Source organism: Amia ocellicauda, chromosome 16, assembly GCF_036373705.1.
Source record: "Amia ocellicauda isolate fAmiCal2 chromosome 16, fAmiCal2.hap1, whole genome shotgun sequence".
Taxonomy (NCBI): domain Eukaryota; kingdom Metazoa; phylum Chordata; class Actinopteri; order Amiiformes; family Amiidae; genus Amia; species Amia ocellicauda.
The window spans coordinates 15304732-15540288 of NC_089865.1; the positions used below are offsets into that span (position 1 = coordinate 15304732).

At 38.0% G+C, this 235557-nt stretch overlaps 18 protein-coding genes and 1 long non-coding RNA gene across 28 annotated transcripts; 9 read left to right on the forward strand and 10 right to left on the reverse strand.

Annotated features, from left to right (window-relative positions):
* The first annotated feature begins 8557 nt into the window (after window positions 1-8557).
* Window positions 8558-13871, forward strand: zswim2 (zinc finger, SWIM-type containing 2). Its single transcript, XM_066688526.1, has 10 exons — window positions 8558-8594; window positions 9066-9231; window positions 9782-9858; window positions 10037-10077; window positions 10452-10671; window positions 11014-11265; window positions 12023-12107; window positions 12351-12476; window positions 12666-12911; window positions 13074-13871. Exons 2-10 carry the CDS (start codon window positions 9085-9087, stop codon window positions 13869-13871), a joined length of 1992 nt encoding a protein of 663 aa, XP_066544623.1. The 5' UTR covers window positions 8558-8594; window positions 9066-9084.
* A 7125-nt stretch (window positions 13872-20996) lies between these two features.
* On the reverse strand, window positions 20997-24464 carry LOC136711798 (uncharacterized). Its single transcript, XM_066688269.1, has 6 exons — window positions 24381-24464; window positions 23391-23691; window positions 22842-23117; window positions 22117-22275; window positions 21914-21955; window positions 20997-21538 (listed from the first exon to the last, which is right to left on the reverse strand). Exons 2-6 carry the CDS (start codon window positions 23674-23676, stop codon window positions 21282-21284), a joined length of 1020 nt encoding a protein of 339 aa, XP_066544366.1. The 5' UTR covers window positions 23677-23691; window positions 24381-24464; the 3' UTR covers window positions 20997-21281.
* A 16567-nt stretch (window positions 24465-41031) lies between these two features.
* On the reverse strand, window positions 41032-44340 carry LOC136711663 (NACHT, LRR and PYD domains-containing protein 1b allele 3). Its single transcript, XM_066688047.1, has 6 exons — window positions 44269-44340; window positions 43110-43385; window positions 42552-42692; window positions 41865-42023; window positions 41665-41706; window positions 41032-41325 (listed from the first exon to the last, which is right to left on the reverse strand). The coding sequence occupies exons 2-6, from the start codon at window positions 43375-43377 to the stop codon at window positions 41069-41071; spliced, it is 867 nt and encodes a 288-aa protein (XP_066544144.1). The 5' UTR covers window positions 43378-43385; window positions 44269-44340; the 3' UTR covers window positions 41032-41068.
* Window positions 44341-46756: 2416 nt separating this feature from the next.
* On the reverse strand, window positions 46757-63737 carry fam171b (family with sequence similarity 171 member B). Its single transcript, XM_066688067.1, has 8 exons — window positions 63058-63737; window positions 53255-53488; window positions 52439-52531; window positions 51961-52119; window positions 51622-51792; window positions 51366-51482; window positions 51044-51167; window positions 46757-50671 (listed from the first exon to the last, which is right to left on the reverse strand). The coding sequence occupies exons 1-8, from the start codon at window positions 63356-63358 to the stop codon at window positions 49384-49386; spliced, it is 2487 nt and encodes an 828-aa protein (XP_066544164.1). The 5' UTR covers window positions 63359-63737; the 3' UTR covers window positions 46757-49383.
* Window positions 63738-64290: 553 nt separating this feature from the next.
* Window positions 64291-74934, forward strand: wdr75 (WD repeat domain 75). The gene is made up of 21 exons (XM_066688506.1): window positions 64291-64414; window positions 64803-64932; window positions 66331-66396; window positions 66492-66591; window positions 67078-67202; window positions 67675-67745; window positions 68040-68156; window positions 68616-68704; window positions 68865-69023; window positions 69315-69374; window positions 69491-69606; window positions 69950-70125; window positions 70669-70820; window positions 71051-71231; window positions 72199-72293; window positions 72396-72491; window positions 72881-73050; window positions 73246-73305; window positions 73495-73653; window positions 73925-74016; window positions 74639-74934. The coding sequence occupies exons 1-21, from the start codon at window positions 64329-64331 to the stop codon at window positions 74853-74855; spliced, it is 2517 nt and encodes an 838-aa protein (XP_066544603.1). The 5' UTR covers window positions 64291-64328; the 3' UTR covers window positions 74856-74934.
* Window positions 74935-76307: 1373 nt separating this feature from the next.
* slc40a1 (solute carrier family 40 member 1) lies at window positions 76308-86187 on the reverse strand. Of its 2 annotated transcripts, none has more exons than XM_066688507.1 (8): window positions 85876-86187; window positions 85632-85699; window positions 83686-83845; window positions 83174-83289; window positions 81231-81357; window positions 80505-80750; window positions 79527-80177; window positions 76308-79130 (listed from the first exon to the last, which is right to left on the reverse strand). In XM_066688507.1, the coding sequence occupies exons 1-8, from the start codon at window positions 85907-85909 to the stop codon at window positions 78811-78813; spliced, it is 1722 nt and encodes a 573-aa protein (XP_066544604.1). In that variant the 5' UTR covers window positions 85910-86187; the 3' UTR covers window positions 76308-78810. The 2 variants fall into 2 exon arrangements, with proteins under 2 accessions (XP_066544604.1, XP_066544605.1); XM_066688508.1 differs by having other exon boundaries at window positions 79527-80174; window positions 85876-86186.
* An 8804-nt stretch (window positions 86188-94991) lies between these two features.
* asdurf (ASNSD1 upstream open reading frame) lies at window positions 94992-96179 on the forward strand. The gene is made up of 4 exons (XM_066687727.1): window positions 94992-95131; window positions 95395-95448; window positions 95678-95753; window positions 96039-96179. Exons 1-4 carry the CDS (start codon window positions 95057-95059, stop codon window positions 96077-96079), a joined length of 246 nt encoding a protein of 81 aa, XP_066543824.1. The 5' UTR covers window positions 94992-95056; the 3' UTR covers window positions 96080-96179.
* asnsd1 (asparagine synthetase domain containing 1) lies at window positions 96161-98510 on the forward strand. Its single transcript, XM_066687724.1, has 3 exons — window positions 96161-97561; window positions 97683-97864; window positions 98174-98510. Exons 1-3 carry the CDS (start codon window positions 96161-96163, stop codon window positions 98418-98420), a joined length of 1830 nt encoding a protein of 609 aa, XP_066543821.1. The 3' UTR covers window positions 98421-98510.
* LOC136711444 (uncharacterized) lies at window positions 98511-102353 on the reverse strand. Of its 2 annotated transcripts, XM_066687725.1 has the most exons (9): window positions 102221-102353; window positions 101885-102086; window positions 101502-101591; window positions 101262-101341; window positions 100943-101058; window positions 100621-100718; window positions 99499-99567; window positions 99355-99413; window positions 98511-99209 (listed from the first exon to the last, which is right to left on the reverse strand). In XM_066687725.1, exons 2-9 carry the CDS (start codon window positions 102074-102076, stop codon window positions 99089-99091), a joined length of 825 nt encoding a protein of 274 aa, XP_066543822.1. In that variant the 5' UTR covers window positions 102077-102086; window positions 102221-102353; the 3' UTR covers window positions 98511-99088. The 2 variants fall into 2 exon arrangements, with proteins under 2 accessions (XP_066543822.1, XP_066543823.1); XM_066687726.1 differs by lacking the exon at window positions 99355-99413.
* A 147-nt stretch (window positions 102354-102500) lies between these two features.
* Window positions 102501-117183, forward strand: ankar (ankyrin and armadillo repeat containing). Its single transcript, XM_066688161.1, has 24 exons — window positions 102501-102617; window positions 103114-103742; window positions 106183-106620; window positions 106838-107001; window positions 107114-107229; window positions 107348-107528; window positions 107612-107834; window positions 108136-108180; window positions 108469-108670; window positions 109112-109320; window positions 110108-110212; window positions 110639-110886; window positions 111463-111631; window positions 111895-112136; window positions 112411-112564; window positions 113800-113961; window positions 114091-114200; window positions 114548-114670; window positions 115110-115268; window positions 115465-115582; window positions 115841-115950; window positions 116136-116332; window positions 116432-116475; window positions 116762-117183. The coding sequence occupies exons 2-24, from the start codon at window positions 103127-103129 to the stop codon at window positions 116974-116976; spliced, it is 4350 nt and encodes a 1449-aa protein (XP_066544258.1). The 5' UTR covers window positions 102501-102617; window positions 103114-103126; the 3' UTR covers window positions 116977-117183.
* Window positions 117184-117324: 141 nt separating this feature from the next.
* osgepl1 (O-sialoglycoprotein endopeptidase-like 1) lies at window positions 117325-120479 on the reverse strand. 4 transcript variants are annotated; one of them, XM_066687430.1, is made up of 8 exons: window positions 120283-120468; window positions 120009-120131; window positions 119364-119751; window positions 118862-119066; window positions 118556-118704; window positions 118188-118318; window positions 117816-117887; window positions 117325-117580 (listed from the first exon to the last, which is right to left on the reverse strand). In XM_066687430.1, exons 2-8 carry the CDS (start codon window positions 120068-120070, stop codon window positions 117496-117498), a joined length of 1092 nt encoding a protein of 363 aa, XP_066543527.1. In that variant the 5' UTR covers window positions 120071-120131; window positions 120283-120468; the 3' UTR covers window positions 117325-117495. The 4 variants fall into 4 exon arrangements, with proteins under 4 accessions (XP_066543527.1, XP_066543528.1, XP_066543525.1 ...); XM_066687431.1 differs by having other exon boundaries at window positions 120403-120443; XM_066687428.1 differs by having other exon boundaries at window positions 120009-120479.
* A 205-nt stretch (window positions 120480-120684) lies between these two features.
* adat3 (adenosine deaminase tRNA specific 3) lies at window positions 120685-123011 on the forward strand. Its single transcript, XM_066687432.1, has 2 exons — window positions 120685-120857; window positions 121652-123011. Exon 2 carries the CDS (start codon window positions 121665-121667, stop codon window positions 122733-122735), a length of 1071 nt encoding a protein of 356 aa, XP_066543529.1. The 5' UTR covers window positions 120685-120857; window positions 121652-121664; the 3' UTR covers window positions 122736-123011.
* Window positions 123012-123325: 314 nt separating this feature from the next.
* Window positions 123326-128733, reverse strand: ormdl1 (ORMDL sphingolipid biosynthesis regulator 1). Of its 2 annotated transcripts, none has more exons than XM_066687434.1 (4): window positions 128637-128733; window positions 126456-126635; window positions 125118-125269; window positions 123326-124441 (listed from the first exon to the last, which is right to left on the reverse strand). In XM_066687434.1, exons 2-4 carry the CDS (start codon window positions 126627-126629, stop codon window positions 124306-124308), a joined length of 462 nt encoding a protein of 153 aa, XP_066543531.1. In that variant the 5' UTR covers window positions 126630-126635; window positions 128637-128733; the 3' UTR covers window positions 123326-124305. The 2 variants fall into 2 exon arrangements, with proteins under 2 accessions (XP_066543531.1, XP_066543530.1); XM_066687433.1 differs by having other exon boundaries at window positions 128562-128673.
* A 69-nt stretch (window positions 128734-128802) lies between these two features.
* On the forward strand, window positions 128803-152376 carry pms1 (PMS1 homolog 1, mismatch repair system component). 3 transcript variants are annotated; one of them, XM_066687703.1, is made up of 13 exons: window positions 128803-128873; window positions 129394-129545; window positions 131047-131229; window positions 131456-131558; window positions 132175-132338; window positions 136393-136509; window positions 141543-141665; window positions 141989-142135; window positions 142634-143508; window positions 146797-147276; window positions 147547-147677; window positions 150664-150824; window positions 151624-152376. In XM_066687703.1, the coding sequence occupies exons 2-13, from the start codon at window positions 129414-129416 to the stop codon at window positions 151819-151821; spliced, it is 2814 nt and encodes a 937-aa protein (XP_066543800.1). In that variant the 5' UTR covers window positions 128803-128873; window positions 129394-129413; the 3' UTR covers window positions 151822-152376. The 3 variants fall into 3 exon arrangements, with proteins under 3 accessions (XP_066543800.1, XP_066543802.1, XP_066543801.1); XM_066687705.1 differs by having other exon boundaries at window positions 129394-129461; XM_066687704.1 differs by having other exon boundaries at window positions 128819-128911.
* Window positions 152377-152445: 69 nt separating this feature from the next.
* Window positions 152446-159204, forward strand: LOC136711431 (SAP domain-containing ribonucleoprotein). The gene is made up of 10 exons (XM_066687706.1): window positions 152446-152648; window positions 153154-153247; window positions 153468-153523; window positions 153858-153907; window positions 154098-154149; window positions 154360-154433; window positions 156182-156201; window positions 157051-157073; window positions 157377-157454; window positions 157536-159204. Exons 2-10 carry the CDS (start codon window positions 153178-153180, stop codon window positions 157587-157589), a joined length of 477 nt encoding a protein of 158 aa, XP_066543803.1. The 5' UTR covers window positions 152446-152648; window positions 153154-153177; the 3' UTR covers window positions 157590-159204.
* Window positions 159205-172195: 12991 nt separating this feature from the next.
* Window positions 172196-176293, reverse strand: mstnb (myostatin b). Its single transcript, XM_066687922.1, has 3 exons — window positions 175679-176293; window positions 174487-174857; window positions 172196-173562 (listed from the first exon to the last, which is right to left on the reverse strand). The coding sequence occupies exons 1-3, from the start codon at window positions 176163-176165 to the stop codon at window positions 173182-173184; spliced, it is 1239 nt and encodes a 412-aa protein (XP_066544019.1). The 5' UTR covers window positions 176166-176293; the 3' UTR covers window positions 172196-173181.
* A 3749-nt stretch (window positions 176294-180042) lies between these two features.
* On the forward strand, window positions 180043-186769 carry akap19 (A-kinase anchoring protein 19). The gene is made up of 2 exons (XM_066687923.1): window positions 180043-180263; window positions 183976-186769. The coding sequence occupies exon 2, from the start codon at window positions 184214-184216 to the stop codon at window positions 184487-184489; it is 276 nt and encodes a 91-aa protein (XP_066544020.1). The 5' UTR covers window positions 180043-180263; window positions 183976-184213; the 3' UTR covers window positions 184490-186769.
* Window positions 186770-196471: 9702 nt separating this feature from the next.
* Window positions 196472-227776, reverse strand: hibch (3-hydroxyisobutyryl-CoA hydrolase). Of its 2 annotated transcripts, none has more exons than XM_066687670.1 (14): window positions 227620-227776; window positions 226390-226432; window positions 224892-225029; window positions 224701-224785; window positions 224040-224120; window positions 223459-223511; window positions 211284-211362; window positions 205876-206054; window positions 204336-204422; window positions 202517-202575; window positions 201067-201148; window positions 198013-198132; window positions 197716-197749; window positions 196472-197153 (listed from the first exon to the last, which is right to left on the reverse strand). In XM_066687670.1, the coding sequence occupies exons 1-14, from the start codon at window positions 227649-227651 to the stop codon at window positions 197038-197040; spliced, it is 1188 nt and encodes a 395-aa protein (XP_066543767.1). In that variant the 5' UTR covers window positions 227652-227776; the 3' UTR covers window positions 196472-197037. The 2 variants fall into 2 exon arrangements, with proteins under 2 accessions (XP_066543767.1, XP_066543768.1); XM_066687671.1 differs by having other exon boundaries at window positions 205876-206021; window positions 227620-227775.
* A 3813-nt stretch (window positions 227777-231589) lies between these two features.
* Window positions 231590-232823, reverse strand: LOC136711412 (uncharacterized). Its single transcript, XR_010804724.1, has 2 exons — window positions 232690-232823; window positions 231590-232122 (listed from the first exon to the last, which is right to left on the reverse strand). It is a non-coding gene; the product is annotated as an uncharacterized LOC136711412 (long non-coding RNA).
* Window positions 232824-235557: the final 2734 nt, after the last annotated feature.

Consider the following 235557-nt stretch of genomic DNA (forward strand, 5'->3'; position numbering starts at 1 on the left):
CCTACATTTTCATTAGATTAATCATATGTACTGTATTTAAATAGCCATGTATTTTTCTTGGTCTTGCCAGCTCCTGTCTCAGTATACCATTTTCCTGTATTTGTGTGACAATTAGCTGAGACGGGTATGCGGCTTCCTGAGTAGCTCTAAGAGCCCAGGTCCATTCCCACAACAGCCCTTAACTGTGGCCGACATGAAGACAGTGACCTTAGACCCTGTGAAAGCAGCCCAAGACTTATCAGATCCTCTCCAGATATCACTAGGGGAAACAACATGGGAGTGGAAGACCTGCTTTAGGAAATGTATAGAACAGTGTGTCAGGGCAGGGTTTTACTTTTCTTTGTCCTTTGTTGCACTAGTGGTTACTTAGGTACTGAACATTACTACAGAGACTGATTCTTACTGCTACAGTTTTTAGTTTTCACATAAAACGTCACAGAAATATTCTGCATCCTCATGTTCTTTAAGTAGCTTACTGAAAAGGTGGTGAACCATTTGAGCATACAACAAAGTCATTCACAGCAAAGAAAAGGTGAGGGGTAAGCCTATACTGACATTTCTTCCAGGACCTGATATGATGCTCCTTTCTAATTTTATTTCCAGTGTAGACAGAAAATATGTCACAGTGCATGGTAAGACTAGAAGGAAAATGTTAATCTTTTGTGAAAGCTCTTTCATCTCAATTTCTCATAAACGTTTGCTTCCCAACTTGATCATGATTTGCAGAAACACGTTCAATGCGATATTTTGAAGGATCTCGCGGTGTTTCTTTCCCATTGAGTGAGGCTTGCTGTTTGACATAGAGTTCAGCAAAGAACTTTCCATTCTGTTTATTTTGGTTGTATTTGTTTGTTCTGCAGGAGGGAGACCTGAAGGAGGGAGCTTTGATAAAAATGTGCACTAGGAGAGAGTCACGAACGCACAGAAAAACAGCCCCCTCTGCTTTGACCCTCTGTTCACGCCAAAGAACAGATAAACAATTCCTTCCAGAAAAATGTCTTGAGGAAGTGAAAAGCTTAGTTCTCCTTTAGATCCAATTTTCATTTCTCTTTAAACAACTAAAGGGCCAAGAAATTGCTCATCAAAGATTGTTAAAAAGGAATACAGGTTTTCATTTAACACCCACATAAAATGGTTAAGAAAATCAGAGACATTAGGCTTTTGAAAGGTTCAGAGTCATATGCTCCAAGACTCTCCATCTATATATAGAAAGGGAAATGATTAATGTGTATCTTTAAATAATTCATGTAAATACACATACTCTTACCAAAAACACATATATAATAATATCTAAACAATATCAGCATTAAAAATAATAGGCAAAAAAAGGCCACCAGATGACACTTAAATAGCAAATCCACTTCTAGCATTCTGTAATTTAATTTGGCAATCGAGCCAATTATTTCTCCAGTCAGAAGAAATGTTATGATAGATTTTGACACACTTTCCATATTACAGGAACATTTCCCTCCACCCCATTACCATTGATCCTTCCAAAATGAAGATCACAAATCCAGCTTCCAATTTGTTCAAAAGACTACATTATTGAAGTGCTTTGCAGACCATTTGATTGAAAGGAAAAGCGTCATGCATGCTTGATTTCTCACCACTAATTAATCTAAGCAACAAACTGTGACTGTTTTTTCTAACACAAATGTGAGGGAGAAATCAGAAACAATATTTTCTGTATTCCTACTGTTACAGGAAATTATATCATGTTTGTTTTATAGTGAAAGTATAAACTTATTATAGGTTTTGAATTGTTTTATGTAACTATCTCATACAGTCTCGTTTACCTGACAAGGTCATTATTCATATATGGATTTCATTAATCAATAAATCAGTTTCTGTAAATATGTTTGGGATCAATAATGCTGTTCTCACACAGCTTTATGAATTTTAATGAGTTTAATAGAATTTCACATATCCTACAGTCGTTCTTCTACAGAGGGTTGTACCTGCATTATCTGTTTTATGCTGAAGTAGATTAAAATGTTGTTAAGACTCTCACAAAGAAAGCTCAGATGTCCTTCATTGGTGTCTAATTAATGCTTAGGAGGAGTTTGACTAGACTTGAACATGTGTAGAAGAGTGCTGATATAAGATTTAATTATTAAATGAAGGGTTACTAGAAGCACTATTATATTTTATTGTGCATGGTAACAGAATCTTAATTTGTTTTATTTAATTTGTCACTTGTTTAACATGTTTTAATTAATGTTCCTTTTTGTAAGGAATTATCTTTTATAGTGTCTAAAAGAAGTTCTACAAAGTACTGTGGAAATGTCAGCACAGAATTCCATTGTTCTTCAATTACATTTAATCTATGTTAAATATATATCTAGAATTCTTTGGCATCTCAAGGTACATTCCAAATACTTTAGACTGAAGATATACAAATTCATTCTGAGTTTAATTCATTAAGGACATTGCTTTTACTGCTCTATTATTTATTAAGATGTCCCTAATTGATATGACCTGTTTGGCTGCCAGCATATCTTGTTTTGTAGTTTCACAGCTGAATGACCTAAGGTAAAGTGAGTAGCTCGGTGGCAAACAGTAAAACTATTGTAGTCGTGACCTGATATTTGAAACCATATTCTACAGTTTCTCTCTCTGCTGCTGTTTCAAGACAAAAGTATTTTTTGATTGCCTATAAACCTAACAACATACACTCGTCAGCCATTTCAGGAGCCAGAGGTCTGGGAAAGAATCATTAAAATGCTATATTTCACTGGGGCCTGTTTCAATCCCAAGATTCCTAAATTCTCTTACTTAGCAAATTATTCTGCGGTTTATTTTAATACTGAACATCCTTTCACCTCAAGCGAGTCATACAAAAGCATTAAATTATTAATAAGGCAATTGTGAATACATATGCTCAAGTGACTTAAAATAAATTAATACAACTGGTGGAAAACACTGCAAAATAACATCACTTTTCTTTGTATTTCATGTAGTAGTAGCAAAGGCCAGCTTTTGTTCATGGCAAGTCAGAAGTCTAATTCAGATTGCAGTGCACTGTAGGTATAGCTCTGCTCGGTATGCATCCCTGAGAAAGAGCATTCAGCCTCCTGCTTAGAATCCATATTGAGACCAAACTGCTCTGAAGACAGTAGTAGTCATGGGTCTTAATTTCTACTACGGTTAGGTACTACAATAAAGAGTGGTATTGGAAATTCTCAAAGTTCAATGTAATTGTTTGTATGAATTTATTGAAGCTGTTTATTTGACAGATTTTAAACCTTTTTTCTTACACTGTTTCATGAATTGTGCAAGATGTTATGTATGTCTGATAGCAGTATTTGATTTTAGCAGTGTTCATCCTGAACATCAAACTTCCTAGTATGCAGTTAGCTTTAAAAAAATAATATAAAATAAATACTTGTGATGTAAAAAGTACAGACATATGTAAACTAGTACTGCTGATGAAAACATAAGCATTCTGGGTAACAAATGCTCTACTCTTCAAACAGAATAGTGTCTGTAAACTGAGCCATTTGCCTGCTGCAAACTGAAAAATGAAAACTGTCATTCAGTAAGACATACAGCACTAGTGTAGGACCAGGATGACAGAAGTGATAGGGAAGCAGGGAGAGGAATCCTAATGAATGGTAAAAGGGCAATGAACTGCAGCAATTGCAGATTGGAGAGCTGCATGAAAGTGCCAAATAAACTAGATGAAAAGGCTAATTCCAAGAAGTCTCTGTGGGGGACTACTAAGACCACCACCCAGCAACATACATACATGGCTCATGAATTCATAATGATGGTCACATCTATTCTTATACACACAAACATGAATGAGACATTTATTCAGTAATCCAGCACTCACTCTCCCAAGAATCCTTATCCATAGAAATGCAAAGGGTAACATCAGACTTATGTAGAGAGAGCTCAGTATTACAGTTATGTTTTTAAGTAGGCAAAACGATCTGATGAAATATTTATTTACTTTATTCTCCATGTTGTCTATCGGTTGCTTTTAACTTTTCTTTTATCTCCACATTTTCTCCACACTCCACACAAGTAATCGCTAGCACAACTGGAGGAGTAAAGCATGTTCTACAGCAGAGTCAACCTATTTGAAAAAGTGACTTATCTTAGTCCAGTAAAAACATCTTTGCACAACAGTGTGTTTTATTTATACAGCAATTAACAGAGAAAGAGGGGGCTTTAATGTCTTTGTAGCTCTGAAATGTACGGAATATGAAAAAAGATGTGCCTCCTGAAGCCGCACACTGATACTTGAAAGAGTTTAAAAAACATCTATTTGTACATTTTGGTGGGCTGTTTTATTTTTTCTTTCTTGCAGTTATTGTCTTTGTTTATTCAATTTAGATTTACAAACTGTAATGTAATATTGTATAAGAATGTTAATGGGCTGTAAATGAAAATACAGGGTTGGCTTTCAGAGTCTCTTAAAGTAAAAATGTACTTATTCTGCTTTCATTTCCTGAAAAAGGTAAAAGAAACAGTCATGCTGTAGGAAATCATAACATAATCACATTTAAAACAAGAGCAACTGCAATTTGTGATTATATGCAGGCATTGTATTGATTCTGCTATAATGCTATAATTCACACAGGCATTACATTGATAATGTAATACAATAGAAATCACTATTCCAGTTTTTTTTCATGGTTTTGTATTATTCAAGATATCCATTAAATAAATATATAATGCTATGAAGACAGTGTATTATCACCAGTGGTTAAGCACATGTGGTAAGCAATACATGTAATAAGAGAGAAACATTTTCCTTTATCAGGGTACACAAAATTCTGAAACCTTGTGTAACTCATCTGATATCGCTTATTGCTGCTTTTCAGAAGTTGATATTTGCTTTCAACTTTTATAATGCTGTTTGGATTTTACTTTACATAAAACTAATGAGAATGTATTTAAGACCAAGACAATCACACACTTTTTTTTAAGGCAGCTGCTGATTTTGAAATTGGTGTGTTTTCTATGAGACAAACATCCCCTGCTTGTTTGTGTGGCATTGTAATATCTGGGATAAGACATTGTGAGGGGAAGAGAAAGTAAGCACAGTAAGCAAAGGATTCGTTTGTTTAAGCTGTGAAAAACAGGTCTAGTGAAGTTTAATGTGAAGTATACAGGATGCATTTTGTGTAGCTGGTGGTTTTTTGTAATTATACATAATTACCTATGGCTGTCTGTTTCACTAGTGGCTCCAGCAAGTGATTTCAACCTTGTTATCAACATCTCCCCACACTGATTGCTTCGGACACGTGAAACTGGGGATATCAGTTAAGATTGCAGAGGATGATGCCCTGAAAGAAAATGACAATAAAGTCATTTTGGCTCTAAGAAAGAAACAAACAAAAAAACTGTGAAGCGATGTAGCTCCTTTCAACATCAACAGTCTTGGTCTAAATCATTTTTAAATTTCAAGCAATGCAGCTGAATTGCACACTCGATGGACTCCAGTTACTCTGCTGGCAAAAGATAAAGACAACTTGACCCTTTTGTGTACACTTCATGCTCCACATGTTTATGACCTCCCACAGTAAGGGCCTAATATGAAACAGCAGAAAGCAAAACACTAGCCAGAACACAATCTCTAAATTACCACAGCTGGAAAAAAGGTTCTGTCAACAGCTAAGGCTATGAATTAACTCTCTGGGTGATATATATCGGTAACATTGTATTTTTACACCCAAACAAAAAGCAAAGTTTCTACTCTCACACTTTCCCTGTTTAAGGATTGGTTCATAAACCCGAGCTGCGGTGAAGCTGGTGGCCAGGGAAAGCTGGCACCCAAGGCTGCAGCAGTCAGGGCACTGGATGTCACACGTTTAAAAGCATGCATTTCAATTACTCCCATCCCACCACAGGGACCTGAAAGCCAGCCGAATCAATATCAACACGCTGCATATTTATCACAGCTAATATCACCCGGAGGGGCTGAGACTCACAGCCTCCCAGTACTGATCTCTCCTAAACTGCAGCATCACACTTTTAATATTATGCACAGCACTCCTAAAAATGCTGATTCCTGCCTCCGACATCTGCTCTTCAAGTGGACAAAACATTGTGGGAAATCCATTGCGTTGTTTCCCTCTCATGAAAAATGAATGAATGAATGAATTAAATAACAAAGCCAATCATGTTTGTTTCCAGATAAATTAAAATGTCAAGGCAAATGTGGTTTGGTTGTTATCACTATAGCAACAGCAACCACATGCTAAATAGCAGCCTGTAGGTTTAATTTGAAGAATATTGTGTACATTAGGGTGGAGAGGCTATGCATTGTTATAATCTGCAGCATTTATGTACATTAATGTTCCTAAACAGAGCCCACAAATGAAATTCCTAAACAGCTATTGTACATCTTTAGAAAATCCCTTCATTAATGTGACTGTGGAAGAAGCTATTAAATTATGGAGTCTATATCTCCTACCACACAAAGATAGTTTTTATTAATGCGAAAACTACAGAGCACGTTGGTGCCATAACCAGATTCAAGTTAATCAAAATATCGCCGAGCATCCCACTCATATCAGGAATCATAACTTATCCCAGACACATTATAAAACACCAGTCGTACATCGACTCATCCATCTCAATGACTTTCATCAATCTATTTCTGGCCTGCCCCACAGCCTACCACATTTTAATAAATGATGTTTGCCTAATCGCTTAATCATCTTGTTCCTTTGTGGTTTTGCATTGTAACAAAAGCTATAATTAATAAGTGTGCTGAATGAATTATATATATTTTTCATCTCTCCAATGCAAAACTCAAGTAGAATCCTTATGACCATTTTTTATTTATAGTGTTTAACAGGGCCATTTTTAAACAACGCCCTCCCCCTAGTGGCCAATTGGGTTTTGGCGTTTTTGGGGGGATTTTAATTCTCATCTTAATTTAATTTCATAATTCTATAAGTGCAAATAATACAATTGGCAGTAAATCCCCTCTATCTTATTTAAAGCAAACCTGCAGATTTTTGTAAATATATGGAGCATCAGAATGTGTACAGTGCATTGTTATAATGTGTTTCATTTGTTTCATTTTGTTATTTTCATATTTTTCAAAGGAGTTCTGCATGGAGTGGAAATGGAGTACATTTTACTTTTTAAACTACCTCCCACTTCAATCTTACATTGTTTGGTATGGTATCTTGGGAATACTTGGGGATAGTTTCCCATCAGCACTTTTGCACGAAAGTAACATACACAGCAGAAAATATTTTTTATATTTTATTTTGCATCCACCCTGAAAAACTAAAAACTACTAGGCCTAGCTGCATACTCACTTAGGACTGTATTTCATTCAGGACACATAATTTACACATGACTACTGGCAATTACAAATACAATTAATATTCTTATCGTAAGAAGTCCCTAATTTGAGTATCAGATTTAAACTGAATATTTGATCTGATTTTAATTCAGTGTCTGTTAATTCAGTTCTGAGATCGTGTGCTCTCATGCATTGCAAAAGTTGTTTAAACTTACCAAATAGGCCAATATTTCCATAGTTGAAATAGCCTATCTATATTTAAAAATGCAAATGTTGCACTGTGCATACTTATGTCTACACAGAATATGACTTTAAAATATGATATTTTCAAACATAACTAAAAATACGAATGACAACATTTTATTTCAAATATGAACACTTTGGGGCAATAAAACAATCAAACGCCCACACTGTTAGATTTGCTGAGTTTCTGATTGTTTTTTAATCCTGCAGGAATCAAGATACGGATTGAACTCCTGTGGGATAATGTGGTCAAAACCCTTGTGGATTTGTAAAGGATTTTTTTTTTCACATACTTGTGAAAATTATCTGTCCTTTGTGATTCCTAGAAATTATGGACAGCAACATAATGCACAATATAAATAAATACACAGTCTTGGACCTTGATAATCTTTATTCAGCAATGTGGCTCAAAAACAACAACAATCAAGAACAATATTCAACACACACCATTTTATTTATTTTTTAATTATTTTGTACACATCCAGTCAATACATCTAATTTGTCACATATTTTCACAATAATTAAATGAATCCCTTGTATCCAGTCAATGTACATAACAGTATTATAAATCTAAATTATGCATGTTTATTTGTTTTTTGATTCACAATGATACATCTATATAAAATTAAGAGACCACTTAACATTGATTTCTGAACTTGGAGTGATCTCTTAATTTTATCCAGAGCTGTATATATATATATGGCTCCAGGACCAGGGTTGAGAACCATTCAGTTAAAAGAAGCAATTTGATCAACGTGTGCATAATTACTGTCTGGGGGTTTAGCATGGCATATCTGTTTTTCTTTCTACATACTTATCATTTACATTTAAGAGTGTGTTCTAAGGTTCATTTGCAAAATTGCTGTCAGACTTAAAACGGAATGATGAAAATGTCAAGAATGTTGCAATATCAAAAGTATCCCCGTTATGAGGATGATGATGATGATGATGATGATGATGATGATGATGATGATAATGAGGAGAAACACGTGTTTGACTGAAAGCTTGTCTGTAATGTCACTGGCACCATGGTAACTGCAAACAAACGTTGCGCCTTAGTTGCGGACGGGACCACTGCGTAAGTAGCGTGCAAACACAGGGGGCAGATTATGGTGAAAATAATGACATAAAATGCTGATCATAAGCTTTCTATAAGGTGGAGTTGATTCTGGTGGTCCCTAAATATTGCGTTTAATGCCTGTGTTGTTCTGTTTCTGTAATTGCTACGTTGCACACGCAGGGCATGTTCAGACTAATGGTGCAGCCACTGCCGCTTCAAAGGAATCAGCATACCGGTGCTGGACCTGCGCTACTTGAGTCTAAATTGCTTTTGATCATTGCTAAAAAAGGGATTCAGTGCACAGCTGTAGCTTGTTTCATCATCTTTCATGTATTATTCTCCTTCTCCTTCTTCTTATAACTAACAGTCACTTAATTCAACAAACCTACTGAGGTAATGAATGGATTTGTGTTATAGAAACAGGGATAGCAGAGCATAGGGCACACTGTTTTAATTGTGGGGTTTTGTTTCACTCCCTTTTCCTGCCAGAGGAAGACCTGTGTTGATCATGATCCGAAACAGCAGCAGAAAGTGCCTGAATGATCTGGTTAGCTGGCATCAAGACCAGGCTTTAAACACAACCATACTTATACTGCGAGAGTCTGGGCCAACTGGATTCCTTCTGAAGGAGGAGGGCGAGTCCAAGAGTTTTAAAGTAAAAAATAAATCCATGGAGACCATTTCTTATTTATATTGGTTTTATTAGTCCTCGTGTGACCTCCTCTCTGGATGTGTAATGGCACATAGTTAGCCTGTAAACCGATGTGGAGATTTCTCTGGTTACCCATAACCACCCAAAACACAGGGTTACATAATCTACTTCATCGTGGGCATTTCAGTTCATTCCTAACTTTTCATAACTGTATCAGTAATGTTGAATTAAAGTTAGCATTGCCTTCCTACTCACTGAACAAGTCTGCACATTTGCACCCTAGTTTTTGAAGAATAAATTAAAACCATGACACTGAGATATTATCATCAGTGGAATTACTGTGAACTGTAGACTCAATTTGCAAGCAGCTTAGTTCTTCTGTATTATTGACCCCCTGTAAATGCATTTTGTGACTTTGTGTTTGAGTTCACCATGTTTTTGATAAATATTTGTTCACACTTACTTGAGCCTGAAAAATGTCATGCACCACATATTTCTTGCAGAGGGTGCAGTATTGTGTGAGTAGTTTCAGACTAATTTTCTACTTTCAAAGGTATACTTAGGAGACCCTCACACTTGTACCTGCCCTGCATTTCTAAAAGAAAAAGACCTCTGCAGACATATATGTTGGTAAGAGAAAATAATCCTTGACTCACCATATTTAATGCTTAAAGCTAATCTTTGTCACACAGATTGATCAACACGAAGTTTTTCATTTATTTATTGTATTTGTTTATCAGCTTCATTTTGTGGTTGTTTGTTCATTTATTGACAATACTAATGACATGGTTTTTATTGCTTCTCTAAGGGTTTTATTAAGGAAATTCAGACTGCCTCGAGATCATGAATGTAAGTGTTTTAGGTTCAATATAGAACCTACTATTGCTTCTTTGTCCTTTTCAAATAACCTTAATGTGTAAATGTTATTATTAATATTATTAATAATAATCATCATATTTTTTTATAATAAATTATTACTATAATAAATGCTACTTTTAAAAAGTTTTGACAAAAGAAGATGCAAATACTCAGTAAGCTAATTCAGCTTATTCAGTTATTCAGCTGTTTTAATTAATTTGTTTGAAGTTTTTTTTCCACTCTTTTTTTCTCTTTTTTGGGACACACAAAGGTATGTCCTAATTATATTGGTACTGTATATTATGAGCTAAGATAGAGAGCTAGGAAAATGTTGTACAACGATATTTGTTTCTACTTTGTGTCAGACTGCTTTCAGCTAGGTTTGGTGGAAAGACAGATCACCTATATACTTCAGGGACAACACAGAGTACAGACTCCTCGACCAACTGACAGCTCTTCAGAGCTGAAGCAACACACAGGTGTGGAAGATGGATGTGTAAGGCAAAAGGAGATTGATGCTGAAGATGTGTGTCCCATTTGCCAGGAAGAGCTGTTGAAGAAAAGACTGCCTGTTTCATACTGCAGGTCAAACGACTGACAATTATTTCTGCTTAATGGATAGCTTTGTTACAAGAACACATGGATTTCAAGATGGAAGCGATTTAGCAAAGTTTGGCATTTTACACATAGTGGCTCCACCTTGTGCCAGAGTTAATTAGCATTTATTTCTTTCATGTTTGACTTTATGCATTCTCTGTGTTTAGAAACTCACACCACATATCTGATCTCAGTCCTGGGGAATTCAAATTTCCACTCAGCATTAGTATGTAGTTGAGTTTGGTGTTTAAGCACATCCATCAGGAATAAAGTATCTATGATAAACTAAGAGAAAATAACCATGTTTAACAGTCTGTGTTCCCTTTACAGGTATGGGTGTGGCAATAGTGTTCACATCTCCTGCATGAAAATCTGGGCTGACCACCAGACCAGGTCTGAGACAGATACCATGGTAAAGTGCCCCCTCTGTAGGGAGGACTTTTCCTCCATGAAGTTTCTGCTGGAGCAAGTGAAGAATGCCGCCACTCTTGTAACAGCAGCAGAACGACAGCGGCTGGACAGACATCTGGGAATCGCTTGCAACGGCTGCATGGTCTGTCCCATCAGCGGCAAGTGTTTGAAGTACGTATGAGTCAGCGTGTGCTTTGCTTAATAACTGCCTTTTTGTTCAACAAATGAAAGATTTCCATATAAACCAAATACCAGTTTTCTCTGTAATGATTCCTCCTGAAAAGACCAGACTGCCCTCCTCAGATTTCTGCTTTTCTTTTAAGTCTGTTAGTCTTCAATGTTTTATTTTGCTGATTAGACTGAATATCTGTTCACTATTTGTTTACTATCTTGATGTAACAGTATATATGTCACTAGCCATTAGGATAGTGTTTTACAGTTACTATATATTGTATCTTTTCAAAGCTTGTTAAGTTAGATCCTCCAGAAAATGCTACATAACAAATAATAATCTTCCTGACAAATATTACCACAAGATGGCAGTAAACCACTGTATAAACAGGGCCTAATTGCAGCAGGATGTCTAACTGGCCAAGAAACTAAACAAACAAAACTATTGCTTAGATACATTAGCCTCCATATAGTCACACTTAATGAAGTTTACACAAAGTTGAATTAGCAACACAATCGAGGTCTTCGCTTGCACAGGTGTACACGTATGTTTCTATAAACAAAAATTGTATAAGCATTTAAGAATTGTATGACTATCAATACTGTATGGATTGTATTGCATTGTCAAAAATAGTTACGTCTCTGTAGGTCTCTATCTATAGTGTCTCTTTTCCAGTAAACTCTAGTAATCGTCTTAGGCAACTGCCGAGCTTGTGGTACCACAGACCAAGTGTTTTGTTTATCTTTGTCTGTGCAGATGTACAGTTTGTAGTGATTACCATCTGTGTGAGGAATGTTTCAGAAAGCAGGGCCACCCATCGCATGTTTTCGTTTTCCGTCTGGTGAGCATATTCTCCACCTCTTTTTCCCTATATATGTTAATAAGCCTTGACCAGGCTGAAGAATGATCACTCGCATAAGAGACCATGCAAATTAAATTTGTGACTTCCTAATTGGACATACCATAACCATATCATGTTAAGCAAACCCCCTGCTATTGTATAAGGCCTCATTGATTTTTTTTCTTTTGATAATTTTTTCTTTGAAATATCTTTAAAGCTTTGCATGTTTTTTCTTGTATCCAGAAGAGGACACTGCGGTGGCGATTGTTGGATCAGGCAGCAGTCTGTGGTCAGCCTCCAAGTGAAGCATTAGGGGATAAGTCAATGGTATCAGATTTTGAATCGATGAAGAAACAAGACAGGCAAGAATAGAAATACTTTAACACACTTCCATGTCATTTGAATTTTTCTTTGTAATTTTCACTCCAGTCGCACACATAATAATAACAATATCCTTGTTTTGTAGACAATAGTGGTTTTGATATGATTTTAAAAAGCCCTCAAAGTCTTTCATGCTTTATGATGTATTTTCTTTTTCTTTCAGTTACTCAGTTATAGTTCTGCAAATACTACACTTTAAAACGCATATATGTTCAAAGGAATGATGCAGCAATTCTTATTTCTATTTCTATGAGCAGTTTTACTATGAAGTCTGAAAAGGTCCCTGAACATATTGTGAAAAGTCTGCCACTGCTGAAAGTGCGAGCAAGCAGCAAACTGATGGAGCCGGGCCAACAGTGCAGACTTTGTCTGAAGATATTTAGCTTGGGCCAGTATGTAAGAGAGCTGCCTTGCCACCATAAGGTAACAATACAAACATTTGCTCCAGTTTAGCATACATGCTGGGATGTAAATTTATTTTTACTTGAATTTTAATTTAATACAGGAAAGTATTCAAAATTGTAATGAAAATGTACCTCTTTAAGGGTGAACACCTGTAAACTGTTCTATTCTTCTACTCTACAGTTCCATCTGAATTGCATTGACAAGTGGTTTTCCCATGGGAGTAACTCCTGTCCATTGGATGGACAGGTGATCTACAACACCTTGACATGGAGCAAAGTGCCAAGTAAAGACAAACTGACAGTGACCTTACCTTCAAAGACTCAGTCAAAAATGATGGTCAAACCTCAAGAGGAACTGTTTGTCCCAGGCATAGGGCTGTCAGTTAGGCCAACAAGTAGCAGTGAGGCTTCTAACCCAGTCGGTGCTGAAGGGAGTACGAGTACATCACCTGTCATTACCTCGAAGGACATGATTCTGAATGGTTTTCAGTGTCTTCATTTAAACCAAAGTCCCACTGATGGACATGGGATTGGTAATATCTCACATCAAAAACAGCCACCCAAACCAAAATTGAGACACCTCCGTGGCAAAACATGTCATTCCTCCGAACACAGAAAGAGTGAGGAAAGCAGAACAGTTGTGTCTGCAAATACAATCACAAGGTCCTCTTTTCGAACTCCAGGATTACAGTATAAGGAAAGCTCGCCAAATACTGAAAGCCTTGAGCCATCTACTGAAAACAGAGGATCTGATAAAACCCATGCAGATTTGTTTGTTGGGCTAAACGTGGTTTACTGGGACAGTGCTGTACAGCGCAGAGAAAGCAGTCATCCAGGAAGAAACCAGACACAAAGGAGACCGAACTACAGAAGAGCCAAAAATAACAATGAATTGTCCTCAGATGTAGATCCAGCCCTGAAAATGCAGGGAATCCCAATAAACATCCCCATTCAACAAAATACCACTCAGTATGAATGAAGTATTTACAATTATTATTATAATTTGTATTATTGGCATTAAGATTATACAAATGTAGATTAAGACTTTTAATGTGGACTTTCCTGTGTAATGATGTAATCAATAAAGAATCAAGGTACATGGAGCTTTGCCTGAAAGATAGGTCTTAAATTGACATCCATTGCAAAATGTGTATCTTGCATTATTCATACCAATATCATACAATAAAAATATCAAAACAGAAATGTATTTTAATTATGCCAAAAAAGCACTTCTAGTTTGTATATATATTGATTAACTTAAATACAATTAATTTAAATGCCTTTGCACTATAGAAAAGCCATATATAACACAATTGAATAAAAGTTATTTAATGAACTGGTCTTTCACAAAGAGGATCACTTCCTCGGCTGCCTTGATACTTCTTGTGTAATCCAGGATCTTCCTCATCTTTTCCAGTTCGGTGCTCTGATATTTTTAACTGCTTCAGCAGAAAAGCCTCTGACGTTTATCTGGTCAATTACAGGATCCACATTTGTTACTTTATGGACTAATTTCATATGTTCTTCAGGAAATTCTTCTTATCTTAAAAATTGAGAAAACAAACAAAAAAAGCAGATTTATTACTCCTAAACATGTACAGTAATAGAAACAACACAGTCATCAGTCAAAGCTCAATAATACATTTTGACAGCCTCTCAGCAGGTCAAGTTTGCTGGTTGAAACATAAGGCTATTTTAGCAAAATCTAAATTACCTTAAAATCTTCATAGCAATCAAGACATACATTTAAAAAGACACTAACACTAACTCACTAACTATAACAAAATAAAACAAAAAATAGGAACTATGAAGTGAAAAACTGTTATATGTCATATGTTTGTTTAAAATAACTGAATGTAATGCAATGGTGAATTAATTATGAGTGTGCAAATCTTGATGAAAGCAATAAAGAAAAAAAACCTTCAACTGAGGCAGCTGCTGCTTTTTTCACATTTTTTGAGGGATCTGAAAGAGACATCATGTTTAAGTTACTTTCTTTAGTTTAAGTTCTTTAAATTACAAAGCCTTAACTAAATTAGTCCATGTTTGACCAATTAAATTAAACAGTAAAAACAAATTAGTAAGATTTAAAATTATACTACAAAACCTTTAAATTGAAGACAATGAGTTTTGCTTTTGTCTTGGAAAATACTTTGTACACAATAATTCCACTGCAACCGAAGTTACTGAATTACCTGGTTGTGCAGCAGCCTGTGACTGTTTTATACTTATTTTAAATCCAGCTACGTTTGAATGTTGCATAATGGGAGTAACTACATTACTTCCACTACATGACACTATGTTTGAGCAAATTCCAGGCTTGCCATTGGAGGAAGGTTCAGCAGCAACAGCAGCTAAATGCAAAAGAGAAATACTCATGTGTAAAATCATGAATAACACATGCATTTATCATTAAGGTTTAGTCCCATCATCTGTTTAATGCTTCATAATCAACAAACCTACTTTGAAAATAACACCTAATATAAAGTATTAATTACCTTGCATGGCAGATACTGTGAAAACATCAACTGAAACTTAAAAGTGTGTCTTATTGTGTACCGTATAGTGCAACACTGGAGTGCATAGACACACTGGGACACATTCATGTATGAAGACTATACAAAATTCAGCCCTCCAGCATTGGGATTTGATTAATGAAATGAAATGAAAATGAGCTGCACACAGTTTACACATCTCTAGCAATAAGGGTAGAGGAATTATTTGTTTAAATATCTAGATGGCAGATAGGAAAAACCTGATTTAAATTTCAATACTACAATCACTGCTACAAAACATTCTGCCTGCTGTGATGTGATGTATTCTCTGATATGTCTGTAGATAATGTATGCTTGTATTTGTAGGTACAGTATATCTCTGTCTATTGAGTACTCACTTGGCGCAGGCTGCTTGTTGTTTAACTTGCTGGCAGTTGAGCTTTCTATGTCCACACTAATGTCTGTCACTGTAGAATTTGTAATTACAGGGGCAACGACAGTACTCCCCTCATCATTAAGCACAGACTGGCTGATTGGGCCTGCAAACAAGTTTCGTATTGAATTTTCAATCATTTAGAAAACATAATCCATGCATTTACATATAAGACTATGCTGGAATCCCATGAATGGCATTTGGACTTTCCTGTCCATAAATTCATACAGTGACCTAATTCTGTACAAAAGACAACATTTTTCAATTTGTAGATGTTTTTTTTTAATACAAAAACATTTTTATTTCGGTTTTAAGTGTGTTCTTCTCTTTTTCTGCTTTCTTAGTGTGTAATAGTTTAGAGCCAAAGCAAAGTACCAGCACAGTAAAACCATAATGAAACCTTGGGAAATTTGACAAAATAACATGCACATTTACTGTGGGTAATTACTTGTTATAGCTTAAATTACAGTGTAGTCATTATGAATTTATCTACCTGCATATTTTTCCTTATCTGCTGATTCACCATGATTTCTTCCTGAAGCATCTGAGAATTCCATTGCATCACCTGCAATAAGGAAATATGACAAGAAAAATGCACGTCAAAACTGCAAATAAATTAATAAATTAAATAAATATAATTACATTGGTACATAGGTGACAGGTACCTAGTCGTTCCTCAGTTTTCGACTTCCATCCTCTTAATTGTGAATAGGTGTCTTTCACATCCTCTTGACTGAGGATATCTAAAAAGCACTGGCAGGTTTTTCAGATTTGCCCATAATCTGATCCAAAACATCAATGACCATCTTCTCGGGGTTTGTTTAATTCTTTAGCTCATATCTATCTATCTATCTATCTATCTATCGATATATATATATATACACCGATCAGCCATAACATTATGACCACCTGCCTAATATTGTGTAGGTCCCAAAACAGCCCAGACCCATCGAGGCATGGACTCCACTAGACCTCTGAAGGTGAGCTGTGGTATCTGGCACCAATACGTTAGCAGGAGGTCCTTTAAGTCCTGTAAGTTGTGAGGTGGGGCCTCCATGGATCGGACTTGTTTGTCCAGCACATCCCACAGGTGTTCGATTGGACTGAGATCTGGGGAATTTGGAGGCCAAGTCAACACCTTGAACTCGTGATTCATCAGACCAGGCCACCTTCTTCCATTGCTCCGCGGTCAGGGGTCAGCATGGGCACCCTGACTGGTCTGCGGCTACGCAGCCCCATACGCAACAAACTGCGCTGCACTGTGTGTTCTGACACCTTTCTATCAGAACCAGCATTCACTTTTTCAGCAATTTGAGCTACAGTAGCTCGTCTGTTGGATCGGACCACACGGGCCAGCCTTCGCTCCCCACGTGCATCAATGAGCCTTGGCCGCCCATGACCCTGTCGCCGGTTCACCGCTTTTCCTTCCTTGGACCACTTTTGATAGGTACTGACCACTGCAGACCGGGAACACCCCACAAGAGCTGCAGTTTTGGAGATGCTCTGGCCCAGTCGTCTAGTCATCACAATTTGGCCCTTGTCAAAGTCGCTCAGATCCTTACGCTTGCCCATTTTTCCTGCTTCTAACACATCAACTTTGAGGACAAAATGTTCACTTGCTGCCTAATATATCCCACCCACTGACAGCTGCCATGATAACAAGATTATCAGTGTTATTCATTTCACCTGTCAGTGGTCATAATGTTATGGCTGATCAGTGTATATATATAAAACCCTATAAACGCACACTCGCCGAATGAATTCAACTACTATTATTTCTTAATAGATCCCTTATGAAAAACAACTGCAGTTATTAAGCACACTTTATGTTACTTCCGTTTAAATAAATGCCCTCTTTTATTACATTAAAAGCGATGTATTTTGTATTTCCTGCCAGGCGCAACACATCTGGTTACTTTCTTTTTCAAACCTAAAAAGTACCATTTGAGCTTGTTGCATTTTTGGAAAGGTATAAATAAGATATAAAATAAGTGTGGAATACGCATTTAGAAATAAATGAACAAATACAAATGAAAACATTAATAATAAGAAAGACAAAATAAGCCTTACCCATTTCTCTCCAGTAACTTTCACGGCAGTGTGATGTCTTCCAATAAGTTTATGGTAATATCTGGGCGGGATTCACGTATTCCTACAAACTGAGCAAAACTCAGATACAAGGAAAAGGCGTTAGACAGAAGTGTGTGACTGAGATTGTATGCATCCAGATATATTTAAGTAACTTTATAAATCGGGTATATTGAATTTCACGTTAGCTTAATAGCCCACTTCAGACAATTACATTTTAAAACAATGCACAAAAGGCATGTACATGTACTTTTTGGTATAAAAACGAAACTACTTTTATTTTTACTTCGAAGTATGTACATATGGTAGGCATGCTAGACATAACGCTTGAAAAGCCTGCTGCGTGCAAGAAGTGTGCAACACAATGCACTACACACTTCCCTTGCTTAACACTCTCCCTACACTGCAACAAGGACTGGGAAAGGTACACATGTAGAGACATTAATCTTTATGAAAATATTGATTTAAGTATCTTCAACATACTGTACATGACGATTCTCAACATGTGTTACGGTATGAAAGGCAGACACTGTCCATGCAAACAGGCCCTCCCTCAGTGACTGATCTGCGTTGATCGCGTTACTGCGTTGCATTTAGATCCATTTCTTTTTTCCGGGATTATCCATCTAAATTCATGCACTGACAAATAAAGTAAATTGGGGGCACCTGCCCCTGTAAAAGGGGTCTAGCGACGCCCATGTGAAAGGGTATGAGGAGGCAAATAACATTGTATTGAATAAAGCCAGTTCTTTCTTGTTTGTTGGATCTTTTCTGAATTGAGTTTTGTTTTGAAACCTCGTGATATGATAAATCATATATTTTTTGGAAACCATACTTTTCCAACTATTGCTGTTTTTTTTTTTAAGGCCTCACCCTTGGTCCACAATAGTGGACAACAGACAAACCATTGCTATTTTTAATCTATGAAGTGCTTATTCTAAATGTTTACATATTCATTGTTTCTAATTGTCATTCTTTGTCTTTTCTACTGATAATGGAATTGCATGTGGTTCTTTGTTCATGTTTAAACAAACATTTGAATGGCTTCTTTTACTAATAACTGTTTACTCACCCTGAATAGGTGCCTACAACCTGCATCTTACCCATCATTGGAATTCCTGAAAGGCACTCCACATCAGGCACATGCACAGGTAAGGCTCAATTTGTGCAGATAACATGCCCTTTTTCCATAAGACTTCCAAAGTGCCCTTTATCCCGAGCACATGCCCCCCGGGCCGCACTTCAGCGGCTACCCCCTGCACTACATCACCATCGCCACCATGTACAGGGTGCCCTTTTTTTGGCTTGAGCCCATGCCCCCCAAATTGTATGTGCACGCCACTGCTCCACATCTGTTCCTGTTCCTGGGTGTCTTGGCACATTTTAAGGGTCAGAGGTGAGGCCAATGGGGAGACAATGATTTGGGGGGGGAATCACGAGGGAGGGGATATAAATAGCGATTACAGGGTCAGAGGGGATGGTTGGGAGAAGATGCTGAACAGAGACGGTGTTGTCCAGAATAAACTCATATGAATAATCTCTGTGTTCACAAATATAGGGAAAGCTGTTCAGATGTGTTTCAGGTGGGGCGATGAGAGTGTGTAGACCTGGGGTGTTTGTTGTTTTGGCTTGGGCTTGGGTTATAAAGTTCTTAGTCTGTAAGCATAAAGGCATAAGCCCAGTCTCCTTGATACATGATTACCTTGTCACTTTCATTTTTTATTTTGGTCATTTAAAGATAAATAATTAGCACTCCCAGAACACTATACTGGTGTCAAGAAGTCAGATTGAATTAATGCATCTAGGATTAAAAAAAATGGATTCGGCAGTAAGAGGAGACGAGCTGCTGGGAACTATCCTGAGGAATCGGCCTGAAAGGGAGAGTGTGAGGAGATCTCTAGATGGACTATGGTCCATTTCAAGTCCTTCTTTTCCAAATCATGTAATCTCTTCCCTCCTCCACTACGGAGGACATGAATTGGAAAAGAAGGACTTGAAACAGCATGTTAGAATAGTGGAGGGGAAGATGTGCCATCTTGGGAGAGGGTGATGCTCCTGACGCGGGGGAGGAGCCTATGTACGTCAGGTCACCACAACAGGATGTGGAAGAGCAGCCATCTTGTGCAGAATGTAAAAGCAAGGATACTGGTAAGCCTGATTGGGAAAGCTTTAAAATTGAAGCAGAAAATAATGAATGGACTGCTGAAATTCAATTAATTCAACTGATTAAGCTTCTGAGTAGAAAAGAGTTTGAATTAATTCAATCGATATGAAAAACAGAAACTGTGAAAGGGGTGTGGGCCCGGAAAGAGGCGGAGCCAGTGTGTAAAGAACTTAAAGTAGGCCACGTCCGTGGGAAAGCATCCTTGGAGGCCTACCGAACTGGTCTAATTTATGCAGTGAGAAACAGAAAGTTGTTCAATTAACTGCAATCTTGGAACATGAAGCACTTGCTTGATGTTACTGACAATGAACTGTTGGACTGGATTACTGCTTCAGAGGGACTGAGCCAGCAGAACGGGCCCTGTTAAATGTCCCGTTCTAGCCATGCTTCTCCTGCCCTCAGCCGCCTGCTGTACCAGCCTCCACTGAACCCCAAGTCAATAGCCTCTGACCTCACCCTGACCCAGCCTGGTCTGATCATTGACACACGGGTGGGGATAACTGTTATGTGGTGATTGAAATCGAAGGTTACTGCATCCACAGTAATGCTACTACACCCTGACTTGCTGTCCGAGGGCACGCAGCTGGAACCATCAAGGGCGCCACTGACCACAGTGACGGGGGAAGACGCTGCCACGAGAGGCAGGAGGCGGATGCAGATTAATATAACCAGCTGTACTTTCTTCTACTTTCTTCTGGAATCCAGCAGCCCTGCAGCCGGCACGGTAATGTTCCACAATATAAAAATGTAGATTGAGACTTTAATGTGACTTTCTGTGTAACAGTGTAATTAATAAAGAATCAAGGTACATCTTTAAATTAACATCCATTGCAAAATACGTATCTTGCATTATTCATACCATCCATCCATCCATTTTCAAAACCGCTTATCCATTATTCATACCAATATCATACAATAAAAGTATTAAAATAGAAATCTTTTAATTAAGACAAAAAGCACTTCTAGTTTCTATACATATTGATTAACTGACCAAAACCTGACATATTGTAATTCATTTCAACATCTATGCACTATAGAAAAGCCATATAAAACACAATTGAAACCATATATGTTGAAAGATTAAGTCACTCAGATTTGATCATAATGTTTCTCACATTTCAAAAACGATTTAAAAAGTAGCGTTTGTTGTTACAGCTAGGAAAAAAGTGATTTAATGAACTGGTCTTTCACAAAGAGGCCCTTTTTTTTTTAATAGGTCTTCATTATGTCCTCCATCACATCCGGCTCATGGTCCAGTAGTGCCGAGAACACTACCTCGGCTGCTTTGGTGCTTCTTGTGTAATCCAGGATCTGCCTCATCTTTTTCTGTGAAGTCGTCTGTGCTCTGATATTTGCAACTGCTTCAGCAGGAAAGCCACTGACGCTTACCTGGTCAATTATAGGATCCACATTTGTTACTTTCTGGACTAATTTATCCAATGAGGTCTTCAGGAATTCCATTTTATCTTTAAAATTGAGAAAACAAAATATAAAAAGCAGATTTATTATTCCTGAACATGCAGAGTAGAACATACCACACAGTCAACATTCAAGGCTCAATAATACATTTTGACAGCCTCTCAGTGGTCAAGTTTGCTAGTTGATATATAAGGTTATTTTAGCAAAATAAATGTTAAGATCTTTATAGCAATCAAGACATACATTTAAAAAGATACGGTATACATGCACCAACTATAACAAAATAAAACTAAAAATTGAAACTATGAAATGAAAAATTTAACAATCTTACGTTTGTTTTAAATAACTGAATGTAATGCAATGGTGAATTAATTATGATTGTGCAAATCTTGATTAATGCAATAAGGAAAAAAAAAATCAACCTTTAACTGAGGCAGTTGCTTCTTTCACATTCTTTGAGGGATCTGAAAGACACCAATTTTTAAGTTAGACCACAAAGCTAAATTAGTCAATGTTTGAATAATTAAATGAAACACTACAAATAAATGAGTATATTTCCTTGGAAAATATTTTGCAAAATGAAATGTACACAATAATTCCACTGCAACCAAAGCTACTGAATTACCGGGTTGTGCAGCAGCCGGTGACTGGTTTATATGTATGTTCAATCCAGATATGTCTGAGCCTTGTATCAGAGGAGCAACTGCATTACTTCCATTACAAGCAACTATAGTAGAGCAAATTCCAGGCTTGCTTTTGGAGGAATGTTTAGCACCAACAGCAGCTAAAAGCAAGAGAGAAATACTCATATAAAATCATGAATAACACATTCATTTATCATTTAGGATTTTTCCCATCTGTTAAACGCTTCATAATCACCAAACTACTTTGAAAATAACACCAAATATAAAGTATTAATGACCTTGCATGGCAGATACTGTGAAAACATCAACTGAAACTTAAAAGTGTGTCTTATTGTGTACCGTATAGTCTGAAACTGCAGTGCATAGACACACTGATTCATGTACAAATTCAGCCCCCCAGCACTGTCAAACAATTTACTGGGATCTAATTTTAACAATACATATTAAAGTAGAAATTAAAATGAGCTGCACACAGTTTACACATCTCTAGCAATAAAGGTAGAGAAATTGATTGTTTCATTATTTAGATTGATTTTGTATTTATTTAATTAATTTTCAATACTACAATCACTGCTGAAAAACATTCTGCCTACTATGATGTATTCTCTGATATGTTTGTACATAATGTATGCTTGTATTTGTGGCCTATACCTCGGTTTATTTAGTACTTATTTATTTAGCCTGGCACACATAAGGCCTGGGTTACCTTCTCTGTTGGTGCTGAATAATTTCTTCAGCTGTGGGTAGTGGTCCTGCACATCACTCAGGAGTGTAAGGAAATCCCTGCATTGGTTCTCTCCTTTTCTAATTATTATGTCCAGCAGCCTTGTCATTTTCTCCTTGTTACAGCTCAGATGAGCAATTTCTTTGTTGTCTTTAACAGTTAAAATATCTTCTGCCTTTTCAATAATGAAACTGGGATCAGCGGACAACCATTCACAGAGATCATTTCTGCAGGAATTTAAGATTTCCATTGCATCACCTGCAATAAGGAAATGTGATTAAAAAAAAAGTGTGATGTTCATGAAGTAGAAAACATTTTCTCCAAATAAGGGAAGTGGTTCTTATCTGTTTAATTAAATTCACAAGACGCAGCTAATGACTGTGGTATAATTACATTTTAACCAAGTAGTTAGTTATCATGGCTAAACATTTATTTCTGAGCAGACGTCCTTATCCAGAACACATTATTGGAGTATGCTATTTGTACATTTGTAAATAAATATAAATATATTGATACATAGGTGACGGGTACCTAGTCGTTCCTCAGTTTTCCACTTCCATCCTCTTAACTGTGGATAGGTGTCTTTCACGTCCTCTTGACAGAGGATATCTAAAAAGCACTGGCAGTATTTGTCAGATTTGCCCATAATCCGGTCCAGAAGATCAATGACCATCTTCTCGGGGTTTGTTTCATTCTTCAGGTCCTTGTACTCTCGGTCTGTTAGGACGGATTTACTGTGCGAGCACTGGAGGATCCAGCTGGGTTGCGCACTGAGCCAACTGATCAAGTCAACTTTGTGTTTTTTAATGATGTCCATTTCGGAAATGTAACGCTGCAGGTGCAAATGTGTAAAGATAATGAATCCTTAATAAATGTATACATTCGATATCATATCATATATATATATATATATATATATATATATATATATATATATATATATATATATATAGATATATATATATATAGATATAGATATAGATATATAGGAGAGAGAGAGAGAGAGAGAGAGAGAGAGAGAGAGAGAGAATTGGAATTTTGTTAAGATGCAACATTCCATTTCATTAAATAAAAACCTATAAACGCCAAATGAATTAAACTATTATTTTTTCTTAGCAGATCCCTTATGAGAAAGAACTGCAGAGTAATTACACTGGATCTTACTTTCGTTTTAAATAGGTAGTAAAGTCCGAGTAGACCACAGTGAACTGTAAATAATTGTTTTCTGATGTATTACATTAAAACACTTACTGACTGTTTCAATGCATGTTGACCTTTTCCAACGAATTAGCTACTGGGCTGATGCAACCTTATATGTATCTGGCTTTATTCGTGTCTGGAAAATACTTTGCATTTCCTGCCAGCCGCACATCTGTTTCCTTGCTTTTTCAGAACTAAACGATACGATTTGAGCTGGTCGCGTTTTTGGAGAGGTATAAATGCGGGTATATAAGTGGAGAATATGCATTTAGAAACAAGATCAAAATGAAAACATTAATGAGAAACACAAAAAAGTTTTACCCGGACACTTTCCACTCCTCTTCGGTAACATTCACGGCAGTGTGTGCAGGTTCATATACCAACGTCATATCTGGGCGGGTTTCAGTTATTCGTTCATATTGAGCCGAACTGGGATACAAGGAACATAAACATCTGCATCTAGATAGTGAAATGACGGTTTATTGATGCACTAATTAATTAATTAGTTATGTGGATGCTCAGGTGAAGCAGTCTCTGGTGGCAGATGAATGGCACCTGGTGGAGGGAGGTGACTCGTATGGGAGAGTGGCCTTTTTGTTTATTTACTTTGTTTTACTTCTGTCTCCCTGCTGCCTACTTGACCTGCTATCCATTGCTTTCTCTCTCTCTCTAGCCCCCCTGGATTAACAAAGGTGGTGACCACAGCACATACCCTTGTGTAGACAAATAACAGACTCTACACTGGTTAAGGTGCAGTGGGAATTTAATTTCTCTAGATCAGGGGTGTCCAACCCTGGTCCTGCAGAGCCCTAATACATTTAATCTTATAGGTCACCCTAACTCACCAATGAAATACTGGGAACACATGGGAGTTATTAATGCATTTAGCAAGTCAGCTGCAGGCTGTGGGTATTCAGATAATTGCTCCAAAAGTTTATAAAGGACTTAATGTACCACACCACCTGCTTCATTGTTCAGCATGAAATACTTCCAGGTGTCTAAAACCTGCTGGATAGGGGCTCTCCAGGACCAGATTGGACACCCCTGCTGTGGATCAATGGATAGTACGGTCAATGGGGCTGAAAGTATGGAAGCTTCAAATAGGTGTGTGCAGGGATCTTGCCCAGTTTTTATGCCTGAAACTTATAAGTTTGAGTTGGCTGCTGATGTTAATTGTTGGAGTGAAGTACAGAAACTACAGTTTATTAAGTTGTTGTTGTCAGAAAGGGCTAGATAATCTTATTGGGGTTTACCACAAAGTGCTAAAGATAATTATGGTGAACTAAAAAAAAAAAATCCCCAGGTCATTACTTGGGGACCCAAGTCAGTGAAGACTGGGAATGGACGAAGTTCCAAAACCATAAATGACGAGAGAGAATCTGAGAGAGATATTGGTAATTCTATCAGACGATTAGCAGGAAAAGCTTATCCCAGTCTGGGGGCAGATATGCAAGATATAATGATGAGGGATCATTCAAATTGAGCTAAACTGGGATACAAGGAACATAAACAAGGTGTTAGAAGTGAATGACTGATGCATCTAGATAGTGAAATGACGGTTTATTGATGCACTAATTAATGAATTAGTTATGTGGATGCTCAGGTAAAGCAGTCTCTGGTGGCAGATGAATGGCACCTGGTGGAGGGAGGTGAAGGTATGGGAGAGTGGGCTGGCAAAGACTATCTATTTGTGACTGAGAGCAGAGGCTGGGTTTTTAAATTACTGTATCTCAGCTGACACTGGATGTGTGAAAATTGAACAGCAATAGCCCAACTAGTATAGTAGCATAACTGTCTTGAATGGTATTCTGTCCCTACTCAGCTTAAACCTTAGACTGCTTCTCATTTTTTACTCCATTCCTTTGCCTTTGCCTACATTGTTGGTCAAAGAAAACAAGGGTGTGTACATTTTCCTTATTCAGTCTGGAACACCTAGGACTGCTGATATTTCCAGATGCTGAAGACGCTTTCAGGTGCACAGCTTGATGCTGCAATGCAAAGTGAGCCAGGATGGGCCGGTGAGTCCATCAGGTCAGGGGGTTCTCTGAGGCTGATGTCTCTCAATTGTTTATAGTCAGTGATCTCACCATTTAGTTGCTCTACATGTGTTGTGGGTGTGGAAGAATCTCTGTTGTATTTGAAAGTCTTCTCTAATTTGCTGGTTCATTTCCAGCACAAGTGAACTGTCACCTTCCTCATCTTTTATGCAGGCCTTTATCTTCCACATCAGTGGCAGGACTGATGATAGAATTGTTTCTTTCTCTCCACAAGTGGGCATCTGTGAAATCACTGAGTGGAGCCAATGCATCGCTAACATTTTCCAAAGTTGTCATGTCTGTGTCTCTGGGCATTAGGTACCACTTCTTCCTGTCCTCAGCCAGAACAGCAGAGACTGCTTGCTGCTGCTCACAAAAGTGTTCCACCATATCGTAGGTAGAACCCCATCGGGTGGGCTCATCACAAATTAATGTGTGTTTTGGAAGCTTTCAAGTTTTTGGTTTGTCTTTCAGCAGTCTTGACATCTTATTAGATCTTGAGAAGGCAAAGACAGTCTTGCAGGGTTGGGACAGACAGATTGCCACATGATTAATGTGGCATTGTTGACTGACAAATGCAGATTGTGGCCAAAACAGGATATCCAGGTGTAGTCACTACAGGTTTTGTGGTTGTTGGCATTATCTGTTGTGATACCAGACATTTTGGCCATGTCTGGTCTCCAGGAATCTGTGACCGTATCATCCAGGGCTTCCTTCAGAGTGCAATGCTGAGCATCCTAAGCAGCAGGAGTGCATTTCCCAAGATTTTGTGATGGACTGTTACTGCCATGTATGTATTCACAGTTCTGCTTGTCCAGAAGTCTGTAGTGCATGAAAAGAATGACTTTGGTGCCACTGCCAACTGTGCACTGATTTTATAGACCTTGTCTCATCATACATTTTGGGAATTTCATTATACATAAATAAATTCCTTGAGGGGAGGTTATACATTTTGTCCAATTGGTGTATAAGGTTTCTGAATCCAGCTTTCTCAACTATACTGGCACTTGATCCACACAGAAACTCTGCCACTGCCTTGTTGAGCCTTTTAGCATCTTTGGACTACTTGACATGCTGATTAAAACGGTTTGAAGGGTAGGTTGCTTCTGAGTGGGGGGGGAGTCAGGGAGACTTCTGTAATAGAAAAAAATATATGGTGATGCATGTCATAGCAAGCCTAATTTGTTTTAGATACCACACCTAGAACACAAAATACAATGTTTAGATGTATCATAATCCAGGACTAGGTTATGACATATTGTAGGCTAATGTTTTGGAACTCATTTTCCTATTTGTGAAACATTACATCTATGAAAAATGAAATGGGCAGTGGCCGGATCTCTCTGTATAATATGATAAGATCACGTTTGTGACTTAGCTAGTGATGCATGTATTCATTAATTAATTTCTATTGTGGATACAGGGGATGTTATGATGACTTGTTAACTAGTCAACTCTCACCTGTCGGTCTTTAAATTATTTGAAAACATTGGGGTGTTTGTCCTACAAATGCTTTGCCAGCTTGGACGTGTTGCCTCCCTTTGCAGAGCACTCTTTAAAGCAGAACTTGCAGAGCGGTGCTGCTGTGTCTCGGGGCCCGCTTTTTCATCAGGTTCCAAGCCAAAGTAATGCAATTTTTCACTCCGGGCCCCCTCTTTGTCAGTGAGTTTCGATGTTGCTGCTGACATCTCTAATCTCTAAACAAAAGATCAAAATGAGGCACTGAATAAGATGAGGCTCTGTACCTCTACTTCATGCTCTCTGAACACTTCACTCTTTCTGTACACCTCATATTACACCGAGTCTGCGCTGCTTTTTTTATAGCGTTTGGCAAAATGAAGTGTAAACAATAATTCCACTGCAACCAAAGCTACTGAATCTGGTTGTGTGGCAGCTGGTGACTTTTTTTTTTTTTTTTTTACTTCTGTTAAATCCAGATATGTCTGAGCCTTGTATAACAGGAGCAACTGCATTACTTCCATTACCTGCAATATAGTAAAGCAAATTACAAGCTTGCTTTTAGAGGAAAGTTCAGTACCAACAGCAGTTAAATGCAAATTAGAAATACTCGTATATAAAATAATGAATAACACATTAATTTATCACCTGTTTAATGCTTCATAATCGTCAAACCTACTTTGAGTATTAATATTAAGTATGAATGATCTCTCATATACTGTGAAAATATTGTTTGAAACTTACGTTTGCCTTATTGTGTACCGTATAGTCCAAAACTGAGTGCGTAGACGCACTGGGACAGATTCATGTCTGACGACTAATATACAGAATTCAGCCCTCCAGCATTGTCAAACACTTAACTAGGATCTAATTAAAACAATACAAATTGAAGTAGAAAATTAGCTGTGCATAGTTTACACATCTCTGGCAATAAAGGTAGATGCATTGATTGTTTAATTATCTAGATGCTAGGTGGAAAAAAAAAGATTTATATTTCAATACTACAATCACTTCTGCAAAACATTCTGCCTGCTGTGATGTGATGTATTCTCTGATATGTCTGTACATAATGTTTGTATTTGAAGGTACTGTTTATTTAGTACTCGCATTGTGTAGGCTGCCTGTTTAACCTGCTGGAAGTTGACCTTTGTATGTTCACGCTCATGTCTGTCACTTTAGAAGAAGTAATTATAGGGGCAACGACATTACTCCCCACCCTTTTTTGTTGTAGTTGGGTTTTTAGCACAAAAACATTATTTTGGTTTTAAGAGTTTTCTCTTTTTCTGGTTCGTTAGTCTAATTTAGAGGCAAAGCAAAGTACCAGCAGGTCTGACAAATATTTCAATGATACATTAATTTGTTATATTTACAACAATGTGCTTTGTTAATTGCTTTGTAAATTTGGCAAGCACTCACACAAATGAATAAAATAGCGGGCAGTAGCAAGTAATACAATTTACCATTATTGCACACAGTATAGATGCATATAAAATAAATTGCTGCACTCAATAAACAGAAGTACACAATAACAATTAATTCAGCTTCAATGTCATATGACAACTCCTGAGAAACCACATGAATTGCACCGATGATGGCAAGTCTGCTGAGGTGGTCTTGAGCCATAGTAGACCTCAGGTAGGTTTTAATCAACTTCAATTTTGAAAAGCTTCTCTCTGCAACAGCCACTGCCACTGGGAGAGTGACGGAGATCCTGAGGGCTACCCATATATTAGGATAGATTTCCTTCAGCTTCTTCTCTTGAAGAAAAGTGAGAAGCTGCAGAGTGGTCATTTTGGTTGATGGGAAATTCTTCAACGGTCTATTATGATGGATTTACTGTGCGAACACTGGAGGATCCGGTTGTGTTGTGCCCCAGATAGCACAGCAAGCGTTGGGCCAACATCAGCATGACTGATCACAATTGTTTGGATTTATGTTGGAAGACGTCTTCAGGTCTTTGTCCTCGAGATCTGGGGAGGACCCACTTGACTTACCATCATATTGACACCGGTTGTGTGCTACCAGTTAAACAGAGACACTGACATGTGCCAGTTCATCAACTGGCAGAAATGACCATAGAAATTCAGAATATGTTGGGTGTCAATGTGATTAGGCCCTCATGTACATGTAGTCCATGGGCATCTCCAGTTGTTTTCATCTGTAAGAAGGATGGATATACCTGTTGACTATAGGCAATTGAATGAATTAACTGTGAAATATACTTATCCCTTGACCAGAATTGATCACACTTTGGATGCTTTGGCTTCTGAGAGATGGTTTTCAACCTTGGACCTAGCCAGTGGCTACTAGCAGCTTGAGGTTCACCCCAGTAGTAGGGAAGAGACTGCTTTCACCACTAAATATGGTCTTTTTGAATTTAATGTTCTCCCATTCTGTTTGTGTAATGCCCCAAGACTTTTCAAATATTGATGGAGTTGGTGCTTCTGAATTGCAGTGGACTACTTGTTTGGTTTACCTTGAAAACATTATAGTCTTTGGAAAAATCTTCCAAGAACACTTAAGGCCGATTTATACTTCTGCATAGATATGCGTACAGTGAGGGGGGGGGGAAAGTATTTGATCCCCTGCTGATTTTGTACATTTGCCCACTGACAAAGAAATGATCAGTCTATAATTTTAATGGTAGGTGTATTTTAACAGTGAGAGACAGAATAACAACCAAAAAATCCAGAAAAACGCATTTCAAAAAAGTTATAAATTGATTTGCATGTTAATGAGCGAAATAAGTATTTGACCCCTTCGACTTAGTACTTGGTGGAAAAACCCTTGTTGGCAATCACAGAGGTCAGACGTTTCTTGTAGTTGGCCACCAGGTTTGCACACATCTCAGGAGGGATTTTGTCCCACTCCTCTTTGCAGATCCTCTCCAAGTCATTAAGGTTTCGAGGCTGACGTTTGGCAACTCGAACCTTCAGCTCCCTCCACAGATTTTCTATGGGATTAAGGTCTGGAGACTGGCTAGGCCACTCCAGGACCTTAATGTGCTTCTTCTTGAGCCACTCCTTGCCTGTGTGTTTTGGGTCATTGTCATGCTGGAATTCCCATTCACAACCCATTTTCAATGCCCTGGCTGAGGGAAGGAGGTTCTCACCCAAGATTTGACGGTACATGGCCCCCGCCCCATCCATCATCCCTTTGATGCGGTGCAGTGGTCCTGTCCCCTTAGAAGAAAAACACCCCCAAAGCATAATGTTTCCACCTCCATGTTTGACGGTGGGGAAGGTGTTCTTGGGGTCATTCCTCCTCCTCCTCCAGTTGAGTTGAGTTGATGCCAAAGAGCTCGATTTTGGTCTCATCTGACCACAACACTTGGTAACACTTCACGGCGTAGTGTGTTACCAATTGTTTTCTTTGTGACTGGTCCCAGCTGCCTTGAGATCATTAACAACATCCTCCCGTGAAGTTCTGGGCTGATTCCTCACCGTTCTCATGATCATTGAAACTCCACGAGGTGAGATCTTGCATGGAGCCCCAGACCGAGGGAGACTGACAGTTATTTTGTGTTTCTTCCATTTGCAAATAATCGCATCAACTGTTGTCACCTTCTCACCAAGCTGCTTGGCGATGGTCTTGTAGCCCATTCCAGCCTTGTGTAGGTCTACAATCTTGTCCCTGACATCCCTGGACAGCTCTTTGGTCTTGGCCATGGTGGAGAGTTTGGAATCTGATTGATTGATTGCTTCTGTGGACAGGTGTCTTTTATACAGGTAACGAGCTGAGATTAGGAGCACTCCCTTTAAGAGAGTGCTCCTAATCTCAGCTCGTTACCTGTATAAAAGACACCTGGGAGCCAGAAATCTTGCTGATTGATAGGGGATCAAATACTTATTTAACATGCAAATCAATGTATAACTTTTTTGAAATGCGTTTTTCTGGATTTTTTTGTTGTTATTCTGTCTCTCACTGTTAAAATACACCTACCATTAAAATGATACTGATGATTTCTTTGTCAGTGGGAAAACGTAAAAAATCAGCAGGGGATCAAATACTTTTTTCCCTCACTGTATATGTCTCTGCGTAGCGACGCAGAGCAGGGGTTTCTGGGTAAGCGTAGCCCACAGAGGCTCGTAGAGGAGCTGACGTGCACTGCTCTGAAATCTCAACAGCGTGTCGCACGTCTCTGCGTCCTGTGCGTCAAGTAAGCGCTGATTGGTTGAGCAGGGAGATTCTGACTGCCTCGGCCAATCGCTCAGTGCTGGGGTGACTGGTGTACGATGTGTGGCTGTAGGCGCTGCAGCAGGTCAGAGATGATGTGGTGACATACAAAAGTATTTAAAATACATCTCCTCATCCACTAAACGCATTTGTGCACATAATCAGTATTTTGTCCCTCGAACTGCACATTTTGTTAATATAATTGACATTTTATCCCATGAAATGCCTACGTATTTCGTGCTTGGCTATTCTGGATGAAAGGTAAAATGTACTTTGCTTTCTGTGGACGGAATTAACAATTAGCATTCAAACAGGTGATTGATCAAGGCATTGATCCAGAGACCTGGGTTTGCATCATGATCAAGATTGAATTCCACAGGAAAGTGAGGAACTTGCTGAGCCGATCAGACGAGCTATATCAGGTGCAAATCTAATACAATAAATAATAATGAATATATGATGTGTAGAAAATCGCTTGTTCCACCAATCAACATGATTATAAATCTTTCACAATTACTATTTTGATTACGAAGCCCATATTTTTGGTTATATTTATTCAGTATTATATCACATAAACTGCGGGTCTGGAGGTTGGAGAAGAATGTATTTATAGCTCATTAAGGAGTTTAATAGCTGAAACACTACATGTATTTAATTCAAATATTTAGTAACGTATAAGAATGGATATGCAGGAGAAATTCAGATACGCAGAGACGTGTGCATGTATGTTCTAGTGTTAAGTCTCTAGCCAACTATATCAAGACAAAATAGATCTGCACATACAGGATGCAATTTGTATTTGTGTGTGTAGTTTCTGTAACATGTCATTAACAGTATGTGTTAATTTACATCCATACAATCGTAAGTGCACCATAGAAAACGGGATTTGTTTTCTGTTGATTGCGATGTGTTAATGCGACACTGCCCCCTATGGATGCGTCAACCTTATGTGCAAGTATGTTGGCAGACAGCTATGCGAACATCTGTGTATGACGCCGCCCGTATGTACGCAGAGTTGCAGGTGCAGAAGTATAAATCAGCCTTTAGGCAATTTGATGGAGGTCTAAGAAAAATTACAGGGTTAAAAGTGAAGCCTAATAAGTGTTGCCTGTTTGCTTCTGAGGTACAGTACTTGGGCCGTGTGATATCTAATGATGGGATAGCTACAGACCTTCACAAATTTGAAGCTGTGAAGTCCTGGCCTGTGCCTAAGAATGTAAGTGAAGTGAGGTGTTTCCTTGGACTAGCCTCTTACTATAGATGCTTTGTGGTGTAAGGCCTGACCTCTGCATAAGTTACCTGAAAAAAGGTAGAACATTTTTTTGTCCCCTGTTAGGAGGCATTTGAGCAATTGAAGAGTCATCTAGTTAGTGCTCCAGTTTTAGCTTTTCCTGACCCTGCAAGAGATTTTATAATGGATACTGATGCTAGTGACCTAGGTATTAGAGTGGTTTTATTGCAAGTGGTTGAAGGCCAAGAGCAGGTAGTGGCCTATGGCAGCCGTGCTCTAACTCAACAAGAGCATAATCATGCCACAACAAAAAATGAACTTTTGGCAGTGGTTGCCCTTATGAAACATTTTAGACATTTGCTAGGGAAGCCAATTACCTTAAGGACATGGGTCATTGCGGTGGTTTCACCAGTTTATTCAGCCTGAAGGACAGATTGTTCCAGCCATCTAGCAGCTGGCTTAGTTTCTTATAAAATTGTTCATAGGTTTGGCTGCATTAATCAAAATGCAGATGCTCTTTCATGTCGACCCCATAGTAGAAGGTGTGTTGTGTATGAATTGGAAGAGGCTATTGAGTGTGATCTGGAGCAGGCTCAAAAGGCAGATTGCTTTATTCAACAGCTCCTTCAATGGAAATGAAACGATCCACAAAATATTCCTTCCACACTGAAAGGAAGCTGTAGCTTAGAAACCTTTTTGGAATGTTGTATCGGTATCAGGGGTGACCCTGCCAACCCAACGACCAGAAGACGGGTGGTTCTTTTCCAAGGGCATTCGTTAAAGCACTGTTGACAGGGCTGCATAATGACAGTACGGCTGGTAATTTGGGCATTGCTAAATTAAGGGACAAGGTTAGGACAAGGATTTATTGGCCCAGGTGGTGGAAGGAAGTAGAAGAATGTGTGTGTACTTGTGAGCATTGTGCCACCTTTTAAGTCTATAGGCCCAAAACCTTGAGCACCTACACCGATCAGCCATAACATTATGACCACTGACAGGTGAAGTGAATAACACTGATAATTTCGTTATCATGGCACCTGTCAGTGGGTGGGATATATTAGACAGCAAGTGAACATTTTGTCCTCAAAGTTGATGTGTTAGAAGCAGGAAAAATGGGCAAGCGTAAGGATCTGAGCGACTTTGACAAGGGCCACATTGTGATGGATAGACGACTGGGTCAGAGCATCTCCAAAACTGCAGCTCTTGTGGGGTGTTCCCGGTCTGCAGTGGTCAGTACCTATCAAAAGTGGTCCAAGGAAGGAAAAGCAGTGAACCGGCGACAGGGTCATGGGCGGCCAAGGCTCATTGATGCAAGTGGGGAGCGAAGGCTGGCCCATGTGGTCCGATCCAACAGACTAGCTACTTTAGCTCAAATTGCTGAAAAAGTTAATGCTGGTTCTGATAGAAAGGTGTCAGAACACACAGTGCATCGCAGTTTGTTGCGTATGGGGCTGCGTAGCCGCAGACCAGTCAGGGTGCCCATGCTGACCCCTGTCCACTGCCAAAAGCGCCTACAATGGTAGTGAGTTCAAGGTGTTGACTTGGCCTCCAAATTCCCCAGACCTCAATCCAATTGAGCATCTGTGGGATGTGCTGGCCAAACAAGTCCGATCCATGGAGGCCCCACCTCGCAACTTACAGGACTTAAAGGATCTGCTGCTAACGTCTTGGTGCCAGATACCACAGCACACCTTCAGAGGTCTAGTGGAGTCCATGCCTCGACGGGTCAGGGCTGTTTTTGTCGGCAAAAGAGGGACCTACACAATATTAAGCAGATCTGTGGTCATAATGTTATGGCTGATCGGTGTATGTGTGTGGTTCAAACAGGCAGACCATTGGAATATGTGGCCCTTGATCTTTACCTGTAACATCTTTGAATAATAAATACATCATAGTTATTATGGATCAATTTTCAAAATGGTCAGAAGCCTTTCCTATTCCCAATCAAGAAGCTGGTACAATAGCTAAGGTGCCCATAGAGCAGTTAATTCTTCTGTATGAATAATGGAAGGAGTCCCATTCTGATCAGATTAATTTGAGACCCACACAAGCTGCTAGTTCTGTAGAGGGGTATATGTAGCCCAACTGGCAGAGACTGCAAACTAATAGCTCTGAACAACGATACCAAGAAAGGGCTTCAGGGGGACAGAAGGCCTTTTATGACTTGAGGGCTAACCCACAATATTATGATGCAGGGGAACGGGTACGTGTTTGAGATACTGCCAGAAGACATGGTCGGTGCCCCAAATTCCAGTGCCACTATTGTGGACCATTTAGAATTCAATAGAGGCTGTTCGAAGTACTTCATTAAGTGAGGAGTGGAGAAGGACTGAGTAAAGTCCTCCACGTTAATAGTCTTAAACCTTGCCTCAGTAATTCTCCCCTAGATGAGACCACATGGAGACAGACCCCACCACCTGACCCGAGGCCTGGACAAAGACGTGCTGGGACATCTACTTGGCAGAAATTTGGACATGGTTTGCAACAGTATCCTGCAGATTGTTGGGTGCATGCATGGGGAGGTCTCCTGATGGATGATTTGCCAGGAGACCCTGGTTTGCACATGGACAGGTTGCTGATGTGGATCCAGATTCGAGTACGGCAGAGGCCTCTGTCCAGCAGCCCCTGCATGGCAATCTCCAAATAGACCTTAGAGGATTAGCACACCATCGGACCCAAAGGATTTGGCGCCCTCCTTGTTGGCTGCAGGATTATGAACAGACTTGATAATCCTACTCGGCCTACTTCGAGAGTTCAGAAGTTCCTGACTTAAACAACAGTTGTAAGTTAAATGTCCACACAAAAACGAAGTAAGAACATGATGCTTTTTTCTTGCTAAAATTAGCTATGTATACATCATGTTAGCAACCATCCTGTTGATGGTTGTTGTTACAGGGGGAGCTGCTGCCATTTGTGTTGACGAGATTGACTGGAGACAATCGGAGGAGTGAGCCAGGTGTGTCGGAAAGAGCCGTGTGAGAGGCTGCATCCATGGGTTGAGTGAATTGCTGACTTGGAGTATACGCGGAAAGGACGCAAAGTAAACAAAGGATAAGTTAGCTGTGTGTGATGCTGTGTCCTCTCATGAAACTGCTATGGAAGAGTGGGGAATTTACAAATGAATATCATTTGGACTTGTCTTCTGAATGTATTAATATTGTGTTCTCTTTTACAGACAAAATGTGGTTTGATTGTCTCGCATGGTTTGCACTTTATCCACTCCTCGTTGTTGCACATTACTTCGGAATGAGTCCGGAATCCAGTGTCTCTTTCCAATTGCAATGTTTATATCTGTTGCTTGGCTGAGTTACACAAGTTTTTATGAGTATTTTTCTTTGATTTAGGAATTTAATTGTGAGCTCCCCTGGGTATAGAGGGTGGTTACCAGCACACGGTGGGGGGTTAATTGCCTTAGCTGCGTGGGTGTTTTTAATTGGATAAATAGGCAAATTGAGGCACTGAGAGGGTCCTTTCTCCCTCCCGTTTCCTACGAAAATAGGGGCAGTGTGTCTGCTGGCCAACCATTAGGGCTGGCTTGATTCTAGTGGCGATTCCTGCTCTGTATCAAGGGGGACCCGAGAGCTTTGCTGTGATTTCTAGTATTTATTTATTGCATGTGTTTTGTATCTTTTTTTCCTGTGTATATTGGATTTATTGCATATGCATTTTAAGGAAACGTTATTGCTGCTGAACTCTGGAATGAATACTGTTGCACTTGCTTGAGAGATGAGAGGAAATTGTGAGCTGAATAAACCAATCTTCAGTCAATTTGTTGTACTGTGTTGCATTTATCAGTCTGCCAAGATCTCTAACTTTTATTTGCCCTTCCTTTTGTGGAGGGTATTGCATATTTGTAATTTTCTTTTCTCTTAAGTTTAAAAAGCAACTCGGTGCAATTCAGGCCATAAAGGGGTGTAAGACAAGGGACATTAAGGTTATCTTTCCCAAAAAAGAATGGTTAACTATATAGAAAACTGGAGATTCACTTCCTAAAGTAAAATTCGCCAAATCTTGATATTACTACATCTGATAGTAAGGCCTTTTTACATACGCTACTGGTCAAAAGTTTTAGAACACCCCCATTTTTCCAGTTTTATTGAAATGTAAGCATTTAAAGTCCAGTGAATAACCTGAAATGGTACAAATGTAAGCGGTAAACTGCCAGAGGTAAGGTAAGGTTACCAAAAACTGAAAAATAATCTACATTTCAGAGTTATACTGTTACTACACCCTCTAAAGCATTACTTGGCAGTGTTATGCACGGCTCCTATGCATAGAAGTTACACTCTTACAATGCGTGCATTGTTTGTAAGCTTATTCTCTTGGCAACCACCGCGTTTCATTCTCAAATACATCCGATTTACAGTTTCTGTGTTGCCTGCCATCATTCAGAGCTGGGGGGGGCGGGTCTCATTCAGACGTAATGGATCATACAGTTTAGATGGGATTTATTTGCAAAAGGCTTGTTTTGTTCAGAACAACCTAACGATTAATCCAGTATATATTATTTGATGTTCTATCAAACACAGAGAAGTTCAGATCCAATTATTTAAAATATTTGTTTGTCCATTTAAGGGGTTAAATTTTGTTAAAACGATTCCATGATTTTGTTTTTATCTCCAATTGTTTATTTGTTCAATGTTTTAATTTCAGAGTACATTTAAACATTAAACTATGTAAATGTCAATAAAAACTGAAAAAATGTAAATGTTCTAAAACATTTGAACGGTAGTGTACCTTTCGGTGGGGTTTGAAGCTCTGAAACCTACTGGCTCTAGTAAAGGTATGAACTAAAGCTTTGATATTCTCACATTATGCATGAATGATTAAGCAGCTTGGATGGCCCCAGAGCCTGAGATATATAGAGTCTCTATTATAAAATATTATTAAATACTAAATTAAGAAATCCTGAATATTGAATACATTAAAATTATCCTCGCAACCTCTGTTAGATAACTCTCAGGGGTCAAACAAAAGCCTTATAGTAGTAACTTTCTTATACAAATAAAGAATGATAAAGGCTTTTTAAACATTTAAATAAATAAGTAAAACAAGTAAAATAAATAATACTAAAATAACTTAATAAATCCAAAATATGTATACATAAATGTGTAGTAGAAGGAGACCAGCAGGAACAGCAATGGTAGCAAAGATTGTTGTTTTTCACCCCAAAACAACCAACCAGTTGCCAAAAATAGGGGAAAAGTAGGGAACAAGGTAGGCACAGAAAGATGTAGGTTTTACAGTAGTGCACTTAATTTCTTAATAGAAAAAAATTAAAATAATAATAAAGAGTTATGAATACAAACCTGACAGCCAAATATTTGAAAGTTTATTACTATTTAGTACTACTTTTATTTGAATTTTATACTTACGAAGTATATTTATTTCTCAAAAAGTGCTTACACAGTCATTCAAAAAGGCATGGGCCACAAAGACCGGGATACCGATCACACAGGCAGGAGGGGCTTTGCTGCATAACGTCTGGCCTCAAAAACTGGTTTATCAAAAACCCTATACAATACTGGCTGCACTCTCATGTACACTCAGTGTTCATTCTGGTCTACAGCAGAGTAACGTCATTCTGTAACATTTCTAAAACATGATCTGTATCTATTCTATGATTTTTTTATACGGTCTATCACTTTAGCTCATGCCTTTCACAGTGTTTTTTAACAAGTGTCTCTTGTAATAGAAGTGGGAGAAACACTTCTAATTTTCATTATTTATGCACAGTAAATAAAAAAATAGGTCCTATATTGGCCAGATATGCTAGACACAAACTGTGTTTCACTTCAGATGTTTAGTTTTGTAAAATGCTCTATAAGATTGTCTAAATCTAAGTAGTTTCCAGTTGTAATGAAACCTGCACCATCAACAGAAATAGGACCATTTTGTATCGATGTGACAATCTTGCAACAGATGTTTATTTTTTTAAGAAAACATCTTTCCTACATCTAAATAATTTCCAGTTGCAACAAAATTACACTGCAAACAGAAATACAGAGTACATTATATTAATATTTTACTGCACTTGATTTGGTCCCCTGCAGAGGGTTTGATCAGTCGCTAGAATCAGAGCTGACTGTTTTTCACATATTTCCTGCCTCCTATAGTAAAAAATCAGACATCAGAAAACAGCAATGCCTAAATTTTAGCATGTTCATGTTTCTCTACTGAGACTGGGTTGTCCAGTGACACTAGCAAGTCTGTTGTAGGCAGAGGGAAATTCTCACGTGGGCCACATTTAACTTCAACATACAGACCATGTCCAGGGCCTTTTATAAGTCGTATCTGACCTGGGGGGTGGTTTGGACACTCCTGGCCTATGGTGAGGTATGCGATATGCAATATGGAGGCCATATGTCACATGGTCGGGCAGCTATATTGCTGTAAGTGACACATTTTGGACAATCTACAAAAAGTCCCACTAATGGGACAGATGTGAAACTTGGTGTAAGAAGTTATATTATGACCTATATTCAGATTTGTTCAAGACAAGTCGAATTGTCACATGGTTTGTCCACCATATTGGACTGGCAAAAAATCTTCAAAGATCTTCTTCTCTGAAACCTCTGGGCTGATGGAGACAAAATTTTGTACACATGACCTTGGCTAGGTCCTCTATCAGATATTTTCAAGTTGATTAAAAAACAAGATAAAAAATGTCCAAGATGCTTAAATTACATAAAGTTCTACATACTGCAGTATTGAACTATATTAGAATGTGTTGGACTGATTGTTACTAGAATTAATTGATATGATTTTAAAAAGCCCTCAAAGACTTTCATGCATTTTGTTGCATTTTCAAATAAGGTGTCAGGGTTGCAACCGTCGCCTTTTTCTTTCAGTTACTCATAGTTCAGCAAATATTACACTTTAAAAAGAGTATATGTTCAAAAGAATAAAGCAGCAATTCTTATTACTATTTCTATGAGCAGTTTTACTATGAAGTCTGAAAAGGTCCCTGAACATATTGTGAAAAGTCTGCCACTGCTGAAAGTGCGAGCAAGCAGCAAACTGATGGAGCCGGGCCAACAGTGCAGACTTTGTCTGAAGATATTTAGCTTGGGCCAGTATGTAAGAGAGCTGCCTTGCCACCATAAGGTAACAATACAAACATTTGCTCCAGTTTAGCATACATGCTGGGATGTAAATTTATTTTTACTTGAATTTTAATTTAATACAGGAAAGTATTCAAAATTGTAATGAAAATGTACCTCTTTAAGGGTGAACACCTGTAAACTGTTCTATTCTTCTACACTACAGTTCCATCTGAATTGCATTGACAAGTGGTTTTCCCATGGGAGTAACTCCTGTCCATTGGATGGACAGGTGATCTACAACACCTTGACATGGAGCAAAGTGCCAAGTAAAGACAAACTGACAGTGACCTTACCTTCAAAGACTCAGTCAAAAATGATGGTCAAACCTCAAGAGGAACTGTTTGTCCCAGGCATAGGGCTGTCAGTTAAGCCAACAAGTAGCAGTGAGGCTTCTAACCCAGTCGGTGCTGAAGGGAGTACGAGTACATCACCTGTCATTACCTCGAAGGACATGATTCTGAATGGTTTTCAGTGTCTTCATTTAAACCAAAGTCCCACTGATGGACATGGGATTGGTAATATCTCACATCAAAAACAGCCACCCAAACCAAAATTGAGACACCTCCGTGGCAAAACATGTCATTCCTCCGAACACAGAAAGAGTGAGGAAAGCAGAACAGTTGTGTCTGCAAATACAATCACAAGGTCCTCTTTTCGAACTCCAGGATTACAGTATAAGGAAAGCTCGCCAAATACTGAAAGCCTTGAGCCATCTACTGAAAACAGAGGATCTGATAAAACCCATGCAGATTTGTTTGTTGGGCTAAACGTGGTTTACTGGGACAGTGCTGTACAGCGCAGAGAAAGCAGTCATCCAGGAAGAAACCAGACACAAAGGAGACCGAACTACAGAAGAGCCAAAAATAACAATGAATTGTCCTCAGATGTAGATCCAGCCCTGAAAATGCAGGGAATCCCAATAAACATCCCCATTCAACAAAATAAATAAATAGAATAAAAGGTGATATAATGAACTGGTCTTTCACAAAGAGGACCTTTTTTTTAATAGGTCTTCATTATGTCCTCCATCACATCCGGCTCATGGTCCAGTAGTGCCGAGAACACTACCTCGGCTGCTTTGGTGCTTCTTGTGTAATCCAGGATCTGCCTCATCTTTTTCTGTGAAGTCGTCTGTGCTCTGATATTTGCAACTGCTTCAGCAGGAAAGCCACTGACGCTTACCTGGTCAATTATAGGATCCACATTTGTTACTTTCTGGACTAATTTATCCAATGAGGTCTTCAGGAATTCCATTTTATCTTTAAAATTTAGAAAACAAAATATAAAAAGCAGATTTATTATTCTTGAACATGCACAATAGAACATACCACACAGTCATCAGTCGAGGCTCAATAGAACATTTTGACAGCCTCTCAGCGGGTCAAGTTTGCTAGTTGATATATAAGGTTATTTTAGCAAAATAAATGTTAAGATCTTTATAGCAATCAAGACATACTATACAAAATATACAAAATAGAAACTATGAAATGAAAAATTGAACAATTTTATGTTTGTTTTAAATAACAATGTAATTAAATGGTGAATTAATTATGATTGTGCAAATCTTGATTAATGCAATAAGGGAAAATAAAATCAACCTTTGACTGAGGCAGTTGCTTCTTTCACATTCTTTGAGGAATCTGAAAGACAACATAATTTTTAAGTTAGACCACAAAGCTAAATTAGTCCATGTTTGACCAATTAACTGAAACACTACAAATAAATGAGTATATTTCCTTGGAAATAGAAAAAATAAATGTACACAATAATTCCACTGCAACCAAAGCTACTGAATTACCGGGTTGTGCAGCAGCCGGTGACTGGTTTATATGTATGTTCAATCCAGATATGTCTGAGCCTTGTATCAGAGGAGCAACTGCATTACTTCCATTACAAGCAACTATAGTAGAGCAAATTCCAGGCTTGCTTTTGGAGGAATATTTAGCACCAACAGCAGCTAAAAGCAAGAGAGAAATACTCATATAAAATCATGAATAACACATTCATTTATCATTTAGGATTTTTCCCATCTGTTTAATAATTTCATAATTGACAAACGTACTCTTGAAAATAACACCAAATATAAAGTATTAATGACCTTGCATGGCAGATACTGCAAGAACATTTTCTGAATCGTAAAAGTGTGCCTTATTGTGTACTGTATAGTCCAAAACTGGAGTGCATAGACACACTGGGACAGATTCCTATACAGAATTCAGCCCTCCAGCACTGTCACACAAACAACTGGGATCTGATTAAAACAACACAAATTAAAGTAGAAATGTTTACATGTCTCTAGATATAAAGGTAGAGAAATTGATTGTTTAATTATCTAGATGGCAGATGGGGAAAAACTTGACTGAAGTTTCAATACTACAATCACTGCTACAAAACATTCTGCCTGCTGTGGATGTGATGTCTGAACATAATGTTTGTATTTGTAGGTACAGTATTTTTGACCTATAATTGTTTATTTAGTACTTACATGGTGTAGGCTGCCTGTTGTTTAACCTGCTGGAAGTTGAGCTTTGTATGTTCACACTCATGTCTGTCACTTTACAAGAAGTAATTATAGGGGCCACGACATTACTCCCCCCATCAGCATGCACAGACTGACTAATTGACCCTGCAAACACAAGTTTAGTATTTAAATTAAAATCATTTTGACAACATAATCCATGCATTGACATACAAGACTTTGCTGGAATCCCATAAATGGCATTCGGACATTCCTCTCAATAAATTAGTACAGTGACATAATTCTATACAAAAGACAAACCTTTTCATTTTGTAGTTGTTTCTTTATACACATCATTTGTATTTTGGTTGTAAGTGTGTTGTTCTCTTTGTCTGCTTCGTTAGGGTGTAACACTTAGTTTAGAAGCAAAACAAAGTACCAGTATACAAAAAGCATAATGAAAACTTTACTAACATGCACGTTTAATGTGGGTTACATTTTTAGCAGTGCAGTCATTATGATTTAATCTACCTGCATATATTTTATTTGTCATTCATTTCCTGGCACACATAAGGCCTGGGTTACCTTCTCTGTTGGTGCTGAATAATTTCTTCAGCTGTGGGTAGTGGTCCTGCACATCACTCAGGAGTGTAAGGAAATCCCTGCATTGGTTCTCTCCTTTTCTAATTATTATGTCCAGCAGCCTTGTCATTTTCTCCTTGTTACAGCTCAGATGAGCAATTTCTTTGTTGTCTTTAACAGTTAAAATATCTTCTGCCTTTTCAATAATGAAACTGGGATCAGCGGACAACCATTCACAGAGATCACTTCTGCAGGAATTTAAGATTTCCATTGCATCACCTGCAATAAGGAAATGTGATTAAAAAAAAAAAAAGTGTGATGTTCATGAAGTAGAAAACATTTTCTCTAAATCAGGAAACTAGTTTAAAATGTTTTATTAAAGATAAAGTAACACATATTAGAATCACAAGACGCAGTTATGATTTATGATTGTGGTAGCCTATAATTACATATATCTACTATTTTAAGCAACCAGTTCGTTATCATGGCTAACATTTATTGTCATGGATCATGTATTTCTTAGCAGATATGTATATCCAGAGCGCATTATTGGAGTATGCAATTTTTTCAAGTCAACTTTGTGTTTTTTTAATGAGTAAAAGATAAGGAATCCTTAATAAATGTATACATTAGATAGAGGATAGGATAGGATAGACTGAATTGGAATTTTGTTAAGATGCAACATTCCATTTCATTAAATGCCAAATGAATTCAACTATTATTTTGTCTTAGCAGATCCCTTACGAAAAACAAGTGCAGTTATTAAACACATTATCTTGCTTCCGTTTTAAATAGGTAGTAAAGTCCGAGTAGACCGCAGTGAACTGTAAATAACTTTTCTGTTTTCCTCAATTAAAACAGCTATCTGACTCGTTTCAGTCCATTTTGACCCTTTCCAAACGAAACAGTCTAGTGAGTTGATGGTATCGAAGTGATTTCGTTTTTTTTTTATATAAAGCTTTTATTCGTAAAGCCTGCTCTGTATTTTGCATTTCCTGACAGCTGCTTATTTGCGTTTAAATAACTAAAACGTACAATTTGAGCTTGTTGCATTGTTGCAGAGGTATGAATTGGGGTATAGAGTAGGACAAGCATTTAGAAACAATATAACAAATTCAATTGAAAACATATATAGTAAGAAAGACAAAAAATGAAGCTTTACCCAGACACTTTCCGTTTCCCTTCACGGCAGTGTAATGCCTTCCTATAAGTGCAGTGTAACGTCATATCTGGGCGGGATTCACTCATTCCTTCAAATTGACCCAAACTCAGTTACAAGGAACATGTGTTAGACAGAGGTGAGTGACGTATATTGTATGCATCTAGATATATTTACCATAACTGCCATGTCAAATAAATTGGGAATACATACTGCATAAAAACACTTCAGACAAGAAAAGACATGATCATTATTTTGGCAATGATTTTATTTATTTATATTAAATTTTAAAACAGTACACAAAAGGCAGACCATGTACTTTTTGGTATAAAACACTCAACAAAACAAACTGTAACTTCCATGTAACTGAACCCCTGTAAATGGAGTATGTACATATGGTAGGCATGCATCCATGCACCCTCAAGTACAACATGTTTCACTTTGGATGATTACAGTAAACATAGTGAAAATGAACAGTGATGTAAACAAAGTCAGGTTTATTTCTCCCCTATAGTTTCGTATGACTCAATGTCTGTGTTTCTGTTTCCTTTCTAGTATGTACAAAATATAAATGACCAGATTAAGAGCGTCAGCCTGTCTGGTGCTTTATTCTTCAAGACATTGTACCTTGTTTGCTGTCTACTCAGTAACATTTTAAAAAACAAGTTTGTGCAAGAGACTGTATTCAAAGTACAGTACAAAGGTTTCCAAAAAACTGTAAAATTATATTAACTTTAAAAATGTTGAAAAAGGAAAGCTGCTATTTCAGGATGTGCTTTTAATTTATATCACTGTACTTCATTGTTATAACTTTTATAAATTTGGTTTCTTTTTAATATGAGAATAATAGGCAACACTGGGTGAACAAATATTGGCTATTCATTTGGTGTCTGGTTTTCAATATAAAGATGTTTGAAATATCTTGTCTGACAGAAATTGGTGATGTTTCGTATTTCTTTACTTCTAGTGAAACACGAGCGAGTGGGTGAAGATACATGGTTACATTTGTATAACCAAATACAAATTATATGTATGACTTAATTATAGGCAATGTATAACACAGAGTGTAACCCAATAAAATAAAAACTATTCCAGTGGATTTAATTAAACATAATCTATACCCATGCTTATTTTGCTTCAGTTATGTTATCAAAAAATACATTTAGATTAAGTAATATCAAGGGTACTGTGTGTGTGTATATACACTCACCTAAAGGATTATTAGGAACACCATACTAATACTGTGTTTGACCCCCTTTCGCCTTCAGAACTGCCTTAATTCTACGTGGCATTGATTCAACAAGGTGCTGAAAGCATTCTTTAGAAATGTTGGCCCATATTGATAGGATAGCATCTTGCAGTTGATGGAGATTTGTGGGATGCACATCCAGGGCACGAAGCTCCCGTTCCACCACATCCCAAAGATGCTCTATTGGGTTGAGATCTGGTGACTGTGGGGGCCAGTTTAGTACAGTGAACTCATTGTCATGTTCAAGAAACCAATTTGAAATGATTCGACCTTTGTGACATGGTGCATTATCCTGCTGGAAGTAGCCATCAGAGGATGGGTACATGGTGGTCATAAAGGGATGGACATGGTCAGAAACAATGCTCAGGTAGGCCGTGGCATTTAAACGATGCCCAATTGGCACTAAGGGGCCTAAAGTGTGCCAAGAAAACATCCCCCACACCATTACACCACCACCACCAGCCTGCACAGTGGTAACAAGGCATGATGGATCCATGTTCTCATTCTGTTTACGCCAAATTCTGACTCTACCATCTGAATGTCTCAACAGAAATCGAGACTCATCAGACCAGGCAACATTTTTCCAGTCTTCAACTGTCCAATTTTGGTGAGCTTGTGCAAATTGTAGCCTCTTTTTCCTATTTGTAGTGGAGATGAGTGGTACCCGGTGGGGTCTTCTGCTGTTGTAGCCCATCCGCCTCAAGGTTGTACGTGTTGTGGCTTCACAAATGCTTTGCTGCATACCTCGGTTGTAACGAGTGGTTAATTCAGTCAAAGTTGCTCTTCTATCAGCTTGAATCAGTCGGCCCATTCTCCTCTGACCTCTAGCATCAACAAGGCATTTTCGCCCACAGGACTGCCGCATACTGGATGTTTTTCCCTTTTCACACCATTCTTTGTAAACCCTAGAAATGGTTGTGCGTGAAAATCCCAGTAACTGAGCAGATTGTGAAATACTCAGACCGGCCCGTCTGGCACCAACAACCATGCCACGCTCAAAATTGCTTAAATCACCTTTCTTTCCCATTCAGACATTCAGTTTGGAGTTCAGGAGATTGTCTTGACCAGGACCACACCCCTAAATGCATTGAAGCAACTGCCATGTGATTGGTTGGTTAGATAATTGCATTAATGAGAAATTGAACAGGTGTTCCTAATAATCCTTTAGGTGAGTGTATATATATATATATATATATATATATATATATATATATATATATATATATATATATATATATTTCCCTTTTCAAATACAGCTTATCTGTAGCATTTGATAAAATCAGACTCATTGTAACTAATAAAAAGGAGAGGATAAGGTAATTGGCCTTTTATCCTTTTATCCTATACTTTTTATTACAGTTACAATGAGTCTGATTTTCTGAAATACTACAGATATACTGTATTTGAAGAATAAATAACTGATGTTATAGACAATTCAATAATTCATATCCCTGGCAATGCAATATTTCAGGATGTTTTCTTTGTATGGAGAATTGGACCATGTTTGCTTTAAACTGCAGGGGGAAAGCAGCTGTATTATTATTCCATTCTAAAGAAGAGGGGGAACAAACAGGGCAGAATATAGACATTGAAACAGCTATGAAAAGCTGCGGAAATGATTGTTGGTGCTGCTAAGTATTCCAAAAAGTGCAGTGCAAGACAAGACATATTTAGGTGGTGTTGAAAAAAGAAAAACAATAAAATCTACATTAAAAACACCAGAAGCACAGTGACACAAATATAAATGAACAGGTAAAATAAGTGCAAACCTTTTCAGATTGCTTATATATATATATATATATAAATATACTGCTTGCAATATTAAATATGGACAATAGACAACTCATTGTTATTTTTGATCTATTAAGTGCTTATGCTAAATATTTACATCTTCATCCTTTTTAATTATCATTCTTTGACTTTTCTGTTGATAATGGAATTGCAAGTAGTACTTTAAAACAAACATTTGAATGGCTTATTTTAATAACTTTTTAATAACTTACCCTGAAAAGGTGCCTAACACCCACTACTTACCCATCACTGGAATTCCTGATAGGCAACAACTACTTAAGATAGTAAATGCCTCTGACAAGGAACTATACACAGACACTCCTTCTTACAGAACGCACAGAGGACAGATTTGTTATTTTTAAGACAGGCAGAGTGGTATTTACAAGAATCCAAAATATAACAGACATATTTCCATAACATGTAAAGCAGTGAAGAAGCAACAGGGTAAAAATTAAAAAATATTACAGAAACTGTTTGATACAAACATTTTTTTTTGTTTTTTTTTGTTTGTTTTTTGTATGTGATCCTCCTGTAAGTGTTGCACATTCGTTTCAATAAGACTTAGAAAAACAAAAGCAAGGTCAGGCAAACTAGAAAACTACAGCGGGCTTTTCTAATCCAGTGAAACAGAGGTTTCCACTTTCTGCTGACCTGAAGGCAGACACAAGATGCACTGCTCATTGCTTGTAGGTGCTCAAAACATGACATCAGTTATTTTAACAGTGCACCTGACCTAGACGCAAGGAAAAGCAACAATGTTTAGTTTTTTGTTTCTGTTTTCTTTCAAAGGGAGATATGGAGGCAGATCCGTATTTCTAGGCATTTGGTTGGTGTGGTTGACATGGCTGTCAAACACAGCTCAACAAATAGGGAAGAGACATTTGTTTAATCGTGGTCAACTGACTCTGTTATGAAGAACAAATTACATGAATACTATCTTATAATGAGAACTTGATCTTCATTAATGTTGATTAAAACTTTGCATTTAACATATTAACCTGATGCTTCCAAAGCCTTAAGAGCTTAGGGCTGCATAAGTGTGTATATATATGCAGTGGTATTAACATATATATATATATATATATATATATATATATATATATATATATATATATATATGTAGAAGAAATAAACTACAGGTGTGACATGGAAAAGGGAAGCTATAAGTCGCAGGGGAGACTTTAATCTAGAAGTGGATCAATATAGGCTGATTATGATTATATATATACACACATACACACATTTTCCTCCCATAATACATCATATTAATATTCAATTCTATAATGTGTTTGTACTCTTTTGTACTGATTGCCAAAAGCGATATATATTAAGAAGGGATAATTCAATGTGTTTTCAAATCTGCTTTTAATAATTACTACAAGGAAGTGATAGTATTTAAAAAATAAATCAATATAATTCATTCCTCAATTAAAATTTATAGAAATTGTGACACAATTACTGAGTTGGTGTTTTTTTTAAATTTAGGATACAAGAAAGTATGTAAGCCAGAATTAATTTCTTCTTGAAATAAACCCAGGTATTGCCTGAATGCAGACAAGTTATGACTGAATATTTACATTTCTGTATAATTTCTTAAAATTAAACCCCCCTATCAAGGCATTAGGAATTGTAATTCCTTTTTTTTTTTTAAAGCATCCCAAACAACTTTGTTTTAATTCAGTCAGAAGACTTAAAGAAAGACTGTGTGTATTAAAAAAGCAATGTGTATAAATACCTGCATAACAATTCCATTCCACCAGCAATGAAGGAACGAACGACAATTACAACAACAAAACTATGGAACTATCTACAGGCAGTCAGACTGGACCTTGTGTAGAAACATTGCATGGGTCAATGTTTCCTTTCAGAAATACTTTGTATTCTCCAAGAATCTTAAAACATTTGCTTAACCCAAAAGCATCATAAATACGTGTATAATCCTATATCAAGATGGTATCTTTAACTTTAGTTAAACATTTCCCACGCCTACAACTGCAGTTGATACCATCAATGAATTGTGCCTTAAACCTCATGTGCCTTTCCCTGTTCTGTATTTTATGCTGCTCAGAAGATTTGGTCTAGTTTAAAGACATCAGAGGCCTTTCCTCCCGTATCTGCCAAGTGCTCTTTTTGCTGTCGGACTTCCCTTTGTCCCTGACCTTCCTCAGACGTCGTGGGGGTGGTGTGGACCGTGACTCACTCTCGTCTTGGGTGCTCAGCGTCTCTGCCTGGTCCTTGTCGGCCTGTGCGTCACCACTGTCCAGGATATTCCTCAGAGATGGGTCTTCAGGAGTGCAGGCTGCTGTGGTGCCACTCTCGCTGCTACTGAGGTCCAAGTCTTCGGTGTACAGGATTTTGCTGTGCGGCATGCTTTTAATAAACGTCTTCTCCCGTTCCAGTTTTTTGCCAGGGTGTTCGTTCATGTCCACCCCAGAGTCCAGGCTGGTGTCATTGCTGTCAGTAGGTTTCCTCTTTTTCTGAAGGTCAATAAAGGAGTGTCGCACCTGGGCTATGGGTTTACCTTCCAGTGAGACGAACCACGCTCTGGGGTGGGGGGAGGGTTTGCCCTTGGAGAGCTCCAGCAGCGTTTGCTCCGAAATGCCTTGCAGTTCACTACAGAACGGGCCCATCCCCACTGCTTCATTAAGGGTCCCTGGAACCGAAACGGACTCCAGAAGGCTACTGTACCTGCCCCAAGGCCCTGGGTTGGAAGCTGAACTCTGGGGACCCTCAAGGACCTGTTGTTCCACACCAGCCTCCTGCTGTAGGTGAGAAAGCAGGGGCATTTTAGGCAGTGTTTGTGTGTAGCTGTCTTTACTCATCGGTTCCATCAGGGTATCATACACCAGCTGACCCTTTCGGGGCAGCGTGGCAGACTTACAGCCTGCGAGGTGTTCCGGGCTGTGGAAGAGCTCTGGTGCCTGCAGAATGGCGACTGGCTGGTTGTAAATATGGACTAATCTTTCTGGGAAAAACATGTTGTCATTTAAAGCGAGGTGCACTCTCTTCTGTTCCATCATTTCCTTAGGCCGCACAGTCTCACTGGTGTTAACGTAGATGGGCTGCTGCATAGCTCTAGAGCTTTCCGAGCCTCCGTTTCCTGTGTTGTCATACTGCTTTCCCGACGGAAGCCCGACATCTTCGACATAGATGTTAAAGTTCCCCTTGTGCTTGGAGCCAGCAGCATCTTCCCTTTGATGGCGATTCCTCGAGCCCCGAGAGTGAGACTTCTCATCCAGGCGGGCAGATTCCATTAAGGAGACATCGCGGTTTCCACTGCTGGTGGACGTGGTCTGGTCCTTTTTTAAAACCTCCATTTTGGTGAAGTTTCTTTTCTTTTTCTTCGGTGGCTTATAAGCACTGCCTCTGAAAGAATGGATGCTGGTGTCAACATATTATACTAATCAAGAAATCATGGCATACTGACACAGACTGATGCCTAAATAATTGTTGCTACTATTTAGCTTATTAAATTGAGATGTGTAATTTTCACATGCCAATAATGACTATATAAAATTGAGTAAAACAAAACAGCAAAAGCTTGACAAAATGTCTTGACAAAACAATTGTGGCTGAATGTCTTGTAAGATAAACATTTTGTCCATAATCTGTATTTGGGTTAATGTTTCATACACAACTTTAATATTTTTAAAAATGCAGGCCTATACGAGAACTGGCATATTTTGAAAACAAAACAAACATTTATTTTTCAGTATTTAGTGCAACAAAATCTCTTACCTACAGTAACACAACAGCACAGTTAAAAATCCCAAAACAATGACTAGGGTTCCTCCCAGAATGGCGATGAGAAGGTAAGTATGGTATGAGATGAAGTCCATAGTAGTTGCATGTCCAATATAACCTAGATTTGCACAAACAGAAATCTGGTTATTGGGGTGAAATTCCACGCTTTTGCATGAAAAGAAACAAACATAACAGTTTTAAAGCATGGCACATTTTAGGGGATTAACACACAGAAAAGGTGTGTTATTCACACATACAAATGAAGCCTTAAGATAAGTTATAAGAAGTAGCTGGTGGAGAACAGTTGTATTCTTACCTCTAGCAGATGGTAAAGGTGCAGCTATCCAGTAGCCGAGCTGTGGAGCTACATATGTCCAAACAAGGCGATCTTCCTCCTTTTTTACCAGACCCAAGCCTCTATTGACCCAGGCACCTGAGGGGAACACAGGACATGATTGTTTAGGCTGGAAATCTATCCAATATATTTCAATGTATTTCAATGCAAAAGGCCATTTTACCTAAACAAACAAGGCAATATAACACAAACCTGGAGAAGTAAGCGATGAACCTACCAGTCTTTGAGTCGAAAGCCCACGCAGGTACAGTGTCTGCAGGCCTCATGCGAGTCCTGTCTGGCAAAGGCAGTGTTATCTGAATGGGACCAGTGACTTGGACTTCTTTCCCACTGGAGAAGAGCTGTACATTAATCGCAGCCAGGGGGTTCAATTCAATGGTCTTGTACCCTGAAAATGTAACCTCATTAAAACCAACATCTATGATACTAGGGAGATCTATGGTTCAAAGAACTTCACTTTTTTAAATTAAGTAAAAAAAATGCTTTATATTATAGTAGAGATCAACGTTTAATAATTTCTCTGAAGTTGCACTTCTCTTTATTCCTTCTTACTCACCTGATTTGCTGTTAAGGATCCCCACTGTGTACAGAAAGCAATCTTTCTCTGATGACATCTGTGGGAGTGTCAGGTATGCAGTCACAGAAGAAATATTGCTGCTGCCCGGTAGCATTAATAAATTCTTAGGAAACTGAACACTAGGCTGTGATGTTGTATCTACAAAGAGACAAACAGAAAAAAACAAAACAGGTTGAAAGTTTGCTGTTTGATATATCCAAGAAATGAGTCTCCTCAGTTCCTAGGTCTTTACTCCACTAGAAGTGTCTGAAGTTGTGCTGTGGAGTTGTTATAGCATTGCGCCCACAATATTTTCTTATCTGTCACACATTTACACTAAGGAAGAAACAGTCTTCTTGTTTTTAAACTGCTAATACATGGAAAACACTATGCTACATATAAACTAAACATGCTCCCCCGCAACCAGCGCTGATCGTGCAGACTTTAACTCCCATACCCAAACACAATGTACACCTACCAGATAACTTTCCAGTAATCAGCACATAATCTTCAAAGAGCCATATGTTGCCTTGGTTTTGAGGAAACAGCGATAGTGTCACAGAGGAGAAAACTAGAAAGGCAAAGAACACCCATTAACACATAGTTGTTCAACCGTACAATAAAGCTGTCTTTTCTGAAAATAAATAAATAAACTCTCAGTATGATTCAATATCAATTACATTTTTTCATTTAAAGAATTGCTTGAAAGCTAGAGTTTGTGGGTAAATAAATTAATAATGCAGGACAGCTCATGATTAGATCATTATCAACATGAATGAGTGTAATAGCAATAACAGAGGCCTAGGTGGCAGCCTTGTGCTGGACTGTTTCTCAGCAGACAGGGAGGTGCCGCTGAATCACAGTACACCCTGCACAACCCGGCTCTGCTCCCCCTGCATCGAGCTGCTACAGCCAGACAAAGGGATTTCATGTAACTGATCCTCTCTAAATCACACAACAGACTTCTCAACAGTAAGACATCTGCACAGGCCCCGGGAACACATGTTACCAAGTCATTTCCAAACCCCACGGTAGACCTAAACAAACAAAAGGAAAACAATGCAAGGGAACCATGACATGATGAGATTATACATTTTTTTCTGTCATGCCCAGTGACTAGCTGCTTCTTGCTGGTTAATTTTGCTGTCAACTGGACTGAGACAACACTACGAAACGCAATATATTAGGTTTATTAACGTTTATCATTCAACAAATGTCTGTTCTAGTTCCCTTGAATAAGAAAATACGATTTTCAGGATCATTCTTCAATAATAGTCCTTGTCTTCATACTCACTTGGCATTTTGGTAGTTTTCCAAGGCAGTGGTGTTAAAATGTAGCCATCCATGCTAGCCACAATGGTGAGAGTCAGGCCCAGTTTGTAAGGTACTTTGAGCAGCACCACCCCATTCTCCTCAGTGAAGGCAGAGTTGGTTTTTGTGTGGTTGACAAACACTTCCACGGCCGCGTGGCTGAGGTACTGGCGGCTCATAATGTCATTGACTTGTACTTTCAGAGTAAAGAGGGACACTGAAAAAGATATAGAAACTATTTTAATACTGTGATGATGAATTCTTAATTAAAGTGACCGCTTAAGAACAATTACATGCAGCTGAAATAACCCTTTCCCCAGTCCGGGAAGAAACCTTCCTTTAGTATTTTTACAGTTTGAAAACAATATTTTATTCCTGGCAAAGCAGCCATCCAGTGGCATCCTGCCAAGGGGAGAGAGGGGAGCAACTGTTCAAATATAATTATTAACAGTGGTATTACTGAGACTCAAAACAGTCTTATAAATCACATGACATCCACCCACACCACAGAGCAGTATTGTTCACCCCAAGAGAGGGTTACAATTAAACAAAATATGCTTCCGTACAATGAGTTTTAAAATGCATAATTCAATTTAGATTTCAATCTGCCCATGGAAAGATTTTAACCAGGGGGCGAAGAATTCTATTGTTTCTGTATTAATGAGCAGTATTCTGAAATGATTTATATCTTTAAATATAATCCACATAGAATATTGACTTTAATATAAAGTGAAAATCACACTAGTACTTTACCACGATTCCAGGGATTTTAAATGTTAAACCTTTTGTGTCTGAGAATATGGAAACAAACACTATGTTCTCTATATGCAAGCTCTTCATTTCCACGGTGGAAAGTGATAAGAACTGACACCTGGACTCATCCGTTTCTCCACCCTCAAAATCAAAACATGTGTGAGGGTGCTTCCTGCCACATTCGATGGGGACTGTCTGATAATGATCTAAAGCCTTGCTGGCATTCTCCACACATGTTCTCTAAAATGGAGAAAGATGATGCGACACACTGTGATGTGCTTAAAGGAAAGAACAGTAATTGTTCTGCCATGACGTCCATGTGAATTCTGATTGCACTGATGCTTGGGAACATAGGTGGATTGGGCCTTCACTTATTATTTATATGCAGCAACTACTGTCTGCTGGGACTGTTACACAAAATAACAGCTCCTAAACATCTGACTGGTTACACTGTATGCAAACATATCCCTTGAATAAAATAAATCAATTTAAACCTTATACTCATAGTCTGTGGACACATGCGTTCAACATTTCACATTTTATTCTCAGCTAACTCTTAAGCACAATTACCCCAGCCTTCAGGCTTTGACATAACTAATTTGTTTGCTACATTAGGATTCTTCAAAATCCTTAAAGAACCTCTCACAAATCTTTCTTTTCAATACAAAAAATTGAATTTAGTTGAACTTATAAGGTTCTTATAAGCCTTGCATGACGGATTTCAGTTCCTGTCTGCTTAGGAAGCTTATGTGTTTTGTGTTCTAGACATACAGAAAAATGTATCCTTCAAGCATTAAAACAGATGGTGTCATATATAGACCCTTTTATGTATTTCAAATACTGTGTCATTTAAGTAGTGCATTTAATTTAGCAGAGAACTTTTTTCTAGAGTAGTGAGCAAGTGGGTTCTCCCTTCAGCTGATTAGGAAATGTAATGACTATGGCTATTCTTGGATGTAAACGTGTAGAAAACTGTAAACATGTCATACAAACTGGTCCACCAAATTAACCCTTAAGCTCCCAGTGTGACATATATGTCACAAACATTTAACAGACTTCACAAAAATATAGTATCCCAATTTACCAGGCCTCTGTATGTGGAAAACATGCCATGCTGGGTTAATAAAGAGCCATCTCAAAGCAGCCTTTCCTATTCATCTTGGGGGGAGCAAAATAATAATTTGCATTCTTTCACAATATTACAATCCTTTGAACACTTACAAAATGTGTTTACAATGAAACCATACCTTTGTCAGAATATTTTATTATTAGCTGTAGTAGTGGAAATATTTTTTATACATTTGTTCTTGCAATTCCTGAACATTGCAGATAGAAAAATAAAAAATACAAAACACTGTTAACTCACAAACTGGAGGCACTCCTTACAGTTTACAGCATTAATGTTATATAATGTAATTGTGTCTTCTATTGCAGTAGGAAACTAAGAAAGTTTTTATTTAGCTTTGTGTAACATGTAAATACCCTGCAGGGAAATTGTGTTGGTGGGTTCAGAGACTGGGCAAATCCTGATTCCTTATATCTGTTCACTTCTTATTTATCATCAGACTGAATAGTTATGCTTGCTGACCTGAAGATTAGAATCATAAGAAAGTGGTCAAATTAAACTGGAAAACTAGGTCAATTGCCAAATTGATTTTGCCTGGTGTATTTAAAGGGAATAGTAGGTATAGTGCGTTAGTATAGTGCGTGGACACTGGAGCAGGAAGCAATTCATGCCAAGGAAAGCCCATGAGTTCTGTAGTTCGATAACAAAGAAAAAAACATACATTTAGAGTTTCAAAGAAAATCTAGGAAGTGGCAGAAAAGTGCTGAGAAACAAGCTTGGGCTTTTACAGTGAGAATATAATACTTGTGATCATTCTGTAGTATACTTCATAGACCCAAATACCTATTTTTTGTTTACAATGTACTGTGGTGCATATGTAGCCTACTACATGTATAAAAGTGCTTTACTAAAAAACTGGTACCATAAGTAACATGGCAACATGTATACCCAATTAAAGTGAGTGATGCTGGGGGGTTGCGATGGTAGGAAATATATCAAGAAATGGAACAAAAACTGCTGAAAAAATTATACCTGCCAAAGCATGCCATAGGATATCTGAATCAGCAGCCAAGTGTAGGACAACTTCTGTTTGTTTCCACATGGTTAATAAGGACGAAAATAAATGGCTACAACATATACGATGTGCTACGTGGGCAAAAAAAAAAGAAGAAATTCCCTAGGCACCTCATGCTCACACTGACGCAAACTAGATGCACACTCTGTTAAAGCTGCAGATAACTTTTTAATGTAACACTCGATATCCAGTAACTGCTCATGCAAGTAATTGTTTAGCAATTTAAGAGCCAGCACAATGAAAGCTAACGGACAGGACCTGCTTTGTAAAAAGATAATTTTGTATGCAGGAATTAAGTCAGCAGCACCGCATCTGAATGAGTTGGGAGAATTAAGCAACACGACATTGATTTCCATAACGTAAATGCTGAGGCAAACAGCCCTTTCTGAGGAGTGAATCTCATATCATCTACACCACCAAGATGTGTGAAATTGCAGTCAAGAATGAAAAACACTGCAGCACATACAGTGAAGGGAAAATAACAACACATTTAAAAAAGCTCTCATCTTGTCCTTTAGCTTTTAGTTGAAGGCTTATCTGTTTGAACACTGAAACAGTTGCTGGTCTAGTCATGGTGACATTTTGGCTCTTAGCTTTATGTTTGTCAAAATATTACAAATTGTTCTATGTTTGATCAGGGAAACAGCATATTTGTGACAAATTCTAAAGGCCCTTGTAATGATGTCTATAAATGGGCACTAAGAAGACTATGGTTTTAATCTCTAATTACCTGATGCTATCCAGATTTGAGAATGAGATGAATTTGAGAATTGCTGTTCCACAAACACATGACTGAAGGTCTTGATTACCATGATAAGTGAGTGAATTTTAAAGGGAGTATTAATTAGCATCTCCATTAAGTGATACAGATCCTGGGTAAATTAAACTTCAGACTCCTTTCTTGATATTTCAATGGAACCATACAACAAAAGCAACAGCCAAATGTGACAGAATGAGAGTTTGAAAAGAATGCCTTAAATGAGCAGAAACAGATAAGATGACATTTTAACATTTGTAAAAACAAGCACTGTGAAAAAATAAACAGCATATGAATGACAAGATCAGCTCCCTTTACTACAAACCATGTATTAGATGCTTGCCACTTGGAAGCTTGTCAACTAAAGATCATGCACTGGCAATTTAAAGTTCGGAATGATTCATGTGTTTTTTCCAGCAAGGTCTTCTAATCAAATGCTATTTCAATATGAACTTGTTTCAAATTGCTATAACAGACAGACATCAATCACAGCTTAATTCGGTGGCACAGGTCACATTATGGTCGGCATCAATCAAGCCTGAGTCCTCCTATTCTGAGTATCATACTTACGGTGGAGCACTTTCAGCACAGTCAGAAACTTGACCTTCGGACTAAGGCCAACCTTCCACTGGCTGGTCTCCAAATAGAAAAATGATATTTTCACTGTTATATCATCCAAATATTATAATAACAGTCTAAAATGCACATCACAAAGCAAAGATTCAATATGATGAAAAAAATGTAATGAGTTTTTGAAAGGATAAAGTATTGCACATAACTACAAATACAATAGACCACAGTCATGCTTTCTCTCAAATTAGTTTTTTCTTTCTTCGTCTTATCTGAATTGAATTAAACGGGACGATACGATGAGTGTTTTATGTGTATTAAAAATGAAAATTACAGTAAGTGCATAGGATTAGACATTCCATTTATGTTTCTTATTGAGTTTAATGTAATGCCATATTATATATTTGTAAATGTATTATTACCAGTAATTACGACTGAGAAATCACAATAGCAATGGAACTAAATGGAGTCCAGACACATCACACAATTTTCATTTTTGTTCTACACTCAAAATCCAATGATCTCTATGGAATCTCAACATAAGGTCTGATAAATCGGCAGTGGTGTACAATAATGACAGATTACAGTAATCCTCTTGTTAAGAAAATCATGTCCGTCACACAGCAATTCCCTCCCTTGGCACTACATTTGTAAAAGCTGTACAATCAGTCTTTTTTAGGCTAGATTTGAAGGAGGAATATGGTTGATACAAATATTGGATTCTTTGTTTCCCCCCAAAGAAAAGTAGAATTAATTATTTTACACAATTCCTTAAGAGCCATGAATCAGCTTAAAATAAGAAACAGCTCTTTCTCAGTTTCAAGAGGGTCTGTGTGCCAGCTAAGCTTTAGACGCAGTGGTAGCTAGAAGCTGATATTGGTCATTTAAACTTACTGGAAGAAATTAATTTAAATGATAAACCATTCCTACCAATTACTTCTATTTTTAAATACTAAAAACTCCATGTAGGCCTAGTTCACAGTAAGTGCAAGTGAACCAGACCACCATTTCCTAATTGTCTTTCTTGATCCTAATGATTAAACTTCATTTTTTGTGAAAGTGTGGCAGTAAATCTGTGACAGTCTAGCATGTTACAAATTGGATGTTAAAGTGCCCTTTTACCAATAATCCGTCTATGCATTTAAAATGATTACCATGTAACTCATATTATTTATATAGCACTACCATTATATATGGCCTGTATTTTTCTACCTGTGTCATTCCACCTCCCAGGGCTCCAATATCAGTACTTTTATAGGAAATAAGTTGACAAACTCAATTTCCATTCCATAAATGTCAGTTACAGCATTCAGCACTGTTATCCCTCCATTCCAAGAATACTTAAAGAGAAGACAGTAAACTCTGCTGAAAGGATGGCTTGATTGTTTCTCTGCTGACGGAATAGTTACAGTTCACCGTAATGCAAGTCAAGGTCTACGAACGAGACTAGGCTCTGCTTGTGATAATGAAGGCTGTAGTGACCTATAAAGTTGAATCATTCACTGTCATCTCAGCAGGGCTCCCCGCATTAATGGGAAGCATGTTTACAAATGAGACCGGAATTGGAAAGACCTTCTTTGGGGAAAATGGGAAAATGGGACTAAAAGAAAACTTGCCTGGATTAGAAAACCAGTCATCTCTTAAAAACCACATGGCCAGATGGGCACATCGTGTTTTGGATTCTCAAAAGCCCTGCGCACAGCAAGCAGAAGATTATGCCATGCACAGCATAATGAAAAACAGCACATCAATACATTACTTTACTCCAAATGCTCTACTAAACAGACAAATCACAGGTCAATAAATCTGGACTGAGATTAAAACCAATGTCCCTTACAGGCTCTGAGGCCAGTTTATCATGGTAGGGCAGTGAAAACAAAACAAAAAACAGATATTTCCTACTGATTTCTACCATGCTGCTTCAATAACCTCTTGTCTAGTATGTAGTATGTCAGCAAAAACACAAAATCCTATGAAATGTTTTCTTAGTAAACATTACTCCCTTTACTCAATGGCATACAGAAAGCATCTTAAAAAGAACCCAATCACTGTAATCATTACTCTCGTGAAAGAGTTACAGACATTGTTCCACCATGGCTACAGTAACTTGCCCTGATGCTAAAATATAAAGGTGCCTTTCATGGTGTCACTGCTGTCTGTATTCCTGATAAGCCCAATGACCCAGAAAACGTCAATGGTGAGCCACACGAGAATAAGCACATCCACTGAGTATTAAATAAATCATTACCAGCAGATCAGCAGAATTATAATTACACTTTCTAGGCTAACTGTCACTTGGAATATGTAAGCAACGCCATTTCTTTATGTCAGGACAGTGCAATTCGGTGCACTGCCAATGGTAAGAAAGCAACATAACATTGAGAGGGAGGTAATTTCGCTTAACAAATCTAAACAAGATCTGGAAACAGAAGGGAATGCACAGGAGATAAGAAATGGCTTCTAACCCTAACTACTTGGCATAGCAAGCCTGCTAGACACTATTACAGCTTTCTTCAATTTCATACCTATGTCCTTCACCATTTTTTAACCTTGTGCCCCAACCAAGTGCACACGATCACTGATACAGCACTTGCCCAGGATTAATGGCATTGGATCTACCTAGATATGACAGCACTTCATGAAAACTAACTGTCCCTGCAGCTCATTATTTAACAGACTACACAGCAAAACCCATTCAGCTCAGACAGGCCCAACAGAGGACACTAGTTCTGTTTCAACCTGTCCTTTAGTGAAGTAAAAGCTTGTACGTTCGTCACAAAATCACTGCATCCTGGGTTACAATTAGGCACTTACTCAAGTCCCATTTTTACTGAATTTAACTTCTCCTGTCCCTATGCCTAACCCACCCCTGATTATATTTGCACTTGTTAGCTATTTTGCACTGATTTAATTTCCTGCATTTGTAATGTTTTGAAAATGTTTATTGTGAAAACTGTAAGTCGCCCTAGGTAAGGGTATCTACAAATAAATGTATGTATATATTTATATATTAATTAATACTCATAATAATCATAATCATTATAGAAAATGTGTACCAAATATCAGATTTCCACAAAGAGACCAACAATAGATGGATTGATTGTGGGGGATGGGATGGGGTGGAGGAGTTCAATTTCAGCTCCAAGCTAGCTACTGCTCTGAGGATTCTCTACCTGACTCTATAATCTGTTTTCAGATGAATTATATTTTGAAAATATTATACATTAAAGGGGGCAGATGGGCACTCGGATAAGAGGGGGCAGACCACAAATGAGATGGAACTGTGAAGGAGAACGTGAGTTGCAGCTATCAGGTTTTGAGATGCTTTACACTGTGTAGTCTGTAACAGCACATACTAAATGGAAAATAAGTAAATGAGCAGAAAACCTTTTAAAATAGAATGAGGGAGTTTCGTTAACCTTGTTTGGCCTGAGTCCATTTGATAAGAGACACAAAGACATTGAGACAGAGAACCTCGCTGATTTATTCTCAGAGAAATCCTGACATGCTATAGAAACACAGATAATCCTGCCTAATCCATGCGCCTTTGAATTATAACAGTTAATCCCATTATCAAATACCAGTGGTAAGCAGGGTTAACATGCTACAAAATTAACATCAGTGGCAGGGCCCTATACCTTTTTAATGCTGTGATTTAGGTGATCAAATGATTGATTACTATGCATCATAAGAAAATAATAGGGCCCTTTTGAGAAGTAGCCAATATACTATCCTGCAGGCAACTGTAGCTGTTTCTTGAGATACAGTTCCAATACCAAAGGAAACATCAAAGTCTCTGTTTATCTCTCTCTTTCTCTCTCCCTCTCTCCGTATTTCTGTGTGTGTGGGGGTGGGTTCACTCATACAGACAACTGACTCCCATGATACTAACTCACACCCTTGCCTTGCCTTTAAGCAGGCATAGTTGAATTACCACAAGCCGCTAAGATACATTACATGGCAGTGCAGAGGCCATTAAAACTAATCCTCCCAAACACTTCAGTGAAAGGGTTCAGTGGTATACAGACCATATACCTATGCCTTATAACTCAAGGTCTCGGGGGTTTATTTATAGTTTTTACACACAGTGAATTGCTTTAAGAAAAAAAAAACAGATGACAATTATAATTTCCTTATAAAATAAATATGTTCAGGTCACGTTTTAACCTCATATTCTTTACAAGCATAAGACACTTGATTTTGTTCACAAGACTGTCCACTGCATGCCATAGGGGAATGCATTCTTGTTTAAATAATACAAGTAATTCCTGTGTCATTCTACTATTGTTATTTTTAGATGCATGCTTCAAATTTGAAATAAACACATTCGATTTGCCCCTTGAAAAGAAAACTGTAGAAGGATCCTGAAATTGAATCTACCCCCTGAAAAGCACATTTTCTCTGAGCCAGCTACTTAGAAATCCCAAGGGAAACAATTGGAAATGTAATATCCTGCATGGCAAATATATATAAAGCCCTGGAGTGACTAGTATCTTTAAAAATAAATGTTGTTGCATTTCAATAGCAAATTTTCTATACAGCATAACATTTTTGAAAGCACAAATTACAAAACACAATTATTATTATTATTATTATTTTAATATCCAAGTCATCTTTGAAGTAACCTACAGTCATATACAGTTTATAGAGGCCTCCTAATTCATATATATTTAATTCTGAGGTATTATTGATTACTTTACATAGAATCTGTAGGATTTGAAATATGTTTGGCATACTGTAATGCATTTTTGTGCTGCTGTCATGTGTGGAAGTGCAAGCAGCATCAAGCTTGTGTGGCCTACTGATCGTCATCAAATCCCTAGCAGCTATGCAATGGATAGTTCTGCATTTTTCAGATTATTTCTGGACACAGAATAACATGTTTGAATGTGAAAGTCTATGCAAACTTCCATGGGTCAGAATTAAAAACACTTGCACTAATTGCAACTCCCGTGACTAATTCGTGTGCATCCCTGTTATCTCAAGACAGCGGCTGGTCCAGAATGCAAATCTGGCACAAGGATGAGATCAGATTAGATTTGGAAACTGTATCAGTGTGTCCCGCTGACTACTTTCACAAATCGGATGAAGTCGGAGTCCTTTAATCCCTATTCTCCGCCAAGTGTTATTACACACCAACGAGGTGTTAAATCACAGGGACCTAGACAGCTGATGACAGGCACGGTTTTGGGGAGCTGCAGCTTGTGCAATATGTAGGATGCTTCAAATGCACAACGTGAATTAAGCATCAATACAGGACACTGTCATCAGCAATCGATCATTGTTTTTAAATTAGTGTTTCTGTGAACAACTGAAAAATGGGCTAGAGGTTCATTATTTAGTAGGCTATTAACACATTGCATCACCGCTTAGTAACAACAACAGCAACAACAAATAATTATAATTTTCATCATCATCATAATCATAATAATAGCTTTCATATACTTCGAGAAAGAAAACACACATAATAAAATAAATACCAATCCGACGATAGCCTACGTCACCTATGTGTTTATTTTGACATCAACAGTGCCACGATCGCACAGAAACGACACAAATCGCTACCTGATGTCGAAACGGATGCCATCTGCGCTGGATGCTGGTGCTGATGCTGGCGCTGCTGGTTGGCCGAGCCCTCCTGGGTGATGATGGGCAGGACGTGGTCGTCCACCGCCGCGGCAGGACCAGCCAAGGCCCGGCCTCCCTCCACCCTCTTCATCAACCCATCCTGGGAGAGAATCACCAGCGCTGACAGGAGCAGGTAAGCGGGGAGCTCAGACATGGCGAAAGAAAGCAGAGAAACCGAGACATCACGGCAGAAGGAAAATGGAGCTGGAGGAATGGGGTCCCACCTTGCCCTGCTCATGGGTGCGCCATGGAGACAGGAGGAGGACGGGTGCGATGCAGCGAGCAGGGATGGGGATGCGGCTGTGGATTAAAAACACAGTTTATCTGAACAGTAACGGCAGGGAGGATGGGAGGGGAGGGGAGGCATCGAGCTGGACTGTTGCCCCCTGGTGGCAAAAAGCAACCCAGCAATCATAAACAAATGTAATGCATTAATTCCATATTAAGCAGCCATGCCACATTTCGTCACCGATTTGATACAGTACCCCCTTTTTGTGTGTTTTTTTTTCTGAATAAATCATGTGCATTTGTACCCGTCCCTTTGCTGTCAATTATTCATTTAAATGTGTGTAGTAAAACCTTGTTAATGTACCTTAATATGATCATGTGCATTGATTTGGCTAAGCAACGACTACTCATGTAATACAGCTCCTATATTATAACAAAGACCATTAATACTAATTCCCTTGTCTAATTTCCCTGTCACATTTGATTGTAACACAATTAATGTCAAATTAAATAAATGTCTTTACTGGGCTTTCTTTATAATGTATAGTATGCAACATGTTGTACTACACAGAGCTTAAGTTAGCTTTCTTCACAATATAATAGATATTTTAATCTATACTGTCTTTGTCTTGTATAGGACATTTTTAAAAAGTATTTCTCTCACATTCTTAAGAAATTATTTATTGCAGCATTTTCATAAAGGTTCAGATAATGATTGGTTGTTCTCTTTTAATTGTACGTGGACATCCACGTTATCAATTATTGCTCTAAACAAAAGTAAATCTTTATATTTAGAGTCGTAGTATGCGACTATAACATGCTCACATCATTTGCTCACACATGATATTATTATTTTTCCGTGAATTTGCCAGAACACGTCTCCGGGGAAACACGTGGCAAATGCGCCCACTTCCTGTTTCCGGCTCGCTGGGGGGGGGGGGTCAGAGGGCAGAGGTCAAAGTTAGCTGCCGGGAAAAAAGATGGTGGAAGAGGGAGAAATCCGCGTGGTTCGCTGTGGTGGCAGCAAAATAAACTATAGAAAGCCTCTTTTCACGTTAGACTCAAAGTAAGTACACAAATTATTGTTTATTTGTCTATGCCTTTATTTGAAAGGAGTTACGGCGTGTATTTTCTCCCCTAGTTAGAATAGAAACCTGTGCAATGATTGTATCGGTGAAACACGCTGATGTTCTGTAAAACAAGTTTCCATCAAGTTGTTTAATTTTTTTTTATATATCTAACAAAGTATTGCGGTGCACAGACGTCACTGGTGAATGTAAATGCAAGATGGGCTCAAAACGGGGGAAGGCATGGCTGTGGACGTGTGAGTCTGATGGATGTCTCCTTCCATGCTGTATTACATGGAGATCAATGGCTTACGACATGGCTGTGGAGTCGGTGTCTGGTGCTCTCTGATGATGATGATGATGATGATGATGTGTGTTGTGTTTCAGGTTCTTGCTGTGCGCTTCGGGGGACTCGGTGAAAGTGTACAGCACGGCTACAGAGGAATGTGTGCATGTCTTACAGGGACACACGGACCTGGTCACAGGCATTGCATTGAACCCTGCAAACCATCTGCAGGTATGTCCCATCGATATATTTGAATATTTGTTTATGAAGTATTACATAGTATTGCATTGGCCGTTCTGATTTTGATTAGCAAGTAACTTGTTCAGGATAGTACTTTGCATTGCTGGGATATTCTAAGTGACATTTGTTCATTCAGTAGAATTTTGGTGTCCCTGTATTATTCTCTACACAGCTAATCCATGGTCCTTTATACAACTTCTATTGTCAAAGGGGGTCCAAACCTAATCCAGGAAGAATCCCTATCCAAATACTTATACAGCTCATTTGCAATAACTGATAATGGTTGACACATGTGGTTTTTGAATGCTGCTTTCCAAACCCCCCCTGTTCCAGACAGCATGATCAGTCACAGTGGTTCTTCAGCCCTCAGCTTGTTTGCCATCACACCCGACAATTCACTTCTTACTCCCCCAGCTTCATTTGGCTTTAGGTGCTTATTATTTGTTTTATGCCAGTCTTCACATATAATCAATCTGGGGGTGGGTGAAGGGCTACTGAGGGACTTCTCTGATTGGTCACCTTGCTGCCTTTATTGAGAGTTGAAAAAAGAGAGACGGAAAGTTGAGTGAGAACGGGTATTAAATATAGCCTGCAGTCCTGGTAATCCTAGTTAACAAGGTTGGGTATAAAATAAACATGTAGGCCTGGTTTCCTACACCCAGAGTATCCCTAGTCTTGGATGAAACACTGTCATATTAAATAGAGTAGTCCAGGACTTCTAATAATTGAGGTCTCGCAGCTCATAGTGTCTCCTAGGTGTTCTGCATATTATATAATGCATGCCAATATGTATATGTATGTATAAAGTAGTCCTTTGCTTGTCATCTCTACCAAATATGACCCATTGTTCTCGGACAATTAAGTCCTGGAGGAAAGGTAGTTGAAACAGTTGAACGTAATTGGTCAGCTTCCCACAGTTTTGATGCATATTTTTTATTATCCAAGCAATGGAGATATTTGCTTAGGTTTTCCATTACATAAAAGCTATTTGTTGTTTAATTGTACAGTTATAATAAAATCCAACAAATTGGATGCAACAAAATGTACATTCATATAAACACAAGTTAAATGTATTTTTATACTTATTATTGGTAAGCCTCCAACAAATGTGTTTTAACAAGGTTACAGTAACAAAAGTATTAATGTATTGGTCTGGGATATGCCCTTTTGGTATTCTCTAGCTATACAGAAATGGAAACTTTTCTAAGATAGTTCCAGTTATACTACAGTGTCTCAGAATAGACTGGAAACAGTGTTTTTTAGTTTCATTCAGTGTGGCTGGCAATTCAAGTGGCCCCGAATCAACAGCTCCATTCGATTTGAGGATTCAATCTAGAATGGAAACGGTCTACAGCTATTTTAACAAATGTTCACACCCTCTTCTTGCAGGTGTATTCTTGCTCTGTAGATGGCACTGTTAAACTATGGGACTTCACAGATGGCATCCTCATTAAGGTATGCAGCCAAATTCTTGCCCTAATTCCTTTTCTTTCTTTTTACTAATTATCTGCTGCTTTTTGTATGTATAATATCATGTTTTATATTTATAGACATTTGTAATTGGATACAAAATCCTCACCCTGCTGGTCTCATCAAAACATGAAGGCACCATTTTCATTGCAATTGCTATGGCCAGCAACGAAGAGTCGGGTAAATAATCACACTTATTGAGTCAAATTTTATTTGTATAGTTCTTTAAATGATAATGGTTAATTTTAAAATGCATACTCAATAGACTGCATTTTGCATGGAACTGTAAAAACATTTGTTACACAGTAAAGTGAGTTACATTTCTAGTTTCTTGGAGCAAAGATCCTGGTGTGATTTGTGTTGATTTTGTTATTTACTGAGGAATTGATATTGCTTTCTGTAAAGGATGACTTAATTTTCACCACTTCCTTTTAAACATATCTGTTTGACCAGCATAAAAACTTTGTATTAATTAATACCCTCCACTTTTGCATTTAACATAGAAGGCTGGGATACATGTAGTTGGTGTTACCCTATTAGAATTCTTGTGTTTTTTGTTTGCAAATAGTTGCTGTGTATTGACTGTTTTTAAATAGCCCCCACCTCTCTGACATACAGCACATGTTGCTTGTAAATGTTTCTGACATTCTCCCTCTTTTTCGACAGATGCATTCCAGTTGGTGGCTCTTATGCTTCCAAAGGTACCAAATCGGAAGGTGGAAGCCAAAGAAATGTTTGCTGTATTGAGTGACATCAGTCCATCTCCCAAGACACTCTCCTTTGGAACAGGGGTATGTGTGTGTTCTGCACTTTCAGTTTGTCACACTGGCTCCGTTTGTAGCATTTAGTTCACCGCCCAAGGGACAAGTGCAATCTGATTGTTTAAGTGAGCCAGGCAATGTTTAAAAACCAAAAAATAAATAAATAATTATCAATAATAAGTCAGTCATTACGGGCCCCGTTGGTTATATGATCAGATATTTACAATAAACTGCTCTAAAATAGGATGTTCACAAAACAATATATTAAATAGGGTGTGCATCAGAATGTTATTTTGAGCTGAGTGCTTATCCTGATGGGGGGACTTAGATGTTAATTCATAGCAACCTAATCTAAGCATGTGTAAAACAAATGTTCTATTAATGTTTTTTTCATGAAAGACTTAAAAGGGCATTTTCTACCTTTTGTTCTTTCCATTTGTTGGACAAAGAACAATGCAATTGTATTATCCTCTAAAACATTGTTCTGTTCTTATAACTTCAGGGAGAATACATAGCTTCTGTGAAGGGTCTCCATCTCTCTGTGTATTTTTTCAAGAAGCAGAAGACTTACAGGTAATTTTGCTTGTATAACCTAATCATTCAAAATGGGCGTGTGGGGGGGTAGTGTTAGACATTATTACAAAGAAGTAGGATTGCAAAGATTCCATTGTTGTCCAAGTTGCCAATGTATGTTTGAGTCCCTGCTTTTATTTCTATTTCGCACTGTAACTATTGTCCAGAAATGACAAAATGGAAAGATTGGAAATCCAATGCAAGATGTCAGTTTTGTTTTGTTTTTTGCTTATTGGAAATGTATTTCATCCAGTATACAAATCGCAGTGCTAATTACCATGCTTTGCCTTAAAGGTTCTCTTTGAAAGCCAGTGACAAGAAAGGAGTCAAGAACATATTCACATGTGTCTCTTGTCACCCAAAAGAGGACTGTATAGCCACTGGCCATGAAGATGGGAAGATAAGACTCTGGTATGTCAGGCGAAACTGTAGAAAAACCTGTCTAAGCAATACTCCTTATAACTTAGACTTGAGTGAGTGAGATAAAATAGTCACACAGAAGCTTGCCTGGGGAAATAATCGTAACCTTTAATATTGCAAATCACTTGCTGAAGCTAGCACGTATGTCCAGTGCTTTCATTAAGACATTATGGCTGCTCTACTGATAGGATTGAACAAGTAAACAGTCTTATCTGTTATTGCAATGTCCGCTATTGATTAAGAAAACCAAAAGGCCGTACTAGGAAGCTCTGTTATCATGCATCCTGGGAAGTAGCCCATGAATCTTGCATAATCACTTGGCTGAAGAACACGTTTTATTATTATTTTATCATATAATCTATACCAGGAACTATTTCAGTCTGCCTTATTATGGTATGTTTTTACACAGTGCAGTATATCATGAGAAATCCATGTGTTTTTTAATTACAGGAGAAATTTCAATCAAAAAAAAGAGTACACATACTCTACACAGCACTGGCACCACAATGCAGTAAATGATTTGACTTTCACTCCCGAAGGTAAGAGCGGCCTCTTTAACCCACAACAGTCAATTGCTGTTCATGAAATCAGACTTTGTAGTAGTGTTCAAAGATGATGTTTTATATACGTATTGTAATTATAACGAAGCAAACCCTGATGGAAATGTTTTTTTTCCTGTTCCCTTGAACCTGTCCCCAGGTACTAATTTGCTCAGTGGCGGAATTGAATCCGTTCTGGTACAGTGGCGCTATGGGGCAGATACGAAGAAGGATTTCCTGCCTCGACTGGGTGCGGCTATCGAACATGTCAACGTTTCCCCTGATGGAGCCCTGTACTGCACCTCCCACAGAGATAACAGTAAGAGTTGTGAATGAAGCTACTCTGCAATACATCAACGCAATCAAATGTGGCAGAATTTCCGTTTGGTTTGATTTTACATATAAATATTGGCATTACCGTTTCCTTAAATGTACCTTTCCTCTCAACTGTTCTCAAACCAAAATACATGCTAAGGTTGTGTGGTTAGTTAGATTTTTGAGGATGTCAGCAGTTTTGTAACCAAAAACGTATGTTTGAAATCTTGAGAGACTTGCTTGGCAGTGGTTGAGTGTCAAGCTGAAATAATATTGTCTTCCCTTGAACCCCCAGAGATTACAATTATCCAGAGCAACCTGAGAGTCTCGGCTGTAATCCAAGGTTTAGTAAAAGGTATGTAAGGTGGCGAGATACGTGATACTTTTATTTGCAGAGGGGAAAAAACTAAAAAACAAAAAAATCAACGAGTATCAACTAACATGATGGTCCTTATTGTCTTGTTTCCCAAGGAGATGCCATCAGAACCAATTTAATGATTGACCCAAGGAGTAAAGCATTAGTGCTGAATGGGAAGCCTGGCCATTTGCAGTTTTATTCTCTACAGCATGACAAGCAGCTGTATAATGTAAGTGAAACCTTTAATTGCCTTTTTAAATGGCTCATGCAGCCATAAAATGTTATCTCCCGAAGCATTCCCAAATGAAACCGTGGATTTTGATCTGAAATAGTATTTGCTTAAACCAGCCTACAGCTTATTATACATTTTCTTGAAAATCTTGACATTCTGTTAATCTTTCAAAGCATGAAATAATTTGGAAATATTTGGAAATATATATTATAAAAAAAAATCCATGCTAATACTGACATGATCAATCTTTGTTCTGGCAATTAAACAGTAGCGTTTTCTCTCTTGTGTGAAAGGAGAGGTTCTGATGCTGTTTATTTTAATAAACGTATGTTCTCGACAGCTGGATATAGTGCAGCAGGAGTATATCCACGAGTCGGGCCTGCACCAGTTTGAAGTGGTGAAAGCTGCGTTTGATGCCCAAGGCTCTTGGTTAGCAACAGTTGAAGAAAGAGAAGAAAAGTCATCTGCTTTTGAAATTATTCTGAAAATATGGGCGTATGATGACCAAACCCAGAGGTGAGTTTCAGACTTTCACTGTGCAGTTATGCTAAATATTTGTTTTTGCCCGCCTTGTGTTTCAGAGGTCAAATAGTTTCAGTGGAAATTAGCCTTGGGCCTAAACTGTTGGGGCAGGTGGTAGAGGGTCTGCTTTTCAGTTTTAGAAGATCCTCATTGTAAGAAGTTCTGATGAGGAAGGAAAAGGAGCTTGACAAATATATAGTTTGTAGCTATATGTATAGAAATGTAATGCTTCCCAAGACCAGAGAGTAGATTATAATTCGAATACAAAAAATGGCAACTACAATTTCTAACTCCACATTATGGGAAATGCTTATTTCTTTATAAAATAATATCCTCTGAAAGAAGGTATGACAGTACAACAGTGATATGTATTCTTCTCAATAAATTAAAAATACCTATTTTAAATAGTTTAATATAAGCTCGTGTCCCTTAAGCGTTGTCATTTGATTTGTTATGTTTGGTGTTAGAACATTTTTACTTGAATTACACACATTTAGGGAGGAAACTTAATGTCCATATCTTGTTTTTATTTTTAAGCTTTGTCCTAAACACCACCATAGCAGCCCCACATGAGGACCGGATTACAGCCCTCTGCTTCTGTAACTCCAACGATGCCACCATGTTAGTGACTACAGCCAAGGATGGACACTTCAAGGCCTGGCTCCTGGGGGATGATTCCAGTATTTATCGTACGTTCACTCCACTGTTGGAAGCTCTATTTTCCACACATTGTAATATCTAGTTAATGATCAGTGTCGTGAGTATGTAACTATTCCTAACTGTTAGGAATCAGAACCAGCCAATTGGAAGCTTGTGAAGTTCAACCAGGCTAAACGACCAGCTTGGGTATAAGACGAAGCAGTGAAATCTGGTTTAAAAGATTTGTAATGTGCCTTGGGTCCTCTCTTCCTCATTTCAGGTCAGGGGGTGTGCTGGAGTTGTGACTTTGTTGGCAGTTACCACAGTCTAAAGGCGACAAACTGTTGCTTCTCAGCTGACGGCTCCTTGCTGGCTGTGAGTTTCCAGGAGATTGTAACCATATGGAACCCTGACTCCTGGGACCTCGTATGTACATTCTGTCAGCCTCCAGGGGAAATAAGGTGTGGTATACAAGCACTCGTCCCATCCTCTAATATTAAAAACAACATGTATATAGACTTTACAGGAGAAAACAAGGTGACTCGACAGTCAGAGGTTGTGGAAAAAACAAACAAAGAAATGCTGATTCATTAAAGAACATTAAAATTTTCCACTGGTATCCAATCCAGTTCAAATTGATATCCTAGCAGTATTTAAAATTATGGCAGGTTCAGTGGGCTGAAGTGGGAGCAGAGATATTATTGCTCAATATTCAAGTGAGTCCAGCTGACTTATTCTCTGTTCATTTTATACATTGTGTCTCCAGAATACAGGCCTTTGAGTCCAAGTCTCGCAAACTGAAATTATCCTTATTTTAACCTACGTCCCTCTGAATTTCTGTATTTTATGTAGTGCTATAGGGGATGACTGTTCAAGTTATATAAGTACATAACACCATAGAAGGCCGAAAAGCTCCTACAGTTTTCTTTTCATCGTATTTCTCACAAGCCCAGTGTCTGTCAGGCTCATTAGTAGCACAAACTGCTACATCAAGAATGAAGGAATTCCTCGATATTCCACACAGGACCTTTTAACTAGAGGTCAAGAAAGCATGTGACATGCAATAAAGCATAATCTGTGCAAATCAGTAGGGTGGGTTTCAACTTTGAAATGTCTTGAATTTGTCTCAATTATTAATTACAAAAATAAATAAAATGTGTCCATATTCAGGAAATTATATAAATATGTATATACACTTTCCCAGCTTACTTTCGTCTTGTAATCTTTAATTGGTTGCTGCTTCTGTCTATATTTCAGTTGATTAAAGGTGCATTCAAGTGTCTGTTGGTCTAGATTAATGTCCTTGGTTGTTGCAAGTGTACTTCCTTTTAATCCTGTGAAATATGTAACTAAACAAAGTCACAGTTAACTGATGGACGGTTGTATTTGAATAATGAGTGGTTGAAGCTGACTCTTTTGATCTTGCAGGGATCTTTGTTTTGGGAGGCTAAGCTGTTCAAAGTACCTCCTTGGTACCACCACGAGTAACTTGCTCTGCTGCTGGAACCTGCTGACTTGTACATGTAAGAGCTCTCTAATGTATACTACAGAATTGCCATTTATGTTAGTGGATTATGTTTTGGAGTGTCATGTCAATGGGGTTTTGTTTTTTCTTCTCTTTTCAGTGGAATGGAATGTAACTTTAAATGTCATTCGACTTGAGGCTGACCCTTTATCTGAAAATGTCGCTGTGTTCTCATGTGTATCGGAGAACTCTGACTGTGAGTACAAAGGATGCTTTTAGTAAGGAACTGATGACTGGGGCTCATGAAAATTGATTCATTTTTAACCCCTGCACGCCACTTCTGAAAGCGTATGCGCACTACTACTGTTATCCTTTTAAATTGAATTCTGTTTAGCGGACTGTGGTGCCACTTAATAAATTGAATTTGCATGTCTTCCGAATTGTCCCAAAAACTTAATTCCTCACTGTAGATGATTTCATTGAAAATTCTCTTTCACCAAATCTTGAAACACAATAAATAAAACATGGTATTTTAAGATGAAATCGTTTTTGACACTAACCTTGCTTTGAATCGGTGTTTGGACTGGACAACGACAAGGCAAGAGTACTGAGAGCATCACACTGATCTGTTCCTTTCCTCCTCAGTGTTTGTGTTCAAGCCCAGCGAGCCACGGCCACTGTTCTCCCAGAAGGCAGTGTGCCCGGGCGAAGTGCAGCATGCCGTCTTCACGCCCCGGGAGGTGGCAGAGGAGAGTTGCTCGGAGAGCTGCCAGTGGCTCAACAGGTCCCAGCTCTACTTCCTCAATAAGCACATGGTAAAATATCCCATGCCCATCCTGCTGATTTCACATTATTTGTGTGTAAAGTTTTGTGCTGCAAGTAGAACAATTCTAATTAATGACTGTACTGTGTTTTCTATCTTTTGGAAAATGTGCCTTTTATTATATCATGATCAGAGTAATGTTAAATATCTGCCCCATTTACTGTATTTTGTATTACTGTTTCTTAAGGACCTAATGACTTTCAGTACAAAGTCAGAAGACGACAGGATAATGGCTTCAAGTAAACGGGTAAGTCCACCTGCAGGTGATGAATTCAGTGTGCACCACTTTCCTTCTGTTCCCATGTTGACAAGTAATTAAAGCTTAATGTGTAACCACAAGGCCCTTCATTTCAAACAGTAGATTGACTGCCTATAATATATATATGGTTATGATGTTATGATGGAATTCCTGTTCAATTTGTTTCTTCTGTTTTAGCTTTTAATAGAGGAGAACATTCCTGCAACTCCGTTCTACCTGCTGCTGGGGAGACACCGGCAGCAGCAACAGCAGCAGCAGCAGGCCCGGTCCGAGGGAGACGATTATCTGCTGGCATCTCGTGTTCAGCTTCCACAGGGTTCAGTTGTAATTAAAGAGGTCAGTACTCAGAACAGACTATGCAGGAAGTCACTGGCTTCAGAGCAGTGAAGATGGCTCAGATCACAGTGGACTTTCCTATTGAGCTCATGGTAATCTTGTTAGAAAAACGTACTATATAAAATTTGTGAAATATTACACATTACATAGAAACACGTTTGTACATATCAAAGTCATTAAGGTGTTCAGTGTGCTTACCTTGTGGATTAATGTATTGCAAATATGTGTTACTGGGAAGATATGATGTTAAATGTAAGGCTTCATTCTGCAGTTACTTCAAACCCCGGCCCATGTCCTGCCCTCTGCTTCCTTCTTGTGCACGATGTTTGTCAACTCCTTACTGATCTCCAAGTCTGGAAACGGGTAAGATGGGCCTCTTCAGAGGGGGTGTGGGGTCATGATACCGGAGCTTGTTACCAAGGTCTTTTTGTAGGGATTTAAAAAGTTAGAATTGAAAGTCGCAGGCTGAATGTACAGTCTCTCAGGAGAGAACCTGGATCTACAGCATCCACAGGTTTCATTTTTATATATTGGATGCAGTATATAAACTGTTTCTTTTGCTCTCCTAGAAGATTATAAAGATGTCTCAAAATTAACAAGATGCCCTGAAACTCTTAAAAATAAACAAATTACCTGTCTCATATACCAAGGGGTTTATTGGGGAGAAATCCCATGTGTCAAATTAGACAGAAGATACGAAAGATTAATTTTAAATCTTTGATCTTAATTCAATAACTTGATTTGAGCACATCTCTCACATGGTCTGTTACTAATTAAAACTGGTGACCTGTGTGTTTGTTTTCACATTCTATGATGTTCGCATAAAATGTTTGAAAACCTCAAGCTCAGAATTTAATTGAAGTGGAAAATATATATGTATATGTATATATCCCAATTCAAACCAAGAATAATGACACTAGTTTTGTATTTATTCCAAAAACTTTGGGATTCCCTCTTATTATTTTGTTCTTATTCTTTCTTAAAGAGAGGTCATGGAGGAAGATGAAGAGGAAATAGAGAGTGGGAAAGAGGAAGATGCAGACTCTGAAAGGGAAATGGACTCTCGTGATTATCAGCAAGATGCCAAGTCTGAGTATTTTGAAGAAGAACTGGTTCTACCATTTTCTAAGTCTCAAGAAAAGGAACTGAAGAAATTGCGAAAAACAGACTACAGCTGGCTCTCCAATCCCCTGCAGCATTAGCCATGGGAATATACTCACACACTCAAAAGCTTTTTTTTTTTGGACTGAATGTTGATGCAATAAAATATATTTTTCATTGTGCAGAAAATTTTCCTTTACTGGTTAAGAAAGTGAATATCTTTAGACTTGGCCATATGCCATGGCAGTATTCCTCTCATTTTGACAGGTTTGAGCTTTCAGCTCTGTTTTGTACTTTAATAGCCTGTAAATGTTTCGCACTCATGACAAAATGTGAATGTGCATGTTCTAAAAACAAAAGCAAAGTCTCGTTTATAAAAGTATATATATTCTGCTCAAACAGCCTTTAACAGCGCACACCTCAAATGTGATCACTTCTCGTTTCACTCTGCAGCTCAGCAAATTCTCACATGACTGTAAATTTCTATGTTGTGAGCACTAGGTAGGGAAAATTTAAACTAAAGAGTTTCTGAAGTGGCTGCACAACATAATTGTAAATCTATATTCCTTGCATTTTAAATTACCTTGTGCAGGACATTATTTTAAGTGTTTTGTGGTGTATAGCTATCATTTTATATACACATTTAAATCATGTTAAACAATTTAAAGCAGTGTTTTTAGCTGTCATATATCTATTAAACCCATTTTGCCAAGTCTATACCTAATCGGGCATGTTAAAGGGTCCTTGAATGCAGTGCGAGCCATAGATGTTTTTTTTTTCTTAAAGCTCATTGTGCAGTTTTTGTAAAAGCATGAATAATCTCTTGCTGCCATTACAGTAGCACTGCTGATCATTTTTACTTGGTACCTAAAGGTAACCATTTGTAACGTAATTGAAACATTGGGACACATTATCTTTTACCTTCTTGGCAGTGTCTGTTTATAACCTTAGGGTTAGGGTTTAATTTTGAGATCAGAACCATCTTGACCTAACCCGATAAGGACAGGATTGACAATCCACAATGCTGTAAATGATTGACATTTACCAGCGAGTCATACTGTGGTATTTGTTGTAATCAGTTTCTTTCACGCTGCCTCAGCTGACCACATCGGGACTGAACTTCGTAACACTTATCCTTCGCTTTAATGGCCTCCTCCCTTACAAAGCAGTGAGAAATTATCAATTTCTAAGCTTGACAAGCTTTAATATGTGCTGCCAGTATCATCTTCCTACTTTTCACATATTTGCTGCCATATCCCTTAGGATTATGTGAAGAAAATATATAAAAATGGACAGCTGTGATTGTGTTCACATTCAATCCAGTATAAGATCAGTCTGTTTATAAGTCTTGTTTGAAAGCCCCATTTAAACAAATAACAATGTAGCCCCGCAAAGGAATTTGGCCTCATACAATGGTTTCCTGGCCAATAGTCAAGACATTGTGTATAGTGGACATGTAGCCTCAGAGATCTCTCTCTTGATATGGCCTCTCTTTCAGCAGCAAACTTGATGAGATGGGTACTTTTCAGACAGAAGAGGCAAAGAGTTTGCTATTGAATCTTGATACCTTTATTTCAAAGAACTCATGCAGTACAAACGGTAACTTTCATATTTGCACAGTTTGAGCTATGGAGTGTTTTTTTTTTATTTTATTTTTTTTATTCATACAATCAATATATAATTGGTAAAGTTCTAAATTATAATCATAGTATTCAATACATTTAAATGTATCAGTATAAAATCACTTAATCTCAAGTAAAAATATTTCAAAGGTTAAGATACAACACATGGCTGGTGGATTTGTTCATGGTGCACATTTTACATTCGGCCTTCTTGGTATCTTGTACATTTCATTAGCTTTGTGGTTTTAGTTGAAGGTAGCATTGTCTGTGATTGTCTTCCATAATCCCTTTTCAACAGAACTATACAGTACACAATTTTGTATTTTTGTTTTGTTACACAACATGATTACCAAGATGTTATCTTAATTAAAAAGATAAAATAATGAACATTCAATGCTAGTATGTGTTAGGTTGTTAGTCAAAGATCAGAGCCATGTGTATCAATGAGATTTGTGAACTTCTAGAAAAGTAAATTGGAAACTTAGGTTTTCCGTATCATATTCTGAAGAATTTGCTTACTTGAAACTTTCTGTTAAATGCTACAGACCTGTGCCAAACATTTCTTGCAAAGTTTTAAGAAGGACTCCCGGCATCAGCACATTTTTACAGAAACCAGCTAATGTTAATCCAATATAAACCTGACAAACTGGCCAGATGTACTTAAATAACCCACCCTCAAAGACAAAAAGGGCTCCCCTGTTCTCTCCATATGGCATTTGAGTTTGAGCTCAATGTTTTTGTTACGAAACCTGTCATACCTCAAGAACATTCTCCAAAGCACTTTTGATGAATAGCTTTTTAAGGCAAGCTTGTGCTGGAAAATTAATATAACCCCAAAAAAAAGTTTTTTTACATTCATGACCAAGTCCTCCTAATTAAAATGGCTGCTGTATTTTTTTTTTTAAACTGGCATCAAGCTTACAGCTGGATAGGGAAAAACTGAGGAAAGCTTCAAGGAATTGAGACTTATCTTCTCATACTGTAGATTTGGGATGCTTGAGACAATAGATGAAGACATACGGTCTCAGACTACCCTAGTGTCTTGAATATACCCAGACTGTGGGAAATAGAATATCAACACCACTTCTTTTTATGCTAACCGATTCATGATTTCTGTACTAACCAACATCTTATATTAGCAAGTCTCCGGATTACGAGACCAGGTGGCAAACATAGTGGTATTAACATAATATGTAGAACTGGATTATAACCCTAACAAACTGCACACAGGAAAGCCCATTCTAAACTTGATATAATGGTTCACACAAGAACATAAAGTAGTATTCATGACTTTGGGCTAGAACATGCATTACAGATACACTGAGAGGATGTACTATAAAATCAAATGCCACACAGCTGAAAGTGCCTTTAGTTTTTCTTATTGAAAGAAATTATAAAAAGTGCGTGTGTGACGATCATGAGTAAAATTAAACAGCTTTAAAATGGTTCTGATCAAACAAGTTTTCATAAAATGTCACAGTGCTAGGAAACAACATTTGTTTTTTTAGCCATGGGGTAAATGTAGGTCTTTTAGCATTCAGTTGCCTAAACCATCGTCATATAACACAAATTAACAGAAAGTTCAATCTGTGTGTAGGTTTACAAACTTTTTTCCCTCACTGCCTTGATTTAAGAACATTTGGTAACATTGAAAGCATTTAAGAATTCAATAACACAGGTTAATAATACACAACCACCAACAAGGCATATACAATACTGAATATAAATTTATGATACATATGTATATCATTTTTAAAGAGACCTTATCCCAGTCACACGGGGAGCGCCATGTAAAAAATAATTACAAGAAATATATACTATAGGTACGTCATGTAATGATACAAACATATTTTGGTAAGTTACAAAAATAGTAATTCCTAAAACATTGACCCTAACACTAATCTACTCAATAGCTGACTATATGGTTTTCTCATGTCCACAACAATTTTTTTAAATTGCAAACTCTTCCACACCAAGACTTGTAACTCTGCTGTTTGGGATAACCCATACCGTCCTCATGTTGTTCTTTGACAGAACCAAGAACGTACTTTTGGACATGAAGAATGTGCCTCACATCTCCTCTTTCAAAGCTGAAAGTTACATAAATCAGCATATAATAGCTGCAGATCAAGAAGAGTGCGAAGATAAAAAACAAAAAAACGGTTTATCTCCTAGCTCCACTCGGTAATGTGCACAGAGCTTCCTTAACTGTCAGATAGCATATTTAAATGCTACACATCTGCTACCCTACATCAAATCCTACTCTCATAGTTAATATAATCTAAGATGACAAACAAGTGATACCTACAACATAGGTAACAATGCTATAACTCAAAGCAAGCATCTAATATTTATAGCTGGAATGCACCCCATCAACGGGGCTACTTGCACATTACGAAGAAACCTTTAACAGGGATAATGTCTCTTTCATCAGTTACACCTTGTCGGACTCAGGAAGTGAGGGACTGTCAGTCTCAATTTTATTTTCGGGCGAGCAACAGAAAAAGAGACGACTTCTTAAGCTTTTGTATGCAAACCTGAAATACATAACGTGCCCCATGGCTACAAAGGAGACTGAGATAAGCACCAACAGACCAAAGGCTTCGGGATTGGGCGCAAGAATCACCATGATAAAGTGCAGGAGGTCTAGAAGGTAATTCATGGAATTCTGGACACCGTTGATGACTCCTCTCTCAGACTCGATCACATTTTCTTGGATTAGTTGGGTCACAGTTAAATCAAAGGACCAAAGACCTGAAAAAAGAAAAGACATTTAAATCACTGATATTCACTCACTACTTGCTTATGGTAGTGATATGGGGACATGAAGTATAAAAACAGTAAGTACAGACATCAAAGTTCATTACTAGAGTTTTGAAATATTACAAATATAGCTGGTTTCATGGACCTCAATTAGCACTTGTCTTGCACTGAATGAACTAATCTGAATCCCTGAAACCAGACCATAATGCCTTTGGGTCCTTTTTCATAATAGAAGATAATTATAGTGATTGTACCTGTCCAGGCAATCTCAAGTCTTTACTTAATTGTGACCTGTATGTAAACTTCTAGCTCCTAATTATAATTGACTGTTTGGCTGGATGCTCATTTAAATACAATTACAACTGAGAAGAAACCAATTGAGCTTACCAACTCTAGCAGCAATGACCCCTGCAAATAGGAGGCTCACAGATATGTAAGACTCGACCTGAGGTGTCATCTCCTTCTCATAGACTGTCGTGGAACCATTGATCAGGTCATGCAATTCTGTGGTAAGAGAGGTCACTGTGGTGGGGTTGGCTTCTGGCAGGGGACCGTCTCCCATCAAATGACTGATTATGTCTTTGAAGGGTGACACGGTCAGGTCAAAGGGACTTCCAGGCGTAAAGACTGAGGCCACACACAGCAGCAGGCAGGAGAGCTGTGCAATTCCTGAGATGAACCCAGTGCGGATCAGACCACACCGCTTCCGGATCCAAGTGAAGGCCACAGTGCCAAAGATTCCTGAGATGGCTGAGGCTCCCATCAACATGCTGAGGATGGAGCCATTGAGGCCTTGGGTGTACGCGTAACCAGTGGTGATGCAGTCAAACCCCAGGACGGTCATGTAGAGGAAAGCCAGAGACATGCCAGCAAAGAAGATTGACTGGTTGTAGTAGGCCACCCATCCGTCTCTGAAGGTGCGGAACGGCTCCATGATCTGATAGCAACAGCCATTGTTCTTCTCTGCGTGACTCGCTAAGGCAGCTTCGTTCAACAGCTGAGACCTCTTCCCCATATTCTGGACACTTTCAAGCTCTGCTAGTGAACAAAGAAAAGACACACCAGGAAGCAATGCCTTAGTGAATCGTTTGTCTATTCTTCTCCATTTACGCAGCTGTAGCCTATGGTCCAATTAAGAACATTTCCAGGCTTTTCTACTGTTAAGATTTAAATCCGAGTTTGACATTTGATTTAGACTGTATAGTAGGTTTCCTATTCCTCAAACATGTCAGATTAATCTCTTTACATATTTCGAGCCGAGCTCACTAGTGTTAGTAACACTGTTGTAAAGATCAAATCCGATTTAAAACGGACTTGAAATAAAACATGTTCTAATAGTTCTAAAAGTCTGTGAACACTTTGTACCTTTCTCAATATTGAGCTGTTTCAATTCCTGGTCCACTTCCTTCTGTCCAGACTTGGAAGCAAGGGCTGGCGTCTTTTGGTAGACTTTCCAGAGCAAGAAGTACTCCAGGCACATGGAGCAGAGGTTCCACCCAGAGATGAATCCACAGCCAACGATGGGAGAGCCAAAAGTCATGATCTGGCCCACTGCAAGCGGGGCCAGGATATTGGTCAACTGGTCAATTCTTCTCACCGTCGCATTCATGTCTGTTTGAAAGACACAACAAAATTGATATTGGAACAGAATCTATGGAATCGAAAGAAAATAGATGAACTGTTTGTTTAAAGAATTATTGAAAAGCTGCAAATTAGAGGTTTCTACATCTATGCTGTAGAGTAAAGTCTATGATAGATAAGAATAACTTGAATGAGAATAAAGTGAGAATAGCAGAGCTGTAAGGACTTTCATCATCCAATAACCTGCTCCATGATAGGCAGTATACTTTATGACTGGTTAAAATTGTACATTAACTCACAGGGAGCACTGAACTGGTGTGTCATTGAGATTCATGATAATGATGCCATTCACAAAATGAAATTATTTTGGAGAATTAAATAAAATTAAGTTAAAGTTCCCTGAAGTTCAAGGTTTCAGAAACTAGCCTGTGGGGTCAAACCTGCTAACTTCAGAATAGCAGTGAACAGATATTAGACTGGCTTCATTACAACTATAAAAGAAAGCCTTACTTGCCAGCGTGCTTCGGTCTTCCCCAGCCACCACGACAACCCAGTCCCTCTGAATAGTGATGGACGTGGCAGTGCTAGCTAGGTTGGCAATATTTGCAATGGTGATGACCATTATGTAGCACGCTGTCTGTAATTGAATGAATGCAGAGTGATTAGCAGTTTAAACACAATTACTGTACATTAGAGTAGAGTAACATTGAGAATTAAGTACAGTGATTCACATTCACCCATTAGCACCCGAACCATAATCACACATCACTGTATTAAGTATGAAAACCAGAACCCATTGCAAAACAGATGTTGAGTTACTTGGATAATAAAGACTACTGTCAGGGACACTTAACGAATTAAGAAATTGTAATTAAACTACTGGGTAGTTTCTTCATGTCAATGCAATACAATATAATCCATAAATCACTCCCCTAACCTCTTCAATTAGCAGTTTCCTTCAGTATATTCCAACATTTCTTGTTTACATTACTCCAAGGCGTTCACAGTGGTGCCACCAAGGGGTGGGCAGGGGGGGCTACGGCCACCCTGATATAATCGCTGGTCCCCCCACTGAACCCCTCACGAGTTGCACATGCATACTATGCTTCTGAGTATGCATAATATGCTTCTATCTGATATTTTACATTAGGTACTATTCATTTTAATCAATTATGTATATTTTTCATAATAGATCATGTGAATGAAAATAACAAATGCATAGCCAGCCAGCCGCTTTTGACCGTCCGTCACTGCGTCACTCTCCGACCCCTGTCACCCCTCCCCCGGCCTGCTGCTGCACAGTGCACTGCGAGATGACAGTCTGCCTCATGGAAATGGACAACTAGCCAATCTGAAGAACAATGAATCGCCTAACACATGTATATACAGGTACATAACACATTAAAACAGGATTGTTGTGGAACTCAAAATATTAACTGTACCGGTATTAGTCTATCAGATAATTAGTAACATTAACTGTAAAATAAGAAACCAAAGTATATCAGTATGCGATTCCTTAACTCTCATATTGACATGGTTTTCAAGTAGCCTATATACTACAAAAGCATAATAGAATTCCTGAAATTCAGTTATGGCTATTGGTATTGGTGTGCCGCCACAAGATTTTCAGTGGCCACCCCTATGAAAAATGTCTGGGGGCACGGGCGGTCATACAGGAAAGACCAGATATTTAGCATTGCAGCTAGCCTGCCTTTCTCCTGCTCATATGCCACAGAGAAATTCTGCTGCCACGGCAGAATTCAACACCAGGTATTGTATTTCATAGCCTTCAGACACAGAAACACTCTGTGTTCACATGAGTCGGTACTAAATCCTACTTCTACAAAATGACCCAGGCCTACCAATTTAAGCTTTGTAACACTGGCCAGATGCTCATGACACTAGAACACTGATTTCGACACTTTCTCAAAACAGCACTTACATGCAGCCAAACGTGCAAAAACTATTGAAAAACATGGGAATGCTTTTAGTTGTTACCCTAGTAAAGGAAATCACTGCTTTCAGGTAAACAGTGTAAAGTGTACGCAATATACTTCTGAATCAATGGTTTAAACATTTGCCAAACTGGGTTTAATCTGGAGATGGAAGGATTTACATAACGTAAAATGTAAATGAACGTTCGTCAAGATAAAGGACCACTGAGATTTTGTCACCAAATCAAATGAATTTGAATTATAATTCCCAAATCCCTTACTAATCAGGTACAGATCATGAACACATGGTAGTGTTTTGTTTTATTCTCAAGACAGAAAGCAACTGATGTTTTTTATACAACTGAACATAAATACACAATATCTAATTCAGTAGGTATACTTACATACTTACATTGTTAAAATAATGTATTTCCTAAATAAAGGATTCAATAAACACATCCTGCCCAAAGTTTTGTTTACTGCTACAACACTTTTTTGTAACACTTCTGCAACACTTACCAGCAGCCACCCATTGTACATTTCAGTGAGCTGTGCTTTGAACTGGAACACCACCATCAGCAGAATGCCACACAAAATGACCGAACAGTTTTGGACAATCAGTGATGTTTGTGCAACTGTTTAGGATTGAAAAGTAAAATGTCAAACGAATTAGAAAAAAGGTACAGAATAAATGTCACTATTAAAATTAGAACTTGAAAGCTAACAGTTTCTCAGCAGACCATCAACCATATACCATATATTTAAAGTACATAATCAGATAGTAACATCTTCTACTTGTCAGAATATATATATATTCCAAGAGAAGCATTGATAAAAGCCACTTGTAAACTTCAACAGGTAAGATTAGAAAGTATACATTTCTCAAGTCACTTGTGTTCAGATTTGGTTATTATATGTATTTGTGTTCCAGCTGGTTTCAATCCCTATGAGTCATATTTACTCTAACTGTAAAACAAATACTGAAAATCCGATATACTGAAAAGGGCAGTCAAGGCCTATCTTTTACACACCTTTAAGCCTTGCGTTCTTGTCCACCCAGTCCCCAATAATGGCCCCAAGCAGCAGCACAGATCCTGCCACAACAAGCCCATACACTGCAGTCAACAGGAGGCTGTTGCCATAGAGCTCCACCAGAAACACAGAAACTGCAAAGTTCCACATACGGTCACCCTATGGAGGGCAAAAAATATATGTAATTATTAGACCAAGACAGAAAAATATTAGGTAGGGGCAAGTTTGCCTTCCCATCACACAAATTAATATGTAGGAATCACAATTAAGATGGAAAAAAAACACATTTCAAAAAACATTTCAGTAACAACTTTAATCGAACATTGTCAACCCATTACTGGCACAATTAACACACAATGCTTGGAATAAAACACAATTATGACTATCACAGTTGTGAATTTGCATTGTAAAATGCTATCTATATGGGACACAGTCCTTGGAAGTCACGTGGGGCTTGATTTTAAGTGCTATGAAACATCACAGTACCTATTGTGTGTTAAAAGTGGATAATTAATGTTCTGAGTAATATAGTCATAGTCATTAATATTAGTATTAAAGACTGAAGACACAGTTTAGTGATTAATGTTGTGTAAGCTGAATTTGAACAGTATGTAACATCAGTGTGTCTCTGTTTCTGTATTATTAAACTGGGATTTGTAAGAGACATTACTTTTTCCTTTGTGATCCTAGTGCAAGTAGTGACAAGCTGAAACCAAATTGTGGCAAAAAAGAGCAAATGATAGCATATCAAATAATATGCACAATTTGGAAAGAATGAACTAAGGTACAAACGTTAAATAATACCCAGTCACAAAGCTTAACATTAATTAACAGTTTAATTTCTCATTTTGTCGCCATTTACTAAGAAATGCATTACTGAAATTAGCCATTGATTGACCTTATTGTACATAATGTGGACTTTTTTTGTTAGACTCTCCTTATGCTATTTCATCTTAAAACAAAAGCAGGCTTTAATTATATTTGTTGAGCACCAATTCACTTCAAAAGTATCCCGATTGTTATTTTTTTGGTAAAGAACAGCAGCCATCCATGCTATAACATATTTGTATTAATGTACCATTTTTTACCCACTGAGTCATCAAAGCAGAAGTTATTTAATCAGTTTGACAGTTTGACATCAAGGCAGGAAAGCAGCCACCTATTGAATTGTAATTAATGCATTTAACAAATCTTGTCACCTTTCCAAGTAGGCTAAATAATCTATTAAAAAATGTATCAATATAATAATATCTATTTTCCAAAACTATGAGTCTGATGGGATTGCATTGGTGCTGGCATTGTATGGGTGCTTTGCGGCGACCAACAAAAGCCATTACAAAATATTTGGTTCCATGAAAATATGCTGCTCAACACAGCATATTTCTCACTGGAGAAAACCCAGGGTGGAAACGTACGTGTTTGTTCAGTCCACTGCACAGTCAGCAAATATGTGTCAAGGTTTTGTATGAACAATGAACACTGCTGCAATGGGTATTGGCCACGGTCGATCTTGGTAGACCAAGGTATCAAATGTCAATGTATTTTCTGCAATATACTGCTTACAAATATTATCAATTACAATAAAATGAAAATAGTCTGTTCTAAGAGGTCAACAGTTTGCAATTCTGGATTTCAACAGTGTCTGTATATCACATTATTATTATTATTATTATTATTATTATTATTATTTCTTGGCAGACGCCCTTATCCAGGGCGACTTACAACATAAGTGCAAAAATACAGAGAAGTACAAGGCATCAATCATTACAAATTCAACTTAGCTAAAACATAGCAATTCAAAATAATACATTTTACAAATTACAATTACAAATTACTACATATACTAGTCTATTGTTTGTAAACGTTGTTTTTTTTTATATCTGAAAACAAGAATACAATATTATGAAATTACTAATACTAATACATATATTAAAAAAATGCTTACCCATGTCGAAAGAGCATGTCCAAGGTAAATAAGGAACTTAGCAGATGTGAAATAAGCGCTGACAGATTCTGAAAAAGCATACATGTATGGGAACACGTCAATAATTGCATACATCATGATGTTGATGATGATAATAACCATAATCATATCCATAATCATAACAGGCTACGAATAATTGCAGAAAGTCGTATCGCTATGCATAAACATAGTGCATAATATTGAATATGATTACACCAGTACTCACCACAGCAACTTTTCTTGGATCCGGTGTTGTCCATATTCAGTAGTTTTGTCCAGTCAATATATTGAATCCCTTTGTTTATGATTTGACTCTTATGGATGCGCAAGCACTGAAAATTGCTTTCTGCAAAGAAGACTACACTGCCTTTTATTTTCTCCTTTCCAAACTTAGCTATCACTGTAGCTGAAGTCGGAAAGCAATATTGAAACCTAAAAGGCCTTTTAGTCTAATTGCACAAAAAGATAATTTTCCTGCATGCACAGGCTTGCTGCACTCCCAGACCCCGCACTGTGTGGATGTAGTCGGGCTCAGTATTTACAGTCCCCTGGCCAAAGGTTTTTGGGGACGTAGCCGGTCACATGACGCCTTAAGCTCAGCCCAGTCCTGATAACGCGTCCCATTCACACCGATCTGTGGCTACATTACTGAATATGAACTGTGGCACTTCAGATCAAAAGAAACATAATTACACAGTGTCATTCTTTGTTGAAATGGCAGTTGTTGTTTTTTTTTTTTTTTTGTTGTTTTGTTTTTTGACCTGCCTAAAAATATAAAATAATACACATGTCAAGAGAGAAACAGATTCTCTCTCTTTTTTTTTTTTTCGTGTGTTTTTGTTGATCTGTTAAGGGACATGCCGCAATTATGACACAGATTACTACGAAAGCATAAGCAATCCACAACGTGGGTATAAGGGTATTAGGGAATATAAAGGTAGCTATTGATAATCCTTTGAAATGAAAAGAAAAAGAAAGAAAGAAAAGAAACTGCTGACAACAACTATAATTTAAAAACGTTACATTTGTAGATATTATGATTATGATTATTATGATTATGATTATGATTATTATTACAGTGTAAATTAAATGATGAAGGGTGCTTATGAAATTCATGACCACAACCAAACATCCACCTGTCATACAGCTTCCTTGTTCATAATGACATCATATTCCTTTACTTCAGTTCATAATCCTCAACCTAGGCAAAGACAATGCACCATACAGCTGTGGTTGAACCCATCTGTAGGCACCTTGTTTCCTTTGTCCTGTTTTCAGTTTGAAAACACAGTAGGCATAGAAACCATGAAGAACTACTTTTTTTTTGTGTATAGACCTGTACGCCAGCTTGAATGCAGTAATACAATGTATTTTAAATTACGTCAGGCTTCAGCACTTTTTTAATACACTATAATGTCTCTGAAATCCTAAAAAGGGTATGCAGGTTGTTCTGTCTGCTTTGAACTTACTTCATACCCTATTGTAGTTCAGCAAAATAGCACAGAAATAATCTCATGGTATTTTGTGGGTTTCAGTGCCATTGGAGTTTTTTATGGACACACCACATGAGAATGGACAAAACCACAGCAAGCCACTGCCTGGTGTGCACCTGATAATCTGCACACAATCGAATCATATCCTTGGGAGAAGAGGGATTCATTTAAAGGCAGACCTAAGTAGGCTGAAGTGAAAATTTAACCTACTAACCACACAAAGCACAGATAGCAGTGTTGTGCTGTGTCATGAAGTGTGTAACAAAACACCAGGTACTATAAATAGTGTGTAAGATGATGACTGACTTGGCCTGTATTCTTTGTAAACAGGCCAACAAACATTACAGTGTGTGAGGGTTATATGCCAGAATGCTACACCTACATGTAACACACCATGTCTTCCAGTCCACACCTCACAAAATCAAGAGGTGCATTATTCACTTAACATCTTATGTTGCTTGGAACGGAAATACACCTCTTGTATCTCCTAGCTTTCATTAAGGATCTAACTTTATAATAGTAATGTGTCTAACTGAGACAACTACAATTCTCAACAACACAGTTGCATTATTAATGTTAAAAGGTGACTAAGCACAATGTGTGATTCCTCTGATCAGGTCTTCGATGGAGAGAGCTGTGAGCAAAGAAAAGGAACCATATATCTGATGCAGGTAAAAATAGTTGTGAAGAAAAGAATCCAAAGTATCCAATCCAATCTGACTTTGAATTGGTAACTCTCAAATGTGATTTTCGGACAGGGTATTCTGAAGGCTGTAGTGTTTCTAGACTGTCAGACTGACAGCATTACTTTTACCATCACTTCTACAATGGATTCCAGCAATAGCTGCTACGTGGCTAGCTTTAATGACCTGTTCCTTATTGTTCAAGCTTTGCAGATTTAATTCAAGCTCATAATTACAGGCATTTATTGAATTACTTAATTGCTTAATTGGTAATGGTGTATTTTTATCGCTTAGCTCAATGTTAATGATGTCAGAGTAATGTAGATTTAAACTCACCAGGCTTTGTGTTGGCAGTGGATATTCGTCTAGCCATATGTTGCCACCGAGTTGTGTAAGTGTTTGTTTGTATTGTTTTTACCAACTAGTAAATTAGTTTTTTAAGACATAGGATTTACTAACCACAGGCCACATGTTAAGTCAGCCACAGGTAATGTAATTTGCAGATTCTAACAATGAGGAGCACTCTACATATGGGGTAGGTTATTGTGAAAATAGTTAAGGAACATTTTGCCTTTAAATTTGGGTGCACATTGTGCAATCATAACCCACAATTAAATAATTTAAGATGCATGATTACATCATGTAACAAGATTAAGAAAAGTGATTTGCTGGTTGGAGCATTTGGTATTAATCACATTGATCATACCAAGACTTTAAAAAGCACACAAAACGCTCTTTCCTGTGAGAGTTTGATATGTCGCAAGAGTAATGATTGTGCTGTGGAATGTGCTAGTCATGCTCTTAAGTGAATAAAACGCACTATCCTTATCAAATACTCTACCAACTCCCCTAGAAAGCAGAAAGCAGTATTACATGCATTTAAATATGGGCTAATTTTATTTTTCTTTATTTATTTTTATTACCCTTTCTTTATTTAACATGTTTTTCTTTTTTTTGTGACAGCCAGAAACCAGATATATCTGGTTAATGGTGGGGTGGGAATCAGGGCATTGTTTCAGTAGAATCTTTTTTTTTTTTTTTTTAAATATCATAATATTTTATATTGGTTTTGTATGTTTGATTTAAATTTCCTCAACATTTGTGGAATGATTATGTTTGTTTACATATATGCAGTATACAAATAGTGACTTTCATAAGTATACCCAGCACATAAGTACTTACTTGGAAACTCCACACAACTTATGTCATAAGCAATATGCCTAATATTTACTGATTAATTTAATTATTTGAAAATTTTCCAATTCTAAGATTAAGCATAGCAATACAGAATTATACCAATGATTTGCAGGAATCTGCTTTTGATAACAGTTATACATCTTGCCATGTATCATTATCAGTAAAATATGCATTCTAACTTTTGCATAATTTATTTGGTCTCTGGAGTAATTCACAATGGTGACATCTGGTGTCACATCTGAGGGGGTTCAGTGTGAAACACTGAACTTGCAACCCCCTTCAAATTTTCTCCCCAGGCAGGTGCGATCGGACCCCAAGACAACAACAGGTGGTAAGTAATATTTGTATTTAAACAGGTTTGGTTTGACACACACAGAGCACGAATGCTGTGTAAAACAAATGACAAATAAACACAATCAGGGAAGATAACTGTCCTTGCTCCATCCAGCGATGCTCTAATCAAGGCCGGTACCCCTCCCCCCACTGAAGCTCATTTGACTGGACCCTCCAGCAGCCAGGAGAGGTATTGGTCCCAGAAAGTGTCTTCATCCCATGCCGACCCCTGTGGAAAATAACGTGCGCAGCCGTAAGGTGAAAGCCCCCAAAGTCTCCTCCTTATACTGTTTGGTTTGTAAGAACTGGGCACAAAGCTCTGCCTTCAACCCATGTGCTTGATATAGGCCATCCAAAACCCCTAGAACCTGTTGACTGGTAGTCCTTTCCCTTGGCTCTAATAAAGAAATATCCCTCCCTTCTAAAGCCCCGCACACAAAAGTCAGGGGTGTAGGTGACGGTAATTAAGGAGGTGATGCGGGGAAGTCCATGAGGGAATGCGACCAGGGCGTATGATTGGCTAATAACTTAAATAAGCAATTAAGCAATTCAAAACAATCAAAGAAATAAAGAACAAAGGAACCAAAACAAGGTTATTAATAAGCCAAAATAACAAAGAGGAAAAGTAAGATAAGATAATTTAGTGCATCCAATAATGAATAGTAAAAAAAGAACCCAACAAACGATAATTAAATAAGTGATTAAGGCCAGTCACGCCCCACTCGTGACACAGGCTTTCTATTGTTTCTCTTTAAGAAACTGAGCACTTGAAAGTATTTCAAATCCAAGTTGACTTGTGTCAATAATATTATTTTTGTACAAAATAAAAACATGCTGTATTTTAAAATGTTCATAGGATTATATGGGAACCTTGTTCATTTAGACAAGTGTCAAAACTCTGAAAACCACTAAACCATTAAAAAAACCTGTTTTGCTGAGATGGTTGGAAACCTATGTATTATCCCATGGTTTTTTTCTGTTTATTTTCTTGCAAGGCTAAGTCAATAATGAACACAGGGAAAACAAGAAATAGTAGTGAAAGCAGAAGTCATTATTATTTGTTCACTTGGAAATAGCTGTCCTTGTTTAACGTTATGCTTCACGTGAGGGCTGGTGAAAAACACAAAGGTCAGGCTAGTTTGAGTTTAGCTGGGGAAGATGGGGTCCTTAATCAAACATGTGGCTTTACTGGATGCCTCTCTCTGTTGATAAAAGTCTTATATTAAATATCAATATGGACAACGTTGTGTTATAGTGATTAATTGTAACCAAAGAGTCATAGGTCAGAACCCAGGTGAGATGTTGCTTTTGTACTCTTGAGCAAGATACTTTCCCCAGATTTCTCCAGTGTTTGTCAAATAAATAAATAATACTGTGTGCAACAAAAATTACTGCAAATTAGTACAATAATTTACCACTCTTGTCTTAATAATCATGTTTCTTGCGAGACAATTACACGCTAATGACTTGAATACTAAATCACATTGAAATTTGATGACAATTTAATTTATGAATATCAGTTTTATAATTGGCTTAATGTTAAATAGTTGTATTTTGTCTAATTCCAAAAATAGATTAGGGATACCAACTGGTTTAATAAGTATTTACCTATACCATGTTTTGTTCCTTATAACTTTGGAAAATGTTTACCAGACATTTAATACAAATTAGTCATACACCACAAAGGTTATTTAGTGTGAGATCTGGTCATAAATAGCATAATAACAAGCCGGCATAATCATTAGCTTAGGACTATTATGAAGATAAATGAAATGTTATCTTTTGATATTGTATTTTTACTGACACTGAGTAATTTCTCGGTTACTATAGTAAATGTCTCATTCATTCATTTCTTTTTTTATCTATCTTATTGAAAAACATCACAAAAAATGATGTGGCTTCCCCTAGTGAGCCTCAGTATAATCTGGAGTTTATCTGAGTGTTAAAGCCATCTTTCTTTTGCACATTTGTGGAATGTTTTTAAAAAGATAAAAGCATCTGTGTTGGCGGGTGATGTCATGCCAGCATGTGATCATCCTAGTAACAGAATCATGCTGTGTCATGTCTCCCATCACACGGCCCAAGGGAAGTTCGTGTCTCTGAGATACTGTTCAAGGCTGGCATGGAAAACAAAACAATTTCAGTCCTAAATTTAGTATCGCAAATATATTTATTTATTTTAATGTGAACTTGATCATACTTTTTGCGTTCCGTCCAATTTGTAAAAATGCACACAAATGCACATTGAAAGAGCAACAAAAGCAAATGCATGTGTTTTGTGTTTTTTAAGAAACAATCACAAATATCTTGGGCATTATTGAAAATGCACTTGCACTTGAAGCAAGACAATTCAGTATGCTATATAATATTTGTTATGCCAGTTACTGTACTTGTATCACGAGGAACATCCTGAATGTTATGCACACATTCTTATTGAAAAAAAGCCTGACGACTTAGGAAAATGACATCAGGCTGCTTGTGTACTCAGTCATTTGAAAGAATGTTTTGCTGTGCATGCCTTTGTTAAACACTAGTCTTTGAGACATGAAGAAGTATTAATAGCAATTTGTGCAAGTAAACAGATGAAGCAGGTTGTCTATTATTGCACAGTACTTGGCAGTCGGCTGTGTGTTTAGGAAAGAGTGACAAACACCAAACAGGTGTTACAATCAATACTGAAACCTTCAGACTTTATCTATTTGTGAGACTGTTGACCTTAAATGTATGGTGAGTTGTTTGTCACTTTGATTTGAACTGGCATCCAACAAAATGTTCATGAGCTGTGTGAATGACCGACTGGTTGGCCTTGGGCACAATTACTTCTGGGAATTTTCAAATTTGGTAAGTTAGAGAATTAGCATACAAATAACAAAAAGCTTACAGCAATTGTTTGAAACCATTTGGCTTTGGGCAAATAGATTTGATAGAATATGTTATATTCCATTGAAAATACATCTAAACAATGTGCAATTAAATGTCTTAAATGGAATGCCTTAATATTCATGATAGCTCATTTACGAAACTCCCCCCTCCCTTTTGTTTCAAAATGGACTTCCTAAAAATACTAAGTACTAGACTTCTGGGCATTGCTAGTTTATCCCATAGCCTGTTAATTGCTGGGTGTTATTATTTTATGTTTTTTTTCCCTGCTAAATTACTTACTGTCATGTTTTCGCCCCATGCTTCCCCGGTTCGTCTCCAGAGGTCACTGTCTCCTGAATTCTGAACAGCATCCCAGATGGTCCATACTCACCACCATGTGCAAATGTTCCAGCATCCCCTGTCTCTCATTGGTCCAGCTCTTCCAGTCACTTACAACTGCCTTCCTCTGTTCCCTGTATATGGAGGGAGGTCAGTGTCAAAAAGATTAATATGCCTTATTGCGAAGTCTTGTTTTCTCCCAAGTTGCAATTCTGAGCATTCTTTCCCAGTGTTTGCCTTCCTGTGTATCAGACTTGTGTTCTCTCTTTCAGCCACTAACCCTTGTCTTCTCCCAACCATCCTGTTTGCTTGATTGCCTGACCATTAGCCTGTACCTTTGACTATGAGTATTGTATTGTATTCCCAGCAATCTTGTTTAGGAAATCGTCTGAAAATCTTTTTTCCTGAAACATTTGGAAAAGTAAATAAAACCATAAGGATTTCACATAAACACATATTTGTGACCAAATAAATAGACACAGTAATGTGTACACCATAATATGCTGCAATCTTTTATGAAATACTTCAATCTTATTCCAAGGAGATCAAGTATAATTTATTTGAAACATATGCCCTAATCTGATTAAGTTGACAGTGGATGTTCTTCACACATAACAGAAAGAACACAATTTAATGGGAAATTTAAACCTCAATTTAGGAACTTTTGTAATTTGAGAAAACTTTGCACTTAGACAAAAGATTACAGTATACACAGCTGCTCAGGGGGGAAATGAAAGGTTAAGTAAACACATTAAATTGTAGTATCAGAAGCCAAAGTCCTCCAGTTTTGCAATACAGTGCATTGTGGCCTGCCAGTGTAAACCATGTCCTCTGTCACACCTGCATGAAGAGAAGAGAAGAGAATAGCTTGAATAGATGTGGCTTTAAGTGGCACTCCACTGTATGTATAGACGTAAAGTAATGATGATCGAACTGCTGTGTCATGAAATTTAATCTTGTAATTGTTATACATTTTATTATGTTTTGCTACATATCCTGTCAATAAATCTTTTTTTTATATACCAGTGGGGCACCACTTCTTAAACAATTACATTAAAATATGAATTTGTAAAACTTTAACATAAATTCATATGAACAAATTAACAATGGATGAATCATCTATACCATTTACATCTACAGGTGTAACTAGTAAATAACTCTAACTCCATTTCTCTTTGTTAGCAATTCTAGTGAAAGGATCCAAAAGAAAACGGGATGTGCATTGTATTTTTAATTTCGCAAAAACCTAGCATTATGTTGATTGAAAAAAACTCACAAATATAATTCATACCCACAGAAATATTCTAATCAAACAGAGTTTTTATTCATGTATTTCTTTGTTTGGGTATTTATTTATTTCTTACATGCAAATGCAGTTGTCAGGATGGAATTCATTGCCATTTTCAATTGTTATTTTAGAGCACTGTCATTTGTTTCAGACCTATAAAACATAAAGATCAACCCTTTGTAAAATCAGGGTTGAAAACTGGAAACCAAGAACGATAGAGTAGCATTCCTCTGTTCATGATTTCAGCAGCATTTAACACAAAAGAACGATATATGGGATATATTGGAGCACTGTTGAATACTATTTTTTTCTGATTACATGCAGAAGGTTAAATAGTAATCGTTGACTATTAATGTATCAGACAGATTTCTGGAGACTAGAGTCAGACTTTTACTCAAAGTTCAGAAGATCAGTGTGTTGAACAATTATTAATATGCATAGACTTTAGTGTGTCATAACTCAAACTGTTCTCTCAAGGTAAAATGGGAGCAATAAAGTAGTTATCCTTTTTCAAAATGTTACAAGACCATTTCCTGGATTTTGCCCTGTATAGCTTCCTTTTCCATTCAATAAAAGATCACGTGACTTGACATCTGCAGCATTATTGTTCTGCCCTTCCTTAGGTAGGTCACGTGAATTCTCTGCACCTGTACACATTCGCTGAACATTTTATTAAAAGTGAAATTGTAAGTGGCAGTTATAAAAGTTGACCCAAACAGTATTGCTGTTTGTTTGGATGTTCTTATGTAGAATTCACATTGTACCGTGATATTCTGATCATGTGCTGGTGGAAGCGGGGTCTATTACAGGCCTAGAAATGAAATACATAAAAACATTCTTGCATGCAGACGTTTAATTTGCAAATTCAGAGTTAAATCATGTTTACGATGAAATGTGAAGGAGGAGACTAAATTAAAAGACAGCACATGTACATACACTTACTTGTGTTTAGGACAAATATAACTAATGATTTGTGCAATATTGTTACTGAATATTCTCGACGCCAGAGGGTGGATGTGAAATGCAGGGATCTTCCCGGCACCAGGGGGCGCTACTTGTTTGAGACGACCTTTAATTCCGAAAGCAAATGTTCTCTTGTCATTGTGCTCACTGAAACACATTGTAGAAATATGTCAGCACCCATACTAGTAGTTTGCTCCTTGATGTGATCTATTTCTCTTAAAATTAACACGATATATCGAGACGTTCAAGATGTCTAATAAAAGCCAAGCGAAAGATGATCAAATTAACGGAAAAGCGAAACAGAAAGAGGAGTTAAATAAAAAGGTAAGATATGCGAATGGACTCAGTTACTACAGTGTTTGTGATCGAAACCTTGATTGATTAAAACTGCCTCCACGTTATGGTTTTCATATGTTAAGCTAATAATGTTTCCATCAGTTATGACCCTCAATGCATAATATATTATCACATATTTGATAGGATCTAAAAAATAAAGCCCATTGATTGTTTTCTATTAATACCATTGCATAGATCATTATCAAAGACTTCTGAAAGTTTGTGGCATAATACACATTTCGGTATTACAGATGAAAGAGCAGAAGGTTGTGATTGATGAGCTCTCCAATCTGAAGAAAAACAGGGTACGAAATTGCTTTTTTTGTTTATTTAATGTATTAGGCCTGCAGCTTTGTGGTTGTGAATGTGAATTATATCTTGTGTCATCAAAAGACTGGTGGGGCCTGTAGTCTTTGAAAAAGCTTTCCTTCCATATATATAGTAAAAATGGATTTAGGGTGTAACTGTTATTAATTGAATAGGTAAGGAGGGAGAATGAATTCGACATTAAGCTTTTATTTCCTTTTATGATAGAAAGTCTATGTACAGCAGCAGAACAGCAATATATTCTTTCTGGAGGACAAATCCGAAACCCTGGCCACATGCAAAAGTGAGTTAGAATCACAAGTTATTATGTGTGACTAAATTGTGTTATTATTCATACTCATAATGTGTACACATTGAGGGATTCTTTAACGTAGTCCTCGCTAATAATAATAATAATCCACAACCTTTTAAAGTCTCTGCATTTAACATGCATCCACCTGAACTTTCATGTAGTGATTGTTTTTTGTTAGATTTGAACATGTTATTGTTTTAACCCTGACATTTTAAAACTGTTAATTGGATGCAATTACCTTATGTACCTTATGTAGTTTTATTTTCATTCTTCCAGAGTCACTGGACCACATGAAGAAGGAGTATCAAGATTTGTAGCAACCCTGAACAATAATATGATTTTTATTTTGGAGAGAAAAACAAACGACTAAGAAAGGAAGGATTATTTAAAAAAGGAAAATGTGTGGAATCTGTTGTGTTGTGAACTTGTCCTCCTCACAGTCGGCACTGGAGAAAACCCTGATTCGGAACCTGAAGAAGAGAGGACCCAGCTGTAGTCAAGAAGTAACCAAAACGGCAACTGATTTGAGCTACAGCTGTGTTTTCTCTGGCCATGTCCTTCATTTGAGAGGTAGCCTAACTCCTCAGCCATTGCAAGATGAGGCTGGGAACCTCTTCCTTTGGAACGGGGAAGTCTTCGGTGGCCTGGCGGTGAGAAGTGGAGAAAACGATACACAAGTTGTTTTCCAGATTCTTTCAAAATGTGTCCGTGATGCAGATATCCTGTCTACTCTGTCATCTATTCAAGGACCCTGGGCTTTCATGTTTTACCAGGCAGACAGTCATTGCCTGTGGTTTGGCAGAGACTTCTTTGGCCGACGAAGTCTTCTCTGGCAGTGCGACGATGGAGGGAAGTCGGTTACTCTTACTTCTGTGGCTGCTTTAAAACCTGCAGCTGAGCACACAGAGTGGCAGGAAGTACCAGCTATTGGAGTTTATAAGCTTGATTTGAGGGCTGTTTCTCTGTTGGGATGTTTAGTTTTAGAGGTTTATCCTTGGAAATATTCTTGCCAACTAAGCTTAAACCATGACCTGAAATGGGAGGGCTTGTCCAACTGTGTGTCTTTAGTAATGAATGAATCTGATCTTTTCCTAACCGCTCCAGTTGTTCCCTTAAACGATACCATCCCAGAGACTCAGCCCGAGTTGCAGCATATGTTTAGTGCCCAGCCATCTTTTCAAGATCTCGATGTGTTATTGGAGAATGACGAAAAGAAGATACTAGCTTGCCAGCTTATAGATGTGTTAAGTGAGGCAGTGAGGCGGCGTGTCCAGAGCCTTCCTAGTGCATCCCTGTCGGAGTCTTCCAGTGACGGAGCAGATATTGCCATTCTGTTTTCTGGTGGTATCGACTCAATGATTCTTGCGATTTTAGCTGACCATCATATCCCTGGAGAAAAGCCAATTGATCTTTTGAATGTGGCTTTCCAATTGCAGGAACCGAAGAAGCAGAAGCAATCTACCAAAAAACTAAATAAGGATAAGGACTGTGAAAAAGCCAAGGTTGATTCTGCTGAATGCAGTCAATCTGTATGTTTTGATGTGCCCGACAGAATTACTGGCAGGGCTGGCTTAAAAGAGCTACAGGCAATAAACCCGACGCGGAGGTGGAATTTTGTGGAAATCAATATTGTAAAGGAGGAACTTCAAGAAATGAGACACAAACACATCAGTCATTTGGTACATCCATTAGACACAGTGCTAGATGACAGTATCGGCTGTGCGGTGTGGTTTGCTTCAAGAGGAATTGGTTTTGCAGTAGAGGGCACGGACCGGCGACCATATACATCAACTGCAAAGGTGCATATGTAAATTAACTTTCGGCGTGGGGTGGTCATAAACAAACGTGTGTATACTTGCCATTCTGGAAAATAGCACCCTTTTATGCTTCTGTTGACTGACTTGTGCTGTGTCTGTTCAGGTAGTGCTCACTGGAATTGGTGCGGATGAGCAGCTAGCTGGGTACTCCCGCCATCGTGTTCGCTTTAAAACCTCAGGCCTGGAAGGGCTGGTCCAAGAGCTGGGGATGGAGCTGGGCAGGATCTCTTCACGGAATCTCGGCAGGGATGACCGGATCATCGGAGATCATGGGAAGGAAGCAAGGCAAGTGTTCCCTTGTGGAAACTGATCTCATCCCTCTGTTCTTTGCTCAAGGTGTATATTTGTTTGGATTACATTTGAGTAGCACATGTTGTTATGGATGGCTAGAAGTTATGTTTGGTCCTGATGTCACACAACAGCTTTAGAATCTCATTCTTTCTCCTGATACAAACCAGCACTTACCATAATCCAGCGAAACATGTCGCAGAACAGTAAAGCTGTCCACACACACAAGTAGTAACAAAGAAACCATTAAAACTGTAACAACTAACAGACAAAGAGGTTACAGTGGAATTCCCTGTTCTCTGTCAGGTTCCCGTTCCTGGATGAAGAGGTGGTGAGTTTCTTGAATGCTGTGCCAGTGTGGGCCAAAGCAGACCTGTCCTTGCCACGGGGACTGGGGGAGAAGCTGCTCCTCCGCCTGGCTGCCAGGGAACTGGGCCTTGCCGCTGCCGCCACGCTGCCCAAGAGAGCCATGCAGTTCGGCTCCAGGATCGCCAAAATGGAGAACCGCAGTGAGAAGGCCTCTGACAGATGCAACAGACTCCATGTTTCTTAAGTCACATAACTGAATCATCAGGAAGACTTAGCTTTATTTGGGAAACTAAAGTAACAAATCAATTTCTAATAAAGGTTATTGAAATGTAAATGTTGTTTTCTTATTGCTGTTAATTTATTTACCTGTAAAAAAAACTAGCCCTCTTCCTTTTATCAGGCTGCATTGTATAAAAATCACTCTATACAATAATTATAACTAGCTTATATGTTTCAGGGAAATCCACACAGTTTTGTTTTTTTTGCAAACGATTTGGTCATTTGGCCTTTATTGAGAGTTATTAAGGTCTCTTCAAAAATGTGTACTTGTCTTTTTGCATACCCATAAAAAAGAGCAATATACATAATTTAAATAAAATTATGACCTCCCAAGACTAAACACAGTCTTGTGATCATATCAAAATGCATACAAGTTTACATTTTATTCTATTTGATCACAAAGGCAAATCTCAGAATTTCTGTGGGACTGTTTTTTTTTTTTCCAATGCCAGAAACTGAAATGGGTGAAAGGAACCTGATTTCTTCACTATGAATTCCATGTAATGTTGAAAGATATTTTTAAGGCTTTGTTTTCTTATGTTGCAAGGTCCACAATTCCCATGCTGACCATTGAACGGTGCTTTGATTCCTCGATTGTGCGTTATTGATCATTTTTATCATTTGTGGACAGTCCTACTTTAAATAATCCCTATCACCCTTCAGCTTGTCTTTGAAGTAGGCATCGCATTCTATATAGGACGCAAGATTTCCAACGTCGAAACGGCCAGAGATCTGATGTATGTACACAGGCTTCCTGAAATAAAGCAGTAACAGTTCAAACATGACTAAACTTGAGTTAAGAACAGACTGTTTTGTCTTAATATGTTATTGTCAACTCCTATAATAACAATGTGAAGACAGATGGCTTTAGTAGCAGGAAGAGGAAATTAAGTTAATACCTCAAAATGAGCCATGACAAGAAGTTTCCAGGTGCATCTCTTGTTTCAATTGGTGCATTCTATTATAAAACAAACATATTAATCTAAAGAAGACAAAAATATTATCTTTCATATAGATGATGCAACAATATAAACTTTGTGTACCTTCTTTTCTTCAAGAAATGTCTCCAGCAGAGGGATTGTTGTCTTTGAGAACAAATAGCAACAGGGACACTGCAAGAGAAAAGGGAGAATGCACAAAGTTGTTATTAGTTGCTAAAAGTTGCTAAAAAAAATTCCAGAGCTGTTTACACCGATCAGTCGTAACATTATGACCACTGACAGGTGGGTGGGTATATTAGGCAGCAAGTGAACATTATGTCCTCAAAGTTGATGTGTTAGAAGCAGGAAAAATGGGCAAGCGTAAGGATCTGAGCGACTTTGACAAGGGCCACATTGTGATGGCTAGACGACTGGGTCAGAGCATCTCCAAAACTGCAGCTCTTGTGGGGTGTTCCCGGTCTACAGTGGTCAAAAGTGGTCCAAGGAAGGAAAAGCGCTGAACCGGCGACAGGGTCGCGGGCGGCCAAGGCTCATTGATGCACGTGGGGAGCTAAGGCTGGCCCGTGTGGTCCGATCTAACAGACGAGCTACTGTAGCTCAAATTGCTGAAAAAGTTAATGCTGGTTCTGATGGAAAGGTGTCAGAACACACAGTGCATCGCGGTTTGTTGCGTATGGGGCTGCGTAGCCTCAGACCAGTCAGGGTGCCCATGCTGACCCCTGTCCACTGCCGAAAGTGCCTACAATGGGCATGTGAGCATCAGAACTGGACCACGGAGCAATGGAAGAAGGTGGCCTGGTCTGATGAATCACGAGTTCAAGGTGTTGACTTGGCCTCCAAATTTCCTAGATCTCAATGCAATCGAGCATCTGTGGGATGTGCTGGACAAACAAGTCCGATCCATGGAGGCCCCACCTCGCAACCTACAGGACTTAAAGGATCTGCTGCTAACGTCTTGGTGCCAGATACCACAGCACACCTTCAGAGGTCTAGTGGAGTCCATGCCTCAACCGGTCAGGGCTGTTTTGGGACCTACACAATATTAGGCAGGTGGTCATAATGTTATGGCTGATCGGTGTGTATACCAAGATAACACTGATCTAATTTATTAAACATTATTCTTTATCTGTAGAACCCATTACCAAATTCCATTACACATTTTAAAACTTGTTTTTTCATTCACTGGCTGGAAGAGTAAGTTACGCTGTAAATAGGGGGGCTTACTGCTCTCCTTGAATTTGTTTCAGCAGGGGATGGTTTCTCTTTCATACAGCACACACGCATGTCTTTGTCCACTTCAAGAATACCGTACTTGGAGGTTTCTGTGAAAGGCAGGAAACACATGTTCTTGTATAGAAAGTGAATGTTTCTGAAAGTGCACTGGATAAATATTTGTGTTTTATAGAGAAAATAAGCTTGTTTAACTGCCCTCAGCCCAGCACATGTATTAGGAACAAGGCACGGAGAAGCCAGGTATCATTGTCAATATATATTATAATTGCAAACTTGAAACTTTTTGTCTCGTAGGATTTGCTGCTCTGCTCACCTTCATCTTTACACTCGTATGACAGTACCAGATTACTTTCATCACATTTGGTTTGTAGATCAAAAAACTGATCCATGAAGCCTGAGAGGCTGAAATCTTCCTTGAATAAGGTATCCCTGTGAAAATAAGTGCGTACGACTTTTCAGTTGTGTGCAGAATAATTTTGCTACATTTTAGCTTCAGCTCATTTTTTTCAGCAGACTACACAAGGAACGGAATAGCAGCAGGGTTTGTTGCAGAAATATATGTGAGAGAACTCATGGGGAATGTCAATTAATTTCCATTTACTTTGCAACCAAAGAAATTTAAGAAACCTTACCCTCCAATGATTAAAATATCATCCTCTATCTTGAATTTTCTAATTGCCATCTGAAGACATGCAACAGCACCTAGTCGTTCCTAAAACAAGAATAGAAAGAAGCTGCAGAAATTACAGAAACAAATTGTAACCATTTATATTTTAATTCCTATTAAAACTGAGTGACGTGTACATCTGTGGAAAAGAGATTTTGCACAAATGTGAGGAGGCATCTGGCAGACATTCAAGCACTGGTTTTACCTCATTGCACCTTGTCCCATCATTTAGCACTTTGACAGCTGGGAACTGCTGGGCCCATTCTTCAAAGTTTTTATAGTACAAGTCATTGGTCTGTTGGAAGCAAGTGAAATGCATGACAGCCTAACATCCCAAGGCAAATTCCCAATCTCCCACCAATTTATTATACAACAGCAAACATATTTAAGTGATGCCAACAGTTTATAAGTTCTATAGAGAAATCAAACTGTTCAAGTTCAATTAATGTTCTACAGAAGAAGTTGAATGTGTTTAACAGTTTTGTTAAATATTTTAAAATCCATATTTCTCATCAAACTAATCTACCTATAGATAGATAGACAGATAGATAGGTGTGTATGTATGTATTCTATATTGCATATACGTACAATGACAAAGACCTCATCCACACAAGCAATACTCTGTAAAGCCTGGATCCAGTGTGAGATCAAAGGGCAGTGTCCCACAGGAAGCAGCGGTTTCGGGGAGCCGATCAGAGCCTCGAATCTGCCAGATGTGTCACTGAGGAGGTCTCTGCGCAGCCTGGTCCCATAACCCGCAGCTAAAATCACAGCTTTCATGGTTTTATCCCTGTAAAGGGGGAAAAACGTATTTAGACAACTTAAATAAATAACCAGCCTAAGATTTGCTAAAGCTAATAACAACATTTCAAATAGTAGACACAAGCACAGAAATCAGACGTGTGTTTATAGTGCCTTTCTTACCGTCGGTTAAATCAGAAGATATAAAATAAAGAACCCTACAATATAAACATTCGGTCCTTCTATTTCCGCATTGTGCAGCGTGTCTGACATGCGCAGTCCGAGAACAGGCACGTCAGTTCGCCAGTGTCAGGTCGTGTTGGTGCTGCGCAGATTTCCGCAGTTCTGCAGAATGCCGCCATCCCATTGGTGGAGCAGCGCGCATGTGCGCAAATCAGCGCGAAACGGACGGGACCGCGATACTTGTACGCAAGCGCCGTAAAGCATGCAACCGAGGCACATTGGTGTGAAAACAGCTCCCCCTTCGCTGCCACCAGTGCACAGCTGTGCCGTAGGGCTGAATTGTGCGTCCTTGGTTGCTAAGATGTGCGTTGCAATAGCTGTCGGTGAAAAACTCACAGTAAGTTACTACTACTATACACAGAACAGTACATTAATTTGCAAAACATATGTCTAACATGTAAGATGATAGATAAGATATAAGATGTAGAACGGTTACGGAACAGCTATTTACTTTTCTGCTTTTTAGCAACCCATTCAGCAAACAAAAAATATTTGTGTGTGTGTGCAATATTTGTTTTGTTTTACAGTTAAAACTCACAATACGACTAAGAAAATGCATATAGCAATCACATAACTATACGTGTAGGTTATTTAAATAGTATATATGGTTTCTAAATGTCGTTTTCTTTTGTTTTTATTCACCAGCACCAGATTGATTAAAAATAAATTAATAGATAAACATTGCTCAGTGTGCATTGCCTACAGGTGCGTTGGGTATTTTAGATCAGGGACAAACACACAGACATCTTTGAAAATTGAATAGTGACATGTTTAACCGGTTCATTTGTGTATTAAATACTGAGATCTTTCTGTTGTTATTATTATATTGGCAGGGATTGAAGACACATGGCATGTTCAATAACTTCTAGTTCCTTGTCCAAATCGTTACAAACCAGCCCTGGTGAAAGAGATGATGAAGCTTATATTGCTGCACTGGCGGCCCAGAGAAATGCAAACGCCTTCTTTGAAAAGTATGACCGCAGAGAGGTCCAGGAGTTACTCAGCCTGGCGTCCAGCAGCTGGGTGCTCTGCAGTGAAGACTTCAGCCTACCTGCCGAGCTGCCTCCTGGGATTATAAAACACATGAAAAACTTCACCCTCCCAAACGCAGTCATTCTTGCACCAGTAGATCCCCGAGTGTCTTTGGACTATAAGGTCATACACCAGATTGTAAGGGAACTTGTGACTGGCATATACTGCTTCAATCAAATCCCATTCATCAGCCTTGAACCCAACTATGACCAAAGCACTTCATGTCAGCTAACGCCCGCTTATTATGATACAAAAGTAGGACAGATTCTGATCAACATAGATTATATGGTTAAAGCACTCTGGCACGGCGCATTTATTCCCAAAGAGAAAAGGATGCGATTTTCTGAACTGTGGCGATCCAGCATGGATGTCGATGCCAGTGGAGTACCACAGACGAAGAAAGATGTGTTTGCAGAATTTCTTACAGCAGGTGAAGATTAAAAAAATACCAGAGTATTATTGTGTATTTTGTATGTATGTATGTATGTATGTACAGTACTGTGCAAAAGTTTTATGCAGGCATGAAAAAATGCTGTAAAGTAAGAATGCTTTCAAAAATAGACGTTAATAGATTATATTTATCAATTAACTAAATGCAAAGTGAGTGAACAGAAGAAAAATCTAAATCAAATCTGTATTTGGTGTGACCACCCTTTGGCTTCAAAATTCTGGGTGAGGAACAGCCAAACTCAGCTAATAAGCTGAAGACAGTTTACTGTCAAAAGTCATACAGCATGGCAAGACAGCACAGCAACAAGACACAAGTTATACTGTATTAGCAAGGCAGAAATGTCAAGACAGACAGGGGTTTCCAGATGTGCTCTTTTGAAGAAGCACAAAGAAACAGGCAACATTGAGGACCGTAGACACAGTGGTCGGCCAAGGAACCTTACTGCAGCAGATGAGACGCATCATGCTTACATCCCTTCACAATCGGAAGATGTCCAGCAGTGCCATCAACTCAGAATTGGCAGAAAACAATGGGACCCTGGTATACCCATCTACTGTCTGGAGAAGTCTCGTCAGAAGTGGCCTTCATGGATGACTTGTGGCAAAAAAGCCATACTTTTGAAGTGGAAACCAGGCCAAGCGACTCAACTATGCATGAAAACACAGGAACTGGGGTGCAGAAAAATGAGAGCAGGTGCTCTGGACTGATGAGTCAACTTTTTAAATATTTGTCTGTAGCAGAACCCAGTTTGTTCGCCGAAGGGCTGGAGAGCGGTACCCAAATGAGTGTCTGCAGGCAACAGTGAAGCATGGCGGAGGTTCCTTGCAAGTTTGGGGCTGCATTTCTGCAAATGGAGTTGGGGATTTGGTCAGAATTAATGGTCTCCTCAATGCTGAGAAGTACAGGCAGATATTTATCCATCATGCAGTACCATCAGGGAGGCATCTGATTGGCCCCAAATTTATTCTGCAGCATGACAACGGCCTCAAATATACAGTGATAGTCATTAAGAACTATCTTCAGCGTAAAGAACAAGGAGTCCTGGAAGTGATGGTATGAACCCCACAGAGCCCTGATCTCAACATCGAGTCTGTCTGGGATTACATGGAGAGAGAAGCAACTGAGGCTGCCAGAATCCCCAAAGAACTGTGGTTAGTTCTCCAAGATGTTTGGGCCAACCTACCTGCTGAGTTCCTTCACAAACTGTGTGCAAGTGTACCTAGAAGAATTGATGTTGTTTTGAAGGCAAAGGGTGGTCACACTAAATATTGATTTGATGTAGATTTTTCTTCTGTTTGATAAATATAATCTATTAACGTGTCTATTTTTGAAAGCATTCTTCCTTTACAGCATTTTTTCACACCTGCCTAAAACTTTTGCACAGTACTGTATGTATGTACATATGGGTGACAAATTTAAAGGAAAAAAAAAACAAAAAAAAACTAAAGTGTCTCGGTAAGGTGTTAGGAACCATGAGCTGCCAGAACAACATCAATGTGCCTTGGCATAGATTCTACGAGTCTCTGACCTCTACTGGAGGGATGAACACCATTCTTCCAAAAGATAGTCCCTCACTCTGTGTGTTGATGGTGGTGGTGGAGAGCGCGGTCTAACACGTCGGTCCAAAATCTGCCATAGGTGTTCAGTTAGGTTGAGATCTGGTGACTGTGAAGGCCATAGCACGATTCACATAATTGTCATACCCATCAAACCATTCAGTGACCCCTCGTGCCCTGTGGATGGGGGCACCGTCATCCTGGGAGAGACCACTCCCATCAGGATAGAAATGTTTCACCATAGGATAAAGGTGATCACTCCGAATCACTTTGTAATGATTTGCAGTGACCCTTCCCTCTAAGGGGACAAGTGGACCCAAACCATGCCAGGAAAATGCCCCCCACAGCAGCCAAACCCTCTCACTGTAGGTGTCAAGCAGTCAGGACTGTACCGTTCTCTTGGTGTTGCCACACATGCACTTGCCCACTTGTTGAGAACAATAACCAGTTAAGCAATCTTTGTGATTGAAGCTCCTGCCATTTGTGCCCCAATAATGACACAATAAGGCACTTAGATCCTTTCGTCTTGTCATCTTGATCCAAAATCGAGGTCAGCTGGGCCTGCTCACCATTTGTATACATGCCACAGAGCATGATCGGATGTTAATTGCGTAATTGTATCATGCAGTACACCTCTTTGGAGGCATCTGCATTCGTTATGTTCCTCCACTTATTTATGCAGGTTTGTCCTTTAATTTGTCACCCGTCTGTATGTATCTATACCCATGAATAAATTACCAATATGTGGTAAGCAAAACAAATAAACTAACATTTTAGATATATGGTCAAGACTGCCTAGAAAGCTATTTATACTTTATTTTAATCTTGTGAATCATGTGAAACGTGTTTGCTTTCTCTGTCAGGTTTAATGGACATCTCAGAAGATTCATCTTATCAGGGGATATATCACGAAAAGACTAATGAGGATCCAACCTATGAACCCAACACCCCAGAAGCGGAGAAACTCTTTATGCAGTATTCAGAGAGTGTCCTTCTAAAGCTGACCTCCTTCCTCCAGTGTGTGAAGCAGCACGACAACCTGTTTGTGTTTGAAGGAACGTACAACCTGGAGAATGTGGTGAGGCTCACAGAGGATAAACTGGATCTCGCCACCTATCAGATGCTCCAGCAGAGACTGACGTGCCACGAGAAGCTGGTGAAAAAGTGTCTCAAAAGGAAAATGGAGATCTGCAAAGACGTGGCTTACCTGCAGATAATAACTTTTCTGGTGCCTTTTCTGGTTGGATTGAAGAAGAAAATGAAGGTCCCAGATATATCTCGACTGCTCCCATCTCTTTCTGGTAAACAACAGTAGCCTTGCGACCCGTGTGCCCATCACTGAGAAAGTAGAACCCTCCAAACAGAATAAATTATTATTATAAAATATATATTGAAATATAAGATTAAAAAGCCAAAGATCACTCATTTACCACATAATAAATATTTATAATCAGTACCTTTTTTCAATCTGGTTTTATGATTTTCCCTGTCTTTTTGATTCATATTTTTGTTTTGTAGAAGATAAACTGAAGACAGAAAGGGAATTGCCCCCACTCCTCCTTGGCCCAGCTTTTACCTGTAAGCATTTCCAGTACAAACCCAATGAGTACTTCCATGTCCATGGCAGTATAGAGTTTGATATTGGAACCCCTGCTCTGGAGGACATCCCTGAGGAAATAAAGGTAAGAAGAAGAAAAATAACACAGCTCTCAGGAAAAAAGCCTTTTCATCTGCCCCTCTTTGCATGGAACATTTTTTCTTATCATACACCATTTTGTTTTTTCTTTCTAATAGGAAGCCTTTGATGATCTACAGAGTCTTGCAACAGATCATTTAAGTGGATTGCTTACTCAGGATGTGCCTTACAGGGAACATTACCCCTTACCTGTGAGGCAGATTGACGGGAGAAGGCAGGTTCCTAAGTATTTAATCAATCAGGACAAATATGCATTACATTAAATTACATTACATTAAAGGCCATTCATTTGTATAATGTAACCCTAAAACACCTGTATTTGTTTATTGCAGCTACTATGTGATTTCCATTGAGATAGAGACGTTCTACCCACAGTCAAACAAGGTCCAGTGGTGGGAAGCCCTGAGTAATGCCATCACAGCTCTGAAGACTAAAAGACTGCCACTAAATGATATTCAATTGCATGAACAATTCAAGAAAACATTCGGCTATAAAAAAGCAATACAGTGTAAGGTAAGGAGCTGAGTTTTAGTGTTTGTTTGGCCAGACAGCACTGACTGTTGGCCTTAATCTCCCTGCCTTTCAATCTGTATTAGAGTTTACCATTTGGTCTGAAAGCTGCTGCGGAGAGGGGGCTGGTGGCAGTGTTCCACACGCTGTGCCGTAGGAACCCTCCTTCGCGTCTGGGTGTTCTGGACGAGCAGGGCTACTCCCTCCTGCACCATGCCGCCCTGCACAACCAGGCACCCATCATCTGTCAGCTGGCCACTGCTGGAATCAGCCTCAACCAGAGGCGTAGTGACCGCTTCATTCGGGCAGGTCAGACCACACACACACACACACACACACACACACACTCACTTCCTCACTCACTCACTTCGAAAACTTGTCACACACACACACACACACACACACACATACATCCTGCATCCTTTCACACTCTCACACAAATTGATACACATCAGCTCTCGCACTCCCACACATGGGTGATATTTTTTTAATAATTGACAATTCCCGAGGTTTTATATACCACAATGTAGTGTCCATTCACCTAAACAAGGATAGTTTTTTGGCTATAACTGTATGTAGGTCTTTTCTAAAGTATTTTTGTGTGTTTTAGTAAAGTCACTGACCAGCACTGGAGGACAACTGAGAGAGAGAACAGGTGCATTATCATTATTTTAATATAATACATCTATTTAGTGTACTAAACTTACTAATTTAAACATGTTAATTAATTGTATTAAGTTTTTATTGACACAGGGATTTTTATGAATGTAAAATATAAATTACCAATACTTTAATTTGAAATATTTTTTATAGTAACACATATCTGTTTTGCTTTTGGAATGTAAGCATTTTGCATTCTAGAATGTCCCATTTTGTATAGTTAATGGGTCCTATGCTAATGGTATGAGTGCAAAGCTACATTAATAATCTTCTGTAATCTCAGGACCCACTCCTCTGCATTTAGCTGCAAAGTGTGGCTCTCTGGAAGCACTGAACTGCCTGCTGGCTCTCCAAGCTGACTATAGACTGGTGGATAGGAGAGGCTGGACTGCAGCCCATTTTGCAGCTTATTTTGGCCATGTCGCCTGTCTCCGAGCTCTGTGCAGAAAAGATCCCGCTCTGTTGGAGATGGAGACGGCTGCTGCGTAAGATGGTTTTGTTAATTGTCTCCAGAACACAATTCAATAATGCACATACTCTTTGGGGTCTTAAAAATGGAGTCCGTTAATGGTATGGGGTATGTTTGTAAATTGTTGTAAACAATTTTTATTTTGTGTTTTTAGAAAACGAATACCAAACTCCTCACGTTGACTGTGAGCTGACTAAAGGCCCTTAATTATCTCAAGAACGGCAGAGTAAAATGACATTTGCAGTGTGGGGCTGCCCCCATGTGGAGGTTTAACATAGCCTTGTGATATGCCTCTATACAAATTCATGTCAGACATTAATGGTAGATTCTAAAGCAGTAGCTGTAATGCTGTATCTTCCATACCACCTGCTATTGTCTATAAGCATGCAGTATTTGGCAGTTTTTTTTCCTGTAGATTCAGCAAACAACATCACAGTGATTCCTATGTATGTATTAGGTATCGCTGTACACCACTTCTACTGGCAGCCACCTCTGGCTCAGTGGAGGCCTTGGACTACCTCCTGTCCATTGGGGCTGACTGGAGGAGAAAAGACAGCCAAGGAAACAACGTGGTGCAGCTGGCAGTGCTATACTTTCATACTCGGAGCCTCAGGCATCTAATTCAACTGGATTTAGAAGATCTCCCAGTCTGGAAACTTCTCGTAGGTATGCGGTGTGTTTAAATCACAGCACAGTGGAATGTTATGATCTCAAATCACGGATTTATGACATTTCCCTAAGCCTGTCAGTTTTATTGGTTTTGCATTGTAATCCAGGTCATAGCTCTGTTTCGATGTTTTCAATTGATCCATACCAGGTTGTCTCTGATTGCTGACATGAGATTGAAAATCTGGAGGAACAGTGGCATGTATCACTGCACACACAATAGCACCCATCCTGACAACAAGTGCGCTTGTTGAGTGTACACACATTCATCATTGCCATCCTTTCCTTTCTTGTGAAGGTGGAATATAATATACTTTGAAAGAAAGCTTTCACATGTTTTTCTGAATGTCAAATCCCCTTTGATTTTCTATTGCAGTTTTTAGCCAGTACTCTAAGGAGACATTAGCATGCCTTTGAGACACTGACAGAACAGTAATTAGTATTTTATGTTGGCATCATTGTACAAATAGCTCCCCCCCACTTCTCATCTCTGAATATAAATTGCTGTACCTGATATTATTGAATTGTTACAGTCTACAGAATTATTTTCTTGATATTTTATTGTTGTCAATGATTGTATTATCATATGCTGATTTGTTTTATATAGTATTCAATGTGCAAAACTAATCCTTCTTTCCCTCACGTACAAAGACAGTTGTTGTGGATATCTTCGCTAAATCAGCTATGTCTCCGTATCTCCTAGGGACGCTGTAGCAGATAATGGTTAGTTATCAAACACTCCCTAAAAGGTATCCATGTTACATATTTCTCCCCTGCCTATTGCTAGGAATGCTTCGGAGTGAGGCTTACAGTCGGAAGGAGATGGCAGTCCGCTGTCTGGAGGTCCTCTGTTTGGCAGAAGAATTATTCTGGAAAGACATGATGGATGCTGGTAAAAGCGCCCACTGCAGAACACTGATACCTGTGCCATGATTACAAACAAAAAAAACTAAAAACCGCTAAGCTTTTAATTTTTTTAAATAGAATGTACTATTTTTAACCCAAATGTAAAATTAGATTTCTAGAAGAAGCCTACAAAAATAACAGCACAAACATTAAAATGTACAGACATCAAAATGCCCACAAAATTGTCCTGGAGTCCACAAATACCTCTAATACTTACATTAAAATATAATAGCTGCTTACCTGACTTTTGGGCAACACAACCTTATCATATTGACTGCGGTCGTACTCTATAATTCAGAAAGGGCTGCACAAATCATTTAGAAAAAAAAAAAATCCCTTCCAACTTCTGACTAAGTGTTGTGTCTGATTTAGCGGCCGTCCATTTCTCAGATTCTTTCCACTTTGCTCCTAGGTGGAATCCCTGCTCTGATGGATTTACTGCGCAGCGGGCGGCCGACCCTGCAGTGCGTGGCGGCGGCGGTGGTGTGCAACGTGTCTGAGCAGGCAGCGGTGGCCGTCGAGCTGGTGGAGAGCGGGGCTGTGCCCGTGCTGGTGCAGCTCCTGGGTAGCCCCATGCCTGAGCTCCAGTCACGCTGTGCTGTCATCCTGGCAGACCTGGCTACACACAACCCCCACTACCAGGCCCTCATCGCCCAGCTGGTGAGCCTGGCCATTTTTCGGGAAAAGTACAGCCCAATGGGAAGATAGACTGTTACACCTACAGCAAATTAATTAACTACTATTAACTACTATTACAGCGTCTTATAATCACAACACCATTAACAAGGCAGTCTGTGATTAGAATTGCATAAATGCAGTGGGCAGATACTTTCCAGACAAGATGGTAATTACAGTGCCCTTTCATCAGCATCTCTGAACTCACCTCTCGTTTTAAGGGATTACTCATAAGAGCAAAATATTTCTTCAAATACAATAATTAAATACAGTGTTTACACACATTTACATCACATTCATTTAATCCATGTAATTTGTCTATCCAGATTATTGGTGAAAATTGGTGAATATGTTTCAGAGTGTTGCTAACAAATTAATATTTGCCAACTTAGCTTTTGATTTAATGTATACATGTTATGGGATTTTTAATAGTTTTCCCAAAGTGATATTTTACTCAAATAAGCATAGAGACTGTTAGAGATTGCTACTGGTGAGTTTTTACCGAGTGATGGATGTAGTGGTAGAAGGTGAGCTGATGTTCGGTGCTCTGGCTCGTCTCAGGGTGGGGTGGCCCCAGTGGTGCGGCTGCTGCGTTCGGAGCTGGAGGACGTGTTGGTGGGTGTGGTGAACTGTGTGCGAGCCCTGTGTCTGCACAGCACTGACAACCAGAGCCAAGTGGCCCGGGAGGGAGCGATCCCACCGCTTGTGGAGTTCCTGGCTATCAAATCAGGTACTGCTCCATGAGTCTGAGAGCTTTGTCTTGTGTGTCAACATAATAGTAGACAAGGACAGTTGGCCTTGAGAAATGCACTGCTAGTAACAAGCAGCCTAGTTTAACCAGTTATAACTGCCATGTTATTTGCATCCTGTAATGATTTGAATTACGATGACGGGGAGAATTATGGGGAGCGTGTATAAGATACCAGTTCTACAACGTGTTTTCTGTGAGTATAACATGCCCTGTCCTAGTACAGACTGTGTTGTGTCCGACAGAGGTGCTGCAGGCTGTGTCGTCTGCTGCCCTGGCAGAGCTGGCCCGGGGGAACCCACAGAACCAGGATGCTGTTTGTGCTGCTGGAGCCATCAGGCCTCTTGTCAGCATCCTCCGTGGGAGGAAGATGGCAGTGCAGGTGAAGGCAGCTATGGCTGTAGAGGCTTTAGCAGAATATAATGCTGCCGTCCAGGCTGAGTTTCTGAAGACGTCAGTCTCCAAGCATCTTCTGCGACTTCTGAAGGTACATGGAATCATGGGACGATAACTGAAATAGTGAAGTATTTGTCACTGTGAGCGGTCTGTAGATGTAGAGATCCAGTTCAATTACCAAAATGAAATAATCTGCTATATTACTCTGTACAATAGAATATACAATTACAATAGTGTTACCTTCTTTTGGTTTTCACTGAAAAGTGTAAAAAACTGAGATTATGTTATCATGTGAGCCTAATGGTTTCAGTGGTACTGCTGTACTGGCAAAGATAATTCTGACGGGGCATCCCTTGTGTGTTCAGGTGTTCCAGCAGGAGGTGAGGGAGCAAGGCGCCGTTTCCCTATGGGCTCTGGCAGGACAGACTCTGAAGCAGCAGAAAATAATGGCAGAGCACATTGGATACCATTTCATTTTGGACCTCCTTTACTCTTCATCTGACAAAATGCAATATGTTGGTAAGGTATAACTTACAGAAGCACAATTCCAAATTCTTTACTGTTATCAAATGTTGTTCAGTGAAGTATGTTCGGCTGAAAGTGCTATGCTTGCTATTAAATAAACCTATCCTAACGTTGAAAACATTAATATTTAGACCACAAGAGTGCTGAGCCACTGTACATTGTGACATGAGAAAGAGGCCCAGTTTTTGGCAAACCATTTCTATAATTTTAATTGCTAAGCTATTAATGTAAAGATAAAATCTATGCAATACAGATATTAAGGATTCCTCAGGATACACATGATTGTTCTTTGTAAATAGTATAGAAGTTTGACACTTTGTAAAATATAATATTCATCTATCTAACACTCAGAAAAATATCCCTTGATGTTTTTACGAACTTTATATACTGATCATTATACACATATCCAAATGAGTTTTATAGTTTGAAGAAAACAATAATTGATTTTACAGTGGCTGTTAATAATAATAATAATAATAATAAAAAGTAATCTTGCATTTGGAAGCCCAGGTTAGCAGTCCAGAGATTATGCAACCTAGATCATAAAAGTAGCTGTGCCAAATGCGGATTATTTATTTGGGTGAGCTATGTAAAGATTTAATTTATCGACCCAAAGAAAAGGGGCACCCCGCAATCTGCTGGACCTACTCCCTGCCCTACTCCCTGCCCTACTCCCTGCCACTGGCCAGGATGGCTGGCCAGCTAGTCCTGTATTTCAGGAACATTTATCTGCTAGACTCATTATTGAGGAAGGCATGCATTCAGGAATGCAGGCCTCCATTGGGATTCCAAACACATACCTTCCTTTCCTTTACAAGAGATACGACCTGGCATCCTGAATGCTCTTGTTAAGCAGGGCTTTTTTTAGGAACCAACACCTCTGCCAGCTTGATATGTTCAGATCAGCCTGCCCCGAGCGCAGCGTCTGGAACATCCGAGTGAGACACGCCACAGGAGCTCTGTCTAGACCCGTCTCTGCAGCAGCTGTCTTTTGAATTGCAGTAGAAACAAATCAACTGAAACTCTCCCCTTCTCCGAACATCTTGTTACTATGATATATTTATATATTTAAGATGCCCTGTTTAGTCTTCTTAGATTTAAAAAAAAGTTTTGTAAAGTGTTGATGACTGGTTGCTTAATTAACATGTTTGACCTTCCCAAGAGGGTAGTTTGTCAACAAGAGGGAAATAGAAGCACTAATCAAGTTTTATTCTCATGATGGGTGTTAGGTTGCCAGGCAGTGATTGCGCTGAGTCACCACAGCAGAGCGTACCAGGATGGGATCTGCCGGGAAAACGCAGTGCCCCCGCTCGTGCGCCTGCTGCGGAGCCCTCGGACAGCAGAGAGGACACTCCTCAGTGTCATCCAGGCCCTGGGCTCCATGTGTGTGGGTGTGTGCTGCCTTGTGCTGTGTCATTGTGCAGTGTCACTGTGAAGTGAATGGAAATTGTGCTTAAGTGAAGTGTACTTAAAGCTTTGTTTTCACCGTTTCATTTTTGGTTTATTTTTGCCGATTTCAGGAGTAGCACATACCAGCAATCCTAGCAGTCAGAAAACCATTGCAGAGGAGAAGGCCATTCCCATTCTGGTTGAGTTACTAATGCAACAGACGAGATCTCTTCAGATCAGGGTAATTACGACAGTTGCAATCAAGGACGCTGAACGGTAGCATTAAGTGAGATTTACTTATACAGCCCATCTTGCAATTAATACTAGTTTAAGAGAAGTGCACCCACACTGGCTGAAAAAACAGTGGTGATCTCAAATTAGACTTGTCTCAGCATACCGGACAGTATTTGCCTTTACTGTGTGAATTGGTGAGTGATGGTCATTATAATTAACACTAAAGTTATATATAGCAGCACAGTTAAAGGTATGGTGTGTTAACTGGTGTAATAAATTAGAGGAAGGAAAAGAATGACATCCATGCATGAAATGCACATGCTACTGAAGAGAGTGCTGTGTGTTCGTCCCCAGGTCCAGGTGGCTCAGAGTCTGGCCTGCATTGTACTGGGGAACCGAGAGCTGCAGTCTGCGCTCTGCAGTGAGGGAGCTTTCAACTACGGCACCATCCTGGAGCTGCTCCACACACAACACCAAGTAACTGCATAACATGCACAGTTTGTGTCCTGATAATCAGTTAAGACTTTTATCTCTATCCCAGTACATGATATATGTTCCCAGAAATTATAGGAGCCATTCTGGTTAGAGACTGTTCTAGACCCTAGTTGCATTACCCATTATGCTTGTTTGATCTGAAATTTGAATGATCAAACCACTACTAAAGCAACCAAACAAATATATATAACCATTAACTTAATATTGAAATTGAACCTTTTTTTCCTTTAATTGGTTGACAGATATTTTATAATGTATCGACAATTATTAAGGTAGTCCACAGTGAGCTTTACATTTTAATTTCATTAAACAATAAATGGTAGTAAATGCTAATCTACTAGATGTGTGTATCTCTCTCTCTCTCTCTCTCTCTCTCTCTCTCTGTGTGTGTATATATATATATATATTTGTTCTTTTGCAGAATATCTGCCTTGAAGTGGGATATGCTGTGTCCCTCTTTGCATATAACAACACAGTCCAGCAGTTTCTGATCCTGCAGAGCGGGGGAATTCCAATTACCATTTACGAACCCTTTTTGCAATCTGGGAATGAATGTGAGAAAGCAAAGGCTGCATTTCAGGTATTCATACATTTAGTAATAGAATTTAATCCATAGGTAATTACATATATACATGGTGAATTATACTCTGGATTTCTAAATGAAATGCATTTGAACTTGGTCTCTTCACATAAATAATGGTAAAAAGCATAAAGTTGAAAAATAAATGGCACCTACATCGTGCTCACTGTGAAGGTGAATGTGTTTTGTATTTCAGATTGTTGTGTTAGCCAAAGTCATCACACAATCCGATCCGGTTACTCTGTCTGCCAGAGGGATCACTCTGTTAGTGGAGCTCCTTCAGTCCCACAACAGCAGCACAGTCCTTCTCACAGGTAAGCACTGGTACAGGACGCCACTCTGAGCATCACAATCACAGTACACACTTCATATTCACACGCTGATCTGTCGTATTCACACTGAGCTTTTAAACAGACATCTCTCTTTAAACTGAGCATTCGTTTACAAGGTGCTGAATCCTAGAGAATGCGAACAAGAAAAAGTCTTCTTGGCATGGCATGATATTGAGTGAAACCAATGGCGGTTGATAAAAGACGTTTACTGAGTAATCCTGACGTGTCCTTTGCTTACAGCACAGCTACTAGGCAGTCTGGCTCACACTCGGGCAGGCATTCCTGATGCCATAGTCACGCTGGGAGCCGTGGAGCACCTGTGTTGCCACTTGTATGCCAAAGAAGAGGAGGTAACAACATCCTGACCGACATTTCTTTGTACATAAAGAAAAACTGACACTGCATCACAGACCATGAACACAACTGACACTGAAACTAATTGTACATCTCGATCTGTGTTTGACCATTGCTGTTGATTGGTTGTCCTATCTGTGAACGTGTACGACTTGTTGCACCGTGTCTGTGTGTGTTTCAGGTTCGCACAGCCTGTGCTAGTGCTCTGGGCTACCTCTCCTTCAACCGCCCCGCTCATCGCCTCCTGCTGGTGGAGTGCCGCAACTCTCCAGGGCTATACGACCTCTTGATACGGCACCTCGGTGAAGATGCCAAGATATCGCAGGTCTTCACAGCTGAATTCAAGATGCAGAAATTGGTGGGGCTTCCCTCACTCAGGTAAATGACGAGCATGGGCTAGTTTATGATGTGCTAGTGATATGGTTTTCATCCCATTATTGCATGATTAAATTAATCTGTTTTCTTCCCCTTAAATAGTCTGGAAGTGAATGGTGGCCCCCCTGTAGCGCACCATAAGAAAGGTAAATTGTCATATTACTTGTGAAGGACCTCATGTGTAATGCTTGATTTCTTTTTTGGGGATGGGGATTTGAGTCCCAGATTAAGAATGTAGCAGTTCAAAATATTTAATGCTTGAAACTTAAAAAAAAACAAAAAAAACTGTATTCATATTCAAATCTTTAGGAAGCGGAGAACCAAGATTACCATTATTTTTGTTAACTACTGTAAGCATGATCAGAATTATATAAGAAAAAGGTGGATTTTAATACGATCTTTAATCTAAAGAGGTTTCCTATTTTATTTCAGAGAGGCCACAGACTACAAGCAACATTCAGAATTCAAATGAGTTCAAGAGCCACCAGTGTCTGAGGACAAGATCTGCGCCTGTGCTGCTGGTTCAGAGAAACAGAAGTGCACCCTTCCGGGTGAGGACAGTAAAGACTGCTCTACAGAGCTCAGTGCAGACCCTGGAGAGAAAGAGGCCCAGCAACACCAGTACATCACTACAGCAGGACGAGTAAACCAGCAGCTCAGGCTATACTGGAATTGTGCTTGGCTACTTTGTCTGCAGTACATTATATAGTTTTATATACAGTCCAGTATTTCTGCCAAAGTATGTGGTACGTAGAACTAATTGGCTAAACTTCCCTGTGCAACTGGCAATGCAAACGTAAGACCATACTTAATACAATACCATACCTAACCTGTGAAATAGTTTGAAAAATAAAAAATGGAAAGAAAACACATTTGTAACTGTTTAATGCTATCAGATACTGTGTGCTTATGCTTTGACTTGCAAGCTCCAGAGATCAACTGGCGATGCAAGTATCATGAAGTGGCAGTAACAAAAAATACTGAAAACCCAGCTGTATATTTTGATCAAGTACAATACTTTATTATTCAGTTTGTACTCAGTGTAGGGAAAAACTGTTTATACATTTCACATAGGTACACTCATATACAAAATGAATCGTATATACAATTCCATACATTGCTGCCGAGTTAGATTTGTTAAAGTACAACCAAACCAAAGAAACCCCTCATTCTTTTATCTCCAGTTTGAGTCGTGGCACCTTTATAGCTGCCTCCCTCACTTGTCCTGAGATGTCAGTCCCAAGGGCAGCCCTGCAGCACACAAATCACAACAGGCTAGACATGCAGACCGTATACAATTACATTCTTGTACACTATTGTTATTATAAGGCAATGCTTCAGGTGGTTAGCAAGTCACAAAGTAGGCCTAGTCATACTTGTAAAATAAAGGTGATTTCTTGATCAAAGGTCCATTTTTATAGATGGAAGAAAACATTCTGTAGTTTTGTAAATCATATTTTGATATACATAAAGTTTTGTGGCTTACTTTGGCTCATAGCAGATGTTTTCAACATGATTCAGGATTCCTTTTCCTTCTCTGAGTCTCTCAATTCCATTCCTGAAAAATTAACAGGATTTATTCAGGCTCCTAAAAGATTGTGATTTATTCTGAAAGCCACCACTAGGTAAATGGTAGATATTAGACAACCACACTTTCAAACCCTGTGACTCACTGTTTATTCTTGTATATTTATTACTCGGAAAGACCCTCGGGAACGCTCAGATTTATACTTCTACCAAAACATTCTGCAACTCTTATAGGATCCACACTGTACATTCATTACTACTTTACAAAGACAATATTAGTTTGTTGCAACTCCCCCCCCCCAAAAGTTTACCCATAGACCTGAATCCTCACCATGCAATCATGACACCGTTGTCTGTGCAAAGCTTGGCAGGTGGGCATAACAAAGTCAAGTCTGTTGAATCTGTTACAATCTTCAAAGTCTTTCTGATATACTGGTTGCTTGCAACTCCGCCTGAGACAACCTGCAACATGAAATGTTTTGGTCAGTCTGATTTATTTATGTATTTATTTATTATGTAACTATTATTCCAAAATGTATACGGCCTCGTTATGTTTTAATTTGATTTTGATCTTTTGTTTAATTAGATGCATTTTAGTGAGAATCAATTGAAAGAGTAGATTTTATATATTCCATTCTCGTTGTGAAGATGTTTTATTGTTTAAGGTATACAAAGGTATGATTGATTAGGTAGGCTTACCAGAGTTGCACTATTTTGAGGCAATAGTCCCTTTGCCTTACAGAACAGAATGGCACGATGTGTGCGCTTTGCAATATGGGATGCCACAGTATACTGCACTGCAGCAGCAATGTCATTAACACAAGACAACAGCTGACCCATCGGTATACCTGCAATAAAGAAACAATTGTTATACTGTCCAACAACATATAAGCGCTAAGCACATATACCTCATGCTATTTAAGAAGATATTAGATAACAATTGATATAAACCAGGTGTGTTATTCACGTGACAATTAATGTATATATAAAGTGAGGCAATATTACCTTCCTCCCCTTCTTTTTTGTGAATTATATGTATCACCTGGGTGCGAAGACCAGAAAAGGAAAAGTTGCAGTCAGAGTGTTGACCCATTGGCAACTTCAAGGAAAACTTCAACCTGTCACCTTGTTTAGCTATATGCTCGATGGCCTGCCCACCACTCAGTGTAGAGCACTCTGGGTGACTAATGAGAGACAGTCTTCTTGCTACCTGCCAAAGAAAATAACTTACAGATACAGATTCAGTTGACAGATGCTGCATAAATGTACAGCTGTGACTCTGAAGATTACCCAAAATTCGAACCATAAAAACGTAGCATGAATTATTGTTTATTATAACGACTCAATGAAAATTGCATGAGTGAATGATTCACATATAATTCATCACTCAACAAATCTAGTTTTTACAATCGTAAACTTTACATTCACTTTCGAAAACAATGCTGAAAACTTGGTTTCCTGCAACAGGATACCTTTTCAAAACGTGAATTCAAAAGGTATGACATACCTTATCTAAAATATCTCCTGGTGCTTCATCCAGAGACTTTCCCAGGAGAAGGAAGTCATCGACTCCTTTGGAAACTGCCAGCAGACAATGACCCCCAGAGACCAACAGGACCAGGAATGGGAACTGAACAGGCTCTATCATCCTGACTGTCAGAGCATGGGCCTCCATGTGGTGTATTGGGATGAATGGCTTTTTATGTTGCTGGATGAATTTTATACTGTAATCAAGCCCCACTCCCAGACTGAGGGCCAGTCCGGGTTTTACAGTAGTGGCTACAGCAGACAGGTCACTGGGTGCAACTCCACTCATGTCTAGAGCCTCCTGGGTCACCCGAGCTATGTGCTCTCTGTGCAGTCTTTGTGCCACTGGGGGAATTATCCCACCTGCTCTGAAACAGTGGAAAGCATTATTAACTATGGACGTGCTTAGGCAACAATGCTGCATAAAATGTATGGTCTCAAACCAATTAACCAATTATTAAACTGAGTGAATCTCTGGGTGACATCTTTAATGTTCTAAGTTATTAAAGTTAACAGCCATTTACATATGATACCAATTCTGTAGATATACATTATTTCCAACTATAGGCTATATTAAACTAACGCGTATACAATGTGAATGTACAACAGAAGCAGGTTCACCTACTTTAAATGTACATCTTTTTGGGAATACAAGGACTCCCCCAGGATGGAGCCCGTCTCGTCCATCACTGCGGCTGCTGTGTCGTCGCAGCTCGTCTCTATCCCCAAGACCAGCCTGCATAACTGTCTGTTTGAAAACACGTTTTTTATTTGTCGTCGACGCAACTCAGAAACACAGTTTAATATAGATGTGCTTCTGATATGTATGCTTCGAAACGTAGCAGATAGAGACAATAATGGTGACATGATTTAGTTTGAATTTACTTAGTGAACATTACATGTATTTTCGCAGGCGTCTGCCACGTCTCAACTGTATTCATATTTTATTTTTCAACTTCGATATGAAATTCTGGTATTAAAACATCTATAATAAATAGATAAACCCTAAAGACCCTTACTATCCATGCCCATCTAGAAGACTGATTTCTGTCCGGCACATAAACATTTCCTACAGGAAACAAATATACACGTCTACGTTCCAATTAGATTTTGAAGTTGATCCTGGATTTCACCAATTGCGTAATTACAGTAAATGTCTAATATCAACGTAATTGTAATTATTTATTTTATTTTATTTTTTTAATTGATGTATCATGTGAAATGTCAGTGTGCAAGGAAGATACTATACAGGAACCATGTGTTCATAAAATGTTTCGACGGGGACAAACTATACACACGTAACAGCTTTTTCAGCGTGGGAGACTGGGCTAAATGTGGGTGCTAAACATTACTTAAAACATGTAATTTACTTTGTGAATATGGTATCGCATTCCGTTTTTGTATACCTGTATATCAAATTGTAAAATCTCTACATTGCTTGAACATCGATTAATTTTGGGGAAAGACTACAGAGGTAAGTAAACTTAAAAATCTGGAAAATACTATTTAGTACTATTATTTAGTTATATTTTTTATCAGATCACAAAGTTTATTCAGATTTAATACAAACATTTTGACGTGTAATCGAAAAAGGGCCAATGTAATCCCATGTTTAAACATCGTTAGTGCGGGGGTTATAGCTTACATTTAAATCATTTTTACGTTCAACTTTTTCTCTCTTTTTAAAACGCAAAATTGAATGGTTAACAATTGTACATTTACTGGTGACTTTTTGGTGATTCATAATTTGTTCAAATTAATAGAAAACTACTTTGGAAGAATTATATTTTATTTTCTGAACACTGCATGTGTAATGTCTGCAGTGAAACGTTAAAGAATAAAGCTTCATATTTGTAATTAATCCCAAGACATTACTCAAGTGATTTTGATGTATATAGCAAATCAGAAATAATCCTTAGGAAAAATGATAATAATAAAATAAAGACGAGTGTGTGACATATTTCCTTAAACTCAGCATGTATGGGCAGGCAGAGTCATACACTGTTAAAGATGATTTAGTAATAAATGTATTTGTCATCATTTTGAAGGTAAAATACATTTTGGACAAATGAGTGCTGACTTTGAATGAAGTGATTCACATTTCATTGTCCATGATTCAGCCTATTTGTCTAAAGAAATTAGACTTATTTCTAAAATTGATGTGCTGTGAAGTATGACAATCAGTGTAGCACATCACATTCGAAACCAAGACACTGCTTTGGCATGTTCATGTCTGAAAGACTTCAAGCAAACTGTTGTTTTTGACAGGATTGTCCTAAGAATGGAGCCACAGCACAAACGCAGAAGAACAGAGAAAAGTGAAGTGATGGTTTGGGACATTTTACCAGTACTTTCTGATGAGCAATCCCAAGATGTTGACTTACTGGAGGCCTATGCTGCCCCTATCATTCATAAGAGAGAAACATCTCGTCTTGTGAAGGAGCTGGCAGCGCTGTACCCCCTGCAAGGTCTTCAGCACATCAAGAGGGTGCGAGCATGTAAGGACAAGGCCAGCCCACACCCTTTAGAAGTAATTGTGTGTCTCAAAAGCGATGTCACAGACATTACAAAAAGCAAAGAAATGTCCATATCCACTCTGCTGCCTCAAGCCACAGTGGACTGTAAAGGTTTAGGGGAACCATTTCTAGTGAAAATACCAGCATGTCTTCCGTTGACTAGACCCCAGTTCGAAAAAGCCAGCAAACATTGGCCCACATCCTTCCACGAGGACAAACAAGTTACGGTAGCACTGAAAGGAGAGCTGTTTACGGTTGATCAGAAACTCAAAATGCAAGAGTACATGGAGCAGGCTATTGCAGCAGCTAAAGCCGGACAAGGAGAGGGAATGGAGGCTGTGGGTGCCATTGTTGTTGACCCCGAAACAGAGAGAGTTCTTGCTGTGGGCCATGACTGCAGGAAAGGTCCTCGCCCTTTGCTTCATGCTGTTATGGTCTGCATTGATCTTGTGGCTCATGGACAAGGTGGTGGAACTTACAGTTACAACACTCACCCAGCCTGTCGTTTCTTGCCAGTAGATGCCTCAGACTACCAACTTACTAGTGACTGTTTGCCCTCTGGGGATGTGAGTAACTTCAGTCAGACAAAAGAGAGCGGACTGCCATACATTTGCACTGGTTATGATTTGTATGTAACAAGAGAACCATGTGTAATGTGTGCAATGGCACTGGTTCATTCCAGAATCAACAGGGTGTTCTACGGAGCTGCATCACCAGATGGTGCTTTAGGAACCAATTACAAAATTCACACCCAGAAAGATCTCAATCATCATTTTGAGGTTTTTCAAGGAATTATGAAACAGGAGTGCATGCAGCTTGCAAAGTGGGAGCAGTGAAAGTGTGGTCCTTTAACGGAACCTTTAATAAATATGGTTCTGTTAAACTGCATTGTAAAGACACTATCACCATTGTGCACTAAAGACCTAAACAGACGTTTTAAAAGAGCCAATTTTAGATTTTTAATGTTTTAAGTCTGACATTCATATGTAGACATTTTACTGCAAATTGATATTCCAAAAGTAACCTTTATTTTATATTCAACTGTGGTTATATAATCCTGTGGTATAGACATGTATGAACCCATATTATGTTTCATTAAACTGCTAGATGCATATTTGTATTATTTGTAATGGTATCATAAACGATACAGGGCTTACTTTAAATATGTGGTTACAGGACTAATACCTTATAAGCAATTTTTATTCCAGATACTTTGAGTCTATTTTATTCTGTACAGACAGTTTAGAGGTTAAAAACACAAAGTGTGAGTCAACATTTTTTTCTTCTTCCCAATGGTCATAATAGGGTACAATGAATTCAAAACCAAAAACTAAACAAACTCATAGTCCTCATACTCTCCGGACATCAAAATCGACACTTTCCATTATGAATTCACACTTTGATCTGATGGGAAACAAACACACTGAAGGGCACAAATGATTTTTATTGTCATAGGTAAATGGGATGTCGAAAAGCTCCAGGAATACCACAGGTGAGCAGAGACCTACAAGGACTAGCTGCATCAGCAATAGTACAGAGCTTAAAAAAATATATTCCACAGACATGTACTTTTCAAGTACAGCTAGATGAACTTTGGGTAAATACAACATACTGTTGACATGTTTTGGTAAACAAGTTCCTTTAGCAACAAGAACATGTAAGCTTTACAATCCAAAAGCCTCACCAGTTTTATGTTCACCTTTTTTAAGAATGGAAATCTTACACAAAACTAAACAAACTGATAGGATATTTATACAGTCAAGTAGGGAAAATCAAAAGTCCTTTTTGACTGAGGGTCATTCTTAACCATGTGTAGCGATGATTCAGTTCTCCAACAAACCATGCAAAACAATAATTGTTTTCACAACAGGTACTTTAAATACTAATATGCAAAGTAACACCTATTAAATAAAAAATGCATCATCTTAAAATGAATCACAGGCCCTTACTCATGAACAAATGATCTGTAAAAATACATTTGACTTCTTCTGTGGCTTTTGGTCAGAGCGCCTCTAGAAATGACGGACTCTCTTCTGTTTCGTTGCCGTTCTGGATGCAGAAGGCAAATCTTGTGAAAGAAAACCAAACAGGAAAAAAAAAAAAAAAATCATGAAAATGCTTCAAGTTTTAGAACTGGGCCTGCCCAGCTCTTTTGAGGAAGTCCAACATTAAATATGTACTTAAGTTAGTAATGCACACAGCATTCTCCTCTTAGAAAGTCCTGACATGGTTTTTCCAGATGCATTTAAACAATGAAAGTGGCAATTAGACACATACTGTACAAAACTGCTTAGTACACACTACCAGGGTACAAAGTACAGCAGGTTACCAATCCATCTCACCATGTAAAAAGCAATAGCTTATTGGAGCGTTGGTCACAAGACTGCAGCTTTCAGTTACTCCAGTTTAATACTTATTGATGCCAAATATTCGGACTCCATGTAACTGTGGCAATTTTGGGATAAGCACACTTAAAAGAGAAGCAGTGTTTATAATAAAGTGGGTTGGATCATACTTTGTGTAGAAGCTTGCCAGGAAGTACCTGTAAAAAATGTAAAGAAAAAATAAAAGATTAGCAATGTTGCATTGAACATTTTCAACAACAAGGAATTAAAATAACTTGTGGGTTCTTTCTTTGCAGTCACATTTTTACTCCCATTGCAGGAGTGTTTGACATATTAAAGTTTCAATCTTTGTCTGTGCATCATTGATGGGGAACTTGTTACAACTTAATAAATAATAATTATATATATATATATATATATATATATATATATAAAAGAGAGCTTGAACCTAGTTCTGTTCACTACATTTCTTAGCAACAATATATCAAAGGAAAATAAATTCCACTTCCACAGAATTAAGAAAATACATTTAATCAAGGGTTAAGTAGCCTAAGTTACTAACAGTTCAATTTGAACAAAAATGGAAATAGTTTACTTTTGAAGGAAATGCATTAAGTATAAATTATATAAAGATATAGATGCTGCTAAGGAAGCTTTTTGGAGTATTTTTTACTCAATTGCAACACTATGGAAAGAATGTGTAATAGAGAACAGGAAAGATACCACCTCGGTCAATAGCACAGCAACATTTCACTGTGCATTAATATTTTTTGCGTTTGTGCCACACAATGCCTCTTAGTATACAATTTTCTGTAAGGTTCTATCTTACAGGATGTATTTGTTTGATTGTATAACCGTGGAAAACAATCTTACAATATTATTGGCGAGATGGTGAAAAACTTTCTTGAAGATGTGAACTGCACTCCATAGTCGAGCTGCTCCCAGTGGGTAAGTAGTCTGGCTTTGCCCTGATCTGGCGTCTCGAATGGGGTGCCCTTCACTGCATGCAGGAATACGTACATCCCCTGCAAATTCAAACACACAGCTTTTAGGCTGTTAAGCAACATTCAGACCCTACTTACAAAGGCCTTCTTCTACACAGTAAAGCTTCTGTGTACCATCTTAATACAACACTTCAGTCAATGCAAAACAAAATATAATAATCTTTTTTGTTTAATGGGTTAATTTGTCCATGAAAGTAAATTGAAATGTGAAAATCTGTAGCCACAACAGCTAAAGCACAGGTAATCACAATCTGAATATAAACAATTTGAATATATCCACACCTACAGCTCTGCCCTCCCCAAAACTATCACTTACTAGAATGTTGGCGTGCAATTTTTTGCCAGTAATGTTGAAGAATAGTGTATACAACATGGACAACGTTGAGGATTGCCTTTCATTAAATACTTATTTTGAAGAAAAAATATGACTGGAGACTAGCCCCATTAATACATTAATGAATATACTGCAGTGTGAGAAAAGGAACTAGAAGGCAGCTTCAGGACAGAGATTTCAAACATTAATATCGTACCTCATAAGCTACCAAATAAGCAAAAAGCAGGAAATGATTCCTCCGTTTAAAATAATTTGACGAGCGTCTTGTTGTGCATCCTTCACCACGTGCAGAGCCCCTTTTGTGTTCGATCAATTATGTCATACAAACATTACAGCCATAACCTTGGTTTTATTTGTATTTGAAGGCATTGTTAATGTGTTTAGGAAATATCCCTTTGTTTCAGTAACAGCTGTCTGCTGCACTCCATCCTCAAGATAACAACTCCAGGGATTTCAATTGGCATAAGAGCAGCTGGGATTAAAAGCAGAGCACACACGGAGCAGGAAAAAAGCACAGCAATAAGACAAACCAGCAAATACAAAGAAGACTATTATCTCAATATATTGACACAGAGGAAGTAACTTATTTTCAGAACTTCCCCATTTCTACACAACTGCTGATCTTGGAAAAAGCTATACATTTCATTTCTACTTTTATGTTCTTACTAAAAAAAAAAATAACAAAAATGCATGCAACAGTTAACTAATACACTTAATTACATGAAATACGAGATATGGACTATGTAGTCAAGTGTAGCTTAATCTGGCAGTGGTTACACTTTCAAGTTTAGCTGGTGTTTAAACATGTAGTTTTGGTTCCTTTTTTCATTCTTCTGGGCATGATAAAAGGTTTCAGGATACATGATTACTCACCAAATTGTGAATAACATTTGTTAGGGTCCACACAACTGGTACGCTGAAGAAGGGAATGCTGAGTAACACGATATGAAGCATTCCAACACCAAGTGCATAGGTCAGCCAGATTCCCCTACTGTTCATTACTCTTGTGTTGGGGTTCACTTCACTGTGTGCAACACCTACATTCATTTTGTTCTGGGAAAGACAAAAACATACGAAACTCCAGTGAATGGACTTTGGATTTATTTATTTCATGGGGGTCAGGGGAGGTGGGTGGTAGTCGGGTTGTGAATAAGTTGTGAAAGACTTACAATTACAATAATAATAGTAAAGAAACAACCCCAACAAAGTAAGAAGTAAGACTTTTGTATTTGCTGACTGTGGGAGCCCCCTCTGAGCTTTTATTGTGTAAAATATCTGTGCTATTGCATTGTAGCTCAAGCTGTGAAATTCAACATTCCCTTTAATTCATAAATCCCAATGGCCATGGCACTAAACCTCTCCTCCTACAATGATCTTAATGAAAGACTTCCCGTTCCTAACACTTCTTTAAAATGTATTTGACTGTTGTGAATTCTTGCTTCCCGGGGCTCCAAAATCACTTTTAATACCAGACCAAATGCACTATTAGTCATCCCTTTTCCTTGATTCCTCCTGATCTAAAAATTGTTCCCAGCTCTGCAACATTTTCCCTCTTTGTAATAATATGGCCCATCAAATACTACATTTGCCAGCAATCAGCAGTTCACATCAAACCCTCATAACTCCAAAAAGTAATTCTGCAATAAGTCAATACTAACTCCTTAGCAGTGTTTTGATCTCCTTGAAAGGCGAGCGAGCATCATTCATTATGCTTTCTGCAGTAATTATTTTAGTGGAAAAGATCAGGTGGCTTGGTTTGAAACGTTAAATACAATGAAAAAGTAGTGAAAGACAATTGCACTGGATCAAATCAGAGGAAACATGGGTTTCTGCATTAAACAGCACAGACTGTCCTGTGGTGTGCTAAAATACTTTGAAGGGTACCCACAACTGAGAAGTGCAATAAAGCGTGTGTAAACCACCTTTCAGTCTTGTAATCGTGTGGCTTTGCATAGTCCAAGATAAACAACTGCATATTTACTTGATTATGAAAGTGTCTGGTCGGTGGAACAAAGTTCAGTGTTGCATCACTGGTATTTGCGCAGTTTCTTAAACACTTGCACCACGATTTTGTTTTGTTTTCTTTCCCCAAAAAAAGTCTTGGCATCTCTCCGAGTACAATGAACCATTTATATGCATGTTTGCAATACAATAAGTTGCAGCAATTGAACAGACAATGTAAGTTCAAGATTAAGGAACGATCAAGTGCAGTATGTTATGCACATTATGCACCGGTTAACGTCTTCGGTTCATTTCAGATATATCGTATCTTATATAAGGACTTCGGCTTAACAATGTGCACCTACATAATAATATAATTCAAAACAAAACACTAAAAAACGTCGGGAAATAACTGAAACAAGCTCAGAAATTGTAGGTCAAGATGCAAGGGGTAAAAAAAAACAAAATGATGTAGTGGCTTTTTCAGGAGTGATGTAACCATGCAGCCACAGGGGTTAACGCATTTGTATTCCTCCAAACAATTAAGTATTATTAATAATGCAGCAATCGGTGCATTGAAATCAACGTAGGAAATACTTTATAACAACAGCAAAATCCCTGTTGTCCCTATCGTCACCTAATTATATTTTAAATCAAGTCTACTTGCAATGATCAAAAAGTCGTTTTCAGATTGCCAGTGTCCTTTCGATATACATTTCTTAAAAGAGAAAGCAATCAATTGGCTTTGCATAGCTTCATTTGTAAACCAAGTTTTAAAAAGCATATCTCTTGATTTAACTTGTCAATGTACCATAAAGCACAAACAAGTTATAGTGTTAGAGTCTAATTAGTTGCACAGTATCACAGATCGCTCTCTTTTCATTGCGGTTTTTTTAAGCTACTTAGCTACAACACCAGTTGAATAAGGATTTACAGCTGGAGAAATATCTAGGTCACCAGTGAAAACACACACGAAACATTTGTTATATATGTATTTACTCATGGGCATTACAACATTTAGAAGCAATTTCTACTTACAGAAGTGGCTTATTAAAGACGTCTGCTCTAAAATATTATCCTGATACGAAAACGAAGGCCGACAACCTCACTCACCCCCACGATGATGATGTTGTTGACTGTAGTTCTGTTCACTCAAAGAATTCACACAGCCCGGAAATGGAGGGGGCGTAATCGAGTGACTGACAGCTATGTCAACCAATCGCTGCATAGAAACAGAAACTTCAGCTATGACGTGAACAGTTGGGGGCTGGGCTTCCGCTTTATGCCGGAAAAGAGTGAAAACAAGTGGAATGTGCTGCTGCGAAGACCTGTGGAGGATTTCGGATAACTGTAATTTATTCGTTTTAGTTGACATTGAAACGATAAACGTTAGTGATAGCGGTGACATTTGATTTGCAATTTGTAGAAGTAGATGTACTGTATTAGTTCTGTTTGTGACCCTTTGCTAACTGTATTGTAAAATATCCTGCCTTGGAACAATCCTATTAAAGTTATGTTGAGAAGTGCATGCTATGAACGCGGGAACATTAGTTCTTCAGCAGTGTGCACTGACTCAGTGTAAAGACGGATTTATATCAGTATAATTATTAACTGGGATGTTAAGATTATTTATCAGTCGACCAGGCAGGAGTGTGTATTACCTGTAACAACAAGTGGTTATGCTAAATTGCCACATAATTGCATTGACAAACACAAATCCCTAAAGATATTTTACATCCACAGAGGGCAAAAGGGAAGCTACATTTAAACTTTAAGATATATATGCATTTTGCAACTTGCATGTTTTTTCCTCCAGTTGAAGCATTGTCATTATTTAAAAAAAATAAAGTTCTGTTATATCATGTTTCAGGAATCCTATCAAAACTGGACATGAAGCATTTGCCTCCAGAAACTGTCCGCCTGCTTTCCAGCTCACAGGTGATCACGTCTGTGGTGAATGTGGTGAAAGAGCTGGTGGAAAATGCCCTGGATGCCAGTGCCTCCAGTATTGACGTGAAATTGGTAATTCATTTCCTAAGTGGCAGTTTTTTAGATGTACAATATTTCAGATTATTTTAAGCATTGGATTGTTATTTATTATATTGTTTAATATTTGAGATAGCTCTTTTAACTGAATTAAATCACAAGAACAATAGGTAAGTCTGACTGTCCTGATAGTGACTGTTATAAAGTTTGTGTGTGTGTGTGTGTGTGTGTTGTTGTTTTACTTTCATGGGCTTTGATCTCTATTTATCACAGATCACTGCTGCATGATCTCATCCCCGTATGTTTATCATTTAAAGTCTCTGTTAAAGTGACGTTGTGATGTTGTATACTTGATTTAAAGTCTAGAGAAATTGACATAAACCCAATTGACACATGTTAAAAAAATGACAAATCTTACCATAAAGGAAGAAAACAGTCTCTGTAGCGAGGGCTTAATGGACATAGAGATACATGCTTGCTTCATGTGAAGAGGTAACCCAATTCCCTTTAAGTTTGTTTTTCTTTGTCATGATGAATTCATTGTCATTAGTGTACTACTGCTCCATTGCAGAAATGTAACATTTATGAGCTGTCTGTATCAATCAGTATGCTTATTCCTCTGCTAGGAAGTCTGTCACAGACGTGTCTAACTAGTTATTTTATCTTTTTGATGACTAGCACTGAAACATACACAAAACAAACAAACTTGTAATTCGATTCAAACTAGACAGTTGCTTTGCTGGGATACTGTATAGTAGGCTATGTATATTTAGGGTGCAAATTATATTTAAAATGCCTTTCATTTAATTTTGTAATGTCTTGTATTACAATATGATTAAGTAATTTGAATATTTGTTTCATTTTTTTCCCAAATTAAGATTATGTAGTTTGAGTATTGTTTATTTCATGGAGTTTGTGCATTTATACATATTCTATATTGGCACGTGGAGAGCACATGAGTGGTTTATATATGATCAATAATGAATTATCTGAATGAGGATGAGTGCACTCAGTTGGAATAGGGCAATGGAAAACTGCTTCTGTTTTATTTAAGCACCGGTGTTGCAGGTCTTCTGGAGTATTCACTCTGTGCACTGAAAATCATACAACAGCAGTATCACTTAAGTCTTATTTATTGTTATTTGTTACTATGGCAGTACTTTTAACTTGGAAGTGCACAGAAGTGTTTCTTTTAAGCTCTAACTGAAAAGTGGAAAGTGACCCTAATGAATCTGAAGTATTATTATTAATAATAAAAAATATATAATAATACAGTTTGTATTATTATATCAATCATAATAAAATGATGACTGCTCTGAATAGTAGATAACATCTTGATTTTACAGTTCAGTTTAAGCAATCGAGAGATTCTTTTACAGATTTTACTGATGAGGTGTTTTGTATTTTTTAAACCTGTGCATGTCTCTGTCGGTACAGATTTACACTTCATTAGCTTGCTTACAGGTGGTTAAATGAGAAATGCATCAAAGCATGGAGCAATAGTTTTGCTTGATGGTTCGTTTTCTATTTTTTTAAGGACAATTACGGTTTTGACCGGATAGAGGTGAGAGACAATGGTTCTGGAATCAAAGCATCTGATACCCCTGTTATGGCTGTGAGCCACTACACATCCAAAATCACCAGCCACGATGACTTGGAGAGTTTGGAGACCTACGGCTTCCGAGGAGAAGCCCTGGGTTCCATCTGTGCCGTGTCAGAGGTGAGTGGCGGCAGGTCGATTTTTATATATCACAAATAGAGAAAAGGGTAACCATTTGTTTAAAAATCATTATATTTACTTACCAAGCTGTCCTTGCAGAATTTTTCAGAATTCTATGTGTAAACCATTGCAGAGAGATCAGTAATACAATATCAAATTCTCAATATTTTTCAATAGATCTTAAATACACCCAATCTTTTCTGTTGTGTTTTTCAAATTCAATCAGGTTATCATTACCACGAAGACAGCTGAGGACCACATCAGTAACCAATACACATTGGACTTCAAAGGAAATGTTATCTCACAGAAGCCTTCTCATCTGGGCCAGGGTAAGAAAAACCACATACCACAAGAATACAAACATGTTACCTTTGTTGCAGCTTTACTGAGTATTAACCATTATATATTTGTTTCTACTACAATATTTTACAATATCTAAACTATACCACAGCAATAATGCATCACTTATTTCTTGGAGTTCTGTTAGTAGTTGCTATTTTGTCACTCACCTGAAACTTTTAACAATGATTAAGTATTCAAATAATGAGCTATGACATAAATATGAACTATCTTCAAATAGTGAATAATTAACATTTTAGGTTTTACTGCTCTAGTGAGAGATTTACAATAAAAATCAATATGAAAGGCTGGAGCTTTTGCTTTATCTTCTCTTTCATAATGAATTAATTAAATATATAAATTAAAATCACGAAGAGAAAAACAAATCCAGTGAATCAATCTGATACCAGTCTGTGCAAATATCCTCCTGGAAAATAAATTAATTTTCTCCTTTCAATTTTCTTAAAAGGTGTGATGGAATAGATGAATCAGCTGGTTATTTTAATAAATCTTTTGAGCCTTTTTATGTCTGGAAACCCGAGTTGATATATGACTCATGTCAGAAATTAAATTAAATGAGAATATTATTTATTTGTGTTTCACTAGGTACCACCGTGTGTGTGCTAAAGCTGTTTAAGAATCTCCCTGTGAGGAAGCAGTTTTACTCAACGACCAAAAAATGTAAAGAGGAGCTGAAAAAGGTTCAGGACCTCCTAATGGCCTATGGCATTATAAAGCCACAGTTGAGGATAACATTTACTCACAACAAGGTATGCTTTTCCTTCCGTATTTTTGACTCCTGACTCCTGAGTTCTAGTTTTATATTTGAGTTCAAATGGCCAACAAACCAAGATGTAGGCCTGTGTCTTAATGTAACTTTCTGAGTATTTTTATAGCTGTTTTTTGTATACAGTTCATAGAGAGGGGTCTTGATTAGTGCGCTGATTAACTAATAATCGTACTGCCTGTATTATAGTGATGACAGAGTATGAGTCTCTGCTTGGCTGTGTGTCGACCACCTCTGAGCAGGTTACAGGGATGACCTAGTCTATATCATTCTAGTTGAACTTGGTCCTCTACACACGAGCAGCTCAAGTTATTCCACTGCTTATGTATTGGTAGTGACTTTCATCTCCCTCCGCTACCTTCAGATCATCTGTGGTACATTCCAGTTTCCTGTTAAAACATTTTCTAATGTCATACATAACTCTTTGAGATCACATTAACCATTTTTAATTACATTTGTGATTGCAGAATATTTAAATAACACTCAGTATGAGGCAATTGTATGTGATTTTGATCAGTTTTTTAAAAAGAAGAAAGAAACGATTCTCTGTTTTAAATGTTTTGTTCCTGTAACAGCAACAATAATAATAGTTAAGTTTGTATATATTTTTGTAATATTTTACTGGTAATAAAAGGACTAATGCATTTTGTTTTGTAGCATGTGTTGATAGTTTCTGCCACAAGATGTCCCTCTTTGTTAACAGGTGATTTGTAATGAACAGAGAAACACGATATCAGTCGAAAATCCAGTAATGCTCTATATGCACTGCATTCATTTTTAGTTATGTCTTAGATGGTATGAAAAGCTTCAGCTATTAATATTACTTAAAACTTGTACCTTTTAATTTTTTTTTTTAAGCAATAATTTTAAAACCAGTTCCTTTCAACTTGCGTGACTGAATCTTAAAAAAGCATTAAAAATTGAAAATGTTTTTTATTTAATTTTCTATGTAGCGCAGCATATATTTTGTCTCTACATGTGCTACCCAACATACAAATATTTAAAATTGATGAGCATGACTGTTTGTATTTGTATTCTGGAGTTCAGTTAATTGTACATTAGTTGCAAAAAGTTTGAAAACCAAGTATTATGTTTTATTTTGTTGCTTATTTTTAAGCATTAGCCCCAGGGTTTGTTTAATATTTCATAAAAAAAAAAAAAAAACTTTAAATGGTATTGAGAACTATGCTATCCCAATTTACATGGATTTCGAAATGTTGTGGTCTTAAATCAGTCGTTCTATGCAGATATTGTAGAATACTTAATTTCAGACATGAAAAGGGAAGCCTTTCTTTGCCCACATCTTCTGAAGCCATTGCTTTAAAAGTTCCTTCAGGACATTTTCTTATTAGGCCTTAATGTGCGATATTGAGATCTTGTGAATTCAGATACCCATCTTCTGAAAAAGAAGCTTTCCTTCCAAGAAATTCTTAGAATACTGACCGTGCTTTTCTTCATGCCAGACATGCTCAGAGAGAATGGTATTTTTTCCATCTTTCAACGCTTCTTTCCTGAAAAGCATACTTTGAACTGATGCATATGGAAGCATTTACAAAGCTGACTTACATAATTGGAGATAATTCTATATTTTATTCTGCGTTTTTTTGTTTTTTTTCGATCAACTGAAACTGGCCTGAATGGTGTGTTTAAGGCTTATATACATAATAAAGCATAAAGCTAAGGCAAATAACCTTTTTAAATAAAATGAAAGTACTTCATCCAATTAATGTATGTAAATAGTATGTGACAAAATTGCAGTGTTTTGCTTTTAAGTGGTAGTAACTAAGTCTAATCATGGATGTATGAGGCAACAACTGTGTGCATAACTTGGCAACATTAAAAAGTTTAATCTTTGCTGATGAACTTTAATTAATAACTGGGTATTAAGAGAATGCCCCTTCGAGGAAAGTAAGGTCCATTCACAGAAATCCTTAATGAAGACATCTCATTACAAATCAAAATGATTTTTGTCAGAATGAAGATATTCCTCTAATTCAGCCGACCTTTCTCAGATAAGGCACTTTCATCTGTGAAGTTTGCAATGTCATTTACAAAGCAGACTTGTAAGAACACCTGGTTATCACAGTTGTGGAGCTCCAGTCTCTGAAAAGGAACTCTGACAGGAATGAAGATTTAATGGCACCGTATGGGGCAAGAACTTTATGGATGGTAGCACTGATCTCCATGTGAAATTCCCAAATGCACCAGGACGTGACCCTGTGGGAGGAACTGCTTTCATAATGTTGGAATTCCTCAGATTAGGCCAAAGCATGCACAGAATGAAACCCCAAACACTTTCATAAAATCTGTGCATGAAAGAAATCTCTTCATGCAGGTTCAATGTAGATTAAATGAAACCTACTCTGTAATGTTTTGTTTAATGTTCTTCACAAGTGAAAGTAGCTCATCGGGCTGGAGCTTTAGCAGTTTCTGTATTGGGAAGCAAACTGATAATACCACACTTCCCCTGGGTGGAATGCTAGTCTGTCACAAGTGAACCTACCAGTAAGTGCTGGGTAGGACAGAGCTATGTGGGAGACATGCCTTACTCCAGGATATACTGTCCATCAGGGCCACACCTCTGGTAATAAGTCCTAAACACTACTTCATGCTGCATGCTTCATTTTCTTTTTATGTATATAACAAAACTTTAAATTAAATTCACTTTATGTGCCTCTTTCAATGAGGACTAGTACTTTTCTAATAGTGACGGTGCAGATCTGTGTGGAGATGTACTAGAAAAGCACATGTTCACATTCTGTTCCGTCCCCATTAAGACGTTTCTGTGATGTCACTGTCCAGCCACTTGTGCTTCACCCAACCAAATTTGGGATGCCTACCTGAGGTCAAAATGTTGACACCAACCTTTAGTGGACTATCTTGTTCGAATGCTTCTTTCTGGATACAGTTACAGGGGCTCCTTTGCATAAAATGTGAGGGGAGAGGGAGAGTTTGTTGCATATCCTTTTCATTTAATTCGTTTAAAGATTGTCAAGGGAGGAGCGTGCCTCCTTTTCATGCCATCAGCACTTACAGAGGTATCTTGTATCACAAACTTTGCACTTCGGAGCATCTCATGTTTCATAGCTTTTCCAAAAGCTGTTTACTACAGTGATCTTTTTACAGTTACTAAATTGCATATTTCATTCCTCTGAGGTGTGTGACTGATAACATACTTTCAGAAATCAACACCCTGGATTTATGCTTGCCAATGGAAATACCAATGACATGCTTGCACAGTGGTGTTAAAATATGTGTTACTTTTGCATGATTGACCTCAGAAACCCAACTCTGGTTCTACAAGAAAATGATCTATTGCAGGTAGCAGCTGTGGGGTTCTAGGGTTAACAATAGGTAAAGGCAATGCTTACTTTTCCCCCCTTGCAGTTTCTTGAAGTGCTTTTAAAAGGCCTCTTTCTAAATTTGTCACTTTCACCCTCCAGTATTGCATGTGACTACACTGACAACATGCCAGACCCTTTAAACTACATTTGATATGCTGATGAAATACACATGTACTTGTTGCATGATCCGAGATATTCCAAAACTGGGCATTGAAATGGTTAAAGGAAGCAGTTTGCTTTCAGTTCTGATCATTTCAGCAGTTGTGATTTATGCAGATGTTTGGAATGGTATTCTTTTCCTCCGAATGCTTGAAGGTAATGGTAGCTGTGTGTAATATCCTTACACTATCTGGTGCATGTGAACATAGAGATCTGAAACTAATGTCATTTAATTACTCCAGTTGAAGTGATAGTACTTTTTTTTTAATCTACAGGGATTTCTTCTGAATTTGTTTACACTCTCGAATGCCCCTCAGACTTCCTGCTTAATTTGAAGTTCAGACGCTGCTGATTTTAAACCTTCCAGCAAATGCACAAGGAAAGGAAAATGCTTATCAATGTTCCAATTCCCTGATTGGTGAATGGTGCTGAATGTCTGTTTGCGAGCACGTAATCCTGCAGATGACTCTCAATCAACAGATCTAATTTTAGGATAAAAAAAAAAACTTGACCCTTTTTACCATGTTGTTTCAGGCAATTGTTTGGCAAAAGGCCAAGGTGTCGGATCACAAAATGGCCCTCATGTCAGTGCTTGGAACAGGCTTGATTGGCAACATGCTACTTCTCCATCACCATCAGGAGCAACCAGAGGTCAGTAAAAGGCTACATTCTAGAGCAGGGAAATAAATTCATAGTCAGCAGTTTTGGCATTCTTCTCTTAAAACGACATCACCCTAATTTAACATAATGACTAATGTATATAGTGTAAGTGAAATGTTAAAGGAAAGTTTATCATATTCTATACAACATTTGTTTGTTCATTACATTAATCACAGTTAATTTAAAAGTCAATGTAAACTTTTGGACCTTTTTTTCCATAAGAACTTTCAAATGTACAGTAATTGTGATTTTCTCTCCCAGATTAATATACTTAAAGATCTGCTCAGAAGGCTAAACTTCGAATTCTTCTATGGTGTTTTTGAAGTTTACATTACAATATTAGCTAAAACCACATTCCTATGGAAATCCTTGTTTTAATACAATTTTGTTTTACATGCAAGTTTTGCATGCAGTTGGTACAAGGTGCTTCATGCTCGCTCTTGAAGTGTTTAATGCTTGTCAGTTTGCTGTTACTGCAAAAGTAATAGGGAACTTGCACACAGTGACAGAATCTGCAAATGCCACAAAGGGGCAAAGGCAAAGGGTTCAAGCAATTCCCCTGGACATTGTACCTGCTTGTATATTATTTTACATTTTGATTTCCTTTTACAATTAGTTAGAAAGCTCCCAGTTGACAGGACTAGGACTTGCATGCAGAGATTTGATTTGAAGGCTGTTAATACATTTACAATACTAAATAAAACATCAAACACAATCTGCTCATTTGAAATGTGTGCTGTACAGTATCAGAAACTAAAAGAAACTAAAATGCCAACAGTGTAAAAAGAAAATTTGTTTCCTCTTCCATGTGTTCCTGATTGGATCATCCCAGTTAAAAACTTTTTCAGTAGGGTCAGCTTTACAGCCTTGAGTTGTGGTTTTCTCATTTTGGTTTCATTAGGAACAAATACACAACTTTCACCAACACTTGCCTGCACGGAGATGGGAAATATGACAAAAGCAATCAACCCCTTTTCATATGTGTTTTAACAGTATGTTTGCCCTGAGAAATTTCAGATCGAACCTTGAGGTGCAGGGTAATTAAGTTTTTGACCATAGTGGTTCATTGAGGAAGCACCTGCTGCTTGGGTCTTTTCTACACTGAAGGCATTTGAGTTACTGCAACAAATATACCAGTGAGTTAGAAGAGTGCAGGAGGATCATTATTCATGTTGATGGTTGACCATCAGAAGGACATAGCTGAGCTGCCCTGGCACAGAGCCACACCTCCAACAGTGCTGGCAGCAGTGGCCCCATCGTGGAGCGGGATCGGATGCAGTTTCTGTGTGAAAGGATCTGCATCCTGTAACAGCCCTGTTTGTTTAGGGGCATTCATAAGGGATTCCTCCGCACTTTTAAATACCAGCATCCCTGTATTCCCTTAAAATGTAAAGATGCATAATCCCAAAGAGTCGCGTCCTGAGTTAACGTGACCCTTCCGATCAAGATGTGCTGAACTCCTGCCATTTGTACATGACATCTTGTTGTTGGACAGCTTCCAGTTTTTTTCCTCGGCATTTGTAGAGCAGAATTAATATTTTGTGTCACATGAACTTGTTGAACTAATTCTAATTGTAATTACATTTCCGTAGAGCGTAAATATCAGCCCTTCACGCCACGGTCCCCATGTTAGCTACCTGCAAAGGGAACCCTTAACAAATGGGTCTTGACAGACACAGCGTACATTTTTTTCTTTTTTTTTTCCTTCTCTTTTTTGTTTTTTAGTAGGGACATTTGGTACTCAATTAATTATCTAGGTGACCTTTTCTTTTTGCTTCCTGTAACAAGGAAAGTATGTATTTACTGCTTCTGTGGCAGCTTAACAATCACGGAATGCACTGGGGAATGCCACATGGACTTCCTCCTGGCAAATTAATATAAACTAATAAAATGAGAAATGGCCCATTGCTAAAGTAGGGAAAAACAGCAGATTAGAATGAAACACAACCTGACACTTATTTTGGCTTTTATGACAGCTCATAGGATTAGCACCTTAAGTAGACCTTTCTGATTTGTGTAATCCTTCACCTCATTTGCTGGAGTTGCTGTATTCTGTTTCCTTATTCAATGTATGATATAATGTTGTTTTCTACAATTTTTGTTGAAATGCTCTGCATTATGTAACTTTTGCAATTGTATTTTTGTCAACAGTACATGTACCACATTTTGTGTTATATCACCCCCACCCCACCCTGTAATTTAATATTAATTATGAGGAGAAATGGACCCCATATTTCCTCAAATTGTTTCATCCTGCTGAATTATGTAATTATATTTGTTTCTGTTCAAGTTTATTAAAACAATTGTGGTTCAATTGTGCTTTGCTTTTAGAATAAGGCTTCAGCCAAATGCTTCTATTACAGCTACTACGTGTAATACTAATAACAATAATGAAATATATTGAATTCATATTTTTCTAGAATTTACACTAAAGTTATATTTCAAGCCAAATCGATTTTGCAGCGGATACTATTTAAAACATGTAGGTATTATAAACCATGTCAGCTTTAGTTTCTGATATCCCTTTCCATGATTGTTTAAATACACCAGAAACTCTATTACTCCTAAATGTGCAACTTCCACATTTGTATATTTGTAGATAATTAAAAAGATATAAGATATGAAAATTGTAAAAATAAAAACACATAGCAAACAGATGCAATTAATGCTATTTATGTTTTTTGAAGGGGTTAGTGATAAAACCTTTAACAGTGTCAGCAATGCTGTGCATTCCTAGAGGGAGAAATTGGGATACATCATTATATGACAGGTTTAGAATTTGGCAAACTATCTGTAAGTACTGTGTCAAATGATTTTTTTGTGTGCCCAATTTATGATTTTATTCTGAGGTAGATTTAATTTCATGTATTTGTTAGGTTTTCATTTTGTTTATGTACTAAGTTGTCCACTTGTCTATTCTATCATTGGTCTTTGAGACACCAAGTCATGATTCTGTACCACGCATAAAGATGTTCAGATATTCTGCAGACAAGACATATGCAGTTCTAGGCAGCCTGTCCGATCTGTATCAAGGATCAACATATAGATTGTACTGTAAAAAGTGATCTTCGCATCCCTGTTTTGGTATCAGTTTGGTATAAATAGGTAATCCCTTAGAAATCACAAGGCCTTTTGATTTTTGACACTGCGGGCTAGACAAAATCAAAACTTTGACCTACCCGTTAATCACAGTTCAAATCTGTACCCTATTACGATTTAATTTATTGTAAGAAGCCACTTTATACTATTTATAAATCAAAATGCGACAGGGTACAACTTTGTGATTTGCGATTCACAGGTGGGTCAAAGTTTTCATTTGGTCCAGCCCTATGACACCAGTATTTCTAGTTTTGCTCAACTCAGACAATTTATCGTTTCAAGGTGCATACATAACTGACTGTGTATTCAGGGATTTGTGTAATTCCAATACCAGGGTTTCAACAATACTCCCTTGGAACTTTATGATAATGTTAATTTTACTTAAAAAACAAAAAAACAAAACTAGATTCAACCAGAAATACTGTAATGTTAACCGGTGGCTAGAAGTGCATCAGTAATTGTTTCATTTATAGCTATAGTGTGAATATTGGAGATTATAAAGCCTCTTGGATGCCTATAGCATTGTGCTAACTACTGGCGGTCCAATCTTAGAATTTAATCTAAATACTATATGATGAGATAAAGCACTAAAACAATCTAAATCTATATCTCATTTTGTAGCAGTTGGGCAATTGTTGAGCAAGTGAGGTCCAGGTATATTTCCCTACCTAAGTTTTGAAGTTCTGGAATGGTTCCATCTTGAACCAGCTGATATTCTTATATTTAAAGTCCTTGTTTACAGGTGACAATGCAGGCTTTTCACAGTGGAGTATGGCTTACTGTCATCTCGGTTCTCTTGCAATTGTAAGTTTTGTTTTTAATTCTCCGGAGTGGGCGTCACACTAAAAAGTGAATTTGGGTCAATTTACTTCACAAGGCATGGGTTGTTATGAAAATTGCTGAAGAAGGTATTTGTTTTGGGGATTCCAATTACTCCAAATCTTTTTTGCAGCAATTTGAACCCACTTATCTCTGTGCATGTACGAGCTAATGTGTTCTGTAATACAAGTAATACAAATGCTCTGGCATTGGTCAGAGCCGAATAATAGTTTTCATTCAGTGTCTTGCAGTCAGTGAAAATGATCACCTGTGTTCTCGTAATTAGAAGTGTTGTAATGGTGAAGTATACGTCAAGTAAATGTCTATTGTAAAATTTTCAATACAAGTATTTAGAAAGCTCATTAAAAACTCTAATTAAAATGCACGCTTGCCCACCAGCTGCCAAGCTTTTTAATTTAAAATTGTATGCCATTACACACAACATACGGCAGTTGTGGAGCTGGTTCCCATTTCAGCAGCTCACTTGTGCTTCCAAACGCACTGCCAATAGATGCGGTTGTCATAGCAGATTTTAGCAGCTTGGCAACAGCATTGTTAGGAGTTGACAAATTTGTTCTGATTGTGCATTGAAAACTTAATTAATTGCTGAAATGGTTGCTGAAAGTAAACACTGTGTAATTTGTTTATTTTGAAAAATCCCAACAGAGAAGAAAGATGACATTTTGTAGGCATGTAGTGTGGTTTGGGTGAGATGAAATAGGGGTTATTCTAGACTGATAGAAATTGACCCTATTTTTAGTACCCAATAAAATATTAGTATAAAATATACTCAATATGTAGTCTGAGAAACTACCATTTTAAATGTTTTTTCCATTTAAAAAAACAACAACAGAACAAACATTCCTCTGCAGTACAGGATGATCTTGTCCTTCGCTCATATGCACAAAATAATCTGCACCTCTGCAACAAGGATTCCACTTGCCCTTGTATCTACCTAATAATCAAAAATATTATATATGATATGACAAACAATTGAAACCACCCTGGGAGGTCTATAGTTATTTTGCCTTCCTAGCAAATTCTATTGTCAGTCCCATGAATGCTTGTTACATGTACTACTTTTTTTTTTTTTTTTTTACTTCTAGATTAAAATAAGTGGATACGTGCCAAAACCAGGCTCTGATTACACATCCACAAGCACCAGCAATCCTGACAAAACATTTATTTTTGTGAATCAAAGACCAGTTCATCAGAAAGAAATTCTTAAGGTAAAGACTGCATGCTGAAATAATATTCTGAGCACACTACACTGAACACTACCCTGAATCTCATACATGTTCATGCACATATACACTCTATGTAATACACACACACATAGATAATGTAACACCTTTTCTTTTTTCCTTCATATTGCTCTTAAGTTCCCAATTGTTACAGAGTAGTTGTAAAGTAGTTCAAAATGCCACATGTGCACTTCTTGTACAGATTCTAGCTACCACGTTTAGGGTCACAATCACATTTTGCTCTCTATATTTGGTTTCCCAATAAATCGTTATGTTCATTCTTTCACCCTTTTCTGTCAAAAATGTAGCTCGTCAAACACTTGTACAGCTCACAGTCCAGCACGGAGTCGTCCCATGGGCGGTACCCTGTGATGATGATGCACATCACTGTCCCTGCTTCTTCAATTGATGTAAACCTAACTCCTGATAAGTCTCAAATAATGTTTCAGAACAAGGTATTATGTGCATTCTTTCATTTTATATGGATTTTTTCCTATACAAATTGGTGTTGTTTTAATGTATTCCCAATGGCACCTTCCAGGAACCCTGGGTTAAAATATTGGTGTGAAGAACAAATTGGTTTGGATGCCATCCCACTATCCACAACTTTCCCTGTAGGCAGCAGTTAAAGAGCAGACTAGGGACACTATGAAGACAGAAGATCTTCATTGATCTTAAAACCTCCTTACTTACATACATTAGAGCATTTCAATTTAAAAATCATAGCTATTGAATGGATACCAAGAGGTGAAAAAAGACCTAGAACACAACCACATTGAAGATGGGAAAATTAAATCATAAACTTTGCAGGTGTGACATGGAATAGAGAAGCTGTAGATCCAAGCAAGTGGAAACATCTTGGGGAGGCAGCAGTGGATAGATATAGGGTGATGGTGATTGTGATGTGATATATGTATATTTATGAAACTTCAATTTCTTTTTAATTTCTCCAGGATGCAGTTTTATCAGCTGTGGAGGCCATGTTCACGCCAATATATGGTTCCCAGTCAAGTGCAGAGCATAAAGATATTGCTGGAACAGACCACCAACCCTCCCCTGGAGAAACCGGTCTTCCTGCAAGCTGTGAGTCTCCAGACAGAAACTGTATTTCAGCCATTAATAAGGGAAAGCAAACTGCTCCGGGACAAGAGGGCGAGAGCCTCACAGGCTGTAAGAGGCAAGTACTTCATGACAAGGGTCCACGCCAGACCTCCGACATCTTTACCAAGGCTGTGCACGAGAGTATACCAGACAGCACTTCGTCATCTTCTGAAGACAGTCAGATCTTTAAGAATGCTCGTGAGTTTGGATTGACTTCCTCATTGACTGATGAGACCATCACAGATGACAACCTAGAAGAAAACCGTCTGCTCGGTACAGGTAAGGGTGGTATAGGAAGCACATCAGAAAATTCACAAGACGCAAATGTAGGCAGAATAAAGGCTACTTCTGAAATTACAGTGGAAAGCTGGAGCAGAGGTCATGCTTTGAAAGATCCCAGTACAGGTGAATGGCTGAAGCCGGTGAAGATTCACATACCTAACGAAGAAACAAGTGGGATTAGAACCGATACCAACCAAGAATCTCCTGAGACGTGCAAGAGCTCTTGCAAAAAGATGTCCAATGCAGTGACGGAGAAGATGGCCAAGCTCACAGCCTACGACTTGATAAGCAACCGCACAGTGAGACAGCCCATGTCCGCCAGTGCGATATTTGAGCAAGAGATGCAACCACAGATTCTACAAGAGCATGCAAAGGCCAATCTGCAAGACATTACCAGCATTGCTGAAGAAATGTGGAAAAACCTAGGCGAAGAAGAGAAAAAGAAGTAAGTTTCCAGATTTCACCTTTGACCAACCAGTTTCCATTCCTTGTGACTCACTAGTTAAAAAAAATAATAATAATAAAAAAAAAAGACATATCACCTGCCTTTATAAAATATGGCGTGGAAAATGTACTTGGCTTGTCGCTTCTGTTATCCTGATGGTGAATTGTTGATACGAACTATGTTTATCTTTTCCAGACCACTGCATCTGATTATTAAGTTAGATGCTTAATATTTTCCAGTCTGAAAAACATTTTCTGCGTTATAAAATACCGGTACATTTATTTTCCAGCAAGGTATGCATTTTGTATACTTTAAGGTAGTGTTCATCTTCGTCTGTGTGACAGCAGTGACATAGTAAAGGTTCATTGTTGGTTCAATTAGTTACTCGCACTGAAAAAAGATGGACAGGTCTTCCTTTGCAAATCCCGTTTAGTGAATTGTGTTTAGTTTTGTTTTCCAGATGTACCAATCTTCGTTCTCTGTTACGCGTATTAGAGTTGTCCACATCATCATGCCAGTGTAAATGTTGATGGTATCTGGTGTGTTCTAAGGATCACGTTCTTGACACCACTACATCGGGATAATCATCGTGGATACCAGCACTGGAAATGTTGATTGTATTGTTCCAGTTATTCCATATGCATTACCTGGAACATTTTGAGATATCTTTCTAGTTCAATTTGAAAATAATTTCATAAATATAATGGTCCAGCAAATTATTCAATTTCTAGATGATCTACAATATAAAGTATGACCTATGATTTCCTGATAATTACATACATGGAACATTCTTATTTAATATCCTAGTAGACAACATCTTTATAATATGAACTTCGTCCGTAAATGTAGCTGTAGCCAAAACAATCCATTAGATCCAAACTAATACTTAGTACTCCTCTTTAGATATATATATATATATATATATATATATATATATATATATATATATATATATACACACATAAAATACTCTGTACAATTATTTTATCGGGATTCTCATGGAGAATTATGTTCGTTTACACTGCTTGAAACAGTGTCATCACAAATGTCAGGAGCAAAAACCATTTGCGTAGCCTCCCTCAGTGTGTTTGCAGTTTTACAATATGACAAGGTAATTTTGTACGATCAGATGTTGTGAATGAAGCACTTCTGGCTTCAGGAGGGAAACAAAAGTTGAGGACATTTCTGTTGGCATAAATTGTAGAGATGTCTTGTGTGACACAGGTCATATAGGACATAAATGGTCAGATGTTATATGGAAGATGCTGTGCAAAGAACAACAGTTTAGACTAGTTGTTTTTATGGTTCTTGGCAGATTTAGCATAAATCACCTTTCAATACATGCCTTTATATTTAGCTTGCATTGGTAAAATGCACAAGGAAAAATTGTGGCTCTTGTCCAGCAGCTGTATAGAGACTTGGTGTGTTGCCCAAGCCAGAGAGAACATTATGTTCTTAAAATACAGTTTATATAGGGTTGATATTCTTTATTTATTCCAGGCATGTAGTACTAATGGTCAAAACATCACTGTGCTGTGAAAGCTGTCAACTAGGAGATTATTTTACACAGAGAATAAGCTAGGGATATATTACATAATTTTTCCATGTTTTATTTAGCATTTTGAATTTTAACTTTAAACGCACATGACAAGGTTAGTAACTAAGACTGAAAAGTAACAATCTGAATGGGATCAGAATGCTTCCTGGCTGTGACAGGCACTTGAAAAAGTCTTGTTCTCTGTGACTGTTTTAAAGATGATAGGACAAGCAGTACCAACATAGTTGTTTGTTTAGAATGTCTATGGAAAACTGAAGGAGGGAATCTCTCGTGGAAGGAGAGCAATCAAAACTTTTGTGTGACTTGTTGAGTGCATGGTTTGTACATTTACAAATGGTCAGGTATTAAGAGCTGATTGGGAATATGAGACCATGGGTTCCCGACAGTGTACAAATTCCTGCTCTCGGATACCAGTCTTAAGCAGTAAGTAGATGTGGGAAGTTTGATGATGTTTGTTTTGGGCTGTGCGGTTCTGATGTTTGGACGTGTGCCTGGGATAGGTCTTCAATATCTGAGGATTGACTGAAACTCACACCCGGGGGTACTGTACGGACACTGTGGGAAATGAGTTCTGCTTATGAACAGGAACACTGTGTATGCACGGTGCAACTAGCAATAGGACTAGGGACAGTATCACAATGGAAATATCTTCCCATTCCTGTTGGTTTGAGAGTGAGTGATAATATATAAAATGCTTTTTCAACAGACCTAAAGAAATCACATTTGTAATTAGTAGTAGTATAATGGTCAAAGCTGTAAGGGATTCAGTTTCCACAGACATTAATCCCCCCCCCCTGCCCCCCGGCTAGCTACAGGTAGCAGATGTTTTTTATCTTAAGAGTTTCTGCACATTTTCTTGGATATGATTTATTGCTTGTCCCTAGGAACCACTTAGATTCACCAGAGTAAATTGAATCAAGGTACCATATGTGATGTGAGCATATTTAATTAGTTACAACTGTTGACCTTTTCACTAAACCTATTTTCCACCACGCCTGCAAAGAATTGATTCTGAATGTTCACTAAGAAGTGCTTATCTTAAAAGCTTAATTTAAGACCATTATAGTTTATACCAAAGTAATTAGGTGAGGGTGCAATTTGACTTCATACTTAATAAAGTTTGGTTTAAATTACTGCTCTGCCATAGGATATCTAAAATGAATACTGCATCCATTATGTTAAAATGTCCTCATTGTTGTACTGAATCCCTTTTGTTACTAACATTTGAGTATGTTTAATGTGCAGTCTTCTATTGTACGATTGATACAGAATCAGTCATTTTTATGGGTACTTTATGTGCTAAATGAAGGAACTATTAAGTCTGATATTAACAGTTAGACTACCACTACATTTGTTCAGAAAGCGCTATGATTATTTGAATTCTTAAGAAGAAGAATGTGAGTAGGAATTTTTGATATTTTCCTTGATTTTACATTTTAATTGCTGGCAATTCTCCACTATTTAATTGTTTACTTAACTTAATGATTTAATACCACCTGGAAAAAGGCTCAGGGAGGTTTCATAGGATGTGGGGACATGTCTGAAGAACGTAATATATGAAAAAATGAAATATGTACACAATGTACATAATATATACACCTACTCAGAATTTACATTACAGTGACTCATCTGTAGGATTCAGTTATAAGAAATTAGTCAAACATTCCACAATTTGAAGACACTTTTAATTACTATTATTATGTAATATTAATATGTATTTTTAATTGCAGTTATGAGGACAAGGCTGAGAAGGATTTACTTCGGTACAACTCGCAGACTAAGAAGGCAACAGAGCAAGGCACTAGTGGAAAAGAAGCAGAGAAACGGAGCAAGCTGGCTTCTCCCCAGATGAGGCCTTCTGTTCTCAAACGCAAAGCTCCCCTTTCCAACCAGCAGATCCTGAACAAGCTCTTCCAGTCTCAGTCCGAGAAGAAACACAGCCCAGAGAAACCTTCTAAAACCGTTCCCTTCTCTGTGACTTCTCTGAAACAGCGAATTAAACTCCTGACAGATGAACACCAGCAGAAACCAGAAGGCCCCCAGCTTGTAAACCGGTTGGCTTCACACAGTGCCTGGGTCGTTCTATCTGGTAAAAACCTCATGTTGTTAAATCCATCTCGGGTGGAAGAAGCCTTGCTGTTTAAAAGACTTCTGGAGAATAATATACTTCCAGCAGTGAACCTTCAGACACCTATCCAGTTAACAGATGGGTAATGTATTCCTTTTGTATTCACTGTCAAGATTGAAAAAATACAACCCTTGACATTATTCTTATTCTTTTTTTCAGTTTAGGAGTACACTGTAGCTGTCAAAAACGTGTTTTCTTGTGCTGTGCTTATTTTAAAATAAATGAATAGTAATAGTAATAATACTTTTAATTTAAACCAAGGTAAGAGTTTATTTTAAGCTTGCTGTCATGTCCAGTGTATATTTCAGCCTGAAGAATTGTCAATCAGGTTATTGTGTGTTTGTTTCGCTAGCCTTCTCGGTGGAGTGGAGTATACAGGTGCTCTCTGCAGCATGGAAAAGGAACGCCCAGAATTGAATGGCATGACCTACTTTTCAGACCCCAGGCTGGTGGCAAACGGGTTTAAAGTCCGACTGATTCCAGGTACATTGCATAATTAAATGCAAACTTAACTCCAAATCAAGTGGTTTGTGTGTCCTTATCCCTCTTATAAAATAACATTAATCCAGAGGGTAAGGGCAGGGCAGGAGTACAAATAAATCCATCTTTAGTTTTTTTTTTTTTTTTTAATTCTGCTTTTCTTTGCTTTTTTTTTTCATCCTTATTTTTACAGAGTGAACTCCTAAGCCATTTCACTTGGCTATTTCATCTGATTGTGTTCTCAAAATGAATTTTCTCTGGACAGATTAGTGGATTTCACTAGCTTGCTGTACTAATATATGAGATGCATTTGTTTTCCGTGGGCTGTCAGCCTCCAATCGAAATGCCATTTCGTTTCTCCTGCTGCTTTTGCTTATAGATTATGGAGCCTGAAGACAGGAACAGATTGAGATTACCACATATCATCATTAGTGTGATTGAAAATAAGTAGGTATTTGTAGATCAGAGTGGCCTACTTAGATAGTTATTAAATCTTTAATAACGTGTACTTGTTCAAATTGTTTAATAGGTTGAACTGTATTAAGTCAGTATTTGGGGTTTTAAGGCACTTCAGCATGTAACGTAATATGTAAAATATTTTTTTCAAAACAGTGCACCACTACGTATTATTAGTTTTATATCCTTTGGTTGTCCTGGCATTGAAAAATATTTTACTGAGAGAATCCAACATTTTCTTTCTGTTCCTTCTGTGTGTTTGAGTAATGTACGCTCCTAATATTCCCCTGAGAAAAAGCCCTTTTATTATTTCTTGATTCATGCTGTTTAAAGGTCTCAAGGATTGTCCGTTTCGATTAAACAGAGGTTGGGTCGATTGGACATCATTAATGTCATAGTTCACAAATAATTTAGAAATGTCAAACATAGGGGTTTGAATAAAAGGATTAAAATAAATTATTCTGACAGAGTTGCTGTGTCAGTATTGGATTAGCACGGGAAAAAAAAAATCTGCAGTTTTCCTAGAAATTCTCCATCATATGGAACATATTTTAGGGGTTTAACCTTTGAAAGTGACAGTGCATCAAATTTGAAGTGGGCACCTGAGATTTAAACACTAAATGGGTTCCTTGGCTGCTACTTATTTACACAGCAATGTTAACCTTAAACCTGTCAGTCCCTGCAATGTCAAAAGGTTGCATTTTTAAACATTAACTTTTTTGGTTGTAGGTAGAACACCAACATATGAAAGCAGTAAATTCAAAAAAAGGGCTTAAAAGTGTGTTGTAAAATTTTAAATATTTTTGCCATGTGAGAGTTAGTACTGAGCAACCCAAAGTCAGTAGTTCAGAATTGAAAAGCAGACATCAGTAAGAGATTAAAAAAATAAACATTAAACAAGATCTTCAGTGTGACACAAATGTAAGGCTTTGTTGTTAGAAAATTAAGTTTTCTGCATACACTTATGTATTGTCAATAACATTCGTTTTTTCTTCTTTTGATGTTTAAATTATTATGGTTGAACTTTCTTGAGTCAGCTGATTATTTTTAACATTTCCTGCAAGCTGGCCATGAAGTGTGCAAGCCTAGAAAATTAGCCAGGGTCTTGGCCCCAGACAAAAGAGAATTAAAGGTTGTCATTTTGGGGTTAGGGGAAACATAAATGAAGGACAGGCCATTCTGGGATCTGATCTTTTGATTGCAACAGCTTGAGTGAACATAAAAAAAAAAAGTGTCACTTCCAAGCTCCATGCCTCACACTTCTTGCTAGATGCGAGTGCGCCATGGTATATGACTCCTTGACATCATCAGAAATAAACCTTTTCCGTCTTAAAAATAGCTTCAGGGGTGTAGAGATGTGGGGCATTTTCAGTTTTTTTTTCTTCTGACTAAGTTTACATATATACCAGAAAAGTGAGCGTGTTAACAATCTGTCTCTACAGATGGATTTCTGCATTTCCTTTCCCTTCAGATTGGTCATGCAAATTATGTCCAAATAAAAGCTGAAACTTGAACTACAGGTTTGAGTCCAGGCGGTTGCGCAACCTTGTCTGATATGGCCAGTAGCCAAGGTTTTTACCCAGCACAGTGGGTTTGTACCACTGCATGGTGGTGAGGAGAATAGCTGCCCTTTGAGAAAAGAGAAATGCCAAGAAATGAGCACGCTTTAGCTGCCAACTCTGCAGCTGTCAGCTGATTAAGTACAGCTATTTCCTGGATCTATCAGCAGGGGTCACTGCAGAGCAGTGAGATAAGGAGTCAATGTAGAATTTAATAGGAACGATTTACAATTATAATTTTATCACATTCCTGAATTTTCACTTGTATAGCAACAGAAACTGATGCAAAAGAAAAAATGTTAAATAATGGAATTGCTGAACTGAAATGTCCTTTGATATTTGAATGGTTTGATTCTAATGCTGTTACTCTGCTATTTTAGTTTTACTCCTGGTGCTAGAATTTAGCATAATATACATCTCTATCATGTGACTAGTGTGCACATGCACATGTGTACTGTACAGCAAAAACTGGCATTAGCAGTTGGAATAATCTCCTTAGATATTCTTTAGTACTGTGCACTGAAAATTAGCTCTAAAAGTTCAAATATGTTCTCTATCTGAACATCTTACCGCATCTGATAATGGACTGGGAATGTAAGAAAAAGGGAAACTCTTTTTAAATGCATGCGTTTGATATCTAGTTGTGCTGGCCCATGATCACAGATTAGGTCAAGAAACAATTGTTAGTACAAGCAGCACCTAGCCAGCTTGGTACTATTCCCCGATATAAACTGTACTTGCGGAAGAGAAAGCTAGAAAGATTGGTGGAGCATGAAGTCTTCTGAAACATACATTTTTCTTTCCAGTCTGAAAGGAAACTGTAATAGGCAGTTAGCACTCTATTTGGCAATAGCCTTGTTTTTTTTGGTCAGTCACTGGAGTATAAATCACAATATTTATTTATTATTCTTTCCTGGAGATTGTTGTTATTATCTAGTGTATATTAATCCCTGTTTTCTGCTTTCCTTGGCCAGGTGCCTTATCCACAGAGAGAAGTCTGGAAGTAGCAGGGATGGCTGACTGTGTGCCTTTCTTTGGTGTCGCTGATTTAAAGGAAATTGTAACGGCTGTTTTAAAGAGAAATGCAAAAACTGTACAAGAGTGCAGGCCGCTGAAAGTTGTCAGCTACTTAGAGGTTAGAAATGCAAGACTTTATTCCAAATCTATCTTGTACATTGTTGTAGGTTTTATGTTAGACATATGAATACAATAAATACATATACACACATGCAGGCATACATGCACATATACATTACTCCAAAACAAAAACGATTCGAATTGGTTGGATTAGACAATATCACTATTCTTTCAAATATATTTGAGACTGCCAGCTTTTGACATTTATTTTTGTCCAAGATAATTCACCAGTCAAAATCATTTTAGAGTGAAATGGCCAACAGATTAACTGATGTCATTTAAATTCCAAAGCATAATTCACCGTACTGATTGTTTCTGGTTAAGATTAAGTTTAACAGTAACTATCCCCAGATATATTTATTGTACTAAACAAAAAGGGAATATAATAACCATATTCACCTTACTATGGAATAAATCAATCTTCATTTCATGTCTGTATTGCTAGAAAAATACAGTGATTTAATAAGGAAACTGATGTGGATTAATTAAACCTAACGATTACAGCTACCAAAGCAGGGAGAAAGAACAGCAATAAACATGGAAGCTGAAACATCCCTGAGAATATGTGTGTGTGTGTGTGTATGTATATGTGAATTTATTTATATATATATATATATATATATATATATATATATATATATATATATATATATATAATGTGTGTGTGTGTGTGTGTGTGTGTGTTGTATATAAAATGCTCCTGAACAGGGTTGCAAATGGACTAGAGAAACTAGTTGGGGGTGTAATTTGATCGACACAGAGACTTTAACTGAAACCCTTTTTGTCACATATCTTAGGGAGAAGCAGTTCGATTAGCAAGGCAGCTACCGCTACACTTCTCCAGAGAGGATATTAACGACACACTGTCCAGAATGAAACAGCAGCTCGGGAAGGAAAGACAAACCTGTATTCATGGACGCCCATTTTTCCATTATTTGAAAGCTCTTCCAGAGACAGAGCAACAAGATGTGCAGAACGTGCTCAATCCAGACTGAAGCAAGCACGGTCACTCTCCTCCTGGAGCTTTTTGTGTGTCTGCCCCACATTTATTCACTGTTCATTCACTGCTACATTTGTAACTGTTATTTTTTTATTAGACGGTGAAGCAATGGAATAAATGAAGTGATACGTATTTTATCCTTCTGCCACAGCTGTTGTAATATTTTTACCAGTTCATTTGTTAAACCACCACATTCTGTATGTATTTGTTTTCTCTGCCATTTCATTTCCCCCCCCCCCCATTAAATATTTATTTTGCTACTTTTTTATGTATTTAAAAGTACCTTGTTTATTAGGATCATATATTAATTATTTACATGAGAAAGCGAAAATACCTGAGAATATAAATGTAATACACTGAACATGTTTTGGTGTGTGTGTGATTTGTGTGATTCAAGATGTATTTATTTTGAAATTTTGACATGCGTTTAATATGATTTTGTGTTGCTACTCAGTTCAATGTACTCAGGAAATATTATCTCATGGTCTAACTTTGTAAGTGTCAATTGGTTGATTTATAAACAAAAGCAATAAATGTAGAATACATCGTTTTTTTGTATTCGTATGTATTTAATATGAACCCAAGCAATTACAAACCCACGTTAGGCTGTGGTGATCGAAAGCCCTTTTCAAATATACAAATTCATCTGTAAAAACGATACGATTGCTTTCGTCTATGTGGCGTGTAAAGTTGTGCATTTAACTAACATTTTCACTTAAAATACTGGTATTAATGGAAGGCTGAAATGCCACTTTGCCGCACAGTGCGCCTGCGCAGACGGGTTTAGCGCGCTGAGCGTGGTTACGCACACGTTTGCATCAGGTGTGTATAGGACGTGTGTTTTGTATAGGAAGTTATTTGGCACAAACGGAAAGTTTTTTCAAACGACGTAACAGTTAATTTGACATATTTTGAACGTTTTCTTCTCTGGTTGCATAATACTGCATCTGAGCCCTACAAGCCAACTGAGCAATTGAATGGAAACTCGGTTGACCTGCTTACGGATCGAATGAAATAACTTGTGTATATGTGCACCACTGCCCATTGCTCACTGTTGTTTATTCATTTGAATAGGAAAAAAGGGCAAGCAAATAATCTACGTTTAAAACTACGCAATGGCATACAAAATGTACAGCCCATAATAAGGCAAACTTATTAACGTAATACTTTCCACGTAGAGCTCCATGCTAATTGATTTATGTAAATTGCTCAGTTTTGTAAACCGGCAAATAACGCTCAAACTAAATGCGTGGCCTTTTTTAGGCCGTAAGTAAAATAAAACGATGTTTTTTAAAGCGTTTGTAGTAATGATGTACTGTCTACACAGTTGAACCACAACAAATACTCGACTATGCAAAAACAGCATCGAAGGAATACAGTGGAAATTAACATGGACGTTTTGCTCTCTGTGGAGAATCTTGGTGAGTTTAAATATAAAACATTGTGTTCATATTTATAACCTGTTGCATTGATTTGCTGTCTTTTAAATATGTATTTTAGGAAATGGAAAGGCCTTGGGGAGGGCCGTTTTGTAACGTTTTATTTAAAAGCAATGCAAACCGCTTGCTAACGTGTGAGTTTATATTACAGTGTTATTATTGGAAAATTGTATCAACTCATCCGTTTTTGTGTGTAAATTAGATGTAGAAAGTACATATGATGATCCGGAAAATGAGTCCCTTGATGAAAGCTATATGGTAAGCAGTGCATTTGTCCAATTCTTACTTTTTCTCGTCTTGGTGCACCATGATGCAAATGTTTTTCCTTTCTGAATCGCCTACCTGGTCTTTCTTTACAATAAAGCACATTGATTTTGCTGTGTGCCAGTGAAAATTGTAAGTAACTTTTGGTTTTCTATGAAAGTGTTAGTGTCCCCTATACTTCCTAATGCCAGTTGTTGGTCCTGTGAGTGTGAATAGTTCATCAATGCACCCAAGAAAGCAAGACACATTACATTTGTTATCAACAGTGTTTTATCACATTTTATCACGGAAACCGAATGGGCTGATGTTTTATTTTATTTCAACAAAGGAAGAAGAAATAGCCCTAGATGAAGATGAAGCAGGTTTTAAAGGAGACGTGTAAGTCTGTATGCTCTGATACAGAATCTGTTCTGATGATAATTAAAATGTAGACATCATCAGGATTACTTACATTGTTTAAGATATGTGTGTGTAAACTGAACTTTGTGTGTCCATAATAGGTGGGTAGGTGTTTATGTATTTGTAAATTAACTGTAGAAGTGTGCATAGTGATTGTTTGCTTTTACAGACATTCCCACATGGTCTCCTTCAAAACGTTTGCTGCTATGCCACCACAAGAGGTGAGTTGATTGCCTGGCACATGCATTTTATTTGAGCTACTTGATCTTTTAAATGTTTGATGGGATAGTGTGTAAGTAATTATAATTACACTACATTCTTTAGTGCACAACTCCTGCAATTCCTCAAGCAGTCTGTCCATCCAGAGACCATGTAAAGTGTATTTGCAAGGTTTGTTAAAATAAACTTGCATGGCTTCTTTCTTTGAACAGCGTATGCAGAAGCGAATGGAGAGATTTGGTGAGGCGGTCAGTGAACAGGCAAAGAAAGAAGCAAGAGCTCTGAGGTATTGCTGCTTAATTAGGCCTATATAGACTTTTTATTCACTTCATATGTCTAAAGCAGGTAATATATGTGAAGCGTAATAATTATATTTGCATTGTGCATCAACTATATACATTTCTTAACTGAAGTTCAGCTGCATTATTGAACTATTCAAATGGATTTGGACTATTCAAAAGGGTGGAAGGTGGTGAAGTATTATAGTCGAGATGCTTATTGGATGATGTTGTGCAGCTGATACTTTAGCTAAGTAGGAAGACTATTAATAACTTGTAAGTAACAATGGTAAAGTACTATTATACACTCACCTAAAGGATTATTAGGAACACCATACTAATACTGTGTTTGACCCCCTTTCGCCTTCAGAACTGCCTTAATTCTACGTGGCATTGATTCAACAAGGTGCTGAAAGCATTCTTTAGAAATGTTGGCCCATATTGATAGGATAGCATCTTGCAGTTGATGGAGATTTGTGGGATGCACATCCAGGGCACGAAGCTCCCGTTCCACCACATCCCAAAGATGCTCTATTGGGTTGAGATCTGGTGACTGTGGGGGCCAGTTTAGTACAGTGAACTCATTGTCATGTTCAAGAAACCAATTTGAAATGATTCGACCTTTGTGACATGGTGCATTATCCTGCTGGAAGTAGCCATCAGAGGATGGGTACATGGTGGTCATAAAGGGATGGACATGGTCAGAAACAATGCTCAGGTAGGCCGTGGCATTTAAACGATGCCCAATTGGCACTAAGGGGCCTAAAGTGTGCCAAGAAAACATCCCCCACACCATTACACCACCACCACCAGCCTGCACAGTGGTAACAAGGCATGATGGATCCATGTTCTCATTCTGTTCACGCCAAATTCTGACTCTACCATCTGAATGTCTCGACAGAAATCGAGACTCATCAGACCAGGCAACATTTTTCCAGTCTTCAACTGTCCAATTTTGGTGAGCTTGTGCAAATTGTAGCCTCTTTTTCCTATTTGTAGTGGAGATGAGTGGTACCCGGTGGGGTCTTCTGCTGTTGTAGCCCATCCGCCTCAAGGTTGTACGTGTTGTGGCTTCACAAATGCTTTGCTGCATACCTCGGTTGTAACGAGTGGTTATTTCAGTCAAAGTTGCTCTTCTATCAGCTTGAATCAGTCGGCCCATTCTCCTCTGACCTCTAGCATCAACAAGGCATTTTCGCCCACAGGACTGCCGCATACTGGATGTTTTTCCCTTTTCACACCATTCTTTGTAAACCCTAGAAATGGTTGTGCGTGAAAATCCCAGTAACAGAGCAGATTGTGAAATACTCAGACCGGCCCATCTGGCACCAACAACCATGCCACGCTCAAAATTGCTTAAATCACCTTTCTTTCCCATTCAGACATTCAGTTTGGAGTTCAGGAGATTGTCTTGACCAGGACCACACCCCTAAATGCATTGAAGCAACTGCCATGTGATTGGTTGGTTAGATAATTGCATTAATGAGAAATTGAACAGGTGTTCCTAATAATCCTTTAGGTGAGTGTAGTACTGTAGAGGAACTAGCAACTAAATATTGCAGGCACCAACCTGTACCTGCATACTGTGTCTTTAACATGAATGTGAGAAATAGCATTGCATTCTGTTGAATAAAGCGAATGTTATTTTCTTCTCAAATTGTATTTTTTGTGCATTGTATTATAATTTCTTTATATAGTTCACTGAAACCTTACACTTGTGACTGCATGCCTTATTTACTTTTTATTTTTTTCTCAGATTTGGGATACCAGTATATAGTAAGTATATACCAGTATATGATCGCTTTTGTTTCAAAATTAAATTTTACTATTGATATTCAGCACAATGCTGTCTCTAAGCAATGCATGGTTTTGTGAGATACTGTATACTGTAATGAGGAGGAGATGAAGATGCCATTGCAATTATAATTTTACAGTTTAAAATGTCAGGTAAATTGCTTGTGGTCTTCCCATGACTCACACAGTAAAAAAAGTATTTGGAAATGTTTAAAGATGATAGAGGAATGATTGAATAAGAATGCATGTATGGTCTTAACTTATTATGATTCACCAAAATAAACATGTTGAATATGTCTGTCTGAAATTTGAGTTATGAGCATATTAATCTGGCAAAATCAGGTTGGAAATTAAACTAAATCTCTTGCATGTGTTCTTTAAGAGTCCAGTTCCTGTGTAAGTTTATTTAAAAATGTAAAATGTCTGAATTGATGTCTGGCTATAAATCGTCTGTACAAATTTGTTTTGTATTTTTTATGGTCATGTATGTTCATCCAGCAACTTTATTTGATTGACCACCACCTTCTGGTGAGCAACATTGAAATCCACAATGTTGTGTCTCATAAATCTCAATCTCCCTTACAGCCATTGATGGATTTTCATTCCTGAACCTTAAAATGCCCACCAATTAAAACTGCAAGAAATTTATGATTCACAGTCTAGCAATACTTTATACAGCTGCCTTGAAAGTCCATCTTAAAGCCCAAATGTATAGTGTTGTTAAAGCCCAAAGTTGAAAGTTATCTTATGTTCTAATTGTTTTGTAATCTGAACAATGAAATCTGTAAGAGATTGTATTTTTTTTTTATAAGAAATGTTATATTTCTATAGGTGGCATAGAGAAACAAAATCTGGTAGGTGCCTTTATCTCTTTAATATGTAATCATTGAGTAGTTTTGTATCTAAGCTTTAAGAGTTACAATTGGTATATGCATTCCAAGAATATACCTATACAGAGTTATCTTGTACCTGCTGAATTAAATGTCAGTTGATGTATTTATTATATATAACTTTGCACGTCAGATGATAAAAAATGCATGTATTTTATGACTAAAACTCTATAACTATGATGTGTAAGCTCAGCATATTTTTTTTCTTTCTCAAGAACAGTCCTGCTGTCATTTTGTTGGAAATGTGACGAGTTATTTGCATTTTAGATTCATCAAGAAAAATTAAGGAAAAGAAAGGAAAGGTTTGGAGTTGTGATGAATACAACTTCACAGCTTGACAATCAGGTAAAGAATGTGTTTTATTTTGTTTAATAACAAACAATTGGTAGAAAGAAACAAAGTATCACTTTTTTTTTTTTAATCCAGGTTAAGAAAAGGATGAGAGCTGAACGATTTGGAATAAAATGCCAGCAACCATAAACTATGCATCATAAATTTTGCAGCACTCCTAAAAGAAAATTCATATGAACTTGTAAAAAGTAGATTTTAAGTTGTTTTTGTTTGTTTTTTTGTTTGTCTAGGCAAGTTTGTCTAGCATGTTTTCTATGTGGGGAAGTGTAAGCAATATATGTAATGTTCAGATGATTCAAAGATACATATCTTGTGCTGATTAATATTACACTTTTTTTTTCCTGAAACATGTTCTGAACTTAGTGCATATAATATAATTGGGTTTGAAAATAAAACCTTTAGAAAAACAAATGTAATTCTTGTTTTACTTCTTCTGTTCCCAAGGGGATTTGTTTTGAGATTGGCTTACCTTACTGACTTCTGATTTAAAATAACAGAGAAATAAGTAGTGACCTCTCAGCAGAAACTGGTGAACCAGAAAATTGTATTCAGTGTGGCTGTAAATTTCATTACTCAAGAAAATCTGCACCTTTAACATTTATCAAATGCTTGTGGCTGAAGCTTGTAAATATAAAGAAATTAAGATCTGATGTTTTCTAGAAAATGCAAAGTCACAGTAAAGGCATCTTTGTAAATAGATTCCAGATGCACAAGACATTTGCCCTCCATGCATATGTATTGAATTTGAGTAAATATGATACCATATCTGCTGAATGAAAAATATATAAATCTTATATGAATCATAAAAGATTCATTTTACAGCAATTAATTAAGCAATCTTTCCTGACATATATCTAGTAAAATATATACATTTAAATTTAAGACTTGTTTGTGATTGTTTTATTGTACGGTCTGAGAATCACTACCAGCAAAGACCAATATTTGTATTCTTTAATAAAACGTGTAATCTTTGCACTTTAAGCACCAATTGTATTAAATGCCAAACCCCATGACTATTAATTACTATAGTTCCCACTAGTCATGGTGTCAAGCTGTGAATTTATGACACATTTACAGATTGTCAAGAAGTGGATTTAGTTCTCAAATCAGATGTTTGAATTCAGGTTAATTACCCTGGTTAGTTACCCTCCTTGGCCATACTTTTACTCTTTAGCTTGTACTTAGCAATTACTTTCCATCACTAAACTAAACTCAGGAACCATATGTTCAGTGTTAATTGTCATTGGTGTGAAACATGTTAGTTCTCATCATTTAACCTGCAGTTGCCATTAAAACAAAGCTCTGTTTCCACTGCCCAGAAGCATAAAACCCACAGCACTGTGCCTAGCTCTCTCATAGCACTTCTTGCAGAGCACTGCACAGGTTGAGGCTACAATTAAAAGTAATTGTTTCCATCTCCTTGGCAATGCACAGCCTGCTTTGAAGTGCAAGCTTTGCCTTTGGAAGGGAAATTACACTGGGTGTTGAATGGGTGGTGACAACTAAACATTTAAGCCATATTGGAAGCATATTTAAGTGTTTGGGATCATTTTGTTGCAGAGCCATGATATAATGAACAGGCCTCCAACCCAGGCCCTTCTCTTGTGTTTATTGTCTGTTGCACATTTCGGACTGCTAACTTTGATCTTTATCATGAAGATTGGAGATTGGTCTAATGTGTTGCTTCTTTCTCTGTTTTGTTCTAAAATAAGGTTGTTTTTGTTATTTTAATGTAAATTTAACTTCTGGTGTATTTTTATTCATTGGGATTGCTCTGGGGAATCATCTGTGTGGTAAGAAACCTTGCCTCATAGGTTTGTAAATATAAAAAGCTTGAGTAAAGAAGCCAGAGGGAAATCCATGCATGGGGATGGGAGCCTAGCAGTCAAGCCAATAATTTTAGTTTGTGTAAGCAGTGGTGAGAGTTAGATGAGGTTGGCATTTCAGAAGAAGCCCCTGGAGTGGCCCTCTTCAGCCCATGTATGGCTGTGTTAGTTTTCCCTGGGTGATGGGTGATCGGGATGAGTAAGCACTGTTGCTGAGGCAGCATCTGAAACGCGGGGCAAGTAAGGTGATGTCATACTGAAATTGCTTCACATTTGTACCAGTGTTTAAATAAATTATATGTGGGCTCAAGAAAATAATTCCATCATAATCTATAAATATTCACTGTGAACAGTTTATTAAATTTATTTTCTTAGTGCTATAGCCTTTTATTTATTTATTATAATAAATGGGTATTACCACCAGCTTCTGTTGGCTGCCACAATAAAACAGGTCTATTGGTGTAGATCCAAGTCACTGAGATATCTTTCATATTGTGTTCTTTTTTTTTTATCTTACCCGGATTTAATTAGATTATTTAGTTTATTATTACTAATGAACTTTTAGTGATGGTGTGCAGTGTTTGACAACATTTAATCTGGTCACGATGACACTAAAATGGAGTCTTCAGACATTAGGTTGAAAGTGTTGCTACATTGTGTTACAGAACATCATCGATATGAAGGAGGATATAACTTGGGTTGGAATCAGCATTCAGATATGAATAGATCCCCATGTCATCCTCTGTGGTTTTGGTACAAAGTGTGATACTATTTTGTGTGATAGTGAGAACTTATGCTAGGACTGTCTTCCCAAACTTCATTGTTGATGACAATCCTCACTCACACCCTGTTGTGTATCCTTAGACCATTGGTAACCAAGCAATAGTGACCCCACTCAGTGAAAACCAGCACCTTTCTTAGTTTATTTTTGGGGTTTAATTAGTGGGATGTAAGACTGTCATTTTGGTCTTGTCAGACATTTATATCACCTTGTAAATCTTATGGTCTGACCTTTGAAAATGTGTTCACTCAGTTTCCATAATTATTGTTTACTTTGAGAGTGTTATAGTTTTACATTTTACAATTTAACCAGTTAATGTTTGTTCGTTGTTGTTGTTTATTTATTTTTGTGTGTAGTTTTGTTCAATGCTGTATGTGTAACGCAATGAGCTACATAATAAATGGGACAATATGGAACTAATTTGTGCTTTAAATCCTTGTCTGTTCAAAGGTTGGGCAAAACAAAATAGTAGAAAAACAGCCAAAAGGCTTTAAACTTGGTATTCCCTCCTAAACCTCAAAATGTATCATATAAAAAATCACTGTTGACCAGTCTGTTGTACACTATACCATGTTTCCGATTCACAAACAGCTGGTGGTGCTACTAATTTTCAGCTCTGGCCCATGTGTATTTTTCATTACCAGACCTAAAATAGCATGTAGAGGTAGAATATAGCACATCAATGTATTTTTATTTTGATGACTTGGATGAGTAAAGTTACATGCTATAAAGAGGTATACTGTTGCCACAGCTGTTGCATCAGCTTAAAATGTAGGGGTCTTTAAAATTTTTACATTGGTGTTCTTTTGTACATGTTCAGGTAATAATATGTTTGTGTGTATGTATTTTATAAATGTTTTTTGTTTTGGTATTCAGGAGTATGTCAAGGCCAGTGTGTGGTTACAAGCATTAGGTACTTAATGTAGTTGCACAGTGAAACCTGCCAGTATGTCCAGTTCTGCTAGGCCCTGATCATATTTCCTCCGCTTTCCAAGCTAGATCCCTGTTATGACGCTTAACTAGAGGCGTGCTATTGGAAAACGACGTCTCATACACTTAGTGCTACGTCAAATGTTCCCACAGGCCCCCATTATGAAAATGTCAGAGTTAAAAACAGTTTATGTTCGATACGTAAAGATCAAGCAGTGTTTCCCACTCAAGCAAAAACCGACTTGCTTAGGGAGTTACGTAGGTCGGGGAACATTTGGATTTCCTAACAGGTGTTTCTTATTTATGCTGCTATGTTTATTCATGAACCTCTGAATGAATAGGCAAACCTTCCGTTGCTGCAGCCTAATGGCATTTTTCCCTCGATCTGATTAATGGCTTTATTAACTGAAGCACTGTGTTTGAAAGTTTTTAACCCACTCCATAGTTGTCTGTCAGGTATGATGCCATGCATTGAGAAAACAAAATTCAGAATTTGCAATATATTAGTGTCCTTTCTCTTGCATTTTGTTAAATGTGAGGCATGTCATCTGATGACTCCGTATGAAGGTTGATGTTTGGTGTCTCATTGTCTTAAAGGACAAATGTTAAGCATATGTTTCTTCTGTGCAGGACGTCACTCAGACAGAGCAGTTGAGGGAGAGTGCCCAGTGAAGGAAATTCAAATATTGTTTCTAAAGCCTTAATGTACTAAAATCCATATGTGATGTTTGGTTTACCTTTTCACATTCTGCAGCTCAGTGTTTAGAAATGTGGAAATGACTAGCTCTCACAGGACTACTTTGTGTGATATCTTAGTAGGAGCTACGTCATCCACTCAGATTACATCCGCTCCATAATGGGCACACACTTAAGCCTCTGGGAAACACCTTGTACCCAGTGTGGTGTTGCAGTAAACATGCTCACTCTCTCGTTCGGTCTTGCTCTTCATTTACACATTGACTGGTACTTTATGTGTATTTCAACCTTGCAAAATACCCTGAAGCAATTGTTCTGCAAACAGCACTATTCAAGTTGAAATGGCAACGTAAATATTTGCTGGAACTTGTTAAAAGAAGTTGTTTCAAAATGTTTAAATACATAACATAAAAAAATATTCTTTTGATAAGATATATACATGCATTCATTTAATTAAATTAGATTAAAAATAATTAAATGAAAGCAGCACGCCCGTTTACTAGAGTACAACTTTATATACGGTATTATATATTTCTTGGGACTTCTATTCCCAAGGCAATTGTGCCATTCATGGAAATTACATAATTTATGTGGATTCCACAGTAAAACACAAACATTGTTTTGTGCAGCCAGAATCTCTTGGCTTTGTTTTTCAGTCATCACAATCATATTATATAAGATTACAAAAAGGCAGCCTTCACATTATGCATAAACTTCTATTATACATGTATCTTTTTCCAGACGTTTTCTTGCCTCTTGCAAAAAATGGTTGGTGGTATATAATTTAGATGAAGAGAATCCTTGATATTACTGGGATGTATAAAGACATTTGAAGGAGCGTTTAAATTCTGACTTTTAAACCCGCAAATTCAATACTTGCTCAATTTGATGTATTTTTACCTGACTTGTAAGTGGTTAACAAAACATGTGCATATTATCTAAAAGAAATACTGCTAAATCTTTTTATGACAGATGGTAAAATAAATCCGAGTGACCTTTTGGGCTGACTGGTCACATGTTCAAAGATGATCATCTGTTAATCTCCACTAATCACTTTGATATGTCCCTTGTGCATAAGGCAGCACATACTGCCAGTTTCTGCTGTATTGGCTCTTCTGGAACGGAGCAAGATGTATACTTGAGCTGTAATTGAAATCTTTAACAAGGGTCCAAGTAAAATATGCATTTAAATCATTGAATGATTGCTGTTGCATAACTTTGAAAGGCTCTTCTAGACTTTAAACCCTGCAGCTATGTGGGAACTCTATTGAGTTGCAGTTGTGACTGTGTAAACTAATACATACACTGCGTTGTGACCTTTTACTGCTCTAACTATAATATTATCATAAGCTATTGGTTTCAGTTACTGTTCCTTGTGCTGTTAAGTTTATTTGTATCTTGGGTCAGGCCTGTTTCTGGATGTGTTTGGACACAATCTATATATGTACCAAAACCATTAATTAGGTTTTGGGTAAAGCAGAACCAGACTCCCTTATTAGGTCTCAATTAACCATTTTTCTGACACTTCATTTAAAGTGTCTCTTGCTAATGAAGAGCCTCTGGGACTTCCTCTTCCTCCAAAATGCTGCTTTTTACACTGGCTGCCCAAATTATAAGGTTATCTGACCATCTTAACTGGAAAACAAAAACATAAACATTGCAACCAAGGAAGTTTTGCTTTTCTATTACTGAAAACATTTCTCAAAATACCCCACACCTTGTTAGCAGTCACAGCTGCACATGCTTTTGATATCCTGTTAATTTTGCAGTACAAAAATCCCTCCATTGTTGTCCATTCAACCTAATCATCTCCCAGGGTGTCCTGATGCTCTTTTTCACCATTCTCTGTATCACATGCTCACGTTGCAGTGGAGGAAAGGCCATGTAACATTATAAGACCCTGTCATCAAATGAGTGCCAAGAGAGTATATGTAAAATAGTCACATGATGGTATTGCATGTTCTTCTGAAATGGTCGATTTCCATCTGACCCATGTGCAGGGGAATCTTTAGACTAGTTTGTTAGACATCCACCAAAACCAGACCGTCTTGCTCTGCATGTAACCCACAGCACCAGGATTGTACTTTGGACTAATAAAAATGTTTATGTGGTCTAAACTAAATTATGTAGCAGCAGCAGGTTAGGTGGCAACAATCAAAAGAAAGCATCTGAAGAATCCTTCACATGCTGTGTTTACTGTTGAGGCTGCTAGTAGTGGAAAACTTGTGTGGGCAATGTTCAGCTGGCATGGTCTGGGCCTTCTGATGTCATTGTAGGGATAGATAACATCCCAGGAATACCTGAAAAGCATATTGGACTTCGCTTGCAACTAGAAATTCTTCATGCCTCTTGCAATGTAGATTAGAGAAACATTGAGAAACATGATAAAGCAGAGTGGGGAAGGGCTCTGAAGTGGAGGGTTGTGGGTTCAATCCTTGAGCAAGGCACTGTACTTAGATTGCTCCAGTGTAAACCCAGATGTATAAAACAGTAATTGTATGTAAAAATGTGATGTATTGTAACAATTGTAAATCGCCCAAAATAAGGGAGTGTGCTAAGAAATATAATAACTTTAGTGTCTCTTCTAGCCAATCACAATCTGCCTATGTGTTGGAATGTACTGTGCAACCATCGCACAATAAAAGTGTATGGGGTTTAATTTGTTAATTAAGAATGGATTAAAATCTGGCCCTTGATATTTTATTAGTTTGTAAAGGCAGTGTTTTGTTTTGTTTCTGTTTTTTTTTTCGGTGGAAGTGTCCATATTCAATTTGTAAATGGGCACTTAATTTAAAATTGCCTGTGCTTTCCAATCTGTGTTCTACGAGTGCAAAGCTCTGGAGAATGTTAAACATCCTCCGGCCATCTGCAACTATCTGTCAATAGGCTTATTTTAATGAAGGCCCTGACCACTGGCACTAATTGTAGGATGAAGAATGTAGGACCAGCTAACTGCCAGCTGCACACAGGCACTTTTTACCAGGTGGTTATTATATGGGCTGCTGCTGAATTAATGGACCCTCATGTATATAGTTACAGTTGGAGCTCATATTTTTATATATCTATTTAAATATTTTAATAGCAGAGTTACATGTCAGTCAGTAATACATGCTGCCATAGTATGAAAAGCAAGCCTTTTGAGGCACAATAAGAAAAGTCCACAGTAGTCATAAAATGTCCTTTTAACTTCAGCTTAAGAGAAATGGTGCATAAAACGGCATGCTGGATGTCTCCTAGGTATTTTGTCATCACAGGCAATATAAAGAGCTTTGTAGTGCCGTTAGTACTCAGGCCAGCCATGTGCTAGCGGCAAGTCATGACAAAAGAAAATCTCTTCCATATTCTGAGTTTTCATTCACTGAGGTGCTGTGCTCTGGATGTTAATCTAATGCATTAAATTCACTGTGTGGGGCCTTTTACTGCTAAAACTTGGCAGGTTCCTTGGTATATAAATTGACTTCAGTCCACACACTTTCTTTGGGGAATTTTTATTAGCACTAGATTTATACTGTATAATGTTTGTTACCTTTATCTAGGCATAAAAATAATATTTAAGAACCTGACAGCTCAACTCTATTAAAAAGGCACATTGAAAATCGCATGAATGCAGACCCACAGAGCTGCTTGAGAAGCTTTAGGTGGAATGTTATCTTTAGTTTCCTGAAAAGCACCTATTTATAGTATGACTTGATGTTTAAAATGTCAAGTTTGTTCAGTACGAACTGACTAAAACAGTCTTCACCTTATATCACGTAGTATGATTTTTTTGTCTATTTGTTTTGTTCAGTTTGTTTTACCCACTGCGTAATGTAAGATTGGCAGTGGGATTTAGGTTTAACGAAATGTATGTATTCTTTATCTGTAAGGCGGTAGAGTTATTACTACTCAAAAGCACAGTCTAAAAGACAGAAATGAAAGACCATTAAACAGTCAAGAATATGGATAGCTATGAACTCATGTCACTCATGAGTCAGTATAAATCAATTTATATATTTGAAGAGACATGTTCATACTAATTTATGACCCAAGTAATGTTTTGTGAAAATAATACTGTGAAGCACAAGGCTGACAATTTTGACAAGCCAGCATTTTTATTTTCACCACCTAATCTCACAAACAGAACGGGTCATTTATAAACCGGTATTTTTATTTCTAATATACAAGCTTTCAATTGAAGGATTATATCTATACAAGAATTAAAGCCCATCTCTTCATATTTAAATGTAAAGTACGCGCTTTTAATCACTGTAATCAGATGTATTTTACTTTGCACAATTATACTGGTGATAGGGCTGGACCAGAACCTCTGAAATGATGGATACTTTTTGGGAATGTCATGTTTTTATTTTCTTGAACAATGTAATTTTCTTAAGAGAGACTTTATTACTTTTAATATATAAATCTCTTACTTTCAGTCATAGAGATCGTAAATATTTATGGCCATAAAAACCCTTATGCGTTTTGAATTTATTCCTGACCCAAAAAAAAGAAAAGAGACCCTGCAGGAAATCTCACCTTTACCAATCATTCATATAGTGACTCAGTCCTAGAAAATATTTGCTGATGTCGTACAAAGTGTTCTTTGCGGTGCCAATACAAACTATTCAAATGGATGCAACAGAGAAACCAGTTTTGATAACTGATCCCCTTTAGATTTGAATTTCATTTGTTGCTGATACCTGCCTGTGTCTGTCATTTCACTTGAGCACTGGAATCCCAGCCACCTGAAATATTAAAAAGCCATGTAATAAGCTTGATTAAAATAGTTTTTTTTTGTGCAGTATGCTGGAACAGATGTCCTACAGTAGAACACATGGGTTTAGGCTGTTACATTGACTTAAGGAATTCTTTTAGTTTTATCAGTTGGACAGGTCTTTCATATTCCTGTAAATATTACAATTGTGGCTATAGTTATACAGAAAATACCAGTTCAGTTCAGTTCCAATTCAAGTGTGGAAATGATAATGAATTGGAATTGAAAGTGTTTTTGAATTGGAACTTGGAATAGTGTTCTTCAAAGTCAGAACATATGTATGCAATGCACCCAGTGACAGAAACAGGTGCCAAGATCATTTGTTGCTCCTATTATTCGTAAATTGCCTATAGTCATGTGAGTTTGTTCTCTATCTAAAGTCAATGAATATTAACTCTCGTTCACAGTGGATTGGAACAAGTATGGCATGATACACCAGAAACGTATGGTATTTGTTTAAAAATGCAGAAGTGTCTTTACAAACCATGAAAGCACCGTTAAGTACAGGTGTTACACTTTTGTTTTAGTACTACTATTTTATCTGAATAGAATGAATTGGTCCAGAGAGGCAATTGAAATGAAGAGTGTATTGAGCTGGAGTTGAATTAATGGACTTGACGCTAATCTTATTTCATGGTTTCCTTTCCTATGGAGAGATTTGATTTAGAACTGAAATTGGCAGCAAGGTGAGTGCTGGTTTGCAATGGATTAAGTAGCCTTAAACTTTCAAATAATCCATCCCTTTCACTGGTTGCCACTTTTGTTTGCAAAGTTGCCCTTTATTTGCTGATTTTAGTTTTTTCTCCACAATCTAAAATATTGAATTCCCATAAATTAAAATTGATAGGTTATTGCACCATTAGTTTATAGTTTGTAATATTTCTAGTGTACATACAGGGCAGAAACAAACATGTATTAGTAGGTTTAGAGAACTTTTCATGTTTTCACCACTTTTAATGGTGTTTCAAATTACAGGAAATAGTGAAATATTTCTAATTCATGTTTAAATTTTTGACATGCTTCCATGCCTAGATTTGATAATGGCTGTGTTACTGCATTAGGGAAACAGGATATTATCGGATGTCCAAACAGGACGCAGATTTTCAGAGGCTCCTTTGAGAAGCATCCATCTTCAATTTATGTCAGCAACAGCACTCTGAGCAAACATGCTTTATTACCTTGGAGCTTCTTTGTGTCATTTTTTTAGATAATTTCACTAAGGTGCACAGTAAAAGAAACCTCATGTCCAGTAAAACTGATTCATTGGTCCTCACAGGGGAGCCAAACCCTGTTCGATGGCAGATGTCTTGTTACAGTGAAATATATTTTCATTAAATATATGTAAAACATGTGTCATATTTTTCAAACTTCCAGTAGCTTTACAATGTAATTTATCACATAATGGATTCAAAAGGGAAACTACAGCTTTAGGAAATGTATACAAATTCTAAGTAAAAAAACAACTCCGTCAAAAAGCACGGAAATATGTAGATGGCCGCAGTTCATTCATCAAACCGCATGATTAATTCACTCCACCAGCTGCAGGTCTACATTAACCATTCTCAGACCGGGACTGTTTATGACAGTTAATAGTCAGTTTATATTGACAAAAGGCTTCTTATTTTTGCATTTGTTGTTAATTCTGCTAAAGCACTAGCTTAAAATAATTTTGGATGTTACATTTAAAACTGCATACTGTAGATCTGTGGTACTTTTTACTATTGTTGGTGGTAAACTCCATATAAAGAAAGTTAGGCCTGTGTAAAAGGGTCTTAGTAATACAATTGCTGTCTGAAATACTTTTTTCACTTTTACATTTTGCTTGTCTAGTTAAACATTACTTTTAAAAAGAAAGTGAAACAATATGAACCGTATTAAGTGCAGTAAGAGGACAGGAGTTGAAGCTTGAGGATATAAGGATCCTTAGAATTCGTTGATGACTTGCATTGTTCTGCTTTACCAACATCCTTGCTGGTTGATTTTATGGTGCGGTTAAACAAACGTTGAACATGAGTGCGTCAGTTTAAATGGCTTTGTACATGTAACTAGAAGTAAAACTAGAAGTTCACTACTTGTGAAAGGCTAGAATAACCTTTAGTAACCAGTCTTTCACCTCAGGACATAATTTGAGCATTAAGGTACCAAATTAGGTGCTTTGTTTTTACGTATTGGTATGTACACAACTTTGACAGACTTGGCAGCTGCAGGCTGTCTTCTTCGTGCTGGCTCTCGACTCTCAATGAAATGGTCCCTTCCAGCTTCCTCTGTGTTAGACAGGTTCTCTGCTCCAGATGTGATGCTCAACCTGGTAAGTAGTTTTCCTATTCCCCGGAGTCTAGTGTGGCCTCATGACCGTGGTAAGGAATTAGTGTTGCTGTCTGCTATAACACACTTGTGGCTGGTTCCTTACCTGTTGAGTTGGAATCCACTGGCAGCTGGTGAACACCGGAGACTGCCGCTACTCCCCAGTGTCAAGATGCAACATTATTCAACCACGAAGCTGGTCTGACCTGACGTCTGTACTGCAAACAAATAAGAATCTGAAAAACACTTGACTGTGTTGTCTAAGCCAACAGGATTCTTATGGAGTTAAGCTAAATGGTCTTCCCAGACAGTGGCAAAAATTAAGTTGGCTCTGCTGATCTTTTGCCTTCCAGATTTTGGGTCTTTCCACGTTGCCCCTGTTTCTCATTGTTTCATTGATGCTGTTAGAGTTGTTAATTAGTCAATACATCTTTAAGTAATTGGAAGACTGGAGATGTTGGTTGAAAAACAAATGTCTGTCATTGCTTAAATATAAGATTTTGTTTATAAAATATAGCTGGGAACTGGTGAAGTATTCATTTGTTTGTTTTTCAGATTTCATTTTAAAGAAATATGAAGAAAAAAACAGGTTGATTAGGAATTATTTGTAGGAATATTAATTTTGTTTTCTAAATACTATATAAATAGGGCTTCAGATTTTACTTTGTTTTTGAACTAACCCTCAATTGACTTCAAGTGCTACCTGGTTAAGACAGTTTAGCTCAGTGGTTCCCAATCCTGGTCCTGGGGAACCCAATGTCTTGCTAGTTTTTGTTCTCTCAGTTCCTTAATTGAACTTATAATTGACCTAATCAGAGTTTATTCATAACTAAACCATTGGCGATGTCGGGTTAAATATTAAAGTATTTAAGGCACCCAGACTCTCCAACTTTTTGTGGTTTAATTTTAAAAAGCAAGTAAAGCAGTTCAATTTAGGTTTGAGGTAATTAATTAATGGTGTAGTTGGATCACAAATCCATAGGACAATGAGTCCCCAGAACAGGATTGGGAAACACTGGTTTAGCTGTCAGGCAGCAACACACAGATTAGCCTAATTTAATTAACATGTTTCAGCTTTTTTTCTTGCTTTAAGATGCATTAACGTCTTAAACGAGTATCAGATGTATGGGGATGAGCTTTTGCCTTCAATCAGCAGACAAATTATAAAATATCTCCTTTCTGGGACAGATACCTGTTGGCTACTATAGGAATAATGCATTTTGAGTGTAACGTTTAATTTTGTATGAGTTCAAGGAAAGGGTGTGTACTGTGGACCTCACCACCATACTGTGAATGTAGCTGTAATTCATGTACACAACTTGTACTGCAGTTGAAATGCCACCTGGTGAAAGTGGCAGTTGTCCAAATTACTTTAAGTAAGGAAGTGATTCTCACTAGTGTTCAGATTGCCCTCTACTGGGGGAAAATCAGGGTTCACCACTGAACTATCAATGCAAGTCATTACTTTTGAGAGTGTGCGTTGGACAGACCTCTATAATTCAACTAATGACTAAACTAGCTTCTGAGTTAAATCAGTGTTGGTATAAGTTTTACAAGTATACTCAATTTTATGCGAACATAACCTGATAAACTGCTATAATTCTACAATAATTACCCTAGAGAATAAACCCTATACTAGAGAATAAAACACACATTGTTGATTGAATTAATTGAATAATCATTTAAGCCTCATGCTTTTATTTAAAGTTTCAGGAGTTATTTCTAAAAACTAAACGGCAATCTTTTTAACAAGCCGAGTGCATCTTAAGTGAAAGTTCACATAGTGAAGGGATATTTAACATTAAATATGGAACCAGAAGATGTCAGTCATATTAAATTTTAAATTGCAAAGCAAACTTTATTGTAGATACTAATGCAATTAAAAAGTAATTTATTATTCATGAATTAATCTATAGGTCTAAGTGGTTTAGCAAAATGAGGTAAGTTATTACTTACTTTTACAGTATTTTGGCGGAGGCTTCTTCCTGTCTCTCATGATCCATGACCCAATAGCATTAATCTCCTTTTAAGCAATATAACCTAACAATGAAGTTTGAAATATACATTCTGATTTAGGATAAAAGGCATTATAATTAAAATTGTGAAATGTTTTTGGGCACTACTCACTGGAACTTGAGCGATTTGCAATACTCTGACCCCATACATCTCAATCAAGGTTGACATTTGGTTTTCTAGGAAGTACAGTTAACTCTGTGTTTTATGGACATATGCTGTGCAATGCTGTCATAAGTAAAATCAGTCAAAATCCTGTATTTAATGCTTCCTATTGTTTTAACAGGGTATTCAAAATCAGAAAGCACTCTATAAAAATATAATACTAAAGGGTAACTGTTTCTAAGATACAAGGTGAGCTACAGCAATTTGATTTTTTTTTTCAGGATTGTTTTGGCTAAATAAAGGCATGATTTAATTAGCAATTTATAAGGAAACGTAGTCCGTTACTATAAAAGATATTGTGATATTTAATGTTTAATTTTTTTTTTCCTTCCGTGCTTCTGCCTTCTCTTGGGTGCAAAATTAAATTAAGAATGTCCCACTTCACTCGGCAAATTAGTTTCTAAATGCTCAGGTAAACTTCATTTCAATATTAGTTTTAAAGCAGAAATAGCATTTATAATTATTTCTGGAAACTAAGGTTGTTGAAATGTAATTGTTTCCTAGTACTTACTGAGCAATCCTTCTTTCATAAACTTATATTCACCTTGTAAAACTGGTTTTACCCTGCAGATTTACATTATGAAGAAACCTAAATGTTGATTTCAGAAATTAATAAAATTACAGAAAATCCATTATAGCCACTGAGACAATAATGTAGTGCTAGAGAACTGTTAAACATCATAATGAATTACCTGCAGTGAAGCATGCTCTTTAGAGATGAGTCTTAAATGATGCAGATAAGTAAAACAATATATAATGATAATAAAGTGATGTGATTAATTAAATATGCAAGCAGGCCTGTGTGAAATTAGGTGAGTTGATCCTACACAGAGAGAACCTTTGAACCTCATGCTTGTTGCATCACATTGTTCACTGCCATGACTAAGACCCCTGTCCAATTAGAGTTGGTCAACCTGAAACAAACCTTTTCACAACACTATCATCTGGAAAGCGTTTCTGTTGAAAGCTAGTAATTGAGCCATCAGGTATTTGGAACACACCTGCAGAGTAAAATAGAATAATACACATTTTGAAGTAGAGGACAAATAAAAAAAACACTTTTCACTTTTAAACTGAAAGGAAGGCACTTTGGGTTCATACGTCTGATTTGTCGTGTATGATTTTCATCAATAGGCTCATGAATAATGAATTATAGTGCTTCTCGAGAATGTAATCTATAAGCAGCTGACTGAATGTCATGTTTTTATATCTTTTCAGAACTATTTTCTACCCAGAGAAAGTTTACAAAGACATTTTCTGTGACAGGTTACACTGTACAGCAGTTTAATATCAAACAAGTTTGTACATTAAAAAACAGAACTAAACATAAAAGCAAGCACCTTTATTTGCATAACATAGATTTGTTATTGTACACTTTTTCCTCTACTTTGTGGTCTTATTGTACATTTACCAACAGTGGTTAAAAAAAATAAGAATTCTTATGGAAAAAAAAAATGCCATGTACACAATACAAATTAGCAAACATATTAAAAATCGGTTTTTACAACTTTTGTAGCAACCAATTCTTTCTATTGGTTTGCCATAGTGCAAACTGTATTGTTTGAAAGACAGAGTGAGCATGGTATTAACATTCATCAGTTTTGTATTTCTCTGCCTTTCACATATTTCCATGTGAAGGCTGCATTCTTAGTGCCTCTGATTCAAGTCCATCTTTCCAGTAATGGTGATTTACAATAGTAATTCAAGTGTGTAGGGCAGTTCAGGTGGCAATGTAATAGGAAAGCTATAGTTTACAGAATTATGATGCCTCTTATGTAAATGTTAACATTAACTGAAGCCCTTTCTGATGCATGGTTACAAAAAGTCAGACCCACCCCCTCTTCATCTCCAATTCCAACATTTAAGCCTCTCTCAAAAAGACCTGCAGGCTTCTCGTTTTCACTCAGAAATCTGGATATATGAGTTCTACTGATAGTTTAACATAGGTGTTGAAAAGCGTGTATGTAAGGGAAAAGGTTCATCGAGAGATGCCATGATCTTGACTGCTGCTTCCTCCTCCTCTTGGCAAGTCCAAAAAACAAAACAAAAACTTTTACTTTTATTTTTTAACCTTCCACAGCCCGCACATCTGACCTCCTTGATGATTTTGAAAGACTTGCTCAACAGTCTCGAGCATCTGCCGCTATTCTGGTTCTATTGCACAGTATTTTGGAAATGCAGGAATCACTGATAGATGAAATCTCTTCATTCTCAAGTCCAGTCTCAAGAAAATGCCAGGCTGTGCTGGCACGCTCATGAGCAGCCACAGCGATCTACCACCATGGAAGGGATCTTGCCGTAGATGATCTGTTCCTTCCGGTTGAAATAGAGCATGTTGATGGGGGACATCTTGGTAGGCGTGCAGCAGGGCCCGGCCGAACCTCGGGGATTCGCCTTGTTGACCAGGTGATGGTGGGGGTGCTTCTGCAAATGCATATACTCACATTCTCCAGAACAATAGTTGGCCTTGTACCGTTTAGGAGCAATAATCCAGTCCCAGCCAAAGTCCTCAAAGTCCACGGTGAGGGGGTACCGACAACATCGGGATTCGGGGGAGTTTTCATCACAGTCCAGGCCGGAGTCTCTCCTCATCCTCTTGGGAATTTCAGAAATCTTCACCTCCATAAAGGGCTGCTGTAAAAATATTTAAAAAAACGCACATAGCAACATGAGAAAAAAAAACCCGAATGTTCCAATTTCATTAATGATTATTTTGTATTTGTATTTTATTTGGATGTATGATCTGTATCTTTGTGTTATCTGCAGTAGGTAATGAGCATATGTTATTAAAAGGGTTTAGGTGTTCGCTTGGTGGGCATCTGTGATACTTTATTTTACTTGAGGTAATGAGATTACCATTTATGACCCTAAACAGACTGGGTGTGTAAATAATTAAAAAAAAAATCCACTACACACTATATATTATTATAAGTTATTGCTGTTCTGGTTGTTTACACATTTTTTTCCTATAAATTCCAAGAACAGAAATTAAATCTTCAAGTTAAAAACATTAAATATGTAATACACATAATAGGTCTGATAGACTTTTAACAGAAATGTAATTTGGCCTTTTGCATAGAATAAGACTGAACGTGTAACTTATAACTCGGAATTATTTTGCAGCAATCAATATTTTATGTGTTTTTACTTTATAAAAATGTATAGTAACTGCAGTGGAGTTTCATCAGTCAATATCAAAAGATAGGACGGGTTTGGTAAGTGAGTATAAGAATCTGCAAATACTGAAATAAGTGCAACTTAAACCATCTCCAATAGGATACATTGAATGTCAATATAATGTGTTAAATGTTTCTAATATACATAGGAAACATCATAACGTAATAAATTCCCTTAGATATGTCTGTCTATGTCTCAGCTTTCATGTATTGCCTTTTTAAAATACTGACAGCCTTCACTTCTATCTGATAAATGACCAATACTAGTTTATATAGATAGATTAGATCAAATGTTTCTATGGGACAGTGTACTGAAATGACCAAAGAATTGCATGCATACTATATAAAATGTATTATATGTGTGTGTGTAAGTCTGTCTTACCAGCCCCTCTTCTCCTGGCTCCGCAGAGGTAACGGCCAAGTCTTTTCCTTTGGCGTCGAGCGCGTTAATCTCGATTCCGCGGTTAGTCTCAGGTTGCTTTAGCCAGACTTGCAGCACTTGCTTGACATCCACACTTTGCCAGGAGCTGGTCCCTGCGGTAACGTCCAGCTTCAGAGAGCGGATCCGTATGTGTCTGTTCCCGTCGGTGGCCGGTTTGAGCCGGGAGATCTGCAGGAACACGGTGGCGGGCTCGGCGCTGGGCCGCAGGTGTATCCAGAGCTGCGCATTGACGATGCGGTTCGGCTGGATCTTCGGGCTGAAGGAGAACAGGCAGCATTTCGGCTTCCTGTCCACCTGGACACTGGAGTCCGCTGTTAGGGAATAATAATAATATATATATATATATGATCATTCAGAGATTACCAATGTATGTATGCATTGAAACAAAAAGTATCCTGTCCATATGAACAGTTCAGTTCATTGTTTTAATCACGCAGTTGTGTTGTGATTGGAGGAATAAGATTGAGGTGCATCATTGACAAGACTTCTTGGTGGAAATATTAGGTTTTCTCTGTGTACCAATGCGGGTCAACCTGTCAGCTCGGCTCCATATTCTGGATCTGCCCCATTTAGAGCTTTTTCTGAGTTTTATTCTGTGGTACATGTATAACCTCAAGTGTTGTCTCGATATTGGACTTTGTTACACCAGACTACCTGGTCATCATGCAAGTTTACCTATATGCAGTAAATAGTCATTATTTAACAAAGTGGCGCGTCAGTGAGCAGCCCTTTTGCTGGTTCATAAATCACTGTGTATTATTGCTTCACCGTTCAGATATAAATACACAACCTCTGAGACTCCCCAAGACGCGCTGGAAAGAGAGACAAGAGCGCAACTCAACCAGCCCCACAGTGCGCAAGGAAACATGTCCACGTTTAAGCAACTGCCTTATGCTTAACTGCACACTGAACACTTTAAATATTGATTCATTTGTTATGTATTAAACGATTTGGGGAGAATGGACTAACAGTGAGGCGCACACCCTACCCAGACAAGGCAAAACGCTTTATTGCGCACGGTTGGAGAGGTACTTCAGGTTATTAACACCGCGTTTAATAACACCCTAGTATTTAAAACATTCAATACGACAGGTAAGTATTTCAATCAAACGATCTGAAATAAAACACTCACGTTCTGTAGCCATGGTCATGATGGTTTCTGTGGTGGCATGGTCATCGTCCTCCTCCAGAGACGCGTCCTTGTTATCATCCCCCAGGACGTCGTATTGGTCAAGCAGCTGCTGCATCGGGGGTGCTTTGGGCAGGAGCTGCTTGACCACGTCCCGGCTGATGCTGGGAGGACTCTTGAGGCGCAGTTTGCTCAGGATCTGGGACTTGATGGAGTCCAGCCTCATGAGCCTGCTGTTCTCCCTGTCACACGCAGAGCACCGTGCGCTGTCTTCCTCCGCGTCCGCCGGCTGCTGCGCCGTGATGTTCCCCAGCCCCACTGGACCAAACGCAACCAGGACACTCAGGTACACCAAGATCTGCGACTGTTGCATGTTCCCAGGCTTTTGGTGGCGTATGTCTGTAAACGGTGTGTGTTTATCCCCGCTGTATCTGAACGCAGTGAAGAGTTTTCTATACTTTGCGCCATCCACCACACTGATAGGTGTCATATATTTCCACGGGGCTTTTTATACCGCAACTTTGGTTACTCTATTGTGTCGTCAAAATTCAACGATTGGCTGGTGGGGCAACAATGAATCTAGCTGTCAGAAGTGAGATCCATTTCTCTGTCAAGGCTTAAAGAGGCATGGCAGCCACTATTTTATTTTATGAGACAAGTGCGCAAAATAAATCAGAAGAAAGGCATTTCTGAGTACACATTGATTCACTTCTTGAATCCTGGCACTGCGGGCGCATTTACTGCGTTAGTGGAGAAAGTAAAGGCAGCTGATTTACTCGCCACAGTCCATGTGTCTGAAGGCTTGGCTGATTTATGCCGTGCGCTTTCCACGCGTCTTGGATTCAATGGCCAGTGGTGTTGTTACAGCTGCGCACTTTGTCATTTGGGGAGAGTTTTATGGCACGACCTGCATATCTGCAACATTGTATACGTTTAATTTGGAAGGGACATGCGCACAGAATTACAAATGGGTTGATGTAACAGTATAGCATGCATTTATTCTGTTGCAACCGACAGCGATAATGGTTATGAAAGTTCCCAGTTCTCCAAGCTCAGCATAGCGGAGCTCTGTGGAAGGGACCACATGGGTGCTGGGACACTATAGGGTCACTTCATGTTTGAGGAGGCGGCACTTGAAAGCAGTAATAACGAAAATATTGATTTGATCAATTGGAAAGTGTCCACACACGTCATTGTCCCCACTCATACATGGAAGCTTATAATTATAGGAATGTTGCGCAGAAAATGTAATGTTCCTAATTACGCATGGTTATATAATGAGAAAGCTTCAATGTATCACACTTTATAATCTGTTGGAATAAAGAAGTTGGTTATCAATCAATTAAACGTCGACCTCATACATGTCAATAAACACACACTAATACAGACAGATAGGTGGATAGCTCTGCAAATTTAAATATCCGCATAGTTGCTCAATATAGATTGTATTGTACATGTGTACGTAGTATTTAGTAACTACACGGTTTGGACACGTTAAGTGTGCCCCCTGCTGATCAATTGTAGAATTGCTAATCATTTAAAAATAAATGAGTATGACATAGACCAATCGTGTCCTAAAGCATACATTTATATCCATTATTTGAAAGCACTTCCCTCAAATTAAGTTGATCATTGAGAGCCAAGGGTTTCTTGTGGCTTTCTGCCTCCTGCTACCCATCGTACGAAGCAGTAATAACATCAATCACGTGTGTGTGGTGAAAAAGGGGGGCATTTGGTAATGATTATATGAATAATTAAGCATCTAATACTACTTTTTACTTTACAATCATTGCCGTCTTGCTTTTAAGAATAAGCTTTATGCATTTTACAGGCTACTGCAGTGCAGAAAAGGACCATACACTCTACATGGGAAATGCCAAACCCACATATCTGGCTTCCTAATTAATTCCTCAGGATTTCCATGCTTGACAAATGTTCTCTCTCATATACTTATTATCTGGTGTTAAGAAATGCATATATTGCATGGGACTTATTTCTTGTTTGTTTTGATTGATAGTTTTACCAGTACATCTCATCTGACATTGTGGATGTGGTTTCAGGTGAAACTGGAATGAATGAATGTGTAGTGAAGTCATTTTTTCATCTGATTTTCCACTGCCCAATCCACCTGCTGTTTTATGTTTTATGTAAAGTGCAACATTTCTGTTGTTGTTGTTGTTGTTGTTGTTGTAATCTTTTCAGATATTTAAAAGTCTTCATTGTGAGTTGAATACATAAACAGATGCCCAACAAATAATTAAGGGTAGCATCAGAATACCGCACACATTTTATATTTGAAAGGTACTTTTTTCTGGGTTCTATCACAGACTGTGCAGGTGTTGCCCTTTCTTTATAAATCCTCTCTGTTTGAGTTAGTATCTGTTGCTGATGATATTATATAAAATACACACAGAATCACCAAGGACGTACATGTTTTTACTTTTAAAAGATATCCCCGCTGGTAACTTTTTAATGAAAATATATGTAAGAAAAAATGAAAATGTATAATGCTGTTTTTCAGAAGTATAATATGAACCCCATAAAGGATGTTTTGCTGCAACATTTCACATTCAGTTGTTGTTGTGCTGTGAAATGAGAAACATAACTGACCTTTTTTGGTGCCGGGCTGTGGATTTTCTGTTCGCCAAGATAATGATCGTTTGCTGAAAATGAAAAAAGTATAAATTATGTAAGTTATAGGAAATGTGAGTAAACCCACATTACGTCTAAAGAGCTCTGAATTAACAGTCATACCATTTCCTTAAAAACAAAATAGTAATTTTCACCAGTCTTTAGTCTGTAATGAATTGTGTACATGTTTATGTTGTCCACAATCCACAAGTCATGCTGCTGTTCATCAAAAGCAAAGCCCTTTGTCAGAAGAAGAAGAAGAAGAAGAAGAAGAAGAAGAAGAAGAAGAAGAAGAAGAAGAAGACCACCACCTACAGCAGACTAAATAGCCTGGGGAAATGCACACTCACTATGCTGTACCTCGCCTCTGAGGGTCTTTGTGCATTCACACCAGCCCAGGCAGATGCAAAAGAGTTTCACCTTCATGCTTCTGCTTAATGAGCTCAGATGTTGTCTGTGACAAACAGAGCAGTGCTGTGCGTGTCTGAAAAGTCAATGTGTTGTTTAATTGAATTAACAATACAATCCTCATTGACCTGGGAGTCTCTTCATATTCTGCTCAGGTGAGGCGTTTCTGTGAGACGCTGTGAGTGGCACTAGCTCAGCTGATCAATCCAGAAGATGGCATCTTGGATATTGTTAACATAAGGTCTATCTACATATGAAATTGATAAGCATTATTATTATCGCTATTAAAATATGAATTACATATGTTGAAAACGGTAATATGCGTAGTCTTTGATCTGAATGGAAACCTTTACAACTATACTGTCTTTCAACTCACCTGCCTATCCTGGCATTCACGCATAATAGGCATAGACGTTAGTCATTAACATTAATATCAAATTGTACCTAATGCATCCATACAAATTCAACCATGCATTCATTTACTTAAATAGCACACAGACGTACTTACCTTCCCGAAATATGTGCTGTTCAAACGTGCGCATTCGTGTGACTTTCCAGATTGAACGCAAACATATGTATTACAAAGTCATTTGACAAGGACCATCTTTACGCCATTATTTTATTATTTTCAATGAATAAGCTGATAACTGAGAAGCAACACAAATGAAACCCGAGTGTAAATCTTACTGCAAGAAAAGTGTATGCTTTTGCACTATTAAAACCAAATGGTACATTATGCTGTTCAAGGCAATGCAAATCTGCACCTCTTGCTTCATTGTTAAGAAGTGCAATGCGTCCGCAAAATACTACTGCCGTGCTTTGGAAGGAACCCCCTCCCAACTACTAGTGACAACCGCGGTTGACCACAAGATGGCGCCATTTCCCCGGCAGAAGTCGCCTCCTGAAGTCATACTACTGCTCCAGCGGGAGCCGCACGCCTTATTAGCCGCACTCTGCCCGGCGCGATTCAACAGTGCTGGGGACTGTGCTTGAGGATTACAGAAAGGACATGTAGTGGTAGCCGCTGTGGAGGATTGCATTTCCAAAATACGGCCAAAAAAAAAAAAGAAGGAAAGGAACCAGAAAAAAAAAAAATCAGGACATTATTCCTCCATCGCCGGGTATTAACGCAATACTGTCCTGCTGGATTGGGAGATTCGCCTGTCTAACCTCATTCGTGGACATTTAAAGAATAAGTATCATTTCAACTGCATCTGCAACTATTAGATGCGCAGGGGGGTGGGGGGGGGGGGCGATTTCAAAGCATGCACGTTCAAACGGGGATTTGGTTTTGGTTTTTTTTTTTGGGGGGGTGGGATTGGAATAAATGTGATGGTTAAAAGCAGGAGACAGTAATTGAAGACAGCATATCGACACGTCTGGCATTCATCAGCTGCACACCCCAGCGGATTACTGTGGGGGCACATTATTACAATTATCCCCCAGGAAAGACACACATGTGTGCGGATGATCGCAGTGCACAAGGAGCCGGGTGAAAAGGAGCTGCCACTGCCTTACATACAGATTTGCCAACTTGTGCCTTTTAAAGGTGGGTAAGCGCTTCCTCACTGCTGGGGTTATATAAGGCTGGGAGGACATGTGTGTCTGAGTGGAAGCCAGGAATCATGTTTTCCATTTCTCCTAAGTAGAGGCAAAGCTTTTATAGACCAGCCACTAAAGTACAGTTAATGCTTACAACGATTGTAACTTAATATAGTCACAAGTCTACAGCTCTAATTAATAACGCATTGACAGGTAGGTGTAGCACACATTTTAAGTACAATATTTACACCTTTATATTATTACACACTGTATATGCACCCGTTTCTTGAGATTTATATTGACCTTGACTTCTATTAGAAGGGTATGTCCATCAGATGCGGTGCGTTATGGTTTATTACCAGCACAGCCTAGAAGGTTAATCGGATTCTGCCTAGTAATGTGCACTGCGGAGGATAATAGGTTTTAATTGATGAGCAATTAATTAATTCATGTAAACAATGTAGTGTACATTTGCGATTTTTTATTTTCAATTTCTGACCAACACACAGTAGCCTATGTGTGTGTTTTTGGGTAATGATACATCAGATACAAATGAAAATATGAGGGTATTACAGACATGTTCATGTTTTCTGACATGTTCCCTCTCAAACATGCATGCATTCATCACGGTAGGAAATAATCATCATTATTCTCAGGGTGGGGTTTGATGGGGCAGAAAGCTCAGGGCACCTGCCTTTCTTGGCATTTATTTTAAGTTCACTCCCAACTGGATTCACAATAGTAGTGAATAATACACTGAATTATACATCGTTTATTTGATTGTATGTGATTTAAAAATGCAAAGTTGTTTCAATGCTTTCTAAAATTAATGTATGTGAGCTGATATCTTAGAGCAGTGCTGTGACATGTTGTATCTTATCTAGTGTGTTAAAGGACAATACAGGTATGTAGTTAAGGTTTAAGACTTCAAATCAAATCAAGTTGTGATTATTTTTTAAATCATCTTAAAATCTTCTAGGGGTGAAGGTAGACATACAAAATGTTTGGTGTCCTTGACAAGTGTATGTAAAGTTAAGTTCATATTTAATGTGTGCGTGTTAAGTATTTATCTAACATATCTTTTATCAGATCACTTTGTTCTTCGTTTGACGGAATGCATGTAACTGAAAATGCAGGCCCAGGTGCCCTTGTCCTTAATATGAAACCATTTAATCCTGAAGAGCACCACACCAAACAGTAAAGCTTCCAAAGCAGTTTTAATGTAAAAATATAACACGTCTCAGTCAAAGTCAAAGCCATAGATTATACACTGCATTTACAGGAAGCTTTAAAACCATATTTTATAATCTGTCCCATTTCTTTATGGTTGCATTAGTGTCTTTCATGACACAGGGCCTACCTCAGTCTATACTGGTGGTTCTCAACCCTGGTACTGGAGGAGCCCTACCCTGATGGTTTTTGTTCCAACTGAGCTCTCAATTACTTAATTGAACCCTTAATTGAAGTAGTAATTTCCTAGATCAGAGCCTTTTCAATTATTGTAAACAGTAGGGGTTTTAAGTTTAGTATAAAACTGTATATGGAACCACCTTTTGATCAGTTACACAATTTATCGTTAATTCAATTTAGGCTTCAATTAAGTAATTGACCAGCAGGGTAGGTGGTCTTCCAGGACCAGGGATGAGAACCACTGGTCTATACACTATATCACCAGATATATGGGAAGGAAAAAAAAAACAGTAGGACCTGTGCATTGATAGATATGCAGGCACTTGCCTTAAAATGCCATTAAAGCTGGAATTCATTGTTGTCCAAAACATTACCAACTGTACCACTGGGCATGGTGCCCTCTACATACAGGACCTCTGACACAATCTGTTATTGGGTTTGGGGCTAATCCATCACACAGGGCAGACTGCATACTGTCACATAGGACAATATTGAACAACCACACTAAGGATCTGAATGTGAAAACATCACAATTACGTCTGCACAATTCCTTAGAAGTCCAGTGTTCACCTGGCTACGGCCTTGGTACTGCACTTTGACCTGTTTGCTTTCAGAGCTGGGAGGTAACAGACTAATGTCATAATAATAATAATAATAATAATAATAATAATAATAATAATAATAATAAGCAGATTTCATCTTATGAGTAATCACAACCATTGGGCTTTCTGGTATCTGGCTGCATCAATGCCATTAATTATATCAATAATGTAGCGATTATTCAAAATATTATTCTTGGATACCTTTAAATTATTTCAGGTAAATGTGATCATAAGGTGCTCATATTTTATTCACTTTTTCCTCATATTTCCACCTCTCCCTGCAGGTCAATGAAATCTCTTGACTTTACTCTGCCTCTGTAGCCAGTGATTTAAAAAACAACAACAAAAAAAGGAAATTAAGACGTCTGAGATCTTTGAATGGTCTAATTATTTGTCAGTACATCAGATTATAGATAAAGCAATTTAGTAATGACCTACAAACCGTGTAGACCTATGTATGCAATGTTATATGGTTGGAAAGCTTATGCTGATGTAGCTACAGACACAGGCAGGGCTATATTGTATACATTATATTGTATTGTCTAGAGATTTGGGAGCCCCCAGAGATGGTTGTTAAATGGCATTGGTCAGATGTGTGCAAAACTATGCTTTGAGACCTTTAACGTTTCAGCCACCTTAGACCCCAGCACAAACAATGCTACAAACAAAATCAGGCTTATGAACTCAATAGTTTGCAGAGACTCACAAATATTATGACACCAAACCAAAACAACTCACTAGAATTTGTACCAAAGATGTTCTTGCTGATATTGAAATGTCAAGTTTCATTTCACAGGTCATATTCAATAATATAAATATCTTTAACTGTAATGTTATCACAGAAATAATATAAATCCTTCCTTTAAGACTTCATCAGTTCCACACTAAGATTAATCCTCTTCTGTCATATTTTCTTGTGACTTTCATTGTCTTTTAAGTCAGATTTGATTACTTACTTAAAATTCAATTTGCTTGCAGATTCCTTCAGTTGGAGCACTGAAAATGAACAGCTTCCATCATTTCTGCTTTTTATGTATTACTTGTGTGATGTAAACTAGTCAGTGTGAATCTTCTATGTTCAGTCTACTTAGCTAGTAATTGTCATGAATGCTATTTTTTGCCTTCTCAAGGCTGTTGTGGACTGATGTGCAAAAAGTATGTGCTTCCGATTCAAATAAATCTTTTATGGTCTGATTTTAAATGCATCATATGCTAGTGCTGGGAATCTGGGCTCTATGATCCGGGGAATGTATCCCATGCCCCTTACATCCAGAAAGGAAGCTGCACTGAGAATTAATGGGGCAGAGTGATGCGTGTTATCTGGAGCACTAAAGGCAATGCATGTGAGAAAATTAAAGTGGATATTATGTAATGCCAATAGTGTTTAATACGAGAATTGACAGAAAACTCATTTTCGGAATGGAAATAATCACAGTGTTGGAATGACAATTTGTCAATCTTTATATCAACTAATGCTTTAAAATAAAGTTGTTTTTAAACCTGCAGTGGGACTTTTCTGGGATCAACTGCCTTTTCCTCATCAGAGTGACCTGGTCTTTAGGGGAATGATGCCCAGTTACTGTGGGAGTCACGGGATCTTACCGTGGTATCCCTCAACTGTTGGTACTATTAGGTCAGGTGTGGTAAACTAAGTGAATAAATAATATAATGACATGCTTTGCTTGTTTGTTTCCCTTTCACTGACAGATGAAGCTGCAGTGTGTGTGAGAAATGTCAGTGAGACTGTTCTGGAGTACAGCTGACTTCACAGACTATTTTGGCACTGCTGGTGCACAGCGGGAGAAGACTGACGGACACTAACACAGGGTGCCTTGGTAAATAGTTTGCAACGATTTGCAGGGAAAGCAGCAACTACAGTTCATTTATTTATTTGTGGGTTTTTTTCTCTCTTCCACTTTAAAACCAATGCTACATTATTTATATCATGGGATGCATCAAATCAAAGCAGAACAACCGGACTCAGAATGCCAACTCCGTGGAGAAAGCAGACGGCAAGCCGAAGAAGTGCGTGGACGAGAAGGCGACCCTGGTGAACGCCGAGGCCCAGCAGGACGGGGCTGGCTCTCCGCAGGTCAACCCCGTCCTGCTCGACTACGCTCAGCGTCTGTCCGAGGAGATTGTCAGCAAGGCGGTGCAGCAGTGGGCAGAAGTGGACAGCAGGTACAGCGACATCCCTTACATAGAGAGTGACGTGCCCTGAATCGGAGCTGCCGAAATTAACACAGAAGCCGTTGTGTTTTTCTGCAGAGCATTTCAGAGCGGCCCCCAGGGGAGCAGGGCCAGGGAAGTGGAATCAATACGCTGAACCTTAACCGTCTTGTTAAAACCGGATAATAGATAGTGTGCCAGGGGCAGGGGATTGGAAGATACCTTCATCTTCTTAGGAGAGAACACCATCACATGCCATTTCATTTGACTTTTTTTAATCATTCCTGTATTATTATTATATATATTTTTTTCTGTTCATCAGTAAGCAGCGGTCGCTTATATGTGCAGTCTTGGGGGAAGCTGAATCAGTTATAGCAGGGTAGGGTAAAGGGGAGATGGGGTCTTGTTTTACATGTTGGAAGTCATTTTTGCCTCCATCTGCCACTTGTCAGGTGATGTAACGCAAGCTTTTATGGCATAAATCGGGGGACTTGGTTGGCAGGCAACTGTCCCCCTGAGCTCAGTGGATTCAGATGAGAAAGAACATTAAGTGGTTGAGACTCTGTGCACGAGCCTGTCCAAAGAAATCCTTCCCAGTAAAAGGGGACAGAAAAGATGACATTACGTTTTCATGAAAACAGGCTACTTACTTGGCCAAGGTCCTGGTTTCAAAACTCGGTTCCTTGCAGGGAAGTTATTAATAGACCCGTGCCTCATGCGTTGCCACTGTCTGCATGTACAGTAATGGGGCTGCAGTCTCGGCTTCCCTCCTCCCGCAGCCAGCAAAGACAGCAGCTCCGACCCCTCAGACACACTGCAGCGGCAAGTCCAAGATTAATGATCAACGGGGTCGGCTTCTTCATTCCTTAGAAATGGTGTAGCGGCTGTTCCCCCTGCGTTTATCTATCACACAACTCAGCCCTCCCCATAGGAATGCAGTTTAAAAGTCACAGATTTAGTACAGACTCTAAATTGCATTTGGTTAAACGGAGAAAAATATAACTTCCTCAGTTAAAACGCCAATGTTTGCTGAACTGTTACCACAAGTGTCAATTTCTGAATTTCCAAATACTGTTTACAGTGTTCTTCCATACTTTATTTGAATCATTAAACCACATGATCGTTCATTATGAGATGGCAATGATACTATGCAGCATATACATTCAAACCCCATTTCACAATTCCTATACATCTGATTTCAGTTAAGAATTTCAGGTTTAAAGCTAAATCTTTCATAAAAGGCAGTGCATGCACAGTGCTGCGACAGTTGTTCAATTATTCATTAGTGCCTAGTCAGTGCAGTCTAAATGAGAGGCCCAGTCATCAGTAGGACAGACCTACTTTGTCAACTAAAAGAGTGAACACAACAATTCCACACACATGTACTGGCACTTGTGTATATTACAAAAGGTGTGAGGAGATGGGCACTATCAACTGACATTAGATTGACAGAATGAAGGTGCTCCAAAGGGCCTCTGGCTGTCAGAGAAAGATGGTGACTTAACTGTAAGTTTTAGAAAGAATATGCTGTAATTTTTTTTAAATGACCTATGATTTTATAATTAAATGGGGTAAACCATGTGTTAGTTTTAAGCAAAACATGATGTTACCATGTCAGAATGGCTGACTTCATGACTTGATTAACAAATAAATGAGATTTCACTCAGAAGGCATTGATGGTGGTGAATGGTTTTGTTTTCTGTATACATTTTTACGCACTCTGGGATGCACCAAAACACTGCCCTGATATACATGTGTGTGTGTGTGTGTGTATTTATATATAAGTAAAATGTATTAATCCTGGCTGAGAGATTAATCTCACATCCAAATAGATATATTATGTAACTAACCGGAATAGCTTTTGAAGGTAGCAGTGCAGTATCTAGATCCACTACAATAATTTTCTCTTACGCCTACATTTGAATGCTGAAAGCAGCCATTGCTATATATAAATGGTGTTGAGAAACCAAATTAGGCCTCCTTATTTTTATCAAATAATGTCTTCAAAACAGGAACAAACAACAAAAAAGCAGTAATGTGGAAGCGTGGAGTTCATGGCTGAATGTGCACAAATATTCAGTGTAATCTAGAAATAATTTATCATTCAGTGCACTGTCTATTCTTAACAGCATTTATGATTTCATAAGAAAGCTCAGTGGTGTTGCTTAATGTATGCTGGGTGCAGTTTATAAGCTGGTGGATGTAGTACTGAAATGTAATTAAAACTAGCGACATTATCATATTTAATAAGTAGCAGAAATACAGTGAAGGAAAAAAGTATTTGATCCCCTGCTGATTTTGTACGTTTGCCCACTGACAAAGAAATGATCAGTCTATAATTTTAAAGGTAGGTGTATTTTAACAGTGAGAGACAGAATAACAACAAAAAAATCAACTTCAAAAAAGTTATAAATTGATTTGCATGTTAATGAGGGAAATAAGTATTTGATCCCCTATCAATCAGCAAGATTTCTGGCTCCCAGGTGTCTTTTATACAGGTAACGAGCTGAGATTAGGAGCACTCCCTTTAAGAGAGTGCTCCTAATCTCAGCTCGTTACCTGTATAAAAGACACCTGTCCACAGAAGCAATCAATCAATCAGATTCCAAACTCTCCACCATGGCCAAGACCAAAGAGCTGTCCAAGGATGTCAGGGACAAGATTGTAGACCTACACAAGGCTGGAATGGGCTACAAGACCATCGCCAAGCAGCTTGGTGAGAAGGTGACAACAGTTGGTGCGATTATTCGCAAATGGAAGAAACACAAAATAACTGTCAGTCTCCCTCGGTCGGGGGCTCCATGCAAGATCTCACCTCGTGGAGTTTCAATGATCATGAGAACGGTGAGGAATCAGCCCAGAACTACACGGGAGGATCTTGTTAATGATCTCAAGGCAGCTGGGACCATAGTCACCAAGAGAACAATTGGTAACACACTACGCCGTGAAGGACTGAAATCCTGCAGCGCCCGCAAGGTCCCCCTGCTCAAGAAAGCACATGTACAGGCCTGTCTGAAGCTTGCCAATGAACATCTGAATGTTTCAGAGGAGAACTGGGTGAAAGTGTTGTGGTCAGATGAGACCAAAATCAAGCTCTTTGGCAACAACTCAACTCGTCGTGGTTGGAGGAGCAGGAATGACCCCAAGAACACCATCCCCACCGTCAAACATGGAGGTGGAAACATTATGCTTTGGGGGTGTTTTTCTGCTAAGGGGACAGGACAACTGCACCGCATCAAAGGGACGATGGACGGGGCCATGTACCGTCAAATCTTGGGTGAGAACCTCCTTCCCTCAGCCAGGGCATTGAAAATGGGTCGTGGATGGGTATTCCAGCATGACAATGACCCAAAACACACAGCCAAGGCAACAAAGGAGTGGCTCAAGAAGAAGCACATTAAGGTCCTGGAGTGGCCTAGCCAGTCTCCAGACCTTAATCCCATAGAAAATCTGTGGAGGGAGCTGAAGGTTCCAGTTGCCAAACGTCAGCCTCGAAACCTTAATGACTTGGAGAGGATCTGCAAAGAGGAGTGGGACAAAATCCCTCCTGAGATGTGTGCAAACCTGGTGGCCAACTACAAGAAACGTCTGACCTCTGTGATTGCCAACAAGGGTTTTGCCACCAAGTACTAAGTCGAAGGGGTCAAATACTTACTTCCCTCATTAACATGCAAATCAATGTATAACTTTTTTGAAATGCGTTTTTCTGGATTGTTTTGTTTTTATTCTGTCTCTCACTGTTAAAATACACCTACCATTAAAATTATAGACTGATCATTTCTTTGTCAGTGGGCAAACGTACAAAATCAGCAGGGGATCAAATACTTTTTTCCCTCGCTGTAAGTATGCATATACTCACAATAATGATACTCCAAATGATTTCTACATTTGGATGACATACACATTTTGCCATATATTGTTGTAGTTTAACACGCATTTAATTTTTCATTGAGGAATATGTAACTCATGTATAATTGAGATCAGTTAACATTTCATATCTCTCCCTCACGATGCACTGCGTTTTATTTTGTTATTGATGCTTCATTCTAATTTCTGTCAGTGGAATCTTACCCAGCAATATTTCCAAAATCAAAACCTGCCAGAAAACATCAATACATCTATATGGATAAATGAGAAATCTCAATGTGACCGATAACTGCTAAATTAAGTTGCAGACTATAAGAACTTTATCAGCACCATAAAGTCTGAAACTGAATAACTGAATTTGATGCCACAATTAAGTGTCCATCTCCATTAATTTGCTAGCAATGTTAGGTGACACATTTATGTTCTGAAACAGGGAATAGTATATGCTTAATTTTGATTATCTCATGTTATTCCATCTATGCAGTAAGGAATCTCTTTTAAATCTGAAGTAATGTACCGTGTATCCTTGAAGGTGGAAAAGCTGTATCAATGTAACTGAAATCCACTTCTATAAGGGAATTAATGCATATCTGTTTAAGAAGATGATGTTAACCAGCTATCAAACTAGCTCTACAACAGGTTTACCAAACTTGGATATGGCTTTGGTTTTCTTCCTTTTACAGCTGTCAGAATGTATTGCAATTGGACAAATGTCTCTTGTTTGTAGATTGTACACCTTTTAATTAGAATTTTTTAAATTTAAATTATAGTAGGAATCTTGGGCCCAAATTTGACATGCCTTCTAAACAAGTGGCAAGTAATGTGACCTTGGGTTAGTAAAACACACAATAATTATATTTTCATATAAAGCATAATGTAAAGAAGGAAGGTGTTCAGTTATTTTCAGATATTTTGTTCAAGAATATATATACCAGATACTGTAAAAATGATATGAATGTACTTGATGACTTGCACTTGAGTGAAACAATGACAAATCTAAATCATATAACAAAAAATAAATATATTTTTTGTCTTTTTTACTTGGGTATTTTGTATATAGGCTGAGAAGGCCTTTTATGCATTCTGTAATATTTTAATATTTTTTAAGTAAAGTACATTACACTGTTTTTATTTTTGTTTAGTTTTTTAGGAAAAAATAAATACAATGTTTTTTTGTGCTTAGGAATGATTTACAGCTTTAATGGGATAGGGCCACAATTTATAAATAAATTACATGCTATCTCTACTCTATTCTAGTTTTCTTAATTAGCAATGCCCCTCAACTCAGTTCTGCTGAAAGTGAGGCTTTATAGCTTTTGAAGGCTATACAATTACACTAATATATATATATATATATATATATATATATATATATATATATATATATATATATATACACACTCACCTAAAGGATTATTAGGAACACCTGTTCAATTTCTCATTAATGCAATTATCTAACCAACCAATCACATGGCAGTTGCTTCAATGCATTTAGGGGTGTGGTCCTGGTCAAGACAATCTCCTGAACTCCAAACTGAATGTCTGAATGGGAAAGAAAGGTGATTTAAGCAATTTTGAGCGTGGCATGGTTGTTGGTGCCAGACGGGCCGGTCTGAGTATTTCACAATCTGCTCAGTTACTGGGATTTTCACGCACAACCATTTCTAGGGTTTACAAAGAATGGTGTGAAAAGGGAAAAACATCCAGTATGCGGCAGTCCTGTGGGCGAAAATGCCTTGTTGATGCTAGAGGTCAGAGGAGAATGGGCCGACTGATTCAAGCTGATAGAAGAGCAACTTTGACTGAAATAACCACTCGTTACAACCGAGGTATGCAGCAAAGCATTTGTGAAGCCACAACACATACAACCTTGAGGCGGATGGGCTACAACAGCAGAAGACCCCACCGGGTACCACTCATCTCCACTACAAATAGGAAAAAGAGGCTACAATTTGCACAAGCTCACCAAAATTGGACAGTTGAAGACTGGAAAAATGTTGCCTGGTCTGATGAGTCTCGATTTCTGTTGAGACATTCAGATGGTAGTCAGAATTTGGCGTAAACAGAATGAGAACATGGATCCATCATGCCTTGTTACCACTGTGCAGGCTGCTGGTGGTGGTGTAATGGTGTGGGGGATGTTTTCTTGGCACACTTTAGGCCCCTTAGTGCCAATTGGGCATCGTTTAAATGCCACGGCCTACCTGAGCATTGTTTCTGACCATGTCCATCCCTTTATGACCACCTTGTACCCATCCTCTGATGGCTACTTCCAGCAGGATAATGCACCATGTCACAAAGGTCGAATCATTTCAAACTGGTTTCTTGAACATGACAATGAGTTCACTGTACTAAACTGGCCCCCACAGTCACCAGATCTCAACCCAATAGAGCATCTTTGGGATGTGGTGGAACGGGAGCTTCGTGCCCTGGATGTGCATCCCACAAATCTCCATCAACTGCAAGATGCTATCCTATCAATATGGGCCAACATTTCTAAAGAATGCTTTCAGCACCTTGTTGAATCAATGCCACGTAGAATTAAGGCAGTTCTGAAGGCGAAAGGGGGTCAAATACAGTATTAGTATGGTGTTCCTAATAATCCTTTAGGTGAGTGTATATATATATATATCCCACAAAATTAAGATTAAAATTGGCTCTATAAGCATACGAGAAGGAACCCCTTTTCTGAATTAAAAATAATCTTGAACTGTAGATTTAGACTCTTAATATTATGTAGAATATATATTTTTAAATAAGTGTATCAGGTGCAGTTAACTACAGAAATTAATGAAATAACATCTCTGATAAAAATAAATGAAAAGGCATATACACTTTTCAGGAAATCTGAATTTATAAACTATGGTTTTATACCACTTTTTGTTTTTAGATTTCAGATTTAAATTGACAGTAACTGAACTGATGCAATGTGTGAAATTGCGGTTTAAGAGAAATATCTTCTACCTACAAATTGTAGACCTCTGTAAATAGCTTCTGTAAAATAATACTCTGCCAATACAAACTAAATAAACTTTTTTCCCCCACCAGCATTTTGTGTCTTCATTTATTACATTATTTGATCCATAGTTGAAATAGGTAAACGATAATCTGTGTATCCTGTCAGAATTAACTTATGCTGTGTTTTCACCAGTTTACCCGGCCGAGCCACGGTGGCACCATGCCAGCCTGGTGTGGTTCGGCATTTAGGGCTCACATTTACACTATAGAAAGGCGAGCTGAGCAACTGACGTCACGAATAATGAACATGCTGAATTTAGTCGCTGGTGCATTATGTATGTGACGGCAAAAGAAAATGGCAATTCCCATGGCGGATCATGATGTTCTGGTTGTGTTTTTTTGCATCTTTGCGTTTTACCTACTTTTTGGTCTCATGCTTACTCTCTTAACTTCATATATTATCTGCCAAAGGACACGTCTCCCTAGTCCTTCCCTAAACCTATGCCTATGCTGTGAGGGCTTTACGAATACGCTAGTGTAAACAAGACATTAAAGCAAAAGGTTAAAGGTCATTGAGGTTTACTATTGCTCTCCAACAATCCCTTTTTCAATGTCTGTAAACATTTGTCTTGGTACTTGGCCAGCACAGTGCAACAGTAATCATTAGATTAACTGGCAGCCCGAGACATTTCTAATCTGCTTACTGTGTGGATCTGTTTGAGCGCTGGGGAGACAGGCTAGTCTCTTTAAAAACACCTTATAGGTTTATAATCTTCTCGGTTGGCCATACAAATGTCAATCAGCAGATTGCGAGCTAAAGCAGAGTGTTAAAAAGTTCCTCTTATCCAATGTGTCTCACTTCTCTCCTGCAGTTAAGGTTTTGAAGGTCAGAATAGGGCCACAGTGTCATGAAATCCAATCTTCAGAATAGCATTGTGATAAATTGTTGAAAATCTAATGAATATTTTTGCAAGAAAGGTTTAAATAAATAATTGTCCTCTCTAAGAAAACAAAAAATCCATTCATATTGAATGGTTATTGTTTTTTAATTCCTCTCGTCTCAGTTGGCAGGATTTACAATTAAACTGGAAGTAGCTTTTTCCACTGTGAATGAGAATAAATAATAAGAATCAAAATCTTCCACCTGCTACTGTCTGTATATGTTTTTGTTGTACATGAAACATCAATGTTTAAATATAGACTATGTAGGCTGAAAATGTGTTATATTTAAGGTATACACTACAATAGAAACACTGAAGTAGATTGTTGAGGCAGTTTTATAAATAGGGGAAAAATGTTACAAGGTACAGCACCTGGTAGATAAATTAAGTAACTATTCTATTAAATTCCAGGCCCTGTTTGCTGGATGTATTTTTAGCTGGCTTGCATTACTTAATTAAAAAAGCAGTCTGCACAAGTCTTGAAACCCAAAGAGGATTGAAGGGTCCCGATTTATTCCATGTACAGTACGCTTTGATGAAATAGGAGTTTATTGAAGACAAACGTTTAATCCCAAAGCTCAGAGACAACACTGTGCAGCATAGTGTATGTGGTTGGTGTAGTCAATATGCCATACCAGGTGAATATTAATCAGGAGTGATAATGGACCCATTTGGACACCAATTCATCAACATAAGAGTAGTTAACAACAAAGCAGAACCGCAGTGAGTGTACATCAATGCAGTTGAGCCATTTGAGCCTGAAATGGATAAATCTTTACACTAGAAAGTACACTCATTCTGTACGAGTCAGTACAAACTGGTGTTTAGATAAAACATGCAATTTCAACAAAGCTGTCATGTTGGTATCTATCCTGGCCACTGCAATAGTAAATTATTAGGTTTCTTACAAATGCAATCAATTTGGTTGTAAACATCTCTCCCTCATGGTCACTGCATGGCATAAATCACTTGTATTATAAATTGAGCAGGCCAGTATCAATATCCGACACAGATTAGGTCCTTAAAACAGACTTCAATGGACTTAGATACCCTGCAACAAAATGCTAGAAGAGTGTATCACATAACTAATAGGTGAAGACTATTACAGCATAAGTAGGGTGATGTGTGATGATGTATCCCGTCTCCAATCTCATGGATGCTGACAGACTCTCGTCTCCATCAACCATGTCTCGCAGATAAGCAATAACAGTATGAAGTGTGATGTGTGTGACTGGCATTCAATGGTTTCATGTAAATGTAAACTTATCCTTGCGAATAAGATTTATAAAGCACCAAGGTATAACTGCAGCAGCCACAGTGCAGGTCTGGCAGGTGACTGACTGGGGAAAAAAGCTCACCGAGATGTATGGAGTCCCTTCATCTCATTAAACGTGCTTTACATACCTCAGATCTTCAGAGAAACCCGAATCACAAGTTCAGGTCATAAAATCCGATGGACACGGTTATCCAGACTGACCCAGCCCTTGCTGTAAGTCAAGCAGCTCTCTGAAAAAGGAAAGCAATGTGACAGGGATATTGCAAAAAAAAAAAAAAAAAAAAGAAAAAAAAGAAAAGAAGCCGTACAACTCCGGAAGAAACCAAGTCTGAAAGAGAGACCAGTCTGAGCCCATCCTACCAGGTTAATGTTTGTAATCTTTCTATCAGGAGACCTACCACTAATGCGTTGTGCATTATTGGTGTTATTAATCTTACTTAGAACTGAACTGAAGACTTTAAAGGTAAGGTCAAGGGCAACATTTAAAAGGAGGGCTTTTTCCCCTCTAGGCTCATACTATCCTTGTGGTCTTTCTTGTTAAGTATTCATCTTCAGCAGAGCCACAGTATCACAAATTACATAGAAGAATGGTCACCTTATAATAGGTGTAGCCAAGGGAAAACATTGTTATACAATAGCAAGACTAGAAACCCATGTCTGCTTATAGGAATGGAACAGATACTGTTGTGCCTATGTATCAATAAACCCACCGCAAAGCAGAACTGTACAACAAATAATTCATGCTGTACAACAATAAAGTGAGCTTAAAAGACAAATTCTACTTTAATTCATTATGAAAGCTTTAAACACAGTGTCTATTGATTTTCAGTCATACGGCTAACACTTGAGAAATCTTGTCACTAACAGAAAAGAAAATACAAAATGTAATTGTTCATAGATTTTGATGGGCAATCATTAAAATATTGCCCGCAGTGCATTAATGGGCATCTACAAACACTGCAGGCAATAAATACAAAATAAGTGGTTTTGAATGTGCTATTTGCCTTTTCTTTTTTTTATTAATTAAAAGAGCAGTCTTTTCCTTTCACATAACTAGACTAGAGCTCAGAGGCTTATTTCTCTCAGTGAAAATATTTATAATGATACGACTTTCTTCTGCCATCATAATAATGCAACATTGAAGTTGTTGGGTAAATATATCACAGAAACATCTTTGATTAAGAAATGTGACCAATGTGTTAAAAAAGGGATAATATGAAAAGTAGTACAAACATGATTTTAAAAATGACACTTACACTGGTGGAAATAAACACACAAAATCTTAAGCACACACTAAAAACACCATTTAGGTTATGAAAAGGACATTAAAAAGATAGCCTACTTGTAGAAGCTTTTGTACTGTTAATTGCCCTGTTTGCAATATGTGAATCATTTGATATAGGTCACTTAGAACAGCCATGTTTAGTATTATATTATGTAATGGTTAAACTGAAAAAAAATGTTGACCGAGCACACCTAGAAGTCAAACAATGAGCTCAGAAATAAAAAATAAAAAAGCAGGTACAGGAGCCAAGAGTTATATAAAAATGGTTGTTTTATAAGCTGACAAAAACGGGCTTAATGTCTTCCATACTGTGCCAACATGCGGTTCTTATCTTATCCTATTTTACAGGCCAATAACCAGATCTATTTCACTTGGAATTCAGGAGAATATAAAACCAAAATGCCTACAGAAATGTCGATTTATTAAGCTTCCCTTATTGAAAACTGCATTTATCTAAATAGACTGGTTTTGTGTGTGTGTGTTTACTATGATTAATTAGTGCTATCAGTAAAAGCTTCGATTTATGATGGGAGAATTACGCAGCTTTGAAATTGCACATTTTAAAAGAATATGCACAGTTTGGATTGTGCATGACGTGACATATCAATACAAAAAATTATATTTAAGATACATTTTCCGCAGTAAGACATTTGAATGGTTAAATCTTCAACTCTAAATGTAAATGCTTAGAGAATGTGGAACAACTAAATAAAATTGATCAGCCTTCTGGAAATTGGGATATTGTCTACAATAACCTTCTATAATCTCATGAATGTGCTCTGTTCTAAAGAATGCCCTTTAAAAGCCAAATGCTAACGAGATAACACATTATAGTTGCAGTTTATCAACTCAGACATTTTAGCCTTAGCCAAATAACACCCACAGTCTACACATATTGTTCCCAGCAGAATAGAATTAGGCTGCAGATTAGCCAATATAAACATTTCTATAAAATACTTTATACAGCAACACTTCAGAACCCTGCATTTTAAACATGAAAACACACAGCATTGGTCGGGAGTCTCATGCATTGAGGCACCACCTCACGCTTTCACGCCTCTTCACGCACTTGTCAAACAAAGTATGCTTGGGATCAACAACTATGCCCCCCCTCCCGCTCACACTGCTGGTTTTCCGTCACTGCTTTTTCTCATATGAAAAATCTCAAGCATTGATGAACTATGAAATCATCCATTGGCTGAACTACAAAACCGCAGCACGATTATAACGCAAACATAACATTCACATCCCTTCTTATGCCGTAGTAGTCTCAAATTAATTTCATTAAGATCCTCTAACTTATGTAATGTATTACTATTCACATCATTCAAAACCATCACCATAAGAATCTCAAATTCCAAAATTTTAGGAGAATCACCTATTTTTAGTTATATGTACTGCAACCTATCTGTTCAAGAGGACTCTCTGTCAGTTTGTCACAATTGACACAGTGTGTTAAAATGTCCTTCTCTAACACAATGGATGCTTTGAAGTAAATGATTACTGTTTTTGTGAATGGGTCATGTTTTATTAATGAAGCACTACATCCAAAACTTGATATTTTAACTTGTTTTGTGGGCTGGTCTACAAAACGTATTCTCCAATTCTGCATTAAATGTGAGCACTTCAGAACATCCAAAAAATGCATTTCATAGCCTAGAAATACTGGAAAAAGCACACATGAATGTAAATACGGCAACTAGAAGCTTCAAATAGAACTCCTGGTTTTATTATTTATTGTATTTTTATTATTGATCATCAACTGTATTAATTGAAATCAACCCTACAGTCTGCATTCATTTCACATCCCAGAATGCATCACCAAACTATGCATAACAACCAAACAGAGGAGGTTACAAACAGGACCCCTGAGGTAAACTATTCCCCACTACTAAATACATTTCAGTTACACCACAGAGTTTGTCTGGCCACGCAAAATTACCTTCTTGTATAATGAAACTAAAATTCATATTTTTCCCCTTTTAAATACACAATATTTCTATGGCAATAACAAAAGTTAGTTGGTTTACTCCACTCCTGATCTTTATTCCTGCAAGAAATGAGAACACACTAAATGGCACGATTTTATGCTCAACAGACAATTACACGTCAGGATGGTGGAGCTGGCCCAGCTGGTAATTTCAGCGGACGCAGGCCAGCTGCAGTGGCTCTCGGAGTGTGAGCGGAGTTGGGGAGGGGCAGTTAATGAAGGCTGTGTGGATGTTGCTGTCGAAGGCCATACTTTGTCTCTGTCCACGTCTGCTTCACGGTCATCAGAGCCGGAGGTCATGGTCTCCTAACGACTTGAAACAACCATCCAGAAATTCGTCAGTCACTTCCTCCAACACAGATGGCTTCCACTTTGGGTTCTGGTCCTTGTCGATGAGAACTGGGGGGGGGGGGTGGAGAAACACACATTGATTGACTCCAGTTTGAATTAATGTAATAACTACAGTGGTTAGAGTTGCCAAACTGGTGTGGAAAATAAGTATGCATAACAGAGTGGGTAAAAAAGAGATTGGTTCCTAAGTTGAGTATTTGTGAAAACTGCTGTCATCTCTAGATAATGTGGATACTTACTGAACTATCATATGGAAAATGTGTGTTCAGAATGAAAAAGGTTTCTGTAGAGCAGCTCACAGAAGCACATAAGACTGGAGTGGAAAAGTTGCTGCAGTCACTATTTAACTGCAGAACAGTCACACATAACCTTCATACTGAAATCAAGACTTCCTTTATTGATTTATTTTTATTTAATAACAAATAAATACAATTTGTGTACCTTGCCAAACTATAGTACAATGCAATTGAAATTCAGTGTTATTGTAATAGCCATTCCATTCTTCAGAGCCTCACAAAAACAGAACTGCGTGGAAAACCAGCAGCACATAAAAATGCTCAGGACGACTTTACCAATTCTGTGCAATTGGTAAAAGGACTGAAAACCTCACCTGCTCTCACTCCTTCATAGAAGTCTCGTCCTGTCTGCAAGAGAACAACAACGCACATGAACTACATCCACAGTAAGGGACACTGTTGTGAATATCAATGTATCATGAAATCAACTTGTGTGGAAAGCAAACTCTTCGGGGGACAGATGAAAAGAAAATCTAGACACAATAATCTGTCAGAATGAAAACAGGACAAGATGGAGGGGGGGGAGTTGGCAGGGGGTGGGCAGCTAAACAGCACACAACACAGGAGATGGAAATATGAGGCACGGATGTTCTCCAGTCCAAGCTACCCACCATGCAAGCCTGGCAAAGCCTGTATTCCATTACAAGGACATCCTGCAGGGTCATGGTGGCTCCTGCTTGAAGCTGCCTGAATGTCATCTTCAGAGATGTAGGAGACATCTTTGAAAGGGTCTATAGAAAGTCAAGAAAAAGGGAGGCATGAATCAACAGATAAACCAAGTATATACATATACTTATATAGATATATAGATAGATAGATCTATTTTTTTTCTCTATCTCTCTCTCTCGATATATACATCTCCCTATATATATATATATATATATATCATCATCCTCTGTTGAATGAAGGCCTCACCTATTTCTCTACTCATCATTTTTACAATCAGAAACAAAAACAAACAATAGCATTTCATGAACTTGATGTCATCAGTATAAATTAGGGGAGAGGTTCCCAAACTGGGGTCCGTGCCCCACAAAAAATTTTTAAAATGTGGTCTGGCACTCCGGCGAAAATACCGTCAGCCCTCACGACCACTAATTTCATTAAATTACATCATAAGTTCTGAACTCTCTAGAAATTAGGTAACTGGCAGCTATGACAACCAAGTGTTGATCTCTTAAAAGCAATTTTTCTCTTCAGATGCCAAGTCTACATTTTTAATTCCATTAAAATCGACAATAATACATTAGACCACTAGAACAGTATATCACTAAAGTCAGTATTAATTAATTGATTTATTTACATACTTACAGTATATCCAATCACTGATAAACATAAGTATCCAACATAGCCCACAATGATAAAAATCAGATGACTATGACTGCAGAGTTGGGGGTAACTCGTTAGTATGGTTATACCTTGCCGTGATGTGCCCATGCCTTGCATACATGCTACTGTCATCAGATGCACAGAGCTTAACTATAAGGAGTGTGTATTATGAAATGCACTCCTTCTCCCAGCAAACTATGCACTCAGAAAACTCGCAGCGCTTGCATTGGTCATTGGAGTTCAGGAAATGTACCAAACCTCTTGCAGTCCAAGAGCAGGCAGTGAAGGACCGTTAACCCCCTCCCTGCCACACTGACCAAGACAAAGAACAGCTCTACCCTCGAAAACTCCTTGGTCATAGAAATAACATGCAAATGTAAAATAAATAATTGTGATTGTGTTAAATGGGAAGTAAAAAAGGGGAAACTGAGCCAGGAAATTACAGACCAATCAGTCTCACCTGCATTACTTGGAAAAAATGATTAGACAGAAAATAGAGGAGCAAAATAAAATCATATTCTTGGAGATAGGCAACATGGGTTTAGACGAGACAGATAATGTCTACTAATTTATTATAATTTTTTGAACATGCAACTGCAGCTGTAGATCACGTGAAAGCATATGATATGATATACTTAGATTTCCAAAAAGCTTTTGATAAGGTTCCACACCAAAGACTGATCCTCAAATTGGAAGCTGTAGGCATTCAGGGTAATGTAAGTAGATGGATTATGAACTGGTTGATGTATAGGAAACGGAGGGTGTCGATTAGAGGAGTTGCTTCTAACTGGAGTGAGGTTGTTAGTGGAGTTCCACAGGGATCAGTACTAGGGCCTTTGCTTTTTCTAATCTATATTAATGATCTGGACTCTGGGATAGTTAGCAAACTTGTCAAATTTGCAGATGATACTAAAATAGGTGGCTCAGCAGATACAATCTCGGCAGCACAGGTTATTCAAAGGGACGTAGATAATACTCAGTTGTGGGCCGACACCTGGCAGATGAAATTCAATGTGGACAAGTGCAAGGTATTAAATGCAGGTAACAAAAATGTCCACTATAATTACACTATGGGAGGAATAGAACTAGATGAAGTAACACATGAGAAAGACATAGGAGTCTATGTGGACTCCTCACTTTCTCCATCCAAACAATGTGGGGAAGCAATAAAAAAAGGTAAACAGGATGTTAGGGTATATTGTCAAAATTGTAGAATTTAAAACAAGGGCAGTAATGTTAAGACTGTACAATGTGTTAGTTAGACCTAATCTGGATACTGTGTACAGTTCTGGGCTCCACACAAAGATATCGCTGCTCTAGAGGCAGTTCAGAGGAGAGCAACCAGACTTATTCCAGGTCTGAAGGGAATGTCCTACTGAGAGACTGAGGGACTGAACCTTTTCACCCTGGAACAGAGGAGACTATGTGGGGACTTGATTCAAGTCTTCAAAATCATGAAGGGCATTGAGCACTTCAGACCAGAGGAGCTTTTCCAGATCAGCAGGGACACACGCACCCGGGGACACACATGGAAATTGGGCTTCAAGGCATTCAAGACAGAAAACAGGAGACACTTCTTCACGCAGAGAGTTGTCACAATCTGGAACAAACTCCCCAGCGGTTGAAGCTGAAAATTTGGGAACATTTAAATACAGACTGGATAGGATCCTTGGATTACTTAGTTATTAATGGACACCAAACGAGCATGATGGGTTGAATGGCCTCCTCTCTTTTGTAAACTTTCTTATGTTCTTCTTATGAAGTCCACCGAAATCCCATAGTTTCTCAGGCTATCCTATAAGTGGAAACATATTCTGTGCAGTGAGCTTATCATGTCCAGCTCATTCTATGTAGCAGAAATCTGAGATTGAGAAATTGGCCTCACTGCTTTGCTGGAAGTCAATGGGGAAAATCAGAAAAGTCACAAAAATCATTAAAACTAACATTTTATGCATGCTCGTTGGCCCCATCACCCTATTTTAAAAAAAGATCCATCGGTTTGTAGTCATAACAAGTTAATTTCACCACCCAGAACTGCTTTATTTGACATGATTATTTTATTCGAGGGACTGCCGTTACATACAGGGCTCATTCACAATTCTCAGTTGACAACTATCTTAATGGTTGTCCCATATTTTTCGGGCACAATGCTATTTATGTCACATATTTATTAAACAAATTACGCTCATGGAAATTATGTATACAATAAATGAGTTCGGTAAGAACAACAAAACTAGTGGACTGAACCTGCAATGAACCTGATGTGAATGTTATATTAAAGCAAACACAGTGCAAATAGCTCCACTGAACTCACTGATTCACACAAGCAGACTCACCTCGAGCTGCTTCAGTGCAAATGAAGAGCCATCCTGCTTCAGTTTCAGCTTTATTTCCTCTACACTGCTCGCTTCAAAGTGTCTACAAATAGAAAAAAAAACATGTTAAGTTTGCATTATTTCACTCTGTTTCTAAAGGTTTAGAATTGGGCTTTCAGAAGACAGCTGCTATTAACTTCAAGGCAGTCACATTGCACTTTATGGCATTCGATCCACAGATCAATTGAGGCTTAATAAACACAATATTTTCCTCACCAGAAAAACATAAGCAAAAAATTTCTCCAATATATGAATATTTAATACTTGACACACCTGGGCAAAACACAGAATCCAGTTCATCTTAATTTACTCAGTAAGTCATGCTCTATTTATAGCACATGAGATAAGATACCGGATCATCCTGTCAGGAAGAAAAAATCCATGTTTGCTTTGCCCCCTGAGGGTAAGGCAAAATTAAAATCATTTTGCTGTTCAATACAAGGTATGATAAAAATCTATGAATTAGTAAAAAGCAACACAGATGAAGTATTTATTTTCCTTACTATTTGTATATTGCTTTGTGAATTGTGTCACAGAAATGATCACTCCCTATGCTGTCAGCCCTGTGATTAGAATTCAGAATCAATTTCACTCTCTGGGCTGCAAACAGGAACTCTGCAGATATATCTAGCTCTGACGCAGTGTGACTATAATGTACCTCAAGAAAAGCACCAGCACTAGAGTCAGAATGAAAATCCTAGTTACCTTATTAGCTTAGGATCTTTCTCAACTTGGGAGAAAGTGTTATTAAATGTATCATAGTTGTGATAATTTCAGAATGCAATTAGAAAAGAAAAAAAAAGGTTATTCTATAAGGAAACTAGTTAGTCAGCAACTTGGGACAAAGCAGCTGCTGCTGGCTGATAAATGTATCTTTTAATTAAAACAATCAGAGTAATGAGAGCAACGAAGAACACTTATTGGCCCTATTTTGTTCTTTCTTGACACAGGCATTACAGGCCATCTAATAAAAGCATGCCAGACTTTATAGCAAGTGAAAATATACATGCCTCCAGGGCTGCCTCTCTCCTACTTTTATATATCCTACTTTTTATCCAAACACAGCTGTAGGTGAAGATCATTGAAGGCCAATGGCTTTCTCAAATTGCGCTGATTAACAAGCATGTTTGTCAGGAGTGGAAAATGCAACACTAAGCACTGAAACTGAAGGCCTTTTAACTGGTAAGTTTAGAACATGTTGTTGTGTGTTTTTTTCAGTTCCATGAAAACACCTACTTTGCTCCAACCAGCGTAAAGCATGACTGTATTGTTGGAATGTGAAGTCGAGAACAAACTCACAAAGACAGCTGTTATGACAGCTATTATGCATCTTAGTGCAGGTCATTCGCTAGCAGCGTTGCAGAATAAAAACATGATTCGGGGGAATTGGAGACCTGGAACAAGAGTATACCTATTGATTTTATCCATGTGCTCCGAGAGGACAAAGGGCTTCTCTTCATCAAGACTGCTCTGTAACAAGAAGAGGAATAAAATTCTAGCATGAAATCCAACAAACATTGCATGGCCGATCAATACCTTATGATACTTTGTGTCTCAAAACTAGAACTTTCCAAGGTCTTTGGCAGGTGATGGATTACAGAGATAGATGGATTTGCCACGATGCAGGCCTCCAGGAATAAATGCCGATTTAAAGCTACTGGTAAAAACTTCAGGAATCTGGATCTATACTGTATTAATTATTAAAATTATGATAATAGCAATCAAAAACTGTCAACAATTCCATTATTAAAAGGGTTTCTTCTGCTACCTCTGTCACTTTCATTCTTGCAGGGTCACAGTTACTTTATCTGTTCACGATCAATACATTGTATGCTTCATATAACCTTATTTCTTGTATTTATTTATTAATGAAATTAGGTAAAAATCCTAAAACAGTGACAAACTTGCTTTACTTTTGACTCTGTCCACCAGACCCAAGGGCAATAATGAATCTTACAATTACAAATCATAGCAGGCACTTAAAATAACAGATACATTAATGGTGCAGTAAATATTGATACGTTTACTTCTGCTTACTGCATATACATAAACAAAACTGCTCAGATAAATAGGGCCATGAACCATTATTTTCACCGACAACTGAAATGCCTCCGAGTTCCCTTGCATAGAGCTGGCGAAATGCAAATCACATTGATCTCAATCCAAGTGTAACCAATGTGGTCTGCTCATCTCTGTTCATTTTTACTAGCTTAATGAAATCAAATTTAATTTGCTGAAGATGCTATGAATAACAATGCGGATGTAATTGTCAATGAGCAACATTATCCTAACTAGGCGGTTAATAGCATGTTCATGAAATCGTTAAACTCTGCAAAAAATAAATACGACAATTAAGGGTGTACTAGAACCTGTAACTGACCAATTAAATCAACTTGAATATTAATTAAGATTTCATGTCTTAATTATAACTGCAGGAGATGTAGAAAGGTACATTTATATTAAAATTATAAGGCCATTTTAATTTGAATCATTTGAATGAGCTCTAGCACACCTCCATGATTATAATTTGCATTTACCAATGGCAAAATTACACGTGTCAATGACTCAGAGCTCCCGCGCTGGAAAACCTGTCGCCAAAAGTACATTTCCACGTATTCAGTTATTGCTGGCATGATAGAGGTCTTGCTTCATACTTTCAGTCAGCAACTCTCTATTCTCCTTGCAGGTTAGCATTGTTTATTTAAGAGATAACTCAACAATCAAAACAGGATCTATTTGCAACCTTTTTTCTGCACTGTATTTATTCATCTGTAATTATTAAAGCAAACTTAAAATGAGATCCCCAGTGCCCCACTTGATGGCAACATACATAACATCACAGTATCCACATCTTCCTGGGAGAGTTTCCCAGAGTTTTCCAAAATAGCCAGTTGTAATCTGGCTTTCCACAGTTTTATTTGTTTTATCTTATCTCTTCTAAAGAGAAAAATATATATGACACAATGAGTGCCATAAAACAGCCAGTAAGGGAAGTATTTTGAACTATGAACTGTACCAAAAACAGGAGTAACACAGGAAGGTACAGTTTATCAGAGAGAAGATCAAAAGCTGTAATAACAATAACCGCATACTGTGCACTGCAGAAACACCCATATCTTTGTTATTACCCGCCAGCCCTTCAACAAAAGAGCAGTTGTAATTGCTATCAGTCTCGGGAGAGACAGACTACATTAAAGCACAACACAAAGACAGCTTGTCTGGCCTGTTACCTGCGTCTGATAAGAACTTAATACACCTGCAACATCTTCAGCAGATGGAGACTTCAGTACCACCAAATCATTCTCCAGCGCGGGTAACTGTAAGGAGGGGAGAAAGAAGTGAGGCAAATTACCATCATGAATAAAGAAATGCAGTATCACTTCCCAGTCTGACATTCACAGACCTGCAAAGGGATTAAAGCTCAGTACATATGCCATGCATTAGACCCCAATCCCAATCAGAGCTCGCAATGTAAGGGGAGGCCACACTGCTAAAATTCGGTTGTAACGCACTCCGCTCACAGAGTGAGAAACAAGTTCAGTGAGATTTCCATTCTAACAAGCTTAAAGTTCTTAGGTCGGATAAATTCTTTAAGCAATGAATTTAATTAGGGATGAGAAACAAAGATTTAAATAATACTCAACGCAACACAAACGGGGGATGCAGTGGAGCTCAGAAATACAGCTCAGTATTTGAATTCATGCACACTCATTTCAAAATCAATCAATAATGTTCATAGTAGTAAATAACTAAAGAACATAAACAATGACTAGGGCCTGACTTGTTTTTTCCAATTATAATTTAACTGCTATGCCCTAGCCTATATGTCCCTGCAGCCACTCCAGTTATACTAATCAAATTCACAATTAAGACAATCATACTTTGAATAATTTGAAACGTATAAACTAATTACCGGTGAGTATAAATGATAATTGAATAAACTGATGTGAACATCTCGAACCTAAACATGGAGTACAAAATGTGGTAATCAAAGAGCATTTCATTGAGTGAACACACGCAACAATTTATCTTTTGGAGCACACCGGAAAGGTGTGTATCTTCAGAGAAGATATAAGCAGTCATAGAACAATCTATACTAGACTTTTAAAAAATTAAGAGTCCTAGATGACCTGAAAATGAATTAACAAATGTACATAATGTAAGACTAGGCACAAAGCATTACAACAGTACAGGTATTAGACTATGTGCAAAAATAAGAGTAGACTAAAAACATTTAAACTTACATCAAAGTATTCCCATCACATACTGCCACTGGCTTGAAATAGAATAAATCTGTGTGTGGTGTAGACAAAAAAAAAAAGACAGCACTTTAAAAGCGCTCCCTGAAGAAAAATATGCTTTTATTTGCCACCAACATTACTTGGATGGAAATGCTGTTTGGTGTGTGAAACTAACGTAAAACAATGCTGCCAAATGAGCCTTGGCTGGCATGCAGCTTTTGCAGATAGTATGAGCTTAAAATCTGTCAAGGTCTACTCATTCGTCTCCAAATCTCTGCCTGTTGAACACGCACACACCACTCTCTGTATAGATCTATACCAATCAACTCAACTCGGCACAGCCTGACCCACTTTTTCACAGAGAACTGCTGATCTAATGTTAGTATCGTTATTTCCACACAGGGGGCTGAAAGGCAGAGGGTGGGATTGCGTCAGAGTGGGCATGGTTGATGCAGACATGACTGTGCAGTGGTTTGTTATCCAATGACACACTGCACCCTTACACAGCAATATAGCTTTCCATTGATACCTTCTGGGACTCTACGAAGTGACTGGCGACCCCAGCTCTTTGAACATCCCTTCCTTTGAGGCGAAAACCAGTCAGGGCAAGGAAGAGTCCAAGTTTGCCCTGCAGTCTGGGAAGGAAGTAACCTCCTCCAACATCAGGAAAGAGGCCTGCAACGGAGGCAAGGAAGACCTGGTTATGTACTGGGAAGAAAATAAAAATAACTCAGTGGGACGTACCACTTCTGACCTAAAAAATGAAGGCACAAAGGACCGACTTTCACTCACTGCTGCCTGCGGACCTCAGATAAATGTGCTTAGATAAGGCTTTGTGAAGGAATGCTGAAAGAGAGTGTTTACAATTCTTGTGCTTTGAGGCATTTATACATGCTATGTTAGAACATAAGAAAGTTTACAAATGAGAGGAGGCCATTCGACCCATCATGCTCATTTGGTGTACATTAATAACTAAGTGATCAAAGGATCCTATCCAGTCTATTTTTAAATGTTCCCAAATTTTCCTTCAACCACATCGCTGGGGAGTTTGTTCCAGATTGTGACAACTCTCTGTGTGAAGAAGTGTCTCCTGTTTTCCGTCTTCAATGCCTTGAAGCCCAATTTCCATTTGTGTCCCCGGGTGCGTGTGTCCCTGCTGATGTAGAAAAGCTCCTCTGGTTTGATGTGGTCAATGCCTTCATGATTTTGAATACTTCAATCAAGTCCCCACGTAGTCTCCTCTGTTCCAGGGTGAAAAGGTTCAGTTCCTCAGTCTCTCAGTAGGACATTCCCTTCAGACCTGGAATAAGTCTGGTTGCTCTCCTCTGAACTGCCTCTAGAGCAGCGATATCTTTCTTGAAGTGTGGAGCCCAGAACTGTACACAGTATCCAGATGAGGTCTAACTAGTGCATTGTACAGTCTGAACATTACTGCCCTTGTTTTAAATTCTACACTTTTGACAATATACCCTAACATCCTGTTTGCATTTTTTATTGCTTACCCACATTGTTTGGATGGAGAAAGTGAGGAGTCCACATAGACTCCTAGGTCTTTCTCATGCATTACTTCTTCTAGTTCTATTCCTGCCATAGCGTAATTATAGTGGACATTTTTACTACCTGCATGTAATACCTTGCACTTGTCAATGTTGTTTGGTTTCAAGACAGATTCAAGTCTTCTCACTGTGCAGTCCAGTAACATAATGGAACAATAATCCTAGATGCTTAGTGACAACCAAACAAACTGACCGACATTTACAAATCGCTTTCTATCCAGCCCTGTGCTGTCTGACAGCTGAAATACATCGAAGAATCAAATCTTTTGCTGATGCTGGTTACAGAGCTATTACTGGCCATGCTTCTAACAAATTTATTGTAACCGATCAAATAAGTATGTCTTTTTAAGCACCAATACTGTACATCCCAAAAGCAAAATTGTGCCTGAAATATCGAAATGGGGATTAGCGTCTCTGAGCTGATTCAGCTTTAAAATATATTTTCATAAATGCAGATTACAATGTTTATGTTGCAACCTGGTGCTGTCTCTGTGCTTTGTTTCTGCGAGCGTTGGTAAAAAAAAAAAAAAAAAAAAAAAAATCCTTTAATCCACTAGATAAGGAGGTTAAAGGTGGGGGAGGGGCTTCCCAACTGGACCTCCAGATGGATTATTTAGAGTTCACTTCTGAGAGGATTCGAAGCTAATGCTAACATTTTGCATCAGCTTCTTCTGAAACAAAGGGGTTTGCATGACTATATTTCCACTGGTGGAGAAAATACAGTACACACTAATAACGTTTCAGCCCCTAACCATTTAAGTCTTCTTTTGAACCAAAAATAGAAATATACAAAGTATTATGTCTAATCAAAAGACAGCATCTGCACTGTGACTCTCAGCCTGCAGTGTTGTAATCCAATCATGGGAACTCCAGCTACATAAGAAGGCACAATTACTTTGAGCACTGAATATGAAATACATTAGTAGGCCAACAGCCACCACCAAAACATAATGCAATTCAATTCAAATCATTTCTCTGCATACGTGCTCAGTTAACTTTTGACTGAAGACCATACAGGAAGTAAAACGCATACAAAAAAAAATTAACCTTTGCAAAGTGTTGTAGTTGTAGGAATACTAGGCTACCTGCACACTACCTTCATCCTTGAAAATGCAAAAAAATAAAGTTTAATTCTAACTTTCTGTTCCCTACACACTACAATGGAAGTGATTAAAAGCCTGCTCACTAGTGAATACCTCGTAACAAGTAGGGGAAATGTGTCAGGCACTATAATTTATATTCCTATTTGCTCAACACGGTCCACCACTTCTTCCTTTCCTTCCCCACAAGATCCCAGTTTCTAGAAATCTCTTTAGCTGTTACTTTTTGCTTTAATGAAAGCAAAAGCTGGATTACATATGTCACAGAACGCACTGATAAGAATACTGCAGCAGGAAACAATGAATACTTATCTTTTAAACTGCTCATGAGCAAAACGGTTACCAGTGAAAATCCTAAATGGCATTACACAAGCCATAGAGACCCCGTTCACTGATGCAGTGGTTAAGCAAGAAAAAAAGTTTAACGTACAAACGAGACTGATGTATGCATGTGTAATTTATTGCTTTTCTAAGCAACCCATGGGACATCCAAAGCACAAACTATGAATACATTAGGAGATACAGGTAATTCAGATTGAAGTAGTATTTGATGTCCAGTTAGAATGAAAGGACAATACAAATTCAGGGAATCCATTAATCAGCTGCACAACCTTATCAGACACTCAGGGCAAGAGGGGCATTTCTGCACTCAAATGAAATTAGAAACTTGTTTGAACAAAGTGGCTCTGGAGTGTATTGAAGGGGCAGCTCATAAAACAGCAATGGTATTTATTTATTAAGATGTTTTTCTTTCCCCAACTCAAGAAAGTTCTCTTAAGGTTATCATTATGTTCCAAGCCAAGCCTCGTCTTGCCAACCATGGGTCCTAAATAGAGTGCTTTGTTCTTCACTGCAGCAACAATTACAGCCTAACTGCCAGCGAGTGAGACCTTCCAGATGGAGAAAATTATAAACAGTTTATATTAGGCTTTTCTTTAGTTTAGCTCTTTTGAGCTTTCAAAAAGGAAGATGAACAAAATTACCTGGCAATGGCTCCTCTGAGAGAGGGTGTTGGGGGAAGACAGGAAAAGCAAAACAGACAGACAGTCTGCCTGCTGAAATACACTGAAGTGACAAGACCACTCTCTGCCACATCACCCATTGTTTTAGCCCAGCATTTGCCTGCACTACCAACAGGATGGACTGGCCTGCAGATCCGACTGTTCACAAGTTTGAGTCGAAGCAGCACTCAGTTTGCTGTTGATTGAATTTCCAGATCAAATCTTTCCATAGTGAGGGAAACAGTACAGAAGAGATGTACTGGAGAAGCAGGTATGAGTTGCAGCTCCAAATAAGGAAATGGTCATAAAAGCCCAGAGCAAGAGCTAAACCATTTAGAGAGTAGCAAATTAGAAGTACATCATATAACAAAAATATTTTAATCCAAAATTCCTTTCTTAGATGTATGTCCAAGTTCCCATAATGTGTACTTTTATTTGGAGACATTGTCTGCATTGTAAAACACTGCATTGTTATCTTTCAGTTTCTTTAGTATTATTTTTACTAAAAAATGTAAGCAAGACTAACTGTCACAGGATGGCACACACCAATTCCAAAGGAGGGAAAAACTAAACTGAGCAGAGACTAAAAAAGACAAATTGCCCTCCGGTTGTGAGAGACCGTGCTCAGCACCACAGCGGCTTACAAAGGCAGGGCAATACATTCTTTCAGAAAGCAATGTTTCCATGCAGCAGTGTTGCTATTTTATATTCTGAAGGTCACAGCACAGTTTATATGAAGTAATGCTGTCAGCATTTCCATGACAAACAAAGCAGCAACAGGAAAATTATTTGAAGACTATTCTTTTAGGTGGCGAATCAGGAGGGGTTAGAGTGTTTTCTGCTTTCAAAAGGAGACCTTCGTCCTTTTGTGTTGATTGAAACATTGATTGTTTATCTTCTCATAAGTGGCAGAAGGTACCATTATAATATATAAATGTTGATACTCTCGCTTTAACGCTGTACAATTATAGCCTTTTCCCTGTAGACTGGATCTCCCCTGGCCATACCCAGGAAACTTGGATAGCTTAACAGCTGATGATATTCTCTCTGTATGGAATAAATCCTGCTCAACATTAAACAGCACAGGATTCCAGTCTAGATAAATCAGGTTAAAGCCCAGAAATAAATATTACAACTCCTAAATTAAGGTATTCAAGATCTGAAGAAAAATATGTCGTCTTGCATAGCAGGAAACATCCCAGTAACACTTTAATGGGGATTTGATTTGCAACGTGCACATGACAAACATTCCTTCCAAACAGAAGTAAAACCTGGAGCTTCTGATATACTGTAACCTTGATGTTTTCCATTAGACCTGCATAGTTATTTGACATCTCAGCCGAGCTCCGTGCAGGTTAATACGAGTAGCAGCAACCAGGCCAGCACCACCAATGATTTTCCACATAAAAGATCAACCATATTTTCTTCACTGAGGTTTGAAAACAATCGATTCTGCACAGGAACAATTAATTGCCATGGAATGCCGTGCTTGGCCCAGTGGCAATGATTACACCAGGGGTTGCATAACAGATAGCAGTGCAGATGCTGCCAAATATGCTTTGACAACTTAACTCCTAATTTTCCCATTCCACACTCTCCATTTCAGTGCATTGCAATTTGGATCAAACTCCCCAGCGATGTAGTTGAAGCTGAAAATTTGGGAACATTCAAAAATAGACTGGATAGGATCCTTGGAACACTTAGTTATTAACGGACACTAAACGATCACGATGGGTTGAATGGCCTCCTGTCGTTTGTAAACTTTCTTATGTTCTTATGTCTTTGAAGGGAGTTCTCATTTGTAGGCATAGTACAGAGGGGGTGAAACAAACAAACAAACAAACCACAACAAAAGAAGATTTGAAATCAAACATAATGTCTATGGCCAGGCCGAAGGATTTGAATAAACTGAAAGGTCGTGGAAAAAAGAACATACTGACCACTGACATTCACCTTCATCTCAAAGTAAGCACATTTTGTCAATATACTGAAGCCTTTCTCTCGAGTCTCTGATAAAAATGTTCAGGAAGTGTATGCTGCAAATGAACCCCACAATGCATCTCCTGCAGTTATTCTCAATCTATCACTCTTTACAGCTGTACACATTATATTCTAATAATATGCTTTAATTCCTGGGCATACACTTGACAAGTAGATTTTAATGGCTTTTGCATTATTAATGGCCTGAAGCAACCGAGTTCAGCACACCCTGCCAGCAGTCACAGCTACTGAACCAATTAAGACTTAAGAGGGGGGTATAAAGTCATATCTTCGGTTTACCTATTGCAGTCTCTGGCATTGCAAACACAGTCTTTTCAGTAGCCACTCTGAAGCGTCCATGGACCGACAGTCCGACACCCTGGAAACAAAAACAACACAGAACAGAAAACAACACAATATCATCAGAATTAATATTCCATATCATCTAAACAAACACAAAATCAAATGTAAGCACCACATTAATCGGGTAGCCCCATTTATGTAATTAGCCAATTTAAATGAAATTTTTTCCTTTAACAACAGCAATATTATGGTCATTAAATCTGCTGATGAGGAAAGTCTTACAGATCACATCAACAAAAACAGCTTGAATACCTTCTACAGCAGAGACCTGGTTAACATTACAATTCAAAAGTGTTAATTTGTAGGTGGCCCCCTATATGAGTATATGAAAACATTATTTTCTTTCCAGTAACAAATTGCACAGATTCATTCAAACCACAATGCCAGGAAAAGACAGCCTGCTCTGATTCCAATCGTCTCAATAGATATCAGCGCAGCGAGAATAAAACAACCCTTGGCAGGTAAGAGCTGCTTTTTCACACAAGAATAATAAGGCCATCAAATGTCTCTTGCAATTACAGACAAGTGACAGAGGTGGCGGTTTACGTGGATTTCACTTGGGAGAGAAACCACTTATGATTTAGCTGTATAAGTAAGAATTTCTTATACTGTCTGGAGGAGAGGAGGGTGGTAAACATCCTGCAGAAAAAAGCCAGAGTGTCATCCCCAAATGTGAAACTACTGTCAAGGTTTACCGGTGCCTCTAGCATGTCCAGTACAGTCTACAGTGGTTATTTCAGTAAAAACTACATACACACAAAAAAACTTAACTTTGTTGTCAAGTGACGCTTTCATAATTTGTATTTATCTTTCTAGCTTCAGTCAATCAAAGCAATGCAAAACCGATTCTATAATTTCTGTTTGCCTACTATGACAAGTTAATCTCATCAGATGCATTAGTTAACGATTCAGTGCCGCAAATCAAGAACCAACTAAATCTGCACTGTCCTGGATCTGGTACCTTCGCCTCGGGTTAAGACTTATTACTGGTCTGGTAACTATTGCAAGAATCCAATCAGCTCACAGCAGATAAGACTGGTGACTTAAAGCTCTGCTCTCTGGACAATGATCATTGGGAATTAATAAATACACATTTATAAAATTAATAGGACCAGGTTTTGGAGAAAATAAAATGGTTATGATGGCATACATCTCAGTGCACATATACCAGTATACCTTATACATTATATATTATATTGCCACGTGTTGCTGCAACTGTTTAAGAAATGTGCCTACAACATTTATTTTCATTGTGAACATCCTATCCAAGATTTTAAACTTTTGAATTCAATTTCACTTGTGTGTGTGTGTTGGTGGGGGGGGGGTCCTCAAGGTTGCTATCTCTCATGCCCTTGTAGCTGCCAGTGAACACAGCTCCTCAAGTTGTTTGACATCTTGAAAGTGATAGCATTGAATTTTCAACCCAACAGACTGTGAACAATACAGAGAGCAATGACTTAGTGCTGCACAATGCTACATTTACCACTACATCACTCTTTAAAACTGAAACTTAAAAGTAGGATGCATCCAGATATCACTGGCAAAAAGGTGCTTTAACGTTACACTATTTACATTTGTGACGTGTATAAATGAGCAGAAGACATAAAAGGCATCACCACTTTGAGCAGAAGAGAATTCTCAGATTTGTTCAATAACTATTTGTATTACTCACCAAAAAAACAATTAGTTTCATACTGTGCTGCAAGCAAAAAAACATTATACACCGATCAGCCATAACATTACGACCACTGAGAGGTGAAGTGAATAACTCTGTCTCTGAGCTCTGAATAATGGAATTACTACTCAGATCCAATCCAGAGCACTAGCAGTTCAAGGCCTATATGACAAACTACTGATGTACACCGATTCGCCATAACATTATGACCACTGACAGGTGAAGTGAATAATACAGATAATCTCGTTATCATGGCACCTGTCAGTGGGTGGGATATATTAGGCAGCAAGTGAACATTTTGTTGATGTGTTAGAAGCAGGAAAAATGGGCAAGCGTAAGGATCTGAGCGACTTTGACAAGGGCCAAATTGTGATGGCTAGACGACTGGGTCAGAGCATCTCCAAAACTGCAGCTCTTGTGGGGTGTTCCCGGTCTGCAGTCGTCAGTACTTATCAAAAGTGGTCCAAGGAAGGAAAAGCGCTGAACCGGCGACAGGGTCATGGGCGGCCAAGGCTCATTGATGCACGTGGGGAGCGAAGGCTGGCCCGTGTGGTCCGATCCAACAGACAAGCTACTGTAGCTCAAATTGCTGAAAAAGTTAATGCTGGTTCTGATAGAAAGGTGTCAGAACACACAGTGCATCGCAGTTTGTTGCATATGGGGCTGTGTAGCTGCAGACCAGTCAGGGTGCCCATGCTGACCCCTGTCCACTGCCGAAAGCGCTTACAATGGGCACATGAGCATCAGAACTGGACCACGGAGCAATGGAAGAAGGTGGCCTGGTCTGATGAATCGCGAGTTCAAGGTGTTGACTTGGCCTCCAAATTCCCCAGATCTCAATCCAATCGAGCATCTGTGGGATGTGCTGGACAAACAAGTCCGATCCATGGAGGCCCCACCTCGCAACTTACAGGACTTAAAGGATCTGCTGCTAACGTCTTGGTGCCAGATACCACAGCACACCTTCAGAGGTCTAGTAGAGTCCATGCCTCGATGGGTCAGGGCTGTTTTGGTAGCAAAAGGGGGACCTACACAATATTAGGCAGGTGGTCATAATGTTATGGCTGATCGGTGTATATATATATATATATATATATATATATATATATATATATATATAAATATATTGTGACCAAAAACACAAATACAAATATTTTTTTCTTTTAAAAATCCAACATTGTCATCAGTAGCCTCTGGCCTGTCTAAGGATATACTAATGCTTTGTTTAAATGGTCAGGGTTTTGTATCACACTGGTTTTCAAGAAAGACAAAATGGGGTCCACATCAGTGAACACCGAACAATAATTATTTTACAAAATCCTTGTCAACAGTGGTTATATCAAAAGCTAATCGTTACTGTCCAGCCACCAGAAAATGACAAAAACAATTACTTTCACTTGTGTAGAGAGAGATCAGGAGGAGACTGCAATTTACAAGCACTGGGTTGTGCTTTTTAATCTGTACTGAAGAGTTGTTGTTTTTTTTTCTTTCATACCATCAATACATGTTTTTCATCTCCGCTCCAGTACGATTTGTTTACAGCATTAAACTAAAACTATTCACAAATCTCTTCAGACAAAAGTTAAAAGATGCATATACAGGTAAGTTTACGTTTTAGTGTTTTGCCAATCTTACACCATTAGTAATAAACACGTTTTTCAAAATGTATGGGATGGAAAATGAGATGTGTCTGTACCACAGGCTTTTCCTTTACTGATGGAAAATACCACACGCCATGGGAAGTCCATCCTTTGGGGACTAGAATAGAATGGAAAAGCACATTTTTAACAGAGATTAATGGAGCTTCACTCCTTAAAAGCAAATCTGAGGCCGTATATCTAAATATAAAAAAGTCAATGTCGAAATATAACTAGGCCTACATGCTTAAAGGGAAATGTGCACAGTTCCCAAAATTATGTTGTTATGTGTGTTCATGTGTAGTGCAATATATACATATTACACACATTATATAAATATACATATACACACAAATATGTGTATATATCCAGATAAGTGAGCTCAAACACATAGCCCTGTAGTGTGCCACAGAATGACGGATTTTCATAATCTTCGCAGAACGAATCTGAACTTTTGCCCGAGGCTGTGTTTGATAGTTTGTTTTGGTATGTTATACACTGAAGTGGCTCATCTGATGTCATGAATGGCTCAAAATGGTTATATTGTTAAATTTCTGCTGTTGCACGGATATAAAACAAGTCGATATATTTTACACAAAATAATTAAAACCATACACAGTAGAGCAGTCCTAGAGTTTCCATTACCCTGGACCTTTTTGTCTAAATAATGTCTAAAAATACACACTTGTTTTTGTTTTACATCTGAAATGTTTTGATAAACGACACAGTGGAGTAAAACCATTTCAGAATATGCATAGTGTCACCATAACTGCTCATAAAAGTGCCCATTTTACCCCAATGAAAGATAAATATAGAGATACTGAAAACATTTCTAGTGTTATTAGTTTACAACATGAAGACAGGTGAATATGTTCATTCATAATGTTCTGGTGTTGCACACTGACAAATAGGCAGTGTTTTTCAGAGCACATTCCTTGCTGTTTGGTTTGGTACCTTACCCAGATAGAATTGAAAAACAGAAATGTACAAAGCAGTTATTAATGTCACCTTCTCTTTATATATATATATATATATATATATATATATATATATATATAAAAAGACTGATTCCCAAGGCAAACATCAGCTAATCTGCAACTACAAGTTTTTCCCAACTCACAAAATGAGACTGCCTTTCCATCAATGACACGGTACATAATTTTGCAGATAGGAGTCTTTTAAAACACAGCTATGAGAACGTTGTTTATTTGGCTTGAAAAGGCTCCTATGTGAGGAATGTTACTGATAAAGAAATGGAAATAATCTGAATCTGTGCCACACACGGCAAGGACAAGGAGAACCCCTCTGCCCTACATCTTGCCTTCCTTTTTCCTCCCTTTACCTGCAATGACAAGGTTGGCAGATCACTGCTTTTCTCAACATTAAGAGATTGTGCCACTAGACTGGAAAAGGCACTCTCTCTCTGGAAGACAAGTTTTTATTATTTTAATAGTGATACTAAAATAAATCCAGAATCTTCACATCCATCCCTGGAAAGAGTATTAACAGCTACTTGATCACTAATCTAAAGCATTTAGTGTGTTCAGAAGAGAGTGTAATTTTTCAGAACACATTAGCACACCTGGAATTTCAAAACATTAATTTTACCCAGTTCATGCACTTTATGATGTCACTATTAACAGTATTGATATAAAGTAGAACAAAATGCACATTATTACATTTAAAAAAGGTTAGAGATGAAAACCTTCATCTACAGTTCAGAAATGTGTAATGTTATACTTGATAAACCCTTACTTAAATAAAAAAAACAGATGATTCTTTGATTAAGTAAGTAACCATTCTTCAATCATTTTTTTTTTACCGAGACATTTTTTAAGTAAATGTGTGTAACTTTAGGTCTCTCTCCTGTCAAATTGCTACTGTTGAATGCAGGTGCCAGTGCTTCCACTTCACATCTCTGACCTCCATGTCATAATCTGACGAGCATAATACCATATGTCTGAGGAGAAAGATATGCAGTAACCTAATAAATAAATCCAATAACGTTTATCAGGCGAGAGAAACAGGTGGACCAGGACGAATGTATAGTCTGAACAGCACTATCTCTAAGAAATTTAATAACACCAGCCCTTTGGGATTCAAAGGCATTCTGTAAAGTCAAATGTTCTGTCTCACAGAAACTTGGCTCACAGACGTGCAAATCTGTAATTTTCTTGTGGGAAACGTCTGACACACAAAATTCAAACAGTGTAGTTTATGTGTGTGTATGTTGGTGGGGGGGTATACAGAACATACTGAAATACACAAAGAATCTTTAGAAATATCACTTTATCCTATGCACCTTTCATGGACAGAAATGTAGTCCATGGCAAATGACTATAAACACTTTAGAGTGCTTTGTATTTGGATTACATACTGCTTCTCTGGCAAGAGAGTTGACCACAAAGGCTAAAATGATAACAAATCCACCACATCAAGCAGTATTGTTGGTCAACTGATATCTTTCTCCGTTTAGCCAATATATTACATTTTTTCTAAAAAATGTATTTATTTTCTATGAAAAAAGGCTTTAGAAATGTTGATTTACTTCTACTTCCTAGTCTTCACCCTCCTTAGTGTTGTATCAAATGTGCTGTAACTGCTGCCTTAGTTTTGTGCAACTGATAAAAGACTCCAACTGTGTACTCCTTTGGAAAATCAAAGCACACACTCCCTCTGGGTTCTTCAGCTATATTCTCTGCAACGATTTCACTGGTGGTGCGACAGGAATATAAAACAGGACCACCTGCGCATGGCTGAAATCCCAGAGGTAAGTGCTGCTTCTTCAGACTGGCACTTTTAATTCTCAATTACTCCTCTGTCAGGAGAGTCTGAGAAGCACTAGTGTAGCATTTACAAAAGAAAGACACCCACAGCACTTTGCAGACCAGTCCAATAAGAAAGTCCATCTGAGTTATCATTACCACATTACCAGGTAGAATGTCAAAGTCTGGACTGGCACAATACTGGAGTGCTGGGATAGTCAACATCTTGTCTGAACATATGGATATAGCCTATACTGTGCAGGGGTCCACAGGTTTTCCTTGTTATATTCTGTGATATTCAGTGTGAGTTTCAGGTTTTCAGACACATTAAGGATCAGTTCAATTGTGATGTATTTTATTAAGCCTGTGTTAATTCTGTCACAAGAAAAAAGCACAGCTGTTTTTCCATATCATGCTCTTAAATTGATGGGGGGGGGGGTCTCAAAAATGTTACATAACAAGAGTGGAAAAATGTATTGCTTCATAGTATTTAAAGAACAAATATAATCTTCTGGAAATACACACCTTCACATTAAAGGATCAAAGAGCAGTACAGGGCACCTATCAGACCTTCAACTGCAAAAGCACAATCAAAGACAAACCTGATCCTGATTTTTGCTGCTGGACAAGGAAGCACATAATTACCGCCAGCAATTTTCCAAATGACGAACACAAATCTCAAGCACACGCAGATAGGAACTGAAGCAGCTGTAGTAATGGGAAAATTAGCCTATAGGAAGCTAATGCTAATGATGCCAATCTTGTTGTTGAAGCAGCTATTTCCCCTCTTTCTTGGCACAAAGCCGTTTGGGAAGATCTCGCATTTTAAAATGCATCTACTTTAAGGTTTAATTTACTTTGAACACAGATTACTATATAACTGCTCACACATCTTATAAATAAATTGCCATGTCCAGGAAGGGAAGATAATAATTGCCCTTTCAGACTTCATAATTCACCTGTTTAATACACCAAGAGCTATTTCAAGTAATTTCTTTCTGCACACCTGACTGCTGCCTGGCTTTAGAACTAACTACCAAGTCACAGGTTTTCCCTTTCAAACTACTTTTCTTAAGCCCAAGTTCTATGTCTATCATTCAAAACTTCTTTATAACCATTTTACTCCCAAGCTGAAAGCCAACATCAAAAATTTAATTTTAACTCACAGGCATGTATAGAATTTAATTATAACAAAAGTTTATTTAAATAAACTATATTAATTATTATCCATTATCTTTTGGGTATTTGTTCATCTGACTTTATTTAAAGGAGCTAAGTCAAAATGACTTACCCAAGGGACATTTTGTTTTCACCAAGACCTCAGTGGATCAGCTAGACTAAGGACCAGATTAATTAGTCAATATTCAAAATGTCTTCAAGGTTCTATAAGTTGAACCCAATGTATCTATGCCATTAACTGCAGAAGACCTGGAAACAAATCATTAAACGTGTCCAGTTGAGCAAATGATTAAATCACTGTGTGCCTAGGATGGGGTGAAACAAAAGGGAGCTCATAATCGAGGTTCCCTTAAGGGGAATAATACAGCAAAACACAAAACTGCTGGTCTGAATGGCCAGGACATTTGCGTCCCATTTGCCGGGCTCCTCCCGTGCACTCCTCCAGGGGTTGCCAAGTCTCAAATGGGTTTGCCATGTCCATTAAGGATAATAGATGACCCCACAGTTGGGAGTGACTGGAGTCCAACACCCCTGTTCTGAGATTCTGGTCCATCTTTCAGAGAGCGTAGTCCATAATCTGCTTCCTGATAATACTCATACAATTAAATGCACACAGCTTTCTGCACTTCATGGCTACTAAGGTATTAAAATACACTATATTCTAAGGACAGATAAGATTTGAGGAAACTTTACGTGAACACATAGAATTACATAATTACATGAGTGTTTCATTAATTGTTACATACTGTAGCAAATACAGAAATTGTGATTTGTATAATGCTTTACTCACTAAAATTTGATCTAATAACACATGAAAACAAACAATAACGATAAAGGATTCCATCAGACATACTTTATGATTTCCAATCTTCTTAGATTAATGATTGGATTTGCAATAATTCAAGTAATTTACAGGGAATAATGGCTTTACATGCCTGTTTAAAAAGTGCCAGGATTTAATGCAGTCACATATTTGTCCTCCAAGGCTCATGAAATAAGAATTACGTGCAGCTTTAATGCTTGTACGGATCAATGGCACACATCAATTGAGCTTTCAAGAGCTCATTCTCCTCAAGTGTATTCTCCATGCTTGTGTAGGCATTTCTATGGCACTAAAACAGAATAATTTCCTTTTTAAGACAGAACAGGCAACGTTAAGGTTAAAGATTATTTTACAGTACTGGTATTCATGCAAACTGTAGTATAAACAAGACAAAATCAAAATACATGAGAAATAAATTATTATTCTCACATACTTATCAATTCAAGGAACAAGTGCTGCAACCTGTGGGTGGACCATAGCAAAAACAATGGAGCTGCCAAGTCATTACTTACAAATCCTGATCAAAACCCAAGTATAAAAAATATATGGATTTTGTAAAGCGCCTGTGCCAGTCCCTTTAACTGATTTGGTTATTTATGGACATCCTGCCAACCACATTTCTAATAACCCTGTTAAAAATTCTTCAGCTGTGTATTTGATGCGCTTGCTTCACACAATACCCTAGACCCAAACAATCAATGGCACAAAATAAATACATTTGAATTAAAAGTATGTTTACACCTAACCTGACAGGCTTGTGTTTGGAAATAGTTTTTTTATTTATTTCATAACATTTTAATAATGTACAAATTGCTGAGTTAAATCTAATGCATTAAATTAATAATTTCATGCTTCACACAAAACCTATTGCTTATCATAAAAACAGATACCAGTTATAGTTATATCTGTGGTACTGAATAAGTCTATTTTAATTAACATAAGATAAGTATAATTGAGAATTAGCTCCATTATTATTCTAAAGCACATTTAGTGTGATGAAGCAAATTATTTTTTTCAAAAACCAAATCGTAAAATTAGATGCCAAAAAACATGCAATTTTAAACAGATTTAAGTTTCCTATAACAAATCAGTCCATAGTCACTGTATTCATTCACAGGCTACAAAACAGCTTTTACTTCAAATACAGTACAATTCAATTCTAGAAGAAACGGAAGGGTAGCAGCACCCAAAGAATGATTTCAAAATATGCCTAAACCACTACTTTACTGTATGACCTGAATTAAAACCATGCAATAAGCATATACATTACACCATTCATTTCTACCTCAACAGTAGTTCAGAAGGTGTCTTATCATGACTTGACATGTCAGAACCGAATTAATTGGATCTTAATTAGTTGATAAACCGATAGCACCTGTGGGACAAAAGCTCACTATTGCCACCTAATGGAAACCTAGCAAATATCTGGAACAAGTTGAGTTCTGCTCCTTTAGGTTGTCTTTACATTTTAGGAAACCCTGATCTACTACATTTGGCTACAGGGGCACTCTGCAGTTATGATCAATTTTAAGGTGTGTAATTTAGGTGAATCGTAAGAAATTTTATTTGATTGCTACATTTCCTCACATTTGTGTACATGTGTCTCATTCAACGTACACATATACCGATCAGCCATAACACTATGACCACCTGCATAATATTGTGTAGGTCCCCCTTGTGCCACCAAAACAGCCCTGACCCGTCGTGGCATGGACTCCACTAGACCTCTGAAGGTGTGCTGTGGTATCTGGCACCAAGACGTTAGCAGCAGATCCTTTAAGTCCTGTAAGTTGCGAGGTGGGGCCTCCATGGATTGGACTTGTTTGTCCAGCACATCCCACAGATGATCGATTGGATTGAAATCTGAGGAATTTGGAGGCCAAGTCAACACCTTGAACTCGCGATTCATCAGACCAGGCCACCTTCTTCCATTGCTCCGTGGTCCAGTTCTGATGCTCACGTGCCCATTGTAGGCGCTTTTGGCAGTGGACAGGGGTCAGCATGGGCACCCTGACTGGTCTGCAGCTACGCAGCCCCATGCGCAACAAACTGCGATGCACTGTGTGTTCCGACACCTTTCTATCAGAACCAGCATGAACTTTTTCAGCAATTTGAGCTACAGTAGCTCATCTGTTGGATCGGACCACACGGGCCAGCCTTCGCTCCCCACGTGCATCAATGACCCTTGGCTGCCCATGACCCTGTTGCCGGTTCAGCGCTTTTCCTTCCTTGGACCACTTTTGATCGGTACTGACCACTGCAGACCGGGAACACCCCACAAGAGCTGCAGTTTTGGAGATGCTCTGACCCAGTCGTCTAGCCATCACAATGTGGCCCTTGTCAAAGTCGCTCAGATCCTTACGCTTCCCCATTTTTCCTGCTTCTAACACATCAACTTTGAGGACATAATGTTCACTTGCTGCCTAATATATCCCACCCACTGACAGGTGCCATGATAACAAGATTATCTGTGTTATTCACTTCACCTGTCAGTGGTCATAATGTTATGGCAGATCAGTGTACATCAGTAGTTCGTCATATAAGCCTTGAACTGCTAGTGCTCTGGATTGGACCTGAACAGTAATTCCATTATTCAGAGCTCAGAGACACCAGCCTAGAAATAGCCTACATCCTACAGGTGTCCACAAAGAGGGACTGAAAATGCTTTTCTTCATCCTGCAAAAATAGACCACAGCTGTGATGCAGCATTTCTTTGCTCAGAGGAGTAGCTACATTAAACGAGAAATGAGACAACACTGCTTTATTGATCATTTCTGTTGTCAATGTAATTAAAGTGTACACCATTAGGTTTGATGCAGACTCTCTGGCCTATTCATAACAGAAAGCTTTAAAGTGTGCCTTGTTGATCTGTACTAATGGGAGCTTAATTGAAACTTCTGTATCTGTGTTACATCTGAAGAGGTTTACATTGGAGAACTCTTTGAAGTTACCAACGGTCTTGAAATGCCAGCTACAAATACGCATCTAGAAATATTGAATATTGACACATGAACGATACAAACATAACAACCCGGAATAAATAAAGATTTGTACAGGAGTGGGATGCAGTATCATAATTTCAATGTGGGCAGCAACACAAACTGTTAACCCCTTACCTGATTTGACTGTTATAGGTGCTCAGCTTACATGTTGTTCTAAATATAAGAAAGATACAATATAGTAATGACCAAACTGTCATTCAATACAATTATAAATATATTTGTGTATGTGTTTTACTGCAGCTATTGTATACTCCTGCTCTAACCTCAATGGTGTTAATTTGCCTCAAAAGAAAGCAAAGCCAGACGCCCAGCCCTCCTAAAGGCTAGTGTTAAAAAAATGCTGCAGTTTTTATTTTCTATTGGCTGAAAAGGCTTAAGATGCTCAATATATTGTATTCCGGTTCTGTGTCTCCCAGCTAGTTTCCCTTGGCTGTTTGCAAGCCCCTCCCTATGCCTTCTGTTTAGTTTTTTCCTACAAGGATTAATAAAGAGAAACTGCAGTCAAAAAAACAAAGAGCCAGGCCCAGATTCTATCCCATTGCTCTACATCGTAGGAACTGCGGCTAATCCTTTTTTTTTTTTTTACGAGTGCCATCTGGTGGATTTTGGATGTTATGAATCATATAACCTACCAGGGATAAGTATCTGCTGCTGCGTTTTGCCACCTCATGCTACGATTCAGCAGCAACATCAATATTGTCATTCTCCTTACGTTTGTACAATGCAAAGCTAGTTTAAATAAGCAACACTATAATGATCCAGCACTGTAAAAGAAAGCCACTGATTGACCGTATCATTAGTCATACATAAGGACATCACAAATACATTAGTGAGTGAACTATTATAATCTAGTACAAATTAAATATATTCCAAATGGGACCCATGCAGTACATGGAGAAATAGTGCATTTTAATGGGAAATATTTGTTTATAACAAATTAACAGATGCATGACTCAGCAACAAAACAAAGACCACAAATACACTCTGTGCATTTTTTTGTCATGTTTTGAGATTTAAAAAAGGTTACTTACACCCCCCATCGTAATTCCATCAATAAGAGCCACATATGGTTTTGGATATGTACCTACCAAAAAAAAAAAAAAAAAAATCATTTTGTAGGTACTTTGTTGACACAGGGTTTACTTTATATTGGAAGTTTTGAAACAACATAAATTAGTGTTTTTAATCATTATTGGTATTCATTATCAGATTAAGGAATGAAAAGGCATTAACTTGTGACTGGAATAGACACATTTGAATAAAGCAGAATGTTTGAAAGCCAGAAATAAATACTTCTGCAAAAACTTGTATTCAATTAAAAGCATGAAACACAACCAAGATTGCAGTGGCTCTGCCTTAGGGCATTAAATGTATGTGCGGATTGTTCTTTGTGTCTTTTGAAATATTTTACATTTTGGATAATTTATTTTGGGAGCACTTTAAATTAACAGACTAGAATTTAAATTAAAATATCGATACTTAAATTAATAAAATAAAAAAGAAAAACTTCTGCCTTTCTCCCCAATATGCATTTCAAATTATTGTTCAGTAATGTGAATGTACCATATCATTCCAGGACTTTGATTACATCATAAAGGAAACAGACACATACCAATGGCATTGTTTAAAATGTATTCTTCACGGAAGAAGTCCTGGGCTAAGGAGTCTCCTGATTTCCCAGCTTCGGTGACAGCTAGGACAAGAAAGAGACAGTAAGAAAGATCAGTCTGCAAAATCTCAATAATGAAAAGACTCCAGCTGGGGAAAAAAGCAGAGTTTGCATTGAGATAAGCCCTCTCAAGGGTTGTCTTTCACTGACAAGGTTGAAATTAAAAACCTTTCATTGTGTAGTGGGAGTATTTGTGTATTAGCTACATCTAACCTATATAGTAATGTTTATTTTACTGTGAGCATCTTATGTAGGAATAAAAAGTACTTTAATTATTGCTCCCATCAAATATGTGGTTTATTCTGAAAGTAACTGCTTTCCTGGCAATCTATTCTGTTATATCTTCTTTGCCAAACTATGGAAGCCTCTGATTTTTGCCAAAAATGCTGTATGGATTTTAAATTAATTAATTTGATGCACAGGAACACATTCAGGCCAACATAATGATACAAAACTACAGCACAACTCATTCCAAAGGCATATCATGCATGTGTCCTTCAGAGAACATATGGCATTCTAATGGGAGAGAAACAATAAACAGGAAGTTACATTAGCGGTGGGTTTGTGATGCCTTTACTGCAATATTGAGATATAATGCAGTTACCTCTGATGTCACCACCGGCACAAAACGCTTTGCCTCCGGCTCCTTTGATAATTACCATGCCTGTATCCCGGTCCTTCTCCCACGCCTGGAAGGAAAGGACAAGAGCTTGCAACAACAAAGGGGTTACAACACATGCATACATTTGATGTATTCTAAAACAAACAAACAAAATCTGAGCCAATCAAACAAACCTTTAGCTGCGGGTACACGCATCTTATCATGGACAAGTTGAGAGCATTCAAGGCCTTTGGTCTGTTGAGCGTTATCACTCCGGCATTTCCCACTCTCTCCAGCAGAACCTCGGCCTCCGGCCCAGCTTGACTAGACATCTGTTAAAGCACAGCACACATCAGCATAAACGAGAATACTTTTTACGCATCTGCCATTCCTCTGGAACAACAGGCAAATGAGTTTCTTTTTTAAAGACTGGGAGCACTCAACAAGGACTTGAAGTCACAGACATCCCTTAGCAGAATTTAAGCTTTACATGATATAAATCTTATAACAGTGATTTTGGTTTCTGTATCTTTTTTAATTGTGAAGATCGATCAAGAAACCCACCACATCCCTCCCTGTCACCCAGGACCTTGTGCCACAGTGCTCTCAGGTGAGCGATTTCTACAGGTCTTAAAATCAATTCAACAGCAGCAACATCTCCTGATGACCTCACACATTGTGTATAACATTTTCCTTTAGCTCTGGAATCCAATTCATTGTAAACAAGTTAGCAAATACAATTAGAGCTTGACATGTCCAATGTCACAGCACAGCATCTGTTTTTCACAAGCAAGCTGCCTAAAATTTAGTGGACTGTAGGGGGGGAAAGGAATGTCACTGAGAACTTGGAAAACTTTCCCATCTTTCCCAACATGTCCTCACCCTGGGCCTAAAAATCACTCTCCATTTAGTGTCAGTCTATTTATCACCAGGGTCTTCCTTTGGCTCTGTTATAAATTGATACTTATGGACCTGGCCCAAATGTGTACGGGCCCTTATGGGAATGGTCAGAAATTAAACAGCAGCGAGGAAAATGCTTTAACTACCACTACTGATAAAGCTCTGAACAGCATCAGCAACAGAGTGATTTGAACAAATTGGTATACTTTCATTTCCATTTTAAAACAGAAATACTACTTAAACATCAACACACTATCTGAAGCACAGCTTGGGAGTGTATTATTAATCCTGCTTATTAAACATATAAGTAAATATCAATGACTGGTCAGAACAACACACCTATTCATCTGCACAGGCTGTTCAAATATATTTCAAAATCAGTACCAGGGCAGTTCAGGTGAATATCATTCACAATGCAGACACTGTTTTAAACAAAAATAAACTAACAAAGTTCACAACTCTGGAGCCTAATTTCTTTTTCTTCTATCAAACAAGTGAAGGTCAGCTGCATGCTTTTTATCTACTGTAATCTGGAACCTAACAAAAAATACATCATGTCTTACTGATTAAATAACTTGTTTATGTAAATTAATTGAGGACCAATTATAAAACTTCTGCCTCTCAAAGACTGGAGTATAAGAAAAAATTATGGCGGGGGAAAAAAAAAACTTTTAGTACCACAACTTAAACTAATGTGAAGTTATTTTTAAAAGCAGGTCATTAAACCATATTCATAAAGAAGCATGCGTGTCATTATTTAGTCCAGATTTAAAGGCACAAACGCGTTCTCACCAGATGCTGCTGTATTACATGTAATCTGCACAGTGGCCTTAGTCTGAAAAAGAAGGACAAAATATTTAAGGTTAAACATATAACAGCTTATGTTTTATCTTACGCAATCTGATTAAATATTGATCATGTGTATATTTACTACCTCGTGAGTTTAATTCTGGTCCGAATGTTAACTTGGCCATTTCATGTATTGAAGGCTTTGGGACACTACAACTATATACTATAGTTCAGATTGTGTTTCAGTTCAGTGTGCACATAGCATGCTTGTGTACCAATACTCTGCAAACCTATATTAAAGATATATTTCAAACTGTTAGACACATTTGAGTTTTGAATTTAAAGCATCAATTCAATAAGTTACCCTTTAACTGACTGTATTGATGTGCAGCTTCCCAATAACTCTACTCCATGTGAGAGACAAGATAAAAAAAGGGACATTGCTGATGATGTCACATCTTATTGCATTTGTTTATCAGTGGTTTCTTAATGCTATGTTATGAAAAAAAACATAGGAACAGTAACATGATGGGGCAACCTTTGAAAACCATTTGAAGGTAGAATGGGCTGAAAATAATACTTCCATTATGTTGTTGTAAATTTCCAAATTATGTACTGACAAAAAAAAACTCTGGATATGAAATTTAGCTCCAGTTGGGCTTGTAATTGGGATAGGCATCTTCAGCTTCTACACACAGTGAATTGTATTCAACTCAAAGATATAAATAACCATAAATCTAAGGAGGATATAAACGTTTAATCACTGATGAGGAAACAACTGCAGAAAACAGGCCAAAGGAGTGCATTTACTTGTATTAATTTGTGGGTCTGGGAGTTGAAGGTATGCAACAGCAAAATGTAATTCTGTATGTTTTATTAATGTAAGAGTTGTCTTGAAATTAATCACGAAAAGACAATTCTTATAAAAGACCTATCTGTTCATTTAAAATCACTTACTTGATTAATTATAAGAATTCAATATTGATGCAGGTTTTAAAATAGTATGTAGGTTAAGTCTGTTTTGGTTCTCTCATGCAAAGATCGCAATTAAATGGTGTGCTTGCTGTTTGTTGGTGGTGCTTTGTTAATTTCTGTTCAGGAATAAACAACTTTGCAGAATGTGTGCAAGTCAGGTAGAAAACAGCAACCCCGGTGTCAAAGAGTACGTCCTTTAAAAATGCATACACATAAACTGCACTATTTATCCAAGTAATTTACTTGTTTAAAACCTACCTGAAGCTGGAATTCAGTATGGTGACTGACATTGCGACGTCACACTTGGCTACTAATCCTAAAACCTTATTATCCTTTAGTTTTGGGTTAGATTTGGTCAGATCTACTGCACGTTTACCATCACTCTGACACACAAGCGTCAAGGGGGTGTGTTCCGACGTCACGGTGGACCAACGACTTTAAAATAATAAATACATCTTTTTCATGGACGAGGCTTTTCTAAGACTGCCATCTACTGGCTGAAAAGCGCCATGCACTGAGCGTGAGGTCACGCAACTGATGAATAAGGGACGCAGTTTTTCGCAGTTCCACACGCACCTGCGCAGTTCCGCCAATGGGATCGGTCGAATTGTGCAGATCTGCGCAGGACTGCGGAAATCTGCGCTACAAGAACGCGACCAGGTATTCCTCTGCAGCTGTGGATGGATATTTCACAGTAGATGGCAATGTGACACAAGAATGCACATATCAAAATAATGCACTGTCTAGTTTTTAGCAGGGGAATAAACAGAAACGAGGGGAAAAAACTCTCTTAATAATTGTCCATGAACAGAAGATACTTGAGTGTGTAAATACAGCACTGTGGGCTATTTTAAATACTAAGACAATGTCTTTGCACCTTTAATTCTAGTTTAGTTGTAATTGTACACAATAATATAAGGACCATCCTCCTCAGTGAAATGAATACAAATAATAATTAAACAATAAAACGTTTTTGTTAAAACTTTACTAAATACATTCACGTCACAAAATACCTGATTACAATCAATCAGCCAGGCATCAATAGTAATACTGTATACTACAATCCTAATAAGACTGAGCTAGTAGAAGATAAAGTATGGCATAAATTAAATTGCAGTTATTAAGGAAGGGTTTGTATTGGGGAATTATATGGAGTATGGTTTGTATGGAATAAGGTAATGGTTTATTCACTAAGTTACTTTGGGTTAAGTGCAATATTCCTGTGTAAGCAATATTCCTGATCAACAGAACTCTTTAATATGAGTCTTGTGACTTTTTTTTCTGCATATTACTGTACTTCAGTGGCAGGAATGAAGATGCTGCAGGATGAGAATATTAAAGAAATCAAGGTTTCCAATCCGTCACTTCATCAATAAACCTGCTGTGTGAACTTGCAAATGCCAAAACTGCACTTGTGATGTCAGAATGTGAAATGTCTCAGGTAAGAGGCCTGTTTAATGCATAATACAACCCAGATTTTGTAAGGGATATTTACAGTACAGAGTCACAATAACCTTATCAGAATATTAGCACCAAACAAATTGTTGTATTGTATACAACCACAGTGTGCAGTAAACAATGGAAAAAAATGGGTGTGCACCCTTTGTCACTATAGTCTATTTTGTGATATGGACAAGAGGGATCTAAGGTTTAGTAATAACTAGAACACACTGACATGAAAATATTGTTTGCCCCTGTTGAAAAATAAATAAATGGTAAAGGCCATTTTGTTAAGATGATTTTGTTCATATAAAAAATGCAAAAACAAGCCTTTTTGCTGATAAATAATTGTTTCATTTTCAGTTTTACCAATACTGATCACCTCAGGGACCTGTATCTAGAGTGCAATGCAATCCTCCTTGTGGAAAGTGATAGCAATATTAAAATAAGTACATCTGTATATATCCTAAAAGCTTTTAAAAAAAGTTGTGAAAATTAAACAATTAGACCACAGCCTAATTACAACATCTGTTCACGCATGACCGATTTTGACTGGGGTTGATCCTGTCTTCGTAATCCATCTGCTTGTAAGTTGCTTTGGTTAAGGTCATCTGCTGCATAACAATTATCTAATGTAATTTATCATCACATCTGTTCTGCGGCCTACAGTTGTGTCTATTCTGGGCATTGAAAGTTACACAAGACAAGCTTTATGCAAGGTGTCTGTACCTAGACATGCTGTTGAATTATATTTATGAGATGTTTCAGTATGTTTTTTTAAGGTTCATAATGATGATTTACAGTGGTCTGAAACAGGGCCATCAAGTTCAGAAAGTAATTTACAAACAGCCTTGTCCTCCACTGAATGAAAAGGATCAGTGCCAAAAGTTGACAACCTGGTTAAAGAGGATCCTACTGTTTGTTGGTACATGTCTGCAGCAAGTGATGAAACTGGTAGCAGGTCTTCAGAGATTTTGTTTTCATGAATCCATCCTGAGCCAACTGATTTGGTATACCCTTGCCTGAATTGTAATTAAAACGGCTAGCTATCAAAACATCTAATCAATTTTAATTAATTCAAGGTAATTTCCCCATAAAGTATAGGAAGAGCTTACCTTTGTGGATGGAGTTTGGAGGTAGGGCAGCCTAAACTGGTTGTGTCTGTGGCCTGAGAGTTTTTTTAACAGGTTTAAATAAAACTCTTTCCCGTGGTCTACATGGACTTGGCCCCACATGCCATTGGTAATAACCGCAGGTCTGCAATGAAGCAAAAGAATAGTGATGTGTAAGTTCAGTCACAGTAATTCAACTTCATGAGTGTTAAAAATGTGAATGAAAATAATTACACAAGTAAACACACTTTTCAAACCAAAACCCCTGCAACATACCCAAGGGCCGTCCAGGTAGGACTGCCTACACCTACTGTGTAAACTTTGGATGTGAAATGTATACAATAAGTATGACCTGTAATCTTCTTCATAAATTGTTTGTTGGCTAGCAATTGTGTTGCTGAACTCATTGGTTGCAAGTACATTGGGTCACACCAAACATGAAAAACTTAATTCTCATGTGACCCATGTTAACATAATGTTAACATAATGAGGTAAGTATAGATAGTTGAGGTTACTGCTATGCCTGCCATGCAGGGTATCCGTTTGTTACTGGAAAGGATCTATTTCTTCACTGCGCATGGACTATTATAGCATGTTATAAGCCTGCTTTTTAAAATTGATTTTAGGGAATGAACATATGCCTTAGGATGGTGTGAGCTCCATATCATGTTAAAATAATGTTATGTATCTAATAAATACCTAGCATACAGACTTAAACATCTAGAGAACATTGTTTTAGAGAATAGTATATATGTTTTAAAATATTTTTTCCTAAATACCCCTACTTATTTCAAGGAGTACATTCCCTAAAGCAAGTGTATCATTATGTTCCCCATTCGAGATTGATATAAATAAAGTAAAATGTGGAAAGACCATTAATTTCTAATTCTGATGTTCAAACACAAGCATTGGTCTCATTGACAAGTTTCATAGAGCAAAATGTGACCCTTAGTCCTTATATGAAGTATGTGATAATTAACTTCTGCCCTTTTTGACAGGTTTGAGATGTCAGGGACTATACAACACAATTGATTTATAAAGTAAAGAGATGCCACGGACAGCAGGAGCCACAGAGTTAACGGAGTTCCAGCGTGGACGCATTGTTGGACAGTGGAAGGCAGGCAGGAGTCAGCATGAAGTGTCTAGAAACACAGACATCCCACTATCTATGGTCAATCGGATCATTTGCCAGTTCCAACAAAAAGGCAAAACCACAGTATCTTCCCGTCCTGGAAGACCAGGACCTTCAATACGGCATAGCATAAAGCATAGCCAATCAACCTAACCTGCATGTCTTTGGATAGTGGGAGGAAACCAGAGTACCTGGAGGAAACCCACACAGACACGGGCAGATCATGCAAACTCCACACAGATAGACACCCTGAGCTAAGACTCAAACCCAGACCCCCTGGAGCTGTGAGGCAGCAGCACTAACCACTGTGCCACCATGCCACCCAAAAAGAGTCCATATTACACTGGACACTATTACACAAGATTGTATTCTGCACAGTGTAGTATCTGAAATAAATAATACAGTAAACAAAAGTTTACTGAAATACTGAAATAATGCTAGGTCTCTTGGTTTTCTTTCCCAGCTGTGAATTTTAAACTGTCACCCCACTGATTTATTTCAGCTTTAAGGAACAAGACAAAACCCCACAATACAACCCCCAAGGTGAAATACAAAGGTTTTTCTTTATTGTTACAAATACCATTTACACTTTCCTTCATCAGAGTTAAAAGAGAGATAGAAAAATACTGAATACATGAAAAAAGACATTCTGCTACATTATTACCAAAATAAAGAAGCATACAGTATATGACTGCAGCATCAATGGAAGAAAAAGCTTTTGGAAAGCACTCATATGGTGCAAGAAAAATCAAAGCAGCTTTCATATTTCTATCACAATATTCATACATTTCATTTATTTGTAATGATGGAAAGGTATTTAAAATAAATATAGAGTGCAGGAAATATAGATGTGACAGTGACTTTTTGTTTCAGGATTCAACAACCTGTTTTGAAGAAAAACAAAAAAATATATTATATATTATATATTATATATTAATTTCCTTCCTCAAAACCAAAACCCCAAAAACCTGAAAAACCCAAAGCTAAGTAGCTGGCTTGTCCTGTTCTTCAGGAGCACACCTCATTCAGGCATCTGCAGAACACGGCCTTCTAGTCAGAGTCGCTGGAGCTTGAGTACTGGACAAAGGAAGAAAAACATTAAATATATTTTGTATCTCTTTTTTTCCCCTCTATGAATATTTATGTGTATTTATGAGCCTTCTGAGCATTTGTATTGAAGCAGCACATGTAAAATGGCAAATGCCATATTAGAAGAAGGTTGCTGCTGTTCTCCCAATTCACAAAACACAAAGTAACAATCATACTCCTCAGAGTTGCATATTTGAGGTGGAACTCATCAATTGTAAACATTAGTCTGAAAATATGTATTTCATGTTATTAAAAAGTGTCCTAATTGCTTAATTGCTGATAGTGTAGATGAGATTGTTACCCCTCCATGGTGCCCGTGATGCCTGTGGTGCCTGTGGTGCCCGTGATGCCCATGGTGCCCATGGTGCAAGTGATGCCCGATACCGTGGTGTTCATGTATCATGTGACCTAGGCCGTGTCCATGACTATGCTCGTGCTTATGCCCATGCCCAAGCCCAAGCACTTGCCCAAGCAAATGCCCAAGCCCATGCTTGTGACCATGCTTTTGATCCTGATCATAACAAGGCTGAGTGGGACACAGCTGGGGATATCCACCTGGGCCAAGGGCATAAGGCTGGGGGTATCCTCCTGGGCCAAGGTTATAAGGCTGGGGGTATGCACCTGGGCCAGGGGGAAGAGGCTGGGGGTATCCTCCAGGGCCAGGGGGATAAGGCTGTGGGTATCCACCTGGGCCAGGGGGGTATGGTTGCCCCGGCCCTGTGGAATAGCCCTGAGGGTTCTGGGGGAAGCCAGAAAGATTGTTGTTTCCTACAGCCCAAAGTGAAAAGATAATGGGAAAGATTATTGACTAAATACAATGGATGCTGTGAAATGTATTTTCTTATGGTATATAATGTCAAGAAGTTATTATCAACAAAGGATAAAACTACACTGGCTGCCCTTCTTCAACCAGTTAACATTTGTAAGGGTTGCAGAATTCGAATAACTAACAAATGTTGTGCTGATAGAGTGCTGATAGAAACTATTACCTGAATGTTGGCCCCACATTTTGAAATGTTTTACCTAAAAGGTGGGGTGGGAAAAAAGGTAATTTAATTGTCAGAAATCCAACTTCATGCACAAAATGAATACAAAAACAAAATCAAACAAACGTAACACTTTTGCTCCCCCTGGAATAATGTAATGAGACATTTTAGTTTTTGATACACTACTAGAACAATTTCCAGTTTTTTTTAAATTTAAGCAGTTCAAGTCCGGTGAATGACCTGAAATGGTACAAAGGTAAGCGATAAACTGACAGAGGTTTAAAAAAAAGTTTAGGTTTCTAAAAACTGAAAAATAATGTACATTTCAGCATTGTATACTGTGTTACTTCAAAATCTTTTTGCATTATTTGGCAGTGTTAGGCGCAGTGTTACACTGTATTCCTACAATGCACACATCACTTGAAAGCTTATTCTATTGGCTAGCAGTGCGTTTCATTCTCAAACACATCCGATTTACAGTTTCTGTGTCACCTGCCGTCATTCATAGAGCCCTATGATTTCTGCGATGCAGAAAACGCAGACAGAATCGCGGAATTTGGTAATAAAAATTGAATCAACTGTAAAACATGGAAAATTGCAGAATTTTCCATTATTTGGCTGAAACTGATTTTAAAAAAATCTAATAAATCCCCTCTGAGGGCGATTTAGGCGGGTAAAAAACGGAATTTGGGAAAAAATAAAACGGATTTCATAGGGCTCTACATTCAGAGCCTGGGGGGTAAACGTACAATATGCTCCAGGGAGGGGATCTAGTTCAGACTGTCACGGATCACTCAGTTCGATTGGATTTCTTTGCAAATAGGCTTATTTTGTTCACAGCAACCTAATGATTAATCCAGTACACATCATTTGATGTTCTATCAAACACAGAGAAATTCAGAATCAATTATGTAAAATCATTGTGTATTAGTACACTGTCAACAGAGTTTCCATCTTAACATTTTGACCTCTCAATGTAGAAGTGGTAGAAGTGTGTGTTGCTTCTACCAAATTATGGATGGTCTTGTTTTGATCAGTAGACGGTCTGGTTCCAGAATATGTCATAATTGTCAATATTTTCTGAGATTTTGTATTCCTACTGAGACCAAATATCCCCCCAACCCTATTTCAGAATTGCAGGGGTTGTTATACAAAACAAACGAATACTTCACATCATTAGAAAGCTGAGACTCTCAGCTTTCATGGGATACCAAACACTTGGCAAACAACACAACAGTGAAGAGCACACATAGGATTAAAAGAAGCACATGGATTTGGTGTCCTTTTAACCAGAGAGGTTTGTCATCATAAGGTGTTACATTTTGTTAAATAAAATCTCCAATTCTTTAGTTGTTCTATGCTTTAATTTCAGAGTACAATGAGACATTATACTGCGTAAATAAAATAAAATAAAAACATTTAGGTGTTCTAAAACTTTTGACCGGTTTACATTGGTGCAAATAAATATGGTTGGAAATTCAACTTGAAATTGAAAACTGTTCTGGCCAATTGCCAAGTAAAGTGTTAAGTTACCACCTCTAGCTGCTCTCTTCACTGGCTCGGTGAAGTGGATTTTGTTGATTTGGGCTTCAAAACAGTACTCAAATATGCCCAATTCTGTTAGTCAAAGACAGGCCATAATCTCTCAGGTACATATATATAAAAGAAAGAGGATTGTACCTGTCAATCTTCACTCTGTGCTGTAACTGACATCCGAACACAACAGGATGAACCTTTATATAAGAGGTCTGTGTATTTATATTTATGATAATATGATCCAGATATGGACCTTAGATAGAATGATTGAATATGAATTCCTGAAATTGTGCTACAAAAAACAGTGGCACACAGAGGTACTTGCTATGGATATATATATAAAAAAAGAAGTTCAGATAATCAGCAGTCTTCTCTTGCTTTAACTAGAATTAGGAACTGCGGGGGCCATTGACAGTCAATCTTTCCAAATGGTGCAGCATTCAGAAACAGGGAGAACTTGTCACATAATGGTTTATTTGAGCAACAATGCCCAGATGGCACAACTAATCCTGAAATGATGAGTGTCCAGAGGTGTATTAAACCACTTTTCAAATTGTAAAACAAATTGCTTAAAATGACACAAAATACACAGTGTTCTTATGTGTAATGCATATAAACATAATTTTAAAAACACACACATTTCAGGGCAAGTTGAATAATAAGAGAGTTCTACTTACTGGTGGTTGATAAGCAGCTATCAGTGTTTACTACTGAAGAACCTGCTGCTCAAATACTCTCCCAACTCCAGTTCCCTTCCCACACATTAGCAATATGTCATGTGCTTGGCTCGAGGTGTGGCTGGGTGTGAGTTTCAGTTGCTAAGGAAAAACACTTTACTTTAGCAGCAATGTCTACCAAAACAGGAAATGTACCTTTGTAAATGTTATTACAACAAGGTACG

Coding starts and splice junctions, on each gene's coding strand:
- asdurf (XM_066687727.1), top strand. CDS start 95,057: ATGTCTAATAAAAGCCAAGCGAAAGATGATCAAATTAACGGAAAAGCG. Junction 95,132..95,394: donor AAGAGGAGTTAAATAAAAAG/GTAAGATATGCG, acceptor TCGGTATTACAG/ATGAAAGAGCAGAAGGTTGT. Junction 95,754..96,038: donor AACCCTGGCCACATGCAAAA/GTGAGTTAGAAT, acceptor TCATTCTTCCAG/AGTCACTGGACCACATGAAG.
- asnsd1 (XM_066687724.1), top strand. CDS start 96,161: ATGTGTGGAATCTGTTGTGTTGTGAACTTGTCCTCCTCACAGTCGGCA. Junction 97,562..97,682: donor CATATACATCAACTGCAAAG/GTGCATATGTAA, acceptor GTGTCTGTTCAG/GTAGTGCTCACTGGAATTGG. Junction 97,865..98,173: donor GATCATGGGAAGGAAGCAAG/GCAAGTGTTCCC, acceptor GTTCTCTGTCAG/GTTCCCGTTCCTGGATGAAG.
- hibch (XM_066687670.1), bottom strand. CDS start 227,651: ATGTCAGTCACCATACTGAATTCCAGCTTCAG. Junction 224,786..224,891: donor GCGTGTACCCGCAGCTAAAG/GTTTGTTTGATT, acceptor CTTTCCTTCCAG/GCGTGGGAGAAGGACCGGGA. Junction 206,055..211,283: donor AATGCCAGAGACTGCAATAG/GTAAACCGAAGA, acceptor TTTTCTTCCCAG/TACATAACCAGGTCTTCCTT.
- osgepl1 (XM_066687428.1), bottom strand. CDS start 120,250: ATGTCACCATTATTGTCTCTATCTGCTACGTTTCGAAGCATACATATC. Junction 118,705..118,861: donor CAAAAAAGAAGGGGAGGAAG/GTAATATTGCCT, acceptor TCTTTATTGCAG/GTATACCGATGGGTCAGCTG. Junction 117,888..118,187: donor AACGGTGTCATGATTGCATG/GTGAGGATTCAG, acceptor TTAATTTTTCAG/GAATGGAATTGAGAGACTCA.
- adat3 (XM_066687432.1), top strand. CDS start 121,665: ATGGAGCCACAGCACAAACGCAGAAGAACAGAGAAAAGTGAAGTGATG.
- zswim2 (XM_066688526.1), top strand. CDS start 9,085: ATGATCCGAAACAGCAGCAGAAAGTGCCTGAATGATCTGGTTAGCTGG. Junction 10,672..11,013: donor CTGCCTGTTTCATACTGCAG/GTCAAACGACTG, acceptor TTCCCTTTACAG/GTATGGGTGTGGCAATAGTG. Junction 12,477..12,665: donor AGAAACAAGACAGGCAAGAA/TAGAAATACTTT, acceptor ACTCAGTTATAG/TTCTGCAAATACTACACTTT.
- wdr75 (XM_066688506.1), top strand. CDS start 64,329: ATGGTGGAAGAGGGAGAAATCCGCGTGGTTCGCTGTGGTGGCAGCAAA. Junction 66,397..66,491: donor CAGATGGCATCCTCATTAAG/GTATGCAGCCAA, acceptor TTATATTTATAG/ACATTTGTAATTGGATACAA. Junction 73,306..73,494: donor TAATGGCTTCAAGTAAACGG/GTAAGTCCACCT, acceptor CTTCTGTTTTAG/CTTTTAATAGAGGAGAACAT.
- pms1 (XM_066687703.1), top strand. CDS start 129,414: ATGAAGCATTTGCCTCCAGAAACTGTCCGCCTGCTTTCCAGCTCACAG. Junction 129,546..131,046: donor CCAGTATTGACGTGAAATTG/GTAATTCATTTC, acceptor TATTTTTTTAAG/GACAATTACGGTTTTGACCG. Junction 131,230..131,455: donor CCATCTGTGCCGTGTCAGAG/GTGAGTGGCGGC, acceptor AAATTCAATCAG/GTTATCATTACCACGAAGAC.
- mstnb (XM_066687922.1), bottom strand. CDS start 176,165: ATGACACCTATCAGTGTGGTGGATGGCGCAAAGTATAGAAAACTCTTC. Junction 174,858..175,678: donor CATGACCATGGCTACAGAAC/GTGAGTGTTTTA, acceptor ATTCCCTAACAG/CGGACTCCAGTGTCCAGGTG. Junction 173,563..174,486: donor AGCCAGGAGAAGAGGGGCTG/GTAAGACAGACT, acceptor ATATTTTTACAG/CAGCCCTTTATGGAGGTGAA.
- LOC136711431 (XM_066687706.1), top strand. CDS start 153,178: ATGCAAAAACAGCATCGAAGGAATACAGTGGAAATTAACATGGACGTT. Junction 154,434..156,181: donor AAAGAAGCAAGAGCTCTGAG/GTATTGCTGCTT, acceptor TTTTTTTCTCAG/ATTTGGGATACCAGTATATA. Junction 157,074..157,376: donor GCATAGAGAAACAAAATCTG/GTAGGTGCCTTT, acceptor TTTGCATTTTAG/ATTCATCAAGAAAAATTAAG.
- akap19 (XM_066687923.1), top strand. CDS start 184,214: ATGGGATGCATCAAATCAAAGCAGAACAACCGGACTCAGAATGCCAAC.
- slc40a1 (XM_066688507.1), bottom strand. CDS start 85,909: ATGGACAACACCGGATCCAAGAAAAGTTGCTGTG. Junction 81,358..83,173: donor TGTACAATGGGTGGCTGCTG/GTAAGTGTTGCA, acceptor ATTCAATTACAG/ACAGCGTGCTACATAATGGT. Junction 79,131..79,526: donor GGTCATTGCTGCTAGAGTTG/GTAAGCTCAATT, acceptor TTCTTTTTTCAG/GTCTTTGGTCCTTTGATTTA.
- ormdl1 (XM_066687434.1), bottom strand. CDS start 126,629: ATGAATGTAGGTGTTGCACACAGTGAAGTGAACCCCAACACAAGAGTA. Junction 125,270..126,455: donor CAAATGTTATTCACAATTTG/GTGAGTAATCAT, acceptor TTGAATTTGCAG/GGGATGTACGTATTCCTGCA. Junction 124,442..125,117: donor ACCATCTCGCCAATAATATT/GTAAGATTGTTT, acceptor CATTTTTTACAG/GTACTTCCTGGCAAGCTTCT.
- LOC136711798 (XM_066688269.1), bottom strand. CDS start 23,676: ATGGACATCATTAAAAAACACAAAGTTGACTTGATCAGTTGGCTCAGT. Junction 23,118..23,390: donor GAAAACTGAGGAACGACTAG/GTACCCGTCACC, acceptor TCCTTATTGCAG/GTGATGCAATGGAAATCTTA. Junction 21,539..21,913: donor AGCAACTGCCTCAGTTAAAG/GTTGATTTTTTT, acceptor TCAATTTTAAAG/ATAAAATGGAATTCCTGAAG.
- LOC136711444 (XM_066687725.1), bottom strand. CDS start 102,076: ATGAAAGCTGTGATTTTAGCTGCGGGTTATGGGACCAGGCTGCGCAGA. Junction 101,592..101,884: donor TGGATGAGGTCTTTGTCATT/GTACGTATATGC, acceptor TGCTTCCAACAG/ACCAATGACTTGTACTATAA. Junction 101,059..101,261: donor GATATTTTAATCATTGGAGG/GTAAGGTTTCTT, acceptor TTATTTTCACAG/GGATACCTTATTCAAGGAAG.
- ankar (XM_066688161.1), top strand. CDS start 103,127: ATGGCATGTTCAATAACTTCTAGTTCCTTGTCCAAATCGTTACAAACC. Junction 110,213..110,638: donor GAAAGACATGATGGATGCTG/GTAAAAGCGCCC, acceptor CTTTGCTCCTAG/GTGGAATCCCTGCTCTGATG. Junction 111,632..111,894: donor GTTCCTGGCTATCAAATCAG/GTACTGCTCCAT, acceptor TGTGTCCGACAG/AGGTGCTGCAGGCTGTGTCG.
- LOC136711663 (XM_066688047.1), bottom strand. CDS start 43,377: ATGGAAATCTTAAATTCCTGCAGAAGTGATCTCTGTGAATGGTTGTCC. Junction 42,693..43,109: donor ATTCAGCACCAACAGAGAAG/GTAACCCAGGCC, acceptor TTGTGTTTGCAG/GGTCAATTAGTCAGTCTGTG. Junction 42,024..42,551: donor CAACAGGCAGCCTACACCAT/GTAAGTACTAAA, acceptor TCTTGCTTTTAG/CTGCTGTTGGTGCTAAATAT.
- fam171b (XM_066688067.1), bottom strand. CDS start 63,358: ATGAGCAGGGCAAGGTGGGACCCCATTCCTCCAGCTCCATTTTCCTTC. Junction 52,532..53,254: donor GAAAACTACCAAAATGCCAA/GTGAGTATGAAG, acceptor TTGCCTTTCTAG/TTTTCTCCTCTGTGACACTA. Junction 52,120..52,438: donor GATTACTGGAAAGTTATCTG/GTAGGTGTACAT, acceptor GTCTCTTTGTAG/ATACAACATCACAGCCTAGT.